Source organism: Ascaphus truei, chromosome 5 (assembly GCF_040206685.1).
Source record: "Ascaphus truei isolate aAscTru1 chromosome 5, aAscTru1.hap1, whole genome shotgun sequence".
NCBI classification, from domain to species: Eukaryota; Metazoa; Chordata; class Amphibia; order Anura; family Ascaphidae; genus Ascaphus; species Ascaphus truei.
The window spans coordinates 168,285,745-168,545,349 of NC_134487.1; the positions used below are offsets into that span (position 1 = coordinate 168,285,745).

At 44.0% G+C, this 259,605-nt stretch overlaps 1 protein-coding gene across 5 annotated transcripts; it reads left to right on the forward strand.

Moving 5' to 3' along the window:
• Window positions 1-26,910: 26,910 nt before the first annotated feature.
• On the forward strand, window positions 26,911-165,514 carry SLC25A48 (solute carrier family 25 member 48). Of its 5 annotated transcripts, none has more exons than XM_075601194.1 (9): window positions 26,911-26,974; window positions 45,283-45,370; window positions 45,965-46,008; window positions 95,559-95,630; window positions 99,463-99,715; window positions 125,513-125,770; window positions 152,230-152,363; window positions 159,459-159,587; window positions 162,049-165,511. In XM_075601194.1, the coding sequence occupies exons 2-8, from the start codon at window positions 45,325-45,327 to the stop codon at window positions 159,567-159,569; spliced, it is 918 nt and encodes a 305-aa protein (XP_075457309.1). In that variant the 5' UTR covers window positions 26,911-26,974; window positions 45,283-45,324; the 3' UTR covers window positions 159,570-159,587; window positions 162,049-165,511. The 5 variants fall into 5 exon arrangements, 3 of the variants coding, with proteins under 3 accessions (XP_075457309.1, XP_075457310.1, XP_075457312.1); XR_012801765.1 differs by lacking the exon at window positions 26,911-26,974 and adding an exon at window positions 159,695-159,788 and having other exon boundaries at window positions 45,149-45,370; window positions 162,049-165,514; XR_012801764.1 differs by lacking the exon at window positions 26,911-26,974 and adding an exon at window positions 159,698-159,788 and having other exon boundaries at window positions 45,149-45,370; window positions 162,049-165,513.
• The last annotated feature ends 94,091 nt before the right edge of the window (window positions 165,515-259,605 follow it).

Below are 259,605 nucleotides of genomic sequence, written 5' to 3' on the forward strand. Positions count from 1 at the left end.
ACCTTCTTCCGGGGTCTTCTTCCCGTCTTCGGCCACGCCCTGGTCTTCTTTCTTCTCCGGAGGTCCTTCCTCCTCGGCGTCTGGCTTCAAAATGAGACGACATAGGCTTTTAAAGGCCTATGACGTCACATTTTCGTCATATGGTTCCCACGGCCCTGATTGGGCCATGAAAACCATGTGTTTTGGCCGATAAAAAAAAATGATGACGTCACTTAAAGGCAATGAAAGCACAGCCAATCAGAATGGCTTTGCTTCAATTGCCTTTAAGATGACGTCATTAAAAGAAACATGGCCGTCCACACATGTTACGGTAGCCAATCAGAGCGTGGGAACTCCATCCCTACTCTGATTGGCTCTAGTATACCATGTGACAGAGGCTTGGGGGAGAAAGGATGTGACGTCATTGAAAGCCTGTCACATGGTACTAGAGCCAATCAGAGTAGGGATGGAGTTCCCACGCTCTGATTGGCTACCGTACCATGTGTGGACGGCCATGTTTCTTTTAAAGACGTCATCTTAAAGGCAATTGAAGCAAAGCCATTCTGATTGGCTGTGCTTTCATTGCCTTTAAGTGACGTCATCAGTTTTTTTTTATCGGCCAAAACACATGGTTTTCATGGCCCAATCAGGGTCGTGGGAACCATATGACGAAAATGTGATGTCATAGGCCTTTAAAAGCCTATGTCGTCTCATTTTGAAGCCAGACGCCGAGGAGGAAGGACCTCCTACAGAAGAAGAAGGCCAGGGCGTGGCCGAAGACGGGAAGAAGACCCCGGAAGAAAGAAGAATACAGATGAAGATGGATTACAAGTAGAAGACCCGTGGATTGATTTGGATTTTTAGTTTAATGTTTATTTTTTTATGGTTTGTTATTTTATCGGTTCCTGTGCCTGGTGGTTTTGTACTTGAGTAACCAGTTCAACGGGAGTCGGGGGAGGCAAGTAATGGTAAGTGAAGTAAAGAAATGTATTTAATTGAACTAGTTAATTTTTTTAAATTCTGTTCTTTACATGTTTATTTAATTATCTGTGGTATATCATTTCTTGCCACTATATGTATGTATGTATGTATGTCTAGAGAGATATACATACAGGGTAAGAAATGATAGTGTTTTAAAAGCTTGATTTGCTATGTTTTTAATTATTTTGACTATGCATCTATGCTTAAATGTGTGTTTAAAGTCTTTTAAAATTAGATAGATGTAATCGTTGCTATTGTATGTTGTTTTAGAGGTCAGGGGTAGCCTTCGTTGTTAATTTTTTATGCTTCTTGGTACATATATATTTTGACAGCCTACATTGCTCAGTTGCAGGTTTGAATTAGTTAATTGTTTAATTGTTAGGGATTGAATGTAAATTGTTTAGGGATGCAATGTTAATTGTTTAGGGATGTCATTACTGAATGGTAATTGATTTATGTTTACCGGATTGGTTACAATAGTATATTTGTTTGGAGTTATCTGTATTTGGATTGAAATGTTATTGTTAACATTCATTAGCAGAATGTATATGGTGCATAGATTGTATGCATCATATATTCAATGTTAATGCAATGTGTTGATTGTGATTAGAGGTTTTTGATTGGCATTTTATCTTTTTGATTGTAATATCAGTTAGGATTATGAAAGGAAATTACTTGTATTGTAGTGAGTATTAATGGAGAACTGTTATTTTGAGTACTGCATGTTTTTGATAACCCTTCTACATTTATATGTATCTTGGTTCATCATGTGTGTGTGTGTATATATATATATATATATATATATATATATATATATATATATATATATATATATATATATATATATATATATATATATATATATATATTTGCATGATGAAGACAATGTACAAATTAATGGGTGAAGGGTGGGTATCGGGCCAGTGTGGCTTAACCCCTTAATTACCTTTGATGTTATTATCCGATATGGTATTTAAGGGGTTAATTGATATCAAATGTAATTGCAATGTATTGGCATTGTATTGGCTATGTTTTTTGTGGGAAAGACAAGGATGTTGCTGGCGAATGAGACTTCTTGTTGATAAGGTCAGTAGTACTTAATTTATTTGAATATGCTAGTTAATGTTTTTAATAATGGCCAAATAATCTATTATCCCTATCTGGATAATAGTTATTTTGGACATTATTGTACTGTAGGTGTTGGGGGGGGGGGGTGTTCCCCAACAGTATGTGGGTAGGCCTCCCTTGTGGGTAGTGGGTGAGGGTGGTTAGGCCTCACGGGGTGGGGGGTTACTGTGGGAGGGTATGTAGGCATCCCTAGTGGTGAGTGAGAGTGGGTTAAACCCTTAATGACTGTAGCGGTTAATAACCGCTATGGTGATTAAGGGGTTAGGGGACATTACTTTGGATGTTTTCATTGTTGTGTCTGTTTTGCAGCAGTGGAGGGGGCATGGGCAGGATGAAGATGAGGATGGCCTTCATCGTTGCAGCCGGACATGGGTAAGTGCTATATGTATTTAATGTATTTATTGCTGTTAATGTATTTAAAATGGGCACATTCACTATTATCCCTTTGTGGATAATAGTAATTGTGGCCATAACTATACTTCTATGTGTTAGGGGGGGGTTATTTCTTTAAAAGTATGTATGTGTTTATTCATTAATTTGGGGGGGGCACATAATTGGTACTGCAGGCCTGTGGGTAACACCCGAGGGCCCCCGCCGGTCTATAGTATCATTGATGTGCATATATGTGTATGTTAGGGGTTATAGGTGTTGTTGTTATATATATATATATATTTATATATATATATATTTATATTCATTTATTTATTTATTCTTTTACATTTATTTATTTAGTGTGGGGCTGCTATGTGTGATTATTTATCATTGTGGGTAGTGGGGGTGGGTGAAGGGGGTATTAGTCCCAACGGTGGTTGTTGCGGGGGGGGGGTAGCGGGAGGGGTTAACCCCTTCATAATACCGCTACGGTCCTGAAGGGGTTAAGTGCACCCGCAACCCCCCCGCACGCCCTAAGCTCACACCAAGGGCCAAATACCCCCTTCACCCACACCCGCTACCCACAATAAAGCTGGCACGGTGGGTTAACCCCTTCATTGCCTTAGCGGTTAGCCGATAAGGTAATGAAGTGGGCTGTACATGCATTTTTCCTGCTTCGGATGCATGCCGGGGGCCTTCTGTGCTGATATTCCTGGGTATCAGCTCTGGAGCCCCCCGGCATCAATCCGAGCCAGGACAAGGGATGATTTTTTTTTTATGTTCCCTCTCGCCGCTCAGCTCCAGCTTCTTGGCAACTTTTGTTGGCGGAGCTATTTGGAGAACATCTCTCCATTTTAATGGCGAGATCAGCGGCGAGATGGTGATCAGGGCTTCCAGCATACTGCGGATTTAAAAACTGGCGCAGATATTGCTTCTCGCCACCCGCGCGGCGAGTTTTTAAAACAAAAAAATAAAACTGGCGGTTTTTACTCATCTTGCCAGTTTCTCGCCATTTACTAAATTGCTATAGGCATATTTGGCTAAAAACTGGCGAGATTGGGCTTCTCGCAGCTCTCTGCATAGGCCCCTATATTTCCTATAGTTCTTGCCCCAGGTTTAATAAAGTGCAGGTAAAAGTTAGTTTGAGAAAATGCGATTGCTACCGTATGTTAGTGTAAAGACAATTGTCTTTAAAGTTAGAAAACCTCATGATCTGTGCAAGCCCTAGAGCTCCCCTCCATTTGAATGAATTAAACACAGAATGGTTCTTTGGTGTAACAAAGCCAAGATTTATTCAATTATATCAACAACCGACCATCCCAGTGTTGGAGGATTATTGCTGCAGGGGGATCCGATACGGAAGCATGGACATTCCACAGTGTGACCTCGGCAACACTATAGCCAGAGCCTCGGTTTTAGGCTTTTTCAGCTACGGCTCCAGAGACAGTACTGTAAGTCTTGCTACATCTGTTTCATTGATAATGGAGAACACTCCTCAAATGTAATAGTCCAGGTGTGACCCATGATATACCTACGGTTACAATTCAACCAAGTCATTGATTTCAATAGAGAATATTCTATATCTGCCGATTGACCCCATCGGCAGACACAGAATAAGTCCGTTTGTCTCCATTGTGAACTGGTGGAGAGAGGGGGCAGGGCCACCTGGTCGTGCTGCACCACACTTAGGGGCCTATGCAGAGAGCAGCGCTATTTCAAAACTCGCCATTTTTTGGAGAAAATCGCGCAGAAAACAGCAGAAAATGGCGAGTTACGAAAAACGCGCCAATTTTTTTTTTCTATTTCTAAAACTCGCCTCGCGGCTGGCGAGAACCTCCATCTCGCCAGTTTTAAAAATATCCTTATGCAGAGAGGCGCGAACGGCATCTAGCGGCTGTTCGCGCCAATAAAATGGCGCGATTGTCTCCTTTTTGCCTCTCCAGGAAAAGTTGGCAAGAAGCTGCCGCTCGCGGCCATAGCAAAGGAAAAAAAAAGGCGCGAATTTTTTTTAACACATTTCTGCAGCGCGCATCTCTCCAATTTAAACTCGCCACACGCATTCATGTTAAACATAGCAGAATTCGCACATTTCTGCATATGGAGAATAAAACTCTCCAAAAACGCTACTTTTTATTAAACTCGCCAATTTTAAAATTCGCTGCTCTCTGCATAGGCCCCTATGTGCAGGTGTTTACTTACAGTATTCTGCCAGCAATGTGTGATATTGGGCAGGTCACTTTATCTTCATTTTGTAAAAATAACAATAATAAAATAAATAGCCAGTCATTGTACATTCTACTATGTGCAGTGTTATGCATGATTTGAGCACTAAAAATATTACAATATATTGTATGTCCATTCCCAGAAGGCTATAATCTCAATAAGGTATTGATATAAAAAAAGAAAAATCAGTCAGATAGGTAAATTAAGTCAAAGAGTGCCAAAAACTAGCTAGACCTGAAAAACCAGTAAGCAAGTCTAACAAATTAAGAGAATACGTTCTGGCACACCCAATGAAAGTCCAAACAATATATAAGTAAACATGGATCTTAGATATTACCTGTACACACTGTCACTTTTATAGGAATATATTTAGCTAAGAATGACTGGTGCTTTTATTTATTTGTTACCTGAAGAGAGGGATCTGGAAACACGGATAATGTCACATGACCTTACAGCACAGACACACAAGCAGTCACTCACCTAATGGGGAACTCACCTCTTTCAGATATGGATAATAGCTCATTTGCCCATTCAAAATCAAACATTAGCCAACCAGCAGAAATAAAATAAATACAACTTTCTACTTACCCCTGCCATCATGAAGGGCATCCTCTTCAGCATCCATGCCCATGTCCATGGTCCATGTCCTCCGTTGGCAGCAAGAGTACAATAAAAAATACAATTTAATGGCCCCTAACCCCTTACTCACTGTGGCGAATAATAATAAGCTATAGTAATTAAGGGGTTGACCTACCCTCACCCGCTACCTACCCGGGAGGGCTAACTACCCAGCCAATTGTCACTATACCCACCTTCTACCCATATAATATGGGCATGATAAGACTCTATAGCAGTCAAGGGCCAACCTATTATAACAATCAAGAACAACAATACACAACAATTAAAGAAATAAACAAGCACCTAAACAACATAAGAATAAATGAACTAAAAAGTCTCAACTACACATCAATAAAATTATTCTAACACCAAAACCGCAAAAGAATAAAAAATGTTATACCAAAAAACTATTATACAGTACAATTAAAAAAAAACAGCTAACCAACAAAACAAATCAAGAAATAAAAATGCTAACCAATCCAAAAATGTACTAAAAACAAGAACAGCATCAGGTACAAAAATCTTCTTTCTCCTTCTTCTATCTTGTATGTCATTATTTTCTTCTTTTCTTTAATCTTCTATCTTCTTTAGTTGTAATCCAAAGCACACCATGGTAAATCTAGCAACGGAAGTTGCCTCAACGTCTTCTTGAGCTAAAATGAGATGGAACAGGCCTTATATATGGCATGTTACATCACATTTTAGGGTCAGATGGGACAGCTCCAATCCAATTAGACACTATCATGTGACCGTCTTTTTTTTTTACATCTTCTCCAAGGGAGGTAAGTCACATCCTTTAAACCACATGGCTCATATCACGTGGTATTACAATGGTTCCTGTACCATGTGATATGTTCCATTAGTTAAAAGGATGTGACATCATCCCTTAAAGTGAGCAGGAGCAGGCTTCTTCTTTGTAAAGAAGAAAGACAGATCCCTTCACCCCTGCATCGACTATCAAGGACTCAACAAGATAGCCATCAAGAATCGGTACCCCTTACCTTTGATCTCCGACCTCTTCAACCGTCTACAGGGGGCTACCATCTTCACCAAACTGGATCAATGAAGAGCCTATAACTTGGTAAGAATCTGACAGGGTGAAGAATGGAAGACCGCCTTCAACACTCAGGATGGACATTACGAGTACCTCATAAAGCTCTCGGTCTTTGCAACGCTCCTGTCGTATTCCAAGATTTAATCAATGAACTTTTCAGAGACCTTCTCAACCAATATGTCGTAGTCTATCTGGATGATATACTGATCTTCTCCAAATCTATTCAGGAACATTTGGGTCATGTCAAGCAGGTACTTCTATGCCTGCGAGAGAACCACCTGTTCGCTAAACTGGAGAAGTGCTGGTTCCACCAAACTTCTGCGGTCTTCTTGGGATACATCATCTCTGTAGGTAACCGGGAACTCCTAGCCATCAAGTTGGCTTTAGAAAAGCGGAGACATCTCCTAGAGGGCACGGAGAACCCAATTACCATCTGGACGGATCACAAGAACCTGCTTTACATAGAAGGCGCTCTGCACTTGGGGGCTCGACAAGCTCAATGGTCACTTTTTTCAACTTTATTATTTCATACTTACTGGGTTCGAAGAATGTAAAGGCTAATGCACTCTCCCGTCAGATTCTGGTGGAGGACAAGACGGAGGATCATCAGGAGACCATATTCCCCTCTACATGCGTAATCTCCGCCAACACATTGGATGCCTTGGAGAATATTGTACAAGGTCAGGCCCACATCCCTGAAGGTCTCGAAGTCCCCGAGGGTCGCTTGTTCACCGCACCTGCCTATCGAGAGAAGGTACTGGAATGGGGCCATTCTTCCAAATCATCAGGACATCAAGGTACGAGGAGAACTATCGACCTTTTGGAACAGACTTTTTGGTGGCTTGGCATGCAGAAAGATATCAGGAAATTCGTTGCTGCACGCTCTACATGTGCTCGTAACAAACCTTCAAGTCTTCTTCAACCTCTTTCCCTTCTGGACAGCCCATGGACCCATCTTTCCATGGACTTCATTGTAGAATTACTCAGTTCCAAAGGGATGAACACCAACTTGGTAGTGGTAGACCGCTTCTCCATGCAAACTCTTACTTTGTTCCGCTGAAGGGTCTTCCTAACGCTTCCAAACTAGCAGAGGTATTTTTTAGGGAATTTTTTCGCCTCCACGGGGTACCACAGGTCATTGTTTCCGAACGGGGTTCACAATTTATTTCAAAATGTTGGCAGTCATTCTGTCAGTAATTAGGGACTTGTCTCCATTTCTCCTCGGGTTATCACCCTCAGACCAACGGTCAGACTGAGCAAATCAACCAATCCCAGGAGCAGTTTATCCAATGTTTTGTCTCAGACACTCAGGATGACTGGACTCATCTTTTGTCCTGGGCGGAGTTTGCGCACAATAATTTACGCGGTGAATCTACCATGGAGTCGCCCTTCTTCATTAACTACGGTTTTCACCCATCTCTCCTTCCCATTTTCGCAGTTCTGGAGTGCCGGCAGCAGAGGACAGGGTACATCAGTTGCAGAATTCTTGGTGGAAGATTCAAGGTAATCTCAGGAAGGCTACTTCCAGACAAAATACTCAAGCAGACCGTCATCGATGGAAGATTCTGGACTACAGTCCTGGAGACAAGGTATGGTTTCCACCAAGAATATTCACCTCAATGTCCCTACACTTAGATTGGCACCAAGATTTATCGGTCCGTTCACCGTCACCAAAAGAGTCAACCCAATAGAGTACCGTTTACATCTTCCCTCCTCCATGAGAATTCCATCGGTGTTCCACACCTCGCTGCTGAAGCCTCATATCCAGACTCCACTTTATTCTCCTCTACATCACCTCCTGAACCTCTCCTCGTGAAGGGGCAACAAGAATTCTAGGTACAGTGTGTACTGGACTCCAGGATGTCTATGGGAGGCCTACAGTATCTTGTCCACTGGAGGGGTAAAGGCCCAGAAGAACGATCCTGGATACACTGGCATCTTCTACATGCTCTCAGGCTCGTCCGGGCCTTCCATTCTAAGTATGCTCACAAGCCATCCTTGAGACACATGGAGGTTGCTCCTGAAGGGGGGGTACTGTAAGGATCCGTGATGGCCTGCATCGCTGTGCTCACCCACCTCAACCCGCCAGATCGGGTGCTCCATCGCCCCATCTCCCTGCGACACCTTCTGCGGTGCTGCAGGTGTCACCCGTTGGCCTCGCTTCGCGCATGGACCCCGTGCTGGGGAAGTACTGGTCCCGCCTCCAGGCTCTGTCCCCACAGTGACATCAACTGCGCGTAGCGCGCACATGCTATGCACAGACGGTGCACTCACACACTGAATCAGAGTTTGGCCTCTGTTCATTATTCGGCAGCTGCTGCTAATTCCTGTCCTGCCTATCACAGCGAGGGATACTGGTGAGCTCCTTCCTCTGCAGTCTTCCCATTGCCGTCTCACCATTGGGGCCCGTAACTCGGGAAGCAGGGGTCCCCGGACTTGAAATCAATGCGGTTCAGCTCCAAAGACCCTCTGCTACAATATTGTTATATTAAAATATAATAAATGCAGCTTCATTACCTCAGCGGCTAACAGCTAAGGCAATGAAGGGGTTAAGGCAGACTACTAGGTTTATTGGGGGCAGAGGAGGTGGGTGAAGGGGGTAATGTCAACATGGTGGATGGTTAGGCCTCAAGGGTGGGCAGTGGGAGGGGTTAACCCCTTCATTACCTTAGCGATAGTAACCGTTATCGTAATAAAAGGATTAATCCCTCCCACTGTCCACCCGAGAGGCCTAACTACCCACCCCATGGGCATGAGTTGCTACTATGCCAGTCAATATGCAGATCTTGACATCAATGCTTTTATAGTTTAATATCCCATTGCATGTGACTCCTTTTCCTTGTCTTTCACTGCATGATTTGATAATTTATTAAAATGACTACTTTTATATATTCCCTTCTTACAATTATCAACCCTTCTTACAATTATCAACCCTTCTTACAATTATTAACCATCACATTTTACTATATTTTTTTATTGTTTCATCTATGGAGAATATCTCCTCTTAAAAGACAGTTTATAATGATCTTTTTAAATATTTTAGCATTAGTATTCATGTTATTGATATTCCTTTAGATTACCTCTCGTAATTTCAGTTGCCTTGTGAAGTGGGTATATAAATATGCCCTTCTAAATACTTCATCCTTTTTATTTACCCCATCATTGGGTTATTTTATTTCTTATTAAATATGTCTTGTTTACTAAATATTATGTTTTCTCTTTTTTTAGAGACTCAGGGAGCGATGCACTAAACAGTGATAACTGCTTTTAAGAGCGATAAGTGGCTTTTAAGGCCGATACTGCCTGCTGCACGATTCACTAAGCAGTGATAACAGCGCTTTATCGGCCTTAAAAGACATTTTTTCAGCCCTGTGAGCAAAAAACGTCCGATCAGGCAAAAAATAGCAAAATGCAATGTTTTTTTTGCCAGTCCGCGTGATTCACTAAACAGTGACAAGTCAATTGTGCTTTTAAAGCACACCAGAATTTCGCGCCAGCTACAGGCTGGCGCAAAAGAAATAAAAAAAAGAAAAGAAATGAAGCCAGTCAAAAAAGCCTTGTTTACAGAATACAGAACAATAAAAAAGACCATCTAATGTCCCCTAACCCTTTAATCACCTTAGCGGTTAGTAACCACTACAGTAATTAAGGGGTTAACCCACTCTCCCCCACTACCCACCCGGTAGGCCAAAACACCCATCCTTGGGGACAATACCCCCTTCACCCCGCTACCCACAATAAAAAAAATACACACAACAGCCCTACTACCCACCTCCTAGGCCCCCAATAAACCATTACAATATTTAATAAACAATACACAACCCACCCGTGGACTAAATATGTCCGTGAGTCCATTGGTGCTCTGGGATCAGGAGCGGTATAAGCAAGCCAGGAGGCCTGTTACGAGGCGTCATGTTCCAGGTACAGGTAGAACATGCAGAGATAAATCTCTGTGTGTCTGTTACATGTGCTCACCACAAACTGGATGAGACCGCGAGGCTGAGGTGGGGATGTTAGTACTTGGTTCGTCTCCCCTCCAGGCGGCTGGTGTATGCCAACAGGAACATCGCTGTGCGCATCACAGGGGCGGGGCCTATGCCAGATCTTGACAATGTCCTTGCGCTTTTCACCTTGTAAATAATATTTGTAAATATATACTGTATGCACTTTTGACATTCTTTATGGCAATAGGATTACCCTTTAACATATATGTATGCTTGTGGAGACTTTCTTTCGGATAACACTGCTCCGGCCCTGACATCTGAAGCATCTACCTCCAGGGTAAAAGGCAATCCTGGATCGGGGTGCACGAGCACCAGAGCTGAGTCAAAGGCATTCTTTAACTTCTCGAAGGCGTGGATGGCATCAGAAGACCACAGTTGGCTCCTTTCTATGTTAATGATGTAATGGGTTCCACTACGGAAGAGAAGTTCTGTATGAACCTACGGTAATAGCTGGCGAACCCCAGGAATCTTTGTATGGCTTTGAGGGTTGTGAGCCGTGGCCAATCCAATACTGCTTTCACCTTGGCAGGATCCATTGCTAGGCTGGTGTCGGAGATGATGTTGTCTAGGAAGGACATCGTGGTCTGGTGAAATTGACACCACCCATTTTGCGAACAGGTGATTCTCTCAGAGACGTTGGAGTACCTGTTTGACATGGGCAGGATGATCCCGTGGTTTTGGAGAAGATTAGTATGTCTTCTAAATACACAATTGGTCGAGAAGATCCCTAAATTAACGAAATCTTGGAATACTGTGGGAGTGTTACAAAGACCAAACGGCATGACCAGGTACTGGCTGTCCCGAGTATTAAAGACCATCTTCCACTCATCTCCTTGACGGATTTTCAAGAGGTTGTAAGCCCCCCGTAAGTCCAATTTTGTGAAAATGGTGGAACCCTGGAGCATGTCATAAAGTTCGGTAATAAGAGGTAGCGGGAACCCATCCTTCTTCTTCACGAAGAAAAACCCAGCACCTACTGGAGACGAGGATTTTCGAATAAAACCTCTCTGGAGATTCTCCTGGATGTACTCCTTCATTGCTTTGGTCTCTGGAGGAGATAATGGGTAGGAACATCCTCATGGAGGTACGGAACCGGGACTGGGTAATAGGTCGATGAGGCAATCGAATGACCGGTGGGGGGGCAGCTCCTCGGATTGGGCCTTATTGAAGACATCTTGAAATTTGGAATATTTCTTATGAAAAAGAGAGGTTACCTTTTCAGATATAGAGGCCCCGCACAGGGCTTTGGAAGCGATTCTGGAAGCAGTAGGAGCTCAATTGAAACGATTGCGCCTCTGTTCAGTCAATCCGAGGGTTGTGCCGCTTGAGCCACGGGAGACCCAGAATAACGTCCACTGTAGGTGTATGAATGACGTCTAACTGGATTGATTTGGTGTGGTCGTCTCCGGTCTGCAGTTCAAAGGGGATAGTCTGGAGAGAAATAAAAGCGGGTTGTAAGGGGCGGCCATCAATAGCCTCCAGGCCGACGGGATGACTCTTACAAACCAAAGGAATTTTATATTTTTCCACACACCCCTGGTTGATGAAATTCCCACCTGACCCAGAGTCCAGAAAGGCCCGAGTAATGGCCTTGAAGGTGTCGCCAGTTAGGGTGATGGGTATCATGTCTAGTTGGCATTTGAGGAGGACAAGCGGACATAGTTCCCAGTGAGGTCCTCCCGGCTTTCACTGGGATTTTGGCGTTTCACGACTTGTGGGGACAGGTGAGTACCTGGTGACCAGTATTTCCGCAGTACAGGCAGAGTCCGGCATCACGTCTGCGCTTTTTCTCCCCTTGTGACAATTTGTTGCCTGCGAGCTGCATGGGTTCCTCCGGGTCCTGAAGCGGATGTTTAAGACCCTGCGTAGTGGTTGTGGGAAGACTGGGTACATGACTTGCATCGCGTTCTCTCAGCTCTTCTCTCCTGTAGCCTTATGTCCATTTGGATGCATATTCCGATGATTTCCTCAAGGTCTTTGGGGCATTCCTGGGCAGCGAGTTCATCTTTCAGATTCTCGGAGAGTCCTTGCCAGAATGCCGCCGCCAATGCCTCATCATTCCAGCCGGTCTCAGCCGCTATAGTTCAGGAATTCGACCGCGTACCGGGCCACAGGACGGTTGTATCAATTCAAACTGGATATCACATTGATTCAGGAACATGTGACAGCCAAGCGGATCACCGCCATAGCGGTTGGGTGTAGGGAGTCGCGGCTCGGAGGCTGCGTCTGTGGGCATGGCTGCGGGGGCAGACTCCACTGATGGAAGAGGATCAGCAGGGATACATGGTGCCCGACTAGTCATAATTTGTACAGTCCGTTGGAGTTGCTCCATCCGATGACTGTTCTGATCAAGAAATGTCTCCACTTTTTTAAATGTCTGAGTGCAAGTTCAAGGCTCGAACCACTTCAGCGGGGTCCATGTTTGTGGCACTGAGCATTCTGTAATGAGTGCTCACCACAAACTAGACAGGACCGCAGGGCTGAGTTGGGGATGTTGATAGCCACCGACCTTCAACCGCGCAATCTCGTCCGGAGAGCAGAGTGGTAGTCGTGTAGCTGGGTCAGAGTAGGAGAGGACAGATTGGTCGTAATACTCGCTGTGATATAGAATTGGAGAAATCGGATAGTCGTTGCGCGGTGTCGGGGTCCAGGAGTTTAGAAGGTAGAATCGTCGTTATCCGTAGCCGTGGTCAAGGGGTCAGAGAAGGCAGGAGTCCGGATACAAGCTGAGGTCAAAAATACAAGAAGCAAGACAAGGCAAAGGCAGGGCAGCAGGATACTGGAGGCAAGCACAAGTATATAAAAAGAGTTTATGCTCAGCCAGTTTGTAGCAGGGCTGGCTGAGTATTTAAAGAACAGACAGTTAATGATAGTAGAGCACACAGCTGCAGAGTAATGAACGAGAACCGCACCTAGACATATTCAGTCCACTGGTAGACAGGGGCGGGGTGGAGTGCAGATGTGGAATAATTGCTGATAGAGTTAACCACTCGTGTGCCCATGGTAGCGCGGCGCCTGCGTGTAGCTTGTGTGCAGGGCGCCTCACCCGTGATGTCATGGGGCAGAGGCTGAGCGAGATCCGTGCGTGTCACACCTGTATGCCTGCCTGGCTAGACCCCAGTACTGAGGTGGGAACGGTATGATACCACACACCCACAGCAGTGGGAGCAAGCCCGGAGTGTGGTATGGCGTTGCTGGGCCTGTAGGAATAGTTGTTAGATTATACTTGCAACGCTTGGGGATGTCCGTAAGAATAGTCGTGTCCGTGTGCCAATTTTCAGGAGTCCAGAGGTTAGAATCGTCAGAGTATAAGCCAGGTCCTAGGAAGCCAGAGGTAAGCAAAGTAGTACAGTATGCGTAGCAGGGTTCAAAGGGATACCAGAGAGCAGAGTAGTCCAGGACAAGCAGGGGTCAAAGCCAGGGAAATACAAGATAACACAGGAGCAGGAAACAAAAGGAACACAGAGGGAGCACAGCATAGGTCAGGTACACACAAGGAACTATGCAGAGCGAGAAAGAAGTGGACAGACAGGGGTTATAAAGGAGGGCATACCAATAGGAGAGAGGGGAGGAGTAGAGAGAGAAGTGGGAGATGACAGGGATAGGGCAGGGAGAGAGGAGGAGGAGACAGAGGGGGCAGTCAGGGGAATGACCTGGAGGGCTTGGGAGGCGGAGACATGGGGAACAGGATAAGAAGAGCATGTGCACGCACCCTCTGTAAGCTGGGGATGCGCGCGCACAGGTTGCAACACAGAGAGGGACCGCACGGAGCAAGGGAAGGACGCAGGAGGAGCACGAAGCCCAGAGAAGGGGAACGCGCGCGTGACCTGCGACCGCGAGACGGCATGCAGAGGCAGAGAGGAGGGAGCAGGTGTGTCAGGGAGACCAGCAAAGGAGCGTGTGCGCGCGCCCTCTGTGGGCTGAGGGAGCGCGCACATCGGACATGTCACCAGGCACGCGGAACGCCGCGCTGCGGGCACCACGCAGGGAGGAGGCAACGGGACGGATGCCACCACAGGGGAAGGTAATGCGGGCACCACGGGAGAGAGGGAATAGGGAGGATCATAGGAGGGACTCAGGGACCGCGTGGGTGTGCGAGGCCTGCGGGGAATGCGCTGTGTCAAGGGGAGAGAGGTGGAAGGCAAAGGAGAGGAGTGGGAAGGAGTAGAAGGGGCAACAGGAGATGGGAGAGAGGGACAGGGAATGGAAGGAATCTCCTGAGTTGTCACAGTATCCCCCCCTTGAGGATCAATCTCCGAGTGATCCAACCACGGCTTGAGGGGAAATTTCTGATGAAATAGAGAAAGTAGCCTTGGGGCGTGGATGTGATGTGCAGGTACCCAGGAATGTTCCTCAGGCCTGTAGCCCTTCCAGTGTACCAAAAACTGCAGTCTATTTTTAGACAGACGAGAGTCGATGAGAGACTGTATTTCGTACTCCTGTTGGCCCAGGGTGGACACTGGATTGGGTCTCCGAGAGGGGTCCGGGAAATGGGGACTGGGAATGAATTCTTTAAGGAGGGAAACATGGAACACGGACGGAACCTTCATTGTGGGAGGAAGATCGAGACGATAAGCTACTGGATTAACCTTCTCTAAGATTTTGAATGGTACCAAGAATATAGGGGACAGTTTGGGTGAAGGGGTTTTGAGCCTAATATTTTTGAAAGACAGCCACACCAGATCACCAGGTTTGAAGGAAGGACCCCTTTGACGGTGGCGATCTGCCTTGGTTTTTTGTTTGGCAACCGCAGACTTTAAAGACTTGAGGATTTTTTTCCAGGATTCTTGTAAATTGGTGATATGAGAATCGGCTGCAGGAACACCAGAAGGAGAAGGTGAGAGAGGGAGACTACTAGGGTGGAAGCCACAGTTGATAAAGAAAGGAGACTACTGAGTAGACTCGTTCCTGAAGGAATTTATGGCAAATTCGGCCCATGGTAAAAGATCCACCCAGTTATCTTGTGAGTCTGAAATTAAGCATCTTAGATACTGTTCAAGAGTTTGGTTCATCCTTTCAGTGTGACCGTTGGTTTGTGGATGGTATCCAGAGGAAAACAAGAGAGAGATACCCAATCTTTGGGAGAATGCCCGCCAGAATTTTGAGATGAACTGAGACCCACGATCCGAGACAATAAAAATGGGGATGTCTCTTTGGAGAAGATGTCTGCCAAGGTGGCAGAGTTGGGAAGACCCTTGAGGGGAACAAAGTGTGCCTGCTTCGAAAACCTGTCAACCTCGACCAAAATAGTGTTCATCCCCTTGGAAACAGGTAGCTCAACAATAAAGTCCATCGAAATGTGTTTCCAGGGTTGTTCAGGGATGGGAAGTGGTAGAAGAAGTCCAGAAGGTTTATGATGGAGAGTTTTACTCTGGGCACATACAGGACAGGCGGAGGTAAATTCGAGAATGTCTTGATTCATCTTAGGCCACCAAAAAGCCAGTTTAATGAGATCTGCCGTCCTTTTGAAGCCTGGATGACCAACTGCTCTAGAGGAATGACCCCAAAGTAACACTTTATGGCGAAAACGGGGAGCAGCGTAGAGACATCCTTCTGGTACCCTGAAACTGCTGGGAATATGCGCTTGTGCCTTGTTGATCTCATCCAACACATCGAAGTTGTTAGCAGAAATTATGCACTTGGCCGGGAGAATAGGTTCCGAAATTTCTTTAGCTTCAGTCTCAGAGGCAAACTGACGAGAAAGGGCGTCCGCTTTAACATTTTTGGTCCAAGGTATATATGAGATGGTGTAGTTGAAGCGGGAAAAGAAGAGTGACCAGCGAGCTTGGCGGGAGCCTAGGCGATGAGCCCTCTCAATATATAACAAATTTTTGTGGTCAGTGAGAATAGCGATTCTTTGGAACCCTCCAAAAGGTGTCTCCATTCTTGGAGAGCCAACTTGATGGCCAAAAGTTCGCGATTACCGATATCATAATTCTTTTCTGCTGCTGAGAATTTCCGTGAAAAAAAAACACAAGGATGGAGTTTCTCTTGGGGAGAAGTCCTCCGGGAAAGAACTGCGCCAGCTCCTACGTCTGAGGCGTCAACCTCCAAAGTAAAGGGGAGGGAGGTATCCGGATGACGAAGGATGGGAGCAGACACGAGCGCCTTCTTGAGAATCTCAAAGGCTGAAATGGCCTCAGGTGACCAGGATGAGACGTCGGCGCCCTTTTTGGTCAAGGCGGTGATGGGAAGAGCAATAGAATATTTTTTTTGATAAACTTCCTGTAATAATTGGCAAAGCCTAGAAAACGTTGCACATCCTTGAGCGAATTAGGGAATGGCCAGTCGAGAACCGCCTTCAGCTTCTCAGGGTCCATGGAAAAACCTTGGCTGGAGATGATATAGCCTAGGAAGGCCATGGAAGCCTGGTGAAATAGACACTTCTCCATCTTGGCGTAAAGACGATTAGAACAAAGCCTGGAGAGCACAAGTTTGGTATGTTGAATGTGTTCCTCCAGATTTTTAGAAAAAATAAGAATGTCGTCTAGATAGACAATGACAAAAGTTCCCAATACATCACGGAAGATGTTGTTCATAAATTCCTGAAACACGGCCGGGGCGTTACACAGCCCAAAGGGCATAACAAGATATTCATAATGTCCAGAACGTGTGTTAAACGCTGTTTTCCACTCGTCTCCTTCCCTTATACGAATGAGATTATAGGCACCCCTTAAGTCGAGTTTTGAGAAGATAGAGGCCCCTTGGAGACGGTCGAACAGTTCAGAAATGAGTGGAAAAGGATACCGGTTTTTCACCGTGATCTTATTGAGTCTGCGGAAGTTGATGCATGGCCTCAGTGATCCATCCTTCTTCACAAAGAAGAAGCCAGCCCCGGCAGGAGAGGTAGAGTTGCGGATGAATCCCTTTTCCAGATTTTCCTGAATATAAGTAGTCATGGCCTAGGTCTCCGGGATGGAGAGTGGATAAGACTTAGACTTCAGCAGGACAGTCCCAGGGATGAGGTCGACAGGGCAATTGTACGGACGGTGAGGAGGAAGAACCTCTGCTTGTACCTTGTTGAACACGTCCAAGTACTCATAGTACACAGCAGGTAGGGACAACCGATCGGCAGGTACGGAGTCCAGACCGGCAAGCACAACCACGGGAGGATTCGCTGGCACAGCATCTGTGGACGAGGGCCACTGGATAGGCAGAGTACCGGACCAATCAATGCGCGGATTGTGGAGTTGAAGCCAAGGCAATCCTAAAATAATTTGTACGGAAGGGGATTGGAAAACGTCAAAGACAATTACCTCCTTGTGACCATCGGCCAGGGTCAAGGTAAGAGGAATAGGCTCCCAAATGATGAAGGCCGGCTGGAGTGGTCATCCGTCGATGGCCTCAAGGCCAATAGGGCTCTTCCTTCTGACCATGGGAATTTGATTCTCCACTGCGAACTGCTGGTCCAGGAAATTACCGCCCGATCCGGAATCGATGAATGCTTGCACCTTTACGACAAGGTTGGGACCCTCCAACGTGGCCGGTAGCATAAACTTCTTTGGGAGAGCTTTGGAAGGAGAGGGGTTAGGAGAGACAGTACCCAGTAGAAGCCCCTCTACCTTTTCTGGGTGTGCCCGTTTCCCGGCTTCAAGGGACAATTCTGGAGACGATGTTCCGAGGAAGCACAATAGAAACACAGCCTGTTCTGGCGCCGCCGCGCTCTCTCGGTTGCCTGGAGTTGTTGACTGCCAACCTGCATAGGTTCCGGTGCCTCCAGGGCCAGGAGAGGAGTAGTGGGCGACCTGTGAGAAACAACAGAGGGAGAAGAACGGGAACAGTGTCTCTCGTGACGTCGCTCCTGCGTACGCTGATCCATGCGTACGCTCAGGGTAGATGCCCGCAGACCTGGCTAGACCCCAGTACTGAGGTGGGAACGGTATGATACCACACACCCACATCAGTGGGAGCAAGCCCGGAGTGTGGTATGGCGTTGCTTGGCCTGTAGGAAGAGTTGTTAGATTATACTTGCAACACTTGGGGATGTCCGTAAGAATAGTCGTGTCCATGTGCCAATGTTCAGGAGTCCAGAGGTTAGAATCGTCAGAGTATAAGCCAGGTCCTAGGAAGCCAGAGGTAAGCGAAGTAGTATGCGTAGCAGGGTTCAAAGGGATACCAGAGAGCAGAGTAGTCCAGGACAAGCAGGGGTCAAAGCCTGGGAAATCCAAGATAACACAGGAGCAGGAAACAACAGGAACACAGAAGGAGCACAGCATAGGTCAGGTACACACAGGGAAACAGGAACTATGCAGAGCGAGGAAGAAGTGGACAGACAGGGGTTATAAAGGAGGGCATACCAATTGGAGAGAGGGGAGGATTAGAGAGAGAAGTGGAAGACGACAGGGATAGGACAGGGAGAGAGGAGGAGGAGACAGAGGGGGCAGTCAGGGGAATAACCTGGAGAGCTTGGGAGGCAGAGACATGGGGAACAGGATAAGAAGAGCATGTGTGCGCACCCTCTGTAAGCTGGGGATGCGCACGCACAGGTTGCAACACAGAGAGGGACCGCACGGAGCAAGGGAAGGATGCAGGAGGAGCACGAAACCCAGAGAAGGGGATCGCGCGCGTGACCTGCGACCGCGAGACGGCATGCAGAGGCAGAGAGGAGGGAGCAGGTGGGTCAGGGAGACCAGCGGAGGAGCGTGTGCGCTCGCCCTCCGTGGGCTGAGGGAGCACATGCACCGGACGCATCACCAGGTGCACGGAACGCTGCGCCGCGGGCACCACGCAGGGAGGAGGCAACGGGACGGATGCCACCACAGGGGAAGGTAATGCGGGTACCGCGGGAGAGAGGGAGCGGGGAGGATCATAGGAGGGACTCAGCGACCGCGTGGGTATGCGAGACCTGCGGGGAATGCGCTGTGGCAAGGGGAGAGAGGTGGAAGGCAAAGGAGAGGAGTGGGAAGGAGTAGAAGGGGCAACAGGAGATGGGAGAGAGGGACAAGGAGGGGAAGGAATCTCCTGAGTCGTCACAGTGCGGTGACGCCAAGCCTGGTAGAGCAGCGCGTTTCAGTCGCTTTGTCACGGGACACATCATGGATGCGGGGCATAAGCACGGGATGTGCGGTATTCCCCAGCCTGGTAGTGAAACGCGTAAGAGACGGAGGTTTTTTGCACCCATTCCTGTCTGCACCATGATGTTTAAATAAAGGATCTTTTTTACCATACCACTGCTGTCCCGTGGAGTCCTGTTTCTCTGCTGTGCTCTGCATCTCTGCATTCGTGGCTACCTGACCTTGTGAATTAAAGTTGGTCATTCAACAAAGCGTCAATCTGAAAAAATATTTTTTTGACCTTGCTTGTTGTAGATATAAAGAACCAAAATTGATCATTATATATGACTAAAATATATGACAAGCTTGTGTATAACATTTATGTTCAAGAGCCTGTGTTCAGTTGGCATCTGTTTGGAAATGCTTTATGCTTTTGTATTTTTCCTCAAAACTGCTATAGATTGTCAGTTAGTTACTCTCTCAGCAACTGAGAAACTTGTATTCCTGTAACTGAAAATGTTGTGCATAGAAAGCTATACTGCTTCACAGACCCTCAATTTACTTACACCTGACCGCAAAAGAATTCTGCAAAGCTCTTATCAGAATTATGAGGGACAATATATAGCTTTTGCTCTCTTCCCCTGAAATGACTGAACCTTGTTTGTTTTTCAGGTATAAAAGAAGTTGTGTGTTAATTAGTTTTTTGCCAATTTGTAGACAACTAGATACAAATTGTTGATGTATATTTGCCACAATCTAGAATACCTTCTTTATGAGGAATTTGAACATGTTTATTTATTTTGAGAGTAAGCACATATGAATCTATTTACTTGCTTCTGGCACCTCTGCAACTGTCCCATTGTTTTTTACAATCTTTAAAGATATTTCCTCATTTGTAGAAAATGTAAGTTGAATTTATTTCTCTATGCTGTTTAATAATTCTAGACTATGCCATTATTCTCAGCATAAGTGGGAGTGTTCACTCACTTTTTTGTGTTTTTGTTTGGGGGCGTTTCAAGCTTGGTATATGGGTGGGGCCTACTTCACTAGACCAACCCTCGGTTTTGCGTGTAAACAATGGCCAGCAACTAGTGGAGAATGATACTCTGTCACATTAATAACTCCATCAGTAATATGTAGTTATTTGCATAACAAGCACAGATAGTTTTATTTGTCTGAGTCAGCATATATCTGTAACTCTTTCACCATTTATGAGGCACTTAGATATATTTCTTTATTTGTTAACACTGCAAAAGACAAAAATACCCAATGCTACGTCCAATGTGACAGAAAAGACATAGTAAAATACTTAAATGATTGTATTCTCATAAGTAAGGGTCATTTAGTTAAACCTTTTGGCCAAAGCGTTATAATCCTGCAGCCACATCACGGCATGACCACTATGCAGGTCCTAACACTACCTGTGAGTATTCATTTACCTCTACAGTGGAGGGAGAAGTGTATCAATAGACCTGTCCTGCACAGGTACATCGAAAAACCTGCTACTTAAAAAGTGGGGAGGAGTGAGCTTAAACCCAGGAAGGAGGGGCCACCAACTTCCAAACAATTAATACTTGTTGACAATTAATGAACACACAATACCTGCAAGCTCTTACCCCAGCACCCACCACATCGTGTTATATATATATATTTGTGTCAAAAGGAGTGCTCCTGGGCGGGACCAAATGTATACAACAAAAGACAGAAATACCTAATGCTACATCCAATGTGACAGAAAATACATAGTAAAATATTTAAGAGCTTGCAGAGATTGTGTGTTTGTTAACACTGCCACAAGTCAGAAAGGCGTTTCCATGGATATCAGCAGAAAAGTTGCAGCAGTTAACAACACAGCAGTCTGACAGAGAGAGACTGTTGGCAGTGATTAAAATGGCTGTGCGAGCTACAAGTACCTCACATAAAATGTGTATGTAATTTGTGTTTGTCACAACCTCAAGGAGTCGCTGTGTGCCCAAGCAGGGTCCTCACGGAGCTCAAGTAGAACCCAAGGCTGCCTTCACTTGTCAACTAAGTGAACTTAAAGTGATTTGTTACCGGCGCTAACCACACCCAATCTGTGATAAAATAGTGCACAAAATTAAAATTCAAAATAAAATGTGTCAAGGTGATCACTGATCAAATTCTCAACCTTCCAGGAATGTGTACAGATTCCTTTCAATAGTAGCTTGTCCGGGATGGGAAGGGAGCGAAGATAGCAGGGATACACCATGAAAAATAAAAAATAAATGCATACAATAGTGTAATAAGTTCTTTTCAATCTGGATAAAACATGTATGTCTTGGCTCTATAGCAATGCCTACTTACAGCAGGTCAAAAGGTAAAAAGCATTGATCTACACAGCAGGTAGAAAGGTGTCAGGATCTTCAGGAACAACAGCCCAGGTTTACAGCATAAGAAATCAGTACCTCAGCTCAGACGTCAGTAGATGTGAGTGGATCAGAGACATGCAAAAGAAAGGCAGACCATAGTGTCGATCGTGCATAAAATTTATATAAACAAACAACAAATTTTAGGAATTGTACTCACATTGTGTACATAATCATGGTTCACATAAGGCTTTACTTGAGGCAAATGGAGTGCTGGTTCAGTGTGGAGCAGCTCACCGGGGATCTTCTCCTTAGACTCACAACAGACCGGGTGGGAGATGGCGTCTGACGTCACATCCGCTGTTGGGGTGACGGCATCCGGTCTTGGAGGCAAACAGTGGGGGAACTCAGCAACTCTGAAGCCTTCAGTAGAAAGAGCAGCTGCAGCAATGAAAGTGGCTCTACGCGTTTCGTCGTACTAGACAACTTCCTCAGGAGCAATGAATAATTCTCAAATGAGTTGTGGGTTTATATATACTAAACAATTGAACAAATAAGCAATTAACCAATTTAATATAACAATTATATAATTGAAAATTTAAAAGATACACTGGTTCTCCAATAAATAGGTACATAACTCAGTGTTCAAAAAACGGCGCAGTGTTAATACAAATAGGCATTTAAAACAACATCTAAGTAAATAAAATATCTAAGTAAATAAAATTCAGGATCTAATCATGATAATATTCTAGGTGTTTATAGGGAGCCATAACTAATTGGTTCTTATGTACTCACAGAGCAAAAACGAGGGAGAGAGAGGGGAGAAGAATATAAGAGTGAATTAGTAACATATTAGTAACATATTAAGATTGATTAAAATATACACTTATATGTATCAAAAGTAATAAAAATATAAATATACATAAAATATATATAAAAATATAAAAAAACCTTTGTTCATTTAGTAAGTGACCCAATATTGATAATAAAAGGCACCTGACATATAGCTAATGTCAGTGGGAGAGGTCGCAGAAAGGATATGCAGAGATAAGGGGCCCGAGCAGACCGTGCATTAGATAAGAAATGGGATAATCTCAAATTCTGCATTAAGCCCATTTGGCATTAATGTTTTTAATTTGTGTATCCAATACATCTCACGTCTGCTCAGATCTACATCTCTGCTGCGACCCCTCCAGTGTTGTCGCACATGCTCAATGGCAGTGAATTTTAGTCCTTTAGTATTGGAATTGTGGTACTTAGCAAAATGTTTGGACACACTATGTGTTAGTATGCTTCTCCTAATATTGCTGAGGTGTTCTACAATACGTGTTCTGATGGCTCTTTTAGTTTTTCCCACGTATTGTAGTCCACAGGGGCATTCTAATAGGTATATGACATAGTCACTATAACAATTCATATATTGCTTTATTTTAAAGTGTTCTTTGGTTACATTACACATAAAGTTCTTTTTGTCTGTCTGTTTATGTTCACATGCCTTGCACATTGTGCAACCAAAGAAGCCCTCCAGATTCTGAAGCCATCCTTTATTTGTTGTTTCTATCTTTTTTAGGGCACTTGGAGCGACAATACTCTTCAGATTTTGTGCTTTTTTAAAAATTATTTTTGGGTTCTCTGGGAGTGTGCTATTTAAAATTGGGTCACTCTTTAAAACATGCCAATGTTTTCGAATAATTTTACCAATATTGCTGGCATCTTTATTGTAAGTTGTCAGAAAAGCTGTGTCAAATACATTGTTTTTTACTAATGGTGTTATTTCTTTTTTAGGTTCCAATAAATCTTTTCTATCCAGGTTTTTCGCTTTATTGAACGCAGTGTCTAAAATTTATTTCTTATAGTTCTTTTGTTTAAAGCGTGACTCCAAAGTTTTGCACTGTTCTTCAAATACAGTTTCTTCCGTGCAATTCCTACGCATTCTTCTAAATTGGCTATAGGGGACATTATCCATCCACTGGTGATGATGGCAACTTGAACGCAAAATATAATTGTTGCTGTCAACATTTTTAAAAAACGATTTCGTTTTAAGAAGTTTACAGAAATGTGGCACCGCCATGGGAACGAAATTCGCCCCCAGCTATGCAAACCTATTCATGGGTTTTTGGGAGGACCAAAACATCTGGCCCAATGGCATGCTGGGGGAGGGTGTTGTCCTATGGCGGCGCTACATTGACGACATTATATTAATTTGGCAGGGTGACCAAACAGACCTAGACGACTATATAGCAGGTCTGAATAACAATACCATGAATTTACAATTCACCTCGACTTCAAGTAAGTCTTCGATCAATTATTTAGATCTGGTGATATATATTGAAGAGGGTCTTCTTAAAACCAAGTCGTTTTTTAAAAATGTTGACAGCAACAATTATATTTTGCGTTCAAGTTGCCATCATCACCAGTGGATGGATAATGTCCCCTATAGCCAATTTAGAAGAATGCGTAGGAATTGCACGGAAGAAACTGTATTTGAAGAACAGTGCAAAACTTTGGAGTCACGCTTTAAACAAAAGAACTATAAGAAAGAAATTTTAGACACTGCGTTCAATAAAGCGAAAAACCTGGATAGAAAAGATTTATTGGAACCTAAAAAAGAAATAACACCATTAGTAAAAAACAATGTATTTGACACAGCTTTTCTGACAACTTACAATAAAGATGCCAGCAATATTGGTAAAATTATTCGAAAACATTGGCATGTTTTAAAGAGTGACCCAATTTTAAATAGCACACTCCCAGAGAACCCAAAAATAATTTTTTAAAAAGCACAAAATCTGAAGAGTATTGTCGCTCCAAGTGCCCTAAAAAAGATAGAAACAACAAATAAAGGATGGCTTCAGAATCTGGAGGGCTTCTTTGGTTGCACAATGTGCAAGGCATGTGAACATAAACAGACAGACAAAAAGAACTTTATGTGTAATGTAACCAAAGAACACTTTAAAATAAAGCAATATATGAATTGTTATAGTGACTATGTCATATACCTATTAGAATGCCCCTGTGGACTACAATACGTGGGAAAAACTAAAAGAGCCATCAGAACACGTATTGTAGAACACCTCAGCAATATTAGGAGAAGCATACTAACACATAGTGTGTCCAAACATTTTGCTAAGTACACTGGCGACACACTTTATTCGAGCTTGGCTAGTCCCACGAATTCGGGTATACCCGGGTGTATTGAGGTTTGTGACTGTTTTCTGCCCGAGTGCATTGAGTTATTTTCCGGCAGGGATTGAAGCATTTTATTCCCGCTGGCTGCAATACTGCACAGTACATATATATATACTGCATTACAATTCATGAATTTATGCCGTCTGGTAGACACGCGAAGCATTGCAGCCTATTAAATCCTAATCATTATCATTTAACAGATCAGCCGCCCATCAGCCAGGCATGAACCCAGGCTGGGAAGGCAAATGCAACGGGGCTTGCCAGAGGTGAGGAGCGGCGCATTCCAGGTATCTGCCAGGTACATACCGGGTATTTGCTCGAATAAAGTGTGTCGGTGCAGTACCACAATTCCAATACTAAAGGACTAAAATTCACTGCCATTGAGCATGTGCGACAACACTGGAGGGGTCGCAGCAGAGATGTAGATCTGAGCAGACGTGAGATGTATTGGATACACAAATTAAAAACATTAATGCCAAATGGGCTTAATGCAGAATTTGAGATTATCCCATTTCTTATCTAATGCACGGTCTGCTCGTGCCCCTTATCTCTGTATATCCTTTCTGCGACCTCTCCCACTGACATTAGCTATATGTCAGGTGCCTTTTATTATCAATATTGGGTCACTTACTAAATGAACAAAGGTTTTTTTATATTTTTATATATATTTTATGTATATTTATATTTTTATTACTTTTGATACATATAAGTGTATATTTTAATCAATCTTAATATGTTACTAATATGTTACTAATTCACTCTTATATTCTTCTCCCCTCTCTCTCCCTCGTTTTTGCTCTGTGAGTACATAAGAACCAATTAGTTATGGCTCCCTATAAACACCTAGAATATTATCATGATTAGATCCTGAATTTTATTTACTTAGATATTTTATTTACTTAGATGTTGTTTTAAATGCCTATTTGTATTAACACTGCGCAGTTTTTTGAACACTGAGTTATGTACCTATTTATTGGAGAACCAGTGTATCTTTTAAATTTTCAATTATATAATTGTTATATTAAATTGGTTAATTGCTTATTTGTTCAATTGTTTAGTATATATAAACCCACAACTCATTTGAGAATTATTCATTGCTCCTGAGGAAGTTGTCTAGTACGACGAAACGCGTAGAGCCACTTTCATTGCTGCAGCTGCTCTTTCTACTGAAGGCTTCAGAGTTGCTGAGTTCCCCCACTGTTTGCCTCCAAGACCGGATGCCGTCACCCCAACAGCGGATGTGACGTCAGACGCCATCTCCCACCCGGTCTGTTGTGAGTCTAAGGAGAAGATCCCCGGTGAGCTGCTCCACACTGAACCAGCACTCCATTTGCCTCAAGTAAAGCCTTATGTGAACCATGATTATGTACACAATGTGAGTACAATTCCTAAAATTTGTTGTTTGTTTATATAAATTTTATGCACGATCGACACTATGGTCTGCCTTTCTTTTGCATGTCTCTGATCCACTCACATCTACTGACGTCTGAGCTGAGGTGCTGATTTCTTATGCTGTAAACCTGGGCTGTTGTTCCTGAAGATCCTGACACCTTTCTACCTGCTGTGTAGATCAATGCTTTTTACCTTTTGACCTGCTGTAAGTAGGCATTGCTATAGAGCCAAGACATACATGTTTTATCCAGATTGAAAAGAACTTATTACACTATTGTATGCATTTATTTTTTATTTTTCATGGTGTATCCCTGCTATCTTCGCTCCCTTCCCATCCCGGACAAGCTTCACTTGTCAACTGTCATTTTCTGTCCCTTCCAACGGTGTAGGTCTAAGACTCCTCAATTAGATTATAAAATGTCAAAATGATTTCTTCTTTATGCTAAAAGAATCCATCCCGAAATTCAACATCTTGTATGTTTTTTTTGTGAGGAAAAGTCACCGTAAACCATTTCAAATGCTGTGTCCAAGGGAGCTTCCGTGGGAGCCTCAGCAGGCAGCAGCCTTCTCCTAAGCAGCCATCTTAGAATCCAAGTATTTTGCATTATTGTAGTCATTGTTTAATTCTTGTTTTCATCCTTGTTGTGCAGGTTGGGCAGCCTCATGAGCATCAATGTCATGTTTGTGTAGGAACAATTCCGGCTATACTGTAAGGTAATGTAATTCATGCATCCATTTCTTGTAAGGTACTGTATGTGTTGCATTAAATTGTCAATACCTGTACTGTGCTTGTGCAGAAATTCAATGCCACACATACAAGTTATATAGTACGTGCAAGCACAGAAATTCAATAACACACATGTAACATGGTTAGTCTATTCTACCTCTTTTTACCCCTGTCACATAAGCCCTATGCAGTCTACAGTAGGCTATGACAGGCAATCCTGTGGGCTTTTGACCCCCCTCATGCTCCTCTCTGAGTGATTGAAGTGTGGTGGTGACTCATGGCCTATGTATAGCCTATCTGGTATAGGTACAGACCTTGAGCCCTCCCCTTCTGGTTACTCAGAGTGGCAGTGCCAAAGTTAGTCAGTCTGTTCCCCTCCTCCCTGAGGTGTGGGCGTGAGAGCCTTTGCTCTCTGTTGGAAGTGAGAGAGGCCAGTCAGCCCTCATGGTTGGCCAGCCATACAAGATCTGAAGGCTCCAGACTCAGAGAGCAAGAACCATCCAGAAGCTTGGTATACTCTGAGACCTAAGCACCGCTGTGAAAGATCTGCAGTGACTGCTCCAATAAAGAACCCTTTGTTACTTTTTACACCTGCCTGGATTTGAGTCAGTGGGCCTGTGTCTATGATATGTGCTTCAGATGAGACTGCCTCTATAACCCCCTAGAGCCTAATGAAGCTGGAAGCGTTGAACACCAGAGAACGAACCTAGATGACACCAAAAGCCTGTCCTGATCTGTAGCTGCAACAAGTATCTCCTAGAGGGTGGGGGTACATGTGCTACACACTGTGGCAGGACGGTCTCGCGGAGGTGTCAGTAAGACGCTAAACATGATGGGAAAATTTAAACTGTAGTGGTTTATTAGCCACAACCAAATAAAGTACAGGTGCACTGTCCCTTTAAGAAACCAAATTACAGAAAATAAAACCTATTCCCGTTAGGGAAACTAACTCAACTTCTTGAGCCCTTACTAACAGGGCAGCCAGCTAATCTGGTTATGCCCAAAACATGTGCTCCACAAAGTATAACAATAAGGTATAACAATAAAGTCTTATCTGTATTGTAGCTCCAATAGCAAACAGGAATGCCGGTTCAGGGGAGCAGGCTGTGTCCAGCTCCCAGCAATCTTTATCTTTATCCTGGGTTGGGGTCCCTAGCTGGTCCCAGCAGCAAAGCTCCTCGCAGGACTGGGGGACCAGAGCAACAGCTAGGGCTTCCTAGCTGGGAGAAGTCTCTCCACCCTCTTGGGGAAAAACAAGCTCACCTTGGGGTCTATGCACTAAGCAGCGGAAAAATGCATTAGCCAGGTTTTGAACTAGCCATGTTTTTGGCGTGTTAACCTCGCTGTATGCAGGAAGGGCCTAATCCCTGGTGAATGAATGCGCCACCACCATTTCAAAGAATGGCAAGTAACCTGTGGCGAGACAGGCTGCCTGGCGACAAGCTGCCGAGAAGCCATCCCCTGCTGAGATGTGTTTGCAGCAGAGAGAGATCTGCTGCTCTCTCGGCGCAAATATTGGCACATTAAAAATGATTTTAAATACAATTTAATTCATAGTGTACATGTGCAGGGGGTCTCCGGAGCTGAACCGGATTGATTTCAGGTACGGGGACCCCCTGCTTCCCGAGATACAGGCCCCTTTATGAGATGCCGGTATCCCTCTGCATTTAAATGTCCCGATCACGTGACCGCGGAATGTAAACAAAGCTGAGGGATACCGGCACCCCTTAAAGGGGCCTGTATCTCGGGAAGCAGGGGGTCCCCGGACCTAAAACCAAAGCGGTTCAGCTCCGGAGACCCTCTGCACATCTACAGTATGAATAAAATACCCATATCAATAAACAATCATTCCTTACCTTTGCAGCTATGTGCTATGGTAACGAAGCAGCATGAATGTATTTTTAATAATATTGTACAGTGAGAAGGGGGTCCCCTGAGCTGAACCGCATTGCTTTGTGGACCAGGGACCCCCTGCTTCCCGAGTTACAGGCCCCGGTATGTGTCATCAGGTGGCAGTGTCGCCGCCATCTTTATAGCGTCCCATACGCGCCGTGCCCGCTATAAAGATGCCGGTGACACTGTAACCGATGCCCCAAACCGGGGCCTGTAACTCGGGAAGCAGGGGGTCCCTGAGCCACAAATCAATGCGGTTCAGCTCAGGAGACCCCCTGCTTCCGCACAATATTATTAAAATACATAAATGCTGCTTCATTATCATAGTGGATAGCCGCTAAGGCAATGAAGGGGTTAAGGCAGAATAGCATGTTTATTGGGGACATTTACAATCCCTGACTGATATCATCCAGTTTCTTGGCTCCATTTCCTCTCTGAATGAAAAGAGTGAGCTGCTAGTTCTTGGGGATTTTAACTTCAATTGGCTTGACCCTAAAAACCACAAAATTCACACACAAATTAAATCGCTTAACCTATCGCAACTCATTTCCCAACCCACACGAACAAACCTGAAATCGCACAACCATTCCTTGCTTGACTGGATTCTCTCCTCAAATCCCAGCAGAATCCAATCCTCTGGCATCCTTCCTGACATTTTCAGTGACCACGCAATAGTGTACTGTGTAAGGAAAGTTTAACCGCCCCAATCAAGCCCTAAAGTTCTCCTCACTAGAACATTTAGAAACTTTAACCCACAACAGTTTCTGGATGACCTTACCCACTGCCCTTGGCACAGAATCGATTTAATTCCCGACCCTGATTCCGCGCTTGACTATTTCCAATCCGAGTTCTTAAAACTCTGTGATACCCATGCTCCACTATGCAGAATAATGGTACGGGGTGCCCACCTTCCATGGGTAACACCTGACCTTATAGCACTCTACCAGTTCAGGGATGCCTTGTGGAAAAGCCACAAAGTAACTGGCACTACCAAGGATCTCAATCACTACAGATGCCTACGGAACATGTACACAAGGCAAACAAGGCTTGCAAAAGCACAATATTACTCTGACAATCTCTTCCAGAATACATCAAACCCAGCTAACTTCTGGAAGGTTATCAACAACATATTCCAGCCTTCTAACCATCAGTAGCCAAGTAATATCACTAAGGGGGTTATTACTCTGACAAATCCCACCGACATTGCAAATGCATTCAATGACTACTTTGTGGGGTGTGCTACTAACTTATTAATGAAACGCAACCCAAATCACAAACCTGAATCTCATCCTGGGAGTACCCATATAGCCCCACCCCCTCCCAACACTGCCCACAATTTTCAATTTGGCCCAGTATTTGAAGAGGAGATTACACAAGCGCTCCTCAAATTACAACTAAGCAGCCAATGTGGACCTGACTTACTGCAATCTAGGTTCCTAAGACTTGGTGCCCCAGCCATTGCCAAACCAGTTGCTTCCGTAGTCAACTCTATCCTGTCTGCAGGCCATGTCCCTATGACCTGGAAAACTGCTAGAGTTGTCCCAATCTTCAAAAGTGGGGACAAAAACACTGTCTCTAACTACAGACCAATCTCCCTTCTTCCAATCCTATCCAAAGTCATGGAAAAATGTGTCCACTCCCAACTAAGCGATTACCAAGTCAAATTTCCCTAGCCAATTCCAATCTGGCTTTCGCCCCAAACACTCTACCGTAACTACCCTGCTAAAAGTTTGCAATGAAATACAGTGTGGAATGGAACGTGATCAACTCACTGGTGCAATATTCCTAGATTTTGCAAAGGCTTTTGATACTGTTGATCCTGCTATCCTGCTTAACAAACTCCAGAGCTCTGGAATAGGGAAGCACGCTTTAAACTGGTTTCAGTCCTACCTATCAGGTAGATCTCAACATATGTTCATCTCAGGCTCTAACTCCAACCCCCTGGATATCACCTGTGATGTCCCGCAATGCTCTGTTCTGGGACCCTACTCTTCTCAGTGTTCATCAATGATCTTCCCACAGCTTGTAAGGAAGCTTCAATACACATGTATGCAGATGACACAATCTTATATGCACACAGCCATAGCCTCTCCGACCTTGAACATGTACTTCAGTCTGACTTTTTGAGACTCGAAAACTGGATTTCCCAAAACAAACTGTTTTTAAACACTGACATGACTGTAACAATGGTATTTGGGACCAAGACTAAATTTTTAAAGCTTCCAGCGACTGAGCTCCAGATTAGAACCAACACTAACACCACCCTAACTCCTGTTACTAGTTTTAAATACTTGGGCATGTGGTTGGACTCCCACTTAACATTCGGAAGGCACATTGATACCCTGACAACCAAGACCTATGCCAAACTAGGGGTACTTTACAGGAACAAATCCTCCCTAAGTCTCCTGGTCAGAAAGCGTATCGCACAGCAGATGCTAATGCCAATTATTGACTATGGAGACATAGTATATGGCTCGGCTCCTCAAACCCACCTTAGCAAACTTGACACCCTCTACAATTCAATTGGTCGTTTTGTTCTCCAATGCAACTACAACACACATCACTGCGAAATGCTCAAAGAACTAGATTGGTCATCACTCGAGTCTAGGCGCAAAGTTCACCTTTCCTGTCTTGCCTTCAAATTCTTTATGGGCAAGCTACCCAGCTACCTGAACAAGTTCCTCCCCCCTACCACAAGCAGCACCTATCATCTGAGATCAGACTCCAAAAGACTGTTCATGGTCCCAAGGCTCAACAAAGTATCCGGACGTTCCTCCTTCTCTTACCGTGCACCCCAAAACTGGAACAACCTACCAGAGACCCTCACATCCACCACCAGTTTAAGTTCTTTCAAATCTAAAGCTGTCACACATTTTAATCTGGTCTGTAACTGTTTCATACGCCCATAATATTTATTATCTTTAACTGTGCATGCAATGTCTTGTATATATTGTATACCCTGTTCATTTATGTAACTATTTGTAACCATGTATTATTTGTCTTAACTCTGTGCCCGGGAGATACTTGAAAACGAGAGGTAACTCTCAATATATTACTTCCTGGTAAAATATTTTATAAATAATTTGCCCCCAATAAACATTGCAATAAACAACATACACACCCTGTGTATTTAAAATACATAAACACAAATCAATAAATACATATAGCACTCACCCATGTCCGGCTGCCACGATGAACGCCATCCTCATTTTCATCCTGTCCATGCCCCCTCCGCTGCTGCAAAACAGAAACAAGAATAAAAGCATCCAATGTAATGTCCCCTAACCCCTTAATCACCATAGCGGTTATTAACCGCTACAGTCATTAGGGGTTAACCCACCCTCACCCACCACTCGGAAGGCCTACATACCCTCCCCCACTAACCCCCCACCCCGTGAGGCCTAACCACCCTCACCCAATACCCACAAGGGAGGCCTACCCACATTCCCTTGGGGCCAATACCCCCTCAACCCACCCCCACCCCCACCCCCAGAACCCACAATAAAAACAATACACTGCCCCACAATAAACATAATTCTTTATTAAATACATTACCCACCCCCTGTGCCCCCCCATAAATACATGATTTATCCTTTTACATACAGGGTTCATACCCCAGCCCCACGCGAGTCCCCGGCGGGCCTGGTGGGTCACCTGACAGACCTACAGGGTACCAGCAACTTGTTTCATACAGGTTCTGGAGGCCTGTTGGTGGGTCCTGCCAAGCGCCATGGCCACCAGGTGGTTCTCACGGGGGTCTGGGGACCCACGAGGTTCTTCACGGACACTGAATGGGTGTATTGTATGTGAATTTTGTATGCAAATGCATTGTTTTTTATGCTATATTATTGCCCCTGTATTTTATGTATATCAATCTATATGGATAGACATACAGGGATAATAATTGATTGGTTTGCTAATGTTTATGTTCTTTTCATGTATGGCTAATGTATTTATCAGCTTTATTTTGTCATTGTTGTGAATAATGTAATTTGTATTTAGTTAAACGTTTATTGTAATGGCTTCTTTATGGTACTTAGATTAGAATGATGGTGGTTACTTTAAATTAGAATTGTTTTGGCAATGGTTTGGCTTTAGGAATTGAATAGGGAATTGTATAATTGATTTGTATTGCATTGTAATTGTTTGAGGAAATGGATTAATTGATTGATGCTAATTGTATTGATGTTGCTTAGTTTCTATTTGATTTTCATGATGGCATTGCTGGTTAGGGGACATTGTTCATATTGTATTTTATTGTTACATATATTTTGCATAGTGTTACATGATGCACAGATTAATTGCATCATGTACACACTTAATGCAATTGTGTGACATTTCATAGACATTTGTGTAGCTGCATTTTTGTTGGTTTATATTTACAATGGCTGCTGGATTTATTTAAACATGCAATGTGGTGATTTTAAGATAAAAAAATTCATGTTTTGATTTATGCATGTTTTATGTGTTTAATAATGGGCAAATAATCTATTATCCATATCTGGATAATAGTTATTTTGCAAATTATTGTACTGTATGTGTTGGGGGGGGGGGGGGATGTATGTATTGAATGTATAGGTCAGGTTTATTTATTTTACATTCAGGGTTGGTTCCTTGGTTCTGCGTGAGACCTCTGGAGACCACCTGCGGTATCCTCGGGTATCTCACGGGTATCAGGCTGCGTGGGTCCATGGGTGATACCTGCGGGGAAGAACCGGTGGCCTCACATCCGTTGGGGCATCGCGGACCCATAGTGAGCACTCGTGGGTCCCCAGACCCCCGTGAGAACCACCCGAGGCCCCTCAGACACCTGTGGGTCTGACCCGGGGCTCCCAGACATCCACGGGCCTACCATGGGGACCCAATTGTGGCCCACTGTGACCCGCGGAGACCACCTGGGGGCCATGGCGCTTGGCGGGACCCACCAACAGGCCTCCAGAACCTGTATGAAACAAGTTGCTGGTACCCTGTAGGTCTGTAAGGTGACCCGCCAGGCCCGCCGGGGACTCGCGTGGGGCTGGGGTATGAACCCTGTATGTAAAAGGATAAATCATGTATTTATGGGGGGGCACAGGGGGTGGGTAATGTATTTAATAAATAGAATAATGTTTATTGTGGGGAACTGTATTGTTTTAATTGTGGGTACTGGGGGTGGGAGGAGGGGTTTTTGGCCCCAAGGGTATGTGGGTAGGCCTCCCTTGTGGGTATTGGGTGAGGGTGGTTAGGCCTCACGGGGTGGGGGGTTAGTGGGGGAGGTTATGTAGGCCTCCCGAGTGGTGGGTGAGGGTGGGTTAACCCCTAATGACTGTAGCGGTTACTAACCGCCATGGTGATTAAGGGGTTAGGGGACATTACATAGGATGTTTTTATTCTTGTTTCTGTTTTGCAGCAGCGGATGGGACAGGATAAAGATGAGGATGGCCTTCATCGTGGCAGCCGGACATGGGTGAGTGCTATATGTATTTAATGTATTTATTGTTCTTAATGTATTTAAAATGGGCACATTCACTATTATCCATTTGTGGATAATAGTAATTGTGCCCATTACTATACTGTATGTGCATATATGTGTATGTTAGGGGGGTATAGGGGTTGTTGGGGTAACATATATATATATATCTATCTATATATATATCTATCTATATATATATATATAGATAGATATATATATAGATATATATAGATATATTTATTTATTTATTTCGTGTGGGGCTGTTGTGTGTGTTTTGTTTATATTGTGGGTAGCGGGGGTGGGTGAAGGGGGTATTTGGCCCCAGCGGTGGTTTGTTTAGGGCTTGCGGGTGGGTAGTGGGAGGGCTTAACCCCCGGTCATGAAGGGGGTAAGTGCACCCGCAAACCTCCCCCAAAAAGCCCTAAACAAACAACAAGGGACAAATACCCCCTTCACCCACCCCCGCTACCTACAATAAACCTGGAACGGCGGCTTAACCCCTTCATTGCCTTAGCGGTTAGCCGCTAAGGTAATGAAGTGGGCTTTACATGCATTTTTCCTGCCTCGGATGCATGCCGGGGGGCTCCAGTGCTGCTATTAATGGTATCAACTCCGGAGACCCCCGGCATCAATCACAGCCAGAAAAAAGGCCTGAATTTTTTCTAAGTGCCGATCCGCTGCTCATCAGCAGCCTCTCACCATCAACTTGCCTACTTTTTGTGGCGTGCAGGATTCGGCAAAAAAACGCCATTCTAGATTGGCGAATAGCGGCGCAAAGCTACTCGCCACTACTAGAATTGAGCGTGGTGGAAAAAATGCCTAGTTGAGGTGAAAAGTGCCTTTTCGCCTCGCCGATGGCGTAAAAAAAAAATCCGCCAAACACATTGGCGTTTTTTTGCTTCTCGCCACGTTTTCGCCCCTTACTGAATAGGGGTAGGCATTTTTGGCGTGAAACAGGCGAGAAGTGCCTTTCCGCGGCTTACTGCATGACCCCCTTTGTGTGAGCCACTTCCTGCTTTTTAAACCTGCAGTCTCTCAGGCATCTTGCTTAATTAGGCTGCAGGTGTATGCAGTTCTCCAACTGTATGTTAACTGGTTTAGTACTGGAAAGTACACACATCCTCCATTCCAGTTTACTGAGTCAGTGACTGTCACAACACATATACATTCCATACAAGTTTTTCAGTAGTACGGCCACCACACAGTATAATTCATGCATCATTTTCTTCTCAATTATTAATAAATTACTTTCTCATAATTTTTTTAGAGATTAAACCGCACAAAAGCTACCATAAGAAGATTTTTATTGAAGAAGATTTTATTATTTCACAATGTCTTTGTTAGTTGTCTCTAAACTGTCATATAGTGTAATCTAACAAAATGTCATATTTTAAAAATAATATTTAGCCATCTGATGTTTTTAGGAAACTAAGTGGTGGGTTAGTAAGAGAGCAAAGTCCTGGGCGCACTATCAAGTGCGTGAACCTGATAAATTAGTCCTGTTGTTGAAGAACTAGTTGGAAAATGTCCACAGTCTGACCTCCTGGTTTCCTTCTGATGTTTGTTAATCTGCAATCAAAGAGAACAGGAGACCATTGCGCAGTATCTCATGTGTATTGAAGCCTCATCCACACAGCTGCTAGATACTTACATCTAGATGGGTATATGAGGCCTTGAAAGGTATCTTTAGACCGGAGGTTGGTATCTTTCACCGGGTTCCCCACTGGTGATGCTCCCGCTCCGCCCGATAGTACATAGATTGTTTGTTTCGCTGTCTCTCCTTGTAGGGAAGTCCAGCTCCCTGTCGTGGTCTTTGGTTTGTTGTAGTGGTGCTAATTGTTAACAATTACATTTAAATAAATGGGATATCATATGAAATGAACAGGAATAAGGGATGGGTTACATTGCATTTACATGTAGATGATAGACACACTAGCACACAAGCGCCGCCTATCATTACTACAGAGTAATATGACTGATGCTAAAACGCCATTTTTTGAGGCCAAGGCGCTCTCCCGAGACAATTGCGCTAACCCTGCAAAAAATAAATAATTGCAGTGGACCTCGCAGTGCCCACGACAGCAGTAAATCTTATTACATCTGTACACAACATGCCAGTTATTCATTGTTTTGTAATAGCTGCAAGTAAAAAGGTGGAGGGGCTAACGTGCTTACACATTCACGTAACATGTGCATTTTTGCATAATAATCTTGTGTATTCCCATGTTATGTTCCATTCCTGGTACACAACAAAATTAGAAAAATGTATTACTTGTGTTATGTGTTACTTTAATATGCAGACAGTTCACTTAAGTCTAATGGTTCTAATATTTCCCTTTCCCAGAAAATAAATTTGGCAGAACATTTTCAATTAAATTAATTCAGCATGAGATCTTAAAGAAGGACTGCAGGAGAAAATAAATGCTGCCAGAACTGTAAGAGGAGTGTTAGAGAAAAATTATCAGAACTCAGCGAACATGCCACAAAATAAATAGGCTTTTTTATCATGAGTATATTAGAGATGAGAATCTTTTCCCTATACCATCTGAATATCATAAAAATCCACGTGTCTACTTCAGCAGTCATTTCATAAACTGAAATATCCTCAATCTTGCTTAAAGTCAATGGTCCTCTTCATTATAGAATAATCCAACAAAAAATAAATAAAAACATTGCTGTAAAAATACAGTAAATCTTCTTTTTATTCTTTCTTCATAAACTGCTGGCAATCCTCGTTGCTCTGTACCGTTAACTACAGTGTTACAGTATGTGATAGTGTAGAATGATATCAGGCCTGTCACTGTCCCCAAAACACGTGTTTGTGGGTCGCATGTTAAATAAACCAGTCAGAATAGTTAATTTAACATTGTTAGAAAAGTATTCGTGATGTACTGTAACACTCAGGAATCAGGTTTCCAGTTCAAATCAAAAGTTTTTATTTCTTCAATCAGCTTCAGCAAAGATACAGCTTACTAGATACTTCAGCTCAGTTTAAAGTATCTAAAGGTAGTAACTTATGCTATATTCAAAGTTATTCTTAGACCCTCAGAACAAAGAGATATAAATCCCTTGTCTTAGCTAACTTTTTTTTGCTAACGAATCATACTGATTTCTCAGGAAAATAAAGAACTAAGAAAAGTATACTGTATATCATTGCTAGGAAGAAAGACATATATCAGATAATGTAAAACACAGACAGAAATCCAAGGAACTGTTTAAAAAAACGATTAAGTGTTCAAACTTCCCCTTAATCCCTTTTGTGTCTTCCACACTGTTGGACACTTCCTTTGGCTTCCGATGACACCTGTGAATCTGGGTCTCTTTGATTTTAGAGGCAAAGAGTGGTGAGAATATAGACTGTTCAAGGCAAGCGCTGAAGTTCATCGCTTCTTCTTTTCAAACTTTGAACATTCTGCTTCTGAACCTTCATGGTTTTCCTTAGTGCACAGTCTTTTCTCAAAGCACTTTTCACACCCACCAGTAATTTATCGTAGGATTTTTGCCTTTGGGGCAATTATCTTGTACTGGGGAAATGAAGTACAGAGGCTTAATACTTCTTTATCAGTTTGTGACCACAGTGTGTAGTCGTGGTTGAAGAGGAAACTGGTAACAAAGTCCTTGTAGCCTGTGCACTTAAACAGTATCTCTTCCAGTACTCGCTTTAGTTTTTTAAATCACTGCTTTTGTATGATGTGCTTAGCTTCCTCAACCCTGCGGAGGGCATCTTGCTCAAGCTCATCTTTTCCTTTCACCAACTCTTCTTTTACTCACTTGGCAACGAGTTCTTCAATGCGTCGTGTGATCTCCTCTTCCCTGTTACTAGCGTGACCACTTGGTCTGGCTCAGGATCATTGATCTCCAGCAGCTCAACCTTGGTGGAGTTCTCATCAACTCTAACTGTACCCTGTAGCATCTCTGTTTTGCAGTTGGCCGACTTAGTCTTTGGCCTCTCTTTTGGAAAAGCCTTAATTTATTAAGACGAAAGCACCATTGGATAACCAGTGACGCCTTTCTCAGCATGCACTAGCAGATAGATTTCTGTCTTATTATAGTGGCAGACTGAATCTTTATAGTGGTTACTTTCATAATAAGGAATCTCTTTCATACCAGGTGAGCACTTTAGCATGACTGTATTTGTATTGCACTTCTCAGTCATAATTTGATTCTTCTTTTCTGCATTTTGTTGAAAACAGACTATAGCACTGAGACAACATTACAGATGCAGTTATAGGATAAGACACCTTGCTTAGATATGACGCAGATCTAGAGCTGAACTGAGTCACACCAGCAGCTTTCTTCACATTCCTGTAGCATCTGCTGCTGACACTTTCCAACCTTTGACTGGAGTGCAATAACACTTCAAATGTCCAAACTTCTTCCTTTGTCGTTGCATTCTCCATACTGACTGAAGAATATGACTTTATTCTTGGGATAAAGCTGACAAGCTTTCATTCCTTTGCAGGCCGGTGTAGGACATTTGATTGCGTCCGCTTCGCTGCTAAGGTAAGTGCCAAAACCGTCTACCCTAATCCATACCCTAAAACTCCCCACCATAAGCAGTTACCCTAACCACTAAACCCCTTCAATTAACCCCCTACCTTAACCAGTAAACCCCTTAAGTAAACCCTCTACACTAACTGTTAATACACCTTAAATTAACCTCCAACCCATAGCGCTAAAGCCCCTTAAATTAACCGCCCACCCTAACCCCTAAACCTCTTAAATTAACCCCTACCCTAACCACTAAAACCCCTTAAGTAAACCCCCTACACTAACTGCTAATACCCCTTAAATTAACCTCCTACACATAGCGCTAAAACCCCTTAGATTAACCCCACAGCCTAACCACTAAACCTCTTAAATTAACCCCCTACCCTAAACACTAATACCCCTTAAATTAACCCACTAACCAGTAAAACTTACCATAGAAGCGGCAGCAGTGGGGGTTCCAGCAGCGGATCAGCTGCATGAATGGTCGGTCTGCGGCTGAATGCTGGCAGTAATTTGATTATGGCAAAATGTCCGTGACCTAATGACACATTCCGCTGTAGGCAGCCTGTATGACGACAGTTGAGGAGCATTCCACCGATACCTTTCATTCTCCATTCTACCTTGGATAAGGGCTCTGTAGTATTTCTGAAGTGTTAGAATGCTTCTCTCCTTTCTTTCAGTCTGTTCTGATCTGAGAAAGTTCTGACTGAAGTCGTTTGGATTTTCTCTTTTCCTGCTGCAAAGCAGTTTCTGATTTCTCAGTGCTAACTACACTTCCAAACTTTTCTTGTTCCATTTGTTTCTGCTCCTTTTTTTCTTCGTGAAGCTTCTCATATCTTTCACTGACTAGGTCAGTCAGATCTTGAACCTTTCTGGTTTCTGTTCTCTCTTTTTAACATATCTAAACCACTCAGGATCCTTCTATTTACACATCTACGGTATGGGCTGAGGCCGCAGACCTCATAGAGCGAGAATGTTATATCTGTGTTGAGAGTTCAAATCTCTTTCTGGGAGACTTTCAGCTCAGTACTGAGACTGCAAACCTCTTTTTGAGATATTTCCAGCTCCGTGCTGCGATTGCGAATCTCTTTCTGACAGATACCCAGCTCTGTACTGAGACTGTGAAACTCCTTTTGAGGGGTTTCCAGTTTTGTGCTGAAACTGTGATCCTCTTTCTGAAAGACTTACAGCTCTGTACTGAGACTGTAGAACTTCTTTTGAGAGATGCCCAACTCCGTGCTGAGACGGCGAACCTCCATTTGGGAGACTCTAGTCTCGGCCTGTGCCTCCTCATACTTTTACTTCAAGATAGAAATAATTTTGTCAGAGTGGCTCTGCTTCTTGTCCATGGCAGTAATAGCCGCATTTGCCATCTCCAAATACATCTTCAGGTCCTCTAACTCATTAAGCAGGCAACACTCTGGCATTTCCAAAGTTGCATATGCAAGAAGAGCTGGAAACAGATACCTCTGTAGCTTGGTGTTAGCTCCTCTGTCCTTTTCCAATTGTTCATGGGAGAGATAACAGTCATGCCGGGGACTTTGCAGTGCATTTTCAATGCAAATCCAGGGATCGTCACTAATTTCTTCCAGGTCTGCTTCTCTGATACAGCTCGTTGAGGGATTCTCACTGTCAGAACTGGATTGACACCTCTTCAGGTCATGCAACTTCTGCCTGTAGCCATCTGCTGTTTCTGCTATTCCTGGGATGAATCTGCCAGTTACTCTAGGCTGCAGGACATCTCACCTCCCTTCTGACATCACCAGGTCATCTTCGAATGTTTGTGCAACTTCCTCTTTAAGATGAGAAACGCTTTTCGTTTTCTTCTTTTTCTTTGCTTTGGTAGGCCATAAGACATCCACAATACAGAAATCACACTCAATGTTGGGAACTTCTGTAATTTCACTGTTCCCACCATGCTTTGCTTGAGGCTGCAGTAGCTGGCGGTTATATTCATTGTTTAGCTGGTCCTCCTCTTACTACCAGCACTCATGGTCAAGCACATAGGGATATGACTCTTCTGTGTGCCCAAGGTATAGGCACCCCCAAAATCCTATGGGCATTTTGCTGGTGTGCCTCACTGTTGCTGGGACCACCTAGAAGTCATCTTCATCATCATAATAAGGCCTGAAGGATCACTCTTTTGTGTGGCCGAGTTTATTTGACCATATACACAATATATCCTTCATTCTGGCACTTTCAGGTGTATTCTTCACACTTACATCAAGAGCCTGCATCAATACTTTTCTGTATATGCTACAACCACAGCTGGTAGTCAAACAGGTGTAGCAGACTTTACTTGCAGAGTTCGTACCTCATGTAAGTGTTCCTGTAGCGCGTCTTACTCCTGCTGAGCAGCCATTTCAAAAAACCCATGTGGGTTTTTTTCTCTCGCACACATGATGGGGCAGGTTTAAATCCCAGAATCAGTACCCTGTGTGGGTCACCGTCTGTAGTAGTCTCCCCCAGTCAGACTGTGGCTATTGTTGCTTTATCCAGGGCAGTGTACCATGTTATTTCCATTACTCATGTTGTGCAAACTGTTGCAGGAATTGTTGCAGAAAAAAAAGCATATCGTTGATGGTCTGCGGGCTCCTACTGCTGCGGCCGAGTTTATTCGAGCATTTGCCCGTTCTCGGCCGCAGCAGTAACCTGGCACGCGCCAGAGGGTGCCGGGCGCACGCCGAAGACACGGAGGAGCGCCCTCCGATCGGGGCTTTCTCCCTCCCGCTGCCAGGTCCGCCGGGTCCCCCGGAACCCCTTGCCGCCGTCCCCCACATCGCGGGACACCAGGGCTCCCTCGGGGAGCCCTGGACGTGCGTGCAGGGGGCGCAGGCACCCGATGACGCGTGACCGCGCGTCGATGACGCGCGGCACGCCGATGACGCGCGGCACGCCGAGGGAGTGCGGCTAGCATGCCGGGGCATCCCCAGGCTTGCGGAGCTAGCCGCACTCAAATAAAATGTGCCGCCTCTGTATGAACTCCAAGGGCCACCTGTAATCCCCCTTTAAACACTGTATGTAGGAGATGCGTCCAGAGGTGAAAATAGGAGACAGTCACCTTTGGCAGATAGGATATCAGATTACGGGACCTGGTACGGACACAAGGTATCAATTTAAGAGTGTGCTAAAACGCTGTTGTAGCATAAGGGATATGGATCTCAAGGCATTTGGGACTCAGAACCAACACATGTAATAGGTACATCAGTTCCGGCTACAGAAAATTTTGAATGTACTGAATTACGCTAACATTTTTTCTGTCTCATACTTGACAAGAGTGAGGCGTGGCTCATAGGCCATTCATTCAAACATTGGGCAAGGGAAACAGTGAGGGTCCAGGGGTTCGGCCCACAAATGGGTTCGGAAGAGAGGTGGAAAGGGAGAAGATTAGGACACAGAGGTATAAGGTGGGAGCAATTACAAAATTAGTTTTCGAAACCTATGAATGCAAGTTCCATATTATGCTTTTGTATTTAAGAGGTAACAACGTGGCCAATCACAAATGCGTACAGTGCTTTTAACAATGTATGCAGATTGTGCCCAGTTGAGTGTTATATTAGGCCTTAATAATCTGGTCCAAGATTATTCCACATTTCACATGGAGGGGGGGGCAAGAAATTGGGCATGGATGGAAAAATCCAGGAATTTTTATTACAAAGCCATGGGCAAGTACATCATCTCTTCCTGCAAGAAAAAGTGCTAAAGCACCCACAATTTAAGGTGAATGATGATAACTGGAAGAATGGAGTGCATCTGTCGGATAAGGGTCTAGATATATTCATCATCAATATAAGCCGGGGCCCTTCAAGCGCATGCACTGGGGATTACCAAAGTCCCCTTTTGGGGCTTCCAGGTGATGGAACTGCAGCACCAGCCAGTTTGGGCATGCATACAATCTAGCATGAACAGGGGGCGCCAATGTGGGTTTGGCCCCCGGGTCTAATCCTAAGGATAGAGTGGCAGGCGGGGGACCAAATGGTAGGGGGCTAGGGGGGAGGGAGCTGGCAACATCAAGGGGGGGGCTAGAAAAGGGGTATTTAACAAGGGTCCATGATGCTGGAGGGACACTTTTTAACATGTTCCCTCCCTCCAACTCATCCCCAAGTTAAGATTAGGCAGGACTAACATATTTTGTACAAAGCAGAGGTGACACCGCACTCATCAGAGAAATGGTGGAACTGCAGCACCAGTCAGTTTGGGGATGCACACGATGCATCAAGAACCAGGTGCTGACTTGTGGTCAGCCCCGGCTTTAGTCTCAAGGATGATCGGCAGACTGGAGGCGCCCAACTTTTCAGTAGGGGGCTGGCTCTGTTCAAAACATAAGGCTAAGGCCCCGCTCCCTCAGTCAGCGCGCCCGCACAGCAGACAGGCGGGGCGCTGACAGACACAGACCACGATATGCGGTCTGTAGGAAACTTTTTTAGGAGCGGGGGTGTGTGATCAAAACGGGTCGGGTGGGCGGGGTGTCATGATGTGGGGGGCGGGGCCATTACACACAGACACACATGGAAACCCCTCTGCCGTGTTGCTTCTCTGTCTTTCCCCCCCCCCCCCCCAACCACCAAATATGCTGCTGCCTCTCCTCCCCGGGAAGAAGATGAACTCAGCAGGAGCTGGCTGCATCCTTTCCAGTGAAACCGGCACCATAGGGAGGGGAGGCGGGGAGTGTTCAAAATGTGGCAGGGGGGTGGGCCATGACAGGGGCGGGCCAAAACACAAGCTATTTGCAAAACCCAGCAAAAGCAGCAGATATTATATATATATATATATATATATATATATATATATATATATATTTATTTCCCTGACACCGCTTCCGGCAGTGACCATAGCCCTCACACTCCCAGAAATCCCCTCCTCCTCCTCCCGGAGCAGGGTCAGCCTGCGAAACGGGCACAAGAGAGGAGGGGCGGGCGCTTCACGGCTGCAGAGACACACAGACTTCCCTCCCCTCCTCCTCATTGGCTCACTGCGAGACCACGTGACGCGTCGCCGCACGGGAACACAATTCTCTTGTATCCCCTGCTGGCTGACGCGTCACAGTATGTAGTCAGTTGGCAGTGAGGAGGGACTGGGACCGGATCGTGAGGCTACAAGGCAATGGCGAGTAGCGCTCACGCGGCCACCCGCGCCGCCGGGCGCAGTGGGTCCCAGCCCTAAGGTGAAAGGCTGGAGGCCAACTATGAGGAAGCACTGATGCCTCCACCGTGAGGAATAGGGGTTAAGCATCCATCAACCTGGAGACAAAAGCCAGCCTGTAGATCTGGCCTGTGATCTCCCCCATAGTAATTTCACACTAATGGCTGCAGGGCAGTTTAAAGGGTTTAAAAAATGTTGTGAAAATAAAGCTGTGACATTTTCTTCTAATTACAAGGTGTGGTCTCATTTATTTCAGTGGTTTTAAGTTTGTTACAGTACAGGTAAGACCGGTGCACTGTCTGTAAGAATCTTTAAGTTTAGCTGATAAAGCTGTGAAAGAAAAGGGAAACATAGTGTACACTATGTTGCAGTCAGAAAGCAACAATACAGGCAGATATTTTTGATGTGATTAAAAGATAAAACAATGACACAGAGAGATGCATAATTTGATACATCGCATTATAATCTGTGTATCGTAACTTCTTTCTTGCTCCTTCGACAGCAACTCCTTAAAGTATACGCTGATGTAAAGTATGTATCACAAAAATACTTCCTGCTTAAGGTTACAGTGTATGTAAGCCTAAGGCATAATTTGTGAAACTTTGCAATAATACCTTTACACTTGTAAGTTTGGATTTTTTTAACTGTGTCTCATTGTGGGATACTGATCTGAATGCTCCTATTAATTGCAGCCTTAGCAGTGGCCTCAGATTTTTTTATTCAAATGTATTTAATGTTTATGCAGGTAAGATTCTTTGCTCAATAACAGGTTATTTCAGTCATACAATAGCAAGAAAATGCAATTCCTACAGCTTATTGCAAAAATTCCAGTTAGTTAATAAATCACACTTCAATTGCCAAGCTGTAGTGTATTCACAATGTGCAATGTCACTTGTTTCTATGTTAAAAAAAAAACAAAAGTGGAATTAACCGCTACAATTATTAATCATTAGATGAAAGTCATGTAAACCAAAGTAAAAAGTTAGATATGGGTTAAACATTGTTTTGTAAGGAGGAAATTATATGAAAAGATTGCTTTTTTATTGGCTGCACACAAGATTTATGTTTATTGGACATGATAGAATCACTGTGACTCTTCCAAGAGTTAATTCCACCCCCTTTAAAATGAAAGTATGTAAATTATGGTTTAAAGAAGAAAGCTGACAATCATGAACCAGTCAAGTAGGACACAGCAATGTACGACAGATGACACAAGGTACTGATACTGGCAACAGAACAAATTTTCTTTCTGCATTACTACCTTTGGACTGAAAGAAAGCAAATACAAATCTGAAAGACCATGTTGTTGACTTGTAGGTTCGCAGTAACAGAAATGACACTGTGAATCCCACATCAAGTATGGCACATTTCCAGATACACGATTTTGTAGCTGGGTACCTTGGAGGTAAGTAATATAGTAACATAGAATTTTCTTATGTTTTACATATTAATATTTGAGCAGTATATAGAATTATTTGCAGTAAAACATTCCAAAGCTTAGTATGTAACTTGTTGGCAACTGATTGTTGTGGAAGAACATATTTGTGCTGTCAGATGAGTTACTGTAATATATTCTTTAACTCTTTTGCTCGTGACCACTTGATTACTTGACTATCAAATGTACTGTAAATACAAATATATGATAAGTATCTGTCATCTAAATTTAACATAGGTTGAACTCGGTGGACATATGTCCATCTCATCTCATTTCAACCTCATCTACTATGTACTGTAACTATGTAACTTAGGGTAGTGATCACATGGTCGAAACTATACCCAAGTGATGTGAAACAATGTGGAGGAGGCCCTGATTGTGTTCACCCCTATAAAACAAGCAAGTATAACATGACATTTCCTGTATGTCATTTGGACCCCTGACTTGTCAGCCCTCATGATGTACAGGGCACATCATAAGAGCAGCTTATGGGTTAAGTTTCTCAACACCCTGAGCTTCCACATTTGTTTGTAAAAACTGTTATCTTTTTTTATATATCTGTAGGAGCTGCTGGTGTTATTGTAGGGCATCCTCTGGACACTGTTAAGGTAATTTATTTTCACTGTCTGAATGTATTATTCATATTTACAGTAATGTACAGATGTAGCAAGACTTACTTTTTCCGTGACCAAGTGGAAATCCCCGAAAAGTTTTTGCATGCTGCGGCCCTGTGACAAAGGCTGAGCCTTGGCTGCAAAATTGTGTTATGCCGCGTCCGTAATACTTTGCAGGAACGATAGGGGGCACAAGTGGATCTTTAATCTAAATTCAGTCTTCCGAGGCTATTGTTACAATAATGCCCACCCCTTTTCCCCATACACTCTTTCTAACGAAAACTTCATATAACAGACACAGTTAGTATTTATAAATTATGAAATATGTGAAATATTTATTAATGTAAATGTGAGAAATAACAAAGATTTGGGAAAATAATACAATCTTCTTCTAACATGCCCTGACTGTCTTTTGTACAGTTTTAGCTGTAAGATAATGGAGAAGTAATAGATGCATTCATTAAACACTGTGCTGCTTTGCATGAACACTGCTGCGCATGTACACTCAGTGTATACTGTATGGAACGCATATGTGTTCCATTGAATTTGTGCTCATGTGTGTTACAAGTGGAACACCCTCCCCCCCTCCCCAATCACAGATAGGGACCATGTGGGGAAATCTACATATGTTACCAGGTGTATGGTGCGTTAACTGTCAGGCTCACAGGAGGGAAAGGAGAGGAAAAAACGGAGCACTACATCCAGTGCTGGCAAAGCCAAAAAATAACGAAAAGGGTGCATTCCCACAATGAAAATTAAAGCTGATTTAATGGATCAAAAACAAACAAAAAAAACCAACGCGTTTCAGACTATAGATAGCCCTTTATTAAGGTGAATACACACTTACCTTCTGGAGTGCTATTTGTATTCACCTTGATAAAGGGCTATCTATAGTCCGAAACGCGTTGGTGTTTTTTGTTTGTTTTTGATCCATTAAATCAGCTTTAATTTTCATTGTGGGAACGCACCCTTGTCGTTATTTTTTGGCTTTGCCAGCACTGGATGTAGTGCTCCGTTTTTTCCTCTCCTTTCCCTCATCATGTTCATCCACAGGCGGAGGCACACTTAACCCTTGGATCGCTGGATACATTGGACTTACTGTATATCGTGGACATTCATCCCATGTGACTTTATTCCAGTTGACCTATAAAATTTGGACAAGGTTTATGTTATTGTATTGTTCCATGGAATTGGATGTTTATTAGTACTGGTCACCGGCAGTTGTCTATCATTATATCCTTACTGCTGTGCTACGTGGGATCATAGTTTACCAGTCATACATCTTTTGGGACAACCATTCTCTCTATACCAACATCTACTGAATGGGTTAATTATCCAAATATGAAGATTATTATTTTTACAACTCTCTAGTGTTGCTTTTTCTATAGAGCACCATACAACATTTTTTCTACAGGCTCACAGGAGGCCTGAACCTCTGCCACTGGGAGCCTGGGGTGTATCCTGGAATGTACTGCTTACAGCGCCTCCTCCTGTGCAGGGATTCTAGTGTGTAGAATAACCCCTGATACAGGAACCACATAGAGTAAATACTTACACCCGGTTATGGATAAAACAGTTTACTATATGCAACTAAATCATAACACATAACTATATAACATCAACAGCATCACAGTAATGTCGCCCTGTAACCGGCCTCACTGGGCCTCAACCCCACCACCATCCACCCAAGTGTCTCAAAAGTCCCACAACCCCACCCAAGTATGGAACAGCGCTGTCCACTTATATGAGGTGTGTAGTTGGTGCACTTGGTGACTTGATGGTATCTTCCGGGTGTGTCCACACCCGGGCGCGCAGATGCTGTACTTGGCTGATGGATCCGAAAGCATGATCCACGATGCTTCCGCTCTTGAGGCGTGGGGTGGTGTCCCACCAGGCAATCCCACCAGGAAGATAGTCTCTATCTTGAGCAATGGTCTGCATCAAGACACGATAATCAGGGCTGGACAGCAGGTGAACTGTGTCGACAAATAACTAAAGTTGAGGGTTCCCTACCTAGGGCCTGTCCCTGTAGCAACCACAATCTATGGTATGGCTCAGGGCCTATCTGGGGCCTAGGGGGGGGGGGGTAACCTGGCCTAGTGAAGGGGTTAATACTCCCTAAACACCCTTTCCTAACCTGCTCCCAGCTCTGACTCACTCCTGTCTCTCTGCACACAAAATGTATCTAATTGCAGCAGGAGAATCTGTAAGCCCTATTGGCTGTCTGGCTGCATGTGACAGGGATCATAGGGCAGTCCCCATAGGCAGCTTGGTGTTGTAGTCCTTTGTAGAGCTCTTTTACATTGGGGCTGCGTGCGCGATTGAAACTGCGCATGCGCGAGTCTGTAATGGTCGCCGCAGGCTCTGTCTTAACATGCGCCGACTGGGGATATCCCTGCGCTACGGAGCGCCACCTCTGCCCATCTGCAATCGCGTTAATGGCCGCCGCAACTCTGCTGCGCATGCGTGAACTCTTTAAAGATGGCGGTGCCTGGCTGTACATGCCGCTTGGAGCCCTTGGCGACGCGCTCGACCCTGCAGCTCCCGGCACAGCGCAGGGGTCCCTCCGCTAAGCGGAAGTGAGAGGGGCCCAGGGGGAACTCTGCTACGCAAGTATATGTAGGGTGACCAGATGATCAAATATAAAAACCGGGACACTTTAAAAATGTAATTATAAAACACACGCCATCACTTAAAAATAAATATTATAATGGTATTTGGCTAATAGCATCCCCATTTCTGCTGTATTATTCATACTCCCTCTTCCCCTTCTACCCCCCATTCTCTCTCCTCCCTCCCTCCCTCCCTCCCCATTCTCTCTCTCCCTTGCACCCCACATTCTCTCTCTCCCTTCCACCTGACATTCTCTCTCTCCCTTCCATCTGACATTCTCTCTCTCCCTTCCAACCTCATTCTCTCTACATTCCCCACCCATTCTCCCTTTCCCCCCCACATTCTCTCTCTCCCCCCCCCACATTCTCTCTCTCACTTCTCCCCCCCATTCTCCCTCTCCCTTTGTCAAGAGAGAGGGGATTTGGCTCGGGATTAAAGGGGTTACACCCCATTTGGCCACCTTCTACTCTCACCTGGGAAGCAAGGCGTTAACTGGACTGGGGTCCAGTAATGTGTTTTTGCCTTGCTTCAGCCATCCAACTGTTTATTCCCCTGTATAAATGTATTGTTTCTGGGCCAGTGTCTGCACCACACACACACTGGGGCTTAAGGGGTTAATGAGCTACAGTTTAGGAAAATACATTAGAATGCGTGGTGTCTTTTCAGAAATATCTGGGCTTCAAAAGGCTTGATTGAAGTTGGGTGTGAAAAGTACAGAGGATGTTTGGTGTATGTTAACACATCTGGCTGGTAGAGACAGCTAGGACCCAGGCTGGGGCATTGGGTGTGAAATATAGCACCGGTGACAAATGTTCACTACCCACAGCCCTGCTTCAAAGGATTTCTTGATGGGGGCCAGGGGTGCGGGTACGCGAGGAGATCTCAGAATGAGTGACCTTATTAAATATAAGAATATTATGAGATGTCCTCGGCTGAACATGCTAAGAGTTACATATGTGTAACCGGGGGACCGAGCCGCAAATAATGATTACAGACACATGATGTCTCGCTGGTACTAAGAGACAGATATTAATATCTCTCTTAATTTTAGTATTACACTGTAATATTTAGTCTTATTGGGAGCGTCATGCGTGCCGGAATGTATTAATATGTCTCGCGTGCCAGTAAGTACTACTGAACTGGAGTTATGAAGTTATTTAGATAGGAAAAGCAGTTTTTAAACGTCCTTGGGTGGGAGGAGTTTTACTCTGAGGAAAACTGTCAACCTCACCACTGATTTATGAGAGGGGCTGGGTTTAGGTTGTGTTCAATGGGAAATAATTGTATAAGAACCAGGCTCAGCCTATGGCTATTGTCCTTCATGTCTTTCGTGTCTTTGTGATTTTCAAGATTGTTGTATGAACTGCCAGTCCAGATATGACTGTTTCATCATTCCATCTTAAGTGAGTGTCCATATTTTGTCTGTTATTTGTATAATCTCGTGTGTGCACCTTTTTCATGGAATAAATTATATTTTATCATATCTAAGCCTCGTCCGGTTCAACCCAGTTATATTCTTGGTGGTGTATTACTTATAGCCTGTCTCAAAGCTATCGTCACAGGCATTAATAAAACTGGTGGCAGCGGCGGGATTGAACTGGACCTGTATTATAGAGTACTGTGGGATTCTGTAATATAGTGGGAACTCGAAAGTAATTGCGAGTTTCTGGGACTAAAGATATTGAACATACAGTGTACAACATATAACACAAGATATGGCACCTCCTCACTGTTCCCCTACTGGTGAGAAGTATTGCCTCCAGAACCAAAGTGCCGGCCATCCATGTGACTGGAGCCAGGCACCGAGACCGTAGGAGTGCATCAAGTTGGCGTGGGGACCAGCAGCCGGCAAGGCTGAGAGAGAGGCAGCGATCGGTGAGCATGAACCCCGGCAGGCGGAGCAAAGATCCACAGCTGTAGCCGCCGTAACCATCAAACCGCCCGGAGAGCAGGGAATGGACCCAGCTCCGGGACGGCAGAGACTTGTGGAGGGAGCGGGTGGTCTCGGAGACCACGGAAGTCTTGCACCAGGAGAGGGGAGAGGTAACGGCTGTTGCGGCGGCTCGTCCATTTTTCTCTGAAAGAGCTAGCACTTGTGTGTGCGTTGGGCAAGATGTGGTTCCCGGCGAAGTGGACCCAGTTCCTGGCGTCGGTACCGCACCGACCCGCTTACCCCCTCCCAGAGCCCGGCGCTCAAGCAACTCCATTCTGGACTCCATTGCCCCTTGCTGGGGATAGTCCACCGGCAGCGGAGAAGCTCCGGAATGAGCCCGGCGCTCGAGCAACTCCGCTCTGGACTCCGTTGCCCCTTGCTGGGGTTACTCCACCGGTGTCGGAGACGCTACGGCAGGTGCTGCGGCACTGCCAACAAACGGGCCACAATAATGCCTGGTGCCCGGACCGTGCGCGGTCGGGCGAAGAAGCCCCTCAGGGCCAGCGCTCACGAGCTGCGGAAAAGATGACCCAGTTAGCGGCATCCTCTGATGGCTCCCGCCCAGCCAGGGCGACAACCCTTCGCGGGATGAGTGCTGGAGAACCTGGCCGGGCTGCATCGGCAACAGTGGCGGAGAGCGGCGGCCATCCATCTGATCCCAGCGGAGAACCGCGGCGGAGAAGAAGCCGCCACTCCGGCATCCTGCCGGCGGCAATTTTATTTGGGGGAGGGTTGGGGTGTGCGGGAGGTGGGTGTTTCACATTGTTTGGCGGAGTCGGTGATTCCCAACGATGACCGGAGCCCTACAATCCACGCCGGCGACCCTGCACCAAAGCCGGGTACTGTTGCGGCAGCTACCCGGGCTCGCCCATGGCGGCGGAAGAGCCGCGATTCCGGCAAAGTGCTGGAACCCTTTCTGAGTGGGGGAGGGACAGGGATTGCGGGAGGGGGTTATTTTACCTGGTTTGGCAGGAGCCGTGTTACTCCACAAAAACCTGGGACCCTTGTCCTGCACCGTTTTACCTGTACCAAGCCCGAGCACTGTTGCGGCAGTGGCCCGTTGCTGCCCGGCCCAGATGATGCCGGCGGCGGCCACTCCAGTCCCCCTACAATCGGGACCAATGAAGGCGGCGGTCTCTGCGTTGACCAGCAAGGTAAGCCAGACCAAGTCGCAGACTGACCCTGACTTATTTTTTCCTATGACTGTACCCTGTTGTTTCACTATAGGGGTGACCGGGGGGTGGCAGGAGATAGGGGTACCAGGGGAGGGGAAGGAAGGGCAGCTTGTAGGGCAGCCAGGCTTCCCCATTACCCTGGTGGAGCAGCAAGGGGACTCTCAGTTAAGAGCCCCACTGTTGCAGCCTTGCTATGGGATGGAGGTATCAAGGGTTGTGGCAAAGTTAGACCACCCCCAGATTACCTGCCAGCCAGGAGCTAAGGTGGGTGCATCTGCACCAGCAACCCTGAGCTCATCCCCGGTAATGGGGAGGCAGTGTCAGGGAGATGGCCTAATTCAGGTGACCCTAGGATCCAGGTTAGGATTAGCTAGGGAGAAGCAGAGTGAGGGGAGGCTGCAGGTAGGTAGCCAGCATCAGATCTCAGTGACGGGCTAGTGGTAGCCGGGGAGGGAAAGCAGCAGGTATGGCATCTAGAGTTCCCCATTACCCTGGCAGAGCCTCAGGGGGTTTCTCAGATCAGCAACCCCCTGTTGCAGCCTAGCTATGGGCTGGGGGTATCATGGGCAGTGGCAAGCTTGTGCCACCCCAGGGATACCTGCCAGCCAAGAGCTAAGGTGGTTGCATCTGGAGAGGTGCCTCTGAGCTCATCCCTGTTAAGTGGGAGACAAGGTTAGGGAGGTAGGTGCACTCAGGTAGTTCCAGGGTCTTGGTTAGGATTGCCCAGGGGGAGAGGAGTGCAGGTGGGCTGAAGGGAGGTAAGCAGCAGGAGTCATCAGCAGGGGCTGAGGTGCTGGGCCTAGGGGAGGCTAGGCAGGGAGACACTGTGGAGCAGGGGGAGATAGGAGGTCAGTGGGGTGTCAGGCAGCTGGCAGAAGCTAGGGATGGACTAGGTAGGCAGGAGGTCCCTTGTTCTGACTGACCAGGAGTAACCCCCCTGACAGATTCCCCAGGGTTCCCAGAGGAGGGGCTGTGGGTAGATATGCAGCCAGGGAGAAGAGTCAAGGGTATAGCGGAGCAGCTACAGGTGGGCACAGGGCCAGGGCAGGTAGGGTCCCTACAGGATAGTGACATAGCTCTTTCCCAGACTTGGTTGACAGGAAAGCGACGGTCTGTGCTTGATAGCTGGTCTCTTGCTGGTGCAGAGACATGCCAGTCTCTGGGCAGTGTGCAGCCTGGTCTGCAAAGGGGCCCCTACACCATGGACTTGGTTCACCAGGCACTGGGTGGGGGGCAGAGGGAGGCAAAGGAGAATGCCCGGCGGCCATAGTGGAGCCCTGCACAGCAGGATCTGGACTTTCCTGTCCACTGTGGCTAGGACAATGTACTGGACAATGCCGGAGGACAATTTTGCCAGGCCAATCCCTCAGGACTTATTGAGTGCTTCAAGGATACCAGTGGTGCCCCAGTGCCAGGGAATGCAGCTGGGGCACCAGGCACCCATTGAGCAGGGGAGGTGTCAAGAGAGAGGGGATTTGGCCCAGGATTAAAGGGGTTACACCCCATTTGGCCACCCTCTACTCTCACCTGGGAAGCAAAGGGTTAACTGGACTGGGGTCCAGTAATGTGTTTTTGCCTTGCTTCAACCATCCAACTGTTTATTCCCCTGTATAAATGTATTGTTTCTGGGCCAGTGTCTGCACCACACACACTGGGGCTTAAGGAGTTAATGAGCTGCAGTTTAGGAAAATACATTAGGATGCATGGTGTCTTTTCAGAAATATCTGGGCTTCAAAAGGCTTGATTGAAGTTGGGTGTGAAAAGTACAGAGGGTGTTTGGTGTATGTTAACACATCTGGCTGGTAGAGACAGCTCGGACCCAGGCTGGGGCATTGGGTGTGAAATATAGCACCGGTGACAAATGTTCACTACCCACAGCCCTGCTTCAAAGGATTTCTTGATGAGGGCCAGGGGTGCGGGTACGCAAGGATATCTCAGAATGAGTGACCTTATTAAATATAAGAATATTATGAGATGTCCTCGGCTGAATATGCTAAGAGTTACATATGTGTAACCGGGGGACCGAGCCGCAAATAATGATTACAGACACATGATGTCTCGCCGGTACTAAGAGACAGATATTAATTTCTCTCTTAATTTTAGTATTACACGGTAATATTTAGTCTTATTGGGAGCGTCTTGCGTGCCGGAATGTATAAAATCTCGCGTGCCAGTAAGTACCACTGAACTGAAGTTATGAAGTTATTTAGATAGGAAAAGCAGTTTTTAAACGTCCTTGGGTGGGAGGAGTTTTACTCTGAGGAAAACTGTCAACCTCACCACTGATTTATGAGAGGGGCTGGGTTTAGGTTGTGTTCACTGGGAAACAATTGTATAAGAACCAGGCTCAGCCTAGGGCTATTGTCCTTCATGTCATTCGTGTCTTTGTGATTTTCAAGATTGCTGTATGAACTGCCAGTCCAGATATGACTGTTTCATCATTCCATCTTAAGTGAGTGTCCATATTTTGTCTGTTATTTGTATAATCTCGTGTGTTCACCTTATTCAAGGAATAAATTATATTTTATGATATCTAAGCCTCGTCCAGTTCAACCCAGTTACATTCTTGGTGGTGTATTATTTATAGCCTGTCTCAAAGCTATCGTCACACCCTTCCCCACCCATTCTCTCTCTCCCTTCCCCCCACATATTCTCTCTCTCCCTTCCCCCCACATGTTCTCTCTCTCCCTTTCCCCCACCCATTTTCTCTTTCCCTTTCCCCCACCCATTTTCTCTCTCCCTTTCCCCCACCCATTTTCTCTCTCCCTTTCCCCCACCCATTTGCTCTCTCCTTTTCCCCCACCCATTCTTTCTCTCCCTATCTCCATTCTCTCTCCTCCCCCTCTCTCTTTCCCCCATTCTCTCCCCTCCTCCATTCTCTTCCTCCCCTCTATCTCCCCATTTTCTTTCTCCCCTTTATCCCCTCATTCTCTCTCTCCCCTGACCATTCTTTCTCCCCCCTGCCCTTGCCATTCCCTTTCTCCCCCCCACCATTCTCTCTCCCCCCACCCTTGCCATTCTCTCCCCGCCACCATTCTCTTTCTCCCCTTGCCCTTGCCATTCTCTCTCCCCTCAACCACCATTCTCTATTTTCCCCCAACCTTGCCACTCTTTCTCCCCCCCACCATTCTCTCTCTCGCCCGTACTTGCTATTCTCTTTCCTCCCACCCTTGCAACTCTCTCTTCCCCCTTTCCATTCTCTCTCCTCCCACCATTGCCATTCTCTCTCCCCCTTGCCATTCTTGTACCTCCTGTCCTTGTTATTCTCTCTCCCCCCAACCTTGCCATTCTCTCTCCCCCACCATTCTCTCTCTCCCTTTGCCCTTGCCATTCTCTCTCCCCCTTCCCTTGCATTCTTTCCCCCACCATATTCTCTCTCTCCCCCCACCATTCTCTCTCTCCCCCACCATTCTCTCTCTTCCCCGTGCTTGCCATTCTCTTTTCCCTCCCCTGCCCTTGCCATTCTCTCTCCCCCATCCTTGCATTCTCTCTCTCTTACCATTCTCTTACCCCCTTCCCTGTCCATTCTCTCTGTCCCCCCACCATTCTCTCTATCCCACCCACCATACTCTCTCTCCCCCGCCCTTTTCTATTCTCTCTCCCCTCCCCTTGCCATTTTCTCTCTCCCCCACCCTTGCCATTCTCCACCCCCTTTTCCATTCTCTCTCCCCTCCCCCGCTCTTGCCATTCTCTTTCTCCTCTCTCCAGGGACTCACTGGTGGATTTTTACTTGGGGGGGAAAGTGGATTCTATCAGCCCTGATATTAGGGGGCTCCATGTGAATGGATATTCCAGGCAAAAGGGGACACATTGTGTGCTCATTTGCATGTCATTTCCCAGAATCCCTTGCTGCAGTGGGAGCACTGTATGCGAGGTAATAATGGTTGAAAGGCAGGGTTGCAGACCTGTCTAAGACATGTGAATGTGCTCACAAGTGATATTCTTTATTGGCTATATGCTAATGGTGGAGGTTTGCTGTCACCTTTTTCACCCACCATAACTTCAAATGTATGATATATATATATATATATATATATATATATATATATATATATATATACTTATTCATTATGCAATACAAATTTATATTATTGATATATTTACATATATATATATATATATATATATATATATATATATATATATATATATATATATACACACAGGTAGTCCTCGCTATCCAACGTTTCACTTTAAACGGATGGCATATCCGACACGTTACAATGCCGTTTTCCGACACCTTAATGCGTTATTCGATGCTCACTGCCACTGATTAACATGAGACTCACTTTACAACAGTTTCACTATCCAATGATATTTGCAGAACGGATTCCATTGGATAACCGAGGACAGCACCGAGGGGGTGCAGAATAAATGAGTTCTTCAGTATTAGGTGATACCTTTTTTATTTGGACTAACAATGTATGTCATATGTGTCACTGTAGACTAGTACTTATCAACATTTTTATATTTTTGGGATTCTCGATTGAGCATAACAAGGTGGGCAAAATAAATTGTCATTTATTTATTTTCAGACAAACACACGACAACCTCAGAAGACACTTAATAATCACTTACTGGGATGGGGAAATGAAACAAATTGTCCATTGAATGAAAGATGAAGAAACAAAGTCTCTGGGTTACAATCCTTTTGGCTGGGGCGCAACTTGCCTGCCCAATATTTCCGCCAAATGTACTGTAAAAAGTTTGTTCTGGTTCATTAGGGTTCGTTCTGAGATCCCCAGTGCTAACGAATTCCTGAAGTAGGGGTAAATCCTTGGTTACGATGTTTTAACCCCTTGCGTTTCGGAACCGCTGCCGCTGTAGTTGGACGGGATCTTGAACCACGCTTGGAGAAATCATGAATCACAAAGGGGATAGCACATCAGGCAGGTTTATAGGGTTGACAGTCCTATCCCTAACATGCGTGCCCAATCCCCTCCATGGGAACATTTAACACACCTATCCCCGATTTGCCCGGAGTTTGCAGACCGGGCAAAAAGGGCTTTCCGGTTTGCAAAGTGCATGTGTCAGCCTGACACCTAGGCAGTTTACCATACCGGGGTCCACCCCTTACCTGGCGACGCTCAGTCTGGGGGTTGGTCACAAAGTGTGAATGGCCCATGCTGAGTACCGGTATCTGGCACTCAGCAACAACCCGGCCACTTTCACACTTTGGATCTCTGAGGCTTTTCAACTCCGGACTTCACTAGATTCAGAAGCTCCCACTCAGCAGGGGTTCTTTGATGTACAGAGAGGAAAATACCCTCAGCTCATTCACCCTTAGCATTTTTGCATGCTAAAGGATTTTTCCCAGGCTTAAAGAAAAAGTTTCCTGCCTTCACCAACAGTAAAATACATGTTATTAATAAAAGTATGTTCTGCTTGTGCCACTGGGATAAACTTTATATGTGGGTGCATGGTTTCTTTATTCTGAGCTGCACTCCAAAAATTAGAGTGCTAGTTCCCTCCGTTCGCAAGCTAGCTTACTTAATTGAAAGGGCTATGATGTGGGTTCTGTGGTTAACCTAATTCACACGTCAATATACTGTCCCCCTTTCAAGTTAAGAATCTAACAAGGCAATGGATACATTCTGTCAGAAACCACCAGTTTAAACCGCAAACCACTTCTTCAATTAACCTTGCAGTTGCGAGGTTGAGAGCTCCGAAATGGATTTCAATACTTTAAACACGGCCACACGTACATAGCCACGCGTCTTCAATCAGCGCTTGGTTCAGCGCTCACAGTGCCATCTTGTGTCTAAAACCCAATTGGCACAGTTTGTATTCATTCCTATTACTACAGTCAAGGAATAGACTGCAAAATGGGGACAAGAAGGATGATGTAGGGGAAAACATATCAGTGTGATGCACATACATTTAATCCTTTCACTCCCAATGTGATTTAGGGTTAATCAGCCAGGTATAATTCCTTTATTAATGGCCTGATTAACCCATTCATCGCCACAATAGGTGACAAGGAACAGCATGGAGGGGTATGCTCGGGAGTGGGGGGAGAAGGTGTGGATAAGAAGAAAGGCAGGCAGGATGAATACAAACAATTCTGATAGTGTGTGAGAAACCCCATATCCGCATTAAATCCTTTTGTTTTGGTGTCAAAGGGGCCGATTCACTAAGCTCCGTTAAGTGGCTTTAAGAGCGCAAAGTACCCTTTAAGCCTGATAAGGCTGCAGTGCGATTCACTAAGCAGTGATAACGGCGCTTTATCGCTCTTAAAAGGGCTTTTTTCAGCCCTCGGCGTAAAATGCGCACGATCAGGCTATTGCGCTGCTTTTTCCAGTACAGGAGATTCACTAAGCAGCGCTAAGTGAATCGGCCTAAAAAAACGCACCTGACAAATGCGCCAGCTAAAGGCAGGCGCAAAAGGAGCTCAACTTAGAAAAAATGTCTTTGTTTACCTTTTTGCAAGCACACCATCCATACAACAGGCCCGCGGAAGTCCCCAGCTGACCCCGCGGAGGTACCCGGGTGATCCCCGCGGGACTACGGGGGTCCCCGGGGATCCGCGGGTGTCCAGGGGTGTCCGGGGGGTGTCCGAGGGTCCCCGCGGGTGTCCGGGGGCATCTGGGGGTCCCCGCGGGCATCCGCGGGCCTGCGGTACCAATGTTGTGCCCCCAAAAAATAAACAATAGTATAAAAAAATACTCCCCCCCTAATACATACACACTACAGTAATGGGCAAAATTACTATTATCCACATATGGATAATAATGCATTTGCCCATTAAATATACATTAATCACAATAAATAAAATAAATACATTTTGTACTCACCCTTGTCCGGCACCCACGATGAAGGCCATCCTCATCTTCATCACTGTCCATACACTCGGGTGCTGAAAAATATACACAAGCATAAAAAGAGCCAATCTAATGTCCCCTAACCCCTTAATTACCTTAGCGGTTATTAACCACTACAGTCATTAAGGGGTTAAGCCATCCTGACCCGATACCCACCCTTCACCCATTTATGTGTCCAGTGGTTTCATCATGTATGTGTATATATATATATATATATATATATATATATATATATATATATATATATATATACAGTGTTCGACAATCCTATACATTTACACGCCCGGGGCGAGTGGATTTAACCCCCAGGCGAGTAAATATTGGCCCAAGCAGCACACGTGTTTTTTTTAAATTCCCCCGTTCGCGCTGAAATTTCCCTGCTCACTCTAAAAAAAAAAAAAAAAAAAAAAAAAAAACTCCCCCTACCTGACTCCTGACTGCTGATTGGTGCACGCTCCCAGGCTTTGTGGGCACGTGGCCAGGCTCTATATGAGCCCGCCCCCAATGAACGGCCATTCTTTCTGCCCGGAGATCTGTTGGAGGGTAAGTACTCTCCATGCTGCTCCTTCCCTGCGATCCCCCTGGTCCCCACATGGCTCCCTACTCCCCTCCGCGGCAGCTCTCCTGTCCCCTGCTTCTGTCCCCTGCTCCTGTCCCCTGCTCCTGTCCCCTGCTCCTGTCCCCTGCTCCTGTCCCCTTCCCCTCCTCCTGGCCCCTGCTCCTGTCCCCTGCTCCTCTCCCCTTCCCCTCCTCCTGTCCCCTGCTCCTGTCCCCTCCTCCTGCTCCTGTCCCCTTCCCCTGCTCCTGTCCCCTTCCCCTCCTCCTGTCCCCTTCCCCTCCTCCTGCTCCTGTCCCCTTCCCCTCCTCCTGCTCCTGTCCCCTTCCCCTCCTCCTGTCCCCTTCCCCTCGATCCACCGATCGATGTCCGGGGTGTGAGGTCCCCGCTGCTGCAGCCCGGTTGGCTTGCGGGGGGGGGGGGGGGCCTCGGCCCTCATCACGTGCCTCCCATGCGCCAGCTACCTTCATGATGGCGCAGCCGCCGCATGAGGTGGGGGGATGTCGGCCTGGCTCCCCCCCCCACGAGCTTTATGCCGCCGCGGGCTGGGGGGAAGAAGCAGCCTGCAAAGCTGCTTGGCCGTGCACTGTGACATGCCGGCGAGGGGAGCAGGGCAGTGGCGGCCACGGCGGGGCTGACTGTCCCCTGGGGCGCTCGGTGGGGGATACCTCGCCACGTGCCTCCCACCCACCCTGCTGATTAGGGCGGGGGGATGTCGGCCTTCTCCCCCCCCCCCACACGAGCGGGAGATGGGCGCGGGTGGGTGGGGGAGATGCGTGGTGCTGGTCGCGGTCTTTCCTCCCCTGTGTGTGTGTGAGAATGTGTATGTGTGTGTGAATGAATGTATGTGTGTATGGGAGTATGTGTATGTGTGTGACACCAGAGGTACCCCCCCAATCAGTAACCTCCCCCCCATTCAGAAACCTCCCCCCCAGTCAGTAACGCCCCCTCAGTCAGTCACCCCCCCAGTCAGTCACCCCCCGTCAGTCACCCCCCCCAGTCAGTCACCCCCCCCCCCAGTCAGTGTCAGTCACCCCCCACCCCCAGTCAGTGTCAGTCACCCCCCCACCCCCAGTCAGTGTCAGTCACCCCCACCCCCAGTCAATGTCAGTCACCCCCCCACCCCCAGTCAGTGTCAGTCACCCCCCACCTCCAGTCAGTGTCAGTCACCCCCCACCCCCAGTCAGTGTCAGTCACCCCCCCACCCCCAGTCAGTGTCAGTCACCCCCCACCCCCAGTCAGTGTCAGTCACCCCCCCCCACCCCCAGTCAGTGTCAGTCACCCCCCCACCCCCAATCAGTGTCAGTCACCCCCCCACCCCCAGTCAGTGTCAGTCACCCCCCCACCCCCAGTCAGTGTCAGTCACCCCCCACCCCCAGTCAGTGTCAGTCACCCCCACCCCAGTCAATGTCAGTCACCCCCCCACCCCCAGTCAGTGTCAGTCACCCCCCCACCCCCAGTCAGTGTCAGTCACCACCCCACCCCCAGTCAGTGTCAGTCACGCCCCCACCCCCAGTCAGTGTCAGTCACCCCCCCACCCCCAGTCAGTGTCAGTCACCCCCCCACCCCCAGTCAGTGTCAGTCACCCCCCCACCCCCAGTCAGTGTCAGTCACCACCCCACCCCCAGTCAGTGTCAGTCACCCCCCCCACCCCCAGTCAGTGTCAGTCACCCCCCACCCCCAGTTAGTGTCAGTCACCCCCCCCACCCCCAGTCAGTGTCAGTCACCCCACCCCCAGTCAGTGTCAGTCACCCCTGCCCCAGTCAGTGTCAGTCACCCCTGCCCCAGTCAGTGTCAGTCACCCCTGCCCCAGTCAGTGTCAGTCACCCCTGCCCCAGTCAGTGTCAGTCACCCCTGCCCCAGTCAATGTCAGTCACCCCTGCCCCAGTCAGTGTCAGTCACTGACCCACCCACCCAGTCACCCCTGCCCCACCCAGCCACTCACCCACCCAGCCACTCACCCAGCAAGCCACTCACCCAGCCAGCCACTCACCCAGCCAGTCACTCACCCAGGCTCTCTCTCTGTGTATCACCCACCCTCTGTGTGTGTCACCCACCATTTCTCTCCTCTGTCTCCCCCACACTCTCTCCCCCCACACTCTCTCTCTCCCCCCACACTCTCTCTCTCTCCCCCACACTCTCTCTCTCTCCCCCACACTCTCTCTCTCTCCCCCACACTCTCTCTCTCTCCCCCACACTCTCTCTCTCTCCCCCACACTATCTCTCTCCCCCCCACACTCTCTCTCTCTCCCCCACACTCTCTCTCTCCCCCACACTTTCTCTCTCTCTCTCCCCCACTCTCTCTCTCTCTCCCCCACACACTCTCTCTCTCCCCCCCACACTCTCTCTCTCCCCCACACTCTCTCTCTCTCTCCCCCACACTCTCTCTCTCCCCCACACTCTCTCTCTCTCCCCCACACACTCTCTCTCTCTCTCTCCCCCACACACTCTCTCTCTCTCTTCCACACTCTCTCTCTCTCCCCCACACTCTCTCTCTCCCCCCCCACACTCTCTCTCTCTCTCTCCCCCACACTCTCTCTCTCCCCCCCACACTCTCTCTCCCCCACACTCTCTCTCTCTCTCCCCCACACTCTCTCTCCCCCACACTCTCTCTCCCCCACACTCTCTCTCCCCCACACACTATCTCTCTCTCCCCCACTCTCTCTCTCTCTCTCTCTCTCTCCCCCACACACTCTCTCTCTCCCCCACACTCTCTCTCTCCCCCACACTCTCTCTCTCCCCCACACTCTCTCTCTCTCCCCCACACTCTCTCTCTCCCCACACTCTCTCTCTCCCCCATACTCTCTCTCTCTCCCCCACACTCTCTCTCTCCCCCCACACTCTCTCTCTCCCCCACACTCTCTCTCCCTCTCCCCCACACTCTCTCTCTCCCCCACACTCTCTCTCTCCCCCACACTCTCTCTCTCCCCCACACTCTCTCTCTCCCCCACACTCTCTCTCTCCACACACTCTCTCTCCCCACACTCTCTCTCCCCACTCTCTCTCTCTCCCCCACACTCTCTCTCTCTCCCCCACACTCTCTCTCTCTCCCTCACACTCTCTCTCCCCCACACTCTCTCTCTCCCCCACACTCTCTCTCTCTCCCCTACACTCTCTCTCTCTCCCCTACACTCTCTCTCTCTCTCCCCCACACTCACTCTCTCTCTCTCCCCCACTCTCTCTCTGTCACTCACACTCTGGATCTGGATCTCTTATTTTCCCTATATAGCTTAACTGCCCTATACTACACCGAAATCTTAACTGCCCTATACTGCTTTCTTCCAGATCTGGCTCAAGCTTCACACGGAAGACATCGGAACCCCCCCTAACCCAGAAGACAGGTAGGGAACACCTCCCCTCCAATGTATAACATTGCGGGAATGAGGGTACCTGGACATTGAGGGACTGCGGATCAGGTAAGATCCCAGGTGGGATTTCTGCGTTAGATATTGTGAAGCGGGGGCATCCAGACACTGGTTAAGGGGTTCAGGAAACTAGTCATTCACACCTGGCTTTTAATTCTAGATTCGACATTTACACACACACACACGTAACAAGGACTAATTGTAGTATAATGTAATACAATAAATACATTTGTCAAAAACGAATGTTGTTCTGACTAGGAATTTATTAAATGTATTTTATTTGTATATTTTATTTTAAAGCGGGGTTGGGGGCGGGACTAGGGGCGGGGTTGGGGGCGGGACTAGGGGCGGGGTTGGGGGCGGGACTAGGTGGCGATTAGATTTTTTGGTTGGGCGAGTAGATTTTTGGGTGATTTGTCGAACACTGTATATATATATATATATATATATATATATATATAATCAAAAAATAAATAGATGATACCGTTCTGTGGCTAACGAAATGCTTTTATTTGTGCGAGCTTTCGAGATACACTGATCTCTTCTTCCGGCGATGTTACAATGAATGAAGCAAGGATAACTTAAAAACAGTGTCTCTTGGAATGTTATCTGTGCTTGTCCTTCCCCCGGTGTGGATGTGTTTTATGGCTAGAGGTGTCAAAGGGTAACTGAAAGCAAGTGAAGAAAGAGTGTGTATGTGTATCAGTGTGAATAAAAATGAATGGAGAGCCCACAGTATAAACAGTGCTCTACACAAGGTGTGTGTGGAGTGAGAGGGATATAAATGGTGTGGGTGGGTGTGGAAATGTGAGAGTTTGTAGCACAACTAAAAGTGTGTGTGGATACTATGTGGTCCCTATTGGTGTATATAGATGGAAAAATAAGGAGTATTAGTATGTGTGAGAGACAGCTGTGTGTGCATACATATAGCACAGTATGTACAGACATGGCCTTTAGCGCTCATGGGAAGAGAGTTCGCTAGTGTCAGTAATGTCTCATAAAATTTCGATCTCTGTTTAGGCCACTGCTAAGTGTCCCGAACAGTTGCATAAATTTGTATTCATGCAACCGTCTCTCTTTCAGGGTTTTAAGATTACCTTTGAGTATGGCAACCCTCAGATCGTTCATCTTATGGCCAGAGTCAGAGAAATGTTCGCCAACAGGACTGTCTCTTGTTCCGCGTGTGATGCTGTGGCGATGCAGGTTCATTCTCTTGTTTAGCCCCTGTCCTGTCTCACCTATGTAGTAGCAGCCCCCTGGGCATTTCATGCACATGATGAGGTACACGACATTGCTGGAGGAACAGGTGAACCCTCCTCTGATTTTGTATTCCCGATTCTTGTGTGGTATTTGTATTGTGTCCGCAGTGTAGAGCATTGCGCAGGTTTTGCATCTTGGGTCCTGGCATGGTTTTGTCCCGCATTCAGTTGTACTGCTGAATACTTTACTCCTCACCATAATATTCTTGAGATTATGGGGTTGTCTGTATGATAATAAGGGTGCTTCAGGGAAGACCTGTTGCAGTCTTGTATCTTCCTGGAGGATGGGTTGTAGTTTCCTGGCGATCTTGCGTAGGGCTCCTAGGTGTGTATTCAACATAAAGTATTCAGCAGTACAACTGAATGCGGGACAAAACCATGCCAGGACCCAAGATGCAAAACCTGCGCAATGCTCTACACAGCGGACACAATACAAATACCACACAAGAATCGGGAATACAAAATCAGAGGAGGGTTCACCTGTTCCTCCAGCAATGTCGTGTACCTCATCATGTGCATGAAATGCCCAGGGGGCTGCTACTACATAGGTGAGACAGGACAGGGGCTAAACAAGAGAATGAACCTGCATCGCCACAGCATCACACGCGGAACAAGAGACAGTCCTGTTGGCGAACATTTCTCTGACTCTGGCCATAAGATGAACGATCTGAGGGTTGCCATACTCAAAGGTAATCTTAAAACCCTGAAAGAGAGACGGTTGCATGAATACAAATTTATGCAACTGTTCGGGACACTTAGCAGTGGCCTAAACAGAGATCGAAATTTTATGAGTCATTACTGACACTAGCGAACTCTCTTCCCATGAGCGCTAAAGGCCATGTCTGTACATACTGTGCTATATGTATGCACACACAGCTGTCTCTCACACATACTAATACTCCTTATTTTTCCATCCATATACACCAATAGGGACCACATTGTATCCACACACACTTTTAGTTGTGCTACAAACTCTCACATTTCCACACCCACCCACACCATTTATATCCCTCTCACTCCACACACACCTTGTGTAGAGTACTGTTTATACTGTGGGCTCTCCATTCATTTTTATTCACACTGATACACATACACACTCTTTCTTCACTTGCTTTCAGTTACCCTTTGACACCTCTAGCCATAAAACACATCCACACCGGGGGAAGGACAAGCACAGATAACATTCCAAGAGACACTGTTTTTAAGTTATCCTTGCTTCATTCATTGTAACATCGCCGGAAGAAGAGATCAGTGTATCTCGAAAGCTCGCACAAATAAAAGCATTTCGTTAGCCACAGAACGGTATCATCTATTTATTTTTTGATTATTGAAGCTCGGCTAACACGGTACTGATACCTCTACACATATATATATATATATATATATATATATATATATATATATATATATATATATATATAGAAACAAAAAATGTAGCACCAAAGTATTAATGGTAATTAACTTAATAGTGACTAAATTAAGTGTTAAATAGATGAAGTAAACTAAACTGTGTAATATATGCAAAGTGTAACTATCTCTAAAAAACACATAGAATATCAACAAAAATGCATCACACAATAAACTTCACAGAATATATAAAAAAATGTGAAAGTGCAAAAAAGTGTATAAAGAAAAGGTAAAGAGTCCAACTAGTCCTTTTGAATCAGTCCATGAAAATTGTTGATAATTAGTGCTGGTGTGGGGGTCTCCGGCTGCTCTCAAATAGGATGAACCACATCCAAGATTACCTACAAAAGAAAAAGAAGAGAGAGCGCACGCCCCATAGCTTAATACTGTTGATTTAATGTAGCCCTGCTTCCTATCGCTAGCAAGCTGCTACTCTGTGCTGTATCACCTGTAGGCTCGCAGGATCTGAGTCTCTGCCACGGAGAGCCTGTGGTATGCGCAACTAGTATCATTGGTGCAGCGCCTCCACCTGCGACAGCTCCCGCCAGTGGGGGAGTGGGTCTACGCAGGACGTCTAAGCAATAATTACTGACACACAGCCAATTATCATAACCAACTTCGTATACTCTTAGGCCAAGATCCGATATATGTACACACAATAGCATCCCCCGAATCCACCCAACATAACAAGCCACGGCGGGCTTAACACCGACTTGCACCTCGGCGGACGCTACCACACTCATGCGCCACGGCGGACGCCTCAATCCCCGAACCCGCCACCGGGTGATCCCACCCCGTGTCCAATTCCCCAAACAACACTGTCCCGTTACTTCACAGATAGTCTCTATGTGTGTGTATGGGTGACTGCGCAGCCACTATGTCTTGGATTAGTGAATAGTACCGTTGGGGCCCTTACTGAAATACCTGCCGAGCACTCCAGTACTCGGATCTGCCACGATCTTCGCAAAGGGTCTCTGCAAGTCGAAGCCGTCCTCCCGTTCTCTCTCTCTGGTCCAGGCCGATCCCACCCGGACAATAGTAACACCTTGCGAGGTATGATCCCCGACTACACGCCAAATAGGATTGTCCTGATACAATTACACAGAAGATGGTGAACAGGAACCTATCTAGGGCGATCCCTGACTCCGCTCGTCCCTAAGGTGACTCAGGGCTAACTGGGCCTGGGGCACACAGCATACGCCGGGGCGGCTGAACCTCCCCTACTCCAACACTCCGTCTCCTCTCCTCTCCCACGCGCTCTAACTCACGTGCGCGCAGACACCTCCCTTTATCCCCTCCTCTCCATGACGCTCCCCGCGGGGCTGCGGGGTCAAGGATCTACTCTCTCATGCCAACTGTGCTCCCCCTCCTTCGCGGGCTTTTGAAAAACCATACACGCGCACTCTCCCGCTCTTTTGGGGCTAATCAGGGGTCACGGCTACATCCTCCCCCCCGTGGAATCCAACGTCTTCGCTTGGACAACAATAACGATAACCATTTTTTTATATAATGAAAAATGCTAATACATCGATCTCTATATCAACTTATACATTTCGCTGAACATAATGATAACAGATTGAACTCGGCTGCGAGCCCACTGCTGAGCCTCATAATGGGGTGCCACGAACTGATCATAGGCCATCCTCATTGGAGGTTGTCCATTTCTCTGGCTCCTTCTTAATTCTGGTGCGGTCACTCCTAGAGTGGAGGAAGGTTCATACTCAGCTGAGTTTGGTTCTGCCCTTGAGGGGCTGGAGTTCTCGAATCGGTCGGAACTGGGAATGAAGCACGGACTCTGAGGATCTAACATTGAAGCTTCCGGCGCCACCGCCTGTGGTGATTGATTGCTGAGCTCTTTACCCGACGCTCCTTCGGGAGATGCTCCAATTGGAAGGTCATTTTGAGAGGTCCCTTCTATACTTTCGCCGCCCTCTTCGTCAATCTCTGAGAACACTTCTCCATCAAGCGGAGAGGCCGGCCACTCCGATTCCCCCTCCTCTAGTTGCGGGATAGGCAGTAGATGATTACGATGCCACGTTTTTACCCTACCCTCCGAATCTTTGATACGGTAGACTGGCAGATCAGATACTTGAGAAATCACCTCGTACACTCCCTCCCTCCATCGGTCAGCCAACTTATGTTTACCCGGTACTCCCAGGTTGCGGAGAAGTACAGCGTCACCCGGCTTAATGTCACTATGCTTTACTTTGTGATCGTATCGCCTTTTGTTTCCGGCGTTCAGTTTTTCTGCCGACTTCTCGGCCTTCTCATAGGCTTTCTGTAGATTCTCTTGTAATCTTTGCACATAGCGGAAATGGGTAGTATTGTGTACTCCATCAGTGGAGACTCTTAACTGTATGTCCACGGGCAATCGGGCTTCACGACCGAACATTAAGAAGTAGGGCGAGAACCGGTAGATTCATGTCGGGTGCAATTGTAGACGTGGACCAGAGTTTCCACATGACGACTCCACTTAGTCTTTTCCCCCCCGGTTAGAGTGCCCAGCATATCTAGCAGAGTACGATTGAAATGTTCGGGTAATGCATCACCTTCAGGGTGGTAAGGGGTAGTGCGGGACTTTTTGATGTGCAGGAGATACAGCAATTCTTTTATCAGTTTACTTTCAAAATCCCGCCCTTGGTCAGAATGCAGGCGTTGGTGAAGTCAATAGTGCACAAAAGACTTTTCCCATAGTACCTTAGCGACTGTAATGGCTTTTTGATCTTTGGTTGGAAAGGCCTGGGCGTAGTGGGTGTAATGATCGGTGATGACCAACACGTTCCCTATGCCATGGGTGTCGGGCTCGATACACAAGAAATCCATGCAAACTAAATCCATAGGCCCCGTGATTTTCAGGTGGCCCATGGGGGCAGCTCGAGTGGGTAGAGTCTTGTGTTGAATGCACCGCCCACACCTTCGACAGTGATGCTCCACGGATTCTCTCATTCGTGGCCAAAAAAATCTATCCCTCACCAGTCCAAAAGTCTTGTCCACCCCCAGATGTACGTGATCATCATGTAGAGCTTTCAACGCTAAGTACTGCAGTCTTTTCGGTAACACCAGTTGACGGCGTTCCGGATGGTCATGATACTCCACCACGCGGTATAGTAGTTTGTTATGAATTTCAAATTTGTCAGCTTCTCGCATCAGTATGCCTCTGACATCTCCCGGAGCCTGGCGGAGCAGATCCCGTCGGTTTTGCCGAAGGGCTTTCCGAATAGTCCCTACGACCGGGTCTTGTTCCTGGTACCGGAGCATGTCCTCCCAGGCGATGATCTGGTCGTGACCAACATGCATCCCCCTGGGGTCACGATAGGCTTCAGGTATAGCAGTAGAGTCGCACCTCAGTGAATCGGCCACTCGTAACTCTGAAAAGGCTACTTGATCGTCTATGACGGCTGCGGTGCAACAGAGCGCTCGTATCCCGGGCCCCGGGATCTCTTCCCACTGCTCTTCGTCGGGAGTAGGTGCCAACCCCGGTCGCCGCGACAAAGCGTCCGCTCCAATGTTCAGAGGCCCAGGTTCGTATTTCAACGTAAAGTTGTAATTGAAAAGCGCGGCCAACCAGCGATGACCGGCCGCATCCAGTTTGGCCGAGGTCATGATGTAGGTGAGGGGGTTATTATCCGTTCGTACTTCGAATGATACTTCATACAGATAATCTCGCAGTTTGTCCACAATGGCCCACTTCAGCGCCAAAAACTCGAGCTTGTGTACCGGATAATTCTGTTCGCTAGCTGTGAGACTGCATGTGATATATACGCAACGGGTCGCAGCCCCTCAGGATATTTCTGGTGCAACACGGCGCCGAGGCCACTCAGACTGGCGTCCACATGTAGAATGTAGGGCTTGTCGGGGTTGGCATAGGCCAGAACGGGGGCCGCTGTCAGACTCTGTTTCAGGTCGTGGAATGCCTGTTCGCACTCGGGAGTCCATTTATCTTTGAACGGTAGTCGGGCAGGATTGGATCTCTGGTTCATCTCCACGGGGTAGATTCTGAGTAGGCTGTTGAGGGCTTTGGCCCTGCGAGAGTACCCCTCCACAAATCTGCGATAATAGCCACAAAATCCCAGGAACGAGCGCAACTCACCTAGATTCTCCGGGCGGGGCCAGTTAACAACAGCTTCTATCTTGGTGGGATCAGTGCCAATCCCCTCACCGGATACTATGTGGCCTACGTATGTCATGGAGGTTTGGCAGAATCTGCATTTGTCCAGGGAAAGTTTGAGACCTTCCTGCGACAATCTATCCAGGACCTTCAGAAGACGACTTTCATGCTCTTCCAGGGTTTTCCCGAAGACTATGATATCATCTAGGTATACCAGGCATTCTCGGGGGTTCAGGTCCCCCAACGTCTTCTCCATTAACCGTTGGAAGGTAGCAGGTGTGCCGCATATGCCTTGGGGCATACGGGTGAATTGATAAAACCCAAGGGGGCAGACGAAAGCAGTCTTCTCCTGATCCTCGGGGCTCATGGGGACCTGGTAATACCCAGACCGCAGGTCCAGTATGCTGAACCACTGGCTCCCATGCAAAGTGTCCAGAATCTATTCTATGCGGGGGAGATTATACTGGTCTGGCACCGTCCGATTGTTCAGCGTCCGATAATCCACGCATAGTCGCACGGTTCCATTTTTCTTTCTTACGACTACTATGGGCGAGGCGTAGGGACTGCGGGACTCCTTGACAATCCCGGCGGCTTCCATTTCATTTATAGCGGCCCTCACATCCTCCACGTCTCGGGGAGCGAGTCGGCGAGAACGCTCCCGGAACGGTTTCTCATCTGTCATTCGATTGGTGTGTTGGGCATTGCGGCTACACCCCACATCCATCTCCCCCATAGAGAACACGGATCATCTCTGCTCCAGCTGCACCTGTAGCCGTTTCCTCCAGGCGTCTGGCAAGGCGGACGAGCCAAAGTCGAAGTTTAGAGCCTTACCGGTCCCCTCCACCCGGTTCGCATTCACTTGTACGGCCTCGTCCACCGAACTGACAGGATATATGCGCCCTATTCGCTGACCCACATCGATGGCCAGGGGGAAGGGTGACAGGTTCTGTACCCTCACATCAATCTGATGAGGAATGGGCCCCCCGCCAATGGCGAAATTCGGATATGAGCCGATACCCTCGACGTACATTCTCTTCAGGGGTACTTTCTAGCGAGAACTGTTGGTCTTCACCTAGCCGCTCGGCATAGGCACACCATGCGGTAACGCTTTGCGTTTCTCCTGGGAATAAGCGGGTCAGACCTCTCCTTCCGCAGAATAGCAGTCCATAGTCTTCGGGAGACGAAGGGGATGGGGCCGGATTTGCTTGTACCAATTGCAGCTGTAGACTGGACATGGGGAGCTCTTTAGTCTCCTGTAGGTAGACCCGGATGACTGCTTGCACAATGTCAGCATTGGTGCCGAGTATGATGGGGTACCTGGGGGTATCCCGGGGTTCTGGACACACCAAGGCGTCCACCTTCATGGGGTGAGTTTTCCTGTGTTGAGTTGCTGTATCTCTAGATCCACAGTCACTAGACCGTGGATAGGGTAGTCGTCATTACTCAACCCCCGCACTTTGATGTGTTCAGCCGGCTGTAGCGGCCGCTTTTAAAGATGCCGATCATAGAATCCCCGATAGATGATGGTGACCTGGGATCCCGTGTCTAGTAGCGCGGAGGAGTAGATCCCGTCCACGAGCACCCGGATTAACGCTACCGGTCCTACCCGGTTACTGTTGCCTCCCGCGGTGTCTCCTTCCGCGGGCGCCACGGCCCGATCACCTTCTGCAGCATACACCCCGCACACCATAGCTTGAGGCGGGAACTTCTGGGGGGAAGGGCTTCGGCGTCGAGAGTCGCCCAGGTGACAGTCATAGGATATATGTCCCCTTTTTCCACATTTGTAGCACGACATATCTCGATGGACCCCGCGTCGATCAAGTGGGGGTGATGACCAGCCAGCATAAGGTGTTTTTCCGGGACCCGGCTTGTCGGAAGGGTGTTCCTTCTTGTCTACGGCCCCTTTGGGTTTAGCACTGCTGCTGCTTCTCGGCTTTGGAGGGGAGTGCAACATTAAATGCGTCTCGTGCTCTTTCACCTGCTGCAAGAGTTTGATGAACGAAGGGGGATCACGAATCATACTGGCTATGGGGTGGACAGGGCTAGATCCGCAGAGATACTGCTTACGTAGTTACACATCTATTTGAGAAGGCAGCACATGTTTATGATGCAATAACGGCCCAAGAGACATCTGCACTCGGTGGATATATGCAGACAACTCTTCCCCTTCTTTTTGATTTACGGCATAGTATTTAGCCCATAATGCCCCATCATCTTCTTTCGCGCTATATGCTTCTACCAGGAACTCAATCATTAAGCGAGAGGTTAATTCGGGGTACTGTTCGCGGTGTATGCCGATCAGAGTGGCCGCCGGGGGCCGCAGGCATTCCATAAGTCTCTGGCGCTTCACCACATCGGTGCACAACCATTCCTCCATTACGCCCCTTGTATGTTCTTTCCAGGCGGGCGTGAGTCTTTGCAGGACGTCTAAGCAATAATTACTGACACACAGCCAATTATCATAACCAACGTTGTATACTCTTAGGCCAAGATTCGATATATGTACACACAATAGCATCCCCCGAATCAACCCAACATAACAAGCCACGGCGGGCTTAACATCGACTTGCGCCTCGGCGGACGCTACCACACTCATGCACCACGGCGGACTCCTCAATCCCCGAACCCGCCACCGGGTGATCCCACCCCGTGTCCAATTCCCCAAACAACACTGTCCCGTTACTTCACAGATAGTCTCTATGTGTGTGTGTATGGGTGACTGTGCAGCCACTATGTCTTGGATTAGTGAATAGTACCGTTGGGGCCCTTACTGAAATACCTGCCGAGCACTCCAGTACTCGGATATGCCACGATCTTCGCAAAGGGTCTCTGCAAGTCGAAGCCGTCCTCCCGTTCTCTGTCTCTCTCTGGTCCAGGGCGATCCCACCCGGACAATAGTAACACCTTGCGAGGTATAATCCCCGACTACACGCCAAATAGGATTGTCCTGATACAATTACAAAGAAGATGGTGAACAGGAACCTATCTAGGGCGATCCCTGACTCCGCTCGTCCCTAAGGTGACTCAGGGCTAACTGGGCCTGGGGCACACAGCATACGCCGGGGCGGCTGAACCTCCCCTACTCCAACACTCCATCTCCTCTCCTCTCCCACGCGCTCTAACTCACGTGCGCGCAGACACCTCCCTTTATCCCCTCCTCTCCATGACGCTCCCCGCGGGGCTGCGGGGTCAAGGATCTACTCTCTCACGCCAACTGTGCTCCCCCTCCTTCGCGGGCTTTTGAAAAACCATACACGCGCACTCTCCCGCTCTTTCGGGGCTAATCAGGGGTCACAGCTACTTCATATTAAAAGGGAAGGGGGGGGGGGGGGAAAGAAATGCACTCACAGGAGTAAAATTCAATTAAAACATTGTGTGAATAATTCACCACCATCCGGTCTCTGCACTGCAAACGTCCACAGATCTTGGCTCCCTCAGGGCTGCGTGGAGATGATACTGTTCACAGGAGGCCAGTGGTGTAGTTCGCCGACAAAGATTCAGTCCATGTGGTTCCGTAAATCGCCTCTTCCACTTGAATGGCCGCAAAGTGAATCTCGCGCTTCAGTGCTGCCTCGGGCCTGTATCTCGTGAAGTAGGGGGTCCCCGGACCTGAAACCAATGCGGTTCAGCTCAGGAGACCCCCAGCACATGTACACTAGTATTACAAATCATATTTGTACAGCACGATCGCCTGTAAGAGCCGTGCATTGAGACGCAGCGTCTCCATGCAATTCTTACTGGCTGCTTTGTTTATATCAGTTATCGTGCTATCTAACTTTAAGCACGATAGCAGGGGGTAAAGAAGGTGCTCGCGCGATATGGCCCTTTTTGGCAAGGCAAGCCGAAAACGCGCCGAGCAGCCTTAGTGAATAGCGCTTTTGGCTTCACCCTTTTGCGCCCGAGCGATTTTACCCATTTCAGCGCAAATTAACGGAGCTTAGTGAATCGGCCCCAAAGAGTACTATCATTCTGAGTTCAAATGTTTTCCGTTCTTGGGTGCATTTAAACATTCCATTGAGGATTTTGATTTTTAAATAATTTATGGAATGGTTTGGTTGTTTACTGAAAGTTTACTAGGTTTGCAGAATAATTAATTTTGAGTTTAATTGATGGATGGAATGAGTTCAGGGACTTGTGGAATTGTTTTAGGTTTCCTTCGCCCTCTGTCCATATTATAAACATGTCATCAATGTATCTGTAGTATTTGTAGGGTTTGTGGGGGCGTGTAATTAGGAATCTTTGTTCAAGATTTGCCATGAAATATTGGCAATGGATTACTCGGCAAACCTAGTAAACTTTCTAGATACAATAGTAACACAGAAAAATGGCAAACTACACACATCTGTATACCAGAAACCAACAGAAAGATGCAGTTACCTCCACAACTCCAGCTTCTATCCCACTCATACCAAACAAGGTATCATACACAGCCAGGCTATAAGATACCACCGCATATGCTCTGACACTGAAGACAGAAACCGGCATTTCACAACCCTGACTGAATCATTCAGACAGAAGGGATACAAACCTAAGACTATTGCCAAAACTATTACATCTGCACTAAAAGCCCCACGAGAACACCTGCTACAATACAGACAGAAAGAACCTACCACACGCATACCACTAATGGCCACATACAACCCTACCCTAGAGTGTATACAAAAAAGAATCAAAGATCTGCAACCCATGCTGACAGAGGATGTGACATTAAAATAAATCTTTCCCAAACCTCCCATTCTTGCGTTCTGGCAACCACCAAACCTCAAACAGAAATAAGTCAACAGAAAACTTCACAACGAACTTAAAGACACTGATAATGGCACAAAATCATGCAACAACGCACGTTGCAAACTCTGCAAACATATATGCCAAGATCCCACAGCCAGTCACAACAATGGAACACTCAATGCTAACGGGTCATACTGATGCACATCCAGGAATGTACAGTAGTGTATATGATTCAATGCAACAAATGTGACCAAGGATGCTACATTGGGGAAACCAGCCAAAAACTTCAAGGCAGAATGAATATGCACAGACACTCTATACTCCACCTCGAAGAAGGAAGATACTGCTCACCCGTGGGACATTATTTCTCAAAACCATATCATAGGGTACGCTCTGTAATGACAAGGAATAATTTTATAGGTACTGTACAGTTACTTAAACCACACTTTTACCTACTGTATTGTCCAGTACTAACCTCACACGTCCATATTTCCATCCGATTCTGCATCTCATTTTCTTTATGCTGCTCTCAGATGCGGTTATATTGTGATTTTTCTCTAGAGCGTCCTTGACCCTTGTGGCACTTCTCTCATCATTCTCTTCACTTATTTGGTCAACCAGAAGAGTTGTCGGCCTACAGTGTAAAGGAAAAACAACAATTAGTTACAGTAGGCCACAAGTACATACTGTACTGTACGGGATTACTGGCAGCTATATTCATCTGTGATGCTCCATCATTTATGCTCAGGCCTAGAGTATGGCGAAATATATATAATATAGTTATATAAATATACAGCTATTTAAATTATAATATATATATATATATATATATATATAAATTTACAGCGATATAAATTGTGTGTGTGTGTCATAATAAATGTTAAAAATGTTTGTGTGTCATACTGTTTACAGTAAACAGTATACTGTGTACTGCATTGGGGGTTGTGAGTGAGTGAGTCATAATGAGTAATAATGAAGTGCGTGATAATTAAGGAAAGAGGTGCAACTCACTTTGAAATAGAATGGGTGTCTTTAAATTAATTGATTATAAGAATGTAAGAATGTATTTATGATACTTGAGGAAAGAGGTGCAAAATACACATTTATATACAGCAATATATAATTTATAATAGAGATATATACTGTATAAAATAGTTATATAAATATACAGCTATATAAATTATAATAGAGATATATATATAATATTGTCATATAAATATACAGCGATATAAATTATAATATATATATATATATATATATATATATATATATATATATATATACAGTATATACTGTAACATTATAATATAATATTACTGGTACTTTATGTGTGTGTGTCATACTGTTTACTGAAATGGGGGGTTGTGAGTGCGTGAGTCATAATGAGTAATTATTAAGTGAGTGATAATTAAGGAACGAGGTGCAACTCACTTTGAAATAGAATTGATAATAAGAATGTACTGTAAGAATGTAATTATGATAATTAAGGAAGGAGGTGCAACATAAAAAAAAAATTGTACAGTGTAGCCCTGTTTCCTATAAATACAGTGCGCTACCAATGCTGTTTGACCTGTTGGCTCGCAGGGCCTAAGCCTCCGCCACGGAGAGCCTGGGGCAACACATGTGAATACAGATAACCTCTTACCAAGTGCAGCGCCTCCACCTGCGATGGCTCCCAGCAGAGCGCGAGTAGTTCATCGCAAGACAATATGCATTACCACGCACACAGCATATGAAAGAAACAGTGACTGTACTACGGGCAACCATAACCTTGCATGACATACAATAAGTGTCCCTCTGTATAGGAGACACAATAATAACTGATGCGTCTCGCAGGACGCGACCCCTCACCGAGTACCCCCACACCGTGTCCAATTCCCCACTCCACAACCCCACCCCCAAAGTAAGGTATGTGTATGTTTGACTGCGCAGCCACTATGTTCTGGGGTTATAGTTGGTGCACTTAAGGATGTTACCTTCCGAGTGCTCCAGCACTCGGGCCTGCAAATGGACTTCGCAAAGGATCCAACGATGAAGACACTCCAGGGGTACCTTCCGGGGCGATCCCACCCGGTCGGCTGCTGCTGTGTTTGCGGAGGCCTGAGCCCAGACCTCTATATAGTACCGCGGCAGTCTCTGAGTATGATACCTTTTGGGCGGACACTAAAGGGTCTGGTTCCTATTCTAGGGCCTGTCCCTGCATCAGCTTCACTCACTGTGACTCAGGGCCTAACTGGGCCGGGGGTATGAGGCCTAGTGTAGGGGCTACTTGCCTCCCTACACGCAGAGCTCCTTCTCCTTCCTCCTCCCGATCGGCTCTGACCGGCGTGCTCCCCTGCGCAACCTCCTAACCTTTCCTCCCGCGAATCCTCCCGCCCTATAGGCTCCCTGGCGTCACCTGGTCTCGCAAAGGCTCCTGGGACTCATAGTCCCCTCCGCTACTTCCTATAGGATTGGCTCCTGTTTCACGGGCTCTTGCAACCCCCTACCGCACATGCGCGACCTCTCCTGCATTACCACCTCCACGGGCCCACCTCGCATGCGCGAACGTCCAACATGGCGGCGCCCTGATCGCTCGGGTCACTGCGGAGCCTCCGGTGCACCGGAGCGCTCCCTGCACTGCTGCCACCTTCCCTATTCTCCCAGCATACAGAAATAAGGGTGAATCTGGGGGACCTGGCTACATCCTCCCCCCTGTGGACTCCAACTTCCCCGCTTGGAAAACTAGAACAACAACTGTCACAACGGTTATATAACAAAAATGCATGAATACGTACAACGATACACTTCACACTCTATATAAGGTTATACATTTCACTGAACATAACGATAACTGACTTTACTCGATTGCGAGCCCACTGCTAAGCCTCATGATGGGGTGCCCCGAACTGATCATAGGTCATCCTCATTGGAGGCTGCCCAACTCTCTGGCTCCGTCTGAGCTGTTCTTCTGTCACTCCTTCGGGAGAATGACTATTATAGTCCTGAGACGCAGCCTCTCCCCTGGTGGGGGTTATTGTCTCTGCATGATCATTGGAGGGCACAAAACATCAACTCTGCGGGTCCAAAATGGAATTCTCGGGAGCCACCGTATTAGGCGTTTGTTTACCGAGCCCTTTACCCGTAGCTCCTCCGGGAGATGCTCGTCGCGTCTGAGGGCCCCTTTGAGAGGGTCCCTCCTGGGGATCTTCATGGGTCGTATTATTGTCAGTCTCAGGACCAACCTCACACGGGTTAGTTTCTCCATCCAATGGAGTAGCTGATATTTCGGGCTCATCTTCTCCCACTTGCGGGTTAGGAAGCAAATGGTTTCTGTGCCACACCTTTACCCAACCCTCAGAGTCCTTGATACGATAGACCGGGAGGCCAGGCATCGGAGACTCTACTTCGTAGACTCCTTCTCACCACCGGTCAGCCAGCTTGTGTTTTCCCGGTACTCCCAAGTTGCGGAGAAGTACCGCATCCCTAGGTCGAATGTCGCTATGTTTGACCTTGTGGTCATAGCGCTTCTTATTACCAGCGTTCAGCTTTTCCGTAGATTTTTCAGCTTGCTGATAGGCCTGTTGAAAATTCTCTTGCAGTCTCTGTACATACTTGAAGTGAGTGGCGTTATGAACCCCGTCTGAGGAGACCCTCAACCGTATATCTACCGGTAGTCGGGCTTCTCTCCCGAACATCAGAAAGTAAGGCGAGAATCCGGTAGACTCGTGTCTGGTACAGTTGTAGGCGTGTACTAACGTCTCGACATGTCGGCTCCACTCGGTCTTTTGCATCCCCGTTAAGGTTCCCAGAATGTCTAGCAAGGTGCGATTGAACCGTTCGGGCAAGGCATCTCCTTCAGGGTGGTACGGGGTGGTTCGTGATTTGGTGATACTGTTACTTCTAAACTTCATAGTTGCTAGAATGAGCAGGATTGAAAATGCCACTCAATGCACATCTTGCCACATGTATGTGCACTGGAGCAGCTGTTCCAAGGAGCATACCGCTGTGAGAGGTGTGAGCAGGTGGTCTCTTTAGAATCAGAGATTGCTGATCTGAAGAGGCAACTTGCAATATTGATGGACATTGGCAATCTTGAAAGGGAATTAGAGCTCACTGAGTAGGCCCTTGCTTCGACTAGTGGTGCAGATAGTGGCGCTGTTAGTGAGGAGCAGGTAGGTAGCTTAGTGGCTGTTAGTGAGGAGCAGGTAGGTAGCTGGGTGACAGTTAGAAGGGGAAGCAGGGTCAATAGGGAGAGGCAGGTTGTTTCTGAGCTGACACATCCCAATAGATTTGCCATGGTGAGTGAAGATATTGGGAATGTTGGGGCAGAAATGGCAAGGCTGGGGGAGACTAATTCCTCTAGCAGCCAGGGGAATAGTGCCTCCAGCACAGTGAGGACCCAGGATGCTCAGATACAAAGAAAGATTTTGGTGGTATGGGACTCCATTATTAGGAAGGTAGATAGGGCAATCTGTTTGCGGGACCGCATGAACCGAGCAGTTTGTTGTCTCCCGGGTGCTCGGGTTCGGCACATTGCGGATCGGGTAGACAGATTGTTGGGGGGGGGCTGGGATTGACCCGACGGTCTTGGTACATGTTGGCACCAATGACAAAGTTAGAGAAAGATGGAGGGTCCTAAAAAATGATTACAGGGATCTAGGCTAAAAGCTTAAGGCAAGGACCTCCAAGGTAGTATTTTCTGAAATACTACCAGTGCCATGCGCTACCGCAGGGAGACAGTCAGAGATCAGGGAGGTAAATGCATGGCTAAGAAAGGGGTGTAGGAAGGAGGGGTTTGGATTTTTAGAGCACTGGGACTCCTTTTCTGAGAGGTGCCATCTATATTCTAGGGACGGATTGCACCTCAATGAAGAGGGAACTTCTGTGCTAGGAGAATTCTAAAAAGGTTGGAGGAGATTTTAAACTAGGATGGAGGGGGAGGGGAATGAAACAGATAATGAACTAAATGGAATAGATGAGGATACAATGTTGTATGGAGGTAGAATGAGGGCAAGTGCAAGTTTGACAAGCAGTGAGATACCCATAGTAAATATAGATAATACTAGAAAACTTCTAAAGACTAAACAAAGTGGGCGCAGAAAGGAAGGAGCAGATAAGATAATAGTACAGGCTGAAAAAAAACTGAAATGCATGCTTGCTAATGCAAGAAGCCTGACAGATAAAATGGGGGAGCTTGAATTAATAGCTGCAAGGGAGCAGTATGACATCATAGGCATTACTGAAACATGGTGGGATGAAACTCATGACTGGACAGTTAATTTAGAGGGTTATTCTCTTTTTCGGAAGGATCGAACAAATAGAAGGGGAGGTGGAGTATGTTTATATGTTAAACCGGATCTAAAACCTATTATAAGGGATGATGTGTATGAAGGGAATGATGAAAATGTAGAGACCTTGTGGATAGAAATTAGCAGTGGAGGTAAAAGTATAAAGAAAATGTTTGTGGGAATATGCTATAAACCACAAAATATCTGTGAGATTGAGGAAGCTAAAATACTTTTGCAAATGGTGAAGGCATCAAAACTGGGTCATGGTTGCATAATGGTTTTTTTTAATTATCCAGACATAGACTGGGGCAATGAGATTAGCTTTACAACAAAAGGAAACAGGTTTTTGGGGGTGCTTAAAGATAATTATATGACCCAAATTATTGAGGAACCAACCAGGAGAGGGGCAGTTCTGGATTTGGTCATATCAAACAATGTAGAAGTAATAACAAATATTCAAGTCCTGGAACATTTGGGTAACAGTGATCATAACATGGTCTCATTTGAAATAAATGATCAAAAAACAGATTACTTGGGTTCAACAAAGACTTTAAACTTTAGAAAGGCAGATTTAAATAAACTGAGGTCTAATCTAGTAGTAATACAATGGGATGATGTTTTTGCAGGGAAAAATGTAGAAGATAAATGGGCAGTCTTTAAAACATTGTTAGAAAAGCACAGTTATCAGTGTATACCCTTGGGTAATAAGTATAAAAGAAATAAGTCAAAACCAATGTGGCTAAATAAACAGGTAGGGGAGGAAATGGACAAGAAGAGGAAGGCGTTTAGATTCTTTAAGTCAGAAGGGACAGAGACATCGTATCAGAATTATAAGGAATGTAACAAAAATTGCAAAAGGGCAATCAAATTAGCAAAAATGGATAATGAAAAAAGGATTGCAATAGAAAGTAAGGTCAACCCTAAAAAGTTCTTTAAGTACCTTAATAACAAAAAAATGATAAAAAAAAATATAGGACCCTTTCAGTGTGAGATGGGTAGGCAGATTATTGGAGATAAGGAAAAAGCATAGGTATTAAACAAATTCTTTGCCTCTGTGTTTACCAGGGAAGAATCAAGTTCAATAGTAGCGCCACAGGAGGAAGCCACAACCTCCATATTAATGAACAATTGGTTAACTGAGGAAGAAGTTCATAAGCGACTTGAAAAAATAAAAGTAAATAAGGCACCTGGCCCCGATGGCATACAGTACATCCAAGAGTTCTCAAGGAGTTAAGCTCAGTAATAGCAAAACCATTATATTTAATATTCAAGGACTCCATTTCCACAGGCTCAGTACCACAAGATTGGCGTAAAGCAGATGTGGTGCCTATACTTAAAAATGGAGCTAGATCACACCCGGGGAATTACAGACCTGTAAGCCTGACTTCAATAGTAGGGAAACTACTTGAAGGTTTAATACGGGATAATATTCAGGAATACCTAATGGAAAACAAAATTATTAGTAATAGTTAGCATGGATTTATGAAGGATAGATCTTGCCAAACTAACCTTATTTGTTTCTATGAGGAGGTAAGTAGGAATTTAGACCACGGTAATGCAGTTGATGTGGTCTACTTAGATTTTGCAAAGGCTTTTGATACGGTTTCACACAAGAGGTTGGTGTACAAAATAAAGAAAATTGGACTCAGTAATAATATATGCACCTGGATTGAAAACTGGTTAAAAGACAGACAACAGAGGGTTGTCATAAATTGAACTTTTTCAGGTTGGGCTAAAGTCGTGAGTGGAGTACCTCAAGGATCGGTACTGGGACCCCTGCTTTTTAACTTGTTTATTAATGACCTTGAGGTTGGGATCGAGAGCAAAGTCTCCATCTTTGCTGATGATACTAAATTGTATAAGGTAATAGAATCAGAGCAGGATGTAATTTCTCTTCAGAAGGACTTGGAGAGACTGGAAACGTGGGCAGGTAAATGGCAAATGAGGTTTAATACAGATAAATGTAAGGTAATGCATTTGGGATGCAAGAATAAAAGGAGACTTACAAATTAAATGGAGATATATTGGGGGAATCCTTGATGGAGAAGGATTTAGGAGTGCTTGTAGACAGCAGGCTTAGCAATAGTGCCCAATGTCATGCAGTAGCTGCAAAGGCAAACAAGATCTTATCTTGCATCAAACGGGCAATGGATGGAAGGGAAGTAAACATAATTATGCCCCTTTACAAAGCATTAGTAAGACCACACCTTGAATATGGAGAACAATTTTGGGCACCAATCCTAAGAAAAGACATTATGGAACTAGAGAGAGTGCAGAGAAGAGCCACCAAATTAATAAAGGGGATGGACATTCTAACTTATGAGGAGAGGCTAGCTAAATTAGATTTATTTACATTAGAAAAGAGGCGTCTAAGAGGGGATATGATAACTATATACAAATATATTCAGGGACAATACAAGGAGCTTTCAAAAGAACTATTCATCCCACGGGCAGTACAAAGGACTCGGGCCATCCCTTAAGGTTGGAGGAAAGGAAATTTCACCAGCAACAAAGGAAAGGGTTCTTTACAGTAAGGGCAGTTAAAATGTGGAATTCATTACCCATGGAGACTGTGATGGCAGATACAATAGATTTGTTCAAAAAAAGGTTGGACATCTTTTTAGATGGGAAAGGTATACAGGGATATACCAAATAAGTATTCATGGGAAGGATGTTGATCCAGGGATTCATCCGATTGCCAATTCTTGTAGTCAGGAAGGAATTAATTTTTCCCCTTAATGGGGTTTTTTGTTTGCCTTCCTCTGGATCAATAAGTAAGTATAGATATAGAATAAAGTATCTGTTGTCTAAATTTAGCATAGGTTGAACTTGATGGACGTATGTGTACGTCTTTTTTCAATCTCATCTACTATGTAATTATGTAACTATGATATTCAAGATCTTTAGCAGTTCCCGGATTAGTTTGCTCTCAAAGTCTCTGCGCTGATCGGAATGTAACCTGTTGGGAAGGCCATAATGTATGAAATATTTTTCCCAAAGGACCTTGGCTAACGTGATGGCTTTTTGGTCTTTTGTCGGGAAGGCTTGAGCATACCGAGTGTAATGATCTGTGATGACCAGCACATTGCAGATTCCCTGGCTATTCGGTTCAATACTCAGAAAGTCCATACACACTAAGTCCATGGGACCCGTGCTTTTCAAATGCCCCATTGGGGCGGCTCTGGTGGGAAGTGTTTTGCGTTGAATGCATCGGCTACACAGTCGACAATGATGCTCCGCGGCCTCTCTCATTTTTGGCCAGAAGAATCTATCTCTCACGAGTCCAAAGGTTTTGTCGATGCCAAGATGGCCATGCTCGTCATGCAATGACCTTAGCACCAAGTATTGTAGTATTTTAGATAGGACCAGCTGCCGCCTACTTGGATGGTTATGATAATCCAAAACTCGGTATAGTAGATTGTCCCATATCTCAAATTTATCTGCTTCTCTTATCAGAATACCCCCCACATCACCAGGGGCGTGCTTTAGTAGATCGAGGTGATTTCTCTGGATAGCGTAGCGGACGGCGCCAGCTATCGGGTCCCAAACCTGGTAGCGCACCATATCTATCCAGGATATGATTTTGTCAGGAGTGATGTGCATGCCGCTGGGGTCACAGTACGCAGCCCGGATGGCTTTGGACGCACACCCTAGAGAGTCTGCCACCCTTAATTCGGAGAATGCTACTTGATCATTAACAATGGCTGCGGTGCAGCACATGGCACGCATCCCGGGGCCGGGGATTTCTTCCCATTGGTCATCGTCAGGAGTGGCAACAAGCCCCGGTCTTCTGGAGAGGGCATCAGCTCCCACATTCAGAGGGCCCGGTTTATATTTCAGGGTGAAGTAGTAGTTGAAGAGGGCGGCCAACCAACGATGACCAGCCGCGTCCAGTTTAACTGAGGTCATAATGTAAGTGAGGGGGTTATTGTCCGTCCGCACCTCGAATGTAATTCCATAAAGGTAGTCATGAAGCTTGTCCACGATAGCCCACTTTAAAGCGAGGAATTCTAGCTTATGCACTGGATAGTTTTGCTCACTGGGTGTCAGACTGCGACTGATGTAGGCTACCGGTCGCAAACCCTCTGGGTGCTTCTGATGTAGTACTGCCCCTAGTCCACTGAGGCTAGCATCTACATGTAGGATATAGGGTTGCTCGGGGGGATATGGATTACAAATAGAAGAAAGAAGACACAGACATGGATTGTAATGGTTTATTATTTTATGGTTACCTTTGGATTGGTTCGAGAGCTTCTGGTTCCCCTGGATTTTGGTGAGTGGGCATCTAATGGTAAGTAAACAAAAGAAAAGTATATTATTTTAACTTTTACAGTTTTTTTTAATTTTTTATTCATGTGTTTCCCCGCCCCCCCCCCCCCCCCATTTAATGCCCCTAAATTGATCTATGTCTCTATGGATATACATACATTCAGGGACACTGAATGGGTGTATTGTATGTGATTTTTTTGATGGAAATGCATTGTTTTTTATGCTCTTTTATTGCCCCTGTATGTAATGTGTATATATATGGATAGACATACAGGGATAATAAAAGATTGATTTGCTAATGTTTATGTTTTCTTCATGTATTTCAAATGTATTTAGCTGCTTGATTTAAACATTGTTGTGTGTGTAATGTAAATTTTATTTAGTTGCATGTCATTTTTAATGCTCTTTGCAGGAGTATATTTCAGGGGCTTGCTTTTGAATAATGGCTTTTTTCTGGTAGTTAGATTTGTATGATGGTGGTTACTTTGAAGTAGAATTATTTTGTCAATGGTTTGGATTTAGGAATTGAATAGTGAATTGTATAATTGATTTGGATTGTATTGTAATTGATTTAGGAAATTGATTAATTGATTGATTGTGTGAAAAGCGTGAATAAATAAGAGTCATAATCTGAGGATCATTGCAGAATGACAATTAAGTTTATTGCAGTGTACGGTGCACACGCAGAGGAGAGTTTCAAAATAAAACTCTCCCAACGACATGGTGGCATACAGGCCTTATTTATACACAAAATACTAAGCCCACGCCCCCTAAACGAGGTTGCTTGTGCATCACTACGTAAGCATGTAAGATAAACAAAATATGAACATGAACACATCGAGTTAATAACATTATTATGGGATTCATATTAGAAATGAAATGACTCAGCTAATATTCCTTATACGGGTCGGTGACTTTTACTCTACATACGGGACTTCATGGGCACCTCCCTCGGAATGTGAGACAGTGCGTTATCTGTCTCTTATTTTCATAACATTGGCACTTTTGCTCTTCTCTTCAAGGTTTTTCAGTTAGCTGCGTGGCTTATTATCACTTTAAAATTGGAAGCAAAAATCTCTTTCAAAAAGTCCATTCTCATACCCCTTTCATTCAGACAAAACCTAAAATGGATGCTGACTTAAAATGGTTGCTTAGATCTCAGTGCTGTTATGTCAGACCCCCCTCTTACGTCATATTCTCATTTTGTCACTGGTAAATGTATTTATGTTTACTTGCTTAGTTTCTATTTGATTTTGTTGATGGCATTGTACACTGGCGACACACTTTATTGAAGTGTGGCCAGTTCCGCAAGCCGGGAGATTTCCCGGCTTGCAAGTGGCAGCCCCTCGGCGTGCCGCGCGTCTCCGATGCACGGTCACGCGTCATCGGGTGCCTGCGCCCCCTGCACGCGCGTCCAGGGCTCCCCGAGGGAGCCCTGGTGTCCCGCGATGTGGGGGACGGCGGCAGGGGGTTCCGGGGGACCCAGCGGACCCGGCAGCGGTAGGGAGAGCGCCCCGATCGGAGGGCGCTCTTCCGCTGCTTTGGCGCGCACCCGGCACCCTCCGGCGTGCGCCAGGATACTGCTGCGGCCGAGAACGGGCAAATGCTCGAATAAACTCGGCCGCAGCAGTATGTTGTTGTTCATAGTGTATTTTATTTTTAAATGGATTTTGCATAGTGTTACATGATGCACAGATTAATTGCATCATGTACACACTCAATGCAATTGTGTGACATTTGATATACATTTGTCTAGCTGCTGGTTTGTTGGGAGAGGAGATATCATTTATTTTTAAAAGTGCTGCTGGTTTAATTATAAAATGCAATGTGGTGATTTTCAGATTAAGATTTCATGTTTTTATTTATGCATGTTTTATGTGTTTCATAATGGGCAAATAATCTATTATCCATATCTGGATAATAGTTATTTTGCACATTACTGTACTGTATGTGTGTGGGGGGGTGGGGGGTATTTATGTATTTAAATGGATAGGACAGGTTAATTTTTTTTACATACAGGGTTGTTTCCTTTGGTCTGCGGGGACCTCTGGAGACCACCTGAGGTCTCCTCGGACGCTCACGGGTAGCAGGCTGGCGTGTCCACGGGTGACACCTGCGGGGAAGAATGGTGGCCCCATCTGTGGGGGCACCGCGGACCCGTAGGGACCACCCGTGGGCCACAGGACCCTCGTGGGAACAACCCGAGGCCCCTCAGACACCTGTGGGTCTGACACGGGTCCCCCAGACACCCGCGGGCCTACCCGTGGAGACCCCATTGTGGCCCACGGTGACCCACGGAGACCACCTGGTGGACCACGGCACCTGGTGGGGACCACCCGTAGGCCTCCAGACCCTGTTTGAAACCTTGTGCTAGGCTACTGTGAGGTCTACGGACACCCGTCAGGGCTACCGGGGACTGCCGTGGGCCTGGGGTATTAACCCTGTATATAAAATAATAAATCAAGTATTTATGGGGGGGCACGGGGGTGGGTTATGTAGTGTTTATTAAATATAGTGCTGTTTATTGTGTTTAACGGGGGTGGGGGAAGTGGGTAATGTCCCCAAGCCAGGCTGGGTAGGCCTCCTTGTGTAGGGTGACCATTCGTACCGGTTTTACCGGTACAGTCCCGGTTTTTTGAGGCCTGTTCCGGTTTAAGTCTGTCCCGGTTTTTGTCCCGGTTTTTGTACCTGGTCCCGGTATTGCGGGGCAGCGGCGGTGAGGAGAATGCGGCGGCCGGTAAGTATTTTGTATGTTTGTGTGTGAATGCTGCTGGGGGGACTGAATGAAGGAGAATGCCGGGGGCGGGACTTAGAATGCCGGCCGGCCCGCAGGGGATTGGATGAATGATGATGCCGGGGGCGGGACTTAGAATGCCGGCCGGCCCGCAGGGGATTGGTTGCAGGCATGTCAGAGGAAGCCGGGGGCGGGGCTTCCGCTTTGTGAAGCACACACGTGACTGACTGCCTTCCCGCTCGCGGCTTCACTGTGTGCGGTGAGTGTCCCCCTTCTGTCCCGGGTCCCAGCCAGGGGGGTTGAGCAATAGAAGGTGGTTGTGTCAGTGTGTGTGTTTGTGTGTATCAGTGGGTGTGTTTCTCCCTCACCCCCCCTGTCTCTCCCTCTCTCTCTCCCTCTCCCTGTCTCTCCCCCTGTCTCCCTCTCCCCGTCTCTCCCCGTCTCCCTCTCTCTCTCCCTCTCCCCGTCTCTCCCACTCTCTCTCCCCCTGTCTCTCCCCCTCTCTCTCCCTCTCTCTCCCTCTCCCCCTGTCTCCCTTTCTGTCTCATCTTAACTGCCGTATACCTACACCGAAGTAACCCGCCCTGCTTTCTTCCAGATCTGACTCAAGTTTCACGCGGGAGACATCGGAAGACAGGTAGGGAACACCTCCCCTCCAGTATAGTACCTTGAGGGACTGCGGATCAGGTAAGATCCCATCCGGGATTGCTGCTTTAGAAATTGTGAAGAGGGGGCGTCCTGACAATGGTTAAGGGGTACAGAAGTCATTCACATCTGGCTTTTTTTTTGTTCGATTAGTGAGGCCATCCGAGACACACACACACACCACACACCCACACCACACACATGTAACTAGGACTAATGCTAGTAAAGTATAAGTGTAATACAATATATAAACTGTTAATGTAAAAAAAAAAATTGTGTCCCGGTTTTTCATTTTCAAAATCTGGTCACCCTATCCTTGTGGGTAGTGGGTGGTTAGGCCTTACGGGTTGGGTAGTGGGGGAGGGTATTTAGGCCACCCGAGTGGTGGGTGAGGGTGGGTTAACCCCTTAATGACCATAGCGGTTAATGACCGCTAAGGTGATTAAGGGGTTAGGGGACAGTACATTGGCTATTTTGATTGTTTAGTATGTTTTGCAGCTTGTGAGAGGACATGGGCAGGATGAAGATAAGGATGAAGATGGCCTTCATCGTGATCGTGGGTGTCTGGAAAAGGTAAGTGTAATAGGTATTTACTGCATTTATTGTGATTTATATGTATTTTAAATGGGCAAATGCATTATTATCCATATGTGGATTATAGTCATTTTGCCCATTACTGTATTGTATGTATTAGGGGGCGGGGGGAGGGGGGTGTATTTAGTGAGAAATATTGTTTATTTTTTTGGAGGCACAACATTGGTACCACAGGCCCGCGGGGACCCCGGGACTCCCGCTGACACCCGTGGGGACCCTGGGACGGCCGTGGGGTCCCCCGCACTCCCGTGGGAAGCCCCGCTTGGTCAGCCGGGGACACCCGCGGGGTCAGCCGGGGACACCCGCCGGCCTGTTGTATGGGTGTTGCGCCTGCAAAAATGTAAACAAAGAATTTTTTCAAAGTCCAGCTTTTTTATCACCTGCCTTTAGCTGGTGAGCTTTGTTCAGAGCAACTTTCGCGTTCGATAAGTTTGCGTTTCTTAGTGAATCCCGCAGAAGGGCAGGATTCAGCGCAAACAGCTGATCGTACGAGCTAAGTTGGACTTTGAAAAATTTCTTGGAAAAAGTCAGTTTTAGAGCGCAAAGTGCCTGTTTGCGCGGCTTAGTGAATAGCGCTCGGCGGAACATCACGTTCTAAGAGCACTTTGTGCTCTTAAAACGACTTATCACTGCTTAGTGCAAAGGTGTGTGTGTGTGTGTGTGTGTGTGTGTGTGTGTGTGTGTATATTCACATATATATATATATATAAATATATAAATAAATATATAAATAAATATATAAATAAATATATATATATTTATGCAAATATAACTGTATGCTCATCTGCATGTCTTAGGCAGGTCTGTAACCCCGCCTTTCCCCATTATCACCCAGCATACAGCACTTCCACTGCAGCAAGGGATTCTGGGAAATGACATGCAAATGAGCACACAGTGTCACTTTTTGCTCAATAACCATTTTTAACATGGTTTCCTATAGGCTTAAGCTTGCTGCATGGTCACAGCTTTGAGCACAGCCAGGGTTAAGGTGCATACCCAGAAAACCACCCACAGACAGCTGTTTCGACCTTGATGGGTCGCATCAGTATGGGGTTGATTTTACTGGGAATGCAAGAGAGGCTATGGGATAGGCTATAGGATTCTCTACGCGTTTCTTCACATAAAGTGATTTCATCAGGAGATCTCCTGATGAAATCACTTTATGTGAAGAAACGCGTAGAGAAGAGCGTTTTTTAGCTGCTGTCACACTGTGATATATATTTTGACTCTATCCTCACTGCCCACCTCATTACGGACTGCCTTTGGGAGTGCAGAGAGACTTCTCTGATCAGCCCCTGCATCGCGGGGTCACGGACTACAGACCTCATATCCGGATACACTAACATTGTGGAGGACTTCCGGGTCACATTGTGGTGAGCTTTTTCCTGTATCCCCTGCTGGATGTCGGTTCAGCAGAGCTGAGAAAACCCAGACAGAGAGAGGGCGCGCCATCCAAGGCACAACGTAGGCGGTTGGCGAATGAGTATACTCATTATATGCATTTATTTATCCTGTGTTTGTGAGTTCGCATTTGTTGGTTTTATTCATATTCATTTTTATTAAATTGTATTTTTTCATGCTGCACTAGGATCGGGCGCTTTCTTTTCTTGTTGTTCACAGATTTCTGGGAGTTCGTTGGTCCTTGATGAGAGCAGCCAGATCCTAGCATGGACCCTTGGTTTGGTTGATATATTTTTACATTTTTCACATTTTTTATTTTTATTTTTATCTTTGACACACTTAGTGTCATTTTTTCTGTATTTTTCCATTCATCATTCATTTAGTATCATTCAGGAGGGATTCATTAGTGCAGTAGTCATAACTACCAACACATGCCATTTTATTATATTTGTATTGGTCACTGGCATATATTTGTGTTCACAGCAGCTTTTTAAACATTGGCACTCAGCATTTTATTATAACATATTGCATGTATTTTTATTAGTGTGAGTCAATCATCCATAATACTGTTGCATTCACTTTTGCCATTCACCTTTGCTATATCCATTTAATACAATCATTTGGTAATTAGTCTGATTTTACACCTGAGGAGCGCAGTCTATTCTTTGTTTGTTATATATATATATATATATATATATATATATATATATATATATATATATAATGTGTATATATATATCATTGTGTGAAAAAGAAAGTACACCCTCTTTGAATTCTATGGTTTTACATATCAGGACATAATAACAATCATCTGTTCCTTAGCAGGTCTAAAAATTAGGTAAATACAACCTCAGATGAACAACAACACATGACATATTACACAGTGTCATGATTTATTTAACAAAAATAAAGCCAAAATGGAGAAGCTATGTGTGAAAAACTAAGTACACCCTTACTGCTCCAGTAGTACTATCTTATTATTTGTAATGTAAGTGAATGTATAGTTCATAATTTACATAAAGTAGTATTTTAAAAATTACAACCCCCTTTTTTTGCGCTCTCATTTATGTATGTATGTGTTCTAGTTGGCACCGTTTTTGATCACAGGAGAAAGATTGGAGCTGCAGAAGGAATTATTTGAATACTGGACGGTCTGGGATCTGTGCCTATTTCTTTTTGCTTATAGAATAGGCCCGTAAGAGTGAGACTGAATCAGTCACTCTCGCTGCGCACTTCTTGTGCATCATTGCTGATGAGGATCATTGCATCGAGGGTCAAGAGTTGGTGCCCCTGTTGTATGAGGAGGGTGAATTTTCATCCCGGCAAAGTTAAGAAACACATTGATTGTATTTTATTTAATTGTGTATTTTATTTTTAGGGTGCCCATTGACTGGCAATGTGTTTATCTATGCCACTTTCAGTGATAAGCAATGCATTTTTTTGGGCAAATGCTTGTTTTTATTTCAGTGTAATGTATTTTATTTTAATGTTTTTTTTTAGGTTGCCCATTCATTGCCATTGTGGCGATACATGCCCATATTATGGGCATGGTTTACCACAGTGACAATCAATAGGTTTATTAGCAAATGCTTGTTTTTTTTCATTGTCATGTATTTTATTTCGTGTTTTTTTTTTTTAGGTTGCCAATTCATTGCCATTGTGCCAATCCATGCTAATATTGTGGGCATGGTTTTCCACAGACAATCAATGGGTTTACTGGCAAGTGTAATGTATTGCACTGATATATCAATGTTATTTTATTGTGTATTTTTTTTGTTTTGTTAAACAAATGGGCAAACGTGCTATTAGCCATTTTTGTCTACTAGTGCCATTTCCCATTTGTATGTGCAGTGATGCGGTTGAGGGGGTGGGAGTAGTTGCCCCGGGAGGGTTGTTAGGCCTCCCAGGTGGGTTTCAGGTGTGTGTGTGTGTGTGTGTGTGTGTGGGAGGGGGGGGGTTAACCCCTTAATTACTATAGTTGTTAATAACTGGTAAGGTAATTAAGTGGTTAGTGGCCAGCAGTTACTTTTTTATTTTAATGTTGCTGCCCACAGAAGACAAAGAGGTCAATGATGAGGATGAGGGCGGCCTTCATCTAGGCAGGGGTACGTACAACTTTTATTTACTTTATGCTGTCTGGCTAATGTTTTATTTTTAATGCGCTTTTATCCATATCTGGATAATAGGGATTTTGCCCATTACTGTACTATATGTGTTGAGGGAGGGAGGGGGGGGAGGGGTTGTTGGGGGTATAGGGGGTGGGTAGTAGGGTGCAATTCATTGCCATTAGGGTTATGTTTGCTCCCATTGAGGTCATAGGTAACCAAACTGGCAATCAATGGGTGTATTGGCTATTTTTGCTGTTTGGATTTTATTTTAATGTTTATTGGGGGTATAGGTATAGGTGAAGGCTGGAGTTGCCTGTGGTGGCAACACTGTTCAAGTGGGTCCGGTGCTCAGACACAACAAGTCCAATCAGTCATATGAATAAGTAACTTGAATTCCAGAACCTCCTTTTCACGGACTATTTATAAAACAAATACGTAGCATGATAATGGGACAAATAAGGCCTAATGGTGTCTGCAATAGATCACCAAACATGTAGAAAACTGTCACAATAAACATCTCCCAAATTGAAGTAAGAATTTCAATTAATCACATTGCCCAGGATAGTAGCAGAAGGGGTAAATACACTTTAATTCCGAGTGCCCATTGAACTGGTTGATCCATGGAGCTCCTTAGATGTGCAATGTCCGCTGAAGTGAAAATCAAGAGTAGAAAGTAGTGGGACTGCGAAGCATCACCAATGATGGCAAAGGGAAAAAAATGATTAAGAGGGGACTCCCATAAAAAGTATCTTTATTGGGTCCCATATGACCCGAAAGAGGTAATAAAAAAAATGCACCAATGCATTTTCCGCACACTGCGCTTGGATAAAGAAATCTCCTCTATCCCTTCAACACCCCTCCATCATAATACTCCTCCATTTACATTTCACTCCTCTCCAGTTGCAGAGGAAGAAGTATGTCTCCTGCTGCTCTCCTCAACCTCCACCACATGCAGCTTTGATCCCAGGTCCTCCTACTGTATATGTCTAAAACCGTTTGCTTCTACTATGGTCCCCATCTTAACAGACATCTTTAACTCATCTTTGTGTTCTGGAACTTTTTCACCTCTTTTAAACTAGCTGTTGTTAGACTTATTTTTAAGAATACCTCCCTAGACCAGTGGTTCTCAACGCCAGTCCTCAAGACTCCAAAACAGGTCAGGGTTTCAGGATATCCCTGATTCAGCACAGGTGGCTGAATCAGTCCTTTCTTCATCAGAGATGGTTCAATCAGTGGCTCATTCTTAGACTGAGTCACCTGTGCTGAAACAGGGATATCCTTAAAACCTGACCTGTTGGGGTGTTTTGGGGACTAGAGTTGAGAACCTCTGCCTTAGACCCTACCTCCCCTTCTAACTATCACCTCTGGCCTTTTGCTTTTAAAGTTCTGGAACAATTTGCTTCTTTATGTATACTTCACTTTCTCAACTCCCATAACCTACTTTATCCTTTCTAATCTGGCTTCCACACAGCATACTCTAGAGAAACTGCATTCACAAAATTAGATAATGTCCATCATATTGCCAAATCTCAAGGAAACTACGCCATTGTGATATTTCATGACCTCTATCCAGCTTTCGATACTGTTGTCCAACCTCGTCTCCTACACATTCTTTACTCACTTGGCATCCATGGCACTGCCCTCTCCGGAATTTCCTCCAATCTCTTTCACCTTTCTCTCAGTGGCTCTTATGTAAACTCCTCCTCAACCTCAATGTAACTCTATGTAGGTGTACCTCAAGGCATAGTTTTAGTCCTTTAATCTTCTTTCTATATACCCTCTCGTTGGGTGACCTCCTTGATTCCAGCCATGAGATTCCAGCTATCCTCCGGCAGAGCACCTAGATGTCTTTTCTTGCACAGTTCTATATGTGCTTGATCTACCTACATTTGTGAGTGGCCTGATTTGATCTTGTTTGCAATTAAACCATATATCAATTTACGCTATGGTGTCCGCGCTGTCCTATTTTGTCTCGAGGAAGGTGGTTGTTCCTGTGGATAGCTGTTCGGATTATCCAGCATTTTTATCTACATATTAAAAAAAATGCAATGGTGTGCATACATTTTTTCCCTTGTGTTTCTGTTATCCGACCCTACCCTTGTCCGCCTTTCCTTCTTTTACTTGATTGTTTGTCTGTTAGTTCTATGTTAGTTTCTCTGTGGTCACATACATATAGCATCTGTGGTCATTAGCATTAATATCCACCAATATACATTGTTAGCAATAGTTTTCCTTTTCCTGAATCATTGTTTCAATCATTTGAATTATTAAATCTCTACATATATTTTGTTTTTACATTTATTATTTGATAACTGGTGCTGCAATTTATAAAACGTGCACGCTTTACGGCCGGAGCGTGCATGGTGATTTAATAAGGCCCTACTCCAATACCACATTGCGTGGAGGACTTTTATTGATCGAATAGAGGATGAACGCTATCCGGTGAATTGTTTGAAGATTTCCTGTTGGACTGCTGATGTGACACAGGACGGTGCTTGCCTTGGTGGTGATTTTGATCACATATTGCTTGTTATTTAAATCTACTTTGTGAGTGTTTTTAATCCCTCCTCCACCCCCCCTTTTATTAAATGTACAATAATACACTATGGGGCGTGCGCTCTCTGTCTTCTTTTTGTTCCTATATATATATATATATATATATATATATATATATATATATATATATATATATATATATATATATATATATATATATATATATATATATATATATAATAAATGAGTTCTTCAGTATTCGGTGATACCTTTTTTATTGGACTAACAATTTATGTCATAGGAAGAACTCATATATTCTGCACTATCGCAACTGGACAAACACGGCTATTTTCTGCTTTATATATATATATATATATATATATATATATATATATATATATATATATATATATATATATGTATGTATGTAAGTAGATAGTGGCGAACAGCGTATAGTACTTATGATCCCCTCATCATACCTTGTGGTAGAAAATGTAAATCATTTCTCAAAAACATACAGTATGTTCAATGGGTTATGGTAAAATGTTTGGAAACATAGGTAAGACTTTAGAGCACCCCTTTTCCCATAACGAATTTTCAAGCTAGAGGGAAGATGTACTATAAATTGTGCACATCTGGTGTACCTTATTTTCTGTTTCCTATTAATGATGCAGTAGAATACACATAATAGGAACTTGTTATTATTTATTTTTCTTTATAAAATGTTTTACCAGGAAGTAATACATTGAGAGTTACCTCTTGTTTTCAAGTATGTCCTGGGCAAAGAGTTATGATGACAAATAATACATGGTTACAAATGGTATACATTATATACAAGACATTGCATGCATCGCTGTGAGAACAACCTGCAGTGAGTACACAAAATGAATGTCACAAAAGTGAATACAACTAAGGGTGGTATTCACAAAGCCATGATTCAGGGTTAGGGCCGGGACCCGCTGCGCCTGGTGGCGCGGGCGGCCGCGTGAGCGCAACTCACTGTTGCTGTTTAGCCTCACGATCCGGTCCCAGTCCCTCCTCACTGCCAACTGACTACGTACTGTGACGCGTCAGCCAGCAGGGGATACCAGAGAATTGTGATCCCGTGCGGCGACGCGTCACATGGTACGCGAGTCAGCCAATGGGAAGGAAGGGAGGGAAGGAGCTAGATGGGAGGCGCCTTGGGCGGGGAGCAGGGAAGGAGCTGCAGGTTAAAGTGTGTGTGTATGTGTATATGTATGTATGTGTGTGTATGTATGTGTATATGTATATGTGTGTGTGTTTGTGTGTATGTATGTGTGTGTGTGTGTGTGTATGTATGTGTGTGGGGGGGTGGACGGCACCACAATCAGATCCCGCCCCCCTCCCTCCCACTCCCGCCCCCCTCCCTCCCTCCCTCTCCCGCCCCCCCCCACTCCCGCCCCCCTCCCTCCGGCTCCGGCTCCCTACAGACCGCATATCGCGGTCTGTGTCTGTCAGCGCCCCGCCTGTCTGCAGTGCGGGCGCGCTGACTGAGGGAGCGGGGCCTTAGCCTAACACACCCTTACCTTGCGCTATTAACTAGATAGCAGTTAAAGCCTGATCGGTGTGAGATACCTCGCATTGCGGCTTAGTGAATACGGGCCTCTGTTGAGTTTTTACTAATCTAAGTTACTTTAACAGAATTCCAGCAATGTCAGTGTATTCTCAGAATTCCCTGATAGGCTGAGTTTACTGTTGCACATTTATTTTTTGACGGATTGATTTATGAAGGGAGAAGGAGTGGCTTAGTGAGTCAAGATCCCGGTGTCGGCTCCTTGTGACCTTGGGCAAGTCACTTTATCTCCCTGTGCCTCAGGCACCAAAAACATAGATTGTAAGCCCACGAGGCAGGGACCTGTGCCTGCTAAAATGTCACTATAAAGCGCTACGTACAACTAGCAGCACTATACAACACCATGTTATTATTATCATATTATTAAAAGGGAGAGAGCAGAACAAAGCATAGCCATAACAAAAGTCAGTAGTGATTGTATGTACAGTGATCACTGTTAAACATTACTTTTTGTTGTTGATTTTACAGACTCGGCTTCAAGTTGGACAAGGGTATAAAAATACACTTAACTGCATTTTTACCATCTTTAAGAATGAGAATGTGAGTATGATATTAAAAAATTAAAATATGAAAATATGAAATACAACAGTAAATGACAAAATACAAAACATGCTTTTCTTTCTAGCCGCTGCATTCAGGCCATTAAAAATGGAAAAATAGTACCATGCGAGAGGAAAAACCATGCCATGGCAAAGGCAATTCTTAGCAGTAAAATAACAATTACAACAGGGGTGCACAAATGTTTGATCCTGCACCTCAGCTGCCTGCCCACCTTCTGGCTCGCGCCCCCCCCTCCTGCTCAGCTCCGGCATCAAATGACGTTGCGGGTTCACGTGACAACACATTGCCATGGCAATGTGACGTCACGTGACCCCACAGCATCATTTGACGCTGGTTACCATGGCGATGCGTCGCCGAAGATCAGGTAGGAGAAGCTGCAGAGACCTCGCACGTTCCCCCCGGCACTTAAAGTGCCTTGAGGGAGAGCGCGGGACCTCTGTAGCCACCGCACCTCCCCTGGAAATTCTCCCGCCCCCCACATTACGCCCCTCTGCCTGCTCTCTCCCCCTGCTCTCGCCCCTTTCCTCCCTTACCTTGGCTCCGGCTTCAAATTACGCCGTGGGGTCATGGGATGTCACGTTGCCATGGCAACGCATCGTCTGAAGCCAAGGTAAGGGAATTTACAGCGGCCTCGCGTGGTCCCCCAGCATTTAATTTAAATTCCTTGGGGTAGAGCGTGGGGCCTCTGTAACCTCCGCGCCCCCTCCCTCCTGGAAAATCTCACGCCCCTGTGTTAAATAACACCATACTGTAAATAACCATATCTCAGATGGATCATTCACAAATATCAATAAATACCAACGATACTAATGTATCAATTAAGCAGCTGTGAAACATTTTGAATAGGTAATACATGATGAAATAGCAAGAACAAATACATATCCATGCATTCATTATTTGTTTAATTCGAGACCGGTTTAAGGAAATGTGCTAACTCAAATAGTCTTTTAAATGAAAAGTGAGTGAAACATGGTGCGTGTGACCTATTTATAGTCTCAGCATTAAGAGAATCTAGCAATTATCCCTCCCCACAAAAAAAGTGCAATGCCCATTAACTTAATGCTTGGCGAATCACTTGCAGTCTCTGACTGACTAGGCCACAAAGTTATCTCCGGTAAAAAAAAGGGAACATTTTGCATGGTTTGCAAACTCATGTATATCTCTATTTGCTATTGATTGTTTTTCTTTATATGAATTACAGTATGTAATAATAAATGACTGTTTCAGAACTTTGGTGCAAAAACTGATTGTATGCATATATGTTTTTGGTATGAAATATGCCTATTGTGGCTTTGTGAATATACTGTATTAATACATTGACAAAAATGTAGACTTTTCTACTTGCCCCACTTGTACAGTATTTGCACATGCACTCACACACACAGTACAAGTCACGATGGCCAGTAGTAATCTTGAAGAGCTATAGCAGAAGTCTCTCCTAATTTTGTCGTTTTTTGGAAAGCATCCGTCCCTTCAGAGGGCACATTTCCTGACAAAATTGTCCACAGCTTTCTGTCAGTCATCTTACAGTCTGTAACCAACAGCGTGGAACAAGTTAACATCTAGACAGACTAGCAAAGCACTTCTGACTTGATGGGTTTAATCTATAGCGCTTCACGAGTACATTTTCATTGGGGTTAATACAGGCTACATCCATCTATGTCTTTATAGATATCAAAAACTTAATGAATACATCGTTTTTAAATTGTATGGAACACACAAATTATGTAAACTGTTTATTTGGCATAATGTATAGTATAGGAGTGAGGTAAAAGGGGTCAGAGACAACATTCATTCCCCTTGATCATGAAATAAATATTTTATATGTTGGTGGATCAGTTACAGATAAAATAATTTAAATAATGTTCAAAATATTAATTCACATACATACATATATATATAGCAAATGGAAATATTACTGTATGCTCATTTGCATGTCCTAGACAAGTCTGCAACCCCGCCTTTCACCATTAACACCCAGCACACAGCACTTCCACTGCAGCAAGGGATTCTGGGAAATGGCATGCAAATGAGCACACAGTGCCACACAGAGGAGACCCATTAAGGTTGAAACCGTCTGTCTGTGGGTGGGTTTGCTGGCTATGCATCTTAACCCTGGCTGTGCTCAAAGCTGTGACCATGCAGCAAGCTTAAGCCTATAGGGAACCATGTTAATGGTTTTGAAACAAAAGGTGGCATTGTGTGCTCATTTGCATGTCATTTCCCAGAATCCCTTGCTGCAGTGGAAATGCTGTGTACTGGGTGATAATGGTGAAAGGTGGGGTTGCAGACCTGTTTAAGACATGCAAATGAGCATACAGTAATATTTCCATTTGCTATATGCTTTGCTGTGGAGGGTTTTTGTCACTTTTTTTCACCCACCATGACTTAACTAAGTATATATATAGAGTTATCTGTACCGTGTTAGCCGAGCTTAATAATAAAAAATGAATAGACGATACCGTTCTGGGGCTAACGAAATGCTTTTATGTGTGCGAGCTTTCGAGATACACTGATCTCTTCTTCCGGCGATGTTACAATGGATAAAGCAAGAAAGGTTTAACTTACAAACAGTGCATCTTGGAATGTTAACCGTGACTGAAACCTATCCCTTCCTCCTGTACAGTATGCGATTTATGACTTGAGTTGATACATGGTCCCTGAATGTTAATGATGTAAGAGTGTGTGTGTATGTGTGTGTGTATGTAAATATAGATTTATAAAGCGCCCACAGTGTATACAACGCTTTACAAAAGGTGTGTGTGGAGTGGGAGTGTATACCAATTGTGTGGGTAGGTGTGGAAATGTAAGAGGGTGTTGCAGTGGCCTAAACCGAGGCCACAGTTTTATGAGTCTCTACTGACACAAGAGAACTCTCTTCCCATAAGTGCTAAAGGCCATGTCTATACATACTGAGCTATATGAATGCACACAGTGTCTCTTTCACACACAAATACTCAATGTAATTCTATCCCTATATACCAATAGGGACCACATAGTATCTACACACACCTATAGTATTGCAACACCCTCTTACATTTCCACACCTACCCACACCATTGGTATACACTCCCACTCCAAACAGAACTTTTGTAAAGCGCTGTATACACTGTGGGCGCTTTATAAATTTATATTTACATACATGCACACACACGCACACACACACACATGCACATACACACACATACTGTACACACACACTCTTACATCATTAACATTTAGGAACCATTTAACAACTCAAGTCATAAATCGCATACTGCACGGGGTTTCAGTCACAGATCACATTCCAAGATGCACTGTTTGTAAGTTAAACCTGTTCTTGCTTTATCCATTGTAACACCGCCGGAAGAAGAGATCAGTGTATCTCGAAAGCTCGCACAAGTAAAAGCATTTTGTTAGAAACAGAACGGTATTGTGTATATGTATGTATGTATATATACTTATTAAGGTTATGGTGGGTAAAAAAAGTGACAAAAACCATCCACAGTAAAGCATAAAGCAACAGGAATATTTACAGTTGCTTTATGTATATATATATATATATATATATATATATAAATAAAGATGTAGCCAGACTTACTTTTCATGCTGACTTGCTGACTGGGGAATCCCTCGTCAGGAAAAATATCTAATGGGGACACCATCGGACCCCCTGCAGGCAGCTGTGGCTTTTCATGCTGTGGCTCCATGGACAGTAAATCTGGCCACATCTATATATTCTGTTGTTATAAATAATTATCTCAATAAGTAGAAGCATCCAGTATAATAGTGTAATTCCTTCCCCTAAACATATGCTTTATTTTGCTGTCAGGTTGCCGGTTTCTTTAAAGGAATGTCTTTCCCATTGGCCAGCATTGCTATCTACAACTCTGTGGTATTTGGTGTCTTCAGCAATACTCAAAGACTAATTAGTCAGCATCGTTATGGAGTCCCTAGTCATTCTCCTGATCTTTTAGACTTGACTGTTGCAAGCATGTTGGCAGGCTGTATTTCTGTAGCTATTGGTGGTCCTGTAGACCTGGTAAAGATAAGGCTACAAATGCAAACACAATCTATCAATTCAGGTAGGAAGGACATTTCATTTTTTTCATTTATTTTTTTACTTACAGAACTGCATAAGAATAGATACCGGACAATATTTACCAAGCAGTACTCTGTACTAAATAACCTTTTCCAATGCTGGAAAGTATTCCACAGCCCAATTACTTAAATTGGCCGCAATGTGCTATAAAGTGCGGTTAGGTGACTTATGGCAGAAAACTGCTTAGTAAATATGGCCCACAATTCAGACATAGTGGTGGGAAAATTATCCTTAACTGAAAGTTACAAGTTGTGTAACACAAGAAAATGTATGTAACTATCAGAAGCGCATGATTTCTATTATCTTCAAACTTTGTGACATACAGATATAGGGGCCTATGCAGAGAGCAGCGAATTTTCGAAATTCGCCATTTTTTGGAGATAATCGCGCAGAAAACAGCAGAAAATGGAGATTTCCGAAAAACGCGCCAATTTTTCTTTTCTATTTGTAAAACTCGCCTCGCGGCTGGCGAGAACCGCAATCTCGCCAGTTTAAAAAATATCCGTATGCAGAGAGGCGCGAACGGCATCTAGCGGCTGTTCGCGCCAATAAAATGGCGCGATTGTCTCCGTTTTGCCTCGCCAAAAAAAACTGCCGCTCGCGGCCATTGCAAAGGGAAAAAAAAAGGCGCGAATTTGTTTTAACACATTTCTGAAGCGCGCATCTCGCCAATTTAAACTCGCCACACGCATCCATGTTAAACATAGCAGAATTCGCACTTTTCTGCATATGGAGATTAAAACTCTCCAAAAAAGCTACTTTTTAATAAATTCGCCAATTTTAAAATTCGCTGCTCTCTGCATAGGCCCCATAATGTTTTCATGGGATTAGCTTTCTGTGGAAATGCATAAACATACACAATTATTTTGGAAGCATAAAACTACAGTTATAACTGCTGTCTTGTCCAGTTTTGGCATGCATGTATTTTCATCAAAAGTTTCATGCAGTAGTAACAAAATCATTCTTTATTAAAGTAGCAATCCCGCCAAGGAGATTTAATAACAAAATGGTTACATAATTGGAACCAGAGAATCGTCCTGAACTTAACAGTCCTGTTTTTGGTCTAGGAAATCCCAGTTCCGGAGATAATTACCAATGTGCAGATGCAACTGCCGGTTTTGAGCCAGCGTGTGAGGAAAATTCACAAGCATCTCGCAAACACTCTGCAGCATAGACGCTGTAATGGCCCATCGGATTTACACAGTGGGGGTCCCTGCGTTTGAATGGGACTCGCAGCCCATTAGGATTCACGCAGCGTGAGTCCCTTTCAAATGCAGGGACTCCCGCTGTGTTAATCCGATGGGCCATTACAGCGTCCATGGACTATGCTGAGGATTTTCCCCGACATGTTCATGGAATTTCTCAGAATCTGGGTCACAATCCACAGTTGCATCTGTATTCACTGTTGCCGGTGCTCCTCCTGGGAAAGCAATACGGTCACCAAATCTCTCTGGATCTGCGGGCCAGGAAGCTGGAACATCATCAGTTGTTGCTTACCATTGGTCGACACTGGTGGCCATGTTGATATCTCCATGAGTTAAAACTGTAAGTGTCTTGTAAACCAGTTGTCCCTGGAGATAACAGTAGTATGGTTAACATACAGAGTCCCACCTTGGTTACAACTACTGTATGACAATTAACTGAATTCTGGCGGGATTGCTCTTTTAACTCCTCGTGGGCCCCACGACGTAGCCCCCTGTTTATGGGGTCCAACATTCCAGAGGTCTCATGATATAGTAGCTACACCTTGGGCTTTCTGCTCCTTTTTTAGAAGAGATTGTATTATTGCACTCTGAAGAATCAATGAAGGCTTCACAGCTCAACTTAACCTAAATTCCAGTACTGTATGTGAAGGATAGAGGGAGGCCCAGGGTAGGAGGGGGAGAGAGAAGAGGGAAGGAAGGCAGATACAGTAGATAGAGAGAAAGTAAAATGGGGAAAGAGGGAGGGAGAGGACCCTGTTATTAAATGAATCTTTCCTTTTATACTGTACCACTGACATTAGATTACCTATTGAATCTGTGATGAAACATATGAAATAAGAAGGAAGTTGAAACATTGTTCCATTTTTCCATTTGTTGTATACAGTACATCATGTACTGTATCCTATGAGATAACAATATGTGTTTGAATGGAGTACATTGGCGCAATATTTTATGTGTATTACTTAATAATTAATCCAGGCATTACCACAAAGCACCTAATCTTTATCAATACATTAGTCCACAAAGGGATTTCTATTCATACATGGACTGTTTGAGGGATATGAGATAATTTGTTTTTCACTTTGAGTTGAATACCTGTGTAACGTTTCCTTTCCTGAAACCACAGGACAAAAAAAGATTTGATGGGACGCTCGAGAAGGTTCAATTGTGGGCAGCCACAGAGGATATATTTTAAAACAATAGCGATGTTTTCCTGCGCCCTGGGAATGCCCTGATCATTGTTCTCTGGCAATACATGGCCATGGGGAAAGTTTGTTGGTGTCTATCGAAAGATTAACTATTGTTAGTGTTATATATGGAGAGAGAGCATTTAATTGAAAAGAGAGAGATGGAAATGAGATTTTTTTGTAGCAATCTTTTATATAGTTTAGAGGCGCAATCCCAGTAGGTCCTCTGGAGTTGGAGTGGAGTGGAGTTCTATGTCCAGCTCAGGGGAACCCACTGGTTTTTGAGGTACTTACAGTTTAAGGGGCCATTGTTCTCCTTCCCTCTATGGAATTCAAAATGGTCTCCACACCATTGGCCAATAGGAAGCTGAAAGAGATGACATTGTGGATCCCTATTGGATATTTTTTTGACCCAAGAAGTGTACAGGTATCTAAAACTATAATTATCTCTGCTATTTTCAGTTCTGGAAACCACTCGGTTCAAATACTGTAAGAAATAATCTATTCAACTTTGGTCAGGATTGCTGCTTTAACATTCCAATAACGTACCTGCCAAAACTGGACAAAGACAGACCACTTAATTTGATGCAAGAATGACATGCAAAAAAAAATATATATATATATATATATATATATATATACATATTTTTGCATATATATTTCCTAAAGAATATAGCAAAAACGCTTGATTTTTATCAAATTATTTTCTATTTCAAGCAATTTTCCACTGCTAATCTTGGACTTAAAGACATAATTTAACCCATTAACGCAATGTGTTGTGTTAACACTGCTGCGTTATTTAACAGTAGTGTTATTGAAAATAACGGTTAGGCAGTGGATGCATGTTATTTTACATATTATTTTGTGTGTTAATTAACTCACGTTAATGGGGTAAAAACGTCTGCTACATCTGTAACAGGCCCATTCGTCGTCTGCCTATTTTCAAATGTTGCACACATATACACCAGACAGATAGGAAAAATGCTGCACTCCTTAAATTGTAAACAAAATTGATACAGTTACCGGTGCTCCAATGTTTGTACGAAAGCCTGTGATCAGTCCTGGATAGATGATAAAAGGAACAAAGGGCACAACGGATTTAGAGTATCCAAACTCATTTATTGAGCCAACACAACGTTTCGACCGTACTGGTCTTTATCAAGTGACATAGTGGCATAGACATAATCCCTTCAAACAACATATAAATAGTGCTCCAAACCCCACAATGCAACATGTTCAATCAGTGATGATGGTGTTCATGTGCTAAACCAGTCCACCCTTCCAATGAAATGTCCATATTCTTAATAAGCTTATCTCTATCAGATGTATTGAGACACTCCTGTGTGTCATGGGATCTTCTGCATTCTCCCCACTTCCTGGTTAATCGGCGGCGTCCATCTTGATGATGTCATCCACCTGGGTCCTCTGCTTGTGGGGAGTGTTTTAAACAAGCAGAGGACCCGGATTGATGACATCATTAAGATGGATGCTGCCGATTAACCAGAAAGTGGGGAGAATGCAGAAGATCCCATGACACACAGGGGTGTCTCAATACATCTGATAGAGATAAGCTTATTAAGAATATGGACATTTCATTGGAAGGGTGGACTGGTTTAGCACATGAACACCATCATCACTGATTGAACATGTTGCATTGTGGGGTTTGGAGCACTATTTATATGTTGTTTGAAGGGATTATGTCTATGCCACTATGTCACTTGATAAAGACCAGTACGGTCAAAACGTTGTGTTGGCTCAATAAATGAGTTTGGATATTCTAAATCCGTTGTGCCCTTTGTTCCTTTTAGCACACATAGGGCCTTATTCAGAGAACATTCATAAAAAAAGTCGCCAGGGAATTTAAAATGAATGTTTTTTGGGCGTTGCTATCACGGTATTCAGAAAGGCTCGAATACCTGTGATAGCAGAATGCCCAAACCTGGCGAGTTGCTGCCAGCGAGAGCCTCGAGCCTCTGCAAAGGCAAAAACCAGCGATTCATTTCTGCTGGAGAGAGAGCTGCTCTGAGAGAGCCGCCTCTCCCAGCGGAAATGTCGCCCGAAATGTATTAATTTAAATATCCATTTCTTTAATAGTGTAGAGGTGCAGGGGGTCTCCGGAGCTGAACCACGTTGGTTTTGTGTCCGGGGACCCCCTGCTTCCCGAGATACAGGCCTCCTTATGGGGTGCCAGTATCTCCTATGCAAGGAAATGTCCCGGTCACGTGACGCGGGTCATTTCAATGCAGAGGGATACCGGCACCCCATAAAGAGGCCTGTATCTCGGGAAGCAGGGGGTCCCCGGACATAAAACTAATGTGGGTCAGCTCCGGAGACCCCCTGCACCTCTACACTATTAAAGAAATGGATATTTAAATTAATATGTAAAAACACATCAATACACGCCAACTGCCCAAATCCATACAGTACAGTAATGGGCAAATTAACTATTATCCAGATATGGATAATATATTATTTGCCCATTATTAAACACTGCAGTCGCATACATAAATAAAATAAATAAATACAGTTATACTTACCACAACAGCAGGTCCCTCTGTCCTCCGTTGCCAGAAAGCATATATTGAAAAAAAAATACATTCTAATGGTCCCTAACCCCTTAATCACCTACCCACCTTGACCCGTGAGGCCTAAGCACCCACCTCAGAATGACTATACCCACCCTATACCCATTGAGTAGTATAGTGGTACATCATACCCATATAATAATAATATGGGCATGATAAGCCTCTATAGCACTCAATGAGCACCCTAATAAAAATACAGTAATACACAAGACACACAGTAATAAAACCTAACTATACTCCCAAAAACACACTTCACTAAATAAAATCAGTAGCCAGCTAATCCAATCAATAGAAGCAATTACAACATCAACAATGAATTAATTAAACCATTACCCAATCAAACCAATTAATCCCTAAAGCAACTCAAAATGAATAGTAACACTAACCAATGTAAACAATGAATTAATCCTACATTAATTAATGTAACCATTAAAAGACAAATAAATACATTAAAACTATCTCTGAAGTATCCATAAAACACATTAGCTAACATAATATAACTTTAAGTACAAGCGAACACCAATCGCAAACCTTTTAATACATTAACCATAAACAAACAATCACATCCACATCAATAACAAGCGAGAAATGCCCCCCAAATATTGGCATAATAATGTATTAATCTGTACCCGAAAGAGGTACAGATTAATATATTATCAGTCAATGTGCCTCCCCCCAAAAAATCTAAAAACACACCCAAAAAATAGACCTGTAAAAAGAGACATTTACAAACATAGAATATCTTACTTACCATTAGAAGCGGTGGCCCTCCGACTCCCGGGGTAACAGGAAGCTCACGTACCTTGAAGGCCTCCAACAGCATCCGATGCCATCATCCATCAGGATCCGGCTCAGGTACCCCAAACTTCTTTTTTCTTTCTTTACTCACCGTCTTCTATCTTCATCTGTAACCATTTCTTGTTGTTCTTTATCTTCTTTCTTCATCTGTCAATCCATAAAACCCCATGTTAAATCCCAGCCGATGCTGTCTCGTCGGCTTCTTGGGCTCAAATAAGGCGTCACGGCCTTAAATATGGCTTGTGACATCACATTTACCCTCACAATGGTTAACAGCCACCTGATTGGCTGTTAAAACCATGTGCAGACTTAATTTTTTTTTTTGCTGGGACGTCACTTAAAGGGAATGATGCCAGCCAATCAGAATGGCTGTGCTTCATTTACCTTTAACATGACGTCAGTAAATCCAAGATGGCCGCTGTGTCACAAGGTATTTCAGCCAATCAGATCGTGGGAAAAAATTAAGTCTGCACATGGTTTTAACAGCAAATCAGGTGGCTGTTAACCATTGTGAGGGTAAATGTGACGTCACAAGCCATATTTAAGGCCGTGACACCTCATTTGAGCCCAAGAAGCCGACGAGACAGCATCGGCTGGGATTTAACATGGGGTTTTATGGATTGACAGATGAAGAAAGAAGATAAAGAACAACAAGAAATGGTTACAGATGAAGATAGAAGACGGTGAGTAAAGAAAGAAAAAAGAAGTTTGGGGTACCTGAGCCGGATCCTGATGGATGATGGCATCGGATGCTGTTGGAGGCCTTCAAGGTACGTGAGCTTCCTGTTACCCCGGGAGTCGGAGGGCCACCGCTTCTAATGGTAAGTAAGATATTCTATGTTTGTAAATGTCTCTTTTTACAGGTCTATTGTTTGGGTGTGTTTTTAGATTTTTTGGGGGAGGCACATTGACTGATAATATATTAATCTGTACCTCTTTCGGGTACAGATTAATACATTATTATGCCAATATTTGGGGGGCATTTCTCGCTTGTTATTGATGTGGATGTGATTGTTTGTTTATGGTTAATGTATTAAAAGGTTTGCGATTGGTGTTCGCTTGTACTTAAAGTTATATTATGTTAGCTAATGTGTTTTATGGATACTTCAGAGATAGTTTTAATGTATTTATTTGTCTTTTAATGGTTACATTAATTAATGTAGGATTAATTCATTGTTTACATTGGTTAGTGTTACTATTCATTTTGAGTTGCTTTAGGGATTAATTGGTTTGATTTGGTAATGGTTTAATTAATTCATTGTTGATGTAATTGCTTCTATTGATTGGATTAGCTGGCTACTGATTTTATTTAGTGAAGTGTGTTTTTTGGGAGTATAGTTAGGTTTTTGTACTGTGTGTCTTGTGTATTACTGTATTTTTATTAGGGTGCCCATTGAGTGCTATAGAGGCTTATCATGCCCATATTATTATTATATGGATATGATGTACCACTATACTACTCAATGGGTATAGGGTGGGTATAGTCAGTCTGGGGTAGGTGCTTAGGCCTCATGGGTGAGTGAAGGGGGTATTAGCCCTAAGGATGGGTGTTTAGACCTTGCGGGGGGGGGTAGCGGTTGGGTTAACCCCTTTATTACCTTAGCGGTATTAACCGCTAAGGTAATGAAGGGGTTAACTCCCCCCGCAACCCCCCCGCAATGCCTAAACAGCCACTAAGGGCCAAATTCCCCCTTCACCCACCCCCGATAGCCACTGTATTGTATTGTACTGTATGTTTTTACAGTAAGCCTGGCACGGGTGATTAACCCCTTCATTGCCTTAGCGGTTAGTCGCTAAGGTAATGAAGTTGCTGTACATGCATGTTTCCTGCCTCGGATGCATGCCGGGGGGGTCCGGAGCTGCTATTAATGGCTATCAGCTCCGGAGACCCCGGCATCAATCCGAGGCAGGAAAAGAGCCTGATTTCTTCTAAGTCCCGACCCATCGCAGCTCATCGAGGCCATCTCCCCACCAATTGTCCAACAATTTTGTGGGGAAGTGGATTTGGGGAGAAAATCGTTTTTTAGGGCTGCGATGGGCTGCGATAGGCCGCGACACCCGACTCGCGGGTCTCTGAATAGCGGGAGTTTATCAACCCTCCGAAAATGGTCGATAAGGGCCTGATCGCTGCTCAGTCAGCGAATTTCGGACGGAGATAAAATTTTGCGTCGATACAGGCCGTTATCAAGCACTTATCGAGGCTATCTGAATACCAGTAGCCATTTTGGTCGATAAGTGCTCGATAAGGGCCTTATCGAGGCTTTCTGAATAAGGCCCATATACACTACAGTATCTTATGTGGGGCCGATTCATCAAGTGCCGGTACAGGTTGGCATACCCGGAGGCGTTATCTCCCATTCGCGAGGGGCTGAATGGGAGGAATGAAAGAGAGATCAGAGTCAAAGATGACCTCTAGACAGTGGGCTTGAGCTGTTGAGGAGATTGTGGTGTTACTGAGTGCGGGAGAGTGTTGGTGTACCATAGCGGTGGCAGTGGAAGAACATGCAATTACTTCATAAAGAGTTAATTCATGAAAGTAGCATAACCAGTTTAGGAGAGATCACACCTGCTTATATACATTATTTCTCTGTCTATATCTCTTCCTGTTTATCTTTCCAAAAATTACCTTACCCGAGGGAGGCAATATTTATGGCTTAGACTTTCGATATACAATTTTGCAGGTTAATGAATGATCTGTGAGTACACAGATTCTACTTAAGTAATAATCCTCTCAGAACAGGGCATTACTGGCCAATAATGCCCTGGCTGGAAGAGTTGAAGGCCTGAGGCGAAGCCGAGGGACTTTAACCCAACAAGGGCATTATTGGCCAGTATTGCCCTGTTCTGTAGGGATTATTACTATTATAGGCTAAATGTAGGTTTTTAATATGTAGCCAGGTCTCCCTTTCTATTGCAGACCCCCCCCCACTCCTCTTACTTGCTGCGGCCGTTCGCGGGGAGGTGTGGGGGCATGTGCGCGACCAGCACGCTGTTCCCTGACGTGGCCGGTTGCTGGGGACGCGCGCGGGCCATTGGTAGGGCCGCGGTCGCGTTGCCGAGGTCCCGGCGGTTCGCGGTGCAGGGCGCCACCATTGCGCATTGTCTTGCGCATGCGCAGTGAGAGCCAGGTGCCAGGAGTACCCCAAACAGCTCGCGCATGCGCAGGGATGAGCCCGCGAAACCCTAGCCTACCAGGGAATGTTCTAAGCAGGGAATACGAGTCCCATGAGCCTCTGCACACCCCACGTGACGCCAGGGAGCCAATATGGCTTAGGATCTCCATGCAGGGGGTGAATAGATACATTTCATGTGCTGAGCCCACGCTAGTCAGTTGGAGCTGGGGAGCAGAAGGGGAAGGAAGGGTGTAGGGAGCGAGTGAAGCTCCTGCTCCAGTTAAGGTTTCCCAGGTCCCAGACAGGCCCCAACTCCCCACCAGGTTAGTGGGTAATTAATAAGGGACGGCCCCAGGTTAGGGACCCTGCCCTTAGGTTCGTGTGTGTGCGTCTTGTCAGTGTCACGGCTGTCAGTGCTGTGAGTGCTGACAAGAGGGCATCGTGTGTGTGTGCAGCGCGTTCGCTGCAGGCACCAAGCAGGTTGCAGTGCGTTGCTGCAGGTGTTGAGTGTTAGGTAGAAGTTAGGCAGAGGGGACCCGGGCGGTACGGGTGAGGTAGTGTGGGTGCAGGGGGTCGGTGACCCACCTGCATAGGACAGGCACCCCGTAGGCCCCTATGAGTTCCCCTGAAGACACTTAAGGTTGCTGTGCTGTAGGGACGGCCTATAGTAGAGGCAAGCATCACCTTAGTTCACCGAGTCAGTTAGGGACACAGCGGACGCTCAGACCTCCGCTGCCGTTGCAGAGGCTTTCCGCGTGGGATCGTTCTGGATGGTGGTTCCGGTGTTCTTTTCATCATCAGATCCTTTGTGAAGCCAGTTTCAGGCCCGAGCACTGGAGTGCTCGGCAGGTAACTCTTATCTACAAGTTCACCAACGATCCTATTAGTTTCACTAGTGACTGCGCAGTCACACATATCCTCTCTCTGTAAGAGTGCGGGACATTGTGTGGGGATTACTGGACACGGGGTGGGATCACCCCGTGTAGGTGGGAGCGTCCTGCGAGACGCAGTATTCAGTGTCTCCTCTAGAGAGCTGAAGGAAAGCAAAGGATGCACTGCAACTGGAAGGTTATTATGAAAAAATATATGGGCAAACTCCAAAATAAAATAGATGAAACGCGTTGGTGCGGCCGTTATAAACACCCATTTGTGAGTCCATTTAATAAATACCCTCTATTTTATTTTGGAGTTTGCCCATATATTTTTTCATAATAACCTTCCAGTTGCAGTGCATCCTTTGCTTTCCTTCATCTCTATTGCTTCAAGACATCAGGATTGCTCGCAGAGGAACATTCATCCGGCTTTGGCGTTCCAGACTCCAGTATACCCCCAGGGCAGGTAATGGGCATTAGCCCTTATCTTATTACCTGGTACCCCTATGGGGATTTTTATGCACTAAGGGTGGGATGTGCAATATTGACCATCTTTGCGGTAGTCAGGCAGACTGACCGCTAGGTCTTTATTTTTGCCTCCACTTATATGATGATGCTATACATATGAGCCTATGGATTAATACAGTGTTCCTATTTCTGGACTATCTTTTTCAATTATAAAGATGTATGTGTGCACACACGGTATTTGAGCATCGCTCTACCTACTCTTCTTCTCCTCTAGAGAGGGACACCTGTTCATTATTGTTCTGTTGATGTTATATGCCCAAGTATGTTTCCTATGCCCGAGTAAAAGCATTATTGGTTATTACACATACGGTGTGCTGAGTATTTGTATGTGTCCTGCGAGGAACAATTCCCGCTCTGCTGGGAACCATCGCAGGTGGAGGCGCTGCACCAAGTACAGGGTTACTCCTCATATAATTGCCCCAGGTTCCCCATGGTGGAAGCTCAGCCCTCCTGTGAGCCTAACAGGTAACGCACCACACCTGGTAACTGTAGGTTCTCCACACTAATATTATATCGGCTATTGGGTGGGGGGGAATACCTGTTACATTTGTAGGCACTGCTGAGATCAGACCTGGGGTGCCCTGTCTCATTTTTTTGTCAAATTGTCCACCATGTTTGTAAAGTCCGGACACGAGGTCCTCGCCTGGGCCTTGAGGATAAATCTAAGCCCCCGCCGTGTGGTGGCCGTAGAAGGCCTTCCCGCAAATATATCATATGAGGAAGTCTGTGACCATATGCGTAAAATCCCCGGGTGGTCGTACGCCTGTATTATAGATGAAGATCCAGATCCCACGTCCAGATCACTACTTTTTGTGGTGACCCCCACGTGGGATATATGCCTGTCAGAGGCACCGTCCACGTTGTTTATGCCTGGGTGCCCCCCTGAGGGTTACCCTTTAGTCTACTCGGACCAAGCGCCATGGCAACTTTCCCCAAGTTGGCAGCGTGCACGTGGTGCTGCGCTCAAGGCGGCGCAGAATGACTTTGCAGAAAACTGTCCGGGATTGGCAGGAAAACCTAAGCCCCACCCCCGCCAACTGAGTGGCACCGTGCACAGCCAGAAACGCTCCTTGAAAGAGTGTGCCGCCCCTCCTTTAAATTCCACCAGGGGGAGCAAGTACAGTGAGCTTCCACCAGTAACTGCTGTCTCCACCAAAGAAAGTACTGGACGCAGAGAAAACCACCCTCAGTCGTATGGAGTCTGGCAGATTAAGGGAGGGAGCATATCTTTTCTTTTGTGTCAGTGCTTACCAAAATTTTTGAGTTCGTCTGGTAGTATGGACTTTGGTACCTTGAAGCGAATAGTAGAAAATCAGGTGGCAAACGCGAGCGAGGAGGGATGCATAAAATGTGTCTGTAACAAATGTGACTGCTCATTTTGTGAATTGGCCTGGGGACCCAAGTGTGCCTGCTGCGGGATACAGCTCCTGAAACCTGTGCTGCTGTGGGCTGCAGAAACAGCAGAGGGAGAGGAGACTGACCTCTCTACTGAAGTGAGTTACAATGCTACTCAGTCTGCCTTAATCCCCAAGGCTCCACGGGGCCTATTTGTCCAATGTGATGTTCCAGACACTGTTGCAGAAACAGATTATTTTCCCCTTGGAAATGAAATAGACTGCAAGGAGTTACACTCTAACGCATATGTGTGCCGGCAATTGCCCGGAATAGATGCACTCGTGCTAATGTGCCCCTGCCTTCAGGAAGCCTGTGACAAGGGAGTCAGCATATCAGAGTCCTCGCTAGGTTTCAAGACAACCAAGGTGGAAGGAGAAACGTGTATCCAATGTTTTAGTACCACCTGTGACTCTTCTAGAGGCGAACTGGCGTGGGAGCCCAAATGTGCCCACTCTGGGATAAGTTTCTTGACTACTATTATACCCCAGCCTGCAGAATCCGCCGGGGAAGAAGCGGTCAACTTTAATACGGAGCCGGTCAGTATATATAATCAATCTACCCCTCTCACAGAAATTTCGGAGGACTTGAGCATCCTACCCACGGTTCCAGACCCTCTCAAAGGGGACGTCCTAATGGTAGAGCAGGAACCTCTGATGACGGAAACCGTGGAGAAAGAGGCACCTGATGTCTCTACCCTGGTGGTCAACACCGCTGCTAGTCCACCGATGTTGGAGGTTGAGGTTGTGGAGGGCCCGTGTGCCCAAATGGACATTCTAGATTCAGGTCCTGAGCCGGAGCCGCCGAAGGCCGAGCTACCGATGTTGGAACCCCAGATGTTGGTTCCAGACCCGGTTCCCGAGCAGGAACCACAGAGCTCACACCAGCAGATTCTGGAATCACAGGGTAAGGTGTCTCTGCCCCCATCCCCTCTTGGTGATCCCAGCGACCAACAACAATCTGTGGTGATGCGCCAGCCCGCGGACCACACCAGTGAAGCTAGAGATAAAGAATCAACTACCTCAGTTGCAGTGAATCCTGATATGGGCCCGTGTGCCCTACAACGGCCAGTCCGGCCTACTCCAATGGTACCATCGGTCCTAGGCTGGGGACCAGTACCTTACGAAGACCACGGTGAGTTGACTGCCCCAGGGGTGTCGGGTGTGAGCCTACAGGTGACCGCGGAGTACGGTAGCTCCTTAAGTCTGGCCACCAGGGTGAATGGCTCCATTCGGCATCGCGTCCTGGCAGAGGTGTCCCCCTTAGAAGATAGCTGTCCAGTGGTGCGAATGGACCAGTACCTACCGCCTATCGTCCAGGCGAAGAGGAAAGTCAGCCCCATCGTGTTGTCCAGTGAAACACAGATGGTACCTGACAGTGTTCCAGATGAAGAGGAACCCTTTGCACGCCAGCGGAGTGGTGAGGAACCTCCTTACTCCCCACCGGCTCATGATCTGAGTGGGAGCCCGTGCTCTCCAACCCAAATGGTCCCAGGACTGGGATCCAACGCTCCCGAGTTTCCAGCAAGTAAGTGGACTGCCCCAGAAGTGCCGGGGGCAGGTTCCGAGACAGCCGAGGTGGGAACTGATAGCGTCCCCGAGGACCTGTTGGCCACCGTGAATCACCGCAGTGATAAGGTATCTACCCTTTACTCCCTGCCAGGTGAAACAGAGACTTTGAGTAAAGAGACATTGTCAATTGCTCGCTTCCCAGTGGAAGCCTCGCAAGTACGTAGGGACAAGGACTGTGTGGCGAGGGATTTAGTAAATATTGCCTCCTTTAAGCTCATAGAGGAGCGCTCCATTCACAATGTGGTGGACCGTGGCAAAGGTCAAGACCTCATGGCCTACTGCATCCATGCCGCGGATGGCCAGGTAAAGATCTAGCCAAGAGACATGGTACTATTCCGTCCACCAGGGGAAGAAAGTAGTAAGAACTCTGTGACTGTTACCCCCGAGCGTGCTCGCCCAGAGATTCTCCCGAAGGAGGCTCACAAACACAAAAGTGAGGTACCCCCACCTGATCAGTTAGGGGCACCCCACAAATGGTCTCAGCTGGCCTCGGTTATCATATGTGAACTGCCTTGTACCCTGTTGTGTAAAGTCAAAGGTGATAAGTTGTACACATCATGCTTTGCATTTTTTTTGTATAACCTTATGCCGAGTGACGTCGCTCTCCAAGTGGGGACGTTGGATTTTTCACCAGGGGGAGGATGTAGCCAGGTCTCCCTTTCTATTGCGGACCCCCCCCCCCTCCTCTTACTCGCTGCGGCTATTCGCGGGGAGGTCTGGGGGCATGTGCATGAGCAGCACGCTGTTCCCTGACACGGCTGGTTGCCGGGGATGCGCGCGGGCCGTTGCTAGGGCCACGGTCGCGTTGCCGAGGTCCCGGCGGTTCGCGGTGCAGGGCGCCGCCATTGGGCATTTTCTCGCTCATGCGCAGTGAGAGCCAGGTGCCGGGAGGACCCCAAACAGCTCGCGCATGCGCAGGGATGAGCCCGCGAAACCCTAGCCTACCAGGGAAGGCTCTAAGCAGGGACTACGAGTCCCATGAGCCTCTGCACACCCCACGTGACGCCAGGGAGCCAATATGGCTTAGGATCTCCATGCAGGGGGAGAATAGATACATTTCGCGTGCTGAGCCCACGCTAGTCAGTTGGAGCTGGGGAGCAGAAGGGGAAGGAAGGGTGTAGGGAGCGAGTGAAGCTCCTGCACCAGTTAAGGTTTCCCAGGTCCCAGACAGGCCCCAACTCCCCACCAGCTTAGTGGGTAATTGATAAGGGACGGCCCCCAGGTTAGAGACCCTGCCCTTAGGTTCGTGTGTGTGCGTCTTGTCAGTGTCACGGCTGTCAGTGCTGTGAGTGCTGACAAGAGGGCATCGTGTGTGTGTGCAGCGCGTTCGCTGCAGGCACCAAACAGGTTGCAGTGCGTTGCTGCAGGTGTTGAGTGTTAGGTAGAAGTTAGGCAGAGGGGACCCGGGCGGTACGGGAGAGGTAGTGTGGGTGCAGGGGGTCAGTGACCCACCTGCATAGGACAGGCACCCCGTAGGCCCCTATGAGTTCCCCTGAAGACACTTAAGGTTGCTGTGCTGTAGGGACGGCCTATAGTAGCGGTGAGCATCACCGTAGTTCACGAGTCAGTTAGGGACACAGCGGACGCTGCGGTTCCATCCAGAGGTTTGGGCTCAGACCTCCGCTGCCGTTGCAGAGGCTTTCCGTGTGGGATCATCCTGGATGGTGGTTCCGATGTTCTTCTCATCATCGGATCCTTTGTGAAGCCAGTTTCAGGCCCGAGCACTGGAGTGCTCGGCAGGTAACTCTTATCTACAAGTGCACCAACGATCCTATTAGTTTCACTAGTGACTGCGCAATCACACATATCCTCTCTCTGTAAGAGTGCGGGACATTGTGTGGGAATTGCTGGACACGGGGTGGGATCACCCGGTGTAGGTGGGAGCGTCCTGCGAGACGCAGTATTCAGTGTCTGCTCTAGAGAGGGACACGTGTTGATTATTGTTTTGTTGATGTTATATGCCCAAGTATGTTTCCTATGCCCGAGTAAAAGCATTATTGGTTATTACACATACGGTGTGCTGAGTATTTGTATGTGTCCTGCGAGGAACAATTCCCGCTCTGCTGGGAACCATCGCAGGTGGAGGCGCTGCACCAAGTACAGGGTTACTCCTCATATAATTGCCCCAGGTTCCCCATGGTGGAAGCTCAGCCCTCCTGTGAGCCTAACAGGTAACGCACCACACCTGGTAACTGTAGGTTCTCCACACTCATATTATATCTGCTATTGGGTGGGAGGGAATACCCGTTACACATAAACAATAGACACTTTTGTATAGTTATATACTGCACCGACACACTTTATTCGAGCAAATACCCAGTATGTACCTGGCAGATACCTGGAATGCGCCGCTCCTCACCTCTGACAAGCCCCATTGCGTTTGCCTTCCAAGCCTGGGTTTATGCCTGGCTGACGGGCGGCTGATCTGTTAAATGATAATGATTAGGATTTAATAGGCTGCAATGCTTCGCGTGTCTACCAGATGGCATAAATTCATGAATTGTAATGCAGTATATATATATATACTGTGCAGTATTGCAGCCAGCGGGAATAAAATGCTTCAATCCCTGCCTGGAAAATACCTCAATGCACACGGGCAGAAAACAGTCACAAACCTCAATACACCCGGGTATACCCGAATTCGTGGGACTAGCCGAGCTCGAATAAAGTGTGTCGCCAGTGTAGATTTTTTATTATAATAAAATGGTATATACATTAAAGCACCTCTATAAACACTTACACTGCAGCTATCTATATCCACACACTGCCGCCCCCTTTGTGTACACACACACTGCCGCCCCCTTTGTGTACACACACACACACACACACACACACACACACACACACACACACACACACACACACACACACACATCAGCTCTACCCACAACACAGCAGGTCTACACACACACAAACTGCTGCTACACACAAACTCTGCTGCTGCTGCTACACCCATAAAACACAACAGCACACCACACACACACAAACGCTGCTACTGACACACTTACACACACGCACTGCAGCTCTACACACACACACACAAACACACACATCAGCTCCACACAACCCCGCAGGTCTACACAAAACAAACTGCTGCTACATACAAACTGTTGCTACACACACATACAACACAACACCACACCACACACAAACGCTGCTGCTGCTACCGCTGACACACTGACACACTGACACACTGACAAAAACACACACAAACACTGCTGCTGCTACACTGACACAAACACTGCTGCTGCTACTGACACACTGACACAAACACACACAAACACTGCTGCTGCCACACTGACACACTGACACACACTGACACATACAAACACACAAACGCTGCTGCTGCTGCTGCTGCTGCTGCTGCTGCTGCTGCTGCTGCTGCTGCTGCTGCTGCTGCTGCTGCTGCTGCTGCTGCTGCTGCTGCTGCTGCTGCTGCTGCTGCTGCTGCTGCTGACACACTGACACTCTGACACAAACACTGCTGCTGCAACTGACACACTGACACATACAAACACACAAACACTGCTGCTGCTGCTGACACACACACACTGCTGCTGCTGACGCTGACACAAACACACACAAACACTGCTGCTGCTGCTGCCACACTGACACACACAAACACTGCTACTGACACACTGACACACACAAACACTACTGCTGCTGCTGCTGACACACTGACACACACAAACACTGCTGCTGACACACACACTGCTGCAGACACACTGACTGACAAACACACACACAGACACTGTAGCCACAAACAAACTGCAGAGAGCCACTCATTTGCTTTGCAGCAACAGTACACACTGTCTATCTCCCTCCTCACTGAATCTGTCGGCTCTGTTCCGGAGGGGAGGAGTCACTGCCTGCTGCTTCCTACGGACCCATCCCCTTGCCTTTCTCAGAGCTTTTCCTACCTATGTTCCAATCCCCTGCCCTGTCTCTGACAAAAAAGGAAAGCTAATTGGCTAAAAATAAACACATTGAAATAAACACATTTCAAGCTGCATAAATTCCGGGCATTACTAAATGAATAATGCCCGGAATTTTAACCAATCAGAGAGCAGGAATTTCAGTAATGCCCGGAATTTTGCAGCTTTAGCCTATAATGTATATTATTAACATATTGTATGAAAATGCACAGCCAGATACAAAAGCAAAGCAATTGGTGTCCTATTTTTGGCATGTGATAACTGTTTAATGAATACAGTGAAATACAAATTTCTTTAAGCAAAAGCCATTATCGCAGTTTTGTGCATAGTAAATGTGTTAGTTAATGTCTTACTTTATAATTCATCCACTAGTTGCACTTTTCCAACAATAATGGTTTCTGAACACTGAGATCTGTTTCTCCATTTGCAACATTTGTTATACTGTATGTCCCACAGTAATTGTTGACAATATATTTCAGTGTTCCAGTGTTCTGTACATAGAATCAAAGTATTAAAATATTTAATTAAATGTCGGGGGATTGCGTGAGGCCCCTGCAACACTGCACTTACCGGGATTCAGACGGCTGTGTGACACGTCACCATGGCTATGTGACGTGACGTCACAAGTGTCAAATGACACCGTGTCACACGACCTCGCAGTATCATTTGACGTGGATACAAGGTGGGGGAGGGAAGACAGGGGGCCGCAGCTACAAAAGTTTGCGGACCCCTGCTCTAGAACATTTAAAAATGTCAACCTTCAACAATATTTTGTTGAATTTACCAACTATCCTTGGCAGGTGTGGGCTGCCAAACATTAGTCTCGGGAGGCAAGACCAACCAACACCATACATACTGTAGACCAGGGGTGCACAACGTTTCTGACATGCGCTCCACTGTCTCCACACCCCTCCGGCTCGCATCCAATATTCCTGCACGGCCCCGGGTCAAATGACGTCACAGGGTCATGTGATGTCACGTTGCCATGGCAATGTGAGGTCACATGACTCCACAGCGTCATTTGACGCCGGGTTGCCATGGAGACGTGTTGCGGAGGCAGGAGAGGGCTTTAGATACAAAAGGGGTAGACAGAAGGCACCCTGCAGCAGAACGCAAGAGTCTGACAGGTGTATAGCGAGAAATTAGGGCTGAGATGTAAGGAGGGGCAGAAGAGTGTATAGCCTGAAAGGTGAGGAGGAGAATTTTGTAAGTGATACAGGATTTAATAGGAAGCCAGGAGAGGGATTTCAGCAGGAACGGCTCTGAGAGATTTAGGAGAAAGTAAAGGGATTCTAGCAGCAGCGTTTAGGATAGATTGCAGGGGAGATAGGAGAGAGTTAGGAAGGCCGAACAGTAGAGGGTTATAATAGAATGAGGGCTGGTGTTAGAGTTTTAGCAGTAGAGTGACAGAGGAAAGGGCATATATTTGCAATGCTAAGGACTTTGGTTTTATGGATATAGCCTGGCCTTCGGCAGCTATTGCTAATTCTGGGCCTTTCCTCTGTCAGTCCTGTTAGAACAGGCAGTGGAAAGGTTAATTCCTTCAGTTAGCCTGTTTGCATTTCAGCTCTGAGTATTGTAGCAATATTCAGGGGCAGGCTTAAGCAACCTTTGAGCATGTTAATCCAAAAGGTGGATATGGGTTGGAACCCCCCCTGATGTGTGTGAGCCAATCGGTATCCAGCTTTGAGTTGTAATGATTCAAAGCTAGAGACACTCCCTGAGGATATTCAAATTGAGACATGTTTCCTAAAATAAGTGATCAGTAAGATCAGTGATCAGTAAGAGAATCAATGAGTAGGAGAAGAGATATTGAGTAGAGCATGTGGAATTGGAATTACCGCTAAGGTAATAAAGGGGTTAACCCAACCGCTACCCCCCCGCAAGGTCTAAACACCCATCCTTAGGGCTAATACCCCCTTCACTCACCCGTGAGGCCTATGCTGCTCTGCCAATAAAGAACCACAGAAAGAAGCTGCTGTGTGTGTATCACTGTTCCTGGTGTGAGAAGGAGAGAGTGTCAGTGTGGGTCCCTCCTCTGGAGACCCCAGAGGATCCCTACTGGCTGGAGGCACTGCACTACCCAGAGAGAACAAGAGCAAGGTAAGCTGTCCCACACCACCTCCTGTCCCTGTCCTGGTTCTCCCCACAACACCGCGGAGCCCTCAGCCCTCCTGTTTGCTAGCAAGTCACAGCACCAAGACCGTATAAAGTAACCAGAAGGAGCGTACCCCACCCAATCTCATGTAGGGGGCTGGGGGGGGGAGGGGGGATAATAGGGTTACACGGACAACACGTTTAAGCTACATTGTGAATGTGAGAAGAGAATGTGAAGCAGGAGTAAAATGTAACTCACTGCAGGGGGTCCATTCGTTTATATCAGACCCCCCCACTGCTTGCCCCAGTGCTGAACACAGTATGGTTTGCTACATCTGTAAATTAGGAACTGTTTGTCCATCACAATTGGAGTGCCTTGCACAACTTTCTATTGTTGATACGTACCTAGGAAAATGAAGGGTAAATGATTTGCCAAAAAATAAAATAAAACTTAGGAGCTCTACTTGTAACTTTGCACTATCTGCTACAGTAAACACGGTGTATATTGATAATTAACCATGGAAGCCTTTAAACAATTGTTGGCTCAATTTTATTTTCCATTCATATGGTACGGTATGAACAGAACCTCTGACAGATTTGTTCTGTATAAAAAGCAAACACTTGAAAGGAAAGTACACAAAATAAGTTGGCAATTTACATTTAGTTTTGTAAATATTTCCTTGGAAAATTATAGTCATTTTCATGATGCTCAAAATACCTAAAACTCTTGCAGACATTTTCAGATTACTAAAACTGAACATACTGTATATATATATATATATTTGAGAGTATCTTCCATATACTTAAAGTCCAACTTTGATAAGCTTATTTTAGAAACTTTGATAAAGGAGAACCCCTGGTGGTCACCTGTATAAAGCAAAGGCTTACTTTTTGAAATATATACAAGCTGGATTGCATAGGCTGCTTGACATCGGCTTTGAAAACAGTAGCATATCGGAAGATTGATTGGGACAAAATCTATGGCACGTATTTACTTTGTGGTGCTAACGCTAAGCCATAAGGTACAGATGTAGCACCCTTTATTGTACACCATGGCGAGCAGTAATGCTGAAGAGATTGTAACTGTATAATGATGCTCCTCTCTTTGGGAGGTAAGGGGTTAAGGATATGTTTGTATGAGCAGCATGTCCGGCAGTATATAGATTGCTATATATTATTCTGCCACTAAATGGCAGTAGTAGAGTTTTACGTGTATTGAGTAGTATACCAGACTACGCGAGTCTATGCTGAAAGCTGTGGATTTGTAAACAGTTAGTGAACCAGATCTACTGTATGTGTATTGTTGTCTCAAAGTGCATAGGGCTAACTGAGGACACCACAAATGGCAGTCGTGTAGCACCCATATGAGCAAGATAACACAGACTTACAATTTTAGCAATATGTAACATTATTTAAGCATGTATAACTGTGTACAATTGTGAAAGTACATGTGTGAATCTGTGTATATAATTGTGTACTGTATAGTGTATATAATTGTGTACTGTATAGTGTAAATCTGTGTGTTTGTGTTTAGACTGTGTAGCACCTGTTCCCCCACCCTAAGTGAGATCATCCGGCTACCTGGTGTTGCTGGTGCGATGCATACCTGCTGGCTGAAACAGGAGGCTCTGAGTGCACTGCGGTTGTGTGGGAAGATATCAGGACAGGTTTTCAGGGTGGGTCATCTCTGGTTACAGTGCCTCCAGCCAGCGAGGATCCTGAGATGACCAGGATGGTCAATGCTGACACTTCTTAGTGGCCCAGTCATTTAGCCAAACAGATAGATGGTTCCATGATCTTTATTGCAATCATCCAGAAGTCACAGCTTTACATTTCCCTGACAGGAGATCTCTCAGGTTTTAGGCCCATGTAGGCCCCTTCTTGATCCCCTCCTGTATCCCCTCCTGGAATACAGGGTAGATGTTTCCCACTCCACAGGGAGAGGGAAGAGACAGACTGCTGACTTCTGGGAGAGTGCCAGTATATACCCAGGGGATGGGCTTGCAACCCTGCCCCATAACAGGTCAGGTCTGATACTGACAGGTATCACATTATCTGTATGTGACCCACCCAATATCCTCCCAGGATGACACTCTCTGGTTGTTGTTAGGCCCGCCCCTGGATACAGCCAGTGTATCCAGGCTGCCACAACAAGCTAGGCCTTCATAAGAGAATTAACCCCTCACATTGCCCGTACCTCCTAGGACTTACACTGTGGGGGCCCAACAGTAGAATAGCGGCCGGAGGCTATGCTATAACTGTGTATGTATGTATGTGTAGCCCTGGTAAGATTTTGGGCTATATATCTTTCTCCTACTGGTATAAGCCCTGCTAAGGGCAGGCCGCCAGTAGTTATCATGGGTTTCCCCCGCTTCAAGCCCTACCGTGATTGGTGGAGGTAGGCCCTCTGACTCTGTGTGGAAGGCAAGAGACACAGGGGAGGGGCCTGCTGACATCATGATGGGCAGGGCTGTCTCAATTTAGTTGCCAGCTCCTGTCTGTGACAGGCAGATAGTGTTGGAGTGCCTGACTGGACAGTCAGGATTAGAGTGAGCCCTGTTATAGGAGTGAGAGGAGCGAGGCCTGCCCTGGGATCAGAGGCAGGAGAATGCAGGCTTACATTTGGAGGAGAAGCACCGGCCAGCTGATAGCACTATAGTGTGGTGGACCAATGCCCCTCACCCTGCAGGGGGTGAGGGGAAAGCTAGCCTCACCCTGAGAGTATACTCCTTGGGGTGGGAGTCGGGAGTATTGGAGCTACATACAGCCCATCCTGAAGGGGTACAGCCTGGAGGAGAAGGAGAGGAGGCGGATACCCTGTACATTGCTGCTGCTGCTGCTGCTATTGTGAGCTTTGTACAATAAAGAGACATTGCTGCTTTTACAAAGAGACTTGTGTGAGACTGAAATCTCTCACCCTGAGACCAGGGCTTCTCTGGGAGGAGTGGGTCAGCCCTTACAAAGGGATAGGCTGTTTTGTTTATTTTGTATGTTGCCTTAAAGTTGTGTTGTTTTTGGAATATACAAGCTAAATGAAAGCCAATGTTTACTTACCCCAAATCTATGTGTCCCCTAGTTATACTTCTGCACTTGTCTCATACAGATCCCTTTAACTAAAATCGTAGAGGTTTGAAGAGAGGAATATAATTAATTAATGGAAACTTTGCGTAACCCTTCCATTTAAGCCTTTAACAATAGAAAAAATGTGTGATGCGTGGTACCGCGATGGGCACCAGTTTTGCCCCCTCCTACGCAAACCTATTCCTAGGTTGGTGGGAGGCGGTCCATGTGTTTGGAGATAGAAATCCTTTTAGACACTTTATCACATTTTACAGGCGTTATATTGACGACCTTATCTTTATTTGGAATGGGGACGAGCACTCTCTCACTTTATTCACTGAATATCTCAATAAAAATGAATTTAATTAAAATTTCACCACTAATCACAATCTTTATCACATTCACTTTTTAGATTTGTTACTCTCCGTTGATATGCACAAAAACATTATCACAACGGTGTATCGCAAAACAAACTCACGAAACACATTTTTGCGTGCTGACAGCTGCCATCCCAAAACTCTGATCAAAGGAATACCAAAGAGTCAACTCATCAGGTTGAGAAGAATTTGTACTAATCATGATGACTTCATCAAACAATCCCATGATCTGATGGGGAGGTTTGAAGCCAGGGGTTACCTGAGAAAGGATCTTATGAAAGCACGTACAGAGGTTGCTAATATGGAAAGATCCAATTTATTGGACAGGGTCCATAAGAGATCTAATACATATCCGAACTCCCCGTTTTTTGTTATACAACATAATAACCAAGCAAATCAGATCAAAGCGATAGTCAAGAAACACTGGGGGGTCTTAGCAGCAGATCCGATGTTACACTCCATCTATGAGGAGGGACCACGAATAGTCTTCAAGAAAGCTAAAACAATTGCCAATCATGTTTCTAGTAGCCTATTTGTATCCACCAAGACCCCAACAGTTAAATTACCCAAGGGCAGTTTTGTTTGCTCAAAGTGTAAAATATGCAAACATATGAATAGCAAGGCAGAATTTTTCTCTAAACAAACAGGGAAAAAATATTACGTAAATTCATTCATCAATTGTGATACTACGTATGTGGTGTACCTGTTAAGCTGCGGTTGCGGCAAGCAGTATATAGGAAGGACAATAAGAAATCTCAAGGTTCGTATCCTTGAACACTTAAGGTTGATTATTAAGAAGGATACCAACCATCCTGTATCCCAACATTTTAGTAATTGTAGCATGGGTGATTCCAAAAATATGTCCTTCTTGGGCATTGAGCATGTGCCGAATCCAATCAGAGGAGGCAACAGATTGAGTATCTTGAATAGAAGAGAGCTCTATTGGATATTTACTTTACAAACCCGTATCCCTAATGGTCTGAATTCAGACTGGGATATAGGTTCTCTCCTATTCGATACTTAAGTTCTGTTGACCTACCAGTGTTGAACCCTTCTTTGAATATATTTTGTATAAATGTTTGTCAACAAGCTATTGCACAAATTGTATTGTTTCGTTGGTTGCAAACCTGGGATAGCATAATTACTTATATATCATAAGGTTTATACATTTAATGATTACATCTTTATGTGTATATTGAAATAATCATTCGCTATGAGAACATGTTTGCAATTCCAAGTTCAGTCTCTTTTCCTCATAGGTTCAGAACTTGTTTGTACCATAATAATATTAGGTTGTTTATGTTAACACATACTAGTAATATCTAAACAAGTACATGATACCAACCTTACAAACATTATACAGTTCACCATGAAGATTAAATGGATATTATATTCTCCAAGGTTGTCATTTAATTGTTTATTGATTAATTGCTTTTATAACATTTTGTTTTTAACGTTTAGTATTATTTTATTAGTCATTTTCTTATTATTTTCATCTTTTTTGTTTTTATTCTATTGCTGTACATGGAGAGTGTTATTGTTAAGTGTTAATAAAGTTTTTTCCTATTGATTTGTTCTTCCCCAGAGCCGAGTGAACTATGTTGCTAAGCAGTGGGATGCATTTTGACGCGTTCACGTCACGCGCCCGACGTGGTGACGTCACGCGCACTGTACGATCCAGGACACAGGACGAGTAGCATTAGCAGATGCTGTGGTGAGTTACACAGATGCTGTGCTCTCCCCTAGTGATCCTGTGCGCAGTGACGTCACGCGCCTTTTGCGGCTATGCACCGCTACTGCAGTGGCTGACGGGATGACGCCGCAGGTCGCGGGGTCAGCGCCCGTGACACGTGACGCACCCGGAAGTCACTACAACTGGTCCACGAGGCTCGGGGGTAAGTATAAATCACACTCTTTTTAGAATTTGTATATTCACCTTGATAAAGGACTGTCTAAGTCCGAAACGCGTTGGTGTGTTTTGTAATCGATTTTTGATCCATTAAATAGCTTTATTATTGGGAACGTACACCCTGTGGTTTCATTCGCTGTTTTTTACAGCACTGGACATAGTGCTTCGTTCCTTTCCCTCTCCCCCCCATTTAAGCCTTTAGTCTTGTAACTATTGCTGTCGTGGGGCCTTAGTTCCTACTGATACTCAAGGTGCCACTCATGACCTATGGTCAGACAGCAACAAACGAGAACACAATATATGGGGATGGGGGGGTTCAACGGTTTTATCTATCCCATGGGTCAAACTTAATACATGGTGGTCCTCAGTAGAGGACCCCTACACATCACATGCATAGTCATAAAACAATTATACCCAATAGTAATGCTGCACAGGTATAAATCAGTGTCAGTTTTGAATGTGCTACCCATCCTGGGTATGTTGGCTTTGTGATGGTGCCGGCACACCGTGGGAGCTCATTGTGTACTAACTGTGGCAGGCCTGTACTTTGAAAAGGGTGCTATGGTACTACTGTGCTATGTAGCCGTTGAGGGTCCACTACGATGGCACTCGAACTCCCGGTCACGTCCTGACTTGGATCCGCTGATCCTATCACCATGTGCACTGGTGCTCACTCAGCCGCCCTCACCGAGCCTGATACACTCAGGCTCACACAAATCTCTCTTCACTGTGGATGCCCTGCCTTTTTAAAGGCTCCTCTCCCTCTTAGTCTTACCTCTTCCACAGCCATTATCATTGGCTACTCTCCTGTCCATTAACAGTCACATGTTTATCACACATTGGAGAGGAACCTGCCAGGGGGCAGTGCGAGTGTGTTGATTGCATCACACAGGGGGTTACATATTTGCATCAGACTAGAACAGAACAGGTTTATCAAATAAATATCATAATTGAAAGGAAAAAGGAAATATTGTAACAAGCAATGTATTTCCTTTCTAGCAACTGACACTGTGCTAGCATATCATACATATTCAAGGACAAAAGGTTCAAAACTTTACTGCTTTAGAATTTTGTGTAACCATAGTAAGTAGAAATATCATAATGAAACTAATGTGAATGCTCATATGATTTGTATCTCTTTACATCTACAGGAAGAGTGTCCATAAATCACCGCTCATCAATGCTTCCTTACCAAACAGCCTACAAAGGTCCAGTACAATGTTTGAATTCTATCCTGAGGCACAAAGGTTTTGCAGGGCTGTATCGCGGTGCAGGTGCAATGATTCTGAGAGACATTCCTGGTTACTGTTTGTACTTTATACCCTACACATTTATTTGTGATTGGATAACTTCTGACACTAACACTGCACCAAGTGCCTCTTCTGTGTGGATAGCAGGTGGAATTGCAGGTATGTTATAACTGTTGCTGCTAAGTTAAATGATAAGCTAAACCTTTGTGGTACTGGTGTTGACAAAAATAATAATTTTAGCCGAACTGGCCCCTCATAACACACATAAACACAAGTGACTGCTGCTTTTCATTAATTGCACTTTCTGAAGGCTTTGAGGCCCAGATTGAACAGTTAGAGTAGACATGTTTGACTTGGAGAAATGTAGATTTGTTTTTTTAGTTATACTGCAAGATCTCTGTGAGATTTAGAACATTAATTGAATTAATCAAAAGCAATTATCCCATAGTCAGAAAAATACAAAATTTTATTTAATTTTATAATTTAAGGACCTATTTACTAAACTGCGATATTGCCAATGCACAATTGTCTGAAAATGCAATGTTATGCAATAAATATCTGATGTTTGTCATATTCATTAAGGATTATTATTGTATAAAAAGCTCATGTTTTCACATCTCATTTGCACTTTAAATCCAATTTGCTGCAATACCGTCCGGAAACTGCTCTAAGACCCAGACCCACAAAGTTTGAAGTCACTTAATGTTGCGTTAACCTAATTTAACAGTAACATTGCTACATAGTTTACAGAACTATGATATAATATTAAGCCAGGTTTTCTCCCGTAAAGAGCATAGCGTTAGCTATAACTGATGTTGGTAATAATGACATGCAATGCAATTGAAAAAAAAAATACTTCAGACTGTTAGGGGGCGATTCACAAAGCCTCCCCTACCCCCACATGATTGATACCAGAGGCCGCGGGGGTCCTCAGGTGGTCCCTGCATGTGTCTGTGAGGTGGTCCCCGTGGGTGTTCAGGGGTCCTCAGGTGTGCCCCACAGTTGTCTATCGGCCCTCGGGTGGTCCCCACAGGTGTCCGAGGGACCTCAGGTGGTTCCCGCAGGTGTCTGGAAGCGCAATACATTGATATAAATTCATCCCCTCCTCCCCCCCCAATGCATACAGTACAGTAATGGACAAAATTAATATTATCCAGATATGGATTATAGTGCATTTGTCCATTTAAAATAAAACATAAACCAGCAGCATAAAGTAAATAAAACTTGCACTTACCCCTGTCAAGAAGGCTGTCCTCATCCTCATCACCATCCTTGTCCTCCGTGGGCAGGAACAGCAACAGTACAATAAAAATTACTAATGGCCCCTAACCAATTAATCACTGTAGCAGTTAGTAACCACTATAGTCATTAAGGGGTTAACCCTCCCCCGCTACCTACCCAGGAGGCCTTGCCACCCTTACCTTGAGACACCACCCCCGCTACCCACTGATTGGCACAGGGGAATAAAAAAAAATACCCCAAATAAAACACATTACATAGGAAAATAAAAACATTACAAATGCCAATAAACCAATTGATTGCCACAGTTGTACAACATACCCATAATATGGGCATGATTTACCACTTTCACAGCCAATGGTCAACCAAAAAAATTAACAGCCACCAATAATATCAAAGTAAAATCAAAATAAAAGAAAACTCCAAATAATTACCATTATTAAAAAACTAATGAGCAAAAATAAACCACAATTAAAAAGCAAACACCAACAAAATAACACATATAAACAATTGGAAACACAACAAAAAAATCCTGTAATTCAAAATCAAAACACAAAAAAAATAGCAGAAATAATTAAAAGCAAACAACTAAAATACATTTAAAATGAATAAAAGCAAGCATTTTGTCAAAAATTGCATTGCTTGTCACTGTATATATGTATAGCCCTAGAGGGCATACATAAGTACTTATTTATGTTTTTTTGGTGTTTTGATTTTAATTTTGGTATTTATTTGTTATTGCTTTATTGATTTCTGGTATTTTTTCGTTTACTTTTTTATTGTTGTTTATTTGGTGATAGTTTTTATTTAATTTTATATTGTTGGTGGCTGTTAATTTTTTTGGTTGTCCATTGGCTGTGATTGTGGTAAATCATGCTCATATTATATGGGCATGATATACCACTGTGCCAATCAATTGGTAATTTGCATTTTGTGAAGAGTCTTTAAGGCCCAGGTGCCGTCGCACTGGGCAGGTAACGTTACGCACGTGCACACACGAGAGTACTCTCACATAGTGGCAGCGCTGACCACGGGACAAGGGGGGTTCATTCTGTAGACACAGTGTGGGGGTACACGGTGGTGGGTGTGGGGATTATGCAATATCCTTATGCAGTGCTAACCGTTAATGTGTTTAGTGAATGTTATGCTTATATATATGCAGTAAAGCCTGTTCTGTTTTACAACTGTTTGCTTAACGTGATTGTTTCCTGTGAGGGCCTCCTCCCACTCCGTTGGTATCCCAACCAGGTGGAGGCGTTGCACCACGAGTTCGTATTATATGTATGTACCCCAGGCTCCCCAAGCGGAGGCTTAGGCTCCTGAGAGGCACACAGGTTACACAGCAGGTAGTAGCGTCTATATTTACAGGGAATACCCGTTACATTTGGAGGCGCTGCTGAGATTGCCCTGGGGTGCCCTACTCAGTAGTTCACGTAGTATCCTATCAGTCAGCATGTCTGCACTCATGCCCAAACAAGTGGCCGACTGGGCTGACAAGCTAGGAGAGCTCCTGCGACACGTAGTCGCCGTAGACAGGGTACCTGCCGATGTATCCATGTTTACTGTCTGCAGCGCAGTAAAGACATTACCTGGTCTGGCGGGCGCCCGCTTCATCAGCAAGCACTACAACATTGACCAGCAAGAGAACACCCTATTGCTGGCCACCGAACAAGCTATACCCCCTGATAGAGGTCCACAAGTAGTATATTTACCAGAGACTTTACCGCAAGGGTGCCCTCTAATTTACCCTGTAACCATTTCCAGTCATATAACTTCCCTTACCAGACATGCGGGTTGGTAAGGCAAAGATATGGCTGCCAGTACACCCATCAGATCAGACATATCCCTACCCCGAGTGACTTTCTCTTCTGATGCTAGGCAAGGGGCCACCAGCTGGGCCGGTAGCCCGCCAACATCACCGGTCCCTAACCGGTTAATGAACAGCTTCACCCCAACCCCTAACTGTCAGGGAGTGGGGATTGCAAGTTCCTCAGACAGTGGCGGCTCCATGCTAGGAGTGACATTCCCGCAGCTTGTGGAAGCTATAACTATGTCCGCCCAAGCTCAAAATTACAGGAAGTTGAAGGCGTTTTCAGGAATGGTTCCTGTCCCCGCAGGCGAAGAAAGCATCGATTCTTGGAAGGAACACACCCTCAAGGTGATCGATGAATGGCCCTGCTCTGAAGCGGTAAGACGTCAGAGAATCCTGGAAAGCCTCAGACCCCCGGCAGCCACCATGGTCAGTGCACAGCATGACCAAGACCCTGATCTCTCTGCTCATCATATGGTAGACTTGTTAGTACAGATTTATGGCAAAGACGAAGAGGAGAGTGAGCTGTGGTTCAAATATTACGGTCTCAGACAGAAGGAGAAGGAAGACCTGTCCGATTTCCTTCAACGAATTCAGCTGGTCCTGTGGAAATTGCGAACTTGCGGCCTCATTCTAGCCTCAGAGATGGACGAATATCGGCGCAAGCAGTTCCTCCGAGGGGCCATCCCCACGCATCACATAGTTATCATGATCAGGTGCTCACTAATGGAGGGGCCTCCCCCTACCTTCATGGACATTTTGGGGATCGTCAAGGGGCATGAAGCCTACACCAAGCTGCATACAGGCCCCAAGGTCAAAGATCCCCCTGTGAGTGACATCCCGGGAGCCTCCGCTCGCCGGATCAAGAAACCTGTCAAAGAGGAAGAGGAGCCACCCATGTCGCCCTCAACAAAAGGCCGGACTTCTGGGAGATCCTCCCCCACTTACGCTAGACAACTGGATCCTAAAGATGTCGTCTGCTATGGTTGTGGACAGAAAGGTAATTTCTCCAGAGAGTGCCCTGATGGATTCACCCAAGAAAAGAAAACGCCCAGTAAAGGAAGCTCGGCTAGGTCCATGATCTGTTGGATACAGATCACAGAAGCCAAGACATCCGAGGCCACCCCTGCACCTCCCGAAGCTCCTACTGACCTAAGCCCAGACGATGGAACCTCGGCCGGGGATGGTTACTGTCAGGTAGGCCCCTCTGCCATCATGCGTGTGGTAGTAGAAGGAGTCTATGCCTCTGCTTTACTGAACACCGGGTCCCAAGTGACCATAATATACCGACAATTCTACGACCAACAACTTAAGCACTGTCCCCTGCGGTCGGCGGAACATATGAAGGTGAGGGGGTTGAGCAATGAAGATTACCCCATCGATGGGATTGTGAGAGTTCAACTGGAGATACTTCAATTGAATACCGGCAAGAAACACCCCATGCATGTGGAGGCGATGGTATGCGATGGTATGCCCGAAGCCTCAAGGACAGTGTCAGTACCCTGTCATCTTGGGAACAAATACGGATATAGTGCGAGCCGTAATCAGAGACTACCTGAAAGAGTCCAATGAATTGCCGATGGCCAATCCACTCCTTGACCCTATACTGAGAGAGGAGTGCAACAGAGTATATGCCTTAGAGCGTCACAGGGACCTCTACAATCGTCAATGCGGATTGACGACTATTTTACCAGGGGGAGTGCAACGCATGGCCGTCTGGTGTTGTTATCCCGATCGAGATGAGACCGATCATCTGTTCTCTCTGGAGAGTACCCCTGAGGAAGAGACCCAGAGAGGGTATAGGGTAATACCCGAAGTGAGAGAGTGGACGACCAGAATTCCTCTACGAACCTATGTGTATGTTCAAAATATCTCTCCATTTCCGATGGACATTGATGCAGGACAAAGTTTGGGCAGCATATATCCCATCAGCCTGGTAGAAACAGTGCCCCAGGTGAACACCGCTGCAGTTAGTCGATCTGGACTACAACTTCGGAGACTCGACGCTGCCAACTGAGTGGAAGAATCGACTGACGGCCAAGCTGAATGAAAGAAGGACGGTATTGTCCACCAGCGAGATGGATGTGGGCCGCAGTCGCAGCGCCCAACACACTATTAGGTTGAGTGACGCCACTCCATTCCGTGAACGCTCTCGTCGCATCGCCCCCAGGGATGTGGACGATGTAAAGAATGTCCTGAAGGAAATGGAGACCGCTGGGATATTGACGGAGTCTCAGAGACCTTATGCATCACCCATAGTGGTGGTAAGGAAGAAGAATGGATATGTAAGATTGTGCATCGATTATCGAACTCTGAATAATCGTACGGTACCCGGTCAATACAACCTTCCTCGCATTGAAGAAATCCTGAATGCTCTAACCGGGAGCCAATGGTTTAGTGTGCTCGACTTACGATCTGGGTACTACCAGGTACCTATGAGTGAAGAGGACCAGGAAAAGACAGCCTGGGCTTCTACCAATTTACGCGTATACCCCAAGGTATATGTGGAGCTCCTGCTACCTTCCAGCGACTGATGGAGAAAACAATCGGGGACATGAACCCTCGGGAGTGTCTTGTCTACCTGGACGACATCATTGTCTTCGGGAAGACCCTGGAAGAGCACGAAGAGAGGCTGCTGAAGGTGATAGACCGTCTTGGAAAAGAAGGATTGAAGTGTCGGTTTTGTCACACCTCGGTGACCTACGTGGGACACATCGTGTCTGCTCAAGGAATTGCTACCGATCCAGCCAAAGTAGAAGCGGTAGTGAACTGGCCGCGTCCCGAGAATGTAGGAAAGTCTAAGGGAGTATTCCTGAACCTGATTTTTTGCTGTGACCGCCTCTTCACCACTTTCAACGTGTCCCGAGAATGTCACGGAACTGCGATAATTCCTGGGTTTCTGTGGGTATTACCGTCGCTTCGTGGAAGGGTACTCTAGTCGAGCTAAACCCCTGAACAATCTGTTGAAGATATACCCTGAAGATACCGGAAGGAAGGCCACGTCGGCCCGTCAACCGTTTGGCAATAAGTGGACGTCCGAGTGTGAGCGGGCCTTCCTGAACTTGAAGAAAAGCCTGACTGAAGCACCAGTGCTTGCGTATGCCAATCCAGAACAACCATACGTTCTGCATGTGGATGCCAGACTCTATGGACTGGGCGCTGTCTTACATCAGAAGCACCCAGAGGGTCTTCGGCCTGTAGCCTACATCAGCCGCAGTCTGACACCCAGTGAACAGAAATACTCTGTACACAAGCTAGAGTTCCTGGCTCTCAAATGGGCGATCACAGAGAAACGTCATGATTACCTCTATGGTGTTACGTTTGAGGTAAGGACGGATAACAATCCCCTCACGTACATCAATACTTCCGCCAAGTTGGATGCAGCAGGGCACCGATGGCTGGCAACCCTATGTAACAACAGATTCTCTCTGAAGTACAAGCCGGGGCCTTTGAACATTGGAGCTGATGCTCTATCACGAAGACCAGGATTAAGTGCTACTCCCGATGATGATGAATGGGAAGAGATCCCCGGGCCTGGGATGCGAGCAATGTGTAGCATAGCAGCCGTCATCAATGATCAGGTGGCCTTCTCCGAACTACGAGTTGCAGATTCGTTAGGATGCCAGTTGCAGGCTATTTCCGCCGCCTACTGCGATCCCAAGGGAATGAACATAACCCATGACAAAGTCATAAGATGGAAAGACTTAGGGCCTCATGCAGTAAGCGTTGATAAGGGAATTATCACCATTTTATAGCCAAAATTGGGTTTGAGATTCAGTAAGCGCCGATAAGTGCTTGATTTCGCCAGGTTTCGGAGCCGATTATTTTGTTATGGCCAGTCGGCTGCCGATAAGCCTGTTTTCGCCACAGATCGCCACTTTTTTAAATCGGCTGGATTCAACAAAAAAAAACAGCTTATCGGGGCTGATCGGCACTACGAAATTGAGATGGTATGGCCGATTTCTCCCGCCAACTAAAGTTGGCAGTTTGGACGGGAGAACGATCGCTAAGGCTGCCGGAACGGCACTTAGAAAAAAAAAATCTTCTGTACATCAATGGAGTCAATGGAGCGGGGACGTATAACAGTATAGTACTGTTTACGTTTCATTGCTCACAATACAAACGTCATTTGCATTACAGTGTGGGGGGCATTCCCTGCATTGTGTCACGGCTGACGTGTATTATTTGCATAACATTATACTTTTACATGTTTGCAGCATTTGCGGGTCACATTACTCATCATGTGATGATGTGGCAAGGGAAAATACTATACTCAACTCTTAAAGGAGAACCTCACATCATAGCACACATTTTACTGCATTGATCGACAATTGTTTACATGATGTTACACATGTCACACATGTCACACATACACCGTATATTCATGTTCCTTTACATTACACAATGCTTGTAATGTGTCACGCATCTTTAAACGTTCATGTACATCTAAATTCTCATGTTTACATCTACGTTTGGTCCTCCCTATTTTCATGACGTCACTTATTGGACGCTCAATCACATTGCATGTTTACATTGTAACCGTAGCATTACAAGCACTTCAACCTAACTTATACACACATGTACAGTAATTCAGCATTGGGACACCTTGTAAACTCATTCTATAGCAACTATCCTCCTTACAGAAATGCATGCATATGCACACGACTATTCATTGTTGGCAACATGTCACAATAACATGGCTAATTACACATGTTACACAAAACTTTTCCCACATCAATCTCAGCCTTTTTGTCTCATTACATGACTGACTCTTGCGTTCACAAGTTTTACATGCATTGCACATGCAACTATTTATTTGCAAGCAATGTTTCTACAAAGCATCACGTCACATCATTGGCAAATATCATCATTCCCTGCAGAATACACACAACAACTGCACACAGCTTGCCACACAAGTACTTTATTATGTTCATGTAAAACCTTGCATTTTACTATGTCACCTGACATCATTATACCTATTTAAAGGACGCCCATTACCTGCTCATTCACAGCTACTCATTTCAAAATGTTGAGATTGTTTAGGAGACGGAGGAACATTCTTTTCTATGACATGCTTGATGATGAAGACAATCATATAGGGCAAGGGAGGGACACACCGAGGGACAGTGACAGGGACAGTGACGCGGATACGACAGGGACAGGGAGAGGGACAGGCCGAGGGACAGGGAGAGGGACAGGAGATCAGAGGAGAAGACAGAGGAGACAAGTTGTGCCTCGTCCGCGTCTGTACAGGGAGAGAACCCTGTTAGATGGGATGAGTGAGGAGGAGATTGTAAGTCGCTATCGTTTGAGTTCAGCAGCAATCTTAGCTCTTTATCAGGAGATAAGGGGAGATTTAGATTTTTTCACAGCCAGAGGTCGTGCAGTCCCTGGGCTTGTTAAAATGCTGTGCTCATTACATTATCTTGCTTCCGCGTCATACCAGACAACTGTGGGCATAGTGGGCGGGGTCTCGCAATCTACATTCTCGCGGGCCTTGACCCAGTTTCTCTATGCACTCAATAGACGCGCTAGGAATTATATTCATTTTCCTACAGAGGCGACAGAGTGGCTGGAAGTCAGGACTGGCTTTTATAATATAGCAGGGATACCATGTGTGCTGGGTGCAATCGATTGCACACATGTTGCTTTGATTGCACCTAGTCAGAGTGAGCATGTGTACCGCAATCGGAAGCACTACCATTCACTCAATGTACAGGTGGTATGTGATGCGACGATGAGGATAATGCATGTGGTACCCAAATTCCCTGGTTCCAGTCACGATTCCTCTATCCTGAGGAACTCTTCAGTCTTCCATGCGTTCGAAGAGGGACATTTTGAATATGGTTGGCTGCTGGGTGAGTACACATTTACATGTTATAACACAAAACACATTTTTATTTAGGAATGTTGGCATTGTACCATTTGATCACTAATGTCAGCTTATGTGTGCTCCATTCATTATAGGTGACTCAGGATACGGAATTAGGCCATGGCTCTTGACTCCGGTGCTAAACCCTCAAACTGAAGCAGAGGAGAGGTACAATGCAGCCCATATATCTACAAGATCTGTTATAGAGAGGACATTTGGCCTACTCAAGACCAGATTTAGGTGTCTGGACAGAACTGGTGGGGCTCTTCTATACAAGCCTCAAAAAGTGTCTGATATTATCCTTGCCTGTTGCATTTTGCACAATGTTGCACTCAGGCACAATGTACAATCAGACCTAGCTGAGCCTTTGGTAGACGAGCATCCCACCCATGTAGCTGCTGAAAATGAACAAACAGCCAGTGGTGGCCAGACACGCCAGAATCTCATCAATTCATTTTTTTCTTGTAAGTAAAAACAGATATGTTCCAAGTTCTACTTTTATACTTACATTATGTTATCTTAACAATAATTTTTTTTTATATAACCTTCTGTTAGGACACAGATGAATATGGGTTGCACACCTTTCTTTTCTCTGCTGTGTGCACAAAGGGATGTGGCACCGGTATGTTATTGTTGCACAGGTTATATAATCCCTCTTCAATTGTACTTTAGTTGTGTGTATGTGAATACAACTGGGGTAACAAAGCACTAATATTTTAGCATTGTGTTGTTCCTTATGCTAACACAATACACATATTATGCCCATACTCATTCATGCTTCTAGTATGCTTACATACAATGTTATTGGTGCAGTGTAACATGTACATCCATATGATGTGTACACCAGGCTCATTTACATTTTGAATGTCATTAAATATACATGGTGTTGCACATTTAACACCAAATACACACTTTGATGTGTTGTTTACGGTACTGAAGATGGCATGTCAATGTTTGCAATTTATATATTGTTCCTTTGCATTATAGGTATATTTGCAGTATGACTGATCATGGTATGTATATTTGCTGACATCTCTCATAAGATGTGGCTACCTCAATCTTCCTATAATTATTTGAACTAAAAACCCAACATATTGGTTTAAACACAAATGTTACATATATGTACTTTCTGTATCATGTATATGCATTTAGCTACTCTTGAGGTTTCATGTGCATTGTATTACAAAATGATTACTCACATTTCATCACATTTTATGTATGTTTCCTTATAATTTCCATTAATGTAATATAGAGGTGTTTGGAGAAAAGGGGATAACTGTACTTATTTGTTTACTTACGGGAGCACATTCATCACTAGCATAGACACACTTTTTAAGACAACTGTTTGTGTCTCTATCAATTGGTGTAGGATCCATGTATAACACCGACAAATGATAACACCAGCTTTATTATGGTAGCTTATATCATCATATTGACTATACTATGTATTTTTAAACGATTAATAAACACCGTAAACTATAGTTAGTTAGGTTAATGAAATATACACAGAAACGTACTTCATAACATGATGGTGATGTCATATTCAGAACATCATGCATTGGAGGGGACCATAACATCTGGCCAGTAACATTATTTGCTACAGTCCCAAACCATTTTATCTACATACCCATGTAACAAGAGATTTTAAATATAAATGGCTACTTGGTTGTAAGTGTCCTTTACATTGGGAGAAGGAGTGGCTCAGTGAGTAAAGACACACACTGGCACTGATAGTTTGAAGCAGGGGAGTCTGGTTCAATTCCCGGTGTGGGCTCCTTGTGACCTTGGCCAAGTCACTTTATCTCCCTGTGCCTCATGCGGCAAAAAAACATTTGTACGTTCCACGGGCCAGGGACCTCAGGCTGAAACATGTGTCTGTAAATCGCTGCGTACAACTAGCAGCCCTATACATGAACATGCTCATATTATTATTATTATTATTGTTACATAGTTTCGACAGTCATACGTTCCATTACACAATAGAATACACAAATGTGTTAGCAGAGTGGGAATGGTTGTTATATAAAAAACACACCATGTCATAAAATGTTAGTAGTCATTAAAGAACACTCAAGAAAAATTCAAGAGGCACTATTTTGCAACATCATTATGTTAATTAAGTGCTTATGCAATATAGGCATAAGGGTATCACTTTTTTAATTGTTTGTTAATAAGCGCTGCAAGCAATATAAAATTAGTTCCATATGTAGTATAGTAGTCGGTGGCTCCTCCTCACAATCATCTCATATAAAGGTAGACTCTTCTGAAATCATACATTGATCCGATTGTATCTTCCCCGACATCTCTGAAATACAGCAAACACATGATGGTCAAAGATGGCACCTTACTATATATGTATCCGTGACAACGCGTTACACAGCTCTATATGATTGTGTACATACACACGTCACTCATTTATATGTTACAACTACAAGTGTACATCAGTATGTAATTTTTATTATCATTTGTAGCAGCCATAACTATGTATATGAAGTGAACGTTGCCTGTATACTGAAAAATGTGCGCGCACATCTTAGTGTGCGCACGCACTTCACGCTTGGCTCCACTAACTGTTAGCGCATGCGCAAAACAAAGCGAACGTTGTGCGTTCAATACATGTAGAAAATACCAGTAAACATCACATCTTTATTTCAAATACAATGAAGATGAAACTAAAATCATTCTAAACGAGTACATCTGTATTCTTTTAAACCAGACGTGTTTGGACAGAAAGGACGGCCGATAACACAATGCGCAAATGCAATACGTGTGACGTCATGTTAAGCCAGCGTGAAACGCACGCTAACACTCCTCCCACTCAATTAACATTCGGCTAACGCCCAGGGTACGCCTACAAACACTGAGCCGCACGCATCACACACTGCAGTTACCGTTACTATAACAAAACATGACAGCCAATAGGCTTTGAGGCGCGCACGTCGCTTGGGGGCGGGACTTACATCCGTAATCCTTTTTAAGGACGCCTTGGCCCATGACAAGGGTCCCACGTCATACGTGGTGGACCCGGTTTTCAATGTTGTAGATGTTGCATGATAACAAAACAGGTATGTGTTAGAGTTATGGAAAAATGTTGCTAATATGTTTAAAGGGATAGGAAAGTACGTATATGTATACCGTCAGCAATGTGTACTACTCTTTCAGGTTCTACTATATTGTATTAGGAAACAATTTGTTTGTGATCGCTACATGTTATGCAGTCTGCAATGTTACGCTGTATCCACGCATTGAAAGGGAAAATGGTGGTTACAAAAAAAAAAAAAATTTAAACGCAGAGTCAACGCATAACGATTGTTATATTTACCATTCTTCTAGAATTAACTCTTCGCCTGGCTGCAACTGGTCGCTCCAGAAATGCAAGGCATTTTCATCCACGCTTGACCCAACCGCTGAATCCAGTATGACACATATCTCCTCCAGGATGCGCTCATAGGAATCGCCACTGCTTTCTTCAAATAATTGGTCGGGAGGTAGGTTCATTTCTTCGGGTTCCCATTCCAATGCATTTTCAGCTGAAAGGCTTGGTACATAATCATAGTACTTTTGTTCTTGTACAATGTGGGTTTCAGGAATGGAGGCTGCAGATATTGCAGCACGTATCGATTCAAACGGATCAGTAGTAGCGGATACATTGCTATTGCCATTAGGAATAAATATGCCTTTCACGACAATATAAGTGCCGTCTTTCAGGAGAAATTGTTTTTCCGGGGCAATCTTCCAGAAACCATAGGTGTGTTGTAGCTTATCCTGGTCACGTTCAAAAAAGTCATTACTTGATAAAGTGAATCTTATTGAGGAATTAAAATTCCGTGCATGCTTACGGTCTTGGTAATAAGGATATTTTGCTCGAATGAAATCATCGATTTGGCGTGTGCTTGCTTTCTGTCCGCGACTGTTCAAGATGGCTTCACAGATCATGTACTTATACCCTAAAAGGGGATTAATATTGTTAACGAATTCATTCATCCATGTCTGAGTAGCACAAAAGCTGTGTGCAGGTCTGTGTTATTTGCTCATCAAAATGAATGTGCTGAATGGCTAACAAACTCCTGTTTTTCCTTGTCAAGGTCAACAAAACTAACTACTTTGACTCCTTATTTCAAACGCCAATTGGATTTGTTTGTCTAATTGGGTTAACAGTTGTGGTTTGTGATATGGGACTGTGGGAGAAACATTTCTCCTTCTTTTATCTCGTTTGTGAAAAACATCCCTAGAATTTGAATGCGTTCACATAGTGTTTTTTTGAAAACTAACAAAGACCACTGTGTGAAAATATTTCTTAGCCAGGCATATCAGTACAAACACACACCTGCAAAAAGAAATGTTTTTTCCCCGCTTACATTTCTGTGTGTATGTGAAAGTCTGGTTAACTCCCTGTCTGCATGAGTTTAAATACGTGTGTATATATATATATCTAAATATATCTCTCTTATAAAAATATATATATTTATATATTATATTTTATTTATTTTAATATTGCAGGAGTACACACAACATTGATGGCAGTAAGTATACCTTGTATGAAACCTATTTAAATGGTGAGAAACATGATTGAATGACGTAATAAACATTTGTTTAAGCACAATACTGTTAGAGTCTCATACTTAGGATATTTCTCAAACATTATGCCTGTATTATTAAAATAGTGTGCTTTCACAAGGAAGCATGAAGTGTATTAGTTTGTAAAATACATGTATACCAGTTTATATAGTACTATATATATATATATATATATATATATATATATACACACACACACACACACACACACACACACACACACACACACACACACACACACACACACACACACACACACACACACACACACACACACACACACACACACACACACACACACACACACACACACTCAGTGTGTGTGTATATATATTTTTATACATTCTGAGATGTTATTGAAACAAGAACACACAAATGATTAAAGGACAAAATTAGAATGCCCAAGCAAGGCAAAGGTAAGTAATAATTTACACATAATCCTGCTGTACACGTACAAGAAAGATGTTTGCAGTTACTTAGGTGTTTTTATAAATGCATGTGACTAATATGCATATGCAATTCTTACATCAATTAACACACCCAAATGCAATGTTTTGCTGCAAAGTCAATGGCAGCTTCTCTAAACTTTGCAACTGGTTCCAGGTGGACCATTACTGAACAGACGATTAATACATAAATATTTATAACACTATTCATTAATTGAGTGTTAACATTTCCAAAACTTCACGTGTACAAGAACATACTTGAAAGTTTGGAAACAACACAGTCTTCAGCATACATACAATAGTAATTAGATAATGTGAAGTCAACAAAACAAGGCCAAAGACATATTTTCTGAATTATAACATTTATTTTTTTTGTTCCTTTTGCGAGCGAGTAACAGGCCTGCTTGTTGTCTCTTGAATTTTCCTTTTTCTTTTGCCACCAACTTTAGGCACAGCAGAGCCACTTTGAGTGGCCTCTGGCACTTCACGGGCAGGGCTTGTGGGCAGTGACTCACCTACAGGGCTTTTGGGCAGTGACTGTTCACCTACGGGGCTTGTGGCCAGTGACTCACCTACAGGGCTTGTGGCCAGTGATTCACCTACAGGGCTTTTGGGCAGTGATTCACCTACAGGGCTTTTGGGCAGTGATTCACCTACAGGGCTTTTGGGTAGTGACTGTGAGCAAGTTGGTAGACACTGCACAAGTGATGGTTGGTCTGTTTCATGTGTGTCTTTTGTTGTTTTTGACCAAAAACTGGTCAGTAGTAACTGCTTGTATTTTGTTTTTGTGGGCTCCTTTGTAGGTGTCAGCTGCTGATTTTGTACAGATGGCAGTGGTAGTATGTCGTCAGGAACCTGCACAGCAATCTCTGCTACTTGACCGGTAACATTTGGGCCTGGTGAATGAATATCAGATGAATGTGGTGAAAACTGACCTGCATGAACAGATCCTGGCTGGGAGGTGTTGAATTGTGGTACATTAGTCATTCTCCAGTAATTAGCTTGTGTTTGCTGAACAACTAATGCTTCGAATGAGGTGTTGATTTTTTGCAACTGTTTCGGCACTTCAATGAAGACTCTGTGGAGATGTGCCAATTGTGAAACTGTTTCTTCCTGCAGTGCAATCATCCTTTCCAGCACTGTCATGAAGTCAGAATGGCGACGATTTTCTGCTTCCACAATTTTTCCCTCAGAAGCTACAATTGCATCGTATGTCGTATTTGCTGGACGATTTGCCGGTAAAACAGTTTCAATTGGAACGTCTTCATGGTCACTTGCTTCTATTTGTGTGTGTATGGCGGTGGCGTCATCATCATCATCATCATAATCCTCTTCATCATGTTCTACAAATAAATGTACAAATTATTAAATGTCATGTTAATCTCTGCTGTGTTGCTATGTAATTGTACTGTGTCATAAGTAACAACTAACATGTTTCCATACGTTTTATAACCTCACATTAAAAACTACCTTGACTTAAGAATAATGTTTGGACTCAGTATGAAATATGAGTGAATGAAAACTTGCTGTAAACTCAAAACTCCTACATGATAGTTAACATCACTAACACAATACAAGTTGCCTTACACTTCATTTTCACTGACACTAAGTAATCCTATTTAAAGAAGATGTGCAAAACAAATAATGAACATGACAACATAACATATAGAAGAGCACATATTATATGGCCACCAACTGATACACTCACCTTCTAGGTGTGTTGAGCTGGCTGACCCAGGTGAAGACACTTGTTCAGTCTCAGGTGACACATGTCCTTCAGGGGCAACTATATATAACAATAACATAAGTTTTACATTTACATGTGTAAATATTGAACAAACAGTTATTGTATGTTCTGTATTTATGAGTATCTAACAGCATCATTTCCTTAACCCAAAATGTGTGTGTGAAAGTGAACATAAATAGTTGTAATAACAATGTACATGCCTGTGTACTTAGAACTTTTGAGTTCCCTAACATACAACATACTATGGTTCTGCAGTAATGCGTGAGGAAAAATACATTAAATTTGTACATAAAAATCATATGTTGTGTAGTGATATCAGTATCATAATGTACATAAGTATCATGAGATGACCATTCACAATGGTTATCATGAAGGTGGTCATATTGCAAAAAGTGTTGTTTTTGGTAGAGGATATGTGTGGTACATTAATATAAGATGTGGCACACATGAATGTGGCTGTGACTAAACAAGACAAGACATGCAGTGTGTGATAATGTGTCGTTGATAGTAGTTCAACTATAGATATGAGTGAACTAATGTGTGACGTACGGTTTGATAAGTAATGAGTTGTTGGGGCATTTAGTAGCTAAAGTGAAGCTTTCAAATGAGTGTGATTAACTTCAGTTGTGCTAGTGAGGTTGTAAGAACGGTTTTCCCTTCCCCAAAAAGCCTAATGAGCCACACCTTTCAATTACTTGAAACAGGTGAAAATGGTGTGAACTAAGTTGCCCCTAAAATGAGGCTGTAATTAGTGTGTGTGCTGAACCCCACCCCCTCTGTTGAAGTGTATGCTGTGATGAGATATTAATTGCAGCTGCTTTAACACAATGGTAGATGAGCTAAATAGTCGTGTGCAGTTTTGAAGTTATGAAAACAATGACATAAAATATGATACGTGTGCCTCATTATGCTGTCTGTATATGACTTAAAGCAAAAATGGACCTTTTCATAAACAACTATAGATGTGTTAGTGCAAGTGATGTTTGTAGGCCGTTGCATGCAATATATTTGATGCATGCTTAAAATAGGCAGTAATGTCATGTTTGTCGGAGTAAAATAAATAAATACACAATAATATTCTACATATTTCTGTTCTGTACCTGTAGCTAGTAATAATTTCTGATTAACATGTGTTACACATGTGTACTACCCTGTTGTTCCCCATCTTCGCCCACCATCAATTGCTTCCACTGCAGCAATGCATTTTGGGAATTCACATGTAAATGAGCACGCAATGGCACGTGCTATATTAGTTACTGCTTTTAGTAGGACTACAACATATATGTCTATTTAGATATATATATATATACAGAATCAGACATATACATATATAGATGCAGGTATGCTTATATTGTGAAGACAGTATAAAAAGCAGTGTAACTATGCAAAATAACTGTAAGCAACGACACGCCTAGTACAGTAATATTTCTCACCTGGTGGAAATTGTGAGGGGTAAATTCCTATATCACGGTCACCAGGTAAGCCTTCCACGACGACGGGAAGTAATTTTGCCCGAAGCAGCTCCTCCAATGGACTTAATATGAGACGTTGTGGTGTGGGCCCACCTCCAGTGCCAGTAGCATGCACGCGTTGGTGTTGTATTTTCTTTTTCAATTTGGACCTAATATCATCAAATCTCTTGTGACAATTCCGCTTGTCCCTCACATGATTCCCACACGCATTGACACCAATGACTATTGTGTCCCACATTTCTTTTCTGCTTGCTGAACTTGTCCGCCCTTGAAAAACATATCAAATATATGAGGTAAATGAATAATAATATAAGCACCAGTTTCCTACACTGCTAGCTGTTCCAAGAGATAGCAAACATGCTGTTTTATGTGTAATATGTGAAGCACATGAGCATTCACTACTAAACCTATACATGTAAGCAAGGTTGCATTCATATTGTATGCAGTTATGGCAAATTGACCGCCTGTGTTTAGTTGTCCTTGTAAGGCATGCTAAAAAGCTGTGTTTCCAGACTAATTAACATAGAAAGATATTGTGAAGCCATATTTGCATATGAACAAAACTCAGATGACCTAGGATCACATGTATTTGAATAATAAATGTAAATGTACACTTACCTAGTAAATGTCCATATATACTGTCATAGTGCTCCAGAATGCCAGTGACAAGAGCTGTATTTTCCTGGTCATTGAAGCGAGGATTACGTGGCTTCTCCACACGTTTCTTCCGAGCAGGTTTAGGGTCAGAGCTTGGCTGGTGCTGACTGGACTCTCCTTCTTCCAATGGAAGAGCCTCCAAAAGCTGGCCACCAGCAAGCACGCCACCACCATCCACCCCATCAGCAACTGCGCCACCAGCAGCACTCCCAGCACCAGCACTCACACTCCTAGCACCAGCACTCACACTCCTAGCACCAGCACTCACACTCCTAGCACCAGCACTCACACTCCTAGCACCAGCACTCACACTCCTAGCACCAGCACTCCCAGCACCAGCACTCCCACTCCCAGCAACAGCACTCCCACTCCCAGCACCAGCACTCCCACTCCCAGCAACAGCACTCCCACTCCCAGCAACAGCACTCCCACTCCCAGCAACAGCACTCCCACTCCCAGCAACAGCACTCCCACTCCCAGCAACACCACTCGCAGCACCAGCACTCCCACTCCCTGCAACACCACTCTCACTCTCAGCAACATCACTCCCCTGAACAGTACGTTCACTCCGACGCGTACTCCCACGAGTAGCACTCCCACTCCCACCAGCATCACTCTTCCCACGCTTTGCGGGCATACTTCCAGCACTCACAAAAAACAGACAAGAAATGTACAGCCAATCACACGAAACACTTCCACATATAAAACAAGACAAAGATGTAAACAAAACAACAATGGACAAAGCTCACCCAATACACAACAAGTCTCTCAGTCAATATGCAAATCTTCAAACAGCCAGCTCTGTGCGTCTCTCTCTCTCTCACTCCCAACAACACAGAGAATGATTAGCAGTACACGTTGCCTTTAAATATGGCGCGCAATCCAAAACATGCTTGTTTCGCCTGATTCAGCAAGATTTGTGATTGGGCAACCTAACAGCACCCCGCCACGCACGCCGATACACCTGTGTGTGATCGGCTAATCATCGTGAGAGTGGGCGGATTTGTTTTCGGGTTGATTTTGAATGTATTCGGCACTTACTGCATACGGAGAGGAAAAAACGCCAATAACATGACTAATCGGTAAGATTGCCGATTTCACATAATCGACGCTTACTGCATGAGGCCCTTAGTGGACTATCAAATGAGAGATCCAGTAATCAGCATCATTCGGCAAGCTGTTCAAAGAAAGAAACCAGCTCTACTGAAAAGTGCTCCCCGAGACCTGATCGTGTTGCTAATGCGTGAGGTGGACAAGTTCGAGATAGACAATTGCTTGCTCTATAGGGTAGTCCAATATCACAACCACCCTGATAGGCAACAACTGGTGCTACCCCAAAACTTGAGATATATGGTGTTGAAGTCTCTACATGATGAGCATGGGCACCTCGGTGTAGAGAAGACTTTTGGGTTAGTCCGAGACCGTTTCTTCTGGCCCAAGACGCCTGAAGCGGTGGAACAACACTGCTGCCGTTGTTCCCGGTGTGTCCTACGCAAGACTTTGCCTACCAGACCAGCACCCATGGCCCATCTCAAGAGTTCTGGTCCAATGGACCTGGTGTGTATGGACTTTTTGTGTATTGAACCCGATACCCGAGGAATCTGTAACGTGCTGGTCATCACGGACCATTACACCCGGTATGCTCAGGCCTTCCCCACAAAAGTGATGATCGATGGGAAGCCCAAAACATGTGGAAACAAAAAATATATATCTAATAGTGCAATATAGTTAATTATAAGTGAAATAAGTCTTCTTTAGGTCTATGACTATTATACTCACAAAAGTGAGAATCGATCTGTACACTTAACGGTATCTTTAGATGTTGCCTCTTCAATTTTGAGGACAGGTTAACCAGCTTCAGCAATGGTGTAAGTGTGGATTCCTTAAATGGTTAAGCACAGACAACCGGATCTGCTGGAACGCAGCTGTGAGACGCACGCAGAGCAGGGGAGAAGCAAACAGCTAAACCGGAGGCGAGATCCAATTGTGTATCTAAATGCCTAACAACTACTGAAACCATGTGAGTGTAATGTCATCCACTTACCATTTCAATACAGTTTGTATACAGTCTGCACTATGTTTGGTTGTCTGTGCTTAACTATTTAAGGAATCCACACTTACACCATTGCTGAGGCAATGTTTCCACATGTTTTGCGCTTCCCATCGATCATCACTTCCTCACTTACCTGGGATTGAGAGAGCAATCCTGTCTTGGGTCACAGCTGCATCAAAAGTTTGTTTGTATCACCACATTTATATTCACTTTGGTTATAAATTGTTACTATTGTGTTAACACATGATTTAATTATAAATAGAGCGCCACTATTGATATATATTTTCTTTACCCTTCCCCACAAAAGACCAGAAGGCCATCACAGTCGCAAAAATACTATGGGAGAAGTTCTTCGTTCACTATGGTCTTCCAAACCGACTTCACTCCGACCAAGGGCGAGATTTTGAGAGCACTCTGATCCGAGAATTACTCAAAATGCTGAATATCGCCAAATCCCGGACGACTCCGTACCACCCCGAAGGAGACGCTTTGCCTGAACGATTCAACAGGACCTTGCTGGACATGCTCGGAACCCTGAAGGGTGCGCAGAAAACGGAATGGAGTCGACACGTAGAAGCTTTGGTACACGCGTACAACTGTACTCGCCATGAGTCCACTGGATTCTCCCCATACTTCCTCATGTTTGGGCGGGAGGCAAGACTCCCAGTAGATGTGCGTCTTCGAGTATCAACGGATGGGATACACAATGCTACCCATTTCAACTATGTGTAAAGGCTAAAGGACAGTTTGCAGCAAGCTTACCAACAGGCTGAGAAGTCTACAGCTAAACTGAATGCTGGCAATAAGAGACGATATGACAATAAAGTCAAGTATCGGGAGCTACATCCTGGGGACGCTGTGTTGCTTTGTAATCTGGGAGTCCCCGGAAAACATAAACTGGCGGACCGACGGAGAGACGGCGTATATGAGGTAGAGTCACAGATGCCTGGCCTCCCGGTCTATCGCATCAAAGACACAGACGGCCGGGTAAAGGTTTGGCATCGTAATCACCTTCTCCCCATCCCACAAGTGGGAGACGAAGAAGCAGAAATACTGGCCACACCGCTCAACGGTGAGTCCGTCTTATCAGAGATGGGTCAAGAGACTGTAAATAACAAAACCCACTCTGAAACTCCTGAAGACCCTATGGAAGTACCCTCTCAAAGGGACTATTCCATAGAAGGGGCATCTCCCGGAGGAGCTACGGGTAAAGGGCCCCGTAGGCCAATGCCTACTAAGGTGGCACCAACAGGCCAGCCTCTGGATCCACAGAGCCCGTGCTTTGTGCAAAACAGAGACTGTTCAGAGACATTTCTCCCCTCAAGGGAAGAGGCTGAGCCTCAGGACTGTACTTATTACTCCCCAGAGGGAGTTGCTGAAGAACAGCTCCGTAGGAGCCAAAGAGTAAGGTACCCTCCAAACCGGGTAACCTATGATCAAATTGGGGCACCCCATTATGAGGCTCAGCAGTGGGCTCGCAGCAGAGTGCAGTCCGTCATTTTGATGTTCAGTGAAATGTGCAATCTGATTTAGAGCTGATAAGTGTAAGATCACATTTGGTTGTTGCATTTTTATTATATAACTATGTTGTGTCATTTTCATTATAAAACTGCTGTATATAGTTATTTATGTTGTGTCCCAAGCACGGACATTGGGGATTTTACCAGGGGGAGGATGTAGCCAGGTTCCCCCATTTGCTCCGCGACCCCCGTTACGTCCACTGATGGTGGGGGCTGCCGGAGCCAAGCGGCAGCCCCGCCGGCGTTCCTGGAGGGTGGGGGCCGAGCAGGGAGCACTCCGGTGCTCCAGAGACCCCTGGTGGCTCCCGCGAGGGGCGCCGCAATCTTCAATGTAGTTGCACATGCGCAATGGGTCGCGGTAGCCGGTGGCCACTACAGAGGTTGGCGCATGCGCAAAGGAAGTGCGCGCGAGGCCCCCACAGGTGACGATAGCTCCCAAGAAGATACAGCCCCCAGGGTGCATAGGGGCAGAGTCAGGTGACGCCAGGTAGCAAATAGGATCTCCCTGCCGGGGAGATTGGATACTTTTCGCGCGCTGAGCCCACGTTAGTTGGCGTCAGGAGCAGCTAGGGGAAGGAGGTAGGGTGCAGGAGTCAGTGACTCCCTGCACTAGGCCAGCAGCCCCTTAGGCCCCAGATAGCCCTGAGCCACCAGTAGCATTGTGTTGTAGGGACAGGCCCCAGGTTAGGGACCCTGCCCCTTACTATCCAGAGCCAGTTAGGGACACAGCGGACGCTGCGCTTCCATACATAGGCTTGGGATCAAGCCTGCTCAGCAGAGAGAGCGGAACCGCATCAAGGGTGGACCGCCCTCACAGATCTTCTCACCGGAGGAACCGGACATCACTCCAAAGCTCGTCTGATCCTTTGTGAAGAGTCTTTAACGCCCAGGTGCCGTCGCATTGGGCAGGTAACGTTACGCACGTGCACACACGAGAGTACTCTCACATAGTGGCAGCGCTGACCACGGGACAAGGGGGAGTTATTCTGTGGACACAGTGTGGGAGTCCTCGGTGGTGGGTGTGGGGATTATGCAATATCCTTATGCAGTGCTAACCGTTAATGTGTTTAGTGAATGTTATGCTTATATATATATATGCAGTAAAGCCTGTTCTGTTTTACAACTGTTTGCTTAACGTGATTGTTTCCTGTGAGGGCCTCCTCCCACTCCGTTGAGATCCCTGCCAGGTGGAAGCGTTACACCACCAGATCGTATTATATGTATCTACCCCATGCGGAGGCTTAGGCTCCTGAGAGCCACACAGGTTACACAGCAGGTAGTAGCATCTGTATTCACAGGGAATACCCGTTACAGATAAAATTATTTTATCAGTTTATGCTATGTGGATATAATTTTCCTATAAAGGTTCCCACGCACCAAAACACCTAGAGATACTACTTTGACACTGTGTTGGATATGCTTAAAATAACTAGGAGTATGTGAGTACACACTCTATAGGATACTTATAATTGGATCTACACATTTGATGGACATATTGCTCTATTTTTGTGATTTCTATGCTTTAACACTGTGACAATTAATGGGTAGCGGGGTTGGTGTCCCCGGGTAGGGTGGTTTGGCCCTCCAGGTGGGAAGTGGAGGAGGGTAGTTTAACCCCTTAATGACTATAGCGGTTACTAACCGTTAAGGTGATTAAGGGTTTATGGGCCATTAGATTATACATTTTTATTGTTGCTGCCCACGGAGGAGAAGGATGGTGATGAGGATGAGGACAGCCATCATCATGGCAGGGGTAAGTGCAGGTTTTATTTACTCTATGCTGCTGGTTTATGTTATATTTTAAATGGGAAAATACACTATTATCCATATCTGGATAATGGTAATTTTGCCCATTACTGTACTGTATGCATTGGGGGGGTGGTGTCAGGGGTGTGTAATGATTTCAATGTATTGCCCTTTTTTTGGGCATATGATTGATACCGCAGGTCAGCGGGGACACCTGGACACCCATGGGGACCACCCGAGGACCCCCAGACACCCATGGGGCCCCCAGACAACCATTGGGACCACCTGGAGGCCCCCTGACAACCACGAGGACCACCCGAGGACCCCTGGACAACCGTGGGGCCCACTGACACCCACAGGGACCACTTGGAGGCCCCCAGACACCTGTGGGGACCACATGAGGACCCCCAGACAACTGTGGGGGCCCTGGACACCTGCGGGGACCACCCATAGACCCCTTCCGGCCTCGGGATTGATACCAGTGCTTAAAAAAACATGCTTTTATGCAGCTCTCAATATTTTTTGCGCCAGCTGTCACCGATAAACTTATCACAGCTTTGTGACTAGCTGTTACTGGCAAAAAAAATCCGCTTTTGTATTTTTTGGCATATTGGAAGACTTTTTTTGTCTCTGGCTGTTTAGGGGCGTAAAAAAGCCATTATTGTGTGCTACTGGACAGTTATCACTGCTTTGGGAGAAGTTTTGGCTCAGTGAAACTGGTTCAATTCCTGGTTTTGGCTCCTTGTGACCTTGGGGAAGTCACTTTATCTCCCTGTGCCTCAGGCACCAAAAAATAGATTGCAAGTTCCACAGGGCAGGGACCTGTGCCAGCAAAATGCCTCTGTAAAGCGCTACGTAAAACTTGGAGCACTATACAAGAATATGCTAATTTTTTTTATTTTGAGAATAGCAGATCAGGCAGTAGCGTGCTATAAGGGCATTTATCGCCCACTAAACCACTTATCACTGGTTTGTGAATCGCCCCCTTAGAGTGAGCAAGGAGAAAGCTATTCCTCTGATATGGCTGAGCTCGTCCCCCACTCTCTCTGCTGCTGACTCCTGTACTGAAGTGACCCAAACCCAGACACAAGAAGAAGGCACAGGGCCTGTGGTTGCTGCAGATAGACACAAGAGGTTTGTTTGAAGCAGCAGGAGAGGTGCAATTACACACACCCTACTTACCTGGGGACTCCCTAATACTCATGAAGGAGAGGTAAAATTGGTACACATTTTCCCAGCTAAAAATTCCCTCATCCTCTGAATGTCAATGGAAGACTATACAGATGCAGCGGCCGTTATTCGAACACTTCATGCGGTGTATACCTCGGAATACCCATGTCATGCCGCGCGATTTTTTCCAACCGTACTGTCTTAAGACGTGAGTGCAGGCGAGTGCTGAAAATGGCATTTTAGTTTTCTGTTTTTTAAAAACCTGAAATTGACACAGTAGCACAGTACTGTACACATTACAATTCTTTCATTTCATTGCATTTCATTGCACACAATCCATGAAATTCAAACAAAGCAACCGCGATAGACACGTATGCCTGGGGCGATTTGCTGCGTTAATGCTGTGTGGAATACAGCAGAGCACATGAAAATGGCGCCATGATTTGTTCGAATAATGGCCGCTGCATCTGTAGTTACAGATTAGATGCCCCTCAATGCGTTTTTTTTTTAAAACTAAGTTCCCATGAAGAATGCCCTAAGTAAATATAGTATAGGTGATGTGACAAACGGCTTACTCCGGGGCTCCGCCGTCTGTCCGGGACTGCTAGAACACGGTCTTTTAGAGTAGGTTAAATGATGAGGCGTAATGTGCTGTTCCTTTAAACAGGCTACTGCCTGGTTTATTCAGTCACAGGCACTGAGACTGCCACACTGTTACGCCGGTGCTGCCCGCAGACCACACCCGTCCCCTGAGCTGAAGGGGGAAGTGGTAATACACGCACCCGCAGCAAAGGGAGCGTGTCCGGAGTGTGGTATGAAGCGTTGCCAGGCCAGGTGTAGTAAGGTAGACAATACTTGCCGGTACCGGTTGTAGAGCTACAGTGATGAATGCCTTGCCGAGGTCAGGGAGTGGAGAGTGGAGATAGGTCGTTGTCCAAGCCATGTTCAAGGGGTTACCAGAGTGAGCATTGTCCAAGGAGTGCCGAGATCGAGAGCCAGAGGGGGTAGTCGTACAAGCCGCGTCAGAACCTGTGAAAACACTGAGAGAATCCAGAAGTACTTCCATACAGAGACTATGTCGAGCAAAGACTGAGAGCAGAGAGGAGCTAGATAAAGCAGGAAGGTCCAATTAGGAACGGAGGTGGGACAGGAAGAGCTACAGGGAGACACTGCAGATTGGTGCAGGCATAACAGGCCAGGTGAGTCTTGTTGGTAACCTGAGTATGCTCGTGCAGTGTGCGGGGGCGGAGCCTGAGGTCCGGGGGATGGGAAGAAGAGTGTGCAGACTGAGCGTGCTCCGTAACTTGTGTACTCGCGTGAACGAGCCAGTGGATGGTGCAGGTGTGCGTGCAGGAGGGCGTGGGCGCGTGCGGCGCTGTACAGAGGAATCGCCGAGGGGAGTGATCCCACAACGGCGGCAGGGGCGGGGAGCCGTGGAGGCCGGTAAAGCAGGATTGTTTTGTGTGTCCAGGGGCTCCCTGCGGGGAGGGAGTGCCCTGTGTGAGGAGCGTGGAGAACGCCGATTCCTGACACACACTGAATACATAAGAAAACACAAGCAAAACAAAACCCTGCTCATCTGAGCAATAACTTAACTGAGGTTCACCCTGACTGGGGTTGGAGCGGCTTGCCCGCTTCCAACAAACAAAGAATAAGAATCTTTACAATTTGAGAAAAGGAACAGAATGAGTCAACCTGTTTGGGGAGAGGCTTTCCCCCATCTCTGCTTCCAGCAGCATTCCTGCCTCTAGTCTCTTGGGGAGAGGGAAGAGGAACAAGGAAATCAGCCTTAAATACCTGATTTCTATCTAGCAGGGCAGGTGACAGAAATCAGGCAGCAGACAAACTCTGGTCTGGATCCCTCATCCCTCAGTTCCAGCAACTGTCAAACTGTGGGATGGAGTGCATATATTCTGAGGCTGCACTTTCTAGCCTAAACAGGATAGAAGCTGTCCAGTATCCTGGGAGCCCTACCAGTATATATGGAATTTATTACCATCCCCTGGTTTCTGTCACAGTGAGTACTGTACCACTGGTGAAAGCAGTCACATATATGCTATTAGTATGGTTAGATTTCTTTAGGGTAGTTACTTGAAAAGGTGATTTTCTGCCAGATATTTGGGATTGCACTTTTCATCATTATTTTATTTTATGCTCTCAAAAGATACTAATCTGCAGTTTATAAACTGCTTTGCATAACTTGAGTGGTTTCCAAAGCTAACTCTCTCTTTTTTTTCAAATAGCAAAATAAAATATTCAAATGCACATTTAGGGTTGATTGTTTTTTTTTTTTTTATTATTATTCAAGGCGCAATTTCTTGGGGGACTGCAACTCCAATGGATGTAGTAAAAAGCCGACTTCAAGCAGATGGTGTATATACCAATAAATATAAAGGAGTGTCAGACTGTATTTTACAATGTTACCAGAATGAAGGTCTTAAAGTAAGTAAAAGTCTAATTAACTTTGTTAATTGTGAAATTATTATTTTTTAAATACTGTATATTCACATTTTGTTTGAAAAGGTGATTTATATAAATTCAACAATATATATTTTATTTTTCTTGGACTGTAATATCCATTAGAAAGAAATGTAGGATTACATGTTTGAGATACTGTGTAGTGTATGATATGCCTTGTACACATAAATAATAATTGAACTGAGTGACATACAAATGCGACCCGATTTCCACTTGCTTTTTGCATAACATGTATTTGACCCTTCCCTGAAAGTCATAAGGGCCCTTATAACGTTCAGAGAATGTCTTTGTTGTCTGAAACAAATGTAGTGATTGCTTTTTTCTAGTGGGCATTCAGGAGCCTCTCCACGTCCATTCACATAACTGGGTGTGGTCGCTAGCACATGGTCGTAATCCTGGAAGACCATTGGCACTTGGGTGCTGATGGTCTTCCAGCAGTGAAAGGTTTATTGTATGTAATTTTTCATAGTTGAATGAATATGTAAGTACTTAAATACATACTAGAATGCAGCAAGATATATTATAGTAACTGTTGCTCACTGATACGATTAGATTCATAATACATTGATGTTCTTATCCATGAGCTTTGAAGAATATAAAATTATTTTTTCCCCAGCCATGGCTTACATTCACTAAGCTCTGTGTGAGACTCTAAGCTCACTTAGACTGTAAGTTCTTCCTGGTAGGGACTTATTTTCCTAATGTTACTTTTATGTCTGTAGCTCTTATTCCTATTACAGTATGTGTTATATTATTTTGGCACGTTTATTACTGCTGTGAAGCACTACTGTATGAATGGCACTATACAAATAAACATTTACATATATACTTATAAAGTGACGTTCCCAAAAACAGGAATGGGCATTTGTGACAGGGTGAAGTCAGGTACTAATAGTTATGCCTGGGAGACAAATGTCTGAGTCTTTCATCCAGTACTCAGAGGGTTAACACAGGAAGAATGGTTGGGTAATCAGGTAGGAAGCAGACACACCTGACAACCAGCATGATATATAAGGAAGCCAATGCTTGTAGCAGGTGGCTGTCTCATACTACAGAGCTGGTGCATTCAAGCTGCTAGCCAGGCGGATTCCCAAACCTCTTTCTAAAAGGACAGTAAGAACTTTAAATATTTTTTCCTGACTGTGTGATATACGTTAAAAGGGTTGGGAACTGGAGATAGCCAGCTAGCCTGACAGATAGGGCTTGGGTTGTGAGTAAGTTCTCCCAATGTGGAGTAGTTAAGATTTTCCTATGTTTTGTATTGCCTTAAAGCAAGCCTGCACAACTCGTAAAGTGAGAAGGGCCGAACTGCTCCAAGGAAAAAAAATTGGGCCGCACGGGTAAAATCATCATCACCATCATCATCTCTCCTCCAGCACCGCATTATCATCATCATCCTCATATCTCCCCCAGCACCCCTCATCATCCTCATATCTCCCCCAGCACCCTTCATCATCATCCTCATATCTCCCCCAGAACCCCTCACTATCAACCTTTGCGATACTCCCCGTCTATCTCTCATACCTCCATCTCTCCCCCTCACCCACACACATAGTACTCCCCCTCCACATCAAACACACAATACCCCCCTGCACACCACACACATCCCACTCCCCCTGCTCACCACACACAATGTTCTTTCTTCTTGTTATATGTCTGGCCCACTACCATTTTAATTTGTTCACCCTTGTGATGTCACAGACTTTTGTTTTGTACCCATTCATTATTTTTCCTTTCTCTTTGGGTAATACCCATATAAGCATAGAATTTGAAGGCAGAAAAGAACAACTTGGCTGACCTAGTTCCCATTTTCCTATATGCTGCAAAATACTTGTAGCCCTGGTAAGATTATGGGCTATATTTCTATCCTCCTCCTGTGCAGTAATCCCTGTTTAAGGGCAGGTTTGCCAGGAGTTATCATGGGTTTTCCCCACATCAAGCACTTGCCCTGACATGGTGAAGGTAGGTCACCTGACCCTGTGTCCAATCAAGAGACACAGGGGTGGTGCCTGCTGAAATCATAAAGAGCAGTGCACTTTCTATTTAGTTGGCTAGAGTTAGTGTGTGTTTAGAGTGAGAAAGGAGCTAGCAGCTTGATGAGTAGAGCTGATAGATAGGTGGACCAAGTACCTCTCACCCTGCTTAGGGGGTGAGGGAAGAGCTAGCCCCTCTCTTGGTGCCCCTGAGGCCCAGAGTGGAGGCAGGGACATCATAAGGGAGTATAGCTGGCTGGTTGTTCCTATGTGATACCTGTCTGTATACTGTGGAGAGAATAAAGAGCTGCTGCTAATTATAAGAGACTTGTGTGGAGACTGGAATCTCTCATCCCTGGGAGGGGATTCTGCAGTAGGGATTCCACTCCGTATCCCTGGGGCCTACTACAGATGGAGGCGCTGCACCACTAGAAGGAGAACGAATGCATCCACCCCAGAAACCTGTCCTGTTGGCCCCCATGTCATCATGGGAGACTCAAGCCCTCCTGTTGCCAGCAGGTACGCACCACACACAGACATGTAGCCAGACCAAGAAACACCCTAGGGTACCCGATATGAGAATGGGTGGGGGTACATGGGCTACATACTATTTGATCTTTGACTTTTTTTCATGTTTAGAATGCCCTCATATCTATCATAAACATGTTTGAATTGCCTTGTATTAGCCCCTACCATGTCTGTTGGGAGGCTATACCATGAATCTACCACCTTCTCTGTGAAGAAGTAGTTACTCACATCTCCCCTTAGCCTGCCACCCTCCGGCTTCAGAGAATTACCTAGTTCTAGCACTCCTCTTGTATCCTCTTGTAGGCATCTCTGGTGGTGGGCTCAACAACATCAAGTGAATCCCGATGACTGAAGGCAGAATTGGGTGGAGCCCAGAGTGTAGCCATAGAGACAGACTGGGCATTACAAGGTTGTGAAGGGCAGGATCGAGAGGCAAATGCAGTACAATGGACAAGGCAATATTGAAGGTCAGGCAGGCAGAGGTCAGGGCAGACAGGATAATAGTTTAAAGAGGCCGGGGTCAGGGCAGGCAGAAAGCAACCACGTCATCAGTCAGGCAATCAGGCAGCAAGCATGTCAGACAGGTCAGACATCAAGGATGCATGTAAAATTCTAAATCACATTGATCTTGCAATCAGGAAGTGGAAGTGGGCTTTATTTAAAGGAAGCCTGGAGGAGTGTCTACAAGGTTGATTGGCAAGAAGTGTGATCAGAAGGCAGGTAGAGCTCAAAAGTATGCTGTGGCAGTGGAACTATTCAGCAGCTGGCTTAGCTCACTGACAGTGCTGCTAACCTGAATTTGTGCCTGAAAGTACTCCGCTCCCCTCAAGGTGTCTTTCAGGCACACTACAGCCTAGTTTTTTTTGGGACAAGCCGTGTTAAAAATCTTTTGGAGGCGTAGGGCGTAAATTAAAGTAACTCACTGTTTCCCACGTTCTTTCCTCTGGACCATAGAATTTCTACTCTATCAGGTACTCGGGGAATCGATGATTTTTGCCACCATGTATTCCACTTGTACTTGAACTTGTAGAGGGCCTGGTGGAGGAGGGTTATGTCCTAGAAAAGTTTTTAATGAATAGCGTCAGTTTACAATATAGAAAACTGGGTGGATTCTGGAAGCTGGAGATGTAAGGCTACCGAATTTATCTGCCTTTCAATCAGGAAAGAGCCAATAAATGATATGGTGGATGAATAATGGAGTCTAATATGTTGGGGAGGCAGCTAAACCTTGACCCAAACCTTGTTTACTGGGCTTCCTTGCTGATGTTGGTTAGCATACAACTTGTATGTTTCCCAGGTCTAAAGGAAGAATATCCAACGCTTAGCGTGAAGTTGTTGCAAGTCTTTTATTCTTTCTGCTGCAGCAGGAACAGAACAATTTGATAAATTAGATAGGCAGACTTGGGGATAACAAACCATAGCTCGCAAGGAAAGGGCTATTTTGGGTAGCTGAATGTATGGAGTAATTCTAGGCAATTTCTGCATTTGAAAGTAGAGATATCCAGTCGTTTTGCGGGTATTCCACAAAACAGGGGAGATATTGCACAAAGGTAGAGTATGCTGTCTAGGTGACTGGGGTATAATCAGACTGCTTAATCTTGATTCCCGACAGGGTGACGGTAGCTTGCCAGAAATGGAAAGTGAACTGGGCTACTCGATTAGAGATCATCTCATCAGAGAGCCCATGCAGCCTGAAAACTCCACCTAGGAAGAGATTAGCAGTCTCTCTAGCTGACGAAAGTTATGGTCTAGCTCACCAGATATGAAGTGCCATTTTAGTCTGTCCATGACTACCAGAAACGCAATGAAATCCTGAGAAAGTCAGAGTTCCACAATAAAGGCCACAGAAATAGAACTCCCTGGTCACTTCAGAATAGGTAGTAGTTGCAAAAGACCACAAGGTTTAGCACAAGGTGTTTTGTTGCAGACACAGACCTCTCAGGACTGGACCTACTTTTCATCAAAGTATTGGCTACCAGTCCTAGGGAGAAAGCAGTTCCTTCATTTTCCTAATTTCTGGTTGACCGGCAGTCACTGAGTCGTGGCGTTTCAGGACTTCCAACCATATACTGCCAGGCGAAATATAGAGTACACCTTTAAAAAATAAGCGATCTTGTTACTCCTCGAATGGCGCTGATAGAGACATAATGAACGGACTGCACAAAAGGGTCTCTGCTGAAAGTCGATCGCTGAATGCGTCTTCTCAGATTTGTGTGCCTTTAACTTGGAGATGTCATGGAAAGGATCCTATGATCATCCACCCCTGTTATCTTCCATGGACGTCAGGGCTTTTTGTGTTGCAGAGCTCACCAGTGCGTTCTTTTTTTCTCAGAATGTACCAAACTGTTATTTGGCCACTCCTAATGTTCCTGCTATCTCTCTGGTGGATTTTATTTATTTTTTTACAGCCTAAGGATGCCCTGTTTCACTTGCCTAGAGAGCTCCTTTGACCGCATGTTGTGGGTTCACAGCAACAGCTTCCAAATGCGAATGCCACACCTGGAATCAACTACAGCTTTTTACCTGCTTAATTGATGATGAAATAACGATTGAATAGCCCATACCTGTCCATGAAACAGCTTTTAAGTCAATTGTCCAATTACTTTTGGTCCCTTGAAAAAGAGGGGGCTACATATTAAAGAGATGTAATTCCTAAACACTTTCTCCAATTTGGATGTGAATACCCTCAAATTAAAGCTGATAGACTGCACTTTAAGTCCATATTCATTATTTAACTGTAACTTGAATTTATTTTGGTACACAGCCAAAATAAAAAAACTTGTATCAGTGTCCAATTATTTCCGGACCTAAGTGTCCGGAATACAGTATAAATATATATATATATATATATATATATATATATATATATATATATATATATATATATATATATATATATATATATATATATATATATATGACATTTGCATGTCATTTCCCAGAATCCCATGCTGCAGTGGAAGCGCTGTATGCTGGGCAATAATGGGGAAAAACAGGGTTGCAGACCTGTCTAAGACATGCAAATGAACATACAGTAATATTTACAGCTGCTTTATATATATATATATGCAAATATTTATATATATATATATATATATATAACAAAATAAACTCAAACTTTGTTTTTGTTACTTACATTTTTATTGATCATTTTATAGATATAAAGGAAAAGGGTATACAAAAGAGAAAACAAAAAGTGGGGGGGGGGGGGATACTATAATACAAATAAACTGGTGGTATCACCATGGAGGTGGAGGAGATCAGGGAAGGGGGGAGAGGGACAGCATTAGTAGCAATATAACATAGTGTGCAAGAGTTTAAATGTGACATATATCACTCTGTTCCAAGTTTTCTAGTCTATGTATGGGGATATACCTGCATGACGGAACCAAGGAGCCCAAATCTCAGAGAATTGTGAGGTGGAACCGTTCAGATAGGCTAAGAGTTTTTCCATATAGACTATATGCCAAATTGTGTTATTTGTGTGGTTTAGGGATTAGGGGGCAGGCTGTTTCCAATTTTTGGTAATTGTACATCTGGTAGCGTTTAAAATGTGGGATATTATTTTAGCTTCTTTTTTGGTATAGTTGGCTATTGGTTTTCCTAGCAATATTTATACTGGGTCGTATGGGACAGTGATCTCTAGAATCTTGGGTATTAGGTCGAACACTTCCGTCCATGTTTGTTGTATTTTGGGACATGACCAAAATATATGCAGTAAATTCCCCATTCCAACACAATCACACCAGGAAACACCTGAAAGAAAAGAGTGTAACCTGGCAGGAGTCATATACCATCTGAATATTAACTTGTAAATATTCTCCTTAATCACGATGCACAATGAGTTTTTTGAAGCGGCTTCATAGATGTCTTTCCAAATATCAAGATCTAAACTGACGTTTAAATCCTTTTCCCAGGATACCATATAGTTATTAGGGGTTTGGTTGCTTTTTATAGGGGTCAAACTCTAATATATATTCTAGAGATAATGCCCTTTGTAAGGGGCTGGTGTAGACATATAAAGTTAAAACATGAGATCGTTTTGGTTTGTAGACAGATTGAATATAGTGTCTAACCTGGAGAAATCAGAAAAATTCAGAGGAGGGGATATCATGGTTTGTTTGTAGCGAGGCGAAAAAAGGGACTTTCCCTTTTGAACCCAAGGATTGGATTGTGGGTTACCTGTGTAGAAAGGAAGGGAGGGGTCCGAAAACAGGGGTTGCATAAAGGCTGGGATACTGGTTAGTTGGAATCTGGATTTATGGGAATCCCAGCGATTACAGGCAAAATATATCACCGGGTTCTTAGAAATCTCAGCTAGTCTAGATTTTTTATTAAGCCAGTGAAGATTCTTCATCACTAGCTATGGACTAGGATGGATGAGCAATCATAGCAATAAATAAACTGAATTTCTTGTTATGATTGCTCATCCATCCCACTTCAAAATCTAGCTAGTCCATTGCAAATGTACATACAGTACATACAGTATGAATAATTTAATTATCAGTCACAATTGTATTATCATTGTGATAATTTTTTTAAATAATGTCTTGCACAGGTGTTTTTTAGGGGCATCACAGTAAATGCTGTAAGAGGATTTCCAATGAGTGCAGCTATGTTTCTGACATATGAACTGTCACTGAAAGCAATGAAGAAGAATAAAGTGTAATCAGATTCTTGAGAACAGGTAAAATATTAAAATAACAACATTCAGATTTGACTGTTTCTTTCTGGATGCACACATTCTGCACACAATCAGGTGATCCACCTTACTAAATAATGTGCTTCATCCAGCAGGTAATCAAGACAAGAAAAACATGAGACAAAACCTCACTGTGCCTTATTTCTATCTGATTCCAGAGATACTGTATGAGATCAGATAAAGAATGTAAGCTTTTCAATGAGCCACAGGAGGGCACCTCAATCACTATGTCTGTTCCAGTCACTTTCACAAGACAGCTTGCTACAGTATACCTTAAATATATAAACAGCTACAGTACATAACAGTAATAGAATAAACATATTGTACTGTAATACAAAATAAGAAGCATTATGATACATTAAACCATATGCCTACACCTTGTTTTTAGTGTTTTGTGCCACAGAGCTCAAAGATGAGTGACAGAGAAAGCAACATCGCAGAGGTAAACGCAAACTGCATGCTGGGAAATCAAGACACGTGTGCTGCTTCCTGCATCTTTTTGCCTCACAATAACAGCTGCGTAATTTAAGATCAGAAATGTACTGTATACTGTATTTGCTTCATTTTTCTATATATTTCTGAAAAATGAATAAGAAAAAAAAAACACAGAAAGGTGAAGTACGTTTTTGAACACAATGGTTGGCACATGATTTATTTTGCAACCAAAATATCCAAATAAAAATGTTGTGCACTAATAACAATACAATTGTAAAATATTAAGAAAACACAAATGGGAAGCTAATTTACAGCATTAGGGAAATGACTAGTGTTGCAGCTCCAGTAACAATGTGGTACCTAATCTACATATTAAAATAAAGGATACCCTGTGTACATGTTCATTGTAGATACAAAATAAGCAGGCATATTGTGAAACAGATATAAACGTACACATTTCCCACAAAATAATAAAAACATACCAAATGCAATGTTTTGGGCAAAGAATAATTTAAAAGGTGCTTACAAGTGTTATTCATAGTAAGCATCTTAATTAGGTTACCTAACACCTATCACTCCCTAACCTTTGAAATATTCAATACAAATACTAAGTGCTATTAAAGCATAAATTCCCCACACAAACAAAATAGTATGTAGTTTTTTTTCATTAGCTCAAATGGAGGAGTCTACCGTAACTAAACTGCAGCACTCCATACCCAAGGAAGGACCCCTCAGTTCCTGAGATAGCTGTGATTCAATGTACCAGTAAAATAAAATTAAAACAATCTTGCAATCTGGGCATCAACAGAAAATCAGTGTTTCTCGTCACTACAAAAGTAATCATAAGCAAGATCCCACATATCCTTGTTATAAAGGTCTCAAATCCATTGCAATAGATACAGTTGAAGTCGGGGGTGATGACAGAGCAAAATCACTATCCAAATTAGAAAGTTATTGGATTTTTACATTAAAAACGCTTTTCTCGATGGGGCTAAACGAATACATTTAGATAGTGTCCCTATATTGAATTTCCTTATCCAATAACATAAATGTGATTGTTTAGAATATTTTTTATTGTGGACATATAAATGAAAGGCTGACATCAGTCAAACAATCATTCAAAGAAAGTACAGATGTGTATTCACTGGAAAAATTAAAAAATTACTATTGGAGTGCACCAAAATGTACTTTCTTTGAATGATTGTTTGACTGATGTCTGCCTTTCATTTATATGTCCAATGTACTGATTTGAGTACATAGGTTGAACCCATTGAGTCAAACTAATTGCTAATTACTTCTTTCTAAAAAAAACTAAGTTGCGAAAGCGGTGTGTTCTGTTCACATATTACATTTTTTATTGTGTAAAGAAGATTACTGTTTAAAACTTGTAAGTACTACGCATCTGTTTTTATTTCCTCACCACCGCCCTTTTGTATGAATACGTGTCAAGTTAAATTTCCCATTAGATTTCTATCTATACTATATAATTTTAGATGATCTATAGAGAAGATATGTCTCCTTTCGGATTTTTAATTGATACATTAGTGTATATTCTCTCTTTCATTGACAAATCAACATGTTTCTCAAGAAAATTATTATAATTCCCAAATTAACTATGGTTTTGGTAGTTAGTAAATATATAACTCTAATTATTTTAAAATTATTGTTTTATTAAATATTTTATTAAAATATTTATTAAATATTATATCTAAAATAATTAGAGTTATATATTTACTAACTACCAAATCCATAGTTAATTTAGGATTTATAATAATTTTCTTGAGAAACATGTGGATTTGTCAATGAAAGAGAGCATACACACTAACATGTATTTTATTTTCTTATCATTAGGCTTAAGTTTGTTATTGGTTGGGTTTGATGTACTGTATTTGGTATTTTTTTTATCATTATTTTTCCTTCGCAATTTACCAGATGTACTATGTTGACTTATTTATGGCTGATCTGGATATCTGTGATAATGACATGAGATGAATTTACTTCTGTGTTCCAGACCCGGAACCGGCGAGCATTTACTGTTATACATAGAGCCATTAACGAAGCATATGGGTAGCTCCGAGGCTGAGACTATACAACTCATACATCAACCTTGGCCATTGCAGACGTCCTTACGAGAACACCCTCTGACTCTGTACGTTGTTCCCACTTACCACTTTGACTGTAAGCTCTTCGGGGCAGGGACTCCTTTTCCTAATGTTATTTTTATGCCTGAAGAACTTATTCCCATTATGTGTTATATTATTGTGACACACATTATAGTCACTGTCTGTATGCACCTGACGAAAGGAGGTTGGTGTCCCTCCACCCACCATGAATTTTATTTTTACACATTCTCTACATATAAACACTTATTTGGCACCAATTCTGCAGTGTGTTTACTTCGGTATTGCAATGCATATTTGAAGCATGAACGCATTGTGGTCTTAGAGAAGACATTAACTATTAAAAGTTGATTAAGGGTTTTTCTAAAACTTGTGGCAAAATAGAAAATGGCTGCTTCAAAATGTATCTAATTTCAATATGTTATTCTTTTAATAAGTTCATACTTCTAGAATCTGTGACCTCAAGACAGCTATTACAAATAAATGCTAGTTCAGATGTCACTGCAAAGCAATTGTAGGAATACAATTAATGATCCCTACTTGATTAAAGCAATCACATTTTCAACTTTAAGATCTTAAAACATTATTAACATTCTTAAATCATTGACATTAAAAGACGATTACAATTGATGCTGAATAAAATATTTTTTTAATAATTAACATTGTTACAACATAGTTTATTTAGAGACAATAAATACATTATTCATGATAAATATTTAAAGTAGAAAATTGCTCTTTCAAGTGTGTTTTCTCGTTGAATGCTGGATTTTTAGAATTTCCCGAAAGGCATTCTGCAGAGTTTCCACGAAAACGTTAAAGTTGCTTGTTTCATATTGGCCACATGGTTTTGAACATGATAAGTTCTGCAAATAACAAAACACATGCTATTCAGATCAAAACTGTTATTTTACATTTTTTTCCCTTTAACAATTTAATACTGAAAGTCAAATACATTTCTGAAAGCCATTAATATAGCATATTTGGAAAATGTACACTACAGTATCTTACAATACCACAGTCAATTAATCAATGTATCAATACCAGGTATTGCTAGTGCAAATATAACTTACCATACAGGATCTGCTAATCAGATGAATTCTTTTAGATAGTTTTCCACCTACGCTTAATCTTTTTAGATTTTCTTTCACTCCAGTTTCAAAGCAGGAAATGTTACAGGTGTTCTGGAAAAAAAACCCAGTATGTACTAAATTATTAAATACACGGGCCAGTCAAGTGAACTAATAAAAGTAAACACTTACAAATGAAAAGGGTAAGCACATATTTTATCTATGGTTCACAACCTGACAGATAAGTTACAAAGTATGCATAAATATTAAATATGTAAATTCATTCAAATGTTTATTGATTTTTGCCTATTAAAACAAAAATAAGTTTACAAAATAACTTTATTTACACAATAGAACAGACAAATATATGCTATGCATAAAAGTGGAGGAGTGGAATAATACAGCAGCATTTTATAAAGGACGTTTTGGAACACAACCGGGGCATTTTCATCCTGTGTCATGGTACCCATATCAAGAAAATCTGCTACAATTGTGCCTTATGTGCACTACTGTAGCTTGCGATTTGGGGACTTTCAATAGAAAGAGCTAGGGAGACGTTACCTTGCACACATATTCTGATGGGAGTTATAATTCCTTTTGTTTATACTATCTTTTTTTAAATTCATTTGTGCAAAAAAATTGGATGAAGTACTGTATGTCTCGGTCTAATAATTTGCACCAGATTTTGAGGCGCGAGCTCTCCTTTGAATGGATACTGTACATATACCATGTTCACTGCAAGATAGGTTACAGATTTCGCACTTTTAAAGCATGAATGAAAATATCAAAAAAATGCATCTAGACACACAGCTCCAAATGTTTTTCCTGTCTCTACTAAATGTTAGAAACCAGTGTTTTACATCTGAAGCAGATACTGTAGTTACTGTAGTAAGATAAGTGTATATCAAGTGAGATTTGGAGGAGGACTTTGATGCACATGGAAAAAACTGACCAACCCAGACACAAAATCTTCTACATCTCATTATATGTGCATTTGGTGACTCATGATACTGTACAACCACATTTCCAGGACACTAGCTGACGCACATTTGTCTCTCTTTATCAATCATGGTTATCTTCTCCTTAGAATCTTTTTTCTTTTCCTTCCTCTTCACACTCTCTCACACTCTTACCGCCCCTCTTGTCTCTCTCTTTTCCCACCTGATATCTCTTTCTTTTACCTCTTATGTATTTCTTTTTTTAGCCTATTTTTTTTCTTTTTGTCTCTTCCTCTCTATTTATAGTTTAACTCTCATGTCTGCGTTTCTCACCCCGATATGTCCTTCCTAGAGATGGCCAGATTTTTTTTTTTTTTTTTTACGAATTTGGGTCTGCCACAGATCGGGCAGTTCCTTTGATCCGTGCATCACTCTCCAAAAGAGAAATCCAAAATTGCTGAATTTTTTTTTCTTTCAGAGGCAAAAAGCAATCTGTTCTCAGATACATTTTTTTACCTCAGATGTATGTATGAAAGGAACACACCTAAGGTACCTGGCTGGGAGATATGCTAATGCTATGCAAAATTAGCCCTGTACCACCTTGCCTTTTCTGGATTTTTTTATTTTTTTTATCATTGACAATCTGTGGATTCTGCAATCCACCAGCAGAATCCATGGATTGGACTGGTAAAATCCACCACTGGATTGCATCCAATAGGAGTTTTGTACGAATCCACAGGGATTGAAACTGGCACAATCCATTGACAGATTTTTCACAGCGGAACAGATTTTGCATGGAAATCTTGGGAAATTCCATGAAAAGGATTTTGACTTTTTCGCACATAACAACCATTGCAGTATGTCTGAAGCATTGTACTGTTTTAAAAAAAAATAATAATAATTGCAGTTTAAATCTATTATTCTGTTCTTACCTGAGGAACAGGGAGGCATTCGCACTTGTTTTCCATTGTGGATTTCTAAAAGAAAAAATGCCCAGAAGAGGTCTATTACCATTATTGTTCTAATGCAGAATACACAGTAATGCCTTAACAGTACTAATCTATTTTGCCAGTGATTTATTTATCAGAGATAACACATTTGGTAACTTTATCATACTGGGTCTTTAACAGTTTTTCAGCTAACGGGTAGCTGGAAGGTTATATTAATAAGATGACTGATGTTTCTACATAAGTGATATTATTATCTAATTCTGCTGGGACAAAATCGGGGCAAATAATTTGCACCAGATTTATCAATTGTACTGATGCAGCCACCAGTATTAGAACACTTGTACCTGGGAAATTCTGGGAGAGTTCTGGGGCAGTCTCACAGTAAATGCATCAACATTGTCTGAACATTGCCTCAACATTTCTGTGAGATTCACAATGGCCCATCCGATTAACACAGCGGGGGTCCTTGCAGAAGCATTCAAATTGAATGGGGCTGCAGGGACCCCTGCTGTGTTGATCCGATGGGCCATTATGAATCTCACAGAAATGTTGAGGCAGTATAGCAGCAATGTTGCAGCATTTACTGTGAGACTGCCCCAGAATCTCCCAGGCAAGAGTTCTAATACTCGTGGCTGCATCTGTATTTTTTCCCAATAAATATGGTAAAGCTGTGAGACCTAAATCTAATATATATCCCAATTTTCCAACTCTATCTGTGCATGAAATGTCTGTGAATTCACTGTATCACCCTGTTCTTTTAATGTAACCATGCATTTTTTATAACTGTGCCCAGGACATACTTGAAAACGAGAGGTAACTCTCAATGTATTACTTCCTGGTAAAACATTTTTTATAAATAAATAAATATCGGTGTTGCCATGCTACTGAATCAATATACGGATGCAAGCCAAAAAATACTGCTTTATTTTACATGTAGTTTGTGAAATAAATTCTTGTATATTAGGAAATGGGCTGGTTAGAATTCTAGTTAAAGGTTAGAGTGCCGGGGATCCTGCAGCAGCATAGAGCCACCAGACCTCCAGCAATTCCTGGTCATGTGATTGCTCCAGGCCCCATTGATCCTAGAAATGGGAGTGGGTGGGGCTCCACTTTTGTTCCGATTGGGCTGGCTGCTCTATCCATTTAAATGTTGGCCTCATGGATTCAGCTAACATACTATACTGTATATGCAGCAAAATATACTTTGGGATTAAATTAAGCACAAAAACAATTACTTACATCAGTAGCCGGATTTATTTCATCGCAGGTACAATTTGCAGATGGCACCTAAAACAAGAAACACATAAAACAGACATGTCAATACTGAACATTCATTTTTTTCACAAATAATTTGTAAATACAATCTATAATTATGAAAACATTGAATATACATTAAGTATATACAGTACTATACCGTAAGTTTGAGCTTTATTTTCTCCACTTCACTTATAAATTCATCGACTTGACATGCTATATCTCTAGATTGTACACTGTTTTGTAAGAAAAAAGAACATAAAATAAAATAACAGAATGAGGCGTATGACGGCATTGTTGCTTTGCAGGGCAGTTAAGTTGATTCTCCTGCATACTTTCTGCAACCCCTTTAAATTCAGTCCAAAATACATTTCCATTTTAAGGGGGAAAACCCTCCATTACCAACAGAAACTTTGTGCCCACTTTTTTTTTGGAATTATGTTTCATTTTTACATTGTAAATTTAGTCATCTACATAAACAGTGTAGTATTCTGTCCTGGGAAATTCATATACCAAGTAGATGTAAAGTAATAAGCTTGAAGATTTTCTTGTCTCTAGGAACAGGAAACATTGGTTACGTATATCTTCCAACCAAGCATTTTGTTTTGCATACTGTACAGTACGTCAATTTCACTGCAAGCCATAGAACAACATTTGTTTTTAAAATCTAAAGTATTTCACATTTTATTTAACATGAGGTAAATTTATAATGCATGGGATACTATAAGGACATATTACTGCGTGTGACTATTCCTGGGATATCAATGTGTAATTTAAAAGAAACAGCAGTTTTGAATCATGATATGTCTAAAGGAAACAAAGAACGGACAGATCTATACGTTGATATGGACAATGCCTAGTTTAGATCATTGTTTTTTTTTGTATCTACTGTAATTCAGTATAAGTTTTTTCTTAATCTGGTAGTAATACATTATACATTTCATGAGTGTCATAAAATGAATAAAAATAAAATGTCACTCTCTATGTGTAGTTAAAAATGCATGGAGATGCTGCTAGACAGTACATTTTCAGCACCTTTCCCATAGTCCTGTGGTACATTCAGGTATGTAATCAATAATTACCTGCGCAGTTGTCAGAAATCTGTGAATCTGTCAACTACAATAAACATTTACCACACGTTTATTTCCATCATACATAGAGATAGGCAAAACCGAATGTGTAAAATCGGAACCTACCAAAACTGTGTATTCCAAAAGCCAATCCCTTAAGATTTGTAGGTATCATTTTTTTTACATAGTACCAATAATGCTCGCAGCACTTTACAAAATTACATTACAAGGTAAATAAATTACAAGCAACGAGGCATACGTGCAAGGTAACATGACCATATTAGGCAAAGAGAGACTCTGCCTCTTTAGGAGTTTTTTTTTCCATATCTTCTGTTATGTTTATTTATTTTTTTTTCAAATATTTTTATTAGGCAGATATAAAATATACATTCAGGCGTCAATATACACAGCCTAATACAGAAACATTTTTGTATTTTTTGGAGGAGAAGAGTGGCAAAACCTGTTGCCAAAAGGTGGTGGCCTTCTGAAAAAGGAAAGGCCAGGAAAATAAGAAGAGGGGGGAGAAAGAGGGGGAGGTGGGGTGGGGTCTACCCCGGTCACTAAGTGTCCACCTTGGACGGACTTTTTCTAATCACTGATTGTCACAGGCTTCCTTTTCCCAGCGTTCTATCTTCTGGGCTATACCATGGCGAATTAGACTCGTTTTATAAAATTATCCATGGTTCCCAGATTCTGTAGAAAGCTGTTGTGTTTTGCTTAAGAAGCGCAGTTAGTTTTCAATAAGCATCACCTCGTTTATTCTTTTTTTTAGCATTCCTTTGGAGGGTGGAGCTACTTTCTTCCAGGAGGCCGCTACCTCACACCTCTCCGCTGTGAGAATAAAGGAGATTAATTTCCTTACTGGGCGGTCAATTTCTTTCATTGGCCTAGCCAGTAGGAAGGTCAGTGGATCAATAGGCAAATCGAGGTTGGTAACCTCTTTTAATAAAATTTGAACCATGTCCCAATATTTCTTCATTTCTGGACATGACCACCAGATGTGGGCCATGTCCCCCTTTTGTCCACAGCCTCTCCAACAGAGATCAGATGCCAGAGGATAAATTTGCTTTAGTCTCACTGGAGTGAGATACCAGTAAAACAGTATTTTATAAATATTTTCTTTGGTTGTGGTGCAAATGGAAGTTCCTGAGGCTGCTTCCCAAATATCGTCCCATTCCTCTCTGTTGATATTTATATTCAGGTCCGCGGCCCATTTCAGCATATAGTCATGAGTTGGAGGGTCCGCTAATGTCTCCAGTTCAGTGTAGATTTTTGATATTAGTCCTTTTTGGTGAGAAATATCTTTGCATACACTGGCGACACACTTTATTCGAGCTCGGCTAGTCCCACGAATTCGGGTATACCCGGGTGTATTGAGGTTTGTGACTGTTTTCTGCCCGAGTGCATTGAGGTATTTTCCAGGCAGGGATTGAAGCATTTTATTCCCGCTGGCTGCAATACTGCACAGTATATATATATATATACTGCATTACAATTCATGAATTTATGCCATCTGGTAGACACGCGAAGCATTGCAGCCTATTAAATCCTAATCATTATCATTTAACAGATCAGCCGCCCGTCAGCCAGGCATGAACCCAGGCTGGGAAGGCAAACGCAACGGGGCTTGTCAGAGGTGAGGAGCGGCGCATTCCAGGTATCTGCCAGGTACATACTGGATATTTGCTCGAATAAAGTGTGTCGGTGCAGTAGTCTCTCGAACTTAGTGAGAGGGGGAAATTCTAGATTTGGGGATATTGTTTGGGTGAAATGTCTAATTTGGAGGTATTTGAATGTTTCCAATTGTGGTATATCGTATTTAGCACGTAAATTTTGGTAGCTCAAGAGTTTCCCTAGGCTCAGAATTTCTCCGATCGTCCTGATCCCCTTCAATTTGAATTGATCATATGATTTAGACGCACATCCGGGAGGAAATTTAGGATTATCAATGAATGGCGTGAGTTGCGAGCTGGTGGAAGCAAGTCCGAATCCTGTCTTAGCTTTCAACCAGACCCCCCATGTGTGTTTCATCGCTCCCAGCTTAAATTTGTACATGTGCATATCTCCTCTATCCAGGCTCCAAAGGCATGCTGGCAGAGAAGGCATTTTAGCATATTGCGAGGCTATTTTGAGCCAGCAACGCTGGTCTGGGTCTGCGTTCCACATGGCCGCTTGCTTTAGTTGGGCTGCCTGATAATATTTTGAAATGTCTGGGACACCCATACCCCCCTTGCTCTTGATGCCATCAGTACCGATCTTGCGACTCTGGGTCTTTTGCCCCGCCAAATAAATTTAAATAGTCTATTTTGGATGTTTTTTTAGTTCAGAACCATGAACGTGGACTGGAAGTGTTTGAAAGAAATATAGTAATCTAGGGAATATATTCATTTTGATCGAAATCATTCTTCCAATCCAAGAAATCTGGTAACCTTACCATTTATCCAGGTGTTTTTTAATTTTTTCAAACAGAGCTGGGTAATTGTGTTGATATAAAGATTGGTAGTTCTTTGATACATTTACTACCAAATATTTGATGTACGGAGAACTCCATCTATAACTGAAATTCAGTTCGAGCAGTTTCACTTCTGGTTCTGAGAGACTTAGATTGAGGGCTTCAGATTTATGGCTATTTATTTTATATCCAGATATTTTGCCATAATCTCCTGGTTCCCTTTGAAGGTTAGGAAGGGAAGTTTGGGGTCTGGATAGGTCAGGATAATATCGTCGACAAATAGGGAAATTTTGTAATTAGTTTTTCCAATTTCTACGCCTTGGATGTTTATGTTATTTCGTATTTTGGACCCTAGAGGTTCTATAGTGAGAGTAAAGAGGAGGGGGGATAAGGGGCAACCCTGTTTCGTTCCGTTTTTGATTTGGAACCTTTCAGTGTTCCCTCCAGGTAGTCTAACAAGGGCCGACGGGTTTTGGTAGAGCGCCCGCACACCTTCTAGATAAGAATCTTTAAAACCGAATTTCTTCATAGTATTATCGAGAAATAGCCAATCAATTCTATCAAATGCCTTCTCTGCATCTAGACTCAGTAGCATTGCCTTGGTGCCTGTGAGGTGCACATGATCAATTATGTTAATTATCTTACGAGTATTGTCCGAGGCTTGACGCTCCGAGACAAACCCCACTTGGTCCAGGTTTATTAATCTGGGTAAAATTGGGTTTAGTCTATTTGCTAGGATCTTGCTGTACAATTTAAGATCATTATTCAGGAGGGAAATTGGCCTATAGCTACCACATTGAGTTGGGTCTTTCCCTTCCTTATGTATAATAGCAATGTTTGCTAGTGACATTGACGATGGGATCGGGTTTCCCTCCATGAATGAATTAAACAAATTCAGTAGGTGAGTGGACAATATTGGTAAGAATTTCTTATAATAGACAATAGAGAAGCCGTCTGGGCCTGGGGCTTTAGAGGTTTTTAGTGTTTTCACCACTGAAGACAATTCTGCCGTCGAGATTTTGGCATTGAGTAAGGAGTTCTCTTCCTCTGTCAATGAAGGGAGATTGCAATCATCGAGATAATTTGTGATTATCTCCAACCCAGTTGGCTCTGATGTGCCGCACCGGGTCTTCAGGTTATACAATTTGTTGTAAAATTTGGTGAATTCTTCTGCTATTTTTTTTTCGTTGTATATTATCTCACCAGACTTACTCTTGATCGCTGTTAATTGGGATCTTTTCTGCACTCCTCTTAACCTGCTAGCAAGAAGTTTATCGCCCTTGTTTCCCTTATCATAGTATTTTTGGTTGGTCCATTTAAGAGCTTTTTCTACATTCTCCAATTGAATTTGCTTAAGCTCGTTTCTATTGGTGGTCAATAGTTTATATATTTTTTTTGAAGGGTTGGTTTTGTGTTGATTCTCCAGTTCGAGAATTTTGTCTGTTAATGTTTTTATCATTTTTACTTTGATTTTCTTTTTGTGGAGGCGATTGAGATGAACTTGCCTCCAATTGCTGCCTTATGGGCTTCCCACAAGATTGCTGGGGATGAGACCGATCCGAAATTGATATTAAAATAGTCTTTGAGGGCTCTTTTAATTTCTCTTTCCACTTCCCCATTGTTTAATAGGGAGTCATTTAATTTCCATTTATAAGTGGTCGTTTTCATAAATGGTATGGAGATTATCAGGGTTACCGGAGCATGATCCGACTATGTGATCTGGCCGATATCTGATTTGGTGGCGGCCTCTAAAGTATTCTTGGTAACTAGAAAATAGTCGATGCGTGAGTACATCTGGTGAGGAGGAGAGTAAAAAGAGAAGTCTTTTTGGCCCTGGTGGTGGGTTCTCCAAATGTCCATCAGAGAGAACTCTTTAATTAAATTTTTTTTCCCCAATTTTAAGCGATTGGAGAGAGTGCGAGCGGCCTGGAATAAGTGATCTATCTTCAACAGGGTTTAATACCATATTTTGGTCTCCACCTAATATTATTGAGGATAAATATTCAGGGTCCACTTCTTCTAACACTTTTTTTAGAAATTCGGTTTGGTTTTCATTTGGTGCATAAAGGTTAATCAGTGCGATCGACGAGCCAGACAACGAGCCCTATACCACTAGGAATCTACCCTCTGGATCCAGTGTTACCTTTGTTAGATTGAATGGAGTACCTTGGCGAATTAAGATTGCTACTCCTCGTTTTTTACTACTAAATGACGGGTAAAAACTCATTGGGAATGCATTTTGAAAAGTTTTGGGCGGGTCCTGAGATGTGAAGTGCGTCTCTTGAAGGAATACAATATCACCCCTAGAACTCTTCATCTCTTGAAGAGCTATCCTCCTTTTCCTATTATTTTGTAAACCCTTTACATTTAGGGAGACCAGTTTGATAGCAGATTGGTTAGCCATGGAGTTTACCTTTAATGTGTGCTTTTGGAGCCTCTCCTTTCTCGGTGGGAAGGACTTGCTTCAAATCCAGATAAAATATACTTAATTTGGATATCAGTACTGCTTGAGTCGTTCTTAGAAATGAATCTTTCTTAGCTGACCAGGGCAGGGGGGGGGCAGTGCAGTGGAGTGAGGGGGGGGGGGGGAAGTGAAGAAAGGTGCCTGCTGGGACAGTATCAGCAGGTGATAGAGAGAGTAAGATTAGGCCTTAATATGGCCTTAAGAGTTACAACCAGTGTAACTGTTAACCGGTTATTGGGCTGAAGGCCCTTGGGGGTGAGCCCGTCGTCGACATTTTTGGACATTGAACAGTTTCAACATTGTGCATTTCAATAATACTGGTTAGAAAGGTTGAGAAGCTAAACCTGCAATACTAGCAATTGAGTCTCGCAGTAATTTGTCTTGATTTATAGCTTTGAGGGAGGGAGGAAGAAGGGGGGAGTGAGGGGGGGAGAGGGGGAGAGATGGGGGGACAGGGGGGGAAATGGGGGGGGAGGGGGAGAGAGGCGGGAGGAGGGGGAGAGGGGAGGGGGGAGGGGGAGGAGGTGGAGGGGGGAGGAGAGGAGGGGAGGAGGGGGGGAGGAAGGGGAGAGGGGGAAAGGGAGGAGAGGGGGGAGGATGGGGGGAGAGGGGGGAGGGGGAGGAGAGGGGGGAGGAGGGAGGAAGAGGGGGGAGGGCGGAGGAGGGAGGAGGGAGGAAGAGGGGGGAGGGGGGAGAAGGGAGGCAGGGAAAAGGGGGGGATGGGGGGGAAAAGGGACACCTTGTAACATGGGAGGGGGAGAGGGGGGAGGAGGGGGGGATGGAGAGGGGGGAGGAAGGAGAGGGGGGAGGGGGGGAGAAGGGAGGCGGGGAAAAGGGGGGGAAAGGGACACCTTGTAACATAGTTAAACCCTTATCACAACTTTTATAATTACATAACAAAATTAACTGGGAGATTTCTTTCACCACCCTTCAACGAGCGGGTTTCCCGTATTGTAAACCGACCACGGACAATTGCAAGTTGGATTTACCTAACATGAGGACTGGGACACAGGAGGAGCGAATACAACAAGGATATAAAAGAAACCATTTATCCCGCCTTTCAGTAGACCAAGATCGTGTATGAATAATTAAATATTAAACTTTTTCAAACTAGGCAGGGGGAACTCCTGTCAATTACTTCTAGGAGGAGCGTATTAACCGGGGAGAGCCCGAGGGTCACGGGGTCTTCCCGTGTTAGCCAAACAGAGCCAGAACTAGTAGTGGCCCAGGCGTGTTATTAATTTAGGGTGGGATTGGAGTTCGGGCCCTATGGCCATACACAGGGTTGGGGGAAGTGTTCAAGTCGGGCTTAAAAGTCCTGTCCCTTGAAAACCCACTTCTGACCTGTGCTTGATGATAGCGTTCGGATCTCCTCACTCTAACCGGGTATGTGCCCTGCGGTTCTTCTTTTCCTGGGCTCCCCGGTAGGTCTCTGCAGCTCCCAATCAGCTCTCCCCCACCCCCCAGATCCAACGCTGGAGGCCCCCAACAGCCCCAAAACCCAACCCCCTCCCCCACCCAGTGCGCCCAACATAAACAGGATAATGTCTCCCGCATCAATCAGCGATTCCGCCACTGGCCTTGCCGGAGCACCTCTCCCATATCGCACAATCACGTCCCTTCTTCTTTTTGGTTCGCCTAATTTGGGAGCCAGCGCACGATGAGCTCGGTCCAGCTCCAGGTCTTTCTCCTCCAGACCTTCACAGACACTCTTGAAAAGATCCATCAGATAGGGCCTAAGGTGGTCAGGACGAACCTCTTCAGGGACATTGAAGATCCTCAGGTTTTGACTACGGTCCCAGTTCTCCTGATCCTCCAGGCTCTCTTTTAGGCAGGAAACCTCGGCGCCGTGTCGAATAATCTCCTCGTCTGCCTCTGTTTGCGCATGGAGAGCCGTTCTCCAGGTCTGCTGTTCTCCTCGTGAGGCTGCCTATTTCCTCTTTGAGCTTGGAGGCCAGATTTTTAAAGTCCTGCTGGAGGGATCTGTATAATTTGTCATGAGAGGATGACAGCATTTCTTCCAGCATTTTCTCTAGATATGCTCGGGTGATATTCCCTTCTGCCGCGGATCCCTCCGTCAGCCTCCTTGAATCTTTTCTTTGAGCTTCGTTAACTCCCTTCGAGATTTGTGTTTTTCCTCCCCGAGACATATTGGGGGTTTCTTCTGCCAGATTATAGCAAGTTTTGGGCCCAATTTTTAATTTTTTTGGGGAAAGTTGCTTAATTATCACTATATCCTTGCTGGTTCCCAGAGCTCTCTTCCTATGCTGCCATACTGGTCGACGACACCGGAGGCCACTCCCCCCCCTGGGCTCAGCCTTTAATCATTTTAAATGAGTGCGGGTCTGATAGGCCTTCTGTAGGATTCTTGTGCACAGGCAGGTCTGTCTGAGTCCTTGCCCTGTGGCCTCCGTCTTGCCTCAGCAACACCCTGCAGAGCAGCAGTGATCCAGCAGCTCTCTTCCCCCTCCCATGGCACCGCAGACCATCCAGGGAGAGCTGATATCTCCCCCCCTCAATCACCCGATCGGGCGTCCCCGCTGTGAGCGCTCTGGGTCCCGCGATCACTCCAGGCAGGGAGGGGGGGTTGGGGGTGAGGACCTGGAGCTCTCCTCCGCTGCGGGCCGCCTTCGCCATGCGCCCGTTCAACAATAGTGCGGGAGAGGGGGGTGGGCCGTACCTTCCTCCCCCGGCCGCCTCTCTCCTCTCGGGACATTTTGGAGGTGCAGGGAGAGGCAGCGGAAACTTCCACGGCAACCGCGGGACCCAGGGAGCCCAGCCGGCCGCTGTTAGCAATATCCTCCGAGGGGAACAGTGCTGGTAGGTGGCTGGGCACTTCCACAGTTCTATTTTTAAATTTGGGGGGCTTTCCCTAGTTCCCTTACAGCCTTCTGGACGGAGCCGAGCTGAGCTGCCATATCTTCTGTTATTTAAATATATTCTTCACTTACATATTTTTCAATTATATTATTTCAGTTTACAAATTGTTTTGTAATGTTCTATTTCAGGCATTTTTCATGCATTATGCTAATTTAGAATTCTCCTTTTGATTTCTTTCCATAATTTGGTATGTGCGTAACGTTGCTGTCTGCAAATTAGGATATGAACATGCAGGGCAGAGGTAGTGGGTGATATACTAACCTTGACCTGGGACCAGAGGCCTAGAAATGCAGTTAGTGATGCCCATTTCCGGGTCCGGTTCCGGGGTCGAGGCGGGCAGAGTACAAGGCAGGGACGTTGTAAGGAGCTGAAGTGTTAACTCCCTTTGCAAGGATCAGGAGACTACACTGGTTTCGGATTTCATACCTGAGCTGAGAGGTGTGTAGAATGCACTCCTGATTAGGCAGGAGATTTAAAAGGCAGGAAGGTGCCTGCACAGAGAGAGACACTTTTTCCCCAGAGAGAGGGGAAGTGAAAGGAGGCACACTGGTTGTTCTGGTTCCCCAGCCCTGCAGGAAGCACGGCTGATGGGACCAGCTTGGACCCCACACAGGATAAAGCCTGCTACAGGCTGGACACTGCCTGCTCCCCAGAACTGGCATTCCTTTTTGCTGTAGGATCTACACAGAGACCCTAGGATAGGAATCACCTGCAATAACAGATAAGAGCTAGATATGATTCTGCAATGTTTAAAGACTGTTTGTTTGCATAGGATAGTATATGTTTTGGGCTGTTAACCAGCTTAGCTGGTGGCCCGTTAGAAAGGGCTACAGCAAAGTTTAGTTAGTTTCCCTATAGGGAATAGGTGTTTATTTTATGATTTGGTTGACTTAAAAGGAACATTCTACCCAGTGTTTTGTTATAGTTGTGGAGCAAATAAAAGCACGTGTTGGGTTACACCGAAATACAGCTTGCAAACTCTTATCTGACCTCGCCTACAGGCCGCTCCATCACTGATGGTCAGGTCACAGTTCCGAGGTTGAGGAAGGCAGGGTTCAAGGCCGAGGTCCCAAACAAAATCAATAGCAAGGACAAGAGAAAACACAGCCAAAGGAAGCATACCAGTATAACAATACTTTACATGGGCACTGGCTGAGAGCAACTGGCTGCTATTTAAAGACCTGGAGCAGGTGCAGACAAAGTCAGAGAGAGACTGACTTCCTGTTTTGGTAACCATCTTTGTTGGGGTGAGAGCATCCTGAGCCGTCAGCTATCTTGACTGTAGAGCAAATCCTCATAGTAAACCCCTGCCCCCTTAAGAGGCGACCTCCGGCAACTAGAACCTATTTTTTCAGGATGGAGACAATGATATGCCTTGACCATAGTAGACACTTAATTGAATGCAGTATCTAACATACTGTAGTTGCCCATCAATGGTTACTGGGTTAGGAGGTGGTGAAGAACCAGAAAAATTATTCTTCAAGACTGGCTTCAAGAGTGACACATGGAAGGTAGAAGGAATCCTCAAGGAAGGAGGAAGTTCCAGTTGAAAGGAAATCTCATTCACATTTCGGATGAAAAACTGAAAGTTACATGTAGATAGCCCTAATTTGTCCCGATGACATAAGTCTCTCCGTAGTCAAATGAAGAGTAGCCTGGATCCCCTTCCAAAGATCATGCAAATTCTGGGCCCTGGTGTCAGCCGCCAGAACACCGACTACTGTGGAATGAAGAGGAAGGGTAAGGAATTGTGTGACAATAAATTGCGAGCAAACTCCATTAATGGTTGTAGCTCTGCCCGATTGTTTTGCTGTTCATTGACAGCTCCTCATATAGTTTTCCAAAGATTAGTTGGTGCGCTCAGTTTGACTGTTTGATTGACGATGGTAGGTCATGGGGAAAAATGGAGATCAATTCCCAAAACGCCTGAAGAATGGCTTCCAAAACCTGGACATAAATTTCGACCCTCTGACAGAGATGATTCGTGTTGGCAGACCATGCAAATAAAACACTTCTTTGGTACAGATGTCTGCCAGCTCTGAGGAGGAGGGAAGTTTTTTTTTTAATGGCAGGAAATGTGTTTGTTAGAGAAACAAACATTTTGTGAGATGGGCAAAGCTCCACGATGAAGTCCATGGATAGTTGTGTCCATGGACTGGAGGGTATCAGCAGAAGAAGCCCACAAGGCAATGTTCCAGGGAACTTGTTCTGGGCACAGACACTGCACACAGAGGCAAAGTCCCAGCTGTTTCTTGGTCATGGCCATGACTGGTGCGACAATATCTGAAAAGTCCTGAATAAAGCATCTATATTTAAGCCCTTTGGCAACGGCCAATCAAGAATGGCAGAAACCTTGGCAGGATCCATTTCTAAACCTTGAGCTGAGAGGATGTACCCGCGAAACGAAGGCCTGGATTTCTCAAATTCACATTTCTCAAATTTAGCAAAGAGATTGTTCTCTAGCAGATGCTGAAGAACCACCCTGCTGATGTTGGTAGATAGTCTTTGAGTAGATGAGGATATCATGAAGGTAGACATTACCGGAAGAATAACATATCTCTTATCTCTTTCATAAAGAACTAAAACACTGCTGGTGTATGGCATAAGCATAAGGGCATCCCCATGTACTCATAATGTTCATTGCGTGTGTTGAAAGTTGTTTTCCCTTCAGCTTCTGGCATAAAACATATAAGGTTGTAAAATGAAAAAATGGGGGGCGCAAACATAGTGTAGAATCTTTTATAATCATATGAAAAAAATAGGCAAAGTGTTAAAATAGTGCACTCACGCAAAAAAGTAACTTGTACTCCAGTGTCATTTTCCTCCTCTGTTGACAGTCAGCTGTTCCCAGAACCAGCGTTAGTCACAGGGCCTTCTGGATGCCTACCTGGTCTTAGGGGATGTTATGTAGGTGTTCCCTTGCAGATCGAGAACCGCTGTTGGATAACAGTGGTCGTGCCTCTGCTCCGTGGAATCATCACTGCCCGACTGGTGTCTTGTTCCTGCGGCCTCAAGCATCCATCCTTCTTGGCTACAAAGAAAAAGCCCACACCAGCATGTGAGTTGGACTCCATGCTTTAGATTATCCTCTATGTATGCCCTCGTGGCCTTAGTTTCTGGATCAGATAGAGGATACGTGAATCCACGAGAGTCCTCACTGGTTGACAGGGTGAAATACAACTCGAATAGCAGTAGTATCCCCAGGCTAGTATCTCTCCCAGGGTTTAGTCAATGCGGACTGTAGGCTTGGACGGTATGGATTGTAGGTATGTAGCCAAGGACGATCCTGATGGTCACCCATCAATAGTGGAAATAGCCATGGGCAATGGCTTCTTCAGGAGAGGAATGCCGGCTTGATTGACAAAGGCCTGATCCATGGACAAATCCATGGACAAATCAGCAGGTCCTGAATCCACAAAGGTCTGAGTTGAGATGGAATTGTCCTGTCAAAACATAGATGGAGGGGAATAATCAGAAGACTGGAGGGTGGGGAAGTGATGCTGCATATTTCCAGAGGAAATTCCCCTATATCCTTTAATCACTGGCATTCCTCGACTTATTTAGACTTGTCCGTGCCATGTAGCCTTTTTGGCCACAGTAAAAACATAACCCTGTAGTGCACACACGCTGCTTCTCCTGTTCAGTGAGGCACATTCTGGCCAACTGTATGGGCTTTTCCACTTCTTCCTCAGATGTACTTGCAGGGGTTTGGAAATGCATTGCCAAGAGGACTGGCTCAAGCTCACAACAGCGCTTTCACTCCTGACGCCTCTCCTGCATTCAGAGATCGAAGGAAATGCAAAGGGAGTCCAGGCCCTCTAGATCAGCAGGGATATCTCTGTAGGTTAGCTCTTCTTTCAGCCTCTCCCTTCTGCCTTGACAGAACACATATTTCAGAGCTCCTTCGTTCCAGTCTCTCTGCTGCCAGGGTCCTAAACTTGACCGCATATTGACCCATGGTGCAGGAGCCATGCTTAATTTGAAGGAGTTCTGACTCAGCAGAGGCTATTCTACTAGGAGTATCAATCATCCAAAAGGTCTGCATGAAGGTGACAGCAATCCTGCAGGGGAGTTATTTCCTAACAGGGTGAAATCCATGCCAGAGCCTCATCCATAAGGAGGGAGAAGATGTATGACACCCGAGAGTGATAGGTAGAAAAGGATGAAGGTTACGTGTCAAACTAGACTTGGCACTGGTTCATAAACCTATACAGACCAAGGGAAGACCTCCAAAAGAGACTGGAGTAGGAATCCTGGGATCCTTTAGGACCATGGGCATTGACGTGGTTTAGGCACCCAAAAGCGTGGACGTGGGAAAGGCTGGAATTGACCTGAATGCACTGAAGTGACTACAAAGGGTCTTCAATGTAGAGGTAATGGTGTCCAACATAAGAAGGCGAGTGGCATGGGACCCCAGGAGTTGACCCTGATGGGTCACGGCGTTCACTAACTCTGCGGGATCCATTGTATCACCCGTGCAACATGTAACATTGTTGTCTGCAAATTAGGATATGACCCCACAGGGCAGAGTTAGGGGGTGATACATTGAATTTGGCCTGGAATGAGAGGCTAAGAAATTTACATGTAGTGATGTACTGTTCTGGATCGAGGCCAGCAGCAGGCAAGAATAGTTTGGTCCAAGGCAGAGGTCACAAACAAGATCAAAAGCAAGGATAGGGGAAAACACAGGACAAGGAAGCACACCTAGTATAACAATACTTTGCACGGGCACTGGCTGCTATTTAAAATCCTGGAGCAAGTGCAGACAATCGGTCAGAGAGAGACTGACTTCCTGTTGTGGTGGCCGTCTTAGTTAGGGCGAGAGCGTCCTGGTTCTGCAGCAGAGCAAATCCTCAATGTTACTGTGAGGGTGTCGTGCAGGGCCATTGGGAGCACAGCACAGTTGGAATACAGTGAGTGCTAATTAGCCATACGGGCATGAAAAGGCAGAGAGAACAACACTGGATGCTCAGTAGAGATGGGCGAAGCTCTCTGAATCTTATCCACAAATTTCTGTGAATCTGTCTGTGGATTGGGTACTAAAATATCTGAACAGACACCTCAGAATCTGTCATTGGTTCGAATTCGAACAGATTGTATCTTGAAGCCGAAGTCGGATTTGAATACCAGAAATATAGGGGGGAAGGGGGGAGAAAGTGTATGCCAAGTATATTTAAATAAGTAAAATCCCACAGATAATTAAAGGAATTCCTTAAGAACTATATTGTGTTGACAAGCCTACGGCACAAAGTGATTGGAATGGTGGACTGGTATCAGACGCAACTCTAGCAGTCTGAGCTAAACCAGCTGTTGGGGTAGCACTACTGTAACTGTCAACTAGCATATCTCCAAGTGATATTTATTTTTTGATTGCAACCTTGAAAGGACTTCAAACACAAAGTAATATGTACTCAGGGCTATCAGTTACTTTGGCCAGGTGAGATTAAATAAAATATAGGTTTTCTGACACACAAAATAAAAACAAAGTGAAGCACAGTAAATAAAGCAGAGGCAGAGAGAAAGTAATACACGTTAACAAAGAGACCAGGTGACTTGAGTTAGCACTTTTAATGTTATAAAATATAAAGACAGTGGGCCATATTATTGAACCGTGCTCTGCCAAAAGCACCGTTGCTGCTGGAAGACATAACAATCCTATTTAAATACATGGACTGGAAGTTGTGTTCCCATGTAAACTTGCATCTTTTTAAATGCGTAGTTTTCTGAGTATTTTCTTAATCTTAGATCCCCACTTGCATGATGGTCTCACCACTCATCAAGATAAAAAGAACAGGACATACTTTAATGTAGTATATCAAAGAATATATTTAAAAAAGACACTAATTTAAATACATCCAAATATAGACTCTCATGGCGGAAGACTGCCTATTAGAAGTTGAGCTCAAAAGTATGTTGTGAGAGGGGTCATCAGGTGGTTTAGCTCACACAGCTAGAGCAACCTGTTGGGTCTGTACCAGTACACCATTCCAGTTATTTTAGTGAAGACTGATGCCTAATGTGAGCAAGAGTTCTGATATTTTTTATAGATAAATTTTTGGTGTAATAAACGATGATTTGAAAAGCTGCTGAATTTTTGCTTCTGTCTACACCTACAGTACGCATCCCTGAATCCACCCTTTACATTGTAATTGGATTGTAAAAATCCCAAACCAAACAAATCGAGTTATGGCAAAAACAATAACCAAAAATGAACATTTTAAAAACCATAAATACAAGTAAAGGTGCCCAACCTTAATTATACTGTATACAGTTTTTCCAATTTAAATCTTCCACAACATTTATCTTTTGATCAGAGATCATAGGGAATATGGTTATGATTATTATTGTATAGGATTTTTACACACCATAGAATACATAAAGATGTCCGTGATGTGTCAAATACTTTTTAGGTTGATACATAGAAATATCATTCTGCGTTTACACTATCAATAGTCTTTTTAGGATTTATTTTGATGCACTTTTATTTGTTTTTGAGGTGCACATACTGTACAGTACGATCTACAGCTGCGTGTCAAAAAAAGTAACCAAGAAGAAGCGACATCCTATACACACATATCTATGTACACAAACTCTGCAGGCCTCTAAATGCTGCTGATATTAAAATGTCCATAAATGATTGAAGCAGCATATCACCTTGGTCCCTTGTTCTTTCCCTACCTCATTGCCTCTTATTCTTTCCCTACCATTTAGCTAGCACGGTGTAGGGCCTGTGGGAGGGCAATGCTGTGGCAGTGGTGATGCGCCCGCTATTTTGGTTCTCCCATCCATACAAAACTAATGCTTTAGCGGCTCTCTTTTTGTCATGCTGAGATATTAAAATAACAAAAAAACTGGGGATGACTTTGTAAATATAAATAGTTCAGCTATAAATTATCAAAAAGTGGAGAGGGGCTTGGTTGAGGTGGATTTTAGTGCCAACCTTGTTTGTACTTAAGTTCATGCACTATACGTTTATATCCTATCTATAGGGTCTTTTCTTTTAATTCTTTAAGGTAGTCATGCTGGTGTTTTTTTACTGTTCAATATAGTTATTGTTAAATATTCCTGTTGGGTCTTGCCATCCCAGTTTTGATGCACTCCAGCACTGCTGTTCTATTCTATTAGTTTATCCCCTCAGTAAATACTTTGTATAGATACTGATCACAGTGCTTTCACCTGGCATCACTTCTTCTACCGGGTTTTATGTTTCTATTCCCTCCCCCCATGTACGCAAAGTAATATCTATTATGTTTCAGTGGCTTTCCTGACATATTCCAAGAAACTACCATTTTTTCTTCTAGTTACTGTATCTGTTAAAATATCTTAAAATACTATCTCATAATGTCAAGGGGCTAAATTCCACTTCCAAAAGAAGGCTTGCTCTTATTTAATTTGATAAAGATAGATACATAATTTGCATACAGGAAACCCACTTTCGATCTGTCAAAACCCAGAAATGTCAAGAAAGGAATTATCCAATCAGTTTTTCTCGTCAGCTAAAGTAAAGAAATGTAGAATTACCAATTTAATCAATAAGGACCTCCCCTTTAAATCTTTGAGTGCTTTCTCTAATAAGGAGGGTAGTTACTTAATCATAAACTATTCTATAAGAAATACTAACAAAATGCCCTGAATAAAGAACAAGTAGATTTTCTCCAAATGTTCTTTGACTGCCCCCTTAATGTTAAAAGGGGCATGTAATATTATGTGGTGATTTTAACGCCGTAATCCCAATCTGGACAGGTATGGTGTTGCCCACTCACACAAATCACTCTGATAAAGACACTTCTAAAGCCTTTGAAAACGAGTAAATGGTTTATCCCTTTCAGATAATTGGCGATGTACAGTAGAGATTATACCTTTTCTGCTCCTCACTCGTCATATTTAACAGGCCTAATTACATTGTCTGATCATGCCCCTATTGCTATTGTGATTCTTGACCCTTTAATGCTGAAGTCTCGTCCTCTCTGGAGATAAAATGATTCTCTCCTTAATTTTCAAAATAATGTTTCTCACCTCACTAAGTGCCAGGAAGATTACGTATCTATAAATAACATACCAGAAATCTGTGCATCGACATTCTGGGAGGCACATAAAGCTGTAATGCATGGCCACCTTATTAGTCTCTTCATCATCTAAAACGTGAAACTAATAAGGAAATTGATCTATTGTAGAGTATTTTATCCAACCTAGAGCTAGATGATAAATGGTCTCTAACGTTAAAAATGTCTAAAAAAAATTGTACATCTAAGGACACCACTAAAAGAGGAAACTAAAAAACTACTGTGATGGCTGTGCTTACATAGGCCATCTTTCTATTTGAGGACTCCCAGTTATCAGCGTAATGTATTATTGTGACATTTATATTCCCCATGTCCTATAGTGTTTCCTGGCCTATATCCAGTGGCCTATCCCAGAGATAGAGACAACCATGTTTGGGCACGTCTCCCTATGTTTTCGGGTCAACTGTACCCCGATAATCACATTATTGTACCTACAGTAGGCCATGTGAACAGGCCCAGGTAATCAGCCACCCGCTGTGAAATGGTATATCATGGCTATTGTTTTCCCCCAGACTGATCAGGGGCTCACGGAGTGGAGGAAGATTATAAACACTTCCACCGACCAGGGTTTGGTAGTTGTTCGTTACTTGTTTTCACAAGTCATGAGTCACTGTCAGTGCAGCAGTCGGTGTCTAGACCCTGTACGGTGTGGTGGTTTCGGTCATTGAGATTAGCATGTGGACCCCGCGATGGTCCTGTGCTTGAACTTGGAGTTTTCCCATAAGGATCCTGGAGGAATATTAAGGGTATGCTCGTTGGGCAGCACCTTCCACCATAGTTTTCCCATAGCTCTGTTTTTAGGAAAGTATTCCTGTACCTGTTGTATCGTGTGTTTTACTGTTAACTCCCCTTAAATAAACTACGGTTTATTAAACTCTCGGGTTCTGTCTAGTAATTGTACGATCCCTGGTAGTCTGATCAATCCTTGATCATGAAAACTGGAACTATCAATAGAGCTAGATTAATTAAAAATCAATTAGGAAAAATAATTTATAAGAGATAAATGATATCTTTAGAGATTTTTACTTTCATTTATATAATCTCATTCCTTGGTTGGTCCCAGGTATTAAACATTTGGGGGCCTATGCACTAAAGGTTCATTAAAAAAATTGCTGGGCCATTTCTATCGCCGTGTTTTGGAGCGTTGCTATCACGGTATTCAGAAAGCCTCGATTACCTGTCATAGCAAAATTCCCAAAATGGGCGAGTTGCCACCAGCGATATGATCGACCCTCTGAAATAGCCTAACCCGGCAAATTATTTCTGCTTCAGAGAGAGCTGCTCAGAGAGCCGTCTCTCCCAGAGAAAATCTCGCCCCAAATGTATGATTTTTAATATACATTTTCATCTTAGTGTAGATGAGCAGGGGGTCTCCGGAGCAGAACCGCGTTGGTTTGAGGTCCAGGGACCCCATACTTCCTGAGATACAGGCCCTGTTATGGGGTTCCCACAGGGGTCTGGGGCCCTTGGGTGGTCCCTGAAGGTCCGCGGGGCCCCCACAGTTGTGGGCCCCCCGGTTCTTCCCCGCAGGTGTCACCCATGGGTCTGCAGGTGGTACCTGTGGGCGTCCGGGTTCCTCGGGTGGTACCCGTGGGCGTCCGGGGATCCCCAGGTGCTCCTTGGGTCCCCGCAGGCCTGCGGTACCAATCCCATATGTAAAAAATAAAACATGGGCTACATTTAAATAAATACCTCCCCCACCCCCTCCCCCACCACCACCACCACCACCACCTCCACCAAACACATACAGTACAGTAATGGGAAAAATAACTAGTATCCAGATATGGATAATAGATTATTTGCCCATTATAAATCACAACATTAATCAGCCTAAATAAAGTAAATAAATACAGTTCTACTTAACAAAGCCAATATTTAGGGCATCCTCGTCAGGATCCTGCAGGTCCCTGTCCTCCATTGCCAGAAAGCATTCATACATAATAAATGCAATCTAATGTCTCCTAACCCCTTAATCACCTTAGCGGTTGATAACCGCTATAGTAATTAAGGGGTTAACCCACCCTTCCCCGCTACCCACCCAGGAGGCCTAAGCACCGACCCCGGACCCACTATACCCACCCTGTACCCATTGAGTAGTATAATGGTACATCATACCCATATAATAATATGGGCATGATAAGTTTTTAACATGACGTCACAAAATCCAAGATGGCCGGCGTCACGTGGTATTTCAACCAATCAGATTATGGGAAACAATTCCCCAATCTGATTGGTTGTTGTACACCATGTGACGGAATCATTTTAGGTCAAGTATGTGACGTCATCCAAAGGGAGTCACATGTGTACAACAACCAATCAGATTGGGGAATTGGTTCCCACGATCTGATTGGCTGAAATACGACGTGAAGCTGGCCATCTTTGATTTCGTGACGTCACGTTAAAGAGAAATGAAGCACAGCCATTCTGATTGGCTGGCATCATTCCCTTTAAATGACGTCATTAAAAAAATAAATTTTAATCGGCACATGGTTTTAACAGCCAATCAGATGGCTGTTGAACTAGTTCACTCCCAAATTTGACGTCACAAGCCGTGAAGCCTCATTTGAGCCCAAGAAGCTGACGAGATAACATCGGTTGGGATCTACCATGGGGTTTTTTGGATTGACAGATGAAGACAGAAGACAAAGAAGATACAGAAATAATTACAGATGAAGATAGAAGAAGCGGATTAATGATAGAAGAAAGAAGAATTGGATACCTGAACCGGATCTTCATGGCAGATGGCATCAGATGCTGTTTTGGGCTTTCGCAGTACATGAGCTTCCTGTTTCCCCGGGAGTCGAAGGGCCAGCGCTTCTGAAGGCAAGTAATATATTGCATGTTTGTAAATGTATGTTGTACAGGTTTTTCCATTGGGTGTGTATTTTATTTTCTTTGCCCATTGACTGATAATGTACAAATCAATACATTATTAGGCCAATACTTTGTTTGGAATTTCTTGCTTTGTATTGATGGTGATTTTTTTCTATGTTTGTTTATTATGTGGATATAATTGTTTGTCATTTGGCTGCTTTATTGTAATTTTTTATTGCCGATTTATTTTCGTTTTTAATTAATGATGTCTTGTGTTGGGTAATGTATGTATGTATGTCTTTATTTGTATAGCGCCATAAAATGTACATAGCGCTTCACAGTAGTAATACATGTCATATAAATAACAAATAACAAATATAAATAACACATCATGGGAATAAGTGCTTCAGACATACTGTAAAAGTAACATTAAGGAAGGAGTCCCTGCTCCGAGGAGCTTACAATCTAATTGGTAGGTAGGGAGAACGTACAGAGACAGTAGGAGGGAATACTAGTAAGTGCGTCTGCAGGAGGCCAAGCTTTGTGTCATGTGTCCATGATTATCCAGTGCTACTCATATGCTTCTTTAAGCAGATGTGTCTTAAGGTGGGTCTTAAAGGTGGATAGCGAGGGGGCTAGTCGGGTATTGAGGGGAAGAGCATTCCAGAGGTGTGGGGCAGAAAGTGAGAAAGGTTTAAGGCGGGAGAGAGCTTTAGATACAAAGGGGGTAGAAAGAAGACATCCTTGAGAAGAACGCAAGAGTCGTGATGGTGCATAGCGAGAAATTAGGGCTGAGATGTAATGAGGGGCAGAAGAATGTAAAGCTTTAAAAGTGAGCAGTAGAATTGAGTGTGAGATACGCGATTTAATCGGAAGCCAGGAGAGGGATTTCAGCAGGGGAGACGCTGAGACAGATTTAGGAAAGAGTAGAGTGATTCTGGCAGCAGTGTTTAGGATAGATTGTAGGGGAGACAGGTGATCGGTAGGAAGGCCGGACAGCAGGAGGTTGCAGTAATCGAGACGTGAGAGAATGAGGGCCTGAGTCAGAGTTTTAGCAGTTGAGTAACAGAGGAAAGGGCGTATCTTTGTGATATTGCGGAGGAAAAAGGTAATGCATTTAATGGTGGTGTTGACGATATTTTTTCATAATTATTTTCTTTGGCTGTTACTGTTAAAATTAATTAATTGTTTATCTTATTAATTAATTGGTTTCATTGGTTACCTGTACAATTAATTCATTGTTGTTTTTTTAATTAATTGGTTTTATTGGATACTGTTACAATTAATTCATTGTTTTATTCATTCATTGCTTTGATTGGATAAGGCTTTAATGAATTCATTGTTGAGCTGGTTAGTGCTTTTATTAATTGCATTAACTGGCTAGTGTTTTTATTTATTGAATAGTGGTGTTTCGGTGGTTTTAATGTTTTATTATTGTGTCTTTTGTGCATTAATGTATTTTGATTAGAGTGCCCAGTGAGTGAAATAGTGGCTTATCATGCCCATATTATTACATGGGTATGATGTACCACTATGCTACTCAATGAGTAAAGGGTGTCTATAGTGTGTCCGGGGTGGGTGCTTAGGTCTCCCGGGTGGGTAGCGCGCCAGGGTGGGTTAACCCCTTAATTACTATAGCGGTTATTAATCGCTAAGGTGATTAAGGGGTTAGGAGACATTAGATTGTATTTATTATGTATGTATGCTTTCTGGCAACGGAGGACAGGGACCTGCCCAATCCTGATGAGGACACCCTTCATAATGCCAGGGGTTAAGTAGACCTGTACTTATTTACTTTATTTATGCTGGCTAATGTTGTGATTAATAATGGTCAAATAATTTATTATCAATATCTGGACAATAGTTATTTTGCCCATTACTGTACTGTATGTGTTTGGTGGTGGTGGTGGGGGGATTTATTTAAATGTAGACTATGTTTTATTTATTTACATAAAGGTTTGGTACCGCAAGCCTGCGGGACCCATGGAGACCACCTGGGGATTCCTGAACGCCCACGGGTACCGCCTGCGGTACCTCGAGGACCCTTGAGTACCACCTGGAAGCCCACTGCACCTAGCAGGGACCACCTGGAGACCCCCAGACACCTGTCGGCACCCCCCGGGTGCTCTGTGGGGCCTGCGGACACCCGTCGGCCCACCAGGGACCCCTGTTGTCCTGGGGTATTAATTCTATATGTTAAAAAATAAATCATGGTTTTACAGTATGGGGAGGCACTGTGGTGGGGTGTGTATTGTGTTTATTAGATTTTGTAATGGTTTATTGGGGGCCTAGGAGGTGGGTAGTGGGGCTATTGTGTGTATTGTTTTTATTGTGGGTAGTGGGGGTGGTTGAAGAGGTTATTAGCCCCAAGGATGGGTGTTTAGGCCTTGCGGGTGGGTAGCGGTAGGGATTAACCCCTTCATTACCGTAGCGGTATAAACCGCTAAGGTAATGATGGGGTTAAGTCCAGCTGAAATCCCCCTGCAAGGCCTAAACACCCACCAAGGGCCAAATACCCCTTCACCCACCCACGCTACCCACAATAAGCCTGGCATGGGTGGTTAACCCCTTCATTGCCTTAGCAGTTAGCCGCTAAGTTAATGAAGTGACAGTAAATGCATTTTTACTGCATCGGATTCATGCCTGGGGTCTCCGGTGCTGGTATTAATGGGTATCAGCTCCGGAGAACGCTGGCATCAATCCGATGCAGGAAAAAGGCCTGATTTTTTTCCAAAGTCCCATCTCTCCGCTTATCGCTGCTCATCGCCAGCTTCTCCCCATCAACTTGCCAACTTTTCCTGACGTTTGGATTTGGGGAGTAAATTGCCACTCTCGAGCGGCGATAGGCATCGATAACCTACTCGCGGCTACTAGAATTGCGCGAGTTTATGAACATTCCAAAAAACGTCGATAAGTGGCTTTTCACCGCTCCCTCGGCGATTCGTTTTTGAACAATTTTTTGGGGGGGATTCAACCCTTTATCGCCCACTTATCGACGCTTACTGAATAGCAGTAGGCATTTTGAGTGATAAATTGTCGCTAAGTGGCTTATGAACGCTTACTGCATAGGCCCCTTATTGTTTTTAGCAAATGTATGCCTTTCTCTCCAATGTATGTGGATCTCTCAGAATATGAAAAGCTAAATTCTTTTATTTTCTTAGATGAAGTCAATCTTCCTATTAAGGAACTTTTAGTTTTATAGTATTTATTACTGTCTCCACAGTTAGTTAACTTATTTAAGGATTGTAGAAAACAGGCTAAACTCCCACTATACTTACTCCTAGCCACTATTATCACCATTTCAAAAGAAGGGAAAGATCACACTTCATGTTCTAACTTTAGACCAATTTCCTTAATTAATAAAAAAAATGTTTGAAAAAATTCTGGCTAACCGTTCAGCTATAACTGTCCCTAGGCTAATCTATCCGGCCCAGGGGGATTTTAATCTCTTTATGCAATTGACTGATAATATCAGGAGAAAGATTGTTCTTATTCACTTAGCATATTCTCAAAAAACTTCTCATGTTCTTCTCTCATTAGACCAGGAAAAAGCTTTTGACCATCTCGATTGGACGTATATATTGTTGTTCTGCCAGTCTTAGGTCTGGGTGATACATTTATTAAAGCGGTTTCAGTTCTACAGTATATTCTTCTCCCACTCTTGTCCACTCTCACCTATGCTCTTCACTATGGCTATAGAACCTTTTGAAATCAGCATTAGAAATAGCCGGGATAATTCTGGACTTAAAGTAGGTTCCTCTGAATATAAAATTAGCATACATACAGATGTGGTGCTTATCACTAACCACATAAATTTACCTACTAATGTTGAAATTCTGTTGGAAAGATTTGGCGCAATTTCTGATTTTAAAATAAACAACTCTAAATCAGAGGCTATGACCACTGATATCCCAGACAAATTAAAATAACTCCTTAAAAACAAATTTTCATATAATTAACAGGGTACAGTATGTCCATTAAATACCTTGATATTAACATTACAGTTGACTTATTTATAGAAAACTATCACCCCCTTTTGAATTCTCTCTATGAAGACATAACTTCCTGGGACAATTATGAAATATGTATGTATGTACAGTATGTGCTAGTGACAATGTGATGGTGAAGAAACAGGCGCTAATAAAATACTAGTGCTCACTAATAATTAAGTGAAAAAATAATTCACATATTATGGTGTTAAAACATAAAGTGACTGAAAATTGTGCAACCATAAGCTGAAAAAATATATATAAAAGAGGTTGGAAGCCCCTGCTCAAACCCTCTGGAAGGGACTGTCTTGACTAGTCCCAGATGATCGATACAAATTCTCACAACCCAGGGGGAGCATGTAGGAAAAAACAACAGAGAAAACACACACTAAGTGCAGACAATAAGATTCAATATTGAAGCGTGTATTTAGACTTGGCTCTTATGTGCAGCCTACTCACAAGATGGTAGTAGGGTAAAGGCAATAACAGGATGAGTGGAATCTGTGGAGTCCTCTGGACGCGGACAGGATGCAACTCAGGCTCAGAAGTCAGGTGCAAAGGTACATGGAGAAATAAAGAGAAACCTCCATGGTGCAGGTCAATGGTACAAAAGGTAACTTTATAGAAATGCTAAAAATGCGCACTTACAATATAAAAATTTAAAATACATATTTATCACTTAAAAGTGAATGAGGAGTGTTATGGTTGTTGCCGCAGCTCACCGCACCGCCGACGCCTCGTGATTCCCGTGTAGTAGGCTTTCTGTGGTCCCCTCTCCACCGCAATGTATGGGGATCACATCCAGCACTCTCTCCGATGCGATATGTCACTTCCGGTGTACACAATGACCTCCGTCACGTCACTTCCGGTGCGGCTCGAGATTGACAGCTTGCAGCACCAATCCTCACACTTCCTGGGCGGGTCCACTCTACGTGTTTCGCCAATAGGACAGCTGGCTTCGTCAGGAGTAAGGAACCTCCCCCCTTCTTCCCCTTATATACCAGAGTCAATTGGTGGTATTATTAACCCCTTAAATGCCTCATGGAGCAAGTGGATATCTAGTGAAGAGGTCTGATATATACACACAGTCATGTAAAAGAGGACAACAAGGATGGCATGATATATATATGCACCAATGCACAATATGTGCCTTTATATATATTATGGAATACATTATATGGAGGAAATCTAGCTCATACATGTTGGCTTAAGGAACAAAAGAATTTTGGGAAAATCAAACACAAAAGGGAAATCCGAAGTATTTATATATGTGTTAGCCTATTAGGAACAATATATATATATATATATATATATATATATATATATATATATATATATATATATATATATATATATATATATATATATATATATATATATATATTCAATTAAAAATGTAATGTTTATAAATTTTAAAAAAATACAGAAATTATGGCGATAAGGGATCTAATAAAAATATAAATATAAATGAAAGTGTGAATATATCCTCATGCCACATTTATGCATGGTCTGAAGTACATCTCAGGGTATAGTATGCATTAGGACAAAGGGAATTGTACAGATGCAGCAATAGGACCTATTTTACACTCTGATGATATAGCAAAGTCAAATGTGACAATCAAGTGAACTTGCAGATATACATAATACACATTATATAATTTCCAAAAACACATTGTATAACGGCGACTTGTTGATCACCTATGGAAGAAGCGGGGTGGGTGGAGAGGAAAAAAGAAGCATTTAGAACCAAACATTTATCTCAAGAAAGGAGCAACATCTATTTCCATATTAAGACCTCTGGGGTGGAGGGACCGTAGCTTGTGAATCCAAAAAGACTCTCTCTTAATGAGTTCTACATTCCTGTCTCCTCCTCGCCAATGCTGTTTGACAGATTCTATGGCCATGTAAGTTAGTCCTCTTGGATCTCCCTGATGTTTCTCCAGAAAATTATTTGGGACACTATGTGTGACCAAATTTCTCTTAATGCTGCTAACCTGTCACTGTACATAGATACATTTCTGCAGAAACTTGTAGTGCAGCAGAGGGCCTATTTGAGAGACACAACAGACATGATCAATACCCTCAGCAAAATCAAATGGAAAAAACATTTCATTATGGCTACTTGCGATGTTACATCGCTTTACACAATAATAGAGCATGAAAAAGGATTTAGAGCGATTAAAAAGGTATTATTGAGAGATAAAGATCTTACTGAGATGCAGATTGATTTCATTGTAGATCGTATTAGGTTCATCTTGAACCATAATTTCTTTTGATAGGGAGAGGAATACTACCTTCAAAAATGTGGAACGGTGATGGGGACTAGGTTCGCCCCCAGTTACGCCAATCTTTTTATGGCCATCTGGGAAGACGATAAGATCTGGCAGGGTGGTGATCTGGCGGCGGACCTGGTCCTCTGGCGCCATTTCATAGATGACGTGTTTCGAATATCGAGGGGGGGTCAAGAGACCCTTGTTGAGTTTCTGGCTTCCTTAGATATAAACGAGAATAATCTGAAATTCACAAGCAATTATAGCCAACAAAGTGTGAACTTTTTAGACCTTGTAATCTTCATTGAAGAAGATGACATTTAAACAAAAACGTACTTTAAAGAGACTGACAAAAACTATTACATATTAAGATCCAGCTGTCATCTGCCCAGGTGGATGGATGGGCTCCCACCTGGACAGTTTACAAGCCTAAAAAGGAATTGCAGTGATAAAAAAACTTTTCTTGTACAAGCTGAACAGCTTAAAAAGTGGTTTATAGAAAAGGAATATGGGGAAGAGAAGCTCAACAAGGCCTTGAGGAAAGTGGATGAAACTAACAGAGAGGATTTGTTAAAAACAAAGGTAAAAACGAAAAAAAGAAATGATAAATTTGACTTCGCTTTCCTTACTAATTATAGTGGGGAAGCAAAGGAAATAAGAAATATTATAAGTAAACACTGGGGCCTCCTCAGAAATGACCCAATTTTGGGGAAGGCCATTCCAGAACAACTAAACATTATTTTTAGAAGGGCGAACAATCTTAAAAACAGACTTGCACCAAGCGCACTAAGAAAGGAGAACACTAATTCCAGTAGCTGGCTCCAAATGGGGAAAGGTTTTTTTGGCTGCAGTACCTGTAGAGCATGTGAATTCAAAGCTGATAAAAAAACTGAGTTCTTTTCTAATGTCACGAATGAAATCTTTCAGATTGAATCATGTTTGACATGTAGAACTGATCATGTGATTTATGTTCTTGAGTGCCCATGCAAACTACAGTATATCGGTAAGACAGAGAGACTAGTCAGAACCAGAATACTGGAACATCTTAGCAGCATTAAGAGAAATTTGGTCACACATAGTGTCCCAAATCATTTTCAGGAGAAATATCAGGGAGATCCAAGAGGACTGCAAACAAAAAAACGGGCGCTTACCTTAAGATATTAGTACAGGGTGGAGGGTACAATATAATACTTAATCATTACTGTACATGTAGTCTTTCGCAGTGGCATCCGTGGCTTGCAGTGAGTTCCTCTGCTCGACCCCAGAAAGGGGTATCCACACCCTCAGAATATATAGGAACGCAGAAAAGGAGGAGCAAAGGATTAGAAGAGAATACACCTATAGTAACAGTGCTGAGATGACCTAATAAAATACAGATCCGTTTACTAAATAAAGGTGTGGTGATGAATTAAAAATTATTTGTAGTCAAATACTCACACGGCCCTGTGTGAGCACATATGTATAAGGGTATCTTGCATCTGAAACTTCTTCTTATCCCAAGTGGTTGGTAAAATTCGGATGGGAATGGAGGGAGAGGTTAAAATGGTGTCAACCATATACTACTTACACGGTCATGTGTAAGCCCAATCCCTTGAGAGGTTACTATGGTGGGCCTCTGGTAAACCCGTCCGCGGTGATTCCAGTGGCACCGTGTGTTCAGCTGCTGGCAGGCAGGATGTTGAATGGGGGTTCCCCTTCCCTCAGACGGGGATGGGTGGGGTGAGATGATAGCAGGGGGTCAGTGGTAGTCTTTTGATAGATAAAAGTTTATTACACATAAAATTAGAGCTCTAATTCGCCACATCTTTTTGAACATTGGAGGCCTCCGTAGTCAGTGGAAGCAGACTGCAGTCACAGCTGCGTCAGAAGCTCCCATCGCTTCTGAACCCAGACGCGGAAGACAGCGCAGCTGGGAGGCGACCTGCTACCACGACAACGAGAGTGCGACGGGGTTTTAAACATCATTATGTAAGTGTATTTTTCCTTTTATGTGTAATAAACTTTTATCTATCAAAAGACTACCACTGACCCCCTGCTATCATCTCACCCCACCCATCCCCGTCTGCTGAACTGGGGAGGGAAGGAGGATTAGAATGTGTGAGGGAATGGGAACCCCCATTCAACATCCTGCCTGCCAGCAGCTGAACACACGGTGCCACTGGAATCACCGCAGACGGGTTTACCAGAGGCCCACCATAGTAACCTCTCAAGGGATTGGGCTTACACATGGCCGTGTAAGTAGTATATGGTTGACACCATTTTAACCTCTCCCTCCATTCCCATCCGAATTTTACCAACCACTTGGGATAAGAAGAAGTTTCAGATGCAAGATACCCTTATACATATGTGCTCACACAGGGCCGTGTGAGTATTTGACTACAAATAATTTTTAATTCATCACCACACCTTTATTTAGTAAACGGATCTGTATTTTATTAGGTCATCTCAGCACTGTTACTATAGGTGTATTCTCTTCTAATCCTTTGCTCCCCCTTTTCTTTGTTCCTAGATCAAAGAGGACTAACTTACATGGCCATAGAATCTGTCAAACAGCATTGGCGAGGAGGAGACAGGAATGTAGAACTCATTAAGGGAGAGTCTTTTTGGATTCACAAGCTACGGTCCCTCCACCTCAGAGGTCTTAATATGGAAATAGATGTTACTCCTTTCTTGAGATAAATGTTTGGTTCTAAATGCTTCTTTTTTCCTCTCCACCCACCCCACTTCTTCCATAGGTGATCAACAAGTCGCCGTTATACAATGTGTTTTTGGAAATTATATAATGTGTATTATGTATATCTGCAAGTTCACTTGATTGTCACATTTGACTTTGCTATATCATCAAGAGTGTTAAATAGGTCCTATTGCTGCATCTGTACAATTCCCTTTGTCCTAATGCATACTATACCCTGAGATGTACTTCAGACCACGCATAAATGTGGCTTGAGGATATATTCACACTTTCATTTATATTTTTATTAGATCCTTTATCTCCATAATTTCTGTATTTTTTTATAATTTATAAACATTACATTTTTAATTGAATATATATATATATATATATATATATATATATATATATATATATATATATATATTGTTCCTAATAGGCTAACACATATATAAATACTTCAGATTTCCCTTTTGTGTTTGATTTTCCCAAAATTCTTTTGTTCCTTAAGCCAACATGTATGAGCTAGATTTCCTCCATATAATGTATTCCATAATATATATAAAGGCACATATTGTGCATTGGTGCATATATATATCATGCCATCCCTGTTGTCCTCTTTTTACATGACTGTGTGTATATATCAGACCTCTTCTCTAGATATCCACTTGCTCCATGGGGCATTTAAGTGGTTAATAATACCACCAATTGACTCTGGTATATAAGGTGAAGAAGGGAGGGGGGTTCCTTACTCCTGACGAAGCCAGCTGTCCTATTGGCGAAACGCGTAGAGTGGACCCGCCCAGGAAGTGTGAGGATTGGTGCTGCAAGCTGTCAATCTCGAGCCGCACAAGAAGTGGAGCGACAGAGGTCATTGTGTACACCGGAAGTGACGTATCGCATCGGAGAGAGTGCTGGATGTGATCCCCATACATTGCGGTGGAGAGGGGACCACAGAAAGCCTACTACACGGGAATCACGAGGCGTCGGCGGTGCGGTGAGCTGCGGCAACAACCATAACACTCCTCATTCACTTTTAAGTGATAAATGTTTATTTTAAATTTTTATATTGTAAGTGCGCATTTTTAGCATTTCTATAAAGTTACCTTTTGTACCATTGACCTGCACCATGGAGGTTTCTCTTTATTTCTCCATGTACCTTTGCACCTGACTTCTGAGCCTGAGTTGCATCCTGTCCGCGTCCAGAGGACTCCACAGATTCCACTCATCCTGTTATTGCCTTTACCCTACTACCATCTTGTGAGTAGGCTGCACATAAGAGCCAAGTCTAAATACTTCAATATTGAATATTATTGTCTGCACTTAGTGTGTGTTTTCTCTGTTGTTTTTTCCTACATGCTCCCCCTGGGTTGTGAGAATCAGTATGTGCTAGTGCCATAGAAATAAGCAGCATACAATACCCATAGTGAAGAGGTGAAGAGGCAACAGCACTCAGCAGTACAAAAGAAAGACATTTATTGATATACAAATATACTTGCACAGATCGACGTTTCTTACCCGGAGAGAGATCTTTATCAAGGGGGGTGCAAAGAACAAGTGAGACTCAGTGACATTTATACCATAAAGACACACCTACCAATTACAGTCAAACATCAAGAAAAATGCGCGAAAAAGCAGGTGAGTACATAATTTCAAAGAAGTTTATCAACAGCTGTGCAGAGGGTCACGCTATTGGTTATAAGGCATTTACATGATACAGTACATGCTCAAGTAGCGTCCTACATTAACATGGCAATGGTCAGATGTTTAGCTCATCCGGGTCTCAGGAGGCAGGAACCTCCAATTCCCCAGTGTTGACATGCCCTGAACAAGATGCGATTGTTTATGTAGCTGCTGCTTTAACTGTAGAAACCTCAGCAAGTTTTAATAAGAAAAAAGAATCAATTCAGACTGCCAGATAAATAAGAAATAAACACTTAGCGACCATACCACACTGATAGTGATACCACTGTCAATGCACACAGGACATGCCCAAATAAATAGTGACATAATCCGCGGTCACCATAAGAAACACAAGGCGCATGCGCATTATATATGCCGAATCAGTATCAGTGATCCATACTCTTTCCCCTAGTAGTGTCATAGAGACACCATAAGGACCCAACAGCACAAATGAAATACATGCAGCCACATTGGTATAAACGCCAAATTGGGGAGCCATAATGAATCTAAGCCACAATAGAAACAGCTGTTGGCAGGGGACACAGAGGATGACTGACCTGTATGAAGACATAACATCCTGGGACAATTATGAAATATGTATGTATGTCTTTATTTATATAGCGCCATAAGTGTACTCAGCGCAAAGAATACAGTACAGGGAATTATTATAATACAATAAGTGCAGCAAAATTAAACAATAGGAAAGGAAATCCGTGCCCCAAAGAGCTTACAATCTAAGAGTTTTGATGGGGAATTTACAGAGACAGCAGGATATCATGGCTGTTGCATAGCATCGACGAAAATGAACATCCTTCCTTGCCTTTTATTCTTTTCAGACACTCCAAATTTACATTTTTCAGAGAAAATTAAACAAGTTCCAGAATAAAATTAATAATTTTGTTTGGATGGGGAAAAACCCCCCAAGGATTTCGGCCACTAATCTCTCAAGACCAGTCACACAGGGTTGTATAGATCTTCCTAATCTTGTGTACTACTACTCTGCGGCATACATTTCACAATTAGTAGCATGGCACTAAATGATGCGTTGATATTAAACTCGCCAGCCTCACCCTTCATTCAAAACCTGCTGTGGATTCAGAAACTTGCCAGGCCTAAAGAAATATACAATACCCCCCACTATTAACAACTTGCCCACATGGGACTGCTGGGCTGAAAAAAACAATCAAAATACCCCTCAGTACTAACGCCTCTCCTGTTGAATCCCAATTTTCCTTCTGGATATATACAAAACAATTTCCAAATGGGCTGTGTTGCGGGTGCCACCAGACTGTTGCATTTGTACTGTATGACAGGAGGATGTTGAAATTCGTCTCAGATCTCCTAGCCCAGTTTAATCACACTAACTCCAAATTCTATAAGTATCACCAACTATGACATTTTATTTCTTCTTTGAGTCTTCCTGGAGGTAAACTAATTGGAGCTGCTGCTAAAAGAGTATGCCTACTAGAAAAGTATGATTTTTACCATATAAAAAATTCTGCATGATATAATCTTAAATGCCAAAACCTCATAAATATTAAACTGGGAATAGGATTCCGGTATCTAGCTATTCATTGCAAAGTTAAACTCTGTCTGTTAAGATGTCAAAACACTGAAGAGATATGAAACTAAATAAAAGATACTGTTAGATGGCACCTGATTCCAGCTAAATGTTCCCTGAGGTGCCATGCACCTGCTTGTGGAATTGCAGGACAATAGTCATCATGCTATATCTGCTGGGAAAGTTCAGTTATCTCAAAATGCTGGTCAAAAATTTTAAGCAAACTAATGACATCTTGAAAATAAATATGCCCAGGATACCTGTATTACTGTCTTAAACATGGACATCCCACAGATTCCCCAAAAGATCAGTACTACAAGATTGGCATAAAGTAGATGTGGTGCCTATATTTAAAAAGGGAGTTACAGTAGATCACAACCAGGGAATTACAGACCTGTAAGCTCGATTTCAATAGTGGGGAAACTACTTGAAGGTTTAATACGGGATAATATTCAGGAATACCTAATAGAAAACAAACCTTATTTGTTTCTTTGTGGAGGTAAGTAGAAATTTAGACCAGGGTAATGCAGTTGATGTGGTCTACTTAGATTTTGCAAAGGCTTTTGATACAGTTACAATCAAGTGGTTGGTGTATAAAATAAAACAATTTGGACTCAGTAAAAATATATGCACCTGAATTGAAAACTGTTGAAGGATAGACAACAGAGGGTTGTCATACTGCACCGACACACTTTATTCGAGCAAATACCCGGTATGTACCTGGCAGATACCTGGAATGCGCCACTCCTAACCTCTGACAAGCCCCGTTGCATTTGCCTTCCCAGCCTGGGTTCATGCCTGGCTGATGGGCGGCTGATCTGTTAAATGATAATGATTAGGATTTAATAGGCTGCAATGCTTCGCGTGTCTACCAGATGGCATAAATTCATGAATTGTAATGCAGTTTATATATATATACTGTGCAGTATTGCAGCCAGCGGGAATAAAATGCTTCAATCCCTGCTTGGAAAATAACTCAATGTACTCGGGCAGAAAACAGTCACAAACCTCAATACACCCGGGTATACCCGAATTCGTGGCACTAGCCAAGCTCGAATAAAGTGTGTCGCCAGTGTAAATGGAACTTTTTCAGGTTGGGCTAAAGTCGTGAGTGGAGAGCATCAGGGATCAGTACTGGGACCCCTGCTTTTTAACTTGTTTATTAATGACCTTGAGGTTGGGATCGAGAGCAAAGTCTCCATCTTTGCTGATGATACTAAATAGTGTAAGGTAATAGAAGAAGAGCAGGATGTAATTTCTCTTCAGAAGGACTTGGAGAGACTAGAAACGTGGGCAGGTAGATGGCAAATGAGGTTTAATACAGATAAATGTAAGGTTATGCATTTGGGATGCAAGAATAAAAAGGCGACTTACAAATTAAATGGGGATAAATTAGGGGGATCCTTGATGGAGAAGGATTTAGGAGTGTATGTAGACAGCAGGCTTAGCAATAGTTCCCAAAGTCATGCAGTAGCTGCAAAGGCAAACAAGATCTTATCTTGCATTAAATGGACAATGGATGGAAGGGAAGTAAACATAATGATGCCCCTTTACAAAGCATTAGTAAAACCACACCTTGAATATGGAGTACAATTTTGGGCACCACTCCGTTGAAAAGTCATTACGGAACTAGAGAGAGTGCACAGAAGAGCCACCAAATTAATAAAGGGGATGGAAAATCTAACTTATGAGGAGAGGCTAGCTAAATTAGATTTAATACATTAGAAAAGAGGTATCTACGAGGGGATATGATAACTATATACAAATATATTCGGGGACAGTACAGGGAACTTTCAAAAGAACTATTCATCCCAAGGGCAGTACAAAGGACTCGGGGGCATACCTTAAGGTTGGAGGAAAGGAGATTTCACCAGCAACAAAGGAAAGGGTTCTTTACAGTAAGGGCAGTTAAAATGTGGAATTCATTACCCATGGAGACTGTGATGGAAGATACAAGATTTGTTCTAAAAGATTGGAAAGTGTAACAGGGGACTTATCCCTGTTCAAAAATGTGCCTATAATCCAGCAGTGTGGTGGTTAACTGCTGGTAGACAATTAACCAACACCACCTGGCTGATTACAGGTATCAGAAAAAGCCTGCCTCTGAGACAGGAAGAGAGATTCTTCCTGAGCTCACACATGGGCTGAGCTGACCCAGGAAACAGATGTCTTGATCTGCACGCTGCCAGTAAGACACAGGGGACAATACTTCTAAACCTGGATACTGACATTGCCTTATCGCAAAAGGGTGTGGACACCAGGAGAACAGAGAAGCCTTCCCCTACAACTACAAGAGACAGTTAAGACTTTTCTTAGAAGACTGTTATCTATGTCTATATATCTATATATAAATGTCTCTATGATTTGGGCTGGTGAATTGTGGGTCTAACCACGCAGTTAAAGAGAGCTGGACTATATGTGTATATAAACTCCAAAGTGGAGCAGATTTCGTTTGCTGATTTTCACGTTTGCTGTGTTTAAAGCGACAGGCGCAATTAAGCCTTATTTTAATTTCACCTTAAAACAGTCTCCATTGCGTACCTCTGCACATGTCCTCTTACATATGATGTCAGAAGTTGGGATGAGAGGTGGCCCTTGAAGTTCAAAGGGGCCCCGGAGACTGCCTGTGAACATTTTTACTTTTGTTTGCATAGTTCCGGCAAACAGTCTGAGTAACAAAACCAAAGAAACACATCCAGTCAGCAAAACTACACTCCCTGTGAAAAATGTTGTGCTTATTTTCCTGCATATAGTTCCTGCAAACAGCCTGAGCAACAAAGCAAAGAATCACATGCAGCAGGTACCAGAATTAAAGGGATACACATCCAGGCAGGAAATCTACACTGCACTGAAGAAAGCTACAAAATCACAGATGGACTCTTTTCGCCAATCCCAAGAGGAGAGAGAGGGACTGCTGAAGCAGGTAAACCTTACTTGCCTATCACAATGTGAAATATGGTTGTTGAAAAAGGGGCTTTGCCTTTCAGCCGTAGTCTGGGTTCAAGAAGTGAGTAAGCGCTCCAGAGAAGCTAGGCTTTGTTTATTCTTTTCTTTAAAAAAAAAAAATTGCGCTGAAGCAGTGAATACAGACGGTGACCGACGCAAGGTACTGATTCTGGAAATTTAAAATGGCCGCCCAGCTGAAGTCAAATACAGACTATGCAAAAATGGGGAAGAAAATGTGTTCCTGGTGCAAAGAACCCCACCACACGGAGCAGTATCCCTTCAGGCCTTATTCAGACGATGAGAGTGAATGCATACACAGCACTGCTAATATTGTAAAACTTACCCAAGGGAAGAAAAAGTCTGCAGAGATGCCTGTGAGAGCTACAACCTCTACAAGCAAAATATGCCCACCTGTAGGACTACCAAAATTTGGGGTTCTAGCAAAAACAGTGGGAACAGCTGCAATAGCGCCTCCTGAGGTCAGGAAGAAAAATACATCTGGTAGCCCCAAAATGGAGAACAAGATGTGGCGTTCCTGTAATGAACCCTACCCCACAGAAGAGTGGCCCATCCAGTCCGATATGGAGGAAGACATCTCTTATGGGGAACCCGAACCGAGTCACACCCACAAAACACCCCAAGAATGGTGGGGGTGCCTGAACTCGGTACGAACCGAAAAGACCGCTCTCTATGATGACGAATGTGATCGGCAGGAGGAAGAGCGGGAATAGCAGATCGCTGAATATTTACGCCACCTAACGCAACTGCAAGGAAAACATGGCGGATACAGTGAAGCGGCTGAAATTTCAAATAAAGACGAAGACCCCAGTGTCCCTGATGGGACGGAGTCGTCAAAAAGAAAAAGGCGGAAAAAGAAAGAAACAAGGGTCTTCACTTACCGTGGAAGGAACAGACACATCTGCAGATCCCGTGGAGGAAAAGGGGATCCGAGATGCCCTGCAGCCTAGAGAAAATTGAGAATTTGTCCCGCGGATGACCAAATATCCAGAGGGCCCAAGGCTGAAGTCGTGTAACCCAAAAAAGTGTCTGTCCAGTGCCAACAGTGAGGAACCCTTAGCCAACCATCCCAGGGAAGCGGAGCCAGAACAAGTGCGTGACGATCCCTTTACCAGCCCTGAAGATGCCCTGCAAAATGCCAGGCATAACTGTGATCTGCTCCGTGAACAATTGAAAATGGAGAGAGAAAATAATGCTGAGCTACAGAAGACGGTGCTCGCAATTCACTCGGCGGCCAAGACTGAGCTAGCCACTGCAAACACTACTAATGCCACCATGATGGATGAACAGAGCCAATCCGATAAAATGATGGCTAAGCTGAAGCAGAAGTATGAGGAGGCACTGAAGGAGATTACAGTCTTTCAGCAAGAGGTTCACACTCTTTGCCTAGAACTGAATGCCTCACAACAAGAGGTCAACAGTGTCCGGACAGAGGTGGGCGTATACCAGAAGGAGGTTCATACACTCCACACAGCACTGAATGCCTCACACCATGAGATCGGCAGCTGCCGCACAAAACTGGAAGTCTCCAAAAAGGAACTTCACAGTCTCGCTGAGGAGCTGGACAATTCTAAAAAAACTATTGTCAATTTTAATATAGATCTCAAAGTCTCTGAGAAGGAGCTTCAGACTCTCAACCTAGAGATGGAAGTCTCACGCCAGGAGACGGTCAGTCTCCAAGCAGAGGTGCGAAAATGGAAGGCGGACTATAAGGAGGCCCTGAATATTATAGAGACTGAAAAAAGAGAAAATTTAAGACTAAAAAAAGAAAATTCTGAGTTGACAGACCACGTCAATGGAAAGAATGAAAAGCTCCACGAGTTGGAAAAAATAAAGAAACTTCTGGAAGGTGAAAAGGTTAAAGCAGAGCACCGACTGCAGAACCAACTACAAGGTCTGCATACACACCTCCAGAATGCCAAGGAGAAGCAGCGAACTCTGCAGGAAGAAAATCTACAGGCTGCTAAAGAGGTACTGTACAAGCGCTACAGGAACGTCTGAAAACCAAGTGTGTCCCCACAGAGCTGTATGAGGAGCTAAAGGCCACGCTGCATGTCACCAGAGCATCTTTGGAGGTGGAGCTTTGATACTAGGTGACTCTGTATGAGAGGGAGCGGAAGAAGGCCCAGAAACTGGAGCAAGAGCTGGAGAGATAGAGAGTCTGTTCCATCCCCTTGAGTCAGTACACCAAGGAGAAAATAGACGCAGCGGCAACCTTGAAGATAAAAATTACAGAACTCCAGAATATGAAGGAGAAGAGAAGAGACTTGCAAGACGCACTCAAAAAACAGGGATCTCTCGCGGATGAGATTACAGTACTACAAGGACAAGTATTGACCCTGACCAAGCGTTGGTATCCCACAGCCACAAAAACCCAAAGAAAAAAGGGTACAGTGAGAGCTGGGAACACCGCTCATCTGAAAAACAAGGTTGCAAAGTCTAAACAACCTAAGCAAGCTCTAGCAAAACCTAGCCAAAACTTCAGCTGGCCAACAGGCAACATAAAAAGGTATGCGTGCCGAAACAAACCCAGAAAAATCCTTAGCTGGAGATGCGGAGAAGATAGAACGTTCTTGGGAAATGGAGGTGGAATTGCAACTCAATCCCAAAGAGGCTGAACTGGCAACTCCATTGAGTGGAGAAAGTGCAGAAAGACAGCTTCAAGAGCGGAAAACTCAAAGGGCTAGTCTTAACTGCTCGGCAACTGTCGCCATACAGTCTATCTACAGAAAGAGGAGAGACCACGCACTCAGAGAAAAGACTATACTTGGAAAAAGTCCTCCTCGAGTGACTGAGGAGTGCTGAACCTTCGGGAGGAGACACAAATAAACTGGAGAAAGGGCTCCAATCCCAGCGGGACTGAGGGTTCTCTTCCTCCATCTACTCATTTAAGTCACAGAAAGATCTCGAATGAGAGTGGAAGGATGGGCTTTGGCCGTGGCAAGCCCTAGCTTCCCACAAACAGGGGAGGTATGTAACAGGGAACTTATCCCTGTTCAAAAATGTGCCTCTAATCCAGCAGTGTGGTGGTTAACTGCTGGTAGACAATTAACCAACACCACCTGGCTGATTATAGGTATCAGAACAAGCCTGCCTCTGAGACAGGAAGAGAGATTCTTCCTGAGCTCACACGTGGGCTGAGCTGACCAAGGAAACAGATGTCTTGATTTGCACGCTGCCATCAAGACACAGGGGACCATACTTCTAAACCTGGATCCTGACATTGCCTTATCGCACAAGGGTGTGGACACCAGGAGAACAGAGAAGCCTTCCCCTACAACTACAAGAGACAGACAAGACTTTTCTTATAAGACTGTTATCTATGTCTATATATCTATATATAAATTTCTCTATGATTTGGGCTGGTGAATCGCGGGGCTAACCACGCAGTTAAAGAGAGCTGGACTATAAGTGTATATAAACTCCAAATTGGAGCAGATTTTGTTTGCTGATTTTCACGTTTGCTGTGTTTAAAGCGACATGCGCAATAAAGCCTTATTTTAATTTCACCTTAAAACAGTCTCCATTGCGTACCTCTGCACATGTCCTCTTACAGAAAGGTATACAGGGATATACCAAATAAGTAAACATGGGAATGATGTTGATCCAGGGATTAATCCGATTGCCAAATCTTGGTGTCAGGAAGGAATTTATTTTTCTACTTATGAGATATCATTGGATGATATGACACTGGAGTTTTTTGTTTGCCTTCCTCTGGATCAATAAGGAAGTATAGATATACAGTAGGATAAAGTATCTGTTGTCTACATTTTAGCATAGGTTGAACTTGATGGACTTACGTTTTTTTTTCAACCTCATCTTCTATGTAACTATGTAACACACACAGACACACAGACACAGACACAGTCACACACACAGTCACACACACAGTCACACACACACACACACACACACACACACACACACACACACACACACACACACACACACACACACACACACACACACACACACACACACACACCCCCCAAATACACCCACCCACACACACACACACACACTAATTCCCCCCAAATACACACACACTAATGCCCCCCAAATACACACATACACACACACACTAATACCCCCCAAATACACTCACACACACACACACACACACACACTAATACCCCCCAAATACACACACACTAATACCCCTCAAATACACACAGAAACTACCATCCCCAAACACATACACACAAACTACCATCCCCAAATACACACACACACACACACACACACACACACACACACACACACACACACACACACACACACACACACACACACACACACACACACACACACACACACACACGCTACCCTCTCCAAATTCACACACACTACCCCCCCAAATACAGACACACACGCAAAAACTACCCTCCCCAAATACACACACACACACGTACTACCCTCCCCAAATACACACACACACGTACTACCCTCCCCAAATACACACACACTACCCCCCCAAATACACACACTACTACCGCCCCAAATATACACCCCCGCCCCCAAATACACACATACATACATACATACATACATACATACATACATACATACATACATACACACACACTGTCCTGGGTTGCAGCTCACCAGCCGCTGCGTCTCTCCCTCACTGTGCTGCTCTTGGCTGCAGGGGTCTCAGCCAGTGCTGAGTGGGCCTCTTGTTGCCGACCAGCATCTTCCCAGCTGCTGGCCTGCCTCCTCACTATAGTATGCTGGTGTGCGCTGGCATCAGAGAGGCCAGGGTGGGACAGTGTAGGAGGCAGGCCAGCAGCCGGGGAGATTCTGGGCAGCAACAAGAGGCCCGATCAGCGCCGGCCGGGCATCCCGCAACTAAGAGCAGCACAGTGAGGAGAGCTGCATGGAGGAGCTGGAAGAGCCGCAGTTTGACGACCTCTGGTGTAGTGTTAGTTTGTATACATGGGGAGGGAGGAGAGAGAGGATGGAGGGGAGAGAGGAGAGAGGATGGAGGGGAGGGAGAAGAGAGAGGATGCGGGGGAGAGAGCAGATGGGGGAGAGGGAGGAGAGTGGATGTAAGATAGTTAGGAGAGAGGATGGGGGAGAGGGAAGAGAGTGAAGCGGGAAGATGGAGAGACAGAGGATGGGGGAGAGGGAGAGAGAGGGGGAGAGGAAGAGGATGGGGAGATGGAGAGAGCGAGAGAGGATGGGAGAGATTGGTAAGAGAGAGAGGGGGAGAGCGGGAGAGGGAGGAGAGTGAAGCGGGGAGAGAATATTGGGGGAGAGGGAGAGAGAGGATGGGGAGAGGGAGAGAGAGAATGGGGGAGAGGGAAAGAGGGGATGGGGAGAAGGAGAGAGAGGATGGGATGGAGGGAGAGAGAGGATGGGGGAAGAGGGAGAGAGAGAGAGAGAGGATGGCGGTAGAGGCAGGGAAAGAGAGAGGATGGGGGAAATGATGGAGGGAGGGTGGAGAAAGGATGGAGGAGAAAGGAGGGAAGATAGAGGATGGGGGAGAGGGAGGATAGAGGATGCGGGAGAAAGAGGATAGAGGATTGGGGAGAGGGAGTAGAGAGGATGGGGTGAGAGGGAGGATAAGGATGAGAGAGAGAGGAGAGAGGATGGGGGGAGAGAAAGAAGGGGTATGGGAGAGTGGATGGGTGAAGAGGGAGGAGAGAGGATTGGGTAAGAGGGAGGATGGGGAGAGAGGTTGTGGGGAGAGGGAGGATGGGGGAGAGGATGTGGGGAGAGGGAGGATGGGGAGGAGGAGAGAGGATGGAGGGAGAAAGAGGAAAGTAAAAAAAAGGGGGGGAGCACAATTTGAGATTTTATTTTTTTTCTAAATATTTTTAATGTGGCCCAGTTTTTACATTTCAAAATCTGGTCACCTATGACAGGTAGGGGTAATGGCGGGCTTAACCTTTATTAAAAGCAGCCAAATCTACATCTACCGTCACAGCCATTTCTGTATGTTTTACTGAACCACCTGACACTTCTCTTTAAAGTACTAGTAAGGCAGTTGACAATTTAGAATCTTTAATTTTTGTCATCCTTAGGCTTCGATAATACCAGCTCCGGCTGGGTCTGTGATCTGGTGATGTCATAGCTGCAATGCGGCCGAGCGACAAATGCAATGCAGGCAGGAGGCAACCAGAGGAGACAGGGAGGCGTGGCCGTGAGCGGTTCACCCTCATTGGCTGAACCGCTCATGTGATGCGGCTGTTGCCTGAAGAAAACAAAATCCCAGTTCTGTTCTCTGGTCTGCCGCCCTGCAGTCCTGTCTGTGCGTGTTGTGATTGGTATGTAAACGTTTATTGCATTATAGCAATTTGATTTTGATTTGGCCACTTTAGGTATAATCACGGCCTTACTGTCAACAGCAGCATTCCAGTATTTACAAAGACCAAATGATGTCATTATTGCCAGATATGATTAGAAATTCAGTGGAAATAGAATAAAATAAGTAAAAAAGGATGATAGCATTTTTTTTATTTCTAATGAAGCCATTTATATACAGGCATACCCCGCTTTAAGGAAACTCACTTTAAGTACACTTGCGAGTAAGGACATATCGCCCTATAGGCAAACGGCAGTTCGCGCATGTGCCTGTCAGCACGTCCTGAACAGCAATACCGGCTCCCTACCTGTACCGAAGCTGTGCGCAAGCAGGGAGACTATAGAGCGTGTTACAAATGCGTTATTTACATCAGTTATGCACATATATGACGATTGCAGTACTGTACATGCATCGATAAGTGGAAAAAAGGAAGTGCTTCACTTTAAGTACATTTTTGCTTTACATATGAAGCCAGGTCCTCCGGTACACCTCTTCTTAATCTGGTGCTAGTGGGAGCTGCCGGGGCAGCCGCGGCGCTGGGGACTCCAGGAGGTATTGGCTCAGGGCGCCGCCATGTTATGCGTGATTCACTCATGCGCAGTAGCACGATAGTTGCGGCGGCCCCTACAGATAGAGTTGCGCATGCGCAGTTATACAGGAGAGGTGGCCATTTTAGATAGGAGCATCCCCAGCGGCGGCCATTACCAGGGAAGGCTCTGTGTGGGACTACAAGTCCCATGAGCCTCAGGGAGTTGGGATACCAGGTGGTCAAAGCAGCCAATGGGGTTGTCAGAACTCTCTGCTCTCTGATTCTGAAACATTCCGTGCGCTGGGAAAACAGGCAGTTGGTGTCAGTTGGTGCTGGGAGGCAAGGGGAGAGGAGGTGAGTAGTGCAGGGTTTCAGTGACCCACTGCATAGGCCAGAATATTCCCCTAGGCCCCAGCGCAGGCCCTGAGTCACCACCAGCTTGTGGTACTGCAGGGAACAGCCCTAGTGTCAAGGATTGGACTTCGGCTGAAGTGGATCCCAGTGGCAGGAACAGCAGGGAGTGAAGTAGAGGTCACAAGCAGAGATCAGAGGCAGGCGGCAGGTAGCGAAGTCAGGAAACAAGCAGGGGTCCGAGGCAGGCGGCAGGTAGCGAAGTCAGGAAACAAGCAGGGGTCCGAGGCAGGCGGCAGGTAGCGAAGTCAGGAAACAAGCAGAGGTCGGCAACGAGGAAACTGGAACAGGATGATAGCAATAGCTAACACAGCAGTAAACACAGGAACCTTGCAGGAGCTAAGAACCAGTATAAACAGGCAAGGAGGAACAGGAAAGGGAGGTTTATATAGGCAGGCTGAGAGGTGAAGCACAGGTGCAGAGGTGTCAGGTATCAGGTTCTGGAATGTTCCTTAGTTTAGCAGCAGCAATCCCAGTGGACAAGTTTAGGTACTGCAGGCTAGAACAAGACATTGAGAGTGGCAGCAGTCCCGGTGGCCAAGCATGGGTACAGCAGGGAATATGACACCTAGATAGGGACTTTACCATTTACTGATAGTAGCAGTTAGGGACACAGCATCTTCCTGAGCTACAAGGTGATCTGTATTTTGGGATCAGACTGCATTGCGGAGTCAAGCCCCGTGAGAGACCTCCCTGACAGTGAGGAACTACTCGTGAGAGACGACGTGGGATCTGCGGATCCTTTTCGAAGTATCAGCGACCGGGTGCTGGAGCGCCCGGCAGGTATTATTATAAAGTGCACCAACACCGGTACCTACAAGCGCTGATCCCGCCTTGGGGGGGGTGGGTTTCTTGGGGACACTAAAGGTTAAGTGACCAAGGGACTGGTCCAATACATTGGACACGGTTTGGGGTGCACACGGTGGTGGGGAAGGGACACTTGCACAGTGGGTGCACTCTGAACTACTAGTATACAGCTATATCATTCTTACATGTGTATATGTCATTCAAGCTTATAACTGCCATATAAGTGTGTATGTTCGCTAATGTTATTTCATGCATATGTGTTATTAGGCCCAATATATATATATATTAAACTGTTACATATACTTGTGGTTTGTTATTATTGTTCTTGTCAGGGGAATCTCACATCTAGGGGATCCTGGGCAAGTGGAGGCGCTGCCATTTACTATTATTGCCCCAGGCTCCCAGTTAGTGGAGGCTCAGATCTCGGTGAGCCAGCATGTTTATACAGCATCAGTAGCCTGTTTAGTCAGCAGGAAAGAGGGTTACACATACATGCTCCGGTCCCATTGCGTACGTTAATGTGGGGTATGCCTGTAGTAAATTGTTTGTTTATACTGTATAATCATATTTTCTGTCCACTGTGTGGGACTGCTCTGTTAGATAATATTTCTACTCTAGGACTACACTCTCGTAGACAGATTCTATGATGCCACATAAAACTGCCCTATGATGAATTAATCTCATGCTGCTAATCTCTCTCAATTCAATCTGTAGCTGAGTGTTTTCTATGCATACTTTCTGTCACAAATGTACATTCCACTGAGCTGTCTTTCTGTGGTTTTAATGCTTTGTCTGTTTAAATCTCAGATAGCACTGATCCAATCCATGCCATATTATTAACCACTTCCTGTGAAACATAAAGCAATCATTACTCATATCAAAACGTGAAGTGATTTTCTCTTGCTGCTTTCTGTTAAGGAGAACGTAGCAGTGCAATGTCTGCAAACTTTCCGTATTTCTTTGCATACAGTATCTCTTTACAAAGAATATGCTTCTGAAGAACATTTCTGTATTCTGCATCTTTATCAGCAGGAAAGGGATTTTATTTTCAACCTAATGTTTTCTTTCAGTTAACATGTTAACTCATCATGTTAAAAATCAGTGCATTGCCGAACGACTTTGCATTGATTTATCGCTCACTAAAACATTTGTAGAAATGCTATTCACTAAGAAAAAATCCCATCTGGATAATAGTAATTTTGACCATTACTGTACTGTATGTGTTGGGGTTGGGAGGGTGGGGGGTGGTATTTATTGTAATATATTGCACTGTATTTGTTTTTGTTTTTTTTTTAATGGGTAAAAGTGCTATTAGCAATCTTTGGTTAATAGCACTTTTACCCATTCCAATTGTTGGTACAGAGGGTGGGTGATTGTGGTAGTTACCCCAGGGCGGTGTTTAAGATTTGCGGGAGGGTAGTGCAAGGGGTTAACCTCTTCATTACCTAGCAGTTGTAACTGCTAAGGTATTGAAGGGGTTAACTTCTACTGCCACCCTCCCGCAAGGCCTAAACACCCACACTGGGGCAACTACAAGATTCACCCACCCCCTGTACCAACAACTATGCAGTACCTGATTTGTAACCCTTTCATTACCTTAGAAGTTAGCTGCTAAGGTAATGAAACTGGAGGCAATTTTTTTTCTGCACAAGATTGATACCGGAGTTCGGCGGGAACCCCCGAGGCCGGCGGAGACACGTTGGGAGCAAACGGAGGCCCCCGGAAACTTGTGGGGATAACCTGGAGACCCCAGACACTGGTGAGGACCACCCGGGACCCACAGACACCCGCGGGGACCCCGGACTCTCGCAGGGACTATACAGAGGCCCCCGGACACCTGCAGGGACCCCCGGACACCCAAAGAGATGCCCCAGACACCCGGGAGAAACCCCCAAATCCCGGTGGGTCCCCGCCAGCCTCTGGTATCTATCCTATGCATAAAAAAAAAGAAAATTATTTTATGCATCTTGCATTATCTATAGCGCCAACCTTTAACTGGCGACAAAATATTACAAGATTTTAACGTTCAATATGCTTATCACTGTTTAGTGAATAGCATTTACTGGCACTTAAAGGATTTTGCCCTTTTTTTTTGCTTGTTGAACGACTTTTTTGCTTCAGGCTGTTAAAGGTCGAGAAAAAGCCATTATAGCGCGACACTGCACTGTTATCACTGTTCTAAACTGATGAGCATCAATAACTGCTTTTCTGAGGTCAACAGAGATTTCTTTTGATTGTGGCATGACGTGTTTCCACACACCTGTATGGTGAAAAGCAAACTCACAATGTTTCTGATGTTTATATACAGTAGGGCAAGGTCTCCCAATCTCACATGTGAAGATCTACCTAATTATTTCTCTTAAATACACATTGTTTGTCTAATTCATATCATATATTTTCAAAAGACATGGAATGGATTAATATAAATGGGATATTTAAGAAAAGACTGGTTTTGCTTCAGGAAGGTTATCATGGAAAAATTATGGAATTTTGGAGGTTTACAAACTTTTCATCGCCTCTGTAGATGGGAATGGGGTTATGTGGGTTCACTTTGGGGAAGTACTAGATAGGAAGGGTAATATACAGTAGTTCGGAACTCTGACCCTGCTCATAACTGCTAGACCTAATAGTTACACTATTAGTATCTCGTAGAGACAGAATTTAGCCTAAAGCTAACACAGGAACCCCAATTGCTGCACTCAAAGTGTGATATGAATATCGTAATGATAGGGGTATACAATAACCCACTAAAGGAGTAGTTTATTTCTCCTTAAATCGACACATCACAATTAAACTAAAATATCAAAATTTTATTTCTATAATACACGACAATAACGTTTAAAAATATACACATAAAATAGATAATTAGTATCAAGTGTTTGATAGGGTTTGTACATTTGCAGTTTACATTATACTACTATAATTCCTATTTTGCTATTTCAGCCATCAGCATATGGTAATACTGCTATATACAGTACTGTATGTACAGAGTCAGCATCTCACCGGTTAATTACCCAGTATTGCTACACCAAAATCTACCGTCTACCCGGGGATTTGATCTATTTTATGTGTATATTTTTAAACGTTATTGTCGTGTATTATAGAAATAAAATGTTGTTATTTTAGTTTAATTGTGAGAACAATACTCGCCCTGATGTGTCGATTTAAGGAGAAATAAACTACTCCTTTAGTGGGTTATTGTATACCCCTATCATTACGGTATGCATATCCCACTTTAAGTGCAGCAATTGGGGTTCTTGTGTTAGCTTTAGGCTAACTTCTGTCTCTACCATATGCATTTTATCCCTTGCACCTTAGTTCCTTTTTTAGTTTAATTGGAGAGCGTTGATTCGATTTCTATAGGTAGTTACTGTTAGTATCTCACAATGTTTTCACGTATGGGTCAGATACATTGATGTGGGCCAGTGCTAACTTCCTATGTTTGTGGTCTCCTCTGGTCATGACGAGTTGCCCTGCGCCCTGTATCCCCCCCGTTAAACCCAAATTGTGGTATTCATCTCTATTATTGCTCCATAACAGCCACTATACTTATAGTGCTACCCCCTCTAATGTTTAAGTAATATGGGTATAACTGTGATACTCTAGGCATATTGATGATATATGAATACTGTAGATACTACAAGTTCTAACAGCCAAAGCGGTGGGGTTAATACCCAAAACCCAATGTCCTGCATAGACTCAGAAATAGTACTGTGCAGATAACAACAGCAATAGGGAGGGATAGGTATGTTATCTGTAGTGCCAAGGAGTTTATATATGTATATATATACACACACAAACAAATACTGTAGTAGCGCTAGTAGTGAATAAATTTGTGAAAAGTGTTATGGAAGAGTGATATAATATTTAAAATATGTATGATGTAATAACATAAATTGCAAATATTGCAGTGAAAAAAGAAAACAATAATTAATTATGTGAAACCAATCCCAATAATAGTAATGATGAAATGTCCAGTTACAGAAAACAGTCCATATGGAGTAGGCAAAGCTTCTTTAGTGATCTAGCCTGATCACAGAAAACCTACAAGACAAAAAAGAAAAGAAGCGCCAGCTCCATAGCATAATATTGTATATTAAAGGGGTTTTATTATAACATAGAGTAGAGGGGGAAGGTGGGAATCACCGCTGTGTCCTGCATCTGACCTCACACGTCACCGCAACACTTAGATTACCTCAATGCGTTTCGTGCTACAAACACTTCGTCAGGGGTTACCTTCCTTCCCCCTTCCCTTACACAGCAGTGGGCGTGCAGCTTGAGCTCCACTGCTAGCCTGGGTTAATCTGTTACTGACGGACATCAGAGTCTCCAACCGGGATCGGTTTGGTACAAATAGTTTCAACTGCTGAGATAATTAGTTTCATCTTAAGGAAGGGGTTATGTGGGATAGGTGCCGTTTTTGCAAATAGCCTTGTTATATCATGTGCTGTTAACACATAATTTTTAATATTAAATACATAAAGTGACTTATCATTATTTTGTTGATTCAGTTTTTATCTTGCGCCCTTTTCTTTTATATGTTATGGGGTGTACCGGTTCCGTTGGATCACGGGAGCGATTGGGAGCTGCAGAATTAACCTACGCTTGGAGACTAGGCAAATTACCACCAGTGCAGCCTCACCTGTATATTTATATTTATAATATAGATATGTCTAGTATATGGAAAGGATTCCCTTGATTGTTTTCTAGTTAGGGACAGTTCCCTGTTTAGATAGCTTCCCCAGGAATGGCTCCACACTACTCTATAGATTCACAGAAAGGCGGCTTCCCAAGCCATAGCCCCGAGGCATGGTTGATTTAGCCCCAATCAGAAGGTCCATAGCTGACTCTCACCCAGAAAGCCACGTTATGTCATTCAGTAGCCGAGGCATGGATACTGACCACAGACAGAGAGAGATCAGTGACCCAAAGGAGATGGAGCACTATCGACGGTACAAAGCAGAGGGATCCTTAAGGTAACAGGAGTTAGTCAAACTGCAGTACCTTCATAGTGGGCTGAGATAGGGGGTAGCTAGGCAACAGGATACTGATAGTACACATGGAAAACGGTGATGATACTCTACATGAAATTATGTGTACCGGGCAAATGAGACTTTATCAATGGTGATTATAAGGATGCTATTTGTATGTATGTACAGTATATATGTATGTAATGATGTATAAAAACAACGATCATTTTATATCTCATTAGCACAGGCTACATCTCATTAGCATGCGTTATTGCAGCATAAAGTTACTTTATCTTTCACTGACGTAATGTTAAGAATGTCTTAGCATTTCTTCCATAAAGACCCTGATAAAGGCCTGTAGCTCAAGTTGACAGAGAGAGGAGAGAAAAAATAATGCCATCAAATAATATTGTATTAGTTAAATTATGTCTAACTGTGGCGTTACACATATGCAGAAACTGCAAATGCCTTATATCAGCATCTGGATGTGAGTAATGTCAAGTTTAGGTATGACCTGACTAACATAATATTAAGTCTCTGTGTTAAACTTAACAGACTTTTGTGCATATGCAATGTTATGATATGGTCTCATCTGCTTATCATTCCAATGTTCTTTACAGGAAAAAACATGATGTAATGTTATGGTTGTTTTGAGATATACCAGTGGTATTAACGTGACGTTACGATTGGTTAATGGCATATTAAGTGACAACATAGTTTTGTGGATCTGGGCCCTATTTTGCATAAAAATTGCATCATACTGTATATGACAAACTTGTTATTCTTATTTCTTGCATTATTTTTAAGCAAGAAAGTTAACGTCACTTCAAACGACTTTGTTTTACGCAGATTGAAAAGAGAAAAGGTTATACACAGAGACCAAGAATTTGATATTTCTCATTATAATCTATGCATCACGTACAGTAACTCCTCCATGCCCAAAAATCCTACTGCAGTGTATTGACACACCTCAAAATAAAAAGGCGATGAACATGGTGCTAAAACTGTAGCAAAATCCTTGATACATCAGTACAAAGAAGCGCAACACACAAATGACACAAAATGCACCAATTTTGCTTCAAAATTGGATTAGTACATAAGCCCCAGTGTGTCGGTAACTCATCATAGCTGTATATGAACTATAGGACACACATATAAACACTTCGCTCACCTAAAACAAAGCATTGCGTAACTGGTGCAAAGGGAAAACAAAGCATATGAAGAACACAGATAAGTGACCACAGGGGGTCACCGAAGCCCCTATTAAATGCACTCTGGATACAGATGATGGCTATTAACTAAAAGTAGCAGTATGGTGCCTGCTACCACAAATCCCTAATGGGAACCAACCACATGTAGGTCCCACTGAACCACTATACACATAACTGAAAACAAAAAACTTTAATTAACTGTAACTATGCAATTTATTTTCTATTCATTTATATTTCAAGAGATTACTCCCTATAAAAAAAAACCCAAAACAAAAGTATATTCAAAATTAAAATCATTTTTAATATTTTTCCACGCAGACATCTGAGGGTGCATTTGCAGAGATGTGAAAAAGAGAGAAATGGAGACAGAAAAGAATGTCACACAAAATAAGTGACATGTTAGTGACAGATATCACAGACAGGAGATGATTTGTGAAACTGGAATTTCCTAACATTTGATTTTGTGAAATCCATCCTGTTATATCAGTAAAGTTTGGTTTGAATGAATTGTATTTCAAATTGAATTTAGCATCTATTGCCATTTTGGTCATTTTAAAAAAGAGATAAGAAGAACATGTTTCCTTTTTATGTAATCTATAGACAGGTTATTGGAAATTAGGCATAACGTAGTACACTCAAAACACCTACATTGTCACCATGACTTCAAAGACAGACACAGGGTTATACATTAAAGTTCGAATTAGTACGAATAACTTCTATTTAAGTCAATGGGAGTATCTGTGTATTAGTGCACAATTGACATTATCAGACTTTAATAACTCCAACTGAGTCTAATAGACTAATTGATTTCTGCTTCAGTCAAAGATAGCATTTGCTCTGATTGTTATGAAGGTTGGAATAAAGTTGGGTAAAGTTCCTAACTTTTGTGCATTTGTGATGTGGCAGAAATATTATTTGCTCGGTTTACTTTGTAGGTTCTACTGTATGTTGGTTGTAATGAAGGTTATATAAAACTTTCATGCTAATTCGTGAGTTTTGGACAATATATGTACCTTTCCCAACCACAAACCACAAATATCTTGTCTAAGCCCAGATCCACAGAGGTCCAGCAGTGATTTAATGAGGCGTTTAACCAAGTTAACATCTCGTTAAGCCCTAATGTGAATCTTCAAATCTCAATAATATTTTCAGACTCAAAGGGCATTGCGTTTACCATAACAGACTCTAGTGCAATTACATGCAAACAAGGCTTTACTCCAAACACTGTGTAGGGATGTGTTGGAACCTCATATGTGTGTTCAGTGTGTGTTCAGTTGGTGTTTTGACTCTGTTCAGGAGAGTCATGTGGAGGTCTGCAACAGTGTTGTAGAGGCGGATGCAATAGCTGTGTGTCAGTGCAGCTCAAGGCAGAGAGGCTCCGTTGAGGAACTACAACTCCCATGAGCTCCTGGGCAGTCACCTGACTTGAGGAGCCAATCGGAAGGCTAGAATTACGGGAGGAGGAAAGGGAAGCTTGGGGGAGAGACCACGCTAGTCAGAAGGGATCCAGAAGGTAAAGGAGGAGGGTGTATGCGTGCAGGGGGTCCGTGACCCGCCTGCATAGGCTAGCTTTACCCCGCAGGCCCTTAGGAAAAACCCCTGAACCACAGTAGGTTGCTGTGCTGCAGGGACGGCCATAGTGGTAGCGATCAGTCACCTTACTGTGTAGACAGTTAGGGACAAGCGTGCGGAGCAGGTTTGCGGGTGAGCTGTTTGGGACCAGACAGCTGCACTGCGGACATCAAAGACAAGCAAGGATTCGGCTGATCCTTTTCGAAGTAATACCGGTCACCGCCGTGACCGGACGGTATTTACGTTAAGTGCACCAACACCGGTCAACAGGCGCTGATCCCGCCTTAGGCGTAACTCTTTGAGGACACTAGTGAGTGACCAAAGGCCTAATACACGGAGCACTCCTTTCTATTAGTGTAAGGACACGGTGTGTGGGGCACGCGGTGACGGGACAATGACATACTCAATAAGAGCGTGGCTGAGCCACTACTGTACAGGACAATACTCATTGAGAGCGTGGCCGAGCCACTCACGTATAAGGACATTATCATTTAGCTGAGTTAAGGTTATATTGCGTTATAGGTTATGTGTTAGGATATATGCTGGGTGTGAATTAATATGATGAAGTGCTAAGGTACTGTTGCGATTACAGTAAAGTTGGTTGCATCACACATGTGTATGTATATGTTTCTTTCCCAGGGGAATCTCACATCACGGGGATCCTGGGTAAGTGGAGGCGCTGCGCTAATAAGTGTTACCCCAGGCTCCCAGCTAGCGGAGGGTCAGATCTCCTGGAGCCACAGGTGCGTGCAGTTACCCGTAGTCCCTTTGGCGTCAGAAAGAGGGCTACAACTGTATATCCACAAAGGTCGGTTAAACTTAACGCAGGAATTTAACTTGACGCTAGAGTACTATTTTACTAAAGTACCATGTGACATATACACTTCATATGATCCTTTATAGAATACATGGAGATATATCTGTGAACAAAACGGAATATAACTTGGAAATAAGCTAATGTACATCCTTTGTATATACTTTGTATATTCACATTAGCATATTTCCCAGTTATCTCAAGTCTGTTCAGTTTTGTTCAACAAAACCTATATTTCAGGCTCTGGATGGAAGTATGATCTACCTGCAGCGGTGGATTTGAAAATATGCTGCCTCTAGGAACTTAGAGGGTGGCAGCAAGGAGGCGGGAGACACAGCTATCTCGTTTGGAACCCCAGCATCAAATGATGCAGCGGACATTCATCAACGTGATGGCGTTGTCATGGTATCACCACATCATGACATCATGTGACGCTGGGACGTCCGTGGCGTCATTTGATGCTGCGGTTCCAAAGAAGATAGAGGGTGGAGGAGGCAAGGAGGCAGCCGACACATGTAAGGGCCTTCCCATTAGGTCCGATAGGCCAGCGAGAGCACGGCAAATGCATATGGGGCGGAAATTATTGCCGCCCCAGGCCCAGGCCTAACGGGCCTAATGGGAAATTCACCACTGTCTACCCGTCACTACTACTACTACTATTACTACTACTAAAGTCAGGTCAAATCCTTGCCTTTCATTCGTATTTAGAATAGCCTTATGTCTATACCAAGCATATTTGAATTCCCTTACTGTATTAGCCCCTAACACCTCTGTTGGGAGGCTATTCCATTAATCCCCCCATCTTTAGGCTGCCTCCTCTTGTTCAAGCACTTTTTAATCATATCAAAAGTTTTAATCACATCCCCCTTCTCCCATCTATCCTCTAAAATGTACATCTTAAGATAATTTAGTGTTTCCTGATAAGTCTTAGGCCACGATTATAGTGCAGGCACACGCACGTACGACATTGCGCGCCGCAAACACAAGTGTGTTCTTGAATGAGGACACCCATATTGCGCACAAGTGGGCACAGCGACCACGCGCACAAATGTTGAAAATACAATTTAAATTGTTTTTTTTGCGTGACAGCAGCGTCACGGCCACGTCATGTGAGTGGCTCAGCCAATAAGGGAGAACTGCTAATGCAACATCATGGCCACGCCTCCACCACGCCTACCTCTCGCCTCCATATGCCTCCAGTCTTCAGTGCATGTTTCACGGGTGACGTCATGCGGTCACACGCGCACGTACACGCCGGCACTATAATCACGGCCTTATGCTATAGATAATGCACCATTATCTTCTTCTCTTTCTGCTGCTAATACCTCTCTCTATACAACCTAACTGTCAGGGTCTCGCGTAACGCGCCTACCCGATCATCTGGAGGGGCGACCAGACTCCAGTCTGCGCACGCACGTCCGTGGGATGGACGAGCCTCCCGGATGCGTGCCAGCCACTGCAGCCAGGAGCGGAGTCGTGGCAGTGCGCTAGTCTCCCGCTGCATTACTGCCACGCATTGCGTGCCCGCCACACACCATGCACCTCCCGCACGCCGCACGCTCTCCACGCGTGCACGGAAGGATAGAATCAGGGACGGGACCAGCCTCAGCTGTACTACACCTGCATCCAAGGTAATTACAGCCTATCAGTTCTCTACCTATTGCTAGTACACTCCCCCCTGCCTCCTCTCATTGGTTCTTCTACCTATTTATATCCACCCAGTCCTCTGACCCTTGTCTATGCAACATGCTCATTGCAGCCTGAGTTTTGCCTGTGTCTGATCCTGTCTTGATCTCAGTTGTGACCCCTGCCTGTACCTGACTTGTCTCTTCTACATCCCTTTACTTCGGCACGTTATTTGACTTCTGGTCTCTCCACTCCACGACCACGGCCTACGGACTACGACTATTCTGCTCTCTCCACTCCACGACCTTGGCTTCCGGACTTCGACTATTCTGCTCTCTTCAACCCTGGACCATGGCAAGTACTCTGACCCACCTACACTCTCCTACCCTGACCCGGCTACACATCACTAACTCTGCTATCCGGACCTGGCCCTTTGGTTGCAAGGCTGCGGTATATATACATCCCCTCCTCGGCCCTGCAGTCTAATCCAGGTTGTAGTGAGCATCCGTGACACTAGCAGCCTGCTGGGATTTCCCATTGATTTGCTAGATTGCTTGACTACTTTTAAGTTAGCTGAAATAATGACTTCCAGGTCCCTTTCCTCTGGTCTAGGACATTTTACTGCAACCAAATCACCACTGGCACTATACAACACCAAGACTACTCACCGCATGACAACTTGCCGCAGGTCACACGCTGCCTTCTGCCATCTTTAAATGTCCTCAGTGCCTCCCGGATCTACCCAGCCGCATTGCTCAGGACATATCGCTCCGGCAGGACACTCAGCACGGCTATCCACAGCCAGGACAAATTTTTAATTTCCCACAGTTGCAGCGCCTTTCAGCTAGGGAGATCCGGGTGGCATTGAGAACATTTAAAGCTGGCAAAAGGCGGCAATGAAGGTGAAGAGGTGACCTGTGGCTAGGTTATCATGCGTCGAGTAGTCCTGGTGGTGGAGAGCAAGTGGCGATTTGGTTGTGGCCAAGGCAAATAATTCCTTCATCATGTAGATCGCAAATGTATATCAAATATTCTATATGACATGACAAGATATATTTGTATTGCTTGTGTAACATGAAATTATATTGCATTATTGTATATCCCATTAGATTGCACAGGGTAGTTACTATAATTGTGAGTATGATTTGAGAAGTGTACCCCAAAGGATGGGACATTAATAAACTATATAAAACATTATTATTGCTTTTTTCGATGGTAAAATTATTAATTAGAATGTACAAAATCATTAGTATATTTAATTATAGAGATGCTAAATGCATGGATGTTATTCACGTAGCCCCTATAATAAATGACAAAATTGTTGCATGGTGTTTAATTAATAATGCTTTCAAATGAGTTGCTACTTAAAGTTTTTGGGGTTTATTATGGAACCCTTAACATTTACTTAAATTGTAAAATGTAGCTAATATTCCACAATTTTAAATCTGTTCTATTTATGTAATCAATGATAAAGATAATTCAATGTAAAGAAATATAACCCACAGCTCCCAAAGAAAAATTAATCACTAACCGTTGTGAATGCCAACATTATCACTAATTCAATCAAATACATATAGACAATTATATTTATATTCAATTCAGACAGTGTCTCATTATCGCCATAAACGTCTCAAATATGTCTGCACAGGAACACGACACTCATATGGAATAATTCAATCACAGGAATCTACAACATCAATATACAAAAGATAACGCTGGTTTCATGTTGCTACATACACAGCAAAACTAGAAAAAAAGTGAAAATGATGCTCAATACACCACTACCAACATTACTACGAATATATAAAAAAGATGCATGAGAACCTTCTGAGAAATATCAGGAAGGGTCTCCTAATTGTTTGTGGCAATTTCAATACAGTCCTGAATAGCAGTCTCAATAGATCCGGTGGCAGACAGATTCCTGACAAGGGACCCGTCTTTTTCAAGTTAATGCTCTTAGGAAGTTCTATGAAAGATCTACAACTCATTTATGTGTGGAGAACACTACAGTATATCCACCAGCCACGGATTACACTTTTTTGCCTGCGCCCCACAAACCATATTGTCATACTGACTTTTTTAAGTGGACGCACGCCTGGTATTGTATTGTATTGTATTGTATGTCTTTATTTATATAGCGCCATAAATATACATAGCGCTTCACAGTAGTAATACATGTTGTAATCATATAAGTAACAAATAATATAAATAACAGGTCATGGGAATAAGTGCTTCAGACATAAGAGTGACATTAAAGAAGAGGAGTCCCCCTCTCCCGTCCCCCACCCCCCTCTTCCCCCCTCCCACCTCCCTCTTCCCCCCTCCCCCCCCCTCCCTCACCCTCCCTCCCTTACCCCCCCAACCTCCCTCTTCCCCCCTCCCCCCCTCACTCCCCCCCTCACCCCCCTCTCTCACCCCCCCCTCCCTCACCCCCTCACTCCTGCCCCCCCTCAAACATAACACGACACATAACAGGACCAGAGGGGGGAAAGCGCAATATGCCCGCAACTTAGGGTCTGGACCACTCTGTTGCGCACCGGTCGTTGGTACCGGACCCACCCCAGAAGGGCAAGTTAGCCCAAATGCCGGTCATCCAAAGACCTGGCAACACCACACTAGGACCTAGAAAGGACCTAATCCTATCTATTCTCTATCTGCTGACCCTGTCCCAGCAGATCTTCATCCCCCCCCTCCCTCCCATCCCCCCTCCTTGGCAGGCCACACTCACCCCCCAAAGAACATACATGCTGAGACACAGCAAGACCCCAGGAAATAAAAGCAAAATCCCTCCTAGTGGGAAAGGAGGGGTTCCGAGACCCCGAATCATTAAAAACCACAATGACATCCCCAGCCCCAATTAAGGTCCGCTCACTAAATGTCAAAGGACTACAAAATAATAGGAAAAGGAGGTTAGCCCTCCAGGATATGACAAAATCAGGGGGAGACATCATATTCCTACAGGAGACCCACTTCACATCACAAGACCCCCCAAATTTATTCAAAAAAGTGTTCCCATTGTGCTTTTATGCATCATTTAGTAGTAAAAAAATGGGAGTGGCTATCCTAATCAGACAAGGCACACCATTCAATCATGTCAAAACAACAATGGACCCAGAGGGTAGATTTCTAGTGGTATATATCTCCCTAGTGGGCTCGGCAATTGCTCTGATCAATGTGTACACTCCTAACGAGAATCAAACGGAATTCTTACAAACTGTTCTCGAGGGCGTTGACCCGGGATATCTGTCATCGATGATAGTGGGAGGGGACCTAAACATGGTCTTAAACCCCACCGAGGACAGATCGACCGCAACGGGCCCTCCCCGTACAACCCACTCCCAGATCAAAGGGAAAAGGTTTAGGGGAATCTTGAGTGAGTTCTCACTGGTAGATGTTTGGAGATCCCAGCATCAGGGTCAGAGAGACTACACCTTTTACTCAGCACCTCACAAGACCTACTCTCCAATAGACCACATCCTGACCACCAAAAATGTGATGGCGGCAGCCATTGACTCAGACATTGGCCCAATTACTTGGTCCGACCACGCCCCGATCACCCTGACCCTGTCAGTCCCCTTCAAAAAAACAACAAACTACTCTTGGAGACTAAATGATTCATTACTAAACCATCCTGAGATAGAAAGGGAGATTAGATCCTCACTTAAGGACTATTTCTTTTTCAACACAGGATCAGTTTCCTCCCCAGCAATCTTATGGGAAGCCCATAAGGCAGCCATTAGAGGGAAATTTATTTCCATCGCGTCCCACAGGAAAAAAGCCCGCCAAAAGCTAATCAAGGAGCTCACAGACAACATCAAAACAATAGAACAAGCCCACAAAGCTAACCCCTCAAAAAAAATATACAAAACATTGCTAACAACCAGAACAAAACTTAGACAAATCCAGCTGGAGGATGTTGAGAAGGCCCTCAAATGGACCAACCAACAATATTATGACAAGGGTAACAAGGCTGAAAGACTTTTGGCCAGTAAACTGAGAGGGGTACAAAAAAGATCCCAAATAACGGCGATCAAGAGTAGGTCTGGTGAGATACAATATAGTGACAGCAAAATTGCAGCAGAATTTACAAAATACTATACTGAACTCTACAACCTGAGATCTAAAAACGGCCGACCTGAATCGATAGCAACTGAACTAATAACGCAATACTTAGACAAATGTAAACTTCCCGTGTTAACGGAGGAAGAAAACACAGTCCTCAATGCTGAGATTTCAAAAGAGGAACTGGAAGAGGCGGTCAAATCACTAAAAATTACTAAGTCTCCTGGCCTGACGGTTTCACCAATGTCTATTATAAGAAATTCTTGCCCACACTATCCACGCATCTATTAAAAACATTCAATAATTTTATGGAAGGGAACCAAATCCCCCCATCAATGTCCCTTGCCAACCTAGCTATTATACACAAGGAAGGCAGAGACCCGATGCAATGTGGAAGCTATCGTCCAATCTCCCTCCTCAACAGTGACCTCAAATTATATAGTAAAATACTTGCAAATAGATTAAACCCCATCTTACCGAGATTAATCAATATTGACCAAGTAGGATTTGTCGCGGGCAGGCAAGCCTCAGACAACACTCGGAAGATAATCAACATTATTGATCATGTCCACCTCACAGGAACCAAAGCACTACTTTTGAGCCTAGATGCAGAGAAGGCGTTCGATAGAATAGATTGGCTATTCCTGGACCACACTATGCGCAAATTTGGCTTCAAAGACGCATATCTAGAGGGGGTTCGTAGACTATACCAAAACCCGTCAGCAACGATAAAATTGCCAGGGGGCAGTAACCAGAGATTCGAGATCACGAATGGAACTCGGCAGGGATGCCCCCTGTCCCCCCTCCTCTTTGCACTAACCATAGAACCACTGGCATCAGCAATACGAACTAATATAGACATCCAAGGAATAGAAATTGGAAACAGGCAGCATAAAATATCCCTATTCGCAGATGATGTCATCTTAACTCTCTCCAAACCCCAAACCTCCCTACCCAACCTTCAAAAAGAACTCCGGTATTTTGGAAGAATCTCAGGGTACAAAATTAATAGTGATAAGTCGGAAGCCCTAAATCTAAGCCTGCCAGAGCCAGAGGTGAAACTCCTCAAACTAAACTTTAATTACCGTTGGAGCTCCTCCTGTTTCAAATATTTGGGAGTTAAGATATCGAGGACCTACCAATCCCTATACCAACATAATTATCCGGCCCTGTTTCGAAAAATCAAACAAGATCTAGATAAATGGGGAGGATATCATATATCATGGATCAGGAGAATGATCTCGGTTAAAATGAATATATTCCCTAGATTACTATATTACTGTCAGACTCTCCCGGTCCACATCCCTAGCTCGGAACTGAAAAACATCCAAAAATGAATCTTCCAATTTATTTGGCAGGGTAAAAAACCCAGAGTCGCCAGAACAGTTCTTTTGGCCTCAAGGGGGAGAGGAGGACTTGGAGTCCCAGACATCACAAGATATTACCAGGCCTCCCAATTGCGACAGGTAGTAGTCTGGAACGCTAACCCAAATCAATACTGCTGGCTAGATATAGAAGCGCACTATGCCGGGACGCCTTCGCTGCCGGCTTGCCTTTGGTCCCTGAGCAGGGAGGACATGCAGAATAACAAATTCAAATTAGGCCCAATGAGATACACATGGGAGACCTGGACGAAATGCAAAATTAAGTTTAAGCTCACAGTACCTCAGTCTCAACTTACACCAATTTATAAAAATCCAAAATTCCCTCCTGGATGTGAGCCCAGACAATTTGATCAATTTAAAACAAAAAACATCAAGGTAGTTGCCGACCTCCTGAGTTGTGAGCAGTTCCTGAGTTTCCAAAGTCTACAAACCAAATATGAAATAGTAGGGTTGAACGTCTTCAAATACCTACAAATGCGGCACTTTATTCAAACATTATCCCCAACGTTGGAATTTCCCCCTCTCACTGGTTTTGAGCAGCTCTGTAGAGAAACAGGCCACCAGAAAGGTCTCATAACGCAAATTTGTGCAGAACTAGAGAGGGCAATAAAAGCCCCCACCCACGAATACATGCTGCATTGGGCAGCAGAATTGCATATAGTTATAGACCGAAAGGATTGGGAAAGTATTTGGGAAACAGCCTCAGGAACTTCCATATGTACCACAATCAAAGAAAACATATATAAAATACTGTTTCGCTGGTATCTAACCCCAGTTAGAATAAATCAAATCTACCCCCTGGCTTCCGATCTATGTTGGAGAGGCAGCGGTCAAAAGGGGGACATGACCCATATCTGGTGGACATATCTGGAAATCCAGAAATACTGGGAAACTATACAAAAATTAATAAAAGTGGTCACAGACCTCACAATACCCATTGACCCGCTGACCTACCTGTTGGCCAGGCCCCTAGAAACACTGGACCGACCAACAGGCAAATTAATCTCCTTCATTCTCACAGCGGCTAGGTGTGCGGTGGCAGCCGCCTGGAAGAAGGTGTCTCCCCCCTCTAAACAAACAGTAAAAAAAAAGGGTGCAAGAGGTGATGGAAATGGAGAGACTGTCAGCCTTTTTGAAAAGGTCCACTGCCTCTTTCTATAAGACATGGGACTCATGGTTGACCCAAATTGCACTCCAGCGCTGAAACACCTCATAACAATAGAAAAGGAATCACGATAGAACAAGGGCCCTAGTCGTGGAAGCCGAGGAGAAGGGGGGCAATGCCCCCCCACCCTCTCTAACACCTCTTTCCCTTTTCTGTTTCTACACTCACGCCACCCCTACAGACCCCGGAGGGTCAGGGGGACGTTGAGGCTTTCCCCCAACACGAATTAAAATGTGAAAAACTCGTATTAGGCCAAAATATTTTATGCACCTGTAATTTTGTGAAATGTTCTAATGCCTAATAAAAAATTTTGAAACAAAAAAGAAGAGGAGTCCTTGCTCCGAGGAGGTTACAATCTAATTGGTAGGTAGGAGAACGTATAGAGACAGTAGGAGGGAATTCTAGTAAGTGCGTCTGCAGGGGGCCAAGCTTTATGTATCATGTGTCCAGGATTCTCCAGTGCTATTCATCTGCTTCTTTAAGCAAGTGTGTCTTAAGGTGGGTGTTAAAGGTGGATAGAGAGGGTGCTAATCGGGTATTGAGGGGAAGGGCATTCCAGAGCTGTGGGGCAGTCAGTGAGAAAGGTTTAAGGCGGGAGAGAGCTTTAGATACAAAGGGGGTAGAAAGAAGACATCCTTGAGAAGACCGCAAGAGTCGGGATGGTGCATAGCGAGAAATTAGGGCTGAGATGTAAGGAGGGGCAGAGGAGTGTAAAGCTTTAAAAGTCAGGAGGAGAATTGAGTGTGAGATGCGGGATTTGATCGGAAGCCAGGGGAAGGATTTCAGGAGGGGAGATGCGGAGACAGATTTATGAAAGAGTAGAGTGATTCTGGCAGCAGCGTTTAGTATAGATTGTAAGGGAGACAGGTGAGAGCCAGGGAGGCCGGACAGCAGGAGGTTGCAGTAATCGAGACAGGAGAGAATGAGGTCCTGAGTCAGAGTTTTAGCAGACGAGTGTGACAGAGTGAAGTCAACTCCTATCAGTTACGCCTGGGAGACATATGTCTGAGTGCTTCATCCAGCACTCATAAGGGTTAACTCAGGTGGAGGTTAGGAAATCAGAACTCTTTAGCTGACACTTGAGAGCCAGCAAGGTAGATAAGGATCATGTGACTGGCAGTAGCAGGCAGAGAGAGAGAGAGAGAAGCACACTTCTGCGTGAGCCCTTAGCCAGAGGGATTTCACCAAAGACTACTTCAACTAATGTAAGGATTATTCATTTGCTTACTGACTACTTAAAGTACCCTTATGGTTTGGTTCTGGTTTAGCCAGCCAGCCTGCTAGATAGGTCTGCTGTGTTATTAGTCAGTTTTTCTCCGAAAGTTGAGCAGGATTTATTTTGTTAAAGGGACAGTGTACCCGCATATTATGTTACTGTGGAGAAATAAAGCCACTGAACGTTTTTATTTATCCTGAAACTATACGTGTGGACTGTTCCCTGACCTCGGCTACAGGCCGTCCTGCCACAACGAGTAACAGAGGAAAGGGCGTATCTTTGTGATATTGCGGAGGAAAAAGTGACAAGTTTTAGAAACGTTTTGAATGTGAGCGGAGAATGTGAGAGAGGAATCAAGTATGATCCCTAGGCAGCATGCTTGGGCTACTGGGTGAATGATCGTATTTCCAACAGTAATGTGGAAGGAGGTGGTAGGGCCAGGTTTGGGAGGAAGTATAATAGCTCTGTTTTTGCCATGTTAAGTTTCAGTCGGCGGATGGCCATCCAGGATGATATTCCAGAGAGACATTCAGAAACTTTGGTCTGTATAGCAGGTGTAAGGTCAGGGGTTGAAAGGTAAATTTGTGTGTCGTCTGCATAGAGGTGATATTTAAACCCAAAAGATGTGATTAGGTCACCTAGAGAGAGTGTGTAAAAAGAGAAGAGAAGGGGTCCCAGGACAGAACCCTGGGGTAGCCCCACAGAGAGATTGATAGAGGAGGAGGAGGTGTTAGCAAAAGAGACACCAAAAGTACGATGGGAGAGGTAAGAGGAGATCCAGGATAGAGCTTTGTTCCGAATACCAAGTGTATGGAGAATGTGGAGGAGAAGAGGGTGGTCCACGGTGTCAAATGCTGCAGCGAGGTCGAGTAATATGAGCAGAGTGTAATGACCTCTGTCTTTGGCAGCATGGAGGTCATCGATTATTTTAGTGAGGGCTGTTTCAGTAGAGTGAGCAGTGCGGAAGCCAGATTGTAGAGTGTCTAGAAGAGAATAGGTGTTGAGAAAGTGTAGCAATCGAGCTGATCTCACAAATATCCCAAGCAGCCATTACATTATTACCTGGTCAACCCACAATATGATGGCACTGATAATTCAAAACCTGGCCACCCCAGGTATGGCCCGGCAGTTGCGCCTCAATGAATCTCTGCTTTGTTTTACTGAGATCCTCACCCAACTTCAGGATTATATTAAATTCTTCTTTCAATCTAACCAGTCTCAATATATAGACTCCCCAACAATCTGGGAGACTGTGAGGATTACTGACGGGCGCTTAACCCATGCTTTCTCTCACGCATGCACGCATGCAGCGATGACGTCACCTGTCACCATGGACTTAGGCTCCACCCCTGAATCACACCGCATGCAGCTAGCGCGCGGCGTGCGCATGTGATGCTTGCGCGACGCTTTCAAGCTCCGTGGCAACAACGGATTATCAGCCATAATGGCTTCATCTGCCTTGCTAAGCCAGCCTATCACAGACTCCCGCGGAGGCCGCGCCTCGCTCCATCCCCAGGGGGATTGGCCTGCCTTGCCTATATATGCTCTTCTGTGCCATTGGCACTTTGGCTGAGCATAGATTCACATTGCACTGTGTTTGCCTCTGCTAACCCTGCCTTGTCCCTGTCCTGTTGTCTTACTCCTAGTGTTGATCTCCTGTGTACCGACTCGGCTTGCCATTGGACCAGCCGCACCTCTGAACTCGGCTCTCTCTGACTCTCCGCTCCTCTCCAACCCTGACCACAGCATTGAACTTCGGCTATCCTACTCTCTCCAACCCTGACCTCGGCAATAGTACCTTCCACGCTCCGGACCTCTCCCGCACTGAACCCGGCAAGTATAACGACTCCCCTGACCTCTCCACTCCAGACCCGGCTACCAAGACTATCCTACTGCACCGACACACTTTATTCGAGCAAATACCCGGTATGTACCTGGCAGATACCTGGAATGCGCCACTCCTCACCTCTGACAAGCCCCGTTGCATTTGCCTTCCCAGCCTGGGTTCATGCCTGGCTGATGGGCGGCTGATCTGTTAAATGATAATGATTAGGATTTAATAGGCTGCAATGCTTCGCGTGTCTACCAGATGGCATAAATTCATGCATTGTAATGCAGTATATATATATATATATACTGTGCAGTATTGCAGCCAGCGGGAATAAAATGCTTCAATCCCTGCTTGGAAAATACCTCAATGCACTCGGGCAGAAAACAGTCACAAACCTCAATACACCCGGGTATACCCGAATTCGTGGGACTAGCCAAGCTCGAATAAAGTGTGTCGCCAGTGTACACTCCGGACGTTGCCCCTGTGTCTGTGGCTGGTGTTGTCTATTACTATCTCAGTACAGGGGTCTCGTCTAGTTTGTGGTGAGCACAGCCTAACAGAGACACATAAAGTGGTCATTAGAGGTTGATTTATTAAAATAGATTCACATAGGAAGACATGTAGATTTAAAAGGACACAGGCACTCTTGGTTAGGCTTTCATGGCTGGAGAGGGAACACAAATCTAGAATTCAGATTCCCTGATGGTGGAAATGATCAGGTTAGGGGTAAACAATCTAACATTATCAAATAAGACTGAACAAGATGGACCTCCCAAAAATGTTATGAAAGGGGTAACACGTCCCACATTTTGCTGGCTAAAAAGATAGGAAACAAAATTCATGCAATATGTCTTGCCAATGGAGACCTGACATATAACCCCACTAAAATAATTGTCCAGTTTAAAAGTTTCTACCAAGAAAGTCGGCAATAAAGTCGACTCACTAAAAGTCACTCAGGTAACCCTAGATTCCTGTCTTAGTACATGTAATTTCCCTTCATTGAACCCCATTCAATTAACAAAACTTAATACACCAATCTCCGAGGAGGAAACAGCATTGGCCATTAAATGCCACAAGACCTGGAAGACCCCAGACCCGGGTGGTCTGTCTAATGCATATTATGAAAAATTCACAGGTTCTCTAACTCCCAACTTTTTCAATAAACTACTGGTTGGTGAGCAGGTTCCTGATAACATGGCCTCAGGTTATATTGTACTAATCCTAAAGACAGGTAGGAAAGATAGGGAGATCTCCACCAAAGTTATCTATAAACTCAGGCAAACTAGCAACAAATAACCTCCTGGCAACCAGATGCTTCATTTCGGCCCTTTGGAATAAACAGTCAGTAGCTAACATTAACATAATTAAACGCATAGTGTAGTATGTGCTCTCCATGGAGGAAATCATAGCTTTCTTGATAGAAAAGACTCACAAATTATCTCCGATATGGGAGCCATGGTTGACCAATGAAGGGAAGATGTTATCCGGCCCCAATATAGACTTATTGTATTGTAATTAGTAGCACCAGGGCTATGTTATAGTGTGTTCTGTACTCAGTCTAACCCTCCTGGGGGGAATCTTAGCAGAGTAGTTGTATAATTTATTTGCTTTCCACCCTTACCTTTCCCTTTTCATTTTATAATACAACAATGACTGATGTGTTACGTACTTCGACTTGTGTCATCATCATCCTGCTTCTCATTCTTTTTTTTTCTGTTTCCCATAAAAGATACTGCTAAATAAACAGTTGGACAAAAATGCAAGAGAGACAATTGCCATTTATTGCCAGAATGTAAGTACGACTCAAGTGAGCAATATGGAATTAAGAAAGCTACATTTCAAGCACTATGGACCTTCTTTAAGCCTATTCCCACATCTTAAACCATGTGGTACAGTACTTCCCTGTCAAACAATCCTCTAGCTGATATAGAAATAATGGAATAAAAGTAGGTGAGTTAACACGTATTCTCTCATCCATTATGCTTTCTCTAAAGAAGTTCTCACTTGGGTTTGAACAACAGCCATAGTTTTCAAAATGTAGCCCCCTAATTCCATATTGACCATTTGAATCATACTCATATTCTGGTAATACTGTATATTGTTTCTCTTACATTTTGATATACAGTATTCATAGTTATTTTGGTAGTGGAATATTGAGCATTTCCCCCCACTTTCTTCTTGATTTTCTGTGTATGTGGCAAACAGTCAACCAGCATTATCTTTCGTCTACTGATGTTGTATTTTTCCGTGATTGTATTTTTTCATACTATATGAGCCTCTTGTCTCTTTGCAAACATATTTGAGAAGTTTATGGAAGATAATGAGATACTTTCCAAATTGTATATAAATAAAATTGTGATGTTCTATGTTTCTTTGATTGATTAAGTGATCATTTTTGCATTCACAACTCTTGGTGACTAATTATTTATTTGAGTGCTCTTGGTTATATTCTTTTACAGGGAATTATGATGATACAATAAGCACAAAAAATATACATGCATGAAATAGGAAATAGAATCCCTGCCCCAGGGCATTTACAGTCTGGCATATTGGGAGATTTACAGAGAGAGTATGGGAAGGAGTAAGTGCAGTGAATGGCAGTGCTTGACCACAATGGTTGGTAAGTGCCTATGTGGTTGTGGAGTAGTGGCCATGTAATAGGATTACTGTTGTTTATAAACAGGCAAAAAAACAAACTTATTGTCCAGCAGAAAGTGTAAATCAGAAATAGATTTTATTACAAGAAATCTTTGTGCACAGAGACAATTTTTTTTCTAAGACCAATAAAAAGATTTACCGGAAGGATACATTGAGTCTTAGTTGTTATCTGTTAAACAGCTCATCCCAGTCCCAGAAGTCCAATGTTATTTTTCCTTTCTGAGAAGGATTTATTAAACCAGACAATTTTTTTTTAACTCTGAGGAACATACCCGATATTTTTTCCACAGAATGAAATATACATTTGTAACCCCCCTTCTAAGAGGATACTAGCAGGTTAGTGTATGCTGGGCCCCACCCTGTGTTGTCATAGAGATACTAATGTCACAATGGAGTATTTAGGATAGGAGGGTTCTGGAGCATCAGGTCCCTAGAAGACAAGAGAAGAGGAGCCTTGAGGAAGTAGCTAGGGATATGTCCATAAAGCAATAGAACAGACCAGTCCGTCCTGCTTTATTATGTTGTAGATGGGGACCGTGCCCTTTAAGTTACGATCCCAGAACATGGTTAGTGGAATCCAGCAGGGCCCAGAGACAGGAAAACGACATGTCACAGAGGGCCCCAGACAGAGGGTTCTTGGGTGTCGGCAGATCAGCTCTACCAGCAGATCCATACAAGTATTAGTCTCAGCCTGTGTGGAAGTATAAATCCCTAACAGCAATGGGGTATAATATTTACCTGCATAGAACCGGCCAGGATCCCAGTAAGGGCCCAGTTTAAACATGGTATAACGGATGTTTCTCCGCAGAAGGGGGACCGAGTCCAAAGCCCGAAAAGAAACCAAGCAGATACACCTCTCTCTCATTGTTAAGAGTGGGCACTTAAAGAAGCACAGTATTCATGAATAACCACAAGAAAAATAGTACCAGATTGTCGAATATATATGTGTGACATATCCTTGTGACTGGGGACATGAATAAAGAGTGATGTACTACAAACGTTCTTGGCGCCCATTATTTTTACCTCATTGCACAACCATCTGAATCCACCACCCTGAATCAGGGTAACCTATGCTGGTAACCTATGCTGAGTAGCCAAATATTGTACATCGATGTAATCCCCCTAGAAGCCGGGCAGGGAAGGTTACACATGTAATTCCTGCACTGTATCCACATGCTTTCAATATTGTATATTTCTTTTTGACAGGCATTTCATTTCCAGAGTTTTGGTATCAGCCATTTACTCAGGGAGATTTTTTTGTGTTCCGATAAATGAAGACTCAGAAATTAAGGGATCTATTCTGTAAACCGTGAGAAGTGCATGTCCGTGCAGAAAGATCCGTTTTTGCTCAGGATATACAGGGCGCTGTATTCTGAGAAGCCTTCTTGCTTATCCAAACCATGTGAGAAAGGCTTTTTTAGATACAATTTCATTCAGACTGCAAATTCAAGCAATTTAACATATATGGCTTAAACTTGTTGGAATTCTAGTAGCTCCATTAACTCAAAAAGGCAAAACCAGTTCAAGGAACTTACAGATTTTGTTCTCAACACTTTAAGGCTCATTAGATAGTTTCAGAAGATGCTGAACTGCCGATTACAAGAAACACAGCCTAATTCAGCTCTTATGAGCATTGACTTACTTATGCCTAATTAACTATTGTATTATATTTGATGCCCTTCAACACTACTCTATAACTCATGATGAACATTTCTGCAAACATATGTTACCCTATATAAATACAGTATTATTTCACAAAAACATTATCACATTCATATGTACTACCTGGGAAACATTACATGTCTGATTGTCTCATGAAATGACAAGTGGCACATTGCTTCATTATCTACCTATTTAAACCCCAATTTTATGTGCAACATTTAAAAATAAAAAACAAAAAATCATGAAGCACTTCATGTTGTTGAACATAGTTTTTTTTTTAAACAAAAGTTAGATTTACAAAATACTGTATATTACAAACTCAATTTATTTTCTAAAACACTTATTTTAGTCATGTTATTTAAAGTGTTCACATTATTAGTTTTTTTTTACCCCTTTTGGGTGCTGTTGATGGCTTTAAGGTTTGCCTGGCTCCTTCTCGTGTGTGTGGGCCTTATCTTGAGGCAAATCTCAAATCCCTCTGCTCCTCTAGCTCAGGAGTGTCTGAGCAACTAAACAGGGTTGCTGATATGGTAAAACAGATAATGGGGAGTAATGGTATGAAGATGCAGATGATGGTCCTGGTAAAACAAAAGTAGGACAAGCTAAGTGAAATGAAATTTTAATTAATTGTGTATACATTATGTTCTAAATGTAAACAGTTTAAATTTATATTAATATGAAATAATTAATATAGCTAAAAAAATGTATTCTGCTGGCTTTTTAGAAAGGGCCAGTATAATGTGAGATCAGCTCATTTCAATACCTAAAAAGGCTATAATAGAGCTGACTTTTAGGCCCAGACCCTCAAAAGACTGCTAAATTTGAGTACGTCTTTACTCCCATTCATAAAAATGGGAGTAAAGGCGTGGTAACATTTAACACCTTTTGTTGATCCGTACATAAATGTTTTCATGAGATTATCTAGCTTACATATTGTTGAAAAAATAAAAAAAGATACTCCTTCTTATCAATATTTACAAAGTCGATATGAACTAATGTTGAAATATATATGAGTGGAAATATTAGTAATAAAATAGTTAATATACAGTATTTAATTCAAAATACCATTATCCAAAAGTTCTATATTTACAAACACATAATATAGTCATATTACTTAAAAAAATCCTAATCCACCTGTGATGGTGAGGTGGTAACCAGGCTCACAATAAATTTTAAGCCCACTTGGTTACCCCTGATCCATGTATTGGGGTTCGGGAGTGTCAGCTCTTGACCCCAGTGTTTGTCAATGCATTGTGAAAAATTATGTGACAATAAAGAATTTTCTGTGTTTTACTTTTCCAGATGTGCCAGCAAGCAGAGTGTCACGGTTGCTCACTGCAACCTGGACTGAAATTCACAAATACAGATATAATTTGTAGCCTGATACATGTAATTAAAAAAATTAATTACAGAGTACTGACCTTATATGAGAGTGGGAGACAGAGTGATAGGAGAGGGAGAGGCAGGGGGAGGGGTGTTTATCAGGGATTATGGGAGGGAGAATGAATAAGGACAAGATTTTTTATCTAAGCAGAATTAGAATTTCTAACTTGCCTTCTCTACCTCCTTCAGACTCCAGATTAATTATTCTCCAATGTATTTTGAACATGTATTAAAATACACAAGACGTGTTTAAAGTAAATAGAAAAATGGTTAGGCCGGTAATGGTATACAATGTAGTAAGTAAACTGTGAAATATTTAAACATAACAATACATTTGTGGTAGTTTGAATATAAAACACTTGACTCATTAATTACCATTGTTATGCTAGAATGTTTGTGTTATCATAAATATGTTTGTATAGTAATTATACCTATTTAGAGATGCTAAAAAAGCACTGATGTCTTATGAAGTCATGCTTGAAGAAAAGACAATTGGGGGAGACCAGGCGCTTACCTTTAGTATCAGATAGTGATGACACCAATAAATGTGGTTTCTCTCTTTTATTGCAGAGATATTCTTGTGGTCCCTTCTGCTTCAACCCCTAAAAAAGGGATAATCCGAAGCCCTTGTGGAAACGTAGAAATAAACAGAGTAGGGGGAGCGAGGGATCAGTTGATATACACTATACAATATACGACGATACAACATGCATACAGTAAACCCAGTGCAGTGGGGATGGGACAGGAAATATTACAGCAATAATATACAGCAATATATTATAAATACTTACACGGCTGTGTGTAAGTACAATCCAAAGAAAGTGTCTTTGTGATAAATACTGACCCCTCCACAGGTGAGTGCAGGGGGATCACAGTGAGTATCTATATAATAATATAAATACTCACACGGCCCAGTGTGAGTAAAGGTGCATTGTATGAGCCTGAGGAAGCCGTCCAATCGGCGAAACGCGTTGCTCGAAACCTGTTCCTGTTTTGTCCTACGGAGGCTTCCGTAGAAAGTCCTTTCAGCAGCAGCTGCAGCCGGGTGGATCACTTCCAGCTTTCTGCACCCCGGACGCGGGGCCGGAGCGGTTTACTGCTAGATTGGACCACACGGAGGAGCCAGGGGATATTATTTTATTGATGTGAGTGTGATAGCATTGTTTTTATACCCAATAAATACCTTTTAATACATATCACTAAGACTGTGCCTCACTTATCCCTACACCGCTGAATCGGAGAGTTACCCTGCTGGATTATAAGCAAGAGAGGAGGGCAGATCAGCCATAGCCCTGCATGGGCAAAACCTGATGTGATTGGTCCGCAACCACCCTGGACAGCCTGACTCGACCTTAAAGACATCTGCCCTGCACCTTTACTCACACAGGGCCGTGTGAGTATTTATATTATTATATAGATACTCACTGTGATCCCCCTGCACTCACCTGTGGAGGGGTCAGTATTTATCACAAAGACACTTTCTTTGGATTGTACTTACACACGGCCGTGTAAGTATTTATAATATATTGCTGTATATTATAATTTAATATTTCCTGTCCCATCCCCACTGCACTGGGTTTACTGTATGCATGTTGTATCGTCGTATATTGTATAGTGTATATCAACTGATCCCTCGCTCCCCCTACTCTGCTTATTTCTATGTTTGAAGAAAAAACTAGAATGTGTAATCCACGTTCATTTACGCCATTTTTTGGAGAAACTATGTTGACCACCTGAATTGTGATGTACTATTTACTAATAGGAATGCACCCATGAAATATTGTAAGTAGAAAAAAAAAAAAACTGAAAAAAATTGTCATGTGTACTGCTCCTTACATACAACATAGACAAACCATCTTGAGAGCTGTGTTAATGTTATTCTTGATATTTTTTAGGAATGTTTATTTTACATTTTTAATTTAAATGTGTAAATATGTGCAAACTTATAATAAAATGTTTAAAGAAAAGTTGAAACTGGGCTCAATTTGTGAGAATAATTTATAAATAACTGTATAATAAAATCACATAGAAATGTTAACAATTGTTCAGAAGGGGAACAAACTAGTAACGCCAAGGCCTTTTCTATGCACTTTAGTGGTGACTTTACCCTCCACGCTGCCTTAGGATTCCATGATACTTCTGCTGGCCATAAACTATGGAAGGGGTTGTCTAAATGTCCAAATAGACCACTGGTCACTGACATTAATTGTGTCGTAAGGCGAGACTGACACAGCATGACTTGATTTATCTGCTGTATTATACAGACCAGCTGGTTGGTGTGGCTTGTCAGTACCAAAACAATCTGTTGTCCCACCACCATTACCTTGTGATTGTGACAATTGTCATGAATCAGGATTCTAAGGTATAGATTTTTCGGGGCATCATTGGTGCTGCACTTCTCCCCTTTCAGTTTAGCAGCAACTTCCAAGGCAGCACATGGTAACCCAGCTGGCAGAGGGTTCAAGCAGTGGAGTCACAAACAGTGCCTCAGGTGGTTGTGCCGTTTCCATGAAGACTTCCTCCAAATATAACACCCCGACCTCCTCTTGTGTGGCCAAGAGAGGGCCTAACAGATCCCTTAAGGCTGCTCTGTGTGATAATGGGAAGTTAGTATAATGTAAGAAAAAAGAAACACCCTTTAACATGCACTCATTGTCTGAATTGATATGGTGACTAAAAGTTAATAATTATTATTTTATTAAGTTGATTAAAATAAATGGTGATAAATAAATTACAATTATGAACAACAGAAACTCAACATATAAAACAAACCAACAAATATACAAACATAAACCAGACCACAGGGGAAGATGCAGTCTATAAATAAACACTTAATAGCGGTGAGTGAAGCTCACAAAAAGTATTTAATATATCCCCTTGTCCAGCACTAATATAAAGTTAAAAGACCTATATTAAGTCAAACAGGTACTAAGGGCTAACGGTCACGATGCTAGAAGCACACTGCACACAATAAATGGATACTCCTATAGAATACTACATACATTAAACACAACAAAAACCAGCTAGATTGATAAGTTGATCAGTTGCAGAATGTCAGAACACCATACTGTAGGCATAGTATATGCTTTTAACACTAAGTATAAAGTCTTATCTGCTAAAGTGTATGATGGTGCATTATGTGATGGCTCACAAAGTGTGTTTGGTGTGGCCCTGAGGCACGAGTCTTTGCACGTATCAAATTATAGCCTCTTATACTAGACTAAGGAGTTGCAGTGTAAATAATTGGTGATGCTGTTCTTATAGAGTAATTATAACCTGGGGTGGGGTGGGAGTCGCATGGGGAACTGATACTTTGTAAGCAATGAACTGCTACTTAGGAAGCAATCAAAGACCATAGCATATAGTAACAGCCACGTTACAAAGAGCTACTCGTGTTAGAGAGATGTAATTTTTGGGCTTCTATGCTGTACTGTAGGTTATGGAGAGGCTTGCTTTAGTATATTGTAATTTTTGGTGTCCTTTTTGTATGTTTTGAACTTGTTCTCTGTTACGATAGCTATAGTTAATTGTGTAATTGGTATGGATGGTATTTTAATTGTTTAGGGATGTAATTCATGTGTGTTAATTCATTGATGGTGACTTTATTTGCTTACATAATATACTTCTTGTGATGTCAGGCTATTTTAGTTGGATTATTGTATTGTTAACATTGATTTGCAGCGTGTACATGTAGTTTACATGTTATGCTACATGTATACACTGTAAATGCAATGTTTTAAGTGGCATTTGAGGCTTCAGATTGAATGATTACATGAGATTTGTGTAGGAAATTGCTTTTAATTCATTGAGGATGTTATGCATACAGTAAGTGTGTTGCCATTGCAGGATGGCTTCACCCCTTAATTACCTTTGAGGTTAGTACCCGATAAGGTGATTAAGGGGTTCATTGGTATGTTAATGTCATTGAGATGTATTGGCTATTTATTATTTTGGCAACGGACCCCAAGGATGATGCTGGCGACGGAGCCTTCTTATTGATGAGGTTAGTAGAATTTTCTTTATTTTACTACGGTATTTACTGTGTTTAATAATGGCCAAATAATGTATTATCCCTATGTGGATAATAGTTATTTTGCACATTATTGTACTGTATGTGTTGGGGGGAGGGGGTATTGGCCCCAACGGTATGTGGTAGGCCTCCCTTGTGGGTAGTGGGTGAGGGTGGTTAGGCCTCAGGGGTGGGGGGTTAGTGGGGGAGGGTATGTGGGTGAGGGTGGGTTAACCCCTTAATGACTGTAGCGGTTAATAACCGCTATGGTGATTAAGGGGTTAGGGGACATTACATTGGATGTTTTAATTCTTGTGTCTGTTTTGCAGAAGCGGATGGGGCATGGGCAGGATGAAGATGAGGATGGCCTTCATCGTGGCAGCCGCACATGGGCGAGTGCTATATGTATTTAATGTCTTTATTGTTGTGTATGTATTTTAAATGGACAACTGCACTATTATCCATTTGTAATGTTGCCCATTACTGTATTGTATGTTGTGTATTGCTGCTATGTTTATTGGGGGCATTTGTCCCCAATAAACATGCTATTATGCATTAACTCCTTCATTGCCTTTGCGGCTGTCCGCTATGGTAATGAAGCAGCATTAATGTATTTTAATAATATTGTGCGGGAGCAGGGGGCCCCCTGAGCTGAACTGCATTTATTTGTGGCTCAGAGACCCCCTGCTTCCCGAGTTACAGGCCCCGGTTTGGGGCATCGGTTACAGTGTGGACGCCATGTTTGTTGTGGGCACGTAGCGTATGGGACGCTATAAACATGGCGGCGACACTGCCCATCCGATCACACATACCGGGGCCTGTAACTCGGGAAGCAGGGGGTCCCTGGTCCACAAAGTGATGCAGTTCAGCTCGGGGGACCCCCTGCTCACTTTACAGTATTATGAAATAAATATTAATGCTGCTTAGCTACCATAGCAGATACCCTGTAAGGTAAGGAACGAGTCTTTATTGATATGTGTGTTTTACTCATAGTGTAGGTGTGCAGAGGGTCTCCGGAGCTGAAGCACTTTTGTTTTAGGTCTGGGGACCCCCTGCTTCCCGAGATACAGACCCCTTTATGGGGTGCCGGTATCCCTCTGCTTTGTTTACATTCCGCGGTCACGTGATCGGGACCTTAAATGCAGAGGGATACCGGCACCTCATAAAGGGGTCTGTATCTCAGGAAGCAGGGGGTCCCCCGATCTGAAACCAATGCGGTTCAGCTCCGGAGACCCCCTGCACATGTACACTATGAATAAAAGTTGTTTTCAAAATACTTTTTTTTGTGCTGATGTTTGCGCCGAGAGAGCAGCGGATCTCTCTCTGCTGCAAACACAACTGGCATACAGCCAGTTTAACACGCCAAAAACATGGCTAATTGCTAAACTGACTAATGCATTTTTCCGCCGCTTACTGCATGGTACCCAAAGAGTGTGATGCCTAATCATGCCTATAATACAATGCGCAGCTGTAAATTAATTGAGAATCACTCATCTCCATGCTTAGTTTAGAAGAGTATATCCCTCATGTCATGGGATTGTACAGTACATGTAAAAAATAATTTTAGGACTGTTTTAGCAAGTGCAATTGCATCTATGTATTTTTTACAGTGTAGAAGGTCAATTAAAGGCTCTAGGAATGTAGGTGCACTAGTGGCTCAATATAAACATCATTATCAATATGATAAGCCAATACATTGAACAAAAATGTAAATGTATTATTATTTGATCATTTAGTTGAAAGTGAGATTGAGGTAATGCCACACTAGTGGATGTACATCACCATTGTTTTGTGCCAGGACATAGAAATGCTGTATTGGGACTAAAAATAATATAACCTTTTATCATGTCATAGTACACACCTGCTTCCTCTTTGTAATCATTTGTTTCAATATCCCAGATGCCCTCCAGTCCATAGACAGCCACAGGGTACAGGATCAAACTGAGCCTGTCCTCAATAGGTGTCAGATGGAGTGAATTTGGGGGACCTCCTCCAGTCCCAAATGTGGGCCTCAGACATCTTCTCCTTCACCTTCCTCTTGATATCGGATAAACTTTTCTTGCAGTTCTCCAACATTCTTTGCACCTCCAGAACTGAGCCGTGCACTGTCGCTGTCTTCCTGCAGTCTCCTCCTTGATCCCTCTACCTGGCAATCTTCACCCATGCCCCTCCAGGGTTCCCCTACCTCTGGCCTTGCTGAGCCCCTCTAAGCCTCATCACCTTCTCCCACCTCCTCTCCTAACCTCACTCTTAGAACCACTACTAACTCCACCATGCCCATTCTTGTCTTCATAAGTCTTCCTCTCTCCTCCACTCATCTCTCCACCACTCCCCAGCACTCACTGTCTCCCTCCTCTACTCCTCACCACTCCAATACTCTTTCATCCACTCCTCACCACTCCCCTCCTCTGTCCTCCACTCCACTCCTCTGATGCCTACTCCTCTCACTCCCACGGCCACTCTTCTCACTCCCACTCTGATGCACACTCCTCTCACCATCACTCTTCTCACAGGAACTCTCCTCGCTCACACTCCTCCCCTCCTCCACCTCTCTCACAAGCCAAACACAGACAAAAGTAATTTAAAAAACGCACTCCAACAATAATCAATCAAACCAACAAGAAGACAATAAAGATATTAAACAAAACAGAAGTATAAAACACAACTCACTATGTAATCAGAATATAACTCACACAAAATCTACATTACCTCCAAGCTTCTAGCCCAGTCTGTGCCTCCCTCAATCCCTCCAGCACTGACATACACTGCCTAAAATGACAGCTTAATATACGGTAGTATGGTTATGCGTGATATAGCAACATTATATTAATTCAGCTTCAAACAAAGTCCAACTCATGCAGATTGGCTGTGCAGAATGTCAGTTTTTAATATACGCAAAGTATTACATGCCATTTATATTATAGAATAAGAGAACATTTTAATTTTTATTCCACAATTTATTGCCTTGTCAAACTGAGTGGTTGGACATGGACAACATCAAAGCTACTAGATCAGCCCCTGAGATAAATATAAACTAAGCAGTCTTTTGTTATAGAACACCTTCTGATGCTGGAAGACACCTTAGAGTCTGTTTAATTAAATGGGCTCTTAGGTGTCTTGAAGTGGTCTAATGTGTCTTGACAGCTTAGTAAATATTGTATGACTATTGGCCCATATTTACTAAGGGATTGTAACAGTGTTTCCCCCACCCTGTGGGAAATTCTGCCATTACAGCGTGTGTGGTGCATGCTACCTGTTGGTAAGCAGGAGGGCTGAGTCATCCGCCGATGTTTGTGGGGACACAGGACAGGCTTCTGGGGTACATACCCAGCATAGATGTCTAGTGGTACAGCGCCTCCATCTGCCGCAGGCTCCAGATGTATGGAGGCGATCTCCTATGGTAGAACACAATGCCCTCTCCTTCCCCAGAAAGATCACACACCAGGCAGGAGGTATAATAACTGGAACGGTTTATTCTGTTCAGCTCAATGAAGTCACAGCAGGCCTCTGCCCTATTTAGTCTCTGGTGTTGTATCCAGCTGTAGGATGGTCCCTGGACCTGCACTATGGGCCAAGGGCCCCCACAGCAGTCCTTGCTCTTCCCGGATCTTCTTTCAGGATCAGGAGAAAGGTGCACAGTCACTATCCCCCAAGGGGGAGAGGAACAGGGAAGGCCAGTATTCGAGCAACCTGTGTGTGACTTGCCTCTCTCAAGTGGGGAGAGGCACTGACTAAATATGGGCGGCAATCCCCTTAAGTACAGCTAGGGCCGCCAACAGAAATCTTGTGGCCCAGGAAAAATGCAAGGAGCAGAGCCTCCCCCTCTCCATAGTTATCCCCCCCCCCCCATCATAGCACACCTACCATGAATTTTTTTTTAGGACACAACTTTTACTTAAATGGCGGTGTTGTGATCCTTATTTCACACCTCGCGAGCCCCCCCATTTTACACCTCGCGAGCCCCCTCTATTTCCCTCTCTTTCCCCATGTATTTCTCTCCCCTCCGTCTCACCTCTCACTCTCTCCCCCTCCATCAATTACCCCACTCTCCCTCAATCCCTGCCCCCCGCCTCACATGTATTTCTCTCCCCTACTCCCTCTTTTCCTCACTACCTCTCCCCCCTCTCCTCTCCCCTTCCATCAATTACACCACTCTCACCCATTTCCTTCCCCCCACAAAATATATACCAAAAAAACCACCCCCAATGAAAAAACTTCCCACCCCCAAATACATACAAAAAAATCCACAACCCCCAAATATATACAACCCCCACCTCCTCAAATATATACATGCCCCCAAATACATACAAAACACCCCCACCTCCCCAATACATATAAAAAAGACCGACAATACTATAGAGGGAGAAAAGGGGTGGCCCGGGATTAAAGGGGTTACACCCCATTTGGCCATCCCCTGACCTCACCCGGGAGTCAAAGGGTTAACTGGGCTAAGACCCATTACAGTGATTTAACCCCTGTAATGACATGTGCATGTGTATTCCCCTGTTCCCCTGTTTCATTGTAATGTTTTATGTTTAACACTGTATCCCAAGGTATGGACAAAGACTCAGAAGAATTCCTTTGCATACCAGGATAGCAGATGGCCCCAGAGGCGCCCCAATGTCTAGGATTTAAGTATTGTTCAAAGGGTCTTGTCACCCTCCCTGATGATTTAAGGGCGGAGGAGGCTCAAACCAGAGCAGTCTCCAAGTGTCCCAGTTATCACCTTCCAACAAAGGTTATCTTTCTAGAGATCCAGATGGGTAGACTGGCTGGCATTCCATTTGCCTATGGGGGGTTACAGAAATGAGACACCAGAGTTCTACTGCGCATGTGCCAGCTAGCAGGGGGGGCCTGTCCTAAAATGTGTTCCCCCATCAAAGATTGGCTGGAGATAATTGAACACCAATCACAGGTACTTCAGGTTAAGGATAGAGGGACAAAAGGTTTATGAACTGCTGTTCCCCATATATCCTTTGTTAGTCTTCGTTCACTGTGGTAATCGTCTTCGTTTGCTGGTATGGTTACCTGATATCACCTGAATGATTACCTGATTGCTGAAGAGAAATGCTACATCTAACTTCTCATTCCCCAACCCCTAAGTAAGTATACTTCTTGTCTGTTACTGTATTATCCATGTGTTCACCTATCCTAAAGAATAAAATCACTTTATTATATCTAAGACTCGTTTCAGTTCAGACCCAGTGATAAATATATATCATCTGTTATATATATTTATGTGACCTTATACAGCCTGCCATAATCTCACCGTGACAAATACATATAAAAAAAACCAATGTATGTATAAAAAAAACAATGCATATATAAAAAGCCCCAATGCATATAAAAAAGCCCCAAGACATATAAAGAAGCCCCCACTCCCTCCCAATACATATTAAAAGACCCCCAATACATATAAAAAGACCCCCAATACGTATAAAAAGACCCCACTCTCACCAATACATATAAAAAGACCCCCCAGTCCCTCCCAATACATATAAAAAGACCCCCACTCCCGTCCCAATACATATAAAAAAAAAACACTCCACCGAATACATATAAAAAATGTAGACATACCTTGGGGTTGGTCGGGACCAGTGGCAGCAGGGTCCGGCAGCCAGTGGGTGGGTCTGAGGTACTGCCTGGCTGGGGAGGGCACTGGGCACGTTAAGACCCGGGTCACGTGGGCCTGCCTGGAACTTGAGCCGGTGGTAGGACTCAAATGGCGGGCCGCGGAGGATGGTGGATGCCAGTGGGGGGGGGGGGGGGGGAGGGGAGGGGGAGGAGGAGGGGAAAGGATCCTAATAGGGCCTGGGACTGAGGTGTGAAGAAGGATGCTGGGTGGGCCTGGCTGGGGGAGCCGAGGGGATGCTGGTAGGGGCCTAGGGATAGTGGGGGTCCTGTGGAGCATGGCTGGGGAGTCAGGGAGGATGCGTTAAGGCCCGGCTGCCCGGGCCCCAGGTGCCACTACAGGCAGAGCTGCGAAGGATGCCGGTAGGGCCTGGGGGGGCAGAGATGCACTTGGGGGGTACGGGTCCTGCAGGCTGAAGCATGCCAGGAACCGGGAAGGTAGGACAGGGAGTGGGGGTGGACAGTCAGACAGACGACACATGAGTGACACGACACTAGAACAGAGACAGACAAACACAGAGACAACAGAGTATATTGTACACAGACACACACACAACAGAACCAGGGTGATACAGTCAGACAGACAGTATACAGATAACAGTATTTACTTGTGTGTGTACCGAACAGTGTATTTGAATAAGCAGCTGCACAGCCGGGAACATTAAAACATGTTTCTATCGCCTGTGCAGTTTCTTATATTAGCTACTAGTCTGTCCCACTCCCTGCCCATGAGAAAGGCCCTGATTGGATCTCCTCTCCTCCTTTTTCGTCCTGGCACGGGCCCGGCGGTGAGTCACCGGCCAACCCAGGAAGACCACCCTGTTGGCGGCCCTGAGTACAGCCAGGAGGAGGGCACCAGGTCTTACCCAGTTTTGGGTGAACCCAGGCCTGGTTCCACCTCCTCCCCTGTCACTTAAGGGCACTGCTGGGAGTGGGGAAAACCCATAATAAGTAATGACAGTCCTGCTCTTACCAGGGCTTACTGCCAGGTAGGGCAGACTGGTAGCCAAGAACCAGTCCTGGCTACAGGATGATATGCTATAAAACCACTCCCAATGGCAGAAGACACCTTATAGCCTATTAAAGTGAAGCCTGGTGTCATGGATTAGGGTCACTAAGTTCCACTTAGTAGACATGGCCCTCTCAGTATTAACTTTTTTTTATATAGAGTACCTGGTGCACTTATCCACAAATTACATCACATTAATTGTATTACAATGTATCAGGTGGTAGTGTCTAAGGTGGGGAACCCTTAAACCACCTAGATAAACTACTGTATGCAACAAACAAGAAGACGCTGCACACAATGATTTAAAAATGATATATTATCAAGAATAAAATTTTTACAGAAAAATAAGCAACAATAATGTATACAGAACAAAGAAATTAAATCATTAACAAAAGCTGTCAAAAATTTTTTATACATGATTATCTTTTGTTAATGATCTAATTTCTTTTTTCTGTGTGCATTATTATGGCATATTTTTCTATGAAAATTGTATTTTTGATATTATTATTTTTTAAATCACAATTATTGTCTTTGAGTGAAGTATCATCTTATTTGTTGTATAATATGTGTGTGTCCTAACCTGAACTCTCTGCTGTACAATAAGAATACACTTGTGTATGTACTGACATCTTGTGGAGAAAATATGAATACATTTTTCTTTTTGTCCTGCCGAGGTCACTCGACCACAACGAGGGCGGATTAAAGTGATGCCGTGGCTGTTTGCTTTCTTGCCTGCGGCGCTGGGGACAGTAAGTCTTTATTAAAATCAAGGACAGAACATAGAACACAGACAGAGCCCAATGCTACTTCCAATGTCACAGATACACAGTAAAGTACCTATATATATATATATATATATATATATATATATATATATATATATATATATATAAAGATAGGGTTGCAGACCTGTCTAAGACATGCAAATGAACATACAGTAATATTTACAGTTGCTATATATATATATATATATATATATATATATATATATATATATATATATATATATATACAGTATATATATGCAAATACATATATCTAAACTAAAAACATATTGTCATTTAGTTTGATTCTTTGGCCAAAGTATCTTAAGCCTGCACACCAAACACCAAAGTAGACCAAAGTAGACCAAATCTGTGCAGGTCCTAACACTAATCAAATTCTTAATAATCTGTATAAAACTTTATAATAAAGCTGTTGTGATTAGCTGCATAGTTCTTAGTTTGATTGAAGCTCTTATTTACCTGTATAATACCAGGAAAAGCACTCTGAATTAGATTTTTCACAACCAAACTGCATGCATGGACCTGTGTGTGTGGAAAATGAATGATCCTTAACCATTTGGAAGCATAGTGGGATGGGGGTGAGCTTGGAACCTGGGAAGGATGAGACACCCTCATATGCAATTGACATTGACACTCATATGCAAATATATATATTGTGGTTACTTTGGGGGTATATAAATTAGGAGCTTACTGGTTTTCTCTGTTTGACAGTAAGTCTTACTAGATTTGTATTGTGCTCATGTATTTTATGCATGGGTATAAACAGAAAAGTTGCCAGTTCATATCTTAAAGGACTTTAATTTGACTGAGAGGAATAAGTAATACTGAGAGCAATATGGGGCCAATGTGCTAAGTATCAACTTTTCTGGCACACAATTGATGCATCTCCAACTCAATTTCAATCGTGCTTGTGTGCGTTTATGTACTACTGCATGCTCAAATTTTTCAAGCTGAGCCATCAGTGTCAAAAAATGTTTTTCCTTTGTGCACTTGGCGTACAGTTGCAAATATTACCATACAATATTCATGTGTGCCACAAAATCAATTCAAAGTGTGTCAAAATAGCCTGCCAAGTTCAACTTGGCGTTAACCCTGAAAAGACTGTTAATAGTGTTAGTGTGGAATGCTATGTATCAACACAAAAATGTATTGGACGCAACACAGATTTTTCATACAGTACATAAAGTAGGGTCAAAAAAATCTTATTTTCAAAGTATGACTATTATAAATATTACACGTACAAATTGATATTTGCTAAAACTAGAATACATTTAAAAAATCACCTTACGCTATTTGAATTTAATTTTTGCATTAATCCGGTATTTAACATGAGGCATGCATCAAAAATAACAAACTATACATCAGTATGAAGTATTCTTATAGAGGACACATTTTTTTTACATTTTCTATTACGTTTTAGCGTTGAAATTTCAAGGCACAAATATATATATATATATATATATATATATATATATATATATATATATATATATATAAAAAGAAAAGAAAAGAAACAGGCGCACACCTAGTGCATTAAAGTATAACAAATAGTTTACAGAACAATAAAAACAGTCAAATGCCCACTCACAAAAGTACAGGGTTTAAAAGCAGGTATGAGATAGGCTCTCATAAGCCAGTACTGCCGTCTGGTATCAGCAATGGAGTCCTCTCCTGTCTGCTCTCCGCATGGTCTGAGCAACCGGAAATGACGTCCCTCCGGTCGGGTGCACCACACAGGAAATCCCTCCGGGAACTAGCACCTCCAGTTCCTTGCTTCTGGTCAGTGAGACATCAGGGGAAGAGGATCCAGCGTTTCTTTCCTCACAGCCTCACACAGCCTGCAGCGTCTCGCAACCCGCAAAGGTAAAGTTCGTGGGGAAGTGACAACCACAGCCTTAGCCACGCCCTATGCGTTTCGTCATCTATGATGACTTCATCAGGGGTTACCCATTGGATGCCCCCTCCATAGTATTTATAACAAGGTAATTTGCATAATTAGATAAATCAATTAAAAAGTTTGATACAAAAATTAACCAGTAAATGACCTTAAACATCATTGAATTACAGTCATAATAGACCATGCAGAGAGCAGACAGGAGAGGACTCCATTGCTGACAACAGACTGCAGTACTGGCTTATGAGAGCCTATCTCATACCTGCTTTTAAACCCTGTACTTTTGTGAGTGGGCATTTGACTGATTTTATTGTTCTATAAACTATTTGTTATACTTTAATGCACTAGGTGTGCGCCTGTTTCTTTTCTTTTCATATATATATATATATATATATATATATATACATATATACATATATACATATATACATATATACATATATACATATATATATATATATATATATATATATATATACATATATACATATATATGCACACACACATATATATATATATACACACACACACACACACAAACACAAACACACACACACACACACACACACACACACACACACACGTAGATAGGCCCATAAATCTCACGGATTCAAAACCAAATAAAAAAAAAGCTGGACCAAATGTATCAATCTATAGTCAAAAAATCTCAGTGCTTCCAATAGGCCAGTTTTCTTTGATAAATTGAGGGAAGTTTTTTGCTCCAGTTTTTGTCCTTGTGTTGCAACCAGTATACTTTTATCCATTGCCTCCATCATGCTGTCATAGTGGAGTCCACTCTGTTTAGTAAATTATATCTCATGTAGTGCTACAAGATTCTTTAATGGATCCTCGTTTTTTGTGTTTCCTAGAGTTGTTTCTAGGAATTAGCAATACTGACAAATTGCTATGTAACTCCATTATCCAGCTCCAAAGGAGGTTACATCAGATTGACTATATACAGTGGCAGTGCTCAATCTCTCATACCTTTACAGGGTCCTAGGTAGGTTCAGGCTGGGGTGTGAATAAGCAGAAAGAAAAAGAATGGGAGCCATCAACCTTTGTAAAACATAAAAAGTGCTTTATTTGACATCTGTCTCTATGGCTCCAAAGCTAAAAACATATATCTCACTTGACAATAAACTTCAGTGTACATCTGCGTCGCCCCAAAGGCAGACGACTGATGGGGTCCCGAAGAGCTGCTCTACTCTGCACAGGACCAGCATGCTATGGGTTAACATTTGCTTGTACTTTGTGGAACGTCAACCCCACCCACTGAAATGTTAATGAGTCAAGAGAACAGAGAACTTTGAATTTGCAGCTGCATTCAGTCTGAACCCCTTCAGTGTACATCTGTGTCGTCCCAAAGGCGGACAGCCTTTGGCGCAGCTAAAGGGTGTGAGCCATTTGCTGATGTTTGGTGATGTTAAAGCTACTCTATTTCAATCTGAAACTCACCAGCCCTTTATCCCCTGTACCCAATTTTCCAACTCTGTCTGTGAATTGACAGTATAACCCTGTTCTTTTAATGTAACCATGTACTGTTATAACTCTGTGCCCTGGACAGACTTGAAAACCAGAGGTAACTTTCAATGTATTACTTTCTGGTAAAACATTTTTATAAATAAATTATAAATAAATAATATTATTCTGGACTTCATCCCCTGGTAGCTCTCACTCATACACTGGGGAGGTACAGTACCTATACTTGTTACCCATAGTAAGGGAGAAATTGGCAGCATCTTGCATAGAGTTAGTAAAGCCCCATATGGAATGGGCCTTACAGGAATACACTTCAGGCTTCTGGTCTAGCAAAAGAAAAACTAAATGATGTCAGTAGAAATGATTTAATAGAAGTAAAAGAGAAAACATCAGATAAAAATATGAATGTTAATATGTCATTTATAACACAATACAATAGAGAAGCTCCTAAAATTAAAAACATATTGCGCAAACATTGTCATATTTTAAAAAGTGACCCCATTCTTAAATATTTTATACTAGAATAATTTTTTTTTTAAAGCACCAAATCTTCACAGAAAATTAGCCCAGACCACTTAAAAAGTAGAAAGTAATCCTACCTGGCTTGATAAACCCACAGGGTTCTATGGCTGTACATTTTATAAAGCTTGCACACATAGAGACAAAGATAAATGACATTTTTTTGATCTAACGTAACTGGAGAACTATTAACCATTGAAGGTTTTATACATTGTAAAATAGAATTAGCTATTTATACGTTGGAGTGCCCTTGTGGTCTGCAATATATAGGACGCACCTCAAATCCTTTGAGAGTGCGTATTCTGGAGCATATACAGTAGGGAATATCAGTAAAAGTATTTTGACTCACAATGTGTCCAAACATTTTTGCACCTACAGTATCATCAGTCGGATCCTACATTTTTAACATATAAAGGCATAGAACATATACTCAGGAATTGGAGGGGTGGTGATAGGTTAAATGTGTTAGCTAAAACAGAGACCTTTTGGATACATAAAATGCAGACCCTGGTACCAAAGGGTTTTAATGTGGACATAGATTTTGGTGCTTTTTAAATCTGATATTACCCCCTTGTGTAGATTTTATTCCTGCAGTATACATTTTTATTATCACTTATTTGTGATATCCCCTTTCATTTTTGTTGTCTTTGGATATTAGCAGTCTTTAATTAGTGACATGTATTTTAATTAAATATATTAGATGATATATTACCATTAAGTTTTTTTTAATGTGTTTCCATTTTTTATATTATTTAGATATTTCTGAATTGCGTCAATATTCTTAAAATATGCTTATTTACTGTTCTGTTAGTCTATTTTAGAAGTTTTTGAATAAATAGTGTCTATTATGATTAATCATGTATAGATGTGTATTGTATTGTACATAGATATTACATTAATGCTATTACTACACTATTGCACTTTTAAATTGCTTAAATTATTGCCTTAGTTTTTTGAATTAGCCATTATGTATTGAACGACATAATATAAAATGGTAAATATATATTAGTCATTTCTCTCCGCCTGGGATGAATCAATATTAAATTAATTAATTCATTGGGACACAGGCGTTGTGCTATAAATATAAGCTAGTGACAGCAGTAGACATGATTCTTGAGAAAGCCTCAGCAAAACACGTTGAATCCTGTCTTTGGAGGACCTGAGATCACCTTTCTGGCAGCCGAGTGACCATAGACGCCTCATCCGCCAGGACTGCTGATGTCACAGGAAGTGACGCTCACAGGGGGGAGACGGGCAGAGAATGACAGCGATCTTCGGCGTTCTTCAAGTCCTCTCAATTGAACAGTGCACATATTGAAAATGTGAGCGAAATCTGTAATTTCAGTGTCTATGCAATATATATTGATTGAGACATACTGCATCATTGTGAGTCTCTCTCTTACTTTCTGAGTGAATGCTGGATCTTTGTCATATTAGACATACAAAGATTTACAACACAGAAGTGGATTGGCCACAGTGCACCTATCAGAGAGAGATGTATCTCTGATCTGCTTATACTACCATCATAATTTGTGAGTGGGACTGTAAGAGACGTGTTCAGAGGTACGCAATGGAAACTTTTTTAAGGTGAAATTAAAATAAGGCTTTATTGTGTCTGTCACTTTAAACACAGAAAACATGTAAATCAGCAAACAAAATCCACTCCACTTTGGAGTATATATACTGTACACTTGTAGTCCAGCTCTCTTTAACTGCGTGGTTACGATTCACCGGCCCAAATCATAGGGACATTTATATATATACTAGCTGATATACCCGGCGTTGCCCGGCATTGAATTTTCCCGCTCCCCTCCTCTCTCCGCTCCCCCTTCCTCTCTTTTTTTCTTCGCTCCCCCTCTCTCTCTCCCCCCATTGGCCTCTCTCCCCCCCTTCCCCTTTCTCCCCCGTTAACAGCAATCGGGGCCCCCCTGCACATGAATGTGGACCCCGTGTTAATAGCTGGGTTCCCCCTTCCCCCCATTCACAGCTCCGGCCCTTCCCCCCTTCACACCGCCATTCCCTCCCCCCTCTCACATGTCCAATTCCCCCCCCTTCAGAGCTCAGTGGGTGGGTGAGTGACTGGGTGGGTTGACTGAGGGACTGAGTGAGTGGGTGGGTGACTGAGTGAGTGTGTGGGTGACTGGGTGGGTGGGTGACTGGGTGGGTGGGTGGGTGACTGAGTGACTGGGTGGGTGACTGGGTGGGTGGGTGACTGAGAGACTGGGTGACTGAGTGACTGGGTGGGTGGATGAGTGACTGGGTTTGGTGACTGACTGGGTGGGTGAGTGACTGGGTGGGTGAGTGACTGACTGGGTGGGTGGGTGAGTGACTGACTGACTTTAGTGACTGACTGGGTGGGTGGGTGACTGGGTGGGTGAGTGACTGACTGACTGACTGGGTGGGTGGGTGGGTGAGTGACTGGGTGGGTGGGTGGGTGAGTGACTTGAGTGACTGGGTGGGTGAGTGACTTGAGTGACTGGGTGGGTGGGTGAGTGACTTGAGTGACTGGGGTTGAGTGACTTGAGTGACTGGGTGGATGAGTGACTTGAGTGACGAGTGACTTGAGTGACTGGGTGGGTGGGTGAGTGACTTGAGTGACTTGAGTGACTGGGTGGGTGGGTGGGTGAGTGACTTTAGTGACTTGAGTGACTTGAGTGACTGGGTGGGTGGGTGAGTGACTTGAGTGACTTGAGTGACTTTGACTTGAGTGACTGGGTGGGTGGGTGGGTGACTTGAGTGACTGGGTGGGTGGGTGAGTGACTGAGTGACTGGGTGGGTGGGTGAGTGACTGGGTGGGTGGGTGAGTGACTGGGTGAGTGACTGGGTGGATGGGTGGGTGAGTGACTGGGTGGGTGGGTGAGTGACTGGGTGAGTGACTTGGTGGGTGGGCGATTGACTGGGTGGGTAGGTGGATGGGTGAGTGACTTGAGTGACTATGAGTGGGTGGGTGGGTGAGTGAGTGGGTGGGTGGGTGAGTGAGTTGAGTGACTGGGTGGGTGTGAGTGACTGGGTGGGTGGGTGGGGGTGAGTGACTGGCTGGGTGGGTGGGGGTGAATGACTTGACTGACTGGGTGGGTGGTTGGGTGACTGAGTGACTGGGTGGGTGACTGAGTGGGTGAGTGAGTGACTTGACTGAGTGAGTGACTGAATGGGTGGGTGAGTGACTGGGTGGGTGAGTGAGTGGGTGAGTGGGTGATTGGGTGTGTTATCTTCCCCCCCCCTGCATCTCTTCTCTCCCCCCCTGCATGCCTCCCCCCCTTCATGCTATCCCCGGAGGTAGCAGGTGTGAGGCGCGGTGAGGCGGCGTGGCAGCGGCAGCTGTAGGGAGGGGGAAGGACAGCAGCGCGGGGCCTGTGAGGCGCGGTGAGGCGGCCGTGGCAGCCGCAGCTGTTGGGAGGGGGAAGGACAGCAGCGCGGGGCCTGTGAGGCACGGTGAGGCGGCCGTGGCAGCCGCAGCTGTTGGGAGGGGGTAGGACGGCATCGTGGGGGCTGTGAGGCAGGCGTGGCAACCGCAGTACCCGTCCGCCTGCTCGATCACTCCCTGTCCGGCTGCTCCCACGTGCATGTGAGGCGGGATGCAGCGTGTTGTGGCCACTCCCCTGCTGTGTCCCGGGCACTGGCGCCGCTCCCACGCTGTGTCCCAGGCGCTCTTGACTGTAGCGGCGCCGGTGTGTGAGCTTGGAGGGGGGGAGGGGTGGTGTGTGTGTGTGTGTGTGTGTGTTGGACCTTTGGCCCGTCACTCCGCCTCAGGCCAATGAGAGGTGTGTGGGGGCAGGCGGGCCAAGGGACCAATCTCATTGGCCTGAGGGACACAGGCCATGCAGACAAACATACAGTGCTTTCACAAATATATAGTAGATATAAATACATAGATAACAGTTTTATCTGTCTCTTAGTTGTAGGGGGAAGGCTTCTCTCTTTCCTGGGTTGCTGCCTTTTCCTCAGGTTATCTCAGCATTCAGGTGTAGAAGTCTTGTGAGCTCCAGACATCTTTGATCCCTCTATCAGTCTCATCTGTGAGACTCAGGAACCTCTGCTCTGTCTGTTTCCTTGGTCAGCCCAGTTGTGGACTAAGGAATCTCTCTTCCTGTCTCAAAGGCAGGCTTTTCTAACCAACCTCTAATCAGCCAGGTGGTGTTGGTTAATTGACTACCAGCCGTTAACCACCACACTGCTGGATTAGAGGCACCTTTTTGAACAGGGACAAGTCCCCTGTTACAGGGACCAATATACTCTTTTAATATACACATTTTTTACTTACAGGCAACACCATTATTCGTATTTTTTATCTTTTCATATTCTCAACGAGATCTGCAAGCGCTCTCCATATTTGGACAACTACACTATTTCGGGACCAGAGGACTGTCCACAAGGGTTTTTTGAGCTGCTGTGTTTATACCTTTAAATCACATTCTCACTAGATTTAGTGAAGGTTATATTGATAGTAAAGGTTTTTTGAATATTTTACTTATTCACTTTATTTAGAATTTGCACATTTATATTGCTAATATATATATACAGGGAAAGTGTTAGTGCGCGCGTTCATCACATGCGCTATCCAGAGTGCCGAGTCTGATATTTTTACTGACCACGGCGCCATTGTATTTTATGTTAACACGATCCCAGTTATAACGCGCTCTCATTCTGTGGCCCCCGAGCACCGCATTATAACAGGGTTCAGCTGTACTGTATTCCAGTTAATATACTGTACTACAATCACAGTAAAATGTGTACAGTAGCATGAGGCCCAGAGCCCTGAGCCCCCTTCACTAAAAGTTGAGTCAATCACAGTTGAATACTTATTAATTCCTGCCTGGTTGTTAGCGTTAGCGTTAAAGCATCTTGTCGCTCAACAATAGTGTACAAGTAGAGAATTGGGAGAGGGAGTGGCTCAGTGAGTAAAGACACTGACTGGCACGAAGAGTTTGAAGCAGGCAAGCCTGGTTCAATTCCCAGTGTAGGCTCCTTGTGATTTTGTGCAAGTCACTTTATCTCCCTGTGCCTCAGGCACAAAAAACATAGATTGTAAACTCCACAGGGCCTGCAAAATGTCCCTGTAAAGCACTATGTAAACCTAGCAGCTAGAGTACACCACTGGATATATTATACCTGACTGTCCTTGCCAAAAAGTGTCAGAGTTGCAAACTGTTCTGGAAATGTAGCTATTATTTCTGGAATAATTTTTCCCAGTAATATCAAGACATAATAATAACTGCTGCTACACTACCGACACACTTTATTAAAGTGTGGCCGGTTCCGCAAGCCGGGAGATTTCCCGGCTTGCTAGTGGCCGCCCCTCGGCGTGCCGCGCGTCACCGACGCGCGGTCACGTGTCATCGGGAGCCTGCGCCCCCTGCACCCGCGTCCAGGGCTCCCCGAGGGAGCCCTGGTGTCCCGCGATGTGGGGGTCGGCGGCAGGGGGTTCCGGGGGACCCGGCGGACCCGGCAGCGGGAGGGAGAGCGCCCCGATCGGAGGGCGCTCTTCCGCTGCTTCGGCGCGCGCCCGGTACCCTCCGGCGCGCCAGTTTACTGCTGCGGCCGAGAACGGGCAAATGCTCGAATAAACTCGGCCGCAGCAGTATATAGTTCAGTTAATATATAACAATCACAGTAATATGTGCATCATAAGGGTCAGAGCCGTGAGCCCTGAGCCCACTTTACTCAAAGTCCAGTCAATCACAGATTATAATAATAATGCAAAATAATTAACATTAGTAGTATAATAGTATAATAGTATAATAGTACAGCAGTAACACACCAACCCACAGCAAAAACCATGCAAAAAATGGCTTCACCTTAAGCCTGTAACTATTTATACTCATACTCTGCTCCTACTCATCCATGGATTGAGGATTACAGTTTTGAATCGAATTATTAATCCGTCCCGCGGATTTGACATTGATAAAAATTAAAAATTAGGAAAAGATAAGTTGCCCTTTTTGAGACTGATCCGTGGAAATCCGTGAACCAAAAGAACCGGCCAATCCGAGATAGATCCAAATCCACAAGAACATTTCCCCCATTTTTACTTATTATACTAACCATTGACTTATTTACCCCTGCCCCCAAATACTTCTTTATACATCACGTGGAGAGATACCTGTGAACACACCTGAGATACACCAGTGATACCTGGGAAATGTACTAATTTCCTTCATTTGAATATGTTTTGCATTTCCAAATGATCATATTTCACAGATATATCTCTCCACATGTTGTATAAATGAGTCTTTGGGGAGGTAGTTAAATTACTGGGTACAGTAGGTCCTCGCTTTTCGGCGCTCTGCTTCTCGGCGTTCCGCTAATTCGGCGGATTTAATTTTTTTTCCCTGACTTCATCCATGTATTTGTCATGCAGCCCAAGCTTTCCACGCACGCTCATGCTTGCACCCCCTCCCCATTCCTCCTCGGTTTCCACCCAATCACTTCTTGGCTCGTCTCCATTTGCATTCTGGGAAGTAGGAGTAAGAGGGAGGAGAGATTGGATGTCGCAAGGTGAACATAGCATTTGTGCACTATTAACCCTAACACTGCCTGCACTGGTACCAGGGCTTATGTGTTAGACAGGGCAGATAAGTAGAAAAAAACGAAGAAAAGCGCACTGCCAGGGAGTCAGGTGGTATAAGATAAAATACTATTTATTCAGCACAGGAACAGAAAAAACATCACCCCTGGAGGTGGAAGAAGTCCTCCTACGCGTTTCGGACAATTGTCCTTTATCAAGGAGTATGAGGTATGGGGTGAGAGGGCCCCTCTATATGTGTCCACGGCAGCCCCAATCAATAACCTAATTTTGGTGCCAAAAAATTGCCCATTCAGTCAACCGATGGGCTGATGTGAGTGGAAGCGCGTCTCCTCCCCGTCTACGCATGCACTGTAGCTCAGCTGGCTCAGATTTGACAAGCAGGCCGGCAGTACTGTGTGAATCCCCGCCCCCGGGACACTCCTCCTGCCAGCCGATTGGACCTCGAGCGGGGCACCTGCCCATGCAAGCCTTCACAGTGAACACTCTGCCCTCTGGACCAGCCAGCTCCTCAGTCATTGGCCCAGGGTCCACCGGAGACCACATAAACAAACCAGCCCCCCAATAAGGTGGAAAATCTATTGAGCACAACATATAAGTGTCTAGATTACAAGAGAGCCAAATTGATCAATCCAAAAAATATCTGTATGGTATCTACTATGTGGATAAAGCAAAAAATAAACTGACCTGGACCCTTTCACCCCAATCCCCCTACAGACATTCACAAAAAATCCTAATTCACATCCCCTCTCCTTTCCTCTATTCAAACCCCATCAGACCAGGAATAGGAAAAAGAGGGACATAACAAAATACCGCAATATTAAAAACCAGAACAGTTGAACCACTTTTATATATAAATTTGTTCTACTGTGATGGTAAATTCCCTCTTCCAAGGGTTGTTAGCACGTTTTCACGACAATGATTATATATACATCAACATTAAGTATTATAATTTATATAAACATATCTACAAATAAACAACTGTCAAACCCATATCAATAACAAATACAGGTAAATGAATGCTGGTAGTCAAAACGACGGTGGACAGAGCAAGGTGGAGCAAAAAACAGGGAGGGGGGGGAAGGGGAAATAAGGGAGAGTTTATTGATGACCTGATTATGATTTGGGAAGGTGATCTAATCACACTGCACGCATTTTTTTATTTTATTAATCCAAATTCTAATAATTTAAGGTTTACGCACAGTTATAATTGGCACCATATACATTATTTGGACCTCCTACTATTTATAGACATCAACAGGGACATCCAAACGGATGTCTATAGAAACCTAATTCTAGAAACCAGCAGAGGGGAATACAAATTTGAGGTCCACCAATCAAGTATATTCTGGGGGAAAAAGTAAACATCGACAAGAGAGACTAGGATTGGTGGGGGATGATACTCCATTTATGATTACGCAGTTTAATAAGTGTAGCCATCAGGTTCAACAAATTAATCTCAACCACTGGGGCATTCTACGTATGGATCATAGTTTAGTCAACTGTGTGGATAAGGGTCCGGGTTTTGTATACGGGAAAGCTAAGACGATTGCCTCGTACGTATCCCCCAGTTATGTGGTGTCTTCTCCCGCAACCACAAGGAGTTTTGTTACCAAAGGATCCTTTAGATGTGGAGGATGCAAAATATGTCAGCATATGCAACCCTCGGCACAATTCACAGGATCTCACTCCAAAAAAACATTCCCTATAAAATCTTTTATAAACTGTAATACCCAATATTTAGTTTATTTGCTAACATGCGGGTGTGGAGTTAATTATGTAGGGAGAACCACGCGAGCCCTTAAGGTGAGGGTTTTGGAACACCTTACTGTAGGTTAATCAAAAAAGGGGATTGTACAAACCCGGTGTCAAAACTTTTTACGGAATGTAAAGATGGGGGGGATCAAAGGATTTACAGTCGGAGGGATTGAGAGGGTGTACCCACTCGCAAGAGGGGGAGATAGACTCAACTTATTGGACCGCAGGGAAGCATATTGGATATTTATGCTTAAAACCAGGGCTCCCTGCGGTCTCAATATAGAGTGGAATCTCAGTCATTTCCTCAATCGTTAGTAGACTATTGGGAGTTCAGTTCAGGACTTTATACTTAGGCTCCTGACTGAATGGGGTGCTCTTTTGTCCATCAAAATTATTGGGATATGTCTGCACTTAACCTTTCCTATTTTGTACCATGCATGTTATTCGATGTTGAGGTTCATACCTCCTTACCCCTTTCTCCCTTTCCTTTCCCCTTTCCTTCTTCTCCCCCCTCTCCCTTGTTTCCCCCTCCCTTCCCCCTTCCCCCTCCTCTCCCCTCCCTTTTCCCCTTCCCACCTCCCCGTTTTTTGCTCCACCGTGCTCTGTCCACCGTCGTTTTGACTACCAGCATTCATTTACCTGTACTTGTTATTGATATGGGTTTGACAGTTGTTTATTTGTAGATATGTTTAGGATAAATTATAATACTTAATGTTGATGTATATATAATCATCATCATCAAAACCTGCTAACAACCCTTGGAAGAGGGAATTTACCATTACAGTAAAACAAATTTATATATGAAAGTGGTTCTACTGTTCTGGTTTTTAATATTGCGATATTTTATTATGTCCCTCTTTTTTCCTATTCCTGGTCAGATGGGGTTTGAATAGAGGAAAGGAGAGGGGATGTGATTTAGGATTTTTTGTGAATGTCTGTAGGGGGATTGGGGTGACAAGGTCCAGGTCAGTTTATTTTTTGCTTTATCCACATAGTAGATACCATACAGATATTTTTTGGATTGATCAATTTGGCTCTCTTGTAATCTAGACACTTATATGTTGTGCTCAATAGATTTTCCACCTTATTGGGGGGCTGGTTTGTTTATGTGGTCTCTGGCAGACCCTGGGCCAGTCACTGAG

Coding starts and splice junctions, on each gene's coding strand:
- SLC25A48 (XM_075601194.1), top strand. CDS start 45,325: ATGGCACATTTCCAGATACACGATTTTGTAGCTGGGTACCTTGGAG. Junction 46,009..95,558: donor ATCCTCTGGACACTGTTAAG/GTAATTTATTTT, acceptor TTGATTTTACAG/ACTCGGCTTCAAGTTGGACA. Junction 125,771..152,229: donor GATAGCAGGTGGAATTGCAG/GTATGTTATAAC, acceptor TTATTATTCAAG/GCGCAATTTCTTGGGGGACT.